The sequence below is a fragment of the Pezoporus flaviventris genome, unplaced genomic scaffold (genome assembly GCF_033815535.1).
Source record: "Pezoporus flaviventris isolate CSIRO_AGI_PZ_B2104156 unplaced genomic scaffold, CSIRO_AGI_Pfla_v1 ptg000097l, whole genome shotgun sequence".
In the NCBI taxonomy this organism is placed as follows: domain Eukaryota; kingdom Metazoa; phylum Chordata; class Aves; order Psittaciformes; family Psittacidae; genus Pezoporus; species Pezoporus flaviventris.
In genome coordinates, this window is record NW_026892645.1 from 5,471,825 (window position 1) to 5,729,063 (window position 257,239).

General features: G+C 46.7%; 10 protein-coding genes and 2 long non-coding RNA genes across 38 annotated transcripts; 7 read left to right on the top strand and 5 right to left on the bottom strand.

Annotated features, from left to right (window-relative positions):
* Positions 1 to 3,864: 3,864 nt before the first annotated feature.
* On the bottom strand, positions 3,865 to 43,187 carry GPR107 (G protein-coupled receptor 107). Of its 2 annotated transcripts, none has more exons than XM_061476994.1 (18): positions 43,032 to 43,187; positions 37,933 to 38,058; positions 37,289 to 37,339; positions 36,964 to 37,052; positions 36,116 to 36,282; positions 35,077 to 35,111; positions 34,830 to 34,886; positions 33,925 to 34,035; positions 32,292 to 32,425; positions 31,265 to 31,340; positions 30,262 to 30,335; positions 29,586 to 29,703; positions 28,496 to 28,626; positions 26,561 to 26,604; positions 17,700 to 17,749; positions 16,855 to 16,938; positions 15,907 to 16,031; positions 3,865 to 9,491 (listed from the first exon to the last, which is right to left on the bottom strand). In XM_061476994.1, the coding sequence occupies exons 1-18, from the start codon at positions 43,140 to 43,142 to the stop codon at positions 9,395 to 9,397; spliced, it is 1,680 nt and encodes a 559-aa protein (XP_061332978.1). In that variant the 5' UTR covers positions 43,143 to 43,187; the 3' UTR covers positions 3,865 to 9,394. The 2 variants fall into 2 exon arrangements, with proteins under 2 accessions (XP_061332978.1, XP_061332979.1); XM_061476995.1 differs by having other exon boundaries at positions 43,027 to 43,153.
* A 2,590-nt stretch (positions 43,188 to 45,777) lies between these two features.
* LOC133281435 (uncharacterized) lies at positions 45,778 to 48,123 on the top strand. 2 transcript variants are annotated; one of them, XR_009747510.1, is made up of 3 exons: positions 45,778 to 46,102; positions 46,985 to 47,048; positions 47,867 to 48,123. It is a non-coding gene; the product is annotated as an uncharacterized LOC133281435 (long non-coding RNA). The 2 variants fall into 2 exon arrangements; XR_009747511.1 differs by lacking the exon at positions 47,867 to 48,123 and having other exon boundaries at positions 46,985 to 47,563.
* A 361-nt stretch (positions 48,124 to 48,484) lies between these two features.
* Positions 48,485 to 140,985, top strand: FNBP1 (formin binding protein 1). 18 transcript variants are annotated; one of them, XM_061476976.1, is made up of 18 exons: positions 49,208 to 49,318; positions 80,074 to 80,189; positions 84,265 to 84,321; positions 86,856 to 87,003; positions 97,494 to 97,556; positions 98,285 to 98,389; positions 111,136 to 111,264; positions 112,210 to 112,356; positions 117,464 to 117,661; positions 118,605 to 118,631; positions 119,102 to 119,197; positions 127,925 to 127,939; positions 131,816 to 131,925; positions 134,595 to 134,727; positions 135,788 to 135,906; positions 136,420 to 136,559; positions 136,956 to 137,114; positions 139,569 to 140,985. In XM_061476976.1, the coding sequence occupies exons 1-18, from the start codon at positions 49,223 to 49,225 to the stop codon at positions 139,595 to 139,597; spliced, it is 1,887 nt and encodes a 628-aa protein (XP_061332960.1). In that variant the 5' UTR covers positions 49,208 to 49,222; the 3' UTR covers positions 139,598 to 140,985. The 18 variants fall into 18 exon arrangements, with proteins under 18 accessions (XP_061332952.1, XP_061332960.1, XP_061332953.1 ...); XM_061476968.1 differs by lacking the exons at positions 49,208 to 49,318; positions 118,605 to 118,631; positions 127,925 to 127,939 and adding exons at positions 48,485 to 48,776; positions 124,786 to 124,887 and having other exon boundaries at positions 119,015 to 119,197; XM_061476969.1 differs by lacking the exon at positions 118,605 to 118,631 and having other exon boundaries at positions 119,015 to 119,197.
* A 6,512-nt stretch (positions 140,986 to 147,497) lies between these two features.
* Positions 147,498 to 162,352, bottom strand: USP20 (ubiquitin specific peptidase 20). 4 transcript variants are annotated; one of them, XM_061476699.1, is made up of 23 exons: positions 162,238 to 162,352; positions 161,805 to 161,858; positions 161,064 to 161,126; positions 160,835 to 160,948; positions 160,162 to 160,258; positions 159,906 to 159,975; positions 159,224 to 159,337; positions 158,206 to 158,284; positions 156,467 to 156,908; positions 155,407 to 155,544; positions 154,083 to 154,195; positions 153,478 to 153,650; positions 153,126 to 153,220; positions 152,665 to 152,698; positions 152,231 to 152,276; positions 151,799 to 151,979; positions 151,223 to 151,349; positions 150,937 to 151,106; positions 150,246 to 150,327; positions 149,790 to 149,898; positions 149,319 to 149,421; positions 149,008 to 149,079; positions 147,498 to 148,601 (listed from the first exon to the last, which is right to left on the bottom strand). In XM_061476699.1, exons 1-23 carry the CDS (start codon positions 162,316 to 162,318, stop codon positions 148,441 to 148,443), a joined length of 2,718 nt encoding a protein of 905 aa, XP_061332683.1. In that variant the 5' UTR covers positions 162,319 to 162,352; the 3' UTR covers positions 147,498 to 148,440. The 4 variants fall into 4 exon arrangements, with proteins under 4 accessions (XP_061332683.1, XP_061332681.1, XP_061332682.1 ...); XM_061476697.1 differs by having other exon boundaries at positions 150,937 to 151,142; XM_061476698.1 differs by having other exon boundaries at positions 160,817 to 160,948.
* Positions 162,353 to 166,262: 3,910 nt separating this feature from the next.
* On the top strand, positions 166,263 to 172,120 carry CUNH9orf78 (chromosome unknown C9orf78 homolog). The gene is made up of 9 exons (XM_061476700.1): positions 166,263 to 166,408; positions 167,696 to 167,755; positions 168,408 to 168,459; positions 168,674 to 168,744; positions 168,946 to 169,023; positions 169,473 to 169,670; positions 170,105 to 170,241; positions 170,988 to 171,086; positions 171,401 to 172,120. The coding sequence occupies exons 1-9, from the start codon at positions 166,326 to 166,328 to the stop codon at positions 171,490 to 171,492; spliced, it is 870 nt and encodes a 289-aa protein (XP_061332684.1). The 5' UTR covers positions 166,263 to 166,325; the 3' UTR covers positions 171,493 to 172,120.
* Positions 172,121 to 172,477: 357 nt separating this feature from the next.
* On the top strand, positions 172,478 to 177,705 carry LOC133281196 (torsin-1A-like). Its single transcript, XM_061476475.1, has 5 exons — positions 172,478 to 172,725; positions 172,977 to 173,242; positions 175,203 to 175,378; positions 175,470 to 175,597; positions 176,532 to 177,705. Exons 1-5 carry the CDS (start codon positions 172,521 to 172,523, stop codon positions 176,780 to 176,782), a joined length of 1,026 nt encoding a protein of 341 aa, XP_061332459.1. The 5' UTR covers positions 172,478 to 172,520; the 3' UTR covers positions 176,783 to 177,705.
* Positions 177,706 to 180,457: 2,752 nt separating this feature from the next.
* LOC133281428 (torsin-1B-like) lies at positions 180,458 to 189,075 on the bottom strand. 2 transcript variants are annotated; one of them, XM_061477006.1, is made up of 5 exons: positions 188,380 to 189,075; positions 184,407 to 184,672; positions 183,040 to 183,215; positions 182,511 to 182,638; positions 180,458 to 182,143 (listed from the first exon to the last, which is right to left on the bottom strand). In XM_061477006.1, exons 1-5 carry the CDS (start codon positions 188,564 to 188,566, stop codon positions 181,866 to 181,868), a joined length of 1,035 nt encoding a protein of 344 aa, XP_061332990.1. In that variant the 5' UTR covers positions 188,567 to 189,075; the 3' UTR covers positions 180,458 to 181,865. The 2 variants fall into 2 exon arrangements, with proteins under 2 accessions (XP_061332990.1, XP_061332989.1); XM_061477005.1 differs by lacking the exon at positions 188,380 to 189,075 and adding an exon at positions 184,871 to 185,161.
* A 15,215-nt stretch (positions 189,076 to 204,290) lies between these two features.
* Positions 204,291 to 210,569, top strand: PTGES (prostaglandin E synthase). The gene is made up of 4 exons (XM_061477084.1): positions 204,291 to 204,371; positions 204,741 to 204,919; positions 206,410 to 206,492; positions 209,063 to 210,569. Exons 2-4 carry the CDS (start codon positions 204,812 to 204,814, stop codon positions 209,310 to 209,312), a joined length of 441 nt encoding a protein of 146 aa, XP_061333068.1. The 5' UTR covers positions 204,291 to 204,371; positions 204,741 to 204,811; the 3' UTR covers positions 209,313 to 210,569.
* A 6,818-nt stretch (positions 210,570 to 217,387) lies between these two features.
* On the bottom strand, positions 217,388 to 239,896 carry PRRX2 (paired related homeobox 2). The gene is made up of 4 exons (XM_061476626.1): positions 239,588 to 239,896; positions 218,951 to 219,135; positions 218,661 to 218,839; positions 217,388 to 218,099 (listed from the first exon to the last, which is right to left on the bottom strand). The coding sequence occupies exons 1-4, from the start codon at positions 239,829 to 239,831 to the stop codon at positions 217,964 to 217,966; spliced, it is 744 nt and encodes a 247-aa protein (XP_061332610.1). The 5' UTR covers positions 239,832 to 239,896; the 3' UTR covers positions 217,388 to 217,963.
* LOC133281276 (uncharacterized) lies at positions 234,991 to 237,233 on the top strand. 2 transcript variants are annotated; one of them, XR_009747449.1, is made up of 3 exons: positions 234,991 to 235,178; positions 236,647 to 236,708; positions 236,835 to 237,233. It is a non-coding gene; the product is annotated as an uncharacterized LOC133281276 (long non-coding RNA). The 2 variants fall into 2 exon arrangements; XR_009747450.1 differs by lacking the exon at positions 234,991 to 235,178 and adding an exon at positions 236,334 to 236,435.
* Positions 239,897 to 246,600: 6,704 nt separating the features above from the next.
* ASB6 (ankyrin repeat and SOCS box containing 6) lies at positions 246,601 to 249,802 on the top strand. 2 transcript variants are annotated; one of them, XM_061476999.1, is made up of 7 exons: positions 246,601 to 246,855; positions 247,257 to 247,438; positions 247,758 to 247,864; positions 248,229 to 248,337; positions 248,809 to 248,895; positions 249,070 to 249,531; positions 249,688 to 249,802. In XM_061476999.1, exons 1-7 carry the CDS (start codon positions 246,743 to 246,745, stop codon positions 249,744 to 249,746), a joined length of 1,119 nt encoding a protein of 372 aa, XP_061332983.1. In that variant the 5' UTR covers positions 246,601 to 246,742; the 3' UTR covers positions 249,747 to 249,802. The 2 variants fall into 2 exon arrangements, with proteins under 2 accessions (XP_061332983.1, XP_061332981.1); XM_061476997.1 differs by having other exon boundaries at positions 249,070 to 249,796.
* Positions 249,803 to 251,641: 1,839 nt separating this feature from the next.
* On the bottom strand, positions 251,642 to 254,040 carry NTMT1 (N-terminal Xaa-Pro-Lys N-methyltransferase 1). 2 transcript variants are annotated; one of them, XM_061477016.1, is made up of 4 exons: positions 253,926 to 254,040; positions 252,976 to 253,171; positions 252,489 to 252,741; positions 251,642 to 252,113 (listed from the first exon to the last, which is right to left on the bottom strand). In XM_061477016.1, the coding sequence occupies exons 2-4, from the start codon at positions 253,135 to 253,137 to the stop codon at positions 251,857 to 251,859; spliced, it is 672 nt and encodes a 223-aa protein (XP_061333000.1). In that variant the 5' UTR covers positions 253,138 to 253,171; positions 253,926 to 254,040; the 3' UTR covers positions 251,642 to 251,856. The 2 variants fall into 2 exon arrangements, with proteins under 2 accessions (XP_061333000.1, XP_061333001.1); XM_061477017.1 differs by having other exon boundaries at positions 252,976 to 253,177; positions 253,926 to 253,943.
* Between the last annotated feature and the right edge of the window lie 3,199 nt (positions 254,041 to 257,239).

Below are 257,239 nucleotides of genomic sequence, written 5' to 3' on the forward strand. Positions count from 1 at the left end.
ACACACATAAGAACTTTGAAACGAAAGGGAAGGTATGTGGCCACCAGCTGTTTGTCCTGCCCAAAGCTTCACTCTGAAGGTATCTCAGCATCTTTGTGCTGAGCTGCCAGCACTTGCAGCAGGCGCAGGGGAGCAGTGGTGGTGGTGGTTCTCCTGTTGCCAGCCAGGCAGAAGTCAGCCTCTTTCAAAGGTCACTCATGAGTCATGGTAGTAGATCAGCAGCCTCTTGGTGCGTGGAGCCTGCACATACCCCTCACCATGGACATGGAACAGCTCAAGGAGCAGGGTCACTGCAGGTCTGGTTTTAAAACAAGACATGAGCCTATTGAGAAAGCTTCATAAGGAAACTGCACTGGCTGCAGTGATGTCTGTTCACCCTGCAATCTCAGATTGGTTTGGGTTGGAAAGGACCTTAAAGCTCATCCAGTTCCAACCCTCTGCCACGAGCAGGGACCCCTTCCACTAGAGCAGCTTGCTCCAGGCCCCTGTGTCCAACCTGGCCCTGAACACTGCCAGGGATGGGGCAGCCACAGCTTCTCTGGGCACCCTATGCCAGCACCTCAGCACCCTCACAGGGAAGAGCTTCTGCCTCAGATCTAAATCTACCCTCTTTAAAAATAGACCCCAACACCCTCACCCCTCCCCAAAAAAAAACTCAAAGCAGCCAAAAAAAGCCAAACTCGGATCACATCCAGACACACAAAATCAACCTGTACCTATTTTGAGACTCCGTTGCCGTAAGAGGTTGAAGCATTGCCTCCCACAAGGCTGCTCTGATTCACGGCCACGCACGGGCATTGTGTGCTCGGTGAATCCCAGCAGATCTTCCTGCTCAGCTTTTGCAGCAACAGTTAAACCTCTGACTTACTGGGAATAGAGGCGAGGACACACACGTTACCAGCTTCATTTTAACGCTGCACTTTGATGGTCCTCCTATGGAGCAGCTGAGCTCACTCGAGGCAGCTTCAAGGTTTAATAGGAACACAAAAATGAGCCCCCAGACCAGAAATCATGCATGCAATGTACTTCATACTGAGATAAGCAAATGAAAAAGGCTGAGTGGGGCCTTTGGAAGAGCTCACAGCTGATAGGAGGTTGTTCCCTTTGGTGTATTTAGCAGCGATCTGTCCAGTCGAGTGCTGATTACCTAAAACTACACAGAACTGTCTCCATTTCCTCCAGGGAGAGTGTTCACAGCCAAGCCTATCTCTTTGGCAAAAGGTCTTCTCCCAACATCTTGTTTTCCCCTGCTTTCACTACATTTCACCTCTCCACAGCTCAGGCCTTGAGCCACATCAATGAACTCCCCATCCCTTTCTGTCATTCCTCCCCCCCAATGCAGCCATTTTGTACATCTCCTTGGCTCTCTTTAATCATCACCTAGTCAGGCTTACAGCTTTAATCCTTGCAATCTGCTATCGTTGCCCAGTTCTCTTGCCTCAGTCACTGCAGATGTTTGCAGCCCCTCCACAATTTGGCCACCATCTCCTGGTATGAGGTCCAGCCCCAAATGACTAAGTTTCACTTCCCCCAGGAGATGCAGATCAATACCTGCATATCCATGCCAGGGGTGGGATTCCTCAAACACTGTCAGGGATGGGGCAGCCACAGCTTCTCTGGGCAACCTTATTCTATTGTGCCACCCTAACAGGAGTGACTTAGGACTTTAACCAGGACAGAAGATCAGCACCCACAACAGTACCCTCAGGGACAAAAAACCCTCTTAGCAATATACCTGCCCTTGCTGCAGGCAAGAGGCATGTTGTTAACTGCTCCTCTCATCAAGGATGCTAGCAGTCCCTTGCCAAGCTCATCTCAATCATCCCAAGAGGGAACAGTAAGAAAAGGTTTTAAACCACCCCTTCATTTTGATCCTCATCTTTGCCATCTACCTCCACTGTAACAAGCCTCCCCTTGCATCCCTATTTTTTCAGCATCTCATCTATTACATCTCAGCCACCCCACTAAAAATACTCCATAGGGGAAAAGAGTCACAACAAAGCAGTGTCACCCCAAATTACATTATTTTCTATGGATGAGAGGGGAGAGAAGAAAGAGATGACATGCATTTGTTACTAAAGACATATGAAAGTCCTTGTCTCCTAACCAAGGACCCTAATATCAGGATCAGCTGTGCCAATACAAGCTGTGTTATTACCTCTGCGGTACAAAGCAATTTGTTTTTATTGACCATTCGCTATACAGGGCACTATAACACGCTCCTGCTCATTAGAGTCTGTCAGTCAGAAGGCAAAGGAAGGTAAAATCAAGATTTAAAGAGAAGGCAGCTCTTTGCAGTCCTGAAGATAATCTTGCTACAGCAGGAGCACTGACAGCAGGCAGCCTGCACTGCAACAAGGAACAGCAAACCATCGAGAGAGCTCAGAATTTCAGGCACTAGAAGAAAATCCTTAAAGCAAGGAGAACACAATTGACCTCCCCTGGACAGGAAAACACCTACAAACTTGCATCCAAATACAGCACAGTGTACCAATCTGCGTTTGCAACAGACCTGATGTATTAGGAGCTCTGCTGCAATCAGGGGCTTCGTCTTTTTGTCTTTCCTTGGAGAAGATGGTTAGAAATCGAGAATAACCTATGCTCCGTCTCAAGCGAGTCTTCCCACAATTTAGACCTGCTTTATGCTCCCCACCACTCACATTTCACCTTTCATTACAGCAGAGCTATTTTCTGGCCTAGCATAGCTAATTCTACTGAAGCAACATGCACAGGGATGAGTTCAGCTGCTGTCACTTTAAGATGGAATGTTTTAAGGCCAAATATACAACAGACAGAAAGTGCAAAGGATGTTCAGTTTGGAGAAACCCAACATCCAAGAACAACCTGTATGGAACTGATCTAGGCTACCCCAGCACAACAACCAGCCATCCATTCCCTCCATCACATGCAGTCTGTTTTGGTCTACAGCACAGTATTTCTAAGTCTCAAACCCATGTACTTTATATAGTTTAGTTCCTGGTAAAACACCACCCACCCAAAGGCTTGAAGCAATGCAGAACCGGCTGCTTGGGACTTACAGGGTAGAGAACACAGGTTATTTTTGGCATTACCCCTCGGTGGTAGAATGAGAACCATAGGCTAAACTGTAAAAAACATCTTGACGACGTACATTTGGTGATGAAGGACATATGCTTTTGAGGGGCGGGGGATTATGAGGAAGAACACTTGACAGAAATCCTTTGTCCTCATCCCTGCCTACCCAACTAGTCTGCAGAACTGAAATGCATGGTTAAATCCTGATGCGTCAGGACAAGAACGCCTACAGAAGTCCCACAGCATCCTTCAGTCCAGCCTAAAGCAAACAAGTCAAGGACTTGCCTCAGAGATAATGTGGCCTGGTCCACAAAGCTTATTACTCATAACTCAGGTGGCTACCCTTAATTTGTATCCACTCACCAAGGTTCAAAGCACCAGTTCTTTTCCCCCTTGCACTGCAAAGCTGATTCAAGCCCTGTGGAATGAGGAGAGGATATTGGCAAGAAGCCCTGGAGGTGCCCACCTTTCTCTTGCCCAAGACTGCAAAGCCATGAGAGACAAACCCTTCCATTCAAGACTCGGTCCACAAACTAGTGCATAAGCTCAGCTTACCAAAACCAGAAGAGGAGCTAGGCTCATATAACCACAGCTGTAGTACCTGGAGGCACCTCTGTGAATCCCATTGTGGGTCACTGGCAGGAAAGCTTTCCCCTTGGAAAGTTTCCTCCTCACAAGACTGTTTTGGCCCTGTATCCATGATGCTGATGGTCATGGCTGCAAATGGAAGTTAGGCATGTGGAAGTGCAGAAACACATAGGTCAACCTGGTCACTAGCAGTTCAGAAGCAGAAAATGAGATGCATTAAACTTCTTTCTGGTCAACCTTTATTTTACACGTTTGCATCACAGCAGGGAAACCAAGTTACACAGAGCGTCCTGATATGCATCTAGCTGGACTTCTCTTCAAATTGTGTTTCTTGTTTAATAAAGCTTAAAAAAATACTGAAAAAAATCCATTTGTACATCTGATCATGAACTGAGGAACAGGATATTTACAGGTCACCAAGACCCCTGGAACCTTGCTGGCAGGGAAGTCTTCTGAAGTTCTTCTGGAGGCCATTTACTAAGTGAACTCAAAGCTACATTGTACAGGGTGCCCTAAAGCTGCTTAATGACACAAAAGGATCTAGAATTAATTATTAATAGTTACTAAAGGGAAAAGGAAGCTATTTAGACCCATACTCTGTTTTGACAGACCAGGTACCAGCCCAACACTCCAGTATCCTAGCTGCAAGACAAAGTGCTTCTGATAATGTGGAGGTCAGGCTCTACTTTATTACACAGAGAGCAGAAAACCAAGTGAAATCCCACAGGGAAATGTTTATTAAGAGTTGTCCTTTCTACAGGATTGCTGCAGTCAAAACATAAATGGGTTCTTGAGCCAGTCAATCTACAAGGAGTGACTCTTTCCTCAGCCACTTTCTTCCAGTACCATCACTTTACACATAAATATCTTAGTATTTTTCTTAGGTTCTGTTCCAACCACTTGCAAGTACATTATCATGGGCGGTTCTTACAGGATCATTGCTATATCCAAGCGAGAAACTACAAGGAAGGAAAATACACGGCTTCCCAACACTGCTAAGTAAAACCGATTCATAAGCCCAAACCAGCATAAGATCCAACAGCTACAAGAAAAGCCAGATTCATCCAATTGAGAACAATGTTTTTGAGCAAATCAACCCCAGGGACCCCAAAGAAACATTTGGTCAAGTGCCTCTGGGCAGCACCACCTCAGCATTCAGGAAGCATTCATGGCGCTGAAGTTACAAAATCATAGGTTTTAGTGTAAGTGCTGTTATCTTTCAAATATCACTGTGCCTCCCACCTACTGCAGACCACAGCTCCATGCTCCTTTTACCAAGGTGAGAAAATGGGAAAACGTTTGATGATTGGAGGTGATAACATAGAATCAATAAAACACATCTGCTTTAAAGGAACGGAAGTCTGCTACCATGACAGGTCAGATGGAAGGAGACAAACAAGGTAGGCTGAAGGAGAAGGCTTCCTTCCCTTCAATATCTTGCTACTACTCGATTATTTTAATAGCTAAGCAACTTCAGTTCTCAGAGCAAAACATACAAATACCCAATATTTGCTTCAAATGCAACCAAGCAATTTTCAAATAGACAACCATAAAACCCCCTTTCTTGTCAAGTGGATTATCAGTGGCTGCATTTCTCTTCTGTAAGAGGAGCATACTGCAAGGAAGAAAACAAAAAAGACAACATGATCTTCAACTGGACTTTCAAATGTGCACACTGAAGTGATTAGGATATGCACTTTCATGGCCAGAAGGAATGTTGCAGTGCTGAAGGATACACGGTGGATGCACACCGATGCTACAGAGTCCACTTAGCTTAGCACAATACACCTTCCACATTGCTAGCTCCAAGACAAAATACTGCAATGCAGCAAATTGTTACAACATGCTCCCAGGGTATGCCAGCATGGAAACCCAGGAACAGGGCACTCAGCTGGAGAGGAGCACTGAACAATGCATGGCACAGATCATGACACACTGAGTTAGATGACAACATGAAACAGCATCTTAATAGGACAGCGTGTGGCTTCTTCAGCTCAAACCGCTCTGTTTTGAGCGAGCAGCAGCAATGTTCCAGATGACCCCATTATGTCTTGCTTTCTGTTAGCACATCTCTTGATGAACCATCAAGGAAAACATTTTCAAGCCTGAAGAATGCAAGAGTCTGGCAGTTGCACTGCAAGGAGGTTTCCTCTGTAAGACAGCTTCTGAACAGTTACAGTGGGAGGGAGGAGTGCATCAGTGGTATTTGCATGTCATCATCAAGAGGAATTTACTGGGGCATAATCTGCATTACAACTGAAGATTGAAGCACTCTCATTTTCATCTGCAGAGGGTGCACAGGACTCCACTGCAGCAACATATGTGAATGCATTTAAATCCATTTATTCTGAATTGCATCGCACCAGCTTTTCCAGGACTCCTGTCAATCTACCACTGTGTACCTGCAGGTGATGGATTTAGTTGCTCACTTCAGTAAAAGGCAGGAACAGGAAAGTAAGGATCCATCCCAAACCAATTTGTAAGCCACAAGCGGCTCTTCCATTTCCCCTGCCTGTGAAAGACAGATCTTCCTGCCAGATAGGCAGCCATCAGCATTTGAAAAGCAAGCACTGTGATTATCCTGCCTTGTGAGCTCTAAGCTGCTGTATTACACACCACTAATAGAACCATGCACTGGCTAGTTCTGCACATGGGGGTTCACCTTGAGGATGAGGGAGTAACCCTCCTTTGATGCTTTGCAGTGCAAAAACCACACTGTGCTGCAAGAGAAACACAACATCCTCTCCACCCTCCATTGTCCAATCCATCACACAACCCTGCAAGACAAGTTTTTCGACCTGCTCCAAGGAATCCCATTAAAGAAAATGGAAATTCACTTTGGAAACGGCTGCAGTAAGGACCTTCTATCACTCTTTCTTGTGTTTTTCTACAGTAATGCTTAGGTCTCACTAGTTACTGGTTAGCATCCTGCGTTAAGTGCCAGCTGAGGTTGGCTGTACAGCTGATTGCTGAAGCTCAGGTCTGAACTTAAGAAAAGCTCTTTTAAAAAGCACTTTCAGAGTATGGTCATAGCTTTTTATGCCAAGACAAAATGCAACCACCCATTTTTTGTCTTTGACTAGTGAGCCAGGGACTTGGCAGATAAACCTACACCATATGCAACTTGAGAAAAAATGTGCATATAAAAAACAGAAACCTGAGAGTAAGGTAAAAGCATTTGCCAAATCAGCAGCTCCACTGATGCTGAGGTATGGAGCAGGCAGCTGTCTGGAACCAGCTCAGCATGTGCTGGGATCCTGGCGCAGCCCTCATGGTTTGGGGTGAAATGCCACACACCCAACTGAATTTCACACCTCATTTGCAAAACGTATTAACAGGTTCTAAGGGAGCATCATGTCCAGATTAACACTGTTATTGCACTTCTATTCCTGACAGCAAATCCTTATCCTTTACATACTTCAGTGCCAACAGACTTCAGGTCTCCAGTGGACAACACTGAACAAAGGTTACAGCCTGTTTGAGTAGCCTTTTCGATGAAGACAGTGACATTTCCACTGGGATAGGAGAACTGTGCAGAGTGAGAGCATGAGGTTTTCAGGTACGGTATTTAAGGCATATGATGCCTTAAATAAGGGACTGCCTTTTTTTCTTTATAGTCCATTTTCTCACACCTCAGCTACTTCATATGCAGTTTTCTTCACATAGAAGGTCCAAAATGCTCATAGGTCACCTAACAGTCTTTCTAGTGGTGTAGGCTCTCTGATTCCAATACTAAAACTGTACCATTGCAAGACAATGGCAGCAACAGTCAAACTTTATCACTGCTGTGATTCCTATGCAGTTACAGCTGAGGAGTAAAAAACAACCTAGAAGAGGACTCTGTAACCCAGAAGAGGGCTATTCTTACGCTTTACCCGAAGAGAAACCAGTTCCAGGTATCAAAGCAGGCAGATTCATTTCTACCATTTCCATGGTGCATAGAATCAACGGCTGGGAAAAGAAGTGTTAACCAGAGAAAACAAAGCTGCTCTTCAAACAAGTCTTGGTACAGATTGCTCATTTAACAGCACTACAATTCCTGTTCAAGACTGGGGATGAAGTGGTTTACAGTTCCAAAGAAAATCCTCCTTCTAAATTAAAGAATAGCAAACGTAATGGCTAATACACTAATCAGTTGTGCCCCAGAGATGTAGTCCCTTCAGCCAAAAAAGCAACTCCTAAAGGAGCTTGTAAAAGATGCTGGCACATCCAAAGCTCTGTGATAATACCTCTCCCTGCCACCCTGATAGAAGCACTTTGCTTTACAGCACTGTATGTCAAAGTCTCTACATGAATATTAAGGCTTCAGTGGGTCAGTGATTTATACTCGATTTATTTTCCTTAAATATCTTATCCTCATCACATCAGTGAACCACTTCCATCCTCCCCCAGATTTCACAATCATTTACTATGCCTTAATACTCCAGCTATGGGCACCAGCTTGCCTTACTAACAATACCAGAGTACTACAGATAAAACACACATGGCTTTTGTTGTATGCCTGTAAAAACTCCACTGCAAGTTTGCAGTGAATAGTCAAGACTTCTGTATTCCCCTGCACTGAGGTTATGTCCTGATCTACTCTTTTCCTGACAAAAAACATTTAGGACTGGGAGCTGTAGTTGCCTGGCTTTGGTGGCAGTACCATTTTGACTAATTCAGCTCATCTCAAACAGCAGCAGCATCAATCCTGCACAGCCAGAGAGGTACAAGCAGCCATCCAGGGAGGCCAAGTAACTCAGGATAATGGTGAACTGCAGATCTAGGCTGCAGTAGATTTGCTGGACAGATTTCCACTGGAGATATTTCTGGTACTGGTCCTGCTGTACCAGAAAGGAGTGTCTTTTGGAATACCTTGAAAATATTTTAGAAAGCAGATCAAAGGGCTCTGGGTCACAGCTGGAAATTACATGTTTAAGATGGCACAGCAGACCCCTAAAAAGCAAGCATCAGTCTTACACCTCTTGTGTACTTCTTGTCAGGCGGGTGTGAATCAAGAGCAACTCCATGAACAGTGGAGAATTTATGTTAATGCTTATCGCACTACGGGCTAGCATTTTTAATGGAGAACAGTCACTTGTTTCCTATGTAGCAATACATTTGAAAACCTGACACATTCAAGTGGGTACCTGCATGGATAAGACAAGAAAATACTTAACTTTCCCACTGATAATGAGCAGTGGCAGAAGTCATCTGATCCAATACCCTATTTAGTCTCTCATACAACTGCAGTTGTTTCTATTATTCGTTTTGCAATGCTTTGTCCAAGCCAAAGGGAGAGTTTATAAAATGAAAAATAAAATACTTACATCTCTTTTCTTTTCCCACCTTCTGACAGGCTTTGCAATTCCCAGCATACATGTTACATAGCAACTGTGTAGATATATATGCGCATTATATAAAATATATACTTTTACATACACACTAAAGGTCTCTCTTCACATCGGTATTACGCATTCTGAAGAACGTGACTGCAAACAATTTGGAATACCCAACCAATCCAGAGAGGGGGAAAAAGAACAAGCTACCCCAAAATCCCTAGGAAAGCTTCACACTCCTTTGCAGGTACCAAGAGATCCCATTTTCTTATGATGAGAGGAACAGTTATATTTCTGCACTGCTTTGCTCCCCCCTAGGCACACCCCGCTCTGCAGTTTCAGTGTTGGGAGGTGCCAGTTGCTCCCTTTCCACTGAGAGGAATATTAATAAATTAAAACAGTTTCTCTGAAAGTGCTGCCTCAGTCCAGTCCGTTCATGCTGTGCTTTCCCATTCTCCCTGTGGCTCTGCTGAACCATTCACCACTTTCTTGACCTTCTTCATGCCCTCCATTACTCCAGAAGTCGTCACCCTGGAAGAGAAAGGAGAAACGTGAGAGAACGGAACTTGAACTGTCACATCCACTGCACCAATAGCCCACGCTTCCTGTGCATATCAACTAACACTTCTCATGTGTCTTTTTACCCAGACCTAGCAGTCTTGATGCTTGGCCTCTCCTATTGCTACCATTTTGCAGGCCAAGTATCATCCTGGACATAATACTGATGGACACTGGGAGCAAGACCAGTGTCTCTGAGAGCCTCAAGGTTCTTCCCATCTAGCATTAAACTAAACCAACAAGTATTTTCTTGTACTTGAAAGAAGATAGCAAGGGTGGTTAAACAGTTAAACCAGGTGTTTACTTACTAAAGTTTGAGCAGCTTGCCTAAAAAAATATTTTGCTCTACAGCAGAACAGCCTTAATTCTGTGCATTAAAAGACTTCTTTCTGCATTTGCAATGCTTTTAATAGGTACAACATACTATACAACTGCACACACAGTTGGACAGTGCCCCAAATTAACCTTATTAGCTTAATGCACACCAATTCCTGGGAACAGCAATAAAACAGAAGAAAACTTTCTACCGTCCAAGCCTGGATTTGTCACAGCCATCTGACCATTGAACTACAAAGCCCCATAATACACTTCAAACATTAGACAGACTGAACTGTTTATCCAGGCAGAACAGCACCACTCTTCTCTTGGAACTACCTTGGCTATCCACAAGCTCTTCAGCCCAGCAGCTTTCTCCGTTGCTATACAAAACAGGCTATTGACATGCACAAGACATTTGCTTTATTCTTTTGCACAGTACGATTCTCATTCCATGCAGGTATTTTTTTGCCTACAAAATGTGCTACAAAGGTTATTTGGGATGCTGAAAGTAAGGAGTGCCAATAGCTCAGTGCATTCACAAGGGATGCCTGGAAGGATACATCAAACTGTCCTGTTCAATGCTGTCAGTCTTTGTGTGCTTTCACCTGCTGTTTATCACATAAGAATACTTTATTTGATCAGACTAGCTAACAACACTTTCACAGTATAACCCAAGAGAACTCATCTTGAGATACACTCAGATCATGCCCATAGTTCCATGTTAGATAACAGCTTCTGTTCATGTACTGTAAGAGCAATTTACTCAAACTGGTGTGTTCAGTGACTCTCTAGCGATGGCAGTACTGGGATCATCAGCGGTTCAGACACTTCAGAGTAGGCCAAGATGAACTTAAGGTATAGGGAAAGATTTACATTGGCTATCAGGAAGAAAGTGAGGGTTGTGAGGCACTGGTGCAGAGAAGCTGTGGCCGCCACATCCCTGGCAGTGTTCAAGGCCAGGTTGGACAGGGCTTGGAGCAACTTGGTCTAGTGGAAGGTGTCCCTGCCTATGGCAGGGGGTTGGAACTGGATGAGCTTTGAGATCCCTTCAACCCAAACCATTCTACAACTCTATGATTTGTGCTCTTCTGACCCTTTCAAACAGCAACTTTATTCCCTATTGAAATGAAAAACAAAAATAAGGCAGAAAAGCAAGCATGTTGCCTAAAGGAGAAAGATGGGATTAGTAAACACTTGCCTGGAAGAGATCACATCAAGCTTATCAGAACAGAGAACATAAAGATCTCCCAGGTTCTCGTCACTGACGAAGGTTTTTGCCCACAGTCACAAAGGAAAAAATTTGGGGAAACGTGAGCTAGACAAACCCAAAGTAGCTGCACAAACTAATTGGAACTGCACTGAGATGTACTTAATGGTTTCCTGTCAAAAACAAAAGAACACGGAGTGTGGTTCCAGAAAGGTCTGTCCTAGGTTCGCTTCTATTTGATATTTTCAGTAATTGCCTGGGTAATGGAATAGAGAACTTGCTTATTAAATCTGCAGAAGACACTAAGAGCTACGTATTTGAGAAGAGGACTAGAATGCAGACAGATTCTGGCAAATTGAAGTAATGGCCTGAAAAATATGGGACAATGTAGCAAGACAGCTACAAAGTTTGGTCTTCAGAAATAATCAACTTTGTAATTACAGAGTAAGGAGCTAAATATCTATTCTTCAGGAAGGAGCTGAAGATTACAACGGATTACAAACCAAAAATGAGCATCTAACATAGCAATGCAACAGCAGACATACTGGGATATAAAAATAGGTGTTCTACACATACATGACACCAAAGTAGTCCTATCACTTGAGTCACAGATAGTAAGATCCCACCTGGCACACAGCCTGGATTTTAGCACTGCACTCCAACACAATTACAAACCCATTGCACACCGAGATGATAACAGAAGTGATGAGAGGATATGGTTAAGAGGGAATGATCCACTTCCCACACTCACGGAGGGACAGGACAAAGAGCTACACACTGAAATTGCTGCCAGGTCAAGTCACGTCATTTGTACCAGAAGCCATTTACTGTCTCCCTCCAGCAACAACAGCAAAGAACTAGGAGAGATTTTGGGGTGGATTCCTCAATAAGGAAACTTAAAGACCATTTAAATTGCTCTGCTCTTGTCTTACAAGTGTATGGCATAGCTTTTGAATCCTCATTGTCTCAGATTGTGTACAATGGGGGAGTCCTCCCCCTCTCAAAGTCAGTTCAGCCAACATGTTTTAATGCTTAGTAAAATAAGGGTATCAGCACTAAGACCAAGCACACTGCAGTTCTCATTCTAGCCCTCTGAGCAGCCCAAAGGCTTCAGTTCTAACCTGCAATACTGCAAGTAAGCGTTCCTCACCTGCAGTTTGCTGATCTGCATTTCTAGCCCCCAAACTAGCAGTAGTTAAAGTGTAACAAATCCTCCTCACTAAACCATCTCCCTCTGGAGAGAATTTTTGTGGCTGTCAGAGGGACACCCATCACAAATGAGGCACAAAAGCAGCTCCCTGAACACTGCACAGTGGTACGTGCTGTGGAAATATCAGGGTTCTTTATTCTTCCCACTTGTGCTGTATCCAAGGTATCAAGCAATGGCTAAGCATTCCGGAGCATCTTCAGCCCTCCACTGCGGTGGATCTCAGCTGTCTTTTCATCTGGTTTTTGTGTTTGTTTAGTTTTATAGCCCAACAAGAACCCCTGCAATGCTGGCAGCAGCCACTCTTCACAAGCTATTGTGAACTGGAGTGAAAACTGATCAGCCACAGAGCAAAAAAGCAGACCTCTGCATGGGAAAGATGTGTTAGGTGAAGAAAATCACTTCTGATGAAGGGCACCATGAATCAGCCTGCCATGACAAACAGGGAGAAAGCAGAGAAAAGCAACCAAGCAGGACTTCACAGCACAGAATAGATTGCCTCATGATTCAGTGAGAAACTCCAGATCCCAAAGCATAAGCAAAGGTAGGCCAGTGTTACCACAACAGTTCACTATGCTGAGACTGTTTTGGGTGGCAAGGAGAAACAAAGTTAGTATCTACGCACTCAGTAAGATGGATTTACCAAATTGAGAACAAAACCATTAATGGCTTCTCCTGCAATTCATCCTCAAGTGAAAATACCTTAGCCCCTCATGCATGTATGAACATCATTCTCAAACAAGACATTAGAAGAGCACTTTGGTATCTAACATTTAAAGCAAATTTACTGAGCTAATGAAATAACTTATTGCAAGAATAAAGCAGCCCAAACCAAACCCTGCTTCCTTTCCCATTCCTCACCCCCACATCATCTACTGTGCCATTTATATTTGTGTTCATGCCCCAGAAATGGCATTAGGACTGGAAGCCTGACAACTCTTTCTGCCAAGTGTGGCTGCACCTTTTCAAACACTGCTTTAATCTAAGGAACTGTCAGTGACATGCCTACATACTGACAGAACGGGCTCAAGAGGCTGCCCAGAAGAAAACACACAGAAGCCACTTTGTTGATGATGAATTGCTATTGACCCTACTTGAAAAAGAACAGACTGGTCCTTAGTTCAGGTTTAGTTATAATCTTGCTCTTCTCTCCATCAGGAGAACTGGTATAACTGAAGAGCCTGGTTGAGCCTGGTATAACTGAAGAAAGTCCTATACCATTTGGGGATACTTTCTCCCAAGATAGAAGCAGGCTACTTCAAATGACTTACTACAAGTTATCTTTGCTGCTCCTGATTTATACTATGTTTTTGAGAGTTACAAGAACTCACAGAGGAAAGGCTTGTGCCTTATGTTGCTCCTGTCACAGCCACCTAGTCTTTGTGTTTGTCTTGAAACTCTGCAGATCTCCACACTGTCCTTAACAACATTTACATTTACTGCCAGACTGAGCTTTGTCTAGTTTGCACTGCATGAAAACAGGCATAAGCTAGACAGTTACACTTAAAATGTTCTATTCTTTTTGCTGGAAAACAAGCAGGCTTGGAAAACACAGCTCTCCCTTTGTTTTACAGAGCCTGATTTTAACAAAAGTCCTCTTGCAGAGGAAAATAACCATAAAACCTGGCAGTAAGACATAGCAGGACATTATGAAGTATGGAGGCTTTTAACTTCTGCCATAGCCTCTGAACACAAGTAGTATTTATCACATGAAAGACAAAACACACCCATGCACTGGTTAGTCAGGATGCTGTCAGGCACTTAGTCACTTGCTCAAATAAACCTTGGTATTTTTCCCCTACAGAAACAACATTTAATATTTATAAAAGCAAAAATAGGACCAGCAAGACCAAATCAACAAGAAACTTAACTTTCCTTGTAGTGCTTCACCTGTCACAATGTGTATACACCATGCTTGTCAAATAGGTGCAAACTTAAATCTCCCTGCTGCAGCTGGTGAAAGGAGAACAAGACACAGATTGCACCCTGCCACATGCCCAAAAGAGTAAAACTTCTGGTGAATCAGATGAGAAGAATTCAAGCAAAGCTAAGGGGAACAAGCCAAAAGGCACAACAATGGAGACTCCCAAGGCAAAGGGCAAAATGCCTTACTAGGAAGAGGCTCACAGGAAATTCTGATCCTTGACTTTCTAATCTCCATTTCACTATGGGGAGATGTAAATCACTTGATTAGTTCATTAAAACTTTCTCCAGCTTATTTCTAGCAGGTTCTCCTAAATTTATAGCAGCCTCTTCAATTTACTGAAATCACTAAATTTGAAAGGTGCTGTTACCATCTGTCCTAATAAAACCCAAGTAAAAAAATCACTAAGCATGTAATGCACGGTTGAAATTTATTCTAATAGGCAAAAAGGAATAAAGCTCATTTCTGTATAATCCCAAATCCTGCCACATCTTCAAGTTCAAACATCTGCATCACAAAGGCACTGTCTATTTACCAGCTTCCAAACTAAAACCAGTTTCTGACATCAACCATTTTAAACACCTTTAAGTGATTGTGATTCTAAAGTCAGTATGCACTAGCTGAATCTCACCTGCAGCAATGACAGATTTTATGGACCCAAAGCAAACACAGGTATGTGTTTGGAAAGATGATCTTTGTTACTAGAGGTATTTCTGAGAAACTAACCTCCTTGCATGACATTTCAGGCTGGATTCTATGATTCAAACCACCTTGTAGCTATTTCCCAGTAAGATCCATTTCTTTCTGAGCTATGATGGCAAACACTTTCTGCCTTCCCCCCCCCCGCAATAAGAATCTGAATGTTGATTTGTTTCACCCAAGTAAAGGAGATTTGCCAAAGTGGAAAAAACTCTAAGGAACAGGGTTCTGAGCCTGTACATGAATTGCAATTATGCATGAAATGTGTGACTACTAAAGAGATTAGGTTAGCTTGGCTCCTATTAAGGCAACAGAGTCTGTCACATTTATAGCTGTATTCAACACTTCTTGCATGCTGAATTTCTTAGGGCAGTTTCTATTATAGATACAGAAATGCCATTCATTTTTTAAGTCCTCAGAAAATCACTGCAAAGAAAATGACAGGGACTTCAGCAGAGCCCTACTTTATAATTTCTCCAGACTGAGGTCCTACTGCATGGTACCTCATGGTTTAACAGCAAAGAACAGAACAGGGAAGAGTACTGGTAAAAATCCAGCTCCTCAGCTCAGTGTAACTTAAGTTTCTGCAAAGGCTGAACAACAAGGCAGAAGGGACCTTACATTAGGCTCATTTATACTCTGCAGACAGTTTTTGTGGCTGGTTTGGTGGTTTGTTTTCTAAACCATGAAGCATTCATCACAATCTGTAAGGCTTGTTGGTGTTCAGCAACATATATTGAACACAGAAGCTTTTTTACTTGGTATTTTCATGAGCATCTTTTTGCCTCATGAAAACCTTTACCAGCTTATTCCACATAACTGCAATCTCCAGCTCAGAGGCTCCTATGGATATCACAAATCTCTTTATTAGTTTAACACACAGCAAAGAGACACCTTGTCTTTAAACACGTGGGCAGATCCTAATCTTTTTCAAAGGAGGATTTAGAGAGATTAAGGTAAACTGTTTTTAAACATTATTTTTCTCAAATCAAGTGAAGAGGTAAAAAAAATAAGGAGGGGGGAAGGTTCTTACACAGCTTCCATCTCCAAGTCATCCTCATCGTCTTGAGACAGCTGTAGATAAGGGTTGTCTGATGCTGGACGGAACTTGTACCCAGTGAGGACAAAGAACACAAGGGTGGCCATTTCATCCAGCAGCTGCAAGCAAAAACATAAGACTGAAGTTCAGTCCTGTAATCCTTCATGGTCAAGAAACATTTCTCCTCATTCATGAAGTTCAAGGTTTAATGGGCCAAGAAGCCTGTGCCACAGCAGAAATAACAAAGCAATTCCTGTCCTGTTATCATTAATCCCAGGGTAAAGGCTGTCAAGCCCTTTGTTGTTTCAGCTTCCCCTGTCACTTTAAATACAGTTACAGTTATAGCCATCACTCCAGTGCTTTTAAATAACTACAGCAAGACTTGGCTTTTAAATAAAGGGGGGGGAAGAGACTATCATCCCTATGTTGTTTTGGTATTTTCAACAGTTAATGTATTCCAAAGACTCTCTGCACAGTTACTTGGATTATATGTTAAGAAACCAAGTATTTAAAAGTCACAAGGCAAATAAGCCTGTACATGGGAGAGCAAAAGCATATTTTACTGGCTCCCCGGGGCCTCAATTCACAAGGTAAACCTGAGGAGTTCTTTTTCTCCCTTTGTATGTTCTTGATTAATTTCTTTCAGACATTTTAAAGTTGAAACACTAAAAATCAATAATACAATTACTGTCAGACATCTCTGGTATAATCCAGCAGACTGGCTGGACAAACATAAAACTAAACATATATTCCCATCACCTTAGGCACATTAGCGCTAAAACTCAGGAGGAGACAGGGTGCAGGACTGTGCTTTGGGGCATTGTACTACAACACGAGGAACAATGGTGTAGTTATTCATAGTCAAATATTTTTTGATGCGGTTATATTTAAATAATAAGAAGAAATAAAGAAATGGATGTATTCTCCTTTCTTGGCAAATACCTGGTACAGCCATTTCCACTGGAATGGAACAGCAATCTTTATGAGAATTGCAATGATCCGTGTGAAGTAAATGTAACACACAATCTGGGAAGGGAAAGGAGAAAGCATGAGAACAATAGCACCATCCTTATAGAACCTCTTTTTCCAGAGAAATAGCTCAAGCAATTCCCAAGCAACTCATTAAACTCAGACTAGCCTTATTATGCTCCTCAATAAACATGGAAGATGTAGGCTGAGGGCTCTACTGCTGGTTGAACATCCAAATGACTCAAGCTGTTGCTAACATATTTAAGTTACAGCAGGAAATGCTTCAAGTATTACGATTTTGCAGAACTTGAAGAATCACGATTGTAATTTATTACTTTTCCTACTTACAAGAGTCTGAAATGAGGCCGCTGGAAATCATTAAGAGGCTCAGGCTCTCTTGGGAGGTATGCTCATGGCTCCCACAGACTTAATCAGAAACTGCACACATGCATCTCAAGGCACCATTTGGTCCCAGGTTTAATTTTTAGCAAGTTTACAGTACGTTATTCAAGCCCATCAATTCAACTGGCAGCTCAAGCTGTCTCCAGAGGAAATCAGGAAGCATTACAAATAGCTGGAACCAATTTAAAGATAGCAGGAGGCAACCACTATGAAAAGACAGGAAGTTGCTTCGAGGATTATAACCCAGCTGACCAAGACGCCAGAGCAGAGCACTGCCACAGAACTAGGAACATCTCCACCATATCCACCAGCTATTGTAGCTTCCAACAAGTAATCCGTTAAAAGCCTTGAGTGGCTTCCAAGTACTCTGGATTTAAATGTACATCTGTATGCAGGTGTACAGATGTTTTACTTACCATAACATAGTAATGTCGGAAAAGCTTCAGCTTTGCTAGGTTAATGGCAGCTATCAAGAGAACACAAAAGACCATCAGAAAACTGTTAAAATGAGACTGTTTCTTTTGATGCTTGTCTGCAAATAGGAAGTAGTCAAAACCAGGACTCAAGTAACCCCAGGTTAGGGGGTTTGTCCCACAGCCCACTGGGTGCTCCAAGGAGTGCCAGTCCAACTTGTCTATGTGTTGGACACCTCCCAGGCTGGGGTGCACCCTCTCTTAAAAAGGCAATTCACTGAGATCATCTTTACACTAAATTTCATATGCATGCACTCTGCAATACAGAACCTTCCTCTATCCATATATAGCTAACTACATACTGTCACCTCACTCCTGCCAGAAGGGCCATGCCACATTGCTGTCATGGTTTAATCCCACACAGCAACTAAGTACCACATAACTGATCTTTCACCCAAATCTCCCCAGTTTCTATACTGATGATGATCTATGGTACGGAATATCCCTTTAACTAGTTCAGGTCAGCTGTCCTGGCTATGCTCCCTCCTGGCACAGAGCATGAGAGGCTCAAAAGCCCTTGATTAGGGTAAGCACTACTCAGCAACAACTAAAACACAGGTGCATTATCAATGTTATCCTCAGACTAAAACCAAAACACAGCACTGTACCAGCTACTAGGAAGTATCTCAGCCAAAAGCAGGATAACTGCCTCCTAAAAGATTCAGATCTTTTCTAGATTACTTCCTGACCTGCTCTGTGCCTTCAGCTGATCTGAGCGACTCCGACGAAACCGCGGCGCTGGAAACCACTACACCATGTTGAACAGCAGCAGCAGTATTTTAGCAAGTAGTATCCTCCATCATTTGTAGCTCAGTCACAACTTACAAGTGAAATGGGAAGTCATACTAAATAGTTCTCCCAGCAAATGCATGTGTTTCAGTTCACAAACCATGTAAGCTGGGGCCTCAGGCGAACCTGTGTTCACTGGACAGATTATATCAGCTCTTGAGGAACACAGAGATATTTATGGGAATGAGCAGAGGTCAACAGCAGATGGAAGAGCTGTCAACTCCGGTTTGACAGTCAGGTTTTATAGGTGCATCACAAACACAGACTCCTGATGCTTTTGTGACAACAGAGGCAAAGAGTCCAAGATATGTTGACAGCATACAGGAATGCAATTTAGAGTCAATGAATACAAGTTGCCAGTTAGAAAGTACTGCTACACGCTCACTGGTTGGTATTCACTTCAAGCCCTCCATTGTTTTTTCAGATGTGGAAATGCAACACATTGTGCTTAAGTTTGCCTGCACTCCCTCACGGAAATCACCCACTGCAAAAAGCAGATTTTTGCAAGGATTTGCACATAAGATCTTCCAGGTTCACAACAGTGAAAACTGCAGTATTATGCATAAGAAAGAGGAGGACTAATAGCCACCAGAGAAATGCTTTACTTCCTGCAGCAGAAAAAAAATGAAGCTTTTCTGACGGAAAGGTAATGTCAAATGCATCACTCAAACCCTTAAAGGCTCCCATGACATTAGCTGCAGTGAAGACACACAACGTTCTGTTTTAAACTTACTTTGTATAATCCAGAGATCAAGAGTCCCTTTCCAACTTACCTTTAGTGTTCCAGGAAAACCACTGAAAGCTATGGACACCTTGAGACAGATACAAACCCTGTTCCAGCAGATGTACTATAACAATAGCACAAGCCATAAACTAGCTGACAGGTAGATAAAACTAAGCTACTAAAAGTAGTTTTGATGTAGTGCTGGCTAGTGACTTCTATGTATTTCCAAACAGCATGTTTAACTTCTGCAAGAAGACAGGGAATGTCAGTAAGAGAAAGCAGGGCCAGAGCTCAAGAGGAAAAAAGCAAATCTTATTTGAGAAGGACTGTTTCCATGCAGCTAAAACTCCTCCTCTGCAATGCTCATCTGAACACCAGTCCAACTGGGTTGACTTTGGGCAAGACTGTGCACATGGGGTCAATCTTATGGCACAGTACGTCACACTAACTCCCAGTTTTGGGAGCATAATCCCTTTTGAACTGCAATATGAAACACTGAACACAGAATAGCATTTGCTTTGCAATATTCAGTCCTGGACTCCAGAAAGCACTGCCAAGCTCTACACTTGCATCTGTAGAGTACCAGCAGTGAAGCACAGAGAACTTCACAGGGCAACAGATGGCAAGACCTAGAACAGCTAGAACAACCTAACTAAATCCTTCTTAGCTACTGAGACATTGGCTTAGCTACTTCTCCTTCATTATCACCCCCTGCAAAAGCTACTTTCCAGCATTTAAATAGCAAAAACTTACAGGCTTTATGGGTCTAGTGCTCTACCAGATAACCTAATGATAAAAGCCTTTCATGGAGAAAAATTAGAGCACCTAAACATGCAGAACAAGCTCATTAAATTGCGAATCAGGGAAGCAATACTGTCCTATTTAAAGGAGAGCTACATTAAGTGCAACCACAAAGATCCTGTGATTTACCACGTACCAGTTTATGCACAGAAGGATCTATTTTGAACTCAACGCATCCATCTTCAAGAACTGCCACCAACTGGTGCAATGACAGGCCATGAGAATTACCAGGCTTTGCAGTTAAAGGAACACCAACTCAACAGCTGTGATTCAAACTGCCAGGCCATCAGTGCTTTACAGTCAACAACTGAGTGAGCTGGGGAGTCATTTCTGTTGGATTCATGCAGTGCATAGGAGGAAAGGATCATGAAGCCAACGATCTGGCTGCCAAGTGAAGTGTCACAATGCCACCTCTCCCAGCTGACAGAGCACAGCTCAATATCTCACCTACTCATCATGGTAATCAATACCAAACAGTCACAAATTGGTACATCCAAACATCTAAAATGGCTGAGCATGAGTAAGAAGGGTAAGGGGTGGAAAAAAAGAATCGCCACTAGGTAGAAAGACTGAAGAGCCACCTTTGGAAGCAGGCTTCCTCCTTTATCACAATGAGGTGCTCTCCTCTAGCTGCCTCTACTTAAGAATACTTCACTATCAGATACTGAAGCCAATATTAATGCATGCCTACACCATTCTGCCAGTTTTTTTTAAACAGCTCAAAGTTACAGCACAAACTGTTCTGGAGAAAAACCTAAAATCATCATTGCTTGGCATCGCCTGTGAATTGCTTCTTCACAGGCTGAACGTGCTCCAGGCAGCAACACTTGAGTCCTGCTATGCTGGACGCTTTCAGACTTCGATTCACCTCAGCCTGGCAGTCCAGACACTGACAGCAACATTTCCAAGGACAGAGGCTAGGCCAGCAGCTGTCACAACTTGAATCACTTGCAGCTCCAACCTGTAAAGCTGTGATAACACAGCAGCAATCACTGCACGCAGTAAAGGTTGGGTAAATTGATGTTTCAAGTATGATAACCATTCTCCAAGGAACAGTACTTAGCTGCAGAGAAGTAAAAAAACAAAAAAGCAGAGACTTCCTACCAAAGATTTTACAAATTAATTCAGCCCTGTGTTCCATTCCTTTCATAGAGTAATTAAAAAGATGAAAGCCATCCTCCAAGAAAGGTTTATGACAACATCTATACCTTGCCTCCCTCACTTTCCCCCTTTATCACCATTTACTTTAACAGCTTGTGTCTGCAATAGTCTGATCCACAGTGATCAAACCAGTATACCACAGTACTTTAATAATCAGTCCCTTTTTCAGGTTGCCCCGTGCTAATTTCAAATGCTGAGACAGCCTGTAAGACAGGAGAAAAACAGTCACACCATCCACTACAGCTTTACACACCAGACAATAACTTTCTCATGAATCAATCTGACCTTTTTAGAATGTGTGCAATAACAGTAACAGGACTGCGCTGAGGGCACAGAGAGCTCAAGTCCAGACACTACAGTATGCAAGGGCAAACCATAATGCATCTGAAGTGAACACACTGAAGTACAGCTAAATATTTCCACAATGCTTTGCATGCTGTACTAACTCTGGTGCATTTGAGGTGCAATCTGTGCTGTTACCAAATAGTAAATGGATTTTTTTTTTACTATTCTCCCCAAGAATGAAGGCACACACATAGTTATAGACCTCAAAAAGCAACTCCAGAAGTAACTCGGAGAAGTATGGCTCTATAATCTTTATAACACTCTGCTAAAAAGCATTCCTATACTAAAAGAAGAGGTCAAGCAACCAGATGCAGTAAGTCTCAGTGTCACGCATGAGAAGGTGGTACAGACTTGTTAATCTTCAATATTCTGAAATACATTACCCACTTGGCACAGAAGTTCCCCACCAGGGTCAGAAGGGAGTCCAAAGTGCAGGATAAGCAATGTATCTCCAACACATAACTGCTACGTCAACCCTGGGTAGCTATCTAGGGTGCCTAGAAATGGTATGCTGGAACACAACAGGCTTATTTCACTTCTCAGCTTGCATTTCTCAACATTTCCCGGCTCTCCAGTGCTATCCATTGAGGTCTTGACACTTAAATCACTAAAGCTTTATCTCAAGGTTTGAGATGCCCATGTATTGCCTAGAGCACGTTTACCCCCTCCTCCTCACTAGAGCTGCGGAGGTGTTTTATCACGGGTCTCCACGAAGCCACTGCCTCCAGCATCTGCTGAGTTCAGCTGAGCAGAGGGTGTTCTGCACCAGGCAGTACCAGGCTCTTCGTTCACAGCATTTTCATGGTACAGAAGCAGGAAGATGCTGAAAACAGCAAATGGTTTTTCCTGACACGGGGACAACCGTGAAAGCATTAATCATCGTTTGCCCACTGCACAGCACACAGGGAATGCTGCCTGGGAGCTACACACTGCAATGTATTTCCCCTAATTCTGCTGCCAACTATGACACGCTGCAGTGCTTCAGGAAAATAGCTAAGAGTTCGTGATCAGACTGCACCGAGTTTCACATCTCATCACACGCACAGAGGTACAAGCAGAATAAAACCTGCAGCGGCATTTCCAGACCTCCGATCCTCCCTCATATAGATGACATGATACACAGGAGTGGGTTATAAGACTAGAGAGGACCAGTGACCAACAACTTTGAGTTTCAAACTACAATAAGCAAGTTTACTACAACATAGTCTCTCTCTTCCTTTTCTCATGATGCCTGTAAACAAGGTAGTGGCAGTTGAGCAGCTTTCCAGCCCAAACAGTTCAGTTTGCAAGGCTGATATCCTTAGATCTGCAAGACATTTGTAAAGCAGACCTAAAAATGGGCAGAGAGCATGTACTTCCAGCTGACAGAAGATACAGTGACAGACCAAAGAGCTGCAGCAAGGCACTTGCTTAAGTCTGAAGGTGGTGATTTTTAAAGGGGGAAGAAAAAAAACACTTCTAAAACCGGGATGCTTACACCCACTGCTGTGCACGATAAGAAGCCTGTGTAGGTCAGATACTTTGCTTTAGAGTTAAAGATCACCTTCAAGGGAAAAAAAGTAACAACCAGACACCTCGAACTCAGCTGTATCACTGCACCATGCCTACCCTTCACCAGCAATTCGCAACATCTGTGTGTAGTATCTCTCTGGATGATTCTGGGTTTAGGCCTATTCCTTCAGCTTTCCCACTTAAAAAAGAAAAATCAAGTTTAAATGGCCATTACTTAGTGGCTACAAATCACTGCTACATATAACAAGCCTTTTTAGTAATTGTACATTGCTACTACAAAGGTCTATGGCAAGAACAACTGTTAAGACTGAAAGACAGGTAGTCCTGACAGCCTTCTGCTTCGTTTATAGTCTAGTCACACACACTGCAGTCATGCCTGCACTTGACCCAAGGGAATGCTATCTAATAAACAGGTTGTGAAGTAGCTGGAAGAGGACAAGACAGACAGTCAGGAAACACCACCAGGATACTGAGCCATGAAGTCCTTGGAGTTGTTAGTTCTAATAGACGCAAAGAAGCAAAACCAATTTTCTTTAGGTTTTTCTCACCAGCGAGAAGGTCACCAGAAGACTCAGTGTCAGAAAAAACAGCTCTTGGATTTATAGTATATAATTCCCCAAGACACCCTATAAGTTAATGAAGCCTGTGTGAAAGAACAGGGAAAACTGTCTCTGAGGTAATACTAGACAATAAATCCTTACAAGCAATAGGCAGTCCAACTAAAACTGTCTGCACAAGACTGTCAGCTCTAAACACAGTACAGGCAGTGCAGCAGTTAAACTGCATGTGAGAGGACTCAGTAGTTTTTACCACTTCAGCAGAAAACCATCTTCATCTGTGGAAAAACCCAAATGCTGGTGATTTCAGAGTTAGCACTGATCCTATTTTTCTCATGAGAAGCTAAGACACAGAGCAGCACCTCTGCAGAACAGGGCCTCCAAGGGAAGCCTACAGAGTTAAGAGCATGTGATTCTGATCAAGACTATTCATTGATAAGCCCAACATGACTGATTTTATCTTATTACAGTGCAACCAAATCACTTTTTGTTTTCTCAAACAGGCACACTAGCAGCATGACAACGTTAGATAACATTCTGCTTCTGGTATCACGTTGCCATTCACTTGCTCCCCGTGGGCTCCTATCAACAGCTTCTAAACAGTCCAACCACGCTGTATTTCAGAAGCAGGTCCCAGCACTGTGGCTGTCCTGTCAACAATCTGCTGCAGCCTATGCAATGTTTTCCCTGAACATTTTTTCCTTAGCTATTCTTTTTAGTACAGCATAACACAGCTGCTAAGTCCCTCTCAACAGAGAATTACTGATCTTGTAGGATCAATCATCTCTAACCTGATGTTACAGATCGTAACATCAGAAGGTAAAGCACGGTAACAGCAGTAGGTGATCCAGAAGCAATATTCACAAGTGTGATTAGCCGTGGGGAATAACACAAAACAGAGGACCAAGAACAATCCTTAAGCGCTGTCGTGCCTAGCACTGACTAGCTATAAAGATACAATCAGCTCTTCTCAAATCTCCCATTTTCTTTTACCTCCATTATACACTACAATGCATCCTCTAGTACTGCTTGGTTTTACTCATATCTGGAGTTCACCTATCACAACGAACTGTGACCAGGTCCAGTCTATGCCGAACATCCCTGCTGTTGTCCTCCTTGCTTTGCTGTCTGTATGTTCCGAAGTTAAGCAAACTCCATAGCACCATCTTGTGATAAGAACCACCAAGTGCAAGGCTGGCAATGACAATGGGGTGATCACTTGAGGCCCCTCAAATCTAGAGGGTTTGTGTCCCAGTTATGAGCACTAGTTGCTGAGTGCTCAGTACTGGAATAGTCACAGACCCACCCTGCCACCCAACAGTTCTGCCTTGGTTACAGGAACACTGACCTCCCTTTACGATCACAGCGGCTTCTGCTAAGAATCAGGCCTTACGTATGTGAAGTCCTCAGGTCAGAAGAAAGCTACTGCTTCAAGGAGTGTCTAAATTCAAGCAGACCTTTTAAGAGTAAGAGCATAAGCACTCCAGAACATATGCTTAATGGACAGCTTTCCAGTATCTGAAGGGGGCCTATAGGGATGCTGGAGAGGGACTCTTCATTAGAGACTGTAGTGATAGGACAAGGGGTAACGGGTTAAAACTTAAACAGGGGAAGTCTAGACTGAATATAAGAAGGAAATTCTTTCCTGTTAGGGTGGTGAGGCACTGGAATGGGTTGCCCAGGGAGGCTGTGAATGCTCCATTCCTGGCAGTGTTCAAGACCAGGTTGGACGAGGCCTTGGGTGATATGATTTAGTGTAAGGTGTTGGAGGGGGTTGGAACTAGATGATCTTAAGGTCCTTTCCAACCCTAATTATTCTATGATTCTATGACAAGGCAAAACTAAGTCATTGGTGAATGTCACTGCACCCAGGTGAGCACACTGATGAGAAAGCTGCCAATAATACTCATGTTACATCATCAATACTAACCTCTTCTACCTTGGTTTCTGTTACATATTAATATTTTCCCCCTTCAGATTTGATGGGGGTTTTGTGTGTGTATAGTGGTTGGGTTTTGTTTGTTTTAACAACATGGAATCTCAAAAAAAGCCAAATGCTGGGCTCACCTTAAGTATTGTTTCAATTTAACAGATAGCAAGAAAAGATCTTATCTGTGTGGTCTGCACAAAGCAGAGTTCAGAATCCAGCCTTATATCTCACCTACTAGACCACAGAAGCAACGTGCTGCATTACAAGGATGTCAGTGGAAGCCATGGAAATCACTGGAAGAAGCATCCAGATCTAGGAGTCTATCTCCAGAAAGGAAAGACAAGAGTATTGAAATGGCTGCCTGATTACAAGGAAGCCAGTGCTATGCTCCATGGATGGCATCTGCAATAGAGTGAGCAGATAAGGCAGGGAAAGCACACTCTACAGAAGCCACATTTGCTTTCTATCCATCATCTCACTTCCAGTGCTACTATACACACAACCTTACATAAGCAGTCCTTTAAGCTGCTGTACAAACATGGACAAGTCAAGAACTGTGTTACACTGAATGCCAGTTTGTTTTGTCTCATAATCACGTTTGTTTCCCTCTGTAGAAACTGAAATAAGGGGGTCTACTTTGACTAATAGTCAGCAATTCTGGAATTCATTTCTAGTTCTGCTTCTGAACACTCAAGCCTGAGGAAAGAAGGCAAATCTATCAAGATGTCATGTCCAGCTCAAGCACTGAGAGCTGTGCAAGTACCAGAAAATTACTTCCACATACAAGTTCTGATGGTCAAACCAACACATGAGAAGGGTCATTTTCCAAGAGTTATTCCTAGGAGCCCACTGAGGAAAAGCAGCAGTGTGACACTGACACAGTGCAGATCCATAGTTTTAGTTTACGTATTTTAAATCACCATGTGCTTGAAACTGTGGCATTATCTTACGGCATGCAACAGAAAAGACACTACAGGTTACTTGCCTTTTCCATCTGTTGCTGAAGCCTCCTGTAAATGTCTTATTGACCTGAAAAATAAAAGAGAGGGGATTAGCTATGAGTTTTACTCTCTCTTTTCACTGTAGCCCTCTAGAACACTGAGAAGCCTTGTTAGCTCTTTATGACTGGGGTATGCTTGTAATTAGCTGTGCTTAGCGTGCGTGGCACTGCATGTATTTCACCCCCATCTGGTGTGAGGCGTCCCTGCCCATAGCACGGGGTTGAACTAGATGATCTTAATTCATAGATTCTATGATCTCCCCAGCTCAGGCATCTGTATTTCCTTGTGATTAAGAAAGCTGATTGCTAAAACCTATTTCAGCCTACAGAAAGCTTTGTGGGAGGGAGAGAGCAGAGTGAGAAACTAGGGCATTTTCCAACATAATGCTTTCCACTTCCACAATTAAGCTGAGCTACTACTCAGAGTCCTGCCTAGCATTTGGCATCTTATTGCTCTTTTAAGCTCTTTTCATTTGGATAGTTGGTTACAGCTTGTATGTCTACATAGGCAACTTATGTAACAGAAGCTACCCTGCAGGAATGTAAATTCAAGGGCCAAGCCTTAGTTGCCTTGTTTATGAGTCAGCCCACCAGCTGCAGCAACATTATTCAGATGAAAAAGGGACAGGATTTTACGTCCTGGGTTTCTCTGCCAGTTTATGTTGGTACCATGACAATGCAGCAACAGTGGCTACACACTATACAGTTACATGACAGCTCACTCAAATGCAGTTGTTCTTCAGATACAGTTCTTTTATGGGAAGCAAGTTCTGTACCTGGATATCATTAGGTATGATGCATAAATTCTAGCATTAGGTCGTAAGAGCTGTGACTGTATAAGCCACCTTTATCACAAGAAAGCTGAGTCTGTCTACAAGGGACGTTAGTATTCCTGCAGATTTATTTACCATGTCCAAATGCTCTTAAGAGCTGCAGCATTTTGGATGGAGTAGGGGAAGGGATAATTAGGTAGTGTATATTTCTTGGAAGACATTTTCCAGCCTTGGCAGAAGGCTGCCAACACTGTTAAGATTTTGCCCTTACACAGGGGACAACTGGGTATGAGGACAACAGAAACCCACTCTTACAAGCCAAGCTGAAGCTTACTTCTGCCTATTCAGCAACATGTATTTTGTCTTCATACTGACAAACACATGCATTATGAAACAGTTCACAAACGCTCAAGAGTTACACTCTAGAGTGATGACATGTTTGCTAGACATTTATATTCACTCTGCATCTCAGTAAAATACTGGAGAAAAATAGCATTGTGTGTTTACTAACCAAGAAGCCAGAAGCTTCTTCATATCCAGCTGTTTATTCAATTAAGACTAAAATGAATTTAGAAGATAAATGTTCTGGCTAATTGGCAAGAAGCAACAATAGTGTTTATCTGAATTATCTGTGTTTTGGTTGAGTTTTATATAACCAACATTATTCCTTGCCAAGTAGAGTGGAAGGAAGGGCAGGGAGATGCTTCCCATGGGATTATTTCTTCTAAACAGTCAAGTAAAAAATGCAGCCACTCTGCTTGAAGGCAGCACTGATCTTAGACAGCACTACTGGTTTTAAATCTAGCAGCCTAGTTTCCAGCCTCAGCCAGTAAAGCAAAATCCTGTTTGTCATTGTAAGAGTTAGTACTTCTGCAGAACTCCAAGTTTCAAAAGCACTGTGCTGGCCACACTTAAATCATCACCCACCTTACCTTAGCTTCACTTTAACATCCCCAGAACAAGCATGCTCCACAGACAAGGCTGAAGTGTTAAGACACATACAGTTTAAAGCTTGACTCTAAAGGACTGGCTTTTTTTTGCTTTGGCAGCAATTTAGCTCTACTTAGCAGTCCATATCCATTAATTCTGAAACAGCTCAAGCCATAAAGACTTAAAAACCAAGGAACACATACAGTGAGTGACTCACCATACCACTGGAAACAGGATGGCTCCACAACATAGCAAGTCTACCAGGAAGAGAATTTCTTTCCACAGCCCATATTCAGTTGTCCCCTCTTCCGTTGACTCTATGATAATGTATGCCACATTTGCTAGCACCTACAGGACAAAAACATGTTTAATGGTTTTAGCAGCTTTCCAAGGAGATACTAGATATAGGCCGACAATTCAGCAAAAGCTGTCACACAGTTGCAGAAAGAGCGTATTCAGTAACATCAATAAGCCTACTGCAGCTCTGTGTCAAGAAAGTCACATATTCAGCAGCATCTGCATGGGATTTATAGAAATGAAACTGATTAGAACTTATTTCTACTGACTTCAGAAAGTAGTCCTTTTTGTTATATGCTATGCTGAATCTACTGTATCAGAGATAAAAAGAGCAAAACCTATTAAAATAAACGGGACACATATAGCTAAACTCACTATACTCAATTAAACCAGTAATTCAAACTGGACACTGACTATGTTTGAGCTCCACAGCTGAGCTCTAAGAGCCTCAAACAGTAAATCTATTTCTTGTTTTGCAGTTCAGTAAGGGACCCCATCTGGAAACAGCAGAAAAGCTGTTCTAGCTACAACAAGAAAGAGAAGTGCTGCCCTCCTATGTACTTCAGTTCCTGGAGCAGGAGACAAGTACTGATCACTTTAAACATGCTGGAAAGGTTTCCCTAGACCCAGCAAGCCTAAAAGTCCCCATTTCCCCCCCGACCTTCTTTATTTCTTAAGCCCATTCAGCAAGCATGTCAGAAGTGAAAACTTTCATTTATTATCTCTGCTTAGTACTGTTCTGCAGCCCAAGTTCTGCACCAGCATGAATAAACCTACCTCATAGCTAGTTGTTAATTTGCTGACACTATTTGTTCACCATTATCTCACGCTCAGTGTAGGGAGAAAAGTGTAACTTCGGGCCCAGGAAATCCCAGCTCAACTTTATTATAACCAGGAGAATTACAAATGCAGTAACTACATGGTACTTGGTAAAGGATTCACAGCCTTATACAGCTTGTAGGAGCAGCTCTCCCACAAGGCAGGAAGTACTGACACAGCTCAGTCCTCACCTGAAGTGGGATGACAATCATGAAGATTTTTTTGTCTTTATCTGACAGGATGTGTTTAATGAAAGCCCAGCCTGTGCCTATCAGAGCAATAGTGATGAACAGAAGAGCACCCTTCAGTCTGAAAGAGAAACAGATACTGCAGTAAGACTTGATCCCACTTCCTCTTCTGCCCAGGTTCTCTTCTACAGTCAGTGAAGCCACAAGCCCAAATAAATGCCTTGCTATTCATAATTTTGGCAAGTGCTTATCCTACAACAGTGAAGCAGATGTATTTGCTTACAACTGTGTATCACAGCAGCATTATGCTCCATTCACAACTGTCAATATACACAATCTTTTCCTGGGGGAGTCAGCCATTCACCACCCTGAACAAGAGAAAACACTTGCAGCTGTACCCTCTTACCATTCACATCAAGAGCAAATTAGATACTTGAATATTGCTATGAACAAAGAAAAGCATTGCTTATCCTTTTACTCTTCCACAGACATAAGTGCCAATTCTCTGCAGCTGCCCTTTGTAAGCAGAGCTTTCCCCTTCACACAGGGCTGATTGTTGTCTTGTCATTCAGACCATAGTACCAAAAAATCAGCAATTTTCCAGTTTACTCAGGAGGTGGCAGCCCCATGGGGAATTCAATTCCATTGTCTGAATCCACCACAATCTGCTAATACTCACAGGTGAGTGATGTAATAAACAACAGCCCAGCCTTCAATAGGGAATCCCTGAGAAGAAATGTAGTGGTAGTCGATCTGGAAGCAGAAAATACAGTGTCTTACTTTACAAGCTGCTCATCAGTACCCCATCCATGTCTATAAAATAGGTCTGCTTGACAGCCACCTCAAGTTTCATTTTCCAAAGAGTGTGTGCAAACTCAGCTCTTCCTAACTTGTTCTAGTTTTGTTTAGCAATAATGAGGTAATTTTCCAAGCATTAGTGGATATATCTTATACAATCTATTTCCTTCCCACACACCTCCCACACTTAGCTATAGTTAAACAACTGCATTTTAAACCTATTTATTCATTCATTGTTCAACTTCAGTTGCACTGGGTGACTAGAGGCTTTCTAGTTTCATTTTCATGGGAAATGAGATTCAGTTCATTAGACTCCAAAAATGTTTGGAGCGGTTATCATGGCTGGCACAGTCACTGAAGGATGAAAAGCTTGCCATTACCTTTGTTTATGAGCCCTTTCCAGGGGAAAGGCAAAGTCAACACAACCCAATAGAGCCTTTTACGTATTGAAAGTCTTAAGGCTTACAGCATTATGTCTGTTACAGTACACCATAAATATTTCATCTAAAGTAGTGCCCTTGAATTCTACAAACATTCATTCTATTTATTAACATTTATAGCAAGCCACATAGCTGGAACACCACAGCTCAAGCTTTCAGGCTAGCCTCAGATGGCCAAAACGTTAGAACTCATGGAACCCTCAATGCATGCTTGCTGCCTCATCACTTCAGGCCACAATCTCGATTATATTTAAAGTCAGAATCTGTCGATGAAAACTGAATTAACCAAACAGCTGCAGTTGAGTTCCAATGCTTCAATATGAAAGACACTTCTCTCCCTCCCATTCTTCCCCCACCACAAAGAAGATTTCCCTGACAGCATGGCCTGGATTCCATGTTTCTATTTCCTTGCTGAGTAACTGAAGGCAGAGACATTATACGTACTGCATGAAAGACTAAGGACAGAGATTTTGTGAAAGGGAGGGCTGCCATCAGCCAGTGAATCTTAAACACATCATTTCTGGGGAGAAAAAAAAAGGAAGAGCATCAATTAGAAGCCAGCAGTAATAATTCCAGTTCCCAAGGGTATTTCTTTAAAACCTATAAATATCAAACAGTAATTCCCAGGCTGAGCTGACTATTAGTGTAAAAGGATTCCCTTTAATGCTGCAGTCCAAGTTTTGCAACATTCTGAACAACATTTCAACTACATGCTCTGCAGCTCTATTTTTAACACTTGGGTTATTTAAAAATAGCAATTCATAGGAACATCTTGCCTATATAGACCATAACTGTTTGAAAACTTGCTAAACATAATTCAAATGCGTATCACTCCACCCCCAAGACTCTACACCACCAAGTGAACTCCAGACTCACCAAATCGACATCACCAACTGACCTTCAAACTACCAAATAATCTGATCACCAAGTGAACCCCAGGCTGCCAAGTAATCCTGCCACCCAGTGAACTTCAGACTATGTCAGAAGAAAAACCAAAATGGAATCACAGGTGCTTCTGTCGCTATGTTTTAACTATGAAGAAGCATGGTTTTCAATTAGGAATTCCTACCACTTTCAACCATCCACAAAATGTTTATGGATCTCCACTGCCATAAACTGCCATTCCCTGTACAAAGAATCCCTTGATCAAGTTTTTCTTGTTATTTATTTTCAAATAGTGTTCTCCTTTTGTCACCAGCTACAGGAAGTTTCCTGTTTATTTGCTGCTACAATATATGAATTTCTTCACGTAATACTTGATAACTTCAGAACAATGGTCTGCAACCATGATACTGATGGAAGTAGTTATTTTCAGTATAAGCTGTGTTAGGCAGACAATATTGAGCCAGATTTGGAGTTTTAAGTGATGAAATCTGACTGTGAATTAGGCATTATATAAGGAATAACACCCCCACCCCCAATCAAAGAAGGTACGCCTATACATTCACTCACATTGAAGCAGTCCACTTACCTGCGCTTACGAAGTATGTGAATCCATACAGTCCCAGACAGGAAAAAGAAGATAGCCATGGAAATGTAAAGCTTTGGCAGTGGGATCTCACCTGCTGAGAGGTAGCTTTCAGGATTCTTTTCCGTAATTTCTATCTGAATATTAAAGGTGTGTTATATGTACAGTTGAAAACACATTTTGCTAAAGCACGGAGTTAACAATTACAGTTCACCATCAAATTCACTCATTTCAAATCAACTTTTCTAAAGCAGTGACTGTTATAAGACTCTTAAAGCAACTCTCCATCCTCAAGAATATCAAAATATTTTGTAAAATCACACCCAAAATGATAATTTCCAGAGAAGGAACCAGCGGTTCCTTCCAGTGCTTCTATTATACAAATAATTCAGGAAGGCAAAGTAATTCTCCCAAAGAATACTTGTTCTCTATACTAAATGTCAGAGCTTGCCCATCTTTGACATAAACAGTATCTAAAAAATCTTGCATAAACAAGCAGGATTTTTAGCACAGTCCTGATTTTAGGTGTGGAGAGTCATACACAGCTGAAAACCCCACTCTCAGGTTTACTACAGTGGATTTCTTCACCTGGCAAGAGAAAGGAAGCACTCTTCTGCAAGCCTATTAACGTGTGAGAAAACAGAAGCTTTATTTAACATCCTATTTATGCCCTAAAACAGCTTGGTTATACGTGCTAGGACTTCATTAAAATAATGCATCAAGACTAGTTTGCAGTACTTAAACTGTCCTGCACCAACAAATACAACCAAGCAGGTTAGTTACCCAGGTTTTCTTTCCTTTCCAATTTCTTCAGCAGGTCAAAGCAGCAAACAGCAATTAAAAAGAACTGGTCTTCAGAACATAAAACTTTAGAAGCAGATTTAATGTAGCCTAGTCTGAGCTAAATTAGGGCTGCTAAGTTTTATCACCTACATGTTTCCTTATTTTCTCCTTGCAGCAGTATCAGCACACCCATGTAAAAAGGAACTCAGGGGCTGATCTGGCTGAGAGTTACCTTGGTCAATGAGGGGATTTGTTACAGAATACCTCACTACATACCAGTGTCAGAACAGGAAAGAGAAAAAAGGGAAAGCCTGAGCTGTGATAATGCACTCTGCTTCAAAAGAACATAGGACCAAACCCTTGAATGCTTAAATGGGATAAGACATTTGTCTTTAAGATGCACTTCCAACACTGCAAAACGCATCTGTAATTAGCCCAGAAAAGTCAGAAACACTGAATCCACAAATATCAACAATTTTGATTGCAGCAACAGCCTTAACATCTGCAATTGTGTCAAGAAAAAAAGCGACTTTTTGAGCATAGCAAAACACAAACAGCTGGTTTAGCTCCCATCTCATTACAGCATCTAGTCACAACTGCGTAGACTGAGCCCAGCTCACACGCACTCTTCAGACTTCCAGACATTTCTGCTAAACCAGTATTTCAATGCTTCTTACTGTAGTTGCTTCCTTCAGAAATGCCACTACAGAGATTAAATGCACAACTCTGAACCACTCCCCACCCCATATATGCACTCATGTGTTTTATACTCATGGATATAAAAGCCAGAATTGAAAGCTGCATGTTTCAGTCTAAGTGAATGAGTTAATTATCCTTTAGAAGCTATACTTACATCAAGACTAAATAGCTTCTGATCATTGGCTGGCCCTTCCTTGCCAACACACTTATGGAAATACAGGCTGTAGAGACCTTCTTGGTTATCAGAGCTGATGTTAAAAGAGAACTGGAAATGAAGAAAAGGAAAGTTAGCATTCTTTTCATTCACAACAGGGTTGCCCTGGTAAGAAGCCATCTCTGCTGAAGCATGAAACATGTCTGTCACTGAGGGTCAGTTGTTCCTTTCAGAGGATACCAGCATATCGACAGAATTCCAGATGCAAAATCATTGCACCTATCTATGATTATACACTCTGGTAATCCGAGATCTTTATCAAAGACCTTTAGGTATCAGTATGTAACTTAGTTCACTGAAAATATACCAAGAAGTATCATATTGAATCATATATCATATGATGAAGCACAAAGTTTTGATCGTGTTTGCCCTGGAGCAGCTACTCTGTTCTTCCTTCAATTATACAAATTGTGATAGCTATGCAAACGAGATTTGTGTCACATTACAGATTTAAAATGAGTTTGTTCTATAGTAACCATCATCAGTGAACCAGCCTGCTGAAACAAAGTGTTAATCTGGTTTCATACAGATTATCTTCCCCTGAAGTGAGTCATCAGTCAGGCCACAGCTATTTGTCGTTAGCAATTTGTATGCACTAGCTGTATCACAGTAAACTTCAATATGCTGAGGCTCACAGACTGAGACTTTTAGAACTGCACCATCCCAAAGGCACTTCAAAACGGCTTCCACACCTTACAAAGAAAGATTTCCAGCATTTATTTTTAACAAGCATCCACTGAAAAACTTCCTGAGCTATCAGAGGCATCTCTGACAGACTTCTACTTTTCACACAGTAATAAAGTGAAAGAGCACACATTAAGACCAGACACTGACAGACACCCTACCTGAAACGAAAAAGTTCCTCTGTCATTGTGAACAGGATGTTCTTGTTCTATTATGCTCTGGGAAAAGGAGAAAAGACTTTCAGATTGAAGCAGCTATCTCCATCATCCAGACAATCAAAACTGCATTTTGTGTATTTACAGCGGAGGAAGGCTAAGGAAAACACAACACTCTCCGCTTTCTGGCTATGCTTACACTGGAGTAATCACCAAGGTTCTTTCTGAAAGAGAACAGCAGATAGTTCCTTACCTGGGAGGATGATGTACTTCGATTGGGCTTGTTATCTAGAGATAAAAGTATTAATAGTACATTTAGAGTGTTTGCATTTAGACATCCTTTTACGCATTGCAAATGCCTTACTCAAATCTTTCTAATAGTTGTCTGCATGTCAGTCTCCTGGATAATCATTAACAGGGATTCTTTTCCAGACTCTCCTTAAACTCTCCCAGGACTTCCCCCAACTACCATTCATACTGAATGCATCCTCAAATGCTAGAATCAGCTTCTCTACTATTAACCCTTCTACAAAAGCCTACCCAAGAAATATTTCCAACCCCTCCAATTACAGTGATCCAGGAGGCAGATGACCTGTAACAGATGCAGGCTACAGCTATGACTGTTAATGTTATGACTACATTCTGTTAGTCTCACTGACTAATCTTAATCTGGACATTAATACATGGCCTGACAAACACCCTGAAGTTACAATTAGCCCTGGGGAAGGAAAAAGTTCTCAGCTCTCTCCTAAGTAAAGCCCCATTAAAAAAAAAAACAATCAAAGAAAATCCAAAAGCAGAGGTGACCTTTGCCAAGTCAATCTCTGTTCTGAACTTGAGAAACTTATACTGACAGGAAACTTCAAAAGAGCAGCATGTCAAGTTCAATTTCACTCCACTTCTTTGAGAAGCTTTTCAAACATAAGGTCATCGCATTCTACCAGGAAGCTAAAGTTCAAGACTTCAGCTTTGCTTTTGGCTCCTGTACCTCAGTGCACTGTCAACATGCACGCTACACTTTTTAATGCAAGAAAAAGCAAAACTAGAGCCATCAGATCAATCATCTTCAGTGCCACCAAGCTTTAGCTCTTGACTTGTTAGAACAACCATGCAAATGTTTTGACAATAGTAAAAGGCTTGTGAACACGATGGGCCAAGACAGACTCAGGCTACTTCAAATGAGGCTGCTCAGCAGTCCCAACCCCAAAAATGTGACCACAACACACTGCTGGATCCACATCAACCAGGAACTCTCAGTGACAGCACATATAGGTCAGGTTTAGCAGGCCTACCTTTGCTGTCTGTATCTGGGCTGGTCTTTGAAGGACTTTTATCAGAATCACTGCTCTGTTCAGAAGTTTTTAGCAGCTTGGTGCTTAATGCAGTAGCATTTCCCTCCGATATGAATGAAATTTTAGGTAGCAAAGAAGCAGCTTCCGCAGAAAACTGTACTTTCACACTAAACAAGTAAGACAAAGAGGTTTTATTCCAAATTAAAATAAATAAACATTCATAAAGAGGCTGTCATAGCCTACATATACCAAATAAAGGAAAACCAACTTGTTTGGTTTTTTTACCACAGAGAATAGACAAGCACCAGATCATGACTTAAAGCAACCTGGCATTGAACTGATCACTATGGCAAAAGTCACGCTGTATCTTTACATCAAATACAAGAGCAGCTGAACAAAAATAAGCTTATTCAGTTTTGGTAACCAGAGTCTCATTAGACATTATGTTTCCACACAAACAGTTACAGTTGTTCTTGCAAAAGAAAGCAATGCAGCCTCAAAGGTATTTCCATGAAACTCAAGATAATTCAAGACAAACAACAAAATGGTATATCCAGTGTTAAGAGCTGCAAAAGTGACCCAAGACTTCAAGTTTATGCCTTAAGCAGAATTAAGGTATCATCCTTCTGCCTATGTCCCCTATCCTGCAAGAGTTCTTGGACCATTTTATACCACAGATTTTCTTTTCTTTCACTTTCACCTCCCCTTAACTCTCATGTAACCCATTAAAAAATAACTACATGCACAGCAGCTTTCCAAGCCTTTAAGAAAATTTCACAAGTATTGCACTAGCTTGAACCGAATAAATAACTTTAAAGTGTAGAGTATACTATTTACTATTTACTCACACTTCAGTTTTGAAGTCCAGAAGTAAGAGTACAACAGAGACATCTTGATCTGGTTTCTTGTTCAAGATACAATAATCCACTTCTTCATCCTGGTAGTAGAAGGAAAACACCTTTGAAGTGCACTCCTGTTTATAAGAAATGGGACATGTTTCCCCCCGCTCCATGTAGAGATAACTACTCTTAGCTCAGCAAGTTGTAAAACTGAATTATATTTAACAACTTGCCCATGCCTAAAGCCTCTCCCTTTTACTTCTTCCAACCATTCCTGGAGTAAGGTTAGCTATGAGATGTCCCCAGCTTAGAAAAGCAAATTCACATCTCTTACCAGGTAAGTGGAGAACCCATCGTTCCTGGTTCGATCCAAACTGAACCCCACCTACGAGACAAGTAAGAAGAATCTGTCAAATTAAAACCAGCTCACATTCCTGTAGTATTAGAAGCCAAATCACCACAGAGTCAAAGATACTGCTCTCTAAATAAATTAAACTACATTTAAGGCAGAATCCAGGTATTTTTGTCATTATCTAATTAGACAGAAACAAATACTCAGCTATAATAAACTTGCTGCTTTATCTACATCCACTAAGAATAAAATATTAGTGGAGAACTAATATCCTGAACTCACCTAAAGTACCTTCTGCCCCTGAGACTTTTAACTTATATCAGTGTTTTTCCAGGTGTTTCTGCTTGAAGAGAACATTTATTGCTTTCAGAAAGAAAGAGGTTGAACTGTGCTGAAGAGTAAGAACACAGGTCTATTTTCTACCCTAGTATTTCAGTGTCTCTATTAAAATATAATGTGCTATATAACGTATAATGCAAGAGTCACCTAAAAATAAGACAGTTACTGTCAGCAGTAACACTGATCCTACTATCACCAGTTAGGATCTGACACCTCAAACAATGCATCCAGTGCAAGGGCAATTTCACATGAAGCTTAACACAGTTATTGGACTCAGAGTAACTTACTGATAAGTGGTCCTTGTCATCAGAGCTCACAGGTGGCTTCAATGAAAGGTTACTGACATTGACTTTCATGAAGCCATTCTTGAAGAAACCAAAGGTATTTAGGTGCACTTTCTGCCTCACATCATCCTGTAAGAAAGGAAAGTTTACAATTCACATACACAGTCATCTGCAGCAGCAGTCAAAGAGGAAGCAGGACAACAGATATTGACACTTACTTAAGTGCAAAACATCTGACCATACCAAGAGTAAATTTCTTTAGAATACCTTTGGATATCATTGATCGTTTCACTGGAGTCAACCAACTCTTCCAATAATCTGGACAGCAAGAACTTTAAACATATATTTGCTAATTACCTGGCTACACTGCTAAGAAATATACAAGAAAAAAGGTCTGGAAGAGATTAAATGTTAGGCATCACTGATTAAACAAAATACTGGTAGGAAAAAGATAGACTATAGACAAATTAAGACAACTAACAACTACTGTCTGACTGCTAACTACTGCCATTGCAACAGACTGCACAGGAATTACTGATTACAGTAGTCTTACCCAACTGAGAGCTGGGTTTTGCTCACGTGATAAACAAGTATCACAGTGTACTGTTATCCCACAAGATCTTCTACATTAGGCAGGGTCAGTGTTTGGACAAACACTTGACACACTAGAAAGCTCTGTGTGTAGTATAGATTAGAAAAGTTCTAACATAGCCCCATTCCTCTAAATGATTTTTAGCAAGGTCTTGCATCTTGTAAGTAGGATAAATACTGAAACCCAGACATGTGTTTATTTCCTCTCTGTCTGGCAAAGAAATGTAGAAATTGATCCCTTTCCATGCCTTGCTCAGCTGATGAAGGTTCAAGTCCAATGAGCTCTTTTCTAAAGAAAGAGGTCATAAAGGACCTCACATAAGAAGCAGTAAACATTACACACAGTTGCACCATCAGATGATGAAAGGTCACACCCCTGTTGCTTTGCATTCATAAATCAATAAATAGGTAAGCATTTGGTCCTCAAACCTACTGGATCAATAGTTAGAAGAAAAGCAGCAACAGAACCAAAAATATTAAAAAGCAAGTTTAACATGTGATTTAAAGCTTTTACAGATTGTCACTAACAACAAGAAAATTGTTTCTTCTAGGAAAATAGAAACAGATTGCAGAACTCTCTAAGGAGAGAAGTCAGCTGCTAAAGGCAAACAAATGTTCTGGACAAGGTACTATAAGACTGAACTAAGAGCTGTAGAAGGGTAGTAAGCTCTGTCTTTTCCTTCACCTCAATATCTATTTTGACATCTCTGCTTACAACACTCCTGATGCACAAATATCACTCACTGTAATAGCAGGACACTAATCCTGCCACAGCTTACCTGTAAGCTAGCTGCAATAAGATCGCCCTAATAGAATCAAGTTAACCTGGCAAATAACCAGATGGTTCCCTTAATGCTCAGGAGAGGGAAAAAAGAGTTGATGACACATGGCTCATAGCAGATGCTTCATTTAATAAGAGTATTATGGAGTATTATAGCTGTGCTGCCTTCATGTTCTAGGTCATTTAATGTGCTTGAAAAAAGAGCCCATCTGGTTCCTTTACCACCACTTTCAATATAATTTCTCAGTCTGAACAGAAGATTAATACAGCTCTTCACACAGCATATCACATGTATTTAAACATATCTGGACAGAGAAGCATTTCTCTGGGCGATTAGAGAGGAATATGAGCTGGGAATACAGTGGCATCCAGCCACTAAGTGTTTTGCACCTCGCAAATATGACCAGAGGCAGCTGCTTCGTTCAGAGTATGTGCAAAAGCTGCTCAGCTCGATTTCAATTTATTTACACTGCCAGTTTACTAATATTCTCCAACCAACAAAATATAATTAACATACAACACACAGACATTCCTCCCTGGTTTTAGTTCAGCTTTGAGTGCTTAGAGTTGACAGATTTAGTTCACAAATCCTGGAGCTTTACATGATCCCACACACAGTCACCAGTTGCCACCAAGCAACACCATGCTCTCCAGGAGCACCTACTGCTCCACATATCAACAGCCTAAAGATACTGGTTTACTAATGGTTGTCTCAGCTCTTAAGGGAGGTTTAACAGGTTGGGAGAATCCAGCTTTCATTTGTGATCACTCGACTGCTGACTTCAGAACATTCAGTTGTAAATTTACAACAAAGTTGTGAACACTTAAGCATCTGAGCTGTTAACGTACATGTTATGTTAATTTATGTAGGATGTATTTAAAGGTTAAGCCTGCCCCTTTGAGAAGGGATGAGCAGGGACTCATCACTAACAGGTTACAGTCGAACCAATAAAGTAAGTTCTCAGCTTAGTTCCATAAAAGCTTTCTCCACTTCTTCCACTCCTTTAGGATAAATATCAATCCTACAACATTTGACTCAGATTACAGGAAAATGGTAACCAAGATCTTGCCTATTCTGGTATCCCAGGACAGGCAGAAAAATATCCTTTAACATTTTATTCAGAATCTAATTGGGATCACACTACCAGTACAGTGAAAGTTTCATCAGAGAGCGCCTACCCTTACACAGAAGGAACTGGATTACTTGTGTGAGACTAACAGCAAGACTTGTGTTTGTGTAAGAAACACAGAAAAAGGTATTAAGAAAGGTATTTTTAAACTTGAGTATTTGAAGCCTACCGACATTAAAAGGCCACCAGTATTTACAACCAACTGCTGAAAAAGATCATCTTCCAAATAATACAATTAAACTGCCATCTTGACAGTATCACAAAACAGGAGAGAGCTCGCTTTCCTTTGGAAGTCAGTTATTTGGCAAGATAACTCACTTATCAGACTAACAGCACAGCTGCCACACAGCACTGTCAGTTGGATGATTCCTCTTGGAACCCTACATTGGGCTATTCGCAAGCGTTAAACTTAACTGCGTGCCTGACAAAGAACTTGTTTAGATCAACTTCCTCACTCTCTAAGACAGTTTGCCATTGCATTACGCAAAACATAAGGCTTCACTATTAATGCGTTTGACTGTTAAGACAACAAAAACCGTATTTTTGGTGAAGAGGAATGCTCCAACTTTCAGCTACCTCTGAAAGCTGCTGAAAATTGTTTCCATCAGTCTCCTGTAACTTCAGTTTTTGCAGTGTTTGGTTTTTAAACATATTTAATGAAGCTGATAACAACTGCTACTAAGAGAGTCTCCTTTGACAAGGTTAATCTAACAGCAAGATTCAAACAAAGAGATTTTATTACTCGGCAGAAATAAACCCTTTTGGACGCTTTTATAAAGATGAAAAGTTATTTTCAGAACAGGAAACTTCTCAGATTGCAGCTTGCTTTTCTGACAACAAAAAAAGCTTCACCTGAGCACACTAATTACAACGACACAAGAATTAGCCATTCTAACTAAAGCAGTAACGGCTTGTTTGAGGAAACCTAATATCAAACACTTGCACAAAGCTGTGGCCTTTGGCTTGGCACAGTGTCAATGCACATTTACAAGCAAGGAGCCAATGGCAAGAACACTGGAAGGGAGATTTCACTGTGAAAGGGTGCAGTTGCTGGAGTCTGATGTTTACAGAAATGCCATAAAGCACTGGATGGAGCAAAAAGGGAGAGCCTGTGCTCTAACAATAAAGCTCACATTTACACTTCTGCTTTCCACAGTGCTCTGTAGGTCAGTGAGGCAACTCACACAAAACACGCACAGAACTAAAACCATACTCCAATCATAAAAATCAGCAAACACAGTTTAGTAATTAATACAGGCAATTAAGAGACACCCTAATCAGGACTTGAAGCTATAATGTTTGCTGCTGAGAACATTTGCTTGAGGCCAGTTTGAAAGTCTTCTATGTAAAGGAAAAGTATCATCCCAGGAGAAATTCTTCCAGCACTCAATAGTTAGTCACAAATCCTCAGTAACGTTACCAGCACAAACCTCCTAATCTATAGCTTCAGGGAACAGTTCACTTTTCCTGAAACACAACAATATTAACGTGGCTGCACATTAGACAACAACTAATCTGGAAAACTCCCTATAAGTAAGTTATGAGCATCCCCCATGCACTCACTGTATCCCAAAGCTGAAGGGGAGCTCATGCAAGCGTTTGGCACTCTCCCTACGCTGCTACAAGAACACAGTAATGCTGCTCCTAGTCACACACGCTTTATTAACGTCTTCCAAGATTTCCATTAGCAAAATACTGTGTGATGTTGACAACAAGAACAAAATTAACAACCTCATTCTGAAGATTTATAGAGCACTTCACACGCTGTACATAAGTCCTTAAAAAGCACCACCCCTAACGCACAGATCCTGCCACACGCCAACCGCACAACTTCCCATTTAAAGCACAACAGACAGCAGCACTCGAGCTGCAGATCTTCACCACAACCTGCACCACTTCCCACCGCAACCCTGAATAAGTAGTTTTTCTCAGGTACAGTCACAGAATGACACAACACTCTTTCAAAGTACAACCATAAATCTATGAGACCAAAACAAAGAGTTGTCAGCATCAGTATTTTCTTCTACCTCTACTGATTGTCTGATTAATGCAAAGAAGCTACATCTGGAACAACAACATCCACCCAGCCTTTGAGTCGAAAGACCAGTGACCAAGGCACGAAGATTACTGCAAGGCACACATTAAAAGCAAAAGCAACCCCAAATCCTCTTCAGCTCATGTTCAGCCCTCTCTTACCACACACAGCTTTCTGCCTCACTTCCAACAGGATGGGAAGCATTTCCACCTTCAACCCGCTACAGTTCTGATGCCCCTTCGCACATTTTCCGTATGACTAAGAAAAAGGAGGCTCCAGTAAAAGCAGGGATGAGAGCTAAAGGGATGCGGGGAGAAGGGACAATATCAGGGAAAGCAGAACGCAGAGGGGCCCAGCAGGCTGAGGGGCAGGGGGGATTCCAGAGAGCAGAGAAGAAGGGCAAGGGAAGGCAGCGGGACGAAGCTGTAGGGGGGTGACGGAGAGCCCCGGCCCGCGGGAGGCGGAAAGAGCCAGGCCCTACCGCCGCTCCCCTCAGGCGACCCGGCGGGTAGCCCAGCGCAAGCGAGGGCCGAGCCAGCAGGGCCGGGTGCGGCGCAGACCTTACTTTGAGGGTGAGGTGATGAACGCGGGCACCGGCTGAGCTCGCCCAGAGCAGCAGCAGCCCCAGCACGGCCACCGCCCGACACAGCGCGGCCCCAGCGCCGCGGGCCGCCATGTTTAGTCCAGCATCAGCATCCTCTTCCCGCACCACTTCCGGGGTCACGGAGCGCCGCACGTGACCGTGGCGGAGCTGCCCCTCACCGTGGGCACCGCCGGTACCGGACGCTCGTTTCTTCACCGGGGTTCATGCCCTGCTGTCGGCGTTCTGAGGCTCCCCGGCGCTTTCCTCTCCTCTCTAGGGCCCATCTGGGCTCTGCCGCATGTTCCCCACCCGGAGGCCGCCTCCCAGGGTGCGAGGGCTGTGGTGGGCTCCCTCCTCGCTGCTCCCACAAGGGGTCCCCGGCCACAAAGAAGCCCCCTCGAGCAGCCTTTGTGGCGGTGCTCAGCAAGGCCTAGGGTAAGGAGACAGAGCTGCACTGTCCCCAGGCAAAAGCTGGAGTTCTTCCCCCCTCAGTCGTGCAGCACAGCTCACGGAGGGGTTAGGGTTGTTGATTCTAGCTCAGAAGTGCATCACTTAAGAGATTTCAGCTGCTTGCTGGGACCTGTGGTGAGAGCAGGTGTTCCAAGCATCAGGTAGCCCAAACAACTGAAAACCTTTCTGTTTAAAGCTGGGGTTTAAATATTAATTGCAAACATCATCAAAAAATACGTAAGAAAACAAAGGGATTTCTGCTTCCTTACAGAAGTAGCTTTGTGGCTATTTATTTGGAACTGATAGCTCAAATCCCACTTAAAAATGAAATGACAAGCAGATTGGGCCTGTCTTCTGTGGCTTGTTCAAACAGAGCAACACAAGAAGCAAAGTGAACGTGAATAGCAGCAATTTAAAACGTTTTTTGAAGCTAACAGATTGCTAAACTGCCCTGACAGACTATGCAATGGGAAACTGTCAATACAATCACTATAATTCTACAGTGGGGGGTTCTGTGCTGCCAGCTCTTAGAACTCAAACATTCTGATTTTCCCTTTCAGTGTATGGAGTAACAGCTGTGCAAGTTTCTTCACCTAGAGCCAAATAAACAACTGGATTGGACCAGGCAAGTAAGGTGCAAGTGATGGTGAAAAAGCAGATTAAAATCAGTAGTCTTGACTAATTAGCAAGTTATGTAGAATGTCCCATCTTCCCCCCCCCTTCCTTTTAATACTCTTAGGTAATAAAATAAGCACAGAAATGTCACCATCAGTCAAAGAAACCTGGACTGGTACCGGAAAATACCTGGAAGCATGAAAAAAATAAAATCAATGTTTTCTAGTAGGACTCAGGGCAGTAACTCGTGCATGCCGCTAGATGTCCTGTCAGCATCAAGCCTTGTAGTGCACGTAGCTGCATCACCCAGACGGTAAGAAGCCTACATAACTAATCATCAGATAATTTATTCTGAAAAGGTGACGCTAGTCCAGATATTTTATTTAAATTAATTTTTTTTATGTTCTAATTATTATAATTCCTGTGCAAGGACCGCCTGGGAAACCTGGAGGCTTTGGGCTCCCAACAAACAGCTGCAGCACAGGTTTCCTTTCACACCTTGTTCCACTAAGTATCCCACTTTTACTTGATAGCATGAGGCTTTCCCCTGTAACTATGGGGACTGGTTCAGCTGAAAAGCCTCCAGCAGTCTGAAGATGCTTCTTAAGAGCAATCAGGGATTTTTATCCCACAGAGTCTGAAAAATTCTGTTTTTTTATGTAACTCTGCAAACTGTTGGGATATCATACCAAGTTCGCCACTTACCTGGACTAAATGATTTCAAAACCAGAAATTATAACATGCTTGCTTTCTTTGGCTATGCATTTTGTATATTAAAAGAATGTCTGTACTTAAACTTACATCTGTATCAATATGCAAACTGGCTGCTTTCTGTAATGAATATGCTATAACACCAACACTCACCATTACATTTATACATTTCATTGTAGCTTCCAGACAAGATTCACGCAGCTCTACATGTGCTGTTTCTAGCACATACAGTTATTCTCAGCTGCAATTAAACATATTTTTTTTCTCTTTACTCCTTTGTTGTACCCAAACATCTAATTAGAACCCTTCACAGATTTATTTTCTTTTTTCCTCCAAGTGTATCATGAGCAACTATTGAGTTTAGAGGGAAAACACTGGCAGTGTCAGAAAAATTCTGGCATAGGCACAGTCTACAGGTATACCTCAGTACAGGGCAAAGTAGATTAAGCATCAGTTTGTTACTGCATGAGCTGTGGTATAAGCATGCCATGGAGTAGAAAGGGCTGGATGTTACCCAAGGGAGACAGACTTAGGAGGTGAGCACACTAACACAGACAACAGGGTAGGAGTCTCACCTTTCAAGGTCCACTCCCACCAAGCAAGGTGAGGGGAGCAGGCCCACAGATAGTAGCTGAGGGCAGCTAAGAGTCCAGGTCATCAGGCAAGCTTAGAGCAATAACACAGAGCCAAGGCTGGGTTAAAAAGTCAATCTGCAGTTCGGGTGATGGCAACCAACATCTGACATATAGGGTAGCCATAGTTAGGCCTATAGAGCTGAAACAAGATCAAATATGAGCTAGGCTCCATATACAAAAGAACCCATAACTAAAGCACAGCCTAACCTGGGACTGAACCAGAGACTAGTACCCCCACAGCATCACTCAAACAGAGACTGAGCCTTAGGCCAAAGCTTAAATGGGTTTCTGGGTCCATGGGTAGATAGTCAACAACTGAGGCTAGTCAGGGGCATTAGGAGGTCTTAATCAGTCCTTAATTAGCCCTCTCTGGGCCCTGATAAGGCATTTAAAGAGCACCTAGGCCCCCTGCTGTGTGCTTGAATGATCTGTGTAGTATTTTAACAGGGGAAAGGAAACAGCTGTGATAGCCATGGCTATAGGGAAAGGTGTGTCTTCTTCCTTTCCTGGGGCTGTTTCTGTCCCAGTGTATGAGAGGTTATAAGCAGTATCTGTGTTCCTTGTCTTGGACATGGATGATCTGGGTAGAATTATAAAGCTAAAAAGGAAGCAGCTGTGAGGGTGATAACTCCAGGGGGGAAGGTAGGTCCTCTTCCTGTTGTATCTAGAAGCTAGAAATGCTTGTATGTTCTCTGGAAGTTTTGAGTTTTCCTGCTTTGCATGAGTAAACCCAGAGAAAAGGGTTTAGACAGAATTGTAGCTTAGGGGTTAAATTTATCTTTTCCAAGTATGTTCTGATTCATTTAGCAGCTAATCTGGCTGTTTTCAGGTGGGGTTGGGGTTTCCTAAACAAAGTCCTGGCCTTCTAAAAAGGGAATTGCTTCTACTTGGGCTTAGGCTCTACCTCTGGGAGTGTTCTGAATCATAACAACAGGAGAGATAAACAGAGTATTTGCAGGAATAAGCCCATATCTGGATAACAGATCTACATGGTCTTGGCCTCAGTGTGGCTGAGAGAAAACTCCTAGCAGCTTCCCTCTTGCTCAGGTTTGGACTGTGCAGATTAAGTAAAGAAGTGCCAGATAATGTAATTTTCAAGTGTTGTTTTAAATTATTTGTTTCAGGTGGGGACTTCCCAAGCCTTCCAGCATCTACTTCAGCATAAAAGGGGTTTTACTGTTCCCACTGCTGTTAATTACATTAGTAATTAGGGACCAACCAAGTGCAGACTGTGCCGTTTTGGGCACTGTACGACTGAAAGCAATAATGTGTCAGTCCTTGTCTAGGAGAGTTTCAAACTAAATAATAGCCAAAATAGGAAAAAGTCTCATTCTGGAAATATCTGAAATTAATTTTATTTAGTGTTTGTCTTGAACATCTGTTCCCACGAATTTTATATTCTTTTAATGAGTTCTGAATCATTTAGCAGCTAATCTGGCAGTTTCCTTAACTTTTCCTAGGTTTTGGCATGACTGATAGTGCCATCACAACACAGAACCTGCATTTCTGGCCTTTATCTTTCAGGAACTGGTGAAGCAGTTCTATCTTCTGGCATGGACAGGTTTCCCTGCCCGCGCTGGTGTAACAGGTTTGCCTTGTTCCCCTCCCAGCTCTTTGTGCAAAAGGAAATTCCACAGCGAATTTACCTCAGATGATACTAGCGCTTTCTGTTTGGTCTCTTACGTTCTTTTTACTCACATAGTTACGGATTAAGCTCTAAAGTCGTGATGTAACTGTGTTGTCTGGCTTTGCAACGTGTTCTGGGTGGACGTGGCTCTGAGGATAGAGGGCTTTGGTGCCCCTTCTCCAAAAGCCATGCACTGTTCCTTGGAACACTGTGGTTGTGCTTTAGGCAGTGTGGCAGGCTCAGACATTTAAATGTGTTGTTAGCAGCAGGAAGGAGCACTCTGAAATGAGTTGAACAGCGTTGTCTCTTAGTTGTTATGAAGTCTGCTCTTAAAAGTAATAACTTCTAATGATGAACAAAAGCATTGCCTGTTCCCCGTCTCTCTTCAAAGGCAGCTGCGTGAAGAGCAGCATTCTACTCAGGTTCAAATCGGTTGAGCCAGGTTAAAAATACATACAGTTCTGTTATTAACATAACACTTGTCTTCATTGTTGTTTATAAATGTTGGAATTACTTAATAAGTTATTCTGTTCTTGTCCTTTCTTATGTAGGGTAATAGCCAAGCCTCAGTGAATGAAGTGCATTAATCTAGAGGGGTTAATGGTCTTTATAGGAGCTCCTCTAATGTTATCTTTTGCCATCAGAAGGATCCCCACCCTCTATAAGCAGTTTTTCCTCAGATGAATAAACATCCTTAACTTTCCTTTCCCTGATGTATTTCATGAACAGATGCAGCAACGTAAAATACCCGTCTAAAGCTATTTTTACATCTCCCATAGCTGAAAAGACAGAAATTTAAGATCAGCTGAAGTAACAGCTCCAATTCTGTTATAGAGAAAGATGAGCATAAACCAAATCTTATTTCTCTGGCAAGGGAATGAGCCATTTTCTGTAAGACCTGCATAATTCCTTACAATAACCTGTATTTATGCAAGAGCAGATAATACGGCTATTTTTCTGCTTGCTCACTGCGTTGGTGACAGATGGTGGAGTTAAATATTCCTGGATTTGGGTTATTTTGGGGTGTGTGTATTTGGGGAGCTCAGTTAAACTCAAGCCCTTGCAATCAGTCTGAAGGGCGGCTCTCCCCCTTCCCAATGGTCACAACAGGAACATTTGCTTCAATAAAGAGCCCCACCTGGCTCAAGGAGGAATTGGGAACCAACACCTGAGGGCGGGGAGCACCTCCCTGCTCCCGCCGGCCCGCTTCGGAGCGCAGCGCTGCCTGTCCGTGCGGGGACCGGAGGGGAACCGGGGCAAGGCCGGAGCGGGCCCGGTGCCCCCAACGACGGACCGGGCCCGCGCTGACTGACCGGAGACCGCGCCTGCGCCGTGCCGGCCTCGGGCACCCACCCCGCGCCTCGGGCCGCGCCTGCGCAGTGCGCCAGAGCTGTCAATCGCCGCCCCGCTCCGCTCCGCCACCGCCTCCCCGCGCGGCGCCGCTCGGGCCATTTTGCGGCGCGATGAGGCGGGAGCGGCGGTGAGCAGCGGCCGTGAGCAGCGCCCGGCCCGCTCCGCTCCTGCACTGCGCTTCCTTGGGGCCCGGCCCGGCCCTCAGCCCGCGGGGAGCACAGGGCAAGGAAGCCTCAACCAGGGCACAAGCAGACCCCGAGAGCCTTCCCCCCCCGTCCCCTCAGCGCCGGCCCTCGGCGGCGCGGCGGAGCCATGAGCTGGGGCACGGAGCTGTGGGTGAGTGAATGGTGGGGGGGGGAGCGGGACCGCCGTTGCGGCGGTTACCGCGGAGCGCCGCGCCCGCCCCGTGTCATAACGGTTCGTGCGGAGGGGCCGGTCCCGGTGCGGGGCTGCGGGCTCCGCTGTGAGGGGCACCCCGGGGGAAGGAGGGGTCCGGCCGGGGCCGCTTTCCTCAGGGGGTCTCCTCCTTCCAAGAACTTTGCGTGCAGCCTCTATGGGGAAACCCCAGCGGAGCCGGAGGAGTTGTGTTTGTTTTCTTGAGTGAAATACGCGTTAGAAGAGCTCCGCAGCACAAAAAGCGATCGCGGCTGGGAAGCGGAGGGAGGCTTTCAAAGCAAAGCCTGGGGTGGGTTTTGTATGTAGCTGCAGGAGAGGCTCTGAGGTGGATTTATATCCAAGGGGGTCCAATTTCAGGAGAGGGAGGTGCAGGGAAGAAAAGCCAGATGATAGCATTTCCTTTGGCTGTTGTGAAGGGGCTTCTCTCCACGCTCGGAGAACGGAGGTTTCTGTTAGAAGAGTTTTCTGTTGGGTGTGAAGAAGTACGTTTTAATGGTGGGGAGGGATTCGGTGTATGAAGCCCTTAGGTTGGTTCTGGAGTGAGCCTGGGAAGTCTTAAATGCGTTTGGTTTACGGTGGAACGTTGCTGTGAACTGCCAAGCTGTTAAAAGTGGATAATGGCATTTGGAATGGTCCCTTGCTAACCTGAGAGAATTAAGGGTAGGGAAATGAAAGAAGTCTTGGAAGCAGAAGAGATGCACATATTCAGTCACAAAGAGGACGTGATGCAGCCATGTTTGGTAGCGTGATGGTGGAGCAAAACCTGTTAGTGAGGGGTTGCGTAGTGGTCAGGAGCCTCTGCAAGCGGTTGTTAATTTAATGGTTGGACATTAAAAATCTTTGGGCAAAATGTGCACGGAAAGGAGGTGAAGAGGAAAGTGTAATAGTGTTTTCAATGGAGAAGTCAAGAATGAGTAGCAGGAGGGTCATCTGGATTGCAAAGCACTGCAGGATTTCGCTCCTGTGCTCATCTGTCTGTGGCTCATCACCAGTGCGAGTTAAGATGTCAACGTGTCTGAGCTTTTAAACTGCCTCTGTGTAGAAATGGTTATTTTAGATGTGCTAATTGTTGCCCTTTCTGGTTGCATTGCTGGCAGGCAGCTCAAGCATCCCCTTTTGCTGTGACATTGTAGTCATGTTACAGCCAGATCTGGTTCAAACTAGACAGTAAATCAGGGAGCGAATGCTTACTGAGAGAGGTTATTGCGGTATGTTTGGATACTCCAGGGGAAGAAAGGTGATACATACTGATGAAATACTGTAGTGATGCTACATTGAATCATCAGTATATAAACAGCTCTGCTGCATGGGAATCTTCCTGGGAAAATCTGCAGTTTTCCTTCTTTTTTTCGGCATTTAGGGTGTTTTGGAGGGGAGATGAAATAGTTTGGGTGGAATTAAAGCGTGAGTCAGTATAACAAGTTTGACATAAGAAAATAAGTTCTGAATTCTCAAGATGGACCTGGTTGTTTTATTCTTAAAAGCGAGCAAGTGATACCAAGGTGTTTCTTCACAAAACAGCAGTAGTAGAGAAGTGTTTATAAATAGTTCTTTCTGCTTCTTTAAATATTTGCAGGTGTGTGTGCAATCTTACATTCATCTTCGATAACAATACAAACTGGTTTTGTGACGCTTTCTTCCCCCTGAACATTTTGTTGGTGAAATTGTGCTCACCAGCATTGAAGTATTATTTTTTATGTCTTCAGTGTAGGACTTTGGTAAGTGTTACAGGTTACTGAGGAAAAGGGTTGCACCAACAGATTAAATGACTCTAGGTATGAAATTGGCACGAGTTCCTTTCTTTTAATTGGGGTAGAGCTTTGAAAACACATCAGTGTCCAGTGCACTGGGTACTTAGGCCAGAACAGTGATTTGTCTCCTCATATTTTCCAGTTTGCTGGGGAAGGAAAGCACAGAAGTATCCTATATTTAATGTGTGCTGTTTCCTCTTGTTGATCATGGGATGCTTTTTAAGCAAAATTACATTTCCATTTACTTTAAGCTTATTAGTTGTTTCAGGTAGTCATGGGATGGGTGTTTAGAAACACATGGTGTAATCAGCTGCCTGTATGATGTGACTGGTATATAATTTGATGGAACCATTTGATGGGTGATAGTTGCAGCAATAACAAGTGTGTTTCCAACAGTAGTTGAAAAATTTACTGGAGAGATCAGCATTGTTTGATCAGGGTTGACTTGCACTCCGTGTCTCTGATGTGCTGATCTACCAGACTGGATTGAGTGTTCATGATTCACCCCTTTAAACTTAGCAAAGGAGGAGTAAAATTGAGCTTGTTCTTTAGAGCATGTAGAATGTTAATGTGCATGGATTTATGTAGAATTTCTGTTCATCCTGGAAAAAAAAAAAAAGCTGGTTGCAGAAAGCCTTATACTTCAGAAGCAATAAAATCCCTTTGGCAACATGCAAGTTACTGCCAAGACAGACTTTTAGCCTTGTACTGTGATGTTCCGTGGATTCTGTGCCTCTGGCTTGCAAATCCTATTGCAGAGTTCCTACTGATATTTCACTCAAATCTATACTTGAGTTTCATCTTGAGCTTGGCACTGTGACTGTAAATGGACCCGTAACCAGCAGAATTATTAAAGGTATTAATGCAGCATTTATATCCTATACTAAATACTCAGGACAATGAGATCATCTGGAGCATCCAAGCAGTCCAGTGTTACAGAGCAAAACCTTAAGGTCTTTTGTAACTGTCGATGGGTTTCCTTTGTGTAAGCATGCTGTACAGGGTGGCAATGGCTGAGCTGTGCAGTTTGTCAGGCTCCCCAACCCCTGCAGAAGTCTTGCTGTCCCTTACACTTGTGAAACATTCAGCAGCTGGAGGAAGAATCGGTGGGTGAGGGACAAAGTACAGTCATGTTGTTTTTCACCCTAGTTCAAGAGTATTGTTAAGGGCCAGCAGGTAGGAGAGAATTGTAGATATTTTATGTCTGATTCCTGGAATTGGTATTGTTTTCTAAATACTTGGCTAATGTATGTGGTAAGTGAAGATTGTGTACCACTGTACAGACCTGACTTGCACCTTCAGTTAACTATGTCTTGGGGACAACAGGCTGTAAAAGCATGCTCAGATCTCTTTTCCTCTCTTGGGTAATGGGGAAGGACACAGAGCATGGCACACAGAGTTGTTCTGAAGGGTGCTTTAGCTAGTAAAATGGTAGTGTGTGCTACGCTTCCCACCAGTGTCCTCTTGTGTGGTATGAAGCCCTCAAATCAAGTGGTAGGAATTACATGGCAAACTGAGCTAAAACTAACCACAGTCCTTTTCTTTTGAGTGGAAAAAGTCTGTGGCTGCATGGTCGGTATATTGAAGGGAATGATCTTTCTTGATGATGAGTTTTGGTACAGCGTGTAGTTTGGGGGAGCTATGTGTAAATTTGTGGTTAAGTGGTCCAGGAGAAACTGCCTCCTCGGAACACTGCCATGCAGCAAGTGCAAGTGGTAAAGTGATTAAATGTGGGAAGACTCATCTTTCTGTGATGAATGTTTCAGAGGTACAGATGCTGTGGGTTTGGTGTTGGGGTTCTTTCCACATTTGGTGAGGCTTTAAAATAAAGGTGGAGGAGGATGATGATTAAATCAAGTTTTCTTTGACCTTTGTGAAGAGCTGGGTGGCTGCTAAAGCTGTCACTGTCCTTTCAAACTGTAAGAAGGTGAATATTCTGGATTTGCAAAGGGCTTATTTGATGCCCTTGTGCAAGGGACTCTGTTGGCCAAGTCCTTGCGTAGGTGATGCTTTGGGGACCGCACCTTTTGTTTGCAGCGTGTTCCAGTATGTGTTAGTATGAAAACCACAATTTGTAGATATAGGTGTTTTTTTGCCATATGAAGTTCATTTCACTTACAAGTGTGAATCGCCATTAGACTTTGTACTGTTTAGAAAATTATATTCAGTGGTAGTAATTTCTTAATTCACGGTATTAAACTAAGTGGAATTCCTGTAGATCATGTTTTTTTTAACTGCATCCTCATTGTTTGAAGATGAAACATAGGTGCAACTCATAGGTGCAGAACGGGAGTCTGTGGCTGATAAATCGTTTCCTCTTTCAGTACTTGTCTATATTTCATCAGCAGAATTTGTGTTTAAAAAGCTCTAACCTTGCATTTCTTAAATTTGTTTGAATGCAGTATTGTTCTTCGCTGATATTTGTAATGTATGGGTGCTGTATGTAGCAATGACTCACATTTGGAAACTCTCTGGAGTACCTAGGTGATCTTGACCTTGGTGGCATTACATAGTGTTACTTGGGCACAGTGGTCAAATGTGATCTTAAAGGAATGTTCTGTTCTTGTTGGCTTGTTCCTTGTGAGAGGATCTGCAGTGCTGGATCCAGGTTTGATGTATTGATTCTTAAGCCAACATTTAGTTTTATTGTATGCACCAGCGTAGTTGATTGCATACAGTCGAAATCTGTGTGTGTCATCCCACACATCCCATTCTCACACCTCCTACTTTTTGAGAGGAAAAGGAGCTTGTTTCTGGTGGGACCAGGACACAGATTAAGGTATTGTCTTGCATGCTAGGTCACAAATTCACTCTGATTATGAGTTGAGAGTTTCCATTATATAAGGCAATGGGCCTGACCTTTAAATGTGGGTTGGATGAATTGTTTGTATCTCAGAAAATCTTGTTCTGTAGTGAGGGCAAATGCTCTTCTGAAAAGTGTGTGTTCTTGTTAATTAGGTATAAATTGTTGCAATCATTGAGGCAACTCATAGAGATGACCCCCCCACCTCCTTCTCTTTGTGTTTAGTAGTATCTTGGTTTCTATTTAGCAACGTGTTAAAACTCTATTTCCAAGAGCCTGGAATTTCACCCACAAAAATATACTCCTTGAGTAAGGCACCCTAAAACCAGAGAGAGGTAGAAAATGAGGAAAAAAGCTGAGGTCAGGAATAAAAGCATCATATTTACAATATTGGCTTGGCTATCCTAAGGCTGTTAGCGCAGGTTGCATGCAGAGTGCTGGGTGCTGGAGATGGTCACTTCAAAGCAAAATACACTTTTCATTAGGGTAGCATTCTGCATAGTTATTTCGGTAGTTTTGAGGTACCACAGTTGTCTGACATTTCACGGTGGATCAGTCACTGTTTTAAGTGGTCAGTTTGCATATGCAGATCACCGAATGAGAAATGATTTATAGAAGCTGAATCATTGTACAGTATCTTAATTCTGGAGCACACACCTCTGTGTTTACCCAGAACAGGATGGCATTTCAGGCTGCTGAAGCTGTAAGTATGTGTGCTTTAAAATTAGTGCTGTCACAATCCTTTTCATTAGCTTAAAAGTAGATGACCTTTAAACTTTAAGGTGATGTATTGCATGGGGGCTCCCCTGCTGCTCACAGGAGCTGGTTGGTAGGAGAATGGGGTTATGTGTGAGGTCCCTCTGTACACCCCTTGGTACTTCCAGGCAATAGGAACTGAAAGACTCCCTTCTGCCTCCTGAAGGAGTTGCCGGGTCTTTTGTGTATGAATGCCTGAGTAATTTTATTTACAGTTCTGCTTTGCCTTAGGAAGAGGTTTTCTTCAATATTGTCATCTAGCTATTCTTGTGTTTCCCACCTATCCATAAAGAATTGGGGGATTTATGGTCTTCCAGTGTCATTCAAGACTGCAGAATGTATTTTCCTTCTGGTTTCAGTCCCAGACTCTTCCCATTTGTGTTGTGGCTGCTCCAGATCCCCTGCTTTCTTGAACCATATGGGAAGGCAGTCAAACATGAGACGATGTTTTTCTGGACTCTCTGCAGCTCATTAGTGTTACTCATGTTGTGAAACAGTCTTTTAAAGTAGAGTTTCAAAAGCCATGCTCCACATGAAGAGCAGGAGCCACTGCTGCACTGTAACTTAATAACATGCTTTACATTATTGCCTTTGTTGATTGCTGGACAAGTAACCTGCTAATGAATTTTTGGAGATTCACTTTCATCCTGTTTGAAATAATGCCTCTGAGATGGGTTATACATTGAATCCAATCCAGCCATCAAAATCCACTGCTCAGTTGAGTTTCCTTGGTGTTCGTATGAATGTGCTAAAATAACTTCCCCCTTCAATATAATTGTATGCATTTCATACAAAGTTTCTCTTCCTCCTACCCCTAGAAACTCTGCCTTTCACTTTCTTTTTGCTAAAACAAGAAGCTGATTAAATTGCTGTGAGGAAAACCAGCAATTGTCTCTTGGCATATTGCAGTCCTTCTTTTCAATATTTTTTGGTATATTTTTGTCCTTCTTTTCGATCGGTGGCTTTGGCTCTAAAGTGGAGAATAGGCAAAAAAGTAATTGTATGGATAAACAGGATCCAGTGGTTTTAGTCTTCTTGAGCAGGTGGGGTAGGGATGGTTTAGAGATCCCTTTGGAACTTTGACATGATAGCTTTGTATCTGTGTTGTCTGGGTAACCTTATTAATCTGATCAATTTCCTTTGCCTCAGTTTATTAAGGATGCTTTGTTGGTATTATTAAATAAAATGTTTCTTTTTGCATCCCAGGATGGCAAAGCTGTAGATGGGGTTTCTAGATTACTTCCAGCATTGGAGCAGCAGAGTTAAAGTGCAAGAATGAAATGTTGCTTGCCCATCATTCATTGCCGGTTGTTGAAGCAGACATGCATGCTATAAAACACGTAAAAAAGCAGCTCTGTTGCAATGTTGTCCTTAATTTATCTGGGGAAGAGTCAACCTAATTGGGAAAACAACCAAAAGGACAACAGCAATTCCCCGGACACTCTCTGAAACCCAGTAAAGCAATAAAACTTGAAACGGAGTCTCTTGAGAACTATTGCCTGGTTTAGAAGGATGGTCCCCAACAAGCTACATCCAGATAGTCCTTAATGCTGAAGAAATGCCATAGCGGATCAGTGGAAGAGCTTCTCTCCATGATCTTAAATCAATCTCCCCTCTGTTGGTTTAAAGCCATTCCCCCTTGTCCTGTCCCTACAGGCCCTTGTCCAAAAGCCTGCTGCAGGTTTCCTGTAGTCCCTGTAGGCACTGGGAGCTGCTCTGAGGTCTCTCCCTGAGGAGCATTCTCTTCTCCAGGCTGAATAACCCAGATCAGTCCGGATTATTCAGTTGTTACCACGGCCAGTTTCTCGCATATACTAAGCACGTTTGGTTTTGGAAAGCAGTAGTGCTCCTATTCATTGGAGCAAGGCTTTGAAATCTGGCAGACAATAGCTGGTGAGCAGGGATACGCTTTCTGCTGCTCTTGAGAAAATATGCCCAAATTAGGCAAACACTTAAGTCTTTGGAAAAATACCACTTTTGAATTACTTGGTGCAAGATGCTAGTGCCGAAGTCTTCAGGAGTTACAGCATGTGCTGAGTATGTTTTGGCCTTGGAGGGGTTTTGTGGGCCAAGGTGATGGAGTTACCCACAGAATAATTGAACATTCCTCAGTCTGGTCCCTGCAAGGGTACAGCCAGACTTTCCATGCCATGGCTGCTCCAGGCGAGGGAGGGGTCTGCCTGTCCTGCTCTCAGACTCTTATTGGCACCCAGTGGAGTGAAAAAAGCTCCTGCATGAGTGGGAAGAATGGTGTGTGTCAGTGAGCTGGGAGACAGTGAACTTGCAGATAGGAGAGAAAGGGGATGGAAAGCATGACTGTGCTGAGACCTGCTAAAGGTCCATCTCTGCTGGTGGCACAATGGTTTTCTTGTGATGCTCGCCCTCGGATACAGAATGAGAGAAGAGATGCTGTGGTCTGAGAGAAAACTGGGTGATTCAACAGATCAAATGTCACAGGGAAAAAGGAGTAGAGATCATGCTAGGATCTAGTTGCAGAAACCTGGAGCTGCTCATCTAGGAACTGTTCCTGTGATTGGAGTGCTGAGAATGACGGGAATGGGGTCATTTGGGGAGAGTGATGGTTCTGATAGTGAATGCAGGGAGGATGAGAGAACTGGGACTAACTGGGCAAAGGAAACAGCAAAAATGAGCTCAAGAGTAAGAAGGGAATTTAAACAAATAAAAAGGCAAAGAATCAGTATCAAGAAAAGATAAGGAGCATGTGGGGAGAGCAGGGCTGGACTCTGGCTGGGACAGGTGGGATTGTGGCTGCTATCAGACAAGATGTGCAAGGGGATTGGCACGTTAGGAATAGCAAGTCAAGAATTTGGGATCCAAAGCAAGTGGATGAAGATTAGATACGAAGTAAAACAAAAGTAGTGAAGGAACCTAGCAGTCTCCTTTTGCATGCTTGGCTTTGTATTATTGCTGGTTTTATGTGGCTTTTTCCATGTAACATTTAAGTGGAGTTGACTTACTGGTTTGAATGTATGTACGTTGATTTCTGTGGTTGCGTTTTGCATCTTTACTTGCTGTGGAAGAATATTTAACCACATCCCTAAGTGAGAGCTCTGTCCAGAAGTGTGTGTGCTCCTGGTTTTCATTCACTTATTCTCTGCAGAGATGGTTTTCATCCATCATTCTCTGCAGAGAGCTTTGAGGAATTATTTAGCAATTAGATTTAAAATGCATTTAGATAATATTTCTCACTCTGCATTATGCTTTCTCTTATTGAGAGATAAATGCTTTAACATGTTTATCATGTATTTACAAAAGGAAAGAAATGATTGGCATGCAGCAGGGAGTGAATGGAAGTGTGTTTTCTCAGACAAAAGTTAAATGGGGAAGGGAAATATTTCTTGCCCTCATGAGGGCTGTTCATCTGTCAAATATGGGTCTTACAGGAGTGGCATTCATTAAGAATGTGTAACTAAGGTTTTGCTGGAGTAAAGGAAAAAGTGGGAGTGGATGAACCCGGAGAGCAGTGATAGAGCACTGCAGAACTATTTTTCACCTATGCTGCGTCTTTCTTTCAAGTGTATCAGTCTGAGATGCTTTTGTTTGTGTGTTGTCCCTGGAAAAGCCTAAAAATAAAGGGAGTGAGGAAAGGGTTGTATGTGCTGGTCAGGAGCCTTTATTTCCTTACAACTCTTTGCAGTTGTGAAACATCTGTGTTTGCAGAGGGTGCTTTTTGGCGTATGTTTGTAACTTAATGTGTAAAAGCTGAAAAACCATGTAGCACAGCTTTAGTTCAGTTTTCAGTGTGCAAAAGACCTCTTCAGCAAACATTTCAGCAGTGTGTATATTGGTTAGCAGCTCCTTTGCTGCTTTGCTCCAAAACACTGTCATGTGCTGATCGGAAGGGCTGCATCCTCCCAAAGGACAGCAGCACACCTGCAGTGATCAAGGCGTTCAACACTTAAATGTTCCCTGCTTTACCTGAAAACCGAAGTTGTAAGCTGAGCAAACCAGCCTATCCTTTAGGTAATGAGAATGCATATCACATGACAAATGTGACTCCGTTCCTATTTCAATCAGTGCCCTGGGGATTTACAGCCTTATTTTTGGCATGGGGGGATAGCTTGGTTCCAACTCTATTTAAAGACAAAATAATGCTTCTCTGGCTGCATGGCTGCATGCAGTCTTCTGAGGCGCAGTGGAGTTGCCCAGGAAACAACAGTCTTGGAAGGGTAGAATCATCCATCTACCCATGACAGAGCACGGTTGAACTATGAGCACCTTTACGCCTCTTCTCCTGGTTAGTTGTGAGCTGGTTTTGCTTTCTGCATTGTGGCTTTTGCTCTGCTTCTTGTCTGTGTCATCCTTATATTTGTATTAAATTGTTGAAAGCTTCCTTTCCAGAGGTTCAGTGTGATTGACATGCAAATGTCTTGAAATAGGAAAGCTGTAATTGTTGGAGGAAGACAGTTTTTTATAAGAAATGTGCTGTTGTGAAACACACCTAATATAGGTACCTTTGGAGACTCAATCTACATAGTTGTTGATGCTCTTTGAAAATACTTAGTCTTAAAGAGAAAGCGTGCCTATCATAGTGCCAGCGTTTAATGGTTTTGGGAGTGTGTTGATTTGTTCCAGCTAAGAAAAGCCTTTGCTGAGCTGAACAATACAAATATATTTCACTTGGTTATTAGCAGTTGAGTTGAAGTACTTGGTGGTTAGGAAAAGCATGACGAAGTAGCGTACTCCAGTCACACAATGGTCAGAAGACATTCTCTTCTGGATGATATGTATGGTTTTCATGCATGTGGTTATAGAAATTGGTATTGACTTGACTGTTGAATCTTGTTGGCTTGGGAGAGTTGTGTTTTGTGGTTGGCTTGTGGGTTAATCTCTGGGAACAAAACAAGAAATCTGGGTTATTGACACAGTAGTAAAAAGCTAGAATCTGTGCCTGAAGAACTGAGTAAAAAATGTCAAAACAGTGGAAATTCAGTTTCTGTTTTATAATTACAATGCAAGAATTAAGTGCTGCTTTCATTATACCTCAGCACGTGCAGTGTATGGAAGCTGCTGGTCAGTGGAGCAATATTGATTTCCCTCTGGGGGTGAGGCATTCATCCAACCTTCTCAGCAGGGGGGGAGATTGATTCCTTAATCAGAATAGCAACAATCCATCCTGAACCTTCCTCAAGGTATTAGGGCTAAATTAAACAGTCTGGGACCGATGTGTAAGCCCTAATGCACGTCAAGAGGCTTTCTTGGATAGGAGAATTTTGAAAATAATCGGGAGATGAACCCAAAATGAAAAGAAAAAAGCTACAGGCACAAATCACCCTAAAAAAAGGGGGACTGTAATACATTTTCTTTGTGTGGTGCAGTGCTTAATGCTCAGAATCTTCTAAGGGGGAAAATGCGTGAACTGTATGGCTCTATTCATGGCAATGCATTCATAACTTTTTTTTTCCTCTCCTTTGTGTGTGTGTTTCAGAGCTGTTCCAAAAATAGATCTGGTCACAAATATTAAATTAGTAAAGTAAAGCATCTTAAAGCCAGGAAATACACTGTTTTCTTAACAACAGACACTGCTGAGGCAATGTGGGCTCCTGTGCATCTTGTATTAAGACTGTGCTTACTTGTGTGTATTTACAGTCTGCAATTACACATGAATTTCTTGGGGATAAAAATGTCATGTTGCATTCATCTTTTCTGGAAAGGCTTTCATCACCTTATATAAGGAGTGAAACAACATGACTGAGCTTTAGTCTATATAATAGGTGTTCATAAGCAAGAATTAACTATAATGTGTCACTAGCCTTGTTGGATATGCTTATTGATCATTATGAATGTCATTCACATACAAGAGTACTCAAAATCCCCAATAAAAAAAACCCAAAGCAGTGGGGTAGACCACATGATGCTTCTCCAGTCTTGCTTCTAGTCCTTAGCCTTGTTGTCTTGGTCCATCTCACTTTGCACACAAGTCAGGCAACCAGTAATAATCTTTTTACAGAGTATTGGAGTCCTTTGCAAATATATTCAAAAGGCCTCTGAGGACTTTAGAGAAGCTGGAATGCTTTAGGATGACTCTTTGTTTTTAATGTTGGTGAAGGCATCCTGAACGTCCCTTGTGGAAACTGGCAGATGTTCTCATCCTAAAGACTTCTGACTTCAGACACGCTCTGCCAAAGCATTTTACCATCGCGTAATCTTGGTTCTAGTGGTTCATGGCTCACAAGTTTGTTAGCAGCCAAAACTCTCTTTATGTGGGGAGATGGATCTAAACTTTGTGAAAAATAAGCTCTTTACTTTCTCTTCGTGGCTGTAGTCGTTTTGAGTCACAATAGTAGTTTGGAGTCAATCCTTGGATTGCAGCTGTAGCTTCTGACTACTATTTTAAGTGGAAGGTATTGTCATTACTGAAGAGCACCAAATGACCTTTCTCCTTGCTGTGGGAGGACGTGTTCTTGTCCAGTTGTGAGGAATTTCCTTTCTTTCCTTTGCCCTCTGTGTACATAGGCAAGCACACATCTGTTTTCCTCTTTCACCCTTATCTGTATCAGTCTAGCTCAGAGGCTAAGCTTGCTTTCCCTGCTTGGCAGATAAATCATCCAGTAGATTCAAGTCAATATCCTCTTTCATATTTTTTTAGATGATTCAACTGCTCATCAAGCAAATGGTCTCTCCCTGTGTTATAAAATAGCTGGGGAGTCATGGGACGTTCAGGGAACTGTGCCCAGAAGCTCCAGTTGCTCTATGAAGATCAGTAGCTCAGATGCATCCAAGTCAAAGGTTGGGCAGGAGGTTCCTGTTTGTTCTTCAAGCAAAGGCATTTCTTCTGTGTTTGAGTTTGCTCTTTATTCCAACAGACAAAGCTGCAGCAATGTGATAGATGAAAGCAACATTAAGCAAAGCTTAGATAAAAGGAAGAGTGAAAGGGGAAGAGAAGGCTGGCACATCATTATATTTAATAGCAGGAGTTGATAGACTGCTAAGGTACAGGTATACGTTCTGTCAGGAGGAGCAGCTGTATACCAAGCACTAGGTCCACCTTAAGCTTCAGGATCCTGGGTCGTGTTGTGCCAGAGGTTGCTGGAACCTTTCAGCTGTGGGCTCTTCCTGACACAAAATTTACAGAGATCCAAGCTCCTGTTACAGTCCTGCAGAGCAGTTTAAATCTGTGACTGCTCTGGTTTGAGTGTGATTATCTTGCTACATGTCTACAGTAGTAACATTCATTGTGGGTATGATAGATGCTCTTATTTCTTGAAATTGCTTTCTGGGTAAGCATTTCAGGCAGTGAGCATTCTGACTATTTTTGTTTCTTTTTGTCTGTTTTTCTAGGGCAGTTCAGTTACCTAAGGATTGTATTTAAGTTCAGATTTAGAAGATGGTATTTATCCTATATTTTGCACTGACATTAAAAAGAAAATAGAACAAAGAGTATTTTTTGATCTTCCTGGCCCAAGATCAAATGTTGATTACTGTTGTAGAAATGAACCAATACATGTTTCCTTAACATCCATGTTTCAAAATAGCTGAAGTCTGTAAACCATGTGGTTTTCTTAAGTCTAGACGGACAAGTACAATGCAATATCAATTACAAAGGTGAGAAGAAAGCAAAGATACGAAAAGTTAGATAATATTGGGGATTTTGCCTGTAGTGAAATTCATTACTTTTGCTTAAGTTACAGCTTTTTAATTTGAGGGAGAAGATAAACTCGAGATTTATTTTTACCTCGCCACCACTATCACTTCTAACATGGAACCCTTGTGATAAGCTTCATCTTGCAAAGCGCTTGCATTGGTGTAAAATATTGCTTAAACTAGTGATTAGTGCATCTGTTGGTTTAGCAATTGCTTATATTTTATAGCATTGTTCAACTAAATGACAGTTTATAAGATTAAACATTATTCTTCAGCCCTTTGAGTAATTTCAGTTACTTCAGTGCAGATAAGAACTGAAGCTGTGGGCTTTTTGTTTCTGCATCCATCCATTCTGTCTGTCTGCATTGTAGGTCTTTGGCTTTTTTTTTTTTTAGGTTAATAAGAAATTTAGATCATTGTGCTTAATTTAGTAATGCTGACTCTGCTCTCTGAACATCTGTCACTGCTTGCAGTGATGGCTGTGCAAGGCAGGGCAATGTTCAGAACCTTCGCTCTCATTTCAGGCATGTGGTTTGCTAAAGTGTTCGTGTCTCCAATATCCTGACTAAGAAGTTCTTCTCCAGTGCATGCAGATGCCCTGTACTCTAGTCTTGAGCTCAGGTGAAGTACATATGAATTAAGCAAGATTTGGAGGGGTGGAGTGGATGTCACTTGAGGACATGGAAATCATATGCAGATCTCAAACCTCTCCCATCTTGTGACTCTGGGGGAAAAAGAGGGTGATTTCTCTTGCACCTACGTTTGTTATGGAAGTTCTTATGTGTTTTAAAATTCTAAACTACTGTATAGCTACCGTACTCTGAGACAAAATGTAAAACAGAGGCTATCTATTTTATTGTGTCTTCTTACATTGAAAATCAATGTAGTATGCTGATAGATACCCAGAATAGATTCTCCGTGCTAGAATTGCAGTGCTCACTGGGTGCTATAAAGTCTGTATGTCTTACAGCCACATTTCAAAGGATTATTTTCCCAATATACCAATTAATTTCCTTCAAATAAACAGTCATGCAAGAAAATGAAGTACAACATCAATATTTAATGGCATGTGCTTAAAACCCTCCCGGTCTGAACTTTTGAAGTTGTGTGGGGGTGATATTCACACATCCCTGATGGAAGATGGAATGTGAGTGTGTTTTCTTTTCATTTGAGGAGTTAATTACTTGGTCCTTAAAGATGTAGTTGTGAGATGCCCTACATTGCCCTGCTCAGAAATAATGGCTTGTAGGAGACAGCTTCATGTCTCTTTGCAGGCTGTCGCGCTGTGAATATGTGCGTGGATGTTACCAGAAAGAGTTTCTGTTCCCCAGATGGGATGAGCTGGTCTCCGCCTTTCAGCATGCAGGCTTCCAGTTGAAGCAAGAGTGCAGAATTAATACTGAAAGTTAGCTGTAATTCTTCTCTTGCTTCAGGAAAAAGTGAGCCCAAGTGACCGACATCTTATTCTGCACATCACGTTGTTTCCTGTTCTGTTGAGCAGCGCGGCTACAAGCTGACCTAAATTTATGGTTCTCTTGTGAGATGCCAGTTTACTCTTGAGCTGTTTGCAGTATTTTACCCGTGAACTGGCCATATTCATTTTATTGCTATGTTATCAGCTGCTTGTTTTGAATAGCAGGCTTATGGAGAAGTGAATTTGTAACAGATTTGCCTATAATTTGTGGGCACTGTTTATTCCAAATAGACCTGTGGAGTTCTTTCTGGAAATGAAACAAACATTTGTTACATTTCCTCCCACAGTAATAATAGAAAAGAGCAGATCTGTGCTTGTCATTCTCTTTTGATACTTTATGGTTTGTTACTGCTGTGATAGGAAAGCACAAGCAGCACGTTATAATGTAAGCGTTTCCTCTGTTTGTTTATTTTTTGTTGTTCTTGTACCACAAGCCTTCTATTTGATCTTCCAGGAATGTGAGAAGAGTGGAAATCGGGATCACACATCTGTGTAGTTTTATTCACAAATACTCACCGCATGTGCTCTGTGCACAGCACTCTTTGCTATGACATACTCTTAGTAGAGCAATTCATCAGGAAACACTCCTTTAAAACAGGCTGTGCTATAACACCGGCTCCAAACTTAACCAGCAGCTCTCCGTTAATGCTGTTATTACGATTTTAATAACATTGAACTGCAGTTTGTGTTAGTCCTTTGACTAATAACATCATGATTTATGTGGTGGTCTTGGGTTTGTTTGTCTTCAAGCCAGAATGCCTTTTTTTCACTGGCCCAGTAATCAGTCCAAAGTACAGCAAGCGGCTTTATGCCTGAAAAGCTCCAGCACCCTTTCAGAAAGTATCTTTGGTGCCTCAGATTTTTTCAGCCTGTAACACATTCAGAACACAGGACAAGCAGCTTAAGATCTGAATGAGATTGTTCACCAAATGAGTCGGTGCAGCATATTAATTTGCTAGCACTTGTAAATGCCTGCAGTGTTCCAAAAGCCTGCAATGGCACTAACATACCAGAAGCTTTGTTGGTTCTAAACTCCTTAAAAAGAGAGTTTGAAATTCTTGTCTGCTTGCTGTAGCCTTACCAGCTTTGTAAAGAATTTGGAGATCTGTATTTGAAACGTGTTGTGCGTCCTGGGCTTAGCGCAGTTGGTAGGAATCTGTTCCTGGCAGTATTAATTGTCTTGGAGTTCCATTGTGCTCTAGGTTTTACTGTAGATCTCATTATTTTATGAGGCTTCTCTTAGTGCTTTTATCTAGATGCCAAAGGGTACATTTATTGCGTGCTTTGATACGCATTTAATCTCAATAGACACTCTAGGATTTACGTTGAAAAATAGTTGCCTTTACAGGTAGGTAAACTAACATAATGTGGATTTAATGAGACCGGATTCAGTCAGCCTGAGTTCTGTCATGGGTATTTTTTGTTCCGTCTTAAGTTTATAAGTTGGTATTTAAATGTCGGATAGGGTCTAAACCATTTTTCTTTTGTTGTCTTTGTGTAGTAAACCAACGCCCTCCTCCCCCCAAAACACTGTATTTTCTCTGGCACTTCTTGGAGAAGAGGGATGTAAATGGATTTTAAAACTTTAAAAGCTTCTAAACTGTAGAAGCCTATTTTTAAGGTCTAAAAATGTGCTTTTACTATGAGATTAAATCCAAACTTTGTAGTGAGAACTGTTTAGATGGGTACAACATGTTATTAACTGCTGCAGCAGAGCTTCCATCTGAGGTGTATGAACTGGGACTGATTCACTGTTCAGAACTTGGAATTCAATATAAACTTGTCGCAGATGTGTGTTTAGAATGGAACTAAACACAAACCCACCAAATCAAACCCTGTGCTGTCCCTTGTTTCACCGATGCTGGACTTAGGCAAGTATGTAGCACTGGAAGATGAGCTGGGTGAAAGCAAGTGGCCAGAATGGTGTGTCATACATGTGGCTTTTGATCTGAGCTCAAATATGCACTGTTCGAAATTAGGTAGTGCTTTTCTTCATGACTGTCTAAAAAGTAGACTAGTAGAGTTCCCTGATACAATTCCCATTAGGGTTGTAAAGCTGCATGCTGCTTCAAGCATTGTGAAGGCCTGAAATCTGTGGTGTGGAACCATCACCACTGCTACAGCATGAGTTATAAAATACTCTTGTGGGTCTCCTGAAACCCAAGGACACGAGGTTTGTAGTCACAAGAAAACTGAATTACCATTTTTGCTCAGCTAGACTTTCCTGTCCAGCTGATGAGCAGAGTATCCTCCTGAGGGAAGCAGTCCTTAAGGGATCAAAGGATGTTTTTCTTCTTGCCCAGGATGGTGAAACATTATGAAGCATTATTTATTCCTGATGCTCAGGTTTCCAAGTTGTATTGGTCAAAAGAGAGTGTAATTGTGTTTTATTTCCATAAAATCTTCTGAGTGTTGTACTTCGTGAGGCTGGAGGCTGCGTAGGGAGCCAGGTTGGAAGCTTTGCACAGTCAGTGGATGCCCTACTTTCTAGAAACTGTGATTTTGGGTTATATTGGTTAGCACAGTATGGTTAACACATTGAACTTGAGCTCTGTCTGTTGGGGCTTGGAGTGTGGCCTTACTATAGCATCTTTGTGGGAGTCACCAAACCACTACGTCTTAGTTGCTGTGTTGTGCTTGTGTCTGATTTCTCTGTGAGCTGGTCTGTATTTTGGATCTGTTGGGTGTTCAGACAGCACTCAGCACAATGGGGCTCCTATTAGAGCTGGGGGATCTCTACTGCTGCTACAGCTTGCTTCAAATGCTCTCTGGTTGAGATGGCAGGGCACTTAAAACTTATGGATGGTGGAGATAATTGTGTTATAAAGCTCTAGTTGTGTATGTTTCATGAATGTCATGTTTATAGGGTAGGAAATGCAGATTTCTTCCCATTTTACAAAGCTAGGTGACACATGCTCTCTCTAAACAAACATTCAAACAAGAATAGTGTGGTGGAGTTATATTTACCTCTTTAGATGCTTGTAATTGTCTCACCCTATGGAGAATCTGGAGTACCCTTGAGCAAGCAGCTCGGGTGACTCCACCACAGTCCACAGAGCCTTGTACTGAGCTGTGTGCGTGCTGCTCTGTTGACTCTGCAAACCTGAAATGTGTGTGGGAGAACTTTCTCTTGTATTCCAGCATGTAATTTAATTGATGTTTGTTTGGTAATTTGCCTCAGATTAAATTATTCGTTGTGGCTACTGAAGAAATGCTTTGTGTGCTTTCGGTGGGTCAGCATTTTGCACAATATTTCCCCTTCTTTATTCCACCTACTTTGATGCATTCATTTGTTTTTGCTGCAATCTTATTATTGAGAACTGAGGGAGGCTTCTGTTGGGAGGAGGGGGGAGACCCGCTGGAGTTTCAGAGAGGCTTTATACAGTCATTATTTGGTGAAGGGAAATGCGATTACTTTTGATTTAACGTGAGTTCACACTGTAACTAATGGGAGTGGTTAACTGAGGAGGAACTTCATAGGAATGGAATAGAATTGGGCATGTGTGAATGCATATGAGTATATGCTCTCTCCCTCCAAGGGAATCTTTGTTTATGGATAGCAATATATGCTTTGCTATAGACGTTTCTGATCCCCGGCAAGATGTGTCAGTGGTACAGTTGCCACATTCATTGTAGTTTGACCATATTTTAGCTTGTTAATTCTGGACTGGAGCACCTCCTGTATCAAGACAGGCTGAGGAAGTTGGGGCTGTTCAGCCTGGAGAAGAGAAGGCTGCGTGGAGACCTCATAGCAGCCTTCCAGTATCTGAAGGGGGCCTATAGGGATGCTGGGGAGGGACTCTTCATTAGGGTCTGTAGTGATAGGACAAGGGGTAACGGGTTCAAACTTAAACAGGGGAAGTTTAGATTGGATATAAGGAGGAAATTCCTTCCTGTTAGGGTGGTGAGGCACTGGAATGGGTTGCCCAGGGAGGTTGTGAATGCTCCATCCCTGGCAGTGTTCAAGACCAGGTTGGACGAGGCCTTGGGTGACATGGTTTAGTGTGAGGTGTCCCTGCCTGTGGCAGGGGGGTTGGAACTAGATGATCTTAAGGTCCTTTCCAACCCTAAGTAATCTATGATTCTATGACTAATTCTGTGGCCATACAGGTATCTTCTTTTGCAGAGAAGAGGCATGGCAGGATTCAGCTTAAAGTTTGAGTATTTCATACAAGTGGGATCAGCCTGAAACTGTTGTCAAAATCAGTGGCCTGTCTCTATGGAGTGTGTGCAGGGTTAGTCCTTTTTCTGGAGCATTTATCATGAAAGGCCAAGATGAGAAAAGTAATAGGTAATAGGAAAATATTTAACAGGCTGTTGGCTGGGTGTCTTGGTTGCCATTGTCATAGCTCTAGGGAGAGCTGGGTCTCACAGTAGTCAAAAGCTGTGTGACAAACCCCGGTAGGTGGATTTATGGAATATTCTCTACAGCTTTTCTTCATCTCTTTGCTTGTTTTCTGATTCTGGCTTAGTTGCAGAATTAATCTGGGTTTATTTTGCCAATGTGCTTGACTTCAGAGAGGAGCGTATGAGTGAGTGCTGCTGAATTCTGGAATGACTTTGACAGAGTTTGTTAACAAATTTTGAAGTGATCAGTTTTGTGTTAAAAAATTAAGTTGGATTTATGCCTAGCTTTGCAGGCATTTGAAGTGCTATGTACTCAGAATGACACTGTTCCATCTATTGCATTAGACTTTCTGAATTGTGTACGTCTCTCTGAGAAGTCTTCTGCTTTGGAAACTTCACTGTTTCTTGGACCAGATCAGAAGCAGCTGATAAAAGTTCTGGGTTAAAATTGGAATGCAGGGGCAGATAGAAATACTTAAGGCATAGTTGTAATCTTATCTGGTCCTGAATGTGAAGTAGCCCTTGAAAAATCTAGGACTGTATTTGTAACGTCACGGTGTTTAAGATGTTAAATGCTCTTTGAACCCCATCTGCAAAGGAGTCCTTTAGTCTTTCTCAGCTGTTAGTTCCATTTAATTTGGAAAAAGAGGAGGGAACATCCAGTTCAGATTTTCACTTTACATTTGAACTTCAGGGAAGGGCTTTGGTCACGCTTGGGAGGGGGCTTTTTTTTTTGACCCCGGGTATTGCCATTGCTCCAGTGATTCCGGGAGGCAACCTCCAGCCAAGTGCCTTTCTGCAGTGCTTTTCTGTTTCAAGTGGCTGCATAAACTTCCCGCAGGGGCACAGTGCCTGCAGTGAATTTAGTGGTTGCGTTTCAGTGCTTCACAGTCGGAGGAGTCAAAAATGAATTAGAGGAGTAAAGGCTGTTCTGTTTAATAAATACATCTTTGCATCGGTATCGCTGTAGCGATTTGTACACGTGCTCAGTTCTACATCTGACAGGTGATTTAGTTAAGGGAGATTAGAAGATGAGAAGTTCTGCTATTGAGAATACCAGGCATACCTGGGAGACCTTTGGTTTTTAAGTGTAGCCTGTGTGGGTTAGGTTTAGGTAGAGGGAGATCAAGGGCTCTTGTTTTGCAAATTTCAACGATACTGATTTTTTTTTTTTTGAAGTGCTTATATGAAAATAAGTGAATTAAATCCCCCCAAAACCAAGCAAAATAACCCTCATGTAAATATGACTTCTCCAGGGAATGTAACAGAATGGGATTGAAATTCAGGAGTTCCTAAACTTCAGCTGTGTGCTTAGACCAGTGCTGTATATGAAAGAGTTTGATACTAATGACAAAATAAGTACACTTTGATAGCATCCCAGCCTGGTTTGTGTTGGAAGGGGCCTTCAAGCTCATCCAGCTCCAACCCCTGCCACGGGCAGGGACACCTTCCACTAGAGCAGCTTGCTCCAAACCCCTGTGTCCAACCTGGCCTTGAACACTGCCAGGGATGGGGCAGCCACAGCTTCTCTGGGCACCCTGTGCCAGCACCTCAGCACCCTCACAGGGAAGAGCTTCTGCCCAAGAGCTCATCTCAGTCTCCCCTCTGGCAGGTTAAAGCCATTCCCCTTGGCCTGTCCCTACAGGCCTTTGTCCAAAGCCCCTCTTCATGTTTCCCATTGGCCCTTCTAGGCATTTGGAGCTGCTCTAAGGACTCCCCTTAAGGAGCTTTCTCTTCTCCAAGCTGAAGAAGCCCAACTTTGGGAAAGCTTAGAACAGCCTGGATATTCAACATGATGAATCCAGTATGACACTGGTTTACAAAGAAGTTGGACAAAAAGCTAGTTTCCCCAAAATACATTCCCACAGCCTCCTATGGTTTGAAGTATTGTTCTTGTGGATAAGATTCCACCGCTGTAATTCAGTAGTGCTGTAGATAAGAGGGCAGAATTGCTGGTTTTGTGTGTCATCTTCTAAATGGATCAGAGGCTTGTTTGTTTTCCTGTTGTAGTTATCCATGCAATAAGCAGGAACACTCTGTGGTTCCTTTTTAATTATTAGTACACAGCTGCCCAAAGGGGAAACTGTGTGGGCAAGAGATCTTGTTGATCTTTGTTTTAACAGCTGGTATTATTAAGGGAGAGCTTTGCTGAATGGGGAAAAGAGGATGAAAATCAGTCAACAGTTAATCCAGAGATGCAGCCAGGCACCGAAAGATTTGCTGGGAATTAGTTCTAAAATTGCATTTGTTCAAATAATTTCAGGGTCCAAGAATGGGGTGCGTATTGAATCAGGGAAGTGGGATGGTGCTGGGGAACAGTGAGAAGTTGCAACACTGTCAACTGAAAAACCTTACTGGAACAACAACATATATTTAGCATTGTTACCATGCTGCAAGTCCTACGGGAGGCAGCTTGGGTCTGGGGCTGGGCTGCAGCTCATTATTTATCCTATCCCAGCAGCAGGGCAATAATGCACCAGAATCTGCTCGTTTTCGAGGCTCTTACTTACAACACACAGAACAGCGAATCCCTGTGGGTTGGTGCAGCTTTCAGTCTGCAGCTCTGGATATTGTCAGCAAAACCAAATCCTTGTCTCATTCCTTCTCCCCCAGGATGAGCAGAAGGAAGAGGTTAGCATAGCTTTGTTTTGCTGCTTTGTTTTTTTAAATGAGTTTTGTGGTTATCATTAGCGCTAATGGTAGAAATGCATCATCTCTCTGGGTCCCAGTATGTTTTAGTAGTTAGGAGTCTTTGCTTAATGAACGAGCCTGGATTTTAAGGTCTTGATTGTGCTGCTTATCCCCATACTTGGTAGGAATAAGTTCAGTCGGTTGAATTGGACTAGTATTGCCAAAAGGAGAAGCAGCATGTGCATGTTTGACTTCAGCTTAAAGAACTGAACATGTACAGAAAAAGGCTGAAATGCATTCAGCCCTTCAATAAGTTTTTGGCATTTCTGACCTTACATCTGGCATTAGTTGAGGTTTCTCTCTTACTGTCTTGCTTTTAAAGAGCTTTCTTATATCCTGGGTTATAATTTGCACATTATAGTGTATTTTGAAACAAAACTGTGTCCCATTCTGGGGTTTCTTGTGTGTATTTTATAGGCAGAATTGTGTGCTTGAAAAGAAGTGTTCATTTCTGAATGGTCTGCTTATGACAGATGGTTCTCATTGTGGTGAAGTCATGCAGTGCCTCAAACCTCAACATGTATAATCTTATTTGAAGGAAATGAATTGCTGCTGCAGCGTGGCCATCTATTAGTGTGCTTGGACATTAGTATCCTTGGACATTGCAGACTGGTTTTTTGCACCTTACCTTTTCCTTATCTGAAGAAAACTAACACTCGTTTTCAAAAGCGTGAAGTTTTGACACCTTTCAGATGCACATTTCCTTTTTCTAGAGACGTAGCACAAGTTTCTTAGAAGTATCTCCCACTGATAGCAGCAGATTGTGCCTCTGTATGACGTTTTCAGGTAATTGAATAAAAAAGAGCACCTTTACAATGCTCTGTACTAGATGGACTCTGTTCTTCCACGTGTGTCATCCAGGACATGTAGACTACATAATTTCACATCAAAATCTCCCTTGTTCCAAGAAAACCATGCCCTAAGCTTTTTTTTGCCTGCAAAAAGAGAGTCTTACTTCCCTACCTCTCCAGTATCTTTTGATTCAGCTGCTGATTCTTTTAATTCCCTATTGTTCATCAGCTGCATCCTGCTCCAGCTGAGTTGTTCACATCCTCCTGTTTTCCACTCCTCAGAATTAATCATTCCCTTCTGTTGTCTTACCTCTTGTGGCATCTTTTTGAGCTGCTGCAGTACCAGCAACCGCATCCTCTCTGGTATAGCACATCCTCTCTCTCACCTTCCTTCCTGGCTGCTGTGTTAGCACTGTTACTTACCCTGTTGCTATAGAGGGACCACAAGTTCTGCTTTACCACATCCTTTGTAGGATACACAGGCTTAAGGGGGAGGAGAAGGCTTGGTTTTACACCAGTATCCAGAGGGCCCCGGTGAGGAAGACTATTAGCTGTAGTGGTGAGAGCAGCTCTTGGAGCCAAGAGCAGGTTTCCTGCAGGAGCACCAGCTGCTCCTGGAGCACCACCACTGGCCAGCAGTGACTCAGAGGCTTCTGGCTGTTGCAGGAAGGAGTAGTTTCAGTTCATGGTTTGAGCTGTCAGCAGAGAGAACTAGGCACTGAGACATGGTGTGTGTGTGTGAGTGTATTGGCAGTCGATGACACTGGTTGTACTCACACAGGGAAGCGTCCTCCCGTGAACCACGTGTCCGGTTTTGCAAGGCTTCCATAATAGGTGTTAAAAATGGGTCATGGAGTTGGGTGCTCAGGCTGTGCTCCTGCTGCATCGTGTTGCCCACTTGCTGCTCTGTGCTGCTGTCGAGGGAGTTGCTGCTCCTCCCTTTGCCTTCCAAGCTCACAAGCTGGCTTTGCTGTTGGTGTTCACTGTGCTACCTGTAACGTACCACTCTGTTTTAGAGTCTGGTGTTGTGCATCATCTTCCCTTACAACGAGGTTGTAAGGTACACTAAAGTGAACACAAGCTCAGCACTGTTGATAGGAGGGGATGTACCTACACAGCTTTACTTTTTATTTTTACAGTAGGTGGGTCTTTTTTTGTTAGATGTTGTCAGCCTTGGCGATCTGGTTGTGCTTCTTGTCTCAGTGGGGTTGTAATGTTCATTTTCCTCTCCTAGTGCTGGTCTCTGTGCCATACGCTCAACTGGCCTCTTCCAGAAGTGCTCCTTGTTTGACTTCAGTCTGGTTTCCATCAAGGCTGGGTCAGGGCATGGCTGAAACCTGTCCCTGAGACAGCACTTCTGCTTCAGTAGCAGGAGGGGTCACTCTTGAGTTTGTGGAAGGTGATTTTCTGGGTGGGGATGACTGTGGTTGGTCTCCGGAGCAATTAAGAGGGTTACTCCCTCTTGCTACCCTTTGCTTGCTATTATACTGGGGCATCTTGATTTCAAATCCCAAGTAAAATTGGCATAAACAGTGGAACTTTGTTTTGCTTTTCAGCTTCAGCCAAATGCTGAAGAGTAAGCATTTCAAGGCTGAAATATAGACCAGAAACTGCTTAATTCCTAATATTTATTAGAACAAGTAAGACAATTAGAGCTGAGTTTATCTAGCAATGTGAAAGATATTTCAACAGAAAACATAGTCTGTTTCCACTCTTGATTTCTGGGATTTCCCTTCCCTTCAAGTTTGAAATGCACTCGCTTGTCTAAAGATGCAGCACAAAACCTTTTTTTTTTTTTTTGTTTCTGTTTTCTCCTAACTAAATCAAGTTCTGAGGTGAATCAGAAGAGACATTTAAAAACCTTTTGGGCTTTATGGAAAAATGAGTTTAAGAGATAGCAATAAAGAGAGAATGGAGGTGGGAAAGTAAATGGATGATTTTTTTCCTGGGGCATTTTCTACTCAGCTAAAGCAGAAATATCCCTGTTTAGGGTGAAAGATCAGGAGGAATTTTGGTACTTAAAGGTTAAAATGAAATGAGCCCAGGACACACATGTGGATGGATTGGAGATCTGCATGAAAAATGGTATGTGATCATAGTTTTGTAAGTGAGAACCGGATACACCAGGGTAATGAAGGGTAGATTCAGAAAACAGCCTGTGAAGCCACAGCATCATTTGAATGCAGACTGAAAGGAGATGGTCTCCCTGTCCCATCGGTGTGTCTTCTGTGGTACTATTAGTCCTCTGTGTCTGTGCTGCATGAAGCAAAAGGTTAGTGTCCTGTATTCTATTTCATGCATAACATACTTTGCATGGTTAAACATGGATGGTTTAGTCGTCATTAACTGAGGATTTCGCTGACCATGGCCTACCAGTTTTGTGTGGGAAGTCATCTCTCATCAGTCGTGGCTGGGTCAGCAGAGGCTGAAGTGCTTTCCTTTTCCTGCTCGTCTCTGTTTTCTGGAAGGCTCTTGCAGTGGTCGGCTGTATTTCATGCATTTTATTTCATTATTAATTTGCCTGGAGACTTACCATTTGCATATAGCTTTATTGTAGGTCTCTGAGGATGGATGATCTGAGTTCTGTTGTGCTCTGCTAGCACTGGGGTGCCATATGGGACTTCACCAAGGCTGTGAAGGTCTCATCGTCTTGTTAATTATTCTTATAATTAGAAGTTGTTAAACCATGGAATCCAAAATTAGACTTTCAACACTGTGATGTATTCTTGATCTTCACTTTAATTCTTTTGCTTATGGAAATGGGTGAGAGTGTTAAAAAGAAAACCCCAGTAAGTGGGATGTGGGAGGAGAAGGTATGAACCAGAGGTAAAAATTAGCATTAAATTCCCTTGCTCCTACTTATGTTTTTAGGACAGTGGATAAACAAGTAATTTTGGGAGGAAACGGAATCAAACTCCCGGGAGAATGAGGCAGTAGAAAGTATCCAAATGTTCTCCACCTTTAAGTCATTGGACTTTTATTATGCTGCTGGATTAGAATGATAGCAGGAGTATGCTAAATATAAAGGCTTTGTTTTCCTTGTTATTAGCATCTGAATTTTTATCATGATCTTTCTTCATGACTTCTCTCTGTATTAGCATTCCTCATTTCACACTCCTGCACGTGTACCTGTGAAAACAGCAGGAAGGGTGACAGTGTGATGGTGACAGTTCAGCCTGGTTGCTGTAGGGTAAACAGTGCCATGTAAGTCTAATCTGAGCAGGTTTGACATGCTGATTAAAACTGCAGATTGAATTAGTGAAGTCTCCCAGCATCTAATGTTTTGTTCACACTAGAAACCAAGTAGAAATTCCAGGACTTCTGGCCCAGCTCTGTGGTGGAGCTGGAATCCACATCATCTGTCTGTCTGAAAAGCAGTTACTGAGCACAGGACGACAGTGACCCCGAGCGAGTGCTGTCTGGCTGCAGAAACTGAGGCTATAATTCAAGAGAAGAGTGAGGACACCCTCTTTATTTCAGTAATGTTAACACTGAAGCCCCTTGGTGGGAAATAAAGGTCCCATCCCCACTGAGGTCATTTAGATGTGAACCAGCCTTGTGTGGAACTATTTCACAATAAATGGGAACACCCTTGAAAGAGGAAGGAATCTCTCACTGAGCTGATCTTCAAAGGCCACACGAATAACACTTTCTTTATTGCTCAATAATTGCTTGTACTCCATGTTATGTGACTTAGAAATGGGAAGAAAGCTTTAGTGGCTCGGTTTCTTCTTCCCAAAATACTTTGCATAGCTGGGGGATGTGACTTCAGTAGAACAGTTAAGAAGTGAGGGGATTTGACAGCTTAAAGTAGCCGTTCAAATGAAGGAAAGCAAATGGGCAGCCCTATTTCCATTTTAAGCATTGTCAGTGTAACAAGCATGCAGCCCAGTTTCAGAAAGAATCCGTGAATGTGAGGTTATTTGGGCAACAGAAATGAAGCTGGAAACACGCTTTGCCTTGGAGATACAACTGCCAGAGCATTCTGGGTACCTGGATGGCCAATTCCCATTCAGGTTAATGACTAAAGTTCTTCTTTTGAGCCTCAGTTTTTGTGTGTACAGCCAAGAATGTGTTAAGCTTTGAACAAATGTGAAGACGCTGTTGCACATGACTTGTGGCAGAGGCTCTGCTTTCCCACCCATGTGAGGTCTGGTAGGTTCAAACTCCTCCATCACTTGCGGATGGCTTGAAGTGTTTGTACTGGCACGTGTTGCTCTCATTGGGAAGCCAGTGGAATCTGATGAAGAGGAGTAAGTTACAGCTGTATGAGCAGTTTAATTATGTGCACATCTTGATTGACAATCCAAAGTCTGTGCTGCTTAATCTGTTGATATTATAGGGATGTGAAAATGGGAGAACATGAGATTTGGCAGGTTGGAGGGCCAGAGGATGTAGGCAGTAATGTGAAGCTGTGGGAGTAGCCTGTGCGATACATGGCTTGTGGTCAGTGCTGTGTTTTGCTCAAGAGTGTTCTTAGTTCTTATTAAGCCAGCGTGTTGAGTCAGAGGTGAGTAGTAACTGCTCTTGAGCATGTTTTGGTGGTTGTTTTTCAGAGAAAACAGGTGCAAAGTGACCTTTTGTTTCCACCCCTCACTGTGGTCTGGTGGGAGCGTTCTCACTGAACACTCTGTCATGCTTCCTGTCTTGTTTTCTTGCTTTTCTTGAGGAATGCTAAAGCCTTGTGGAATTCATTGTTTCCTAATGTTATCCTTAATTGGCAGGGTGAGGAGGCTGCAAAAATGAACACAAGGAGAGTATGTATATTGGAATTGAAAAGCGAAACAGCAGCTCATGGAGGTTCTCGAGCCATCTCCCAGCCCATGACTAAACCCACATGACTCTGGTGGCACACTTTACCTGCTAAACCTGTATCTGTCACAGGCAGGGATGGCATGCTTTGAGCTGAAACAATGTGCAACTCTCATTAGACTACTCCTGGTTGTAGAGCCAAGTTCCTTCGGAGACAAGACAGCTCAAAAGCTGCACTCTTGCTTCTCTTTGGAAGTTAGGTGTTTCCCAGCCACCAGCTTTTCCTGGCTTCAGAGGGACACTAATTCCTTCATTGATCTCTGTTTGAAAATCCTCATTGAGTTTTACTGCTTGAGAATGAGAAGTTTCTCATTAAGTTAACCAAACTGTTAGCTAATTTCCTGATGACATTGCCCCCTTATGAGGTCTGTTTAATTATGGTGGAGAGCTTTTTCTTAAGCTACAAAATGATTTGAGTTTTTAGTGAAAACTGAAATGAAGCTTAGTACTGTTGTTTGGGAATCTTTTGGGTGGAGGTCATCTGTTATGGAGAAAGGTGAAAATATGAAGGATCCTAAAATTAGACCAGATTTGCCACAGAATAGTTAAGGCTTTTTAACTCTTGAGATGCCATGTGATAATGCATTTTTGTAATGAGCTTTGGAAATACTAAATCAATTTAAAGAAAAAAGCTTGTCATGTAGCTTGCACAGCTACCGGTTGGGCAGAGAAGAGATTCAGAGCAGCCCTGCGGGGAAGGACTTGGGGGTGTTGGTTGATGAGAAAATGAACATGAGCCGGCTTCAGTGTGCGCTTGCAGCCCAGAAAGCAACCGTATCCTGGGCTGCATCAAAAGGAGCATGACCAGCAGGTCGAAGGAGGTGATCCTGCCCCTCTGCTCTTGTGAGACCTCACCTGGAGCATTGTGTGCAGTTCTGGTGTCCTCAACATAAAACGGACGTGGAACTGTTGGAACAAGTCCAGAGGAGGCCACGAGGATGATCAGGGACTGGAGCACCTCCCATATGAAGACAGGCTGAGAAAGTTGGGGCTGTTCAGCCTGGAGAAGAGAAGCTGCGTGGAGACCTCATAGCAGCCTTGCAGTATCTGAAGGGGGGCCTATAGGGTTGCTGGGGAGGGATTCTTCATTAGGGACTGTAGTGACAGGACAAGGGGTAATGGGTTAAAACTGAAACAGGGGAAGTTTAGATTGGATATAAGGAGGAAATTCTTTCCTGTTAGGGTGGTGAGGCACTGGAATGGGTTGCCCAGGGAGGTTGTGAATGCTCCATCCCTGGCAGTGTTCAAGACCAGGTTGGACGAGGCCTTGGGTGATACGATTTAGCGTAAGGTGTCCCTGCCTGTGGCAGGGGGGTTAGAACTGGATGATCTTAAGGTCCTTTCCAACCCTAACTATTCTCTGATTCTATGATTTATACAGTTAAGGTTCTTCTGATTACAGCTTGAGGCAGGACAAGTGTCTCTGCTCACTTCATAAATAGAAAGTCAGCCTCTTCACGCTTTTGGTCTGCCTGACAGCCGCAGCCTTGAGCATTTGCCTTTGCACTGCCCATCATGGAGTTTTCTTTTGCCAAACTTGACATAGGGAGGCCACTGAAACACTCCAGCAGATCCATCTATGGGAGAACACACCAAACCGAGGCAGCTACCTGGAGCCATTTTCAGGTTTTTGTTCATACTCTGATCTAAATGATGCTCTGAGAACTGAGTCAGGGTGATGGGGATGGTGTGTGGGGGGAGGTTTGGACAAGCCACTGCTAAGATTGCCTTTCCAGGGTGAGCCTGCTCCATCTTTCTGTGGTCGGCAGTCTGAGTTGTCTGGAAAGGTAGGATCTCCTTGGAAGACATTCTTTCCTATCGGAAACCGTGACCTTTCCTCTTTAGATGGGGTTACAGCAGGACTTAAAGTTAGTTTCTTGCTACGAGTATGGTTTATCTGATGAAGGCGGTTTAATTTGCTTACAGGGATTAGGGAGTGGATTTCCCTCCCTGAGATTTCCCTTCTCAAAGGTGGGAGTGTGTGTGAACGCATGCAAACTTGTGAGTAATGGCCTGCCTCGTGGGGGACTGATTTTATATACCTATGCTTATGTTAAATAATGTAAATGGTTGGAAGAGCAGGGTGTGGGATAGCTGCAATACCTCCTTATCAGCAACTTTCATGAGGCCATGTTTGCACTGCTTTCTTGACGCCAGCATAATCTGAGAGAGGTAGAAGTGGTATGTTTGAAGGAGAGCAGAAGGTGCCTCTCTGCTGGCACAGACAGCACACAGTGTTCTCTCCTGATCTGAGCCCTCCAGGAAAGGACAGGTCCATGGTGTTCCTCTTATCATCTTTGTATTCTGCCCAGCTGTGAAATTGTCTGAAATAAGGATTTACCTATATGTAAATACGTACTGGCTTAGTTCACATCTTCCCTTTCTGCAGAATATGTGCATCCTCTTTTTGAGCTAATGACGTTATATGGGTTTAAGGGTGATTTCTATTGCTGGAAGTCAGGCTTTTGGGTAGTTCGAATATTTTCTTTTTTTGATCCAGTTACCCTTTTCCACTTTTTCTTAGTTCCTGGAGAAGTTCTTTACTATTTTTGGTAACTTTAGACTGTTGCCCTTCTGCTGTTCTGCCCCAAGTGCCTCTTTAATTGACTAAAACTGACATCATTTAAATTGAAGCCTGGTCTGGTTTGGCTGAATTGGGTTAAAGAGTACCTTATGCTAAACCAGAATAAACACTCAGATCCCCGAACCCTGTGTCCTATTCCATGCATATTACCTGCTGGTTTAGCTTGCTTCTTGCCAGGGTTTTGCAAATTTCCTTCTCTAACACAGTTTTTGTTTTGTCCCTTAACACACTTAAAGCAGTTTTGTTAGCAACCAGCAGCTTCTGTGCACACAGCTGCTCAGTACTGGAAGAATCTCTCCTGTTGCTGGTGTGACTTACCCTCAGAGCCAGATATGCTGCAGAGCACAAAGTGGTATTTGCTTAGAAGCAATATATTAATAAATTAGGCTTTGTAGTAGTTTTCTGTTACTTTTCCGTTCTGTTCATCTAAGGAAGTGGGTTTGCACGGCTTAGATAACATCCGATGATAGCTCTGCAGACTGCAAGTCACAAGACCAGACTTTGGGCAGACAGAAAGAAGCATCACTTCTGTCAGGAGCTTATGGCAGCAAAGCATCTGACCCAAATCTATTGGAGAATGTTGTAAACCGAGCCCTTGTACTGCAGATGTACGAGCTCATTCTGTGTTTTCCCTATGAACTGTAATGCAAAAGGCTACCAGATAAGTCAGTCTGATATTAAAGGCCTTGTTTATGCTATGTTTCTGTCAGGAAGAGTATTCAGTGTATCAGTTGAAAAACTACTTCTCAAGTGTTGTAGAAACTCCAACTTCTGAAATGACATGTGGGTTGGATGGTTATGGAATCTTGAGTTGTTATTGAAGTAACCAAATCATAAGGAAGAAAGTAATTTTGGGTTAAATCTGCAGATTGAGATAAGCTGGCTTGGGTAATTAATTTGGATTTAGAGTTGCTTAATTTCTCTTGGCATTCGCAAATCCCAGACTGACTTGTGGAATGTTCTTGGTTGAAAAAGGTTTTATTGGAAACATGTGTGACCGTTTCTGAGGGCAACAATATTTGAAGAACAAAGCAGCATCTGTATAATAATGGCGGGAGACAGGCAAACTCGCTGTAAACATCGCTAATGTCATTTTTGTGGCATCATTTGTTAGCATGTCTTCTGTTTTAGAACAAATCAGGCTATAAAAAGTCTGTAAAAGGATTGTTAGCTGTTCTGAATATTTTAAATATATAACATGCACAGAGCTGGAGTCCAAATCTGTATCTTTTTCAGGCAAAAATCAGAATTATTAGCTAGTAGAAGAAGCCAAATTCATGGGACTTCTGTCAGCTCTTCAGAGTAAAGCAAAATACTGGCAGGAACATTTATCCTTATCCTTTGTTGATGTATGTCTTTGTATTAGAAGATTGTGTTCAGTCAAGTTGCCAGGACTTCTGAAATGAAACTGATTCAGAAATGAGGAATGAAGAATGTTACTGAGTGGGTTTCATGTTAAAAGACAGGTTTCTGTTGATTAAAAACCTATGTTGCCACAGAAATGTCCGTCTGTGGTAATGGAAAATATTAATAACACTTTCTTTGGTGATCTGTCCTTCAGAAATTATTTTTAGTTATCTCTGTGTGCAACGAGACTAAACTATTTTGTTTGATTCATTGCAGGACCAGTTTGACAACTTAGAAAAACACACGCAGTGGGGTATTGATGTGCTGGAAAAGTTCATCAAGTTTGTGAAAGAAAGAACAGAGATTGAACTCAGCTATGCAAAGCAGCTTAGGTAAGTTGAGATGTAAAGTTTGGGACTTGAAATTGCATCTCTTCAGAGCCTGTAATCATCTGTAAGTTTGCTATTTCAGTGGGGGCAGTTTGGTTTATAATAATGGCTTTTAGCTATTAGCCTTAATTTAGAGAATGGAAAGCTAAAGTTAAGATGCTGTTTTGTTATCTCAGCTAAAAATCATATGCTTTGCAACAAGAAAGGTTATTTAGGTGACTGAGTAGCATACTAGGATTTACTCACAAGTTCTGCATGATTAATGGCTCAGGCATTGAGGATAGCATTGTAATGTTTTCCATGAAATTAGGACTGCTGTGTGTAAGTGCTGCAGGCTTTGAGAATTCAAAAGTATAATGATCATTTGTTGGAAGGCAACGTTTAGGGTTTCTTTTCAAAAGACAGGCTCTTCTAATGCATGTTGGAGAAACTGCAGGTCAGAAAGTCAGTCTGAGGTCTTGGAAACTTATCCATGTAGTCAGCCAGGTCGCAGCCTGAGGTTTGAATTTTGACTTCTGTAATCTTGCCACTGTTCTTGCAATGTGTTTCCTGAGCAGAGATCCTGTGAATTTATGTCAAGGAGCCAAATTACTGGAAATTCCTGCTGCATGCTTTCTAGGTGTCTGGTTTGTCTATCAGGTTGTAGGTAGAGGAGATCTTATGTGAACCAGATCCATAGAACACATTCCCAGAAGTCGGATCCAGTGTAACTGGGTAAGGGGTACCAAGAACTCTCCCACAAGGAGAGCTCTTACCCTGCTTTTCCCAGTAGGGTAAAAGAAATGAGAGGTAATCTGAGAGGTTAGAAGGGAGTACAGCACACAGGCAGCCCTGCTGCTGCCAGAAGCTGTGGTTGCAATATTGTCGGCAGCCACTAGTGTCCACGGTGATAAACTGGCTGTAGTGGAGCTAACTGAGGAGGGGAGTACAGGACTTATCCTTCCTAACCCCTCCAGTAAATCCATACCTTTTTTTTTTCGTAATGCCTTTTTAATGATGATAATGCATATTAGTGATCCTTCTATCTTGTCTGTATTTACAGAGATTGAGAGCTGAGGTTCTAGCTGATTTTAAGGTCCTTTCCAACCGTAACTATTCTAGGATTCTATAGCCTTAGGTGGCATGGTTTAGTGGGCGGTGTCCCTGCCCATGGTAGAGGGGTTGGAACTAGATGATCTTAAGGTCCTTTCCAACCCTAACTATTCTGTGATTCTATATATATCTAAACCACGGTGTCTATAAGAAAGACAAATCGCCCAGAGTTTTTGATGCTTGTGTAAGAATGGATATGAGATGCACAATAGTCTGTTATTTACAAGCAGCTCATAGTTGATAACGCCCTGCCTTTATGATTATGTGCTTTCTCAGGGGAATGCCACAAGGATTCCCCAGGGTTTCTGCTATAGACAGGCAGGAAATAGAAGATGACTTGTGCAGGAACAAATTGCTCACATCCTATGGAGATGAGATTGAATTACAGAGGCAAAATAAGCTGGAAGAAAGAGAATATGACTGGACTGGGAAGTGCCAGCAAGTATCTGTGGGAGGAGGCCTGTTCAGGAAGAATCACACACTATACTCACTGAATTTCTTAGGGTTGACAAATCTCAGGTGTAAAGAGCATAGTTATGAAAGTAAGCACTCAAAACAATGGTTTTTACCTGATAGCTGTACCTAGGCCTGTCTAGAAACTCTGAACTCCCGATTTTTATTTCTTATTCAGTCCTAGACTTCCAAACCAAACTTGGTTGGTTTGTTTCTCCTCTCTATATTTTTAATTCCCCACACATAGCTGCATTTGTCACCACCCAAGGTATGATTTGATGTTAAATAATTCATCCCTGGAGAGCTCTTAAGCCCAGTGCTGTTTGGAGTCAACGAAGAAGCTAGAAGTATAAAAGGAAAGAACAAAAATGTAGACCTGTCAAATTTTGAGATAAAACAGTGCTGGACATTAAAAACAAAAATATCATGCATCTGCTTTTGATAAGTGTCCTCAAGCCTGGTGCAAACCTTTCTTGTATGGCATCTGTTTGGTGTCAAAGGGGTGCAGCATATCACAGCATGTCATAACATGCAGACATATTATTATTAAAAAGGATAAGACTAAGTCCATAGGAATATCTTGTGTTATTTACAGTGTAAGTAAAGCTGCTGAACTTTATTTTCTTCTGTGAAACTTGTGTTTGGTGTCTGGGCTTCCTAAGTAGCTGTTCTTCCTGTCTGCATCTCCACCTGATCATCTGCTGAAGTTTAGTTGGCTTCCAATTAAAGGTGTTTTGTTCCACAGATATATATGCAGTATTGACTTTTGAAAGTCTTGAGTTAGATCTATATTATTACATGATGCATCAAATTTACCTGATTACAGTGGAAGAAACTCCCAGGTATCCCATCCCTTATGCATTGTGCCTGCTGCTCTATCATGTCTTGCTTGTACCATTTGCAATCAGCCCTGGTTGTGATGGATAGATAGCCTTGAGGAAGATGTGTTGGGAAAAGAATGTGTAAGATATCAGGATAATCTGAGAATCAGGAACCTCTGATGGATGAGAAATGATAGACAAAGAGCAAGATGTCAAAGAAATAATACAGTTGCTTAGATATAAGGGAATAAAGGGGGGAATTGACAAACTCGTATATATAGACTCTATGTCTTACGTTTTACAAAGTACTTGGAAAATAATAATGTTTCACCCAGATACCAATTCTTGTTGCTTTGAGGGTATTTTTTTCTGTGAAATCATTCTGATTTGTTTTGCCCCATTTCTATCCCTTTAAAGAGTCACAAGATGACAGTAGCTGTGTCTGTCAGAATTAATTGGGCAGCATGGCAGTGCAGGGAGATGAGCCTTTTGAGTGTGTGTGAAAATGCAGTATTAGTGTAGTCTGTGCCTTTTTTTTTTTAGTGTTTTTTCCTTTCCTCTGGAAGCAAGTGTATTGAGGGAGGCATTCCCATGGCATATGAAGACTGCTGTAAGACTTAATGTAATCATGCAGAACAGTTTGCAGAGTTCTTCCCATGCTGGTATTGTTTTGTTGAAGCCTCTGTGCGTTAAACTAGAGTCGGATCTGTTGTTTCAGAGGATGCTCTTTTCAGAGAAGGCAGGGAGTGGAAAGGAGATGCTCATTTGGATCCCTTCCAGTAGGGATGCTTAAATGTTTAGAAAGGCATGTTTGTGTAAATCTGCCAGTGTTCTGGCTACTGCTGTTTGGGCAGATGCTCCTTAATTCCTTAAGGAGCACAAAAGGAGCAAGAAATGGGAGACAGGACCCTGTAGTTCTCCAGTTTAGGGAGTGGGTTACACCTCTGATAAAAGCAGTTTCTTTCTGACTGGATGCATTCTGGGAGTCCTCCAAAGAGTTCGGCACAGGCAGGGCAATGAAACTCGGTCGTCCTCTGGAGGATTCCATCAATACCACTTGTATGTTGCTATTAATTGCTGAAGCAGCCTATAAATATAACAAGAGATGCAATCATCTGTGCTAATTGTGATAATCAAATTGCATGTTTCTCCCAGTATCAGTTGATGATCATAAAATGATCCCTCTTTCGTCATCTCAGCTTCCCACGGGTTTATGAAGGTTGTTCCTTTCTTTGGAAGCATCCTGTTAAAAATGGGCAGATTTGACTGGCCATGAGTGTCACCTCCTGCTGCAAATCACACTAATGGGCTGGCTGACCTTGGGATATGGAGGAGCACCTTCTGCTGGGTGGAGTTTGTAAAGCATGTCTGTGTAGCTAAGGACCAGTGTTTTCTCTGGAAAGGGTCTCTCCTTTAGATGAGGTGAAGGAGACTTGTGCATCAGCAGTACCAGAACTTGGGTGTATCATTTTCATGACCTTAATTTAGGAACTTGGGTTCAGAATCTGCTGCTTTTTGCAGTTAGAGACCGAAGCACTGTGTGGCCCGTTAAGTGCTACAGCAACACAAAGCCTAATTACAATCATTGTTCTGAAAAGGTGTCTAGTCACTGCCAGTAAAAACTGCAGCCCCGCAGCATGTGTGTGAATGCTCCCAGTTAATTTAAAGGAGATATAAAATGTAATTTTTCATGCTTGTATTTTTCATTTTAGGAATCTTTCGAAGAAATATCAACCCAAAAAGAACTCCAAAGAGGAGGAGGAATACAGGTATGGTCATGATCCACTGCTGGGTGAGCATGTGTTGATGGAGGAAGGGGAAAAGTTTGGGTTACCAACTAGTATTTGGCTTGTAAAGCAAAGACTTTAAAGTCAAGTATAAGAGTATAGAAATCATAGATGCAGGCTTATATGGTAGATACTAAGGAGTGGATTTTTAGTTTGGGTTTGTTCTGTAACTACTCAGTTCGCTTTATAATGCTATGGCTTCTGGATGCCTGGTTTAGTTTCTTTTTGCTTTATTTTTTTCTATTTACCTTAGTAACTTTGTCAGCCTGTATGACCCTGGCTCTTTGAAGTGAACGACCAAACTCTTTACTTTCAGCAGGAACAGCAGCAGTTGTTAATTTTAGCATGAAACTCAAGAAGTCTGTATAAGTATTACATTACTCAAATGGCTGACAATGCAGATTAGTAATTTACTAAAGGGATAATGTTATACCACCATGGAGAAACCAGTGGTTCTTGGGGAGTAAGATGAAGCGGGTGGTTTATACTCGCACCATCCTGGGATGGATCGATGCAGGACTTGCTGCAGTTGAAGGGTGCTGCATGGCCTCAGCTGTCTGCTGTAGATTCATGTATTCAGAGACACTCTCCCTGGTGCCAGTGGGCTGATGTGCTCACAGATAGTGACTGTGGCATCAAAGCTCAGCTCCTTCACTGGGCAACACTATGGACATGGATACAAGGCGTGATAGACCCCATGTTGCCAAGACCATTCCGACCTTTGAGGAGAATAAGGATACTCATCAGAGAGCACTTTCCAGAGAATGAGCTTTCCAACAGACTATGTCTGGTTATAAACCAGAGCAAGAACTCAGGAAAAAAGAGAGCTCCCTGAAGTTCCTCAGTATCAGTGTTTTGTAATGCATCAGCTCTGAATTAAGGCTTTCCAAGTCCAAGCCTGCAGCCTTGTGTTGCATGAGGCAGCTCTGCCTCTGGAGAGCCCAGCAGCAGACTCAAACCCTTGACCTTGACATTTGAAACATTGCAAATGACTTTGGATATGGGTCCAACTGTATGATTATATTAATTGAGATTTTGGGGTCAGCCCCCCAAGCTGCTGTATAGAGCTCCTCTAGTAGCTCATATTAACAGAGATAACGGCCCTTTCATTCTCCTTTTATTTTTAGTAACACTGTTTGGGAATGGGTTATTTATGCTATTGTTTCCTGAGATACTGATGTTTACACAAGGAAGGTTATGTTCCCAGCACATCAGCTGTTTTGGTCTGTACCTGGGGTTAGGAATAAATCTGCCCTTGGGTAGTTCTACCGTAAATGGGTATTTTGAGTTTGCTACAACAATTTTTGAGACATCCTTCATTGCTGGAGAAGGGTACTGGAGTTAAGTGATTCATATGATGTGGCACAGAAGATCCTGTGTATCCTTTGCCCTTTTAAGTATCATGTTTACCTCCGTATAGCTTCCTCATGTCTCTAAACAATGTCTGGGCTTTGTCACGCAACCTTTGGGTGCCTTGGACACTGCTTTGAGAAAGCCCCTATAGAAATTACCAGTGCTCAAGCCTATTGCCACACTGTAGTTCTCTGGCTTTGATCTTTGTCTTTTGCAATGGGGATTTCTTTCAAGGCACCACAGTTTGACTGTGCAAGTGTCTGCTTCTACTGGACTATAGTTCTCAGTCTCTCCTGGTGTTTTTTTTTATCCCTACTTGTACAACTCCCATCTTTAAATCTCTCCCTCTTTGCTTTGCTTTTCACCTTCAGGTGATGCTGTCAGTGCAGACCACTACCATTTAATAGGGTTGGTTTTATTATGTACAAGTGCAGTGCTTCAGAGCTGCTGTTCTCCAGCTGACCAGCACAGCCAGCTGAGATATTTAAATGCGGCTCTGTTGGTGCTGTGCTGAATATGCTGGTGACATAATCTGCTGTTTTGAAATTGTGTGCACAGATGTTCATTTCTTCCTCTTAACACATGGAATGTTGTATGGGAGATTATTTTATATGAAAAATAAACCTTGTGATGGAAGGTACTAAAAACAGGGGTTGACATTGAACACCTGGTGAATAAACTTGGCATTTGAAAGCTTTATAAACTATAGCTGATTTAAATCCAATTTGCAGTATCAAAAGCCTTCTTTTCTGCTCTATGCTAGCCAAATAGTTGGATGCTCAGCCAGAATTTTGCCAGGTAGGTTACAGTGATGACTGTGCACTGAATTGTAAGACTTGAAAGAGCATAAGTAGAGATGGTTGTGAAATAAGGATGAGAATAGTGAAGTTCCAGAGCTGTGCTAATGAAAAGCCTTGCACTTTAAAACTGTGGTATTGTAAAAGCTAATATCAAACTATCTAAATCAAGATAGATTTATCAGACAGCTGTCAGTGTGTGCCATAGGCTTGTGTTTGAGAACTTCCTTCAAGTGAATCTGTGCTAATTCATACTCAGTCTCATGAAGCAATACTAACTGCTGAAAAAGGATTCAGCCTCCCCTTGCAGTGTGTCTTTCTGAAAAGAAAGGGACTAAAAGCAAAATGTATTTTTGTCCTCTGCAGGTACACATCAGCTAGAGCCTTCCTAGCCACTTTAAATGAAATGAATGACTATGCTGGACAGCATGAGGTCATCTCAGAGAACATGACCTCTCTTATCACTGGAGAGCTAACCCGCTATGTGCAGGAGCTGAAGCAAGAGAGGAAATCGGTAACGGATCGGTTTTTATTATTCATAATAATTGCTATTTGAGACAGATAATTAGTGGTAGGGGATTTCAATGTTAAGCAAAATGTATTTGTAGTTCATTAAACATGAGCTTTGCTAATGAACTGAGCATTAAAAAAGTGGGTTACGTGCCATGGCCATGTCACTGAACCATTTGAATCCAACGTTATAAAATGGGACAGCAATGCCTTCAGGAGAATCCCTGCTAAATAAGGTCAGAGGCCCATCTGTGCTTAAGGCTCTGTTAGCCAAAAGCTTGCTTAGGAAAGAGTCCGGCAGCTCTGTGTAAAGCCTGAAATAAACAGAGAAACTACGACTGAGACAAACTGAACGAATTATTAAGTTCTTGAGTCACATTTTCCTGCTTCTCAGCCAGATCTAATTTATCAGAGCTTCCTAAACAGTGATTCTAATGAGAAATATGGGGTCTGTTGTGTTCTGTGATGTTGGGGAATCTGGTTTTCAACCTGTTGTCCTTCAGGAAGAGTAGATTTAGGATCTTTGTGATAGTACTCTTATTCTAGTTCATTTTAGGAACCTATGTGCCTGCTACAGTAAATGTTCAAAGCTGATTAATTTGCATGTCACTAGCTCTAAAAGACATACAGTTGAGATATGATTTTCTTTCCTTGCCTTGAACCCTTTTATACCTGGGATGAGTGGGCATAAAATAGTGATTCTAAGCTTTAATGTTACAAATACTCATAATGCAGGTATAAAATGATAAAGCAAAGTGCAACGAGGTGATGGAGCATCAGGGCACTGTATTTGATTTCCAAATGGTTGGTCCCTATGGGAAGTACAGAAGTACTCATGCTCAGGCCAGCAGAACTTAAGCTTTTGTAACTAGTTAAGCTTGTTGAAGTGCTGTGCAGGACCAGAGTCCTGGAAGTTACTATCTTTTCCTGAGTATGATATTAGGATGGTAAGTCTGTCATCAACAGAGCAATAGAATATATAGACACACCTTTAATTTGTAGAATGGTGTGTAATCTTTCTGGGACATAATTTGGCAGCAACATAAAAGGATGTTTTTACATATGGCTGTGATGAGAATGTTTTCTTAGTCACATCTATGACCTTTTAACTCAGCATGGACTCTGTACAATAAGCAAAACAAAAAGAAACATTCTAGTCTGGCATTTTTCTGTCACTTGTAATATTTTTACCTAATTTTTCAATTACATGGGTGTATAAGGTGATTGAATTACCTGTTAGCAAGTCCTCTTTTATTGTAGTTCAGATGTCAATCTTGTAAAGAACATGAGTAGTAATGATTGCTTTTTGGTTTTTGTTTGTACACTGTTGTAGTAAGTGTGGCTCATAAGTAATGGGTGAATGACAGGAAAATTGTTTTAATATAGGTTGAGTGATAACAGCATGGGAACAGCAAAAACAAACCGACAGTGTATTACCTGCTGTTGCTGATAATTCTCCACCTTTAAAAGAAAACAGTTGTCACTCATGGTTGGTTGTTTTGCTCTTGTAACATGAATAGGAGCTTTATAAATTACAAACCCTTGTCTGATTCCTGTAGATGGCTCATTTATGAGCAAAATGGTGTTGAAAAGGAAACTGCTTCCTCCTTCAGGCATTTTTCATACCCAGCCTCTCACTTCATACTGTAGAACACAAATGCGTCAGTCATGCTGGGTCTGCAGGAGGGGAAGGTGGTGGCTGGGTAAATATCACACAGGGCTGATGTTTTGGCAAAACCTTTTATGACAGGAGCTGATGAATGGTTTGGTATTTCCAGCAATTTTGCTGGCAGAGTTCTTGTGCTTGCTGCTTGATCTGTCATCAGCTGTTGTTGTGTTACAAGTTCACAGACTCACGTAGGTTGGAAAAGACCTTTAAGATTGTGTACAGCCATTAACCTAACACTACCAAGTTCACCAAATTGCTGTAAGCTGTAAGAAAAGATGATCAGTTCTGGGGCTATGGTCACACACAGGAATTGGGAGAGCCACATTCTTGTCCACAGTCTTGTATGATTTGAATGAAGTCATTCAGGTGTACAGATACCTGTAAAATGGTACAAACTTACAGTGATTTCAGTGTAACTAACCTAGATAATCACCCTTGCTCTTTCTGTCGTAATTTCCCACCTGGAAGATGGAGATGATACACAGAGGTGTCATAAGTATGAATGTGTGAAAGATGAACTCAAGTACAGCAGAAAGTGGTCAGGCGAATATATCGGAATTAAAAGCTGTTTCCAAAGGAAACCCCTTTGATATGCAACAGGAATTATGTATTTAGTAGTCATGAGGGACGAGGGTGGTGATTTAAACACGTGGGGGCTGATGCACGCCTGCATTACTCTGTTTTCATGCTCATTTAGCTCTGATTAAAGTGGAATTACACTAGCAGATTATTGGGGTTGCACAATAATAAATCACATTTCTTTGTTTTCCCTTGACAAGTACAAGCCTGTAGTGTGTAAGCAGCGCAGAACCTGGTAGTTCATGAAGCCTTGCAATGGTTTTATGCTAGATAAAATAACTTGGCATGCAGTTTTTATGTATGAAGTTAGGTGTACACCCTGCCTGCCTGCTCTTCATACACAAGCCTATGTGTGAGGAGAGCTCCTCATGCTGTTTCAGTTCTTTAGAGCTGTTTAATGAAGTGAAACTCTTCCTAGTACCGCTTCTCTCTTCAGCTTCTGGTATGCTCTTGATCTTAGTGTGTTCCTGCTCTCATATGAGTGATTCTCTTCTTCAGCCAGGATCTTGCTACCTGCTTCAAAGCTGAAATTTCAGTTCTATGCTACATGTGAAGGTCATGCCACATCCACCTTTCTTCTGAGGTTATTGAGGCCAGATGCATCCCCTTCAGTACACAAAGATCTCCATCACCAAGCCACTCCAGTGAGTTGGGGATTGTCTCTCGTAGTGGTTCAGGGAAAGAACTTGCTTCTGTGGTCGTTCTTCATGCCACCCAACTTCACCAAAACCTTGCTTCGGGGTGGCTGTGGAAGGTGTCAGGTTTGAGCTGGGGGCCATGCAGCATTACAAAATTTGGTCTTAATCTTGCTTGTCTGTGGCAAAGGAAAAGGAGATGATCTCAGGTATGTCAAGAGGGGTGTTTGGGCTTTACTTCATGAGCATTAACAGATAATACATTTGCAGTTTGCAAATGTACTGACAAGTTGTTCTTCTCCCACCCACTGCAGCTGTTGATGGTTGTGGTGATAGCTTTGAAGCAGACCAGTTCTTTTCTACAGGAGGGAAAGATACCAGCATTTTGATTGCTCATCTGGGGGAGTCTGCTGCTCCACATTGCTGCGGCTGCTGAGTTACTCAGCATGCTTTGTTCTATTAAAAAATCAATATTAAAATAACCTAGACGCTACGCAGGTTTAAAACCCTTTCTTTAGGTGGTACTTACCTGAGCAAACACAGAGCCAGTGCTGCGCAAGCATTCAGAATTCCCTTTTTGGTCTTAAAGTCTCGCAGGAATTAACTTGGTTTAGGTATCCTCTCAGTGCTGTAGTTTATCTGAATAGGAATTCTAGGATTAATTCCTGGGGCAGTTCTGATTTAGATCTGTGGTCACAAACTAAGTCTGACTCATGGTCTCCTCTGGCAGCAGCTGCTCGGTGTAGCTGTTGCTCATGTCAGCTTTGCTAAAAATGTCTTTGGGAGTCATGAACTATCCCTCTTATTACCAGCGCTGCTTTCACCTCTACCTACACCTCCCGTTGGGGATAGGCTGGCTCCATACAATCGAGCATGAAAGTGAAGTACAAGCCAAGAGCTTTGCTGCAGACTGGACTGGTGCAGCACTGAAATTCTGTGGTTGGGAGAGAATTTACCTGATGTCAATACATTCCATTTTGCGTCGGGATAGAAGGCGAACAGGGAATGAATGCATCCTTATGGGTCTGGTTCTTTATGGTGGAGTGTGTGCACCCTCCCTGTGTGTATTCATGCAGGGGAGTACGTGTCAGAGAACTTTCTGTTTCTTGCAGGCTCTCAGGTGTTGATGAAAAGTCAGTAATTGGAGGAATTCTGCCACACTCATTCATTCTGAATAGCACCCTGTTCTGCAAACAGCCCTGTGGTTTCCAGCAGGATTTCTCACAGCATAATGTACCGTGCAAGCGTGGGGCAGGACGGCAGAATACGACCCTGTCAAGCACACAATGGGTTCTTCCCTGTTGGGTTTTGTGCCTCAAGGTCTCGGAGTGTGTGGAGCACAGCTGTGCTGCGTGCTGCAGAGGTACAAAGAGGTACTGCTGCCTTCCAGAAATGATGAACTAAAGGCAAAGTGGGAAGTAGCAAGAGGAAAAGAGAGACAAGGAAGGAAGTGATTTACCAAGCTTCAAGTTGAAACTGAGTTTTCCCCGGCTTTTGGTCTGTGAATAACCCAATTCTAGTTTACTGCTTCCTGAGTGGAGTTAGAAATACTTGGTTTTAACCTAAGTATAAGGCTATACAAATTAAACAAATAGTTATGTTGACAGGTAGAAGCTTTGCTATTTATGAGGAGCTGTTTATGAACAGAAAGAAAACTCCAGTGGACATTTATGGAATATTTATCTATTTGATAAATACAATGCACACGGATCCAAGTCTGTTTGTTCTTACAGGATATTTCAGCTGTATTTCATGAAGTCCGATTGTACTCATAGAGTGTTATGTAGCAGCTATAAGAAATGAAGGAATGCAGAAAACTGGTTAGGAAAGATCATAATAAATTCTGTGTATTCTAATTGAGTGTTTCCTGGTTTTCCCCAAACTGTGGTACAGGTTTAATGAAACCATGTTAAATATTTGTACATATCATCTAACTGTGCAGTGAAGGACTGTGCTGAGATGGAAAAAGCAAGTGCTTATTGCAAAAGCTTCCAAAAAAAATCACATGGGAAACTAATACCAATATCCCATTCAGCTGAAAAGGTATAATATGAACTTTGGGTTTAGCAGGGTTAAAGTTGAGACCACTGGGCTTAGTATCCTGCTGTTCCCAGTTTTGAATGGGTGCATTGAACTATGAAGTAACAGTTCAAATAAATAAATCGGCTTCTGTTTACTCCATGCAGGATTCTGATTGGGAACCAGGATATGGTTGCAAACAAATGGAGTTACATTTTCTGCATATTAGCCTGAATATTGCACTGCAGAGCAACAGCCTGTGGGAGGGATGAGATGAGAGATGTAGTTTATGGACAGTAACATTTCCTGCTCAGTGCCTGACTGTGAAGTGCCTGAGGGTGAGAGGGGTTGAGCATGGCCACATGTATTTTCCCCTTTGTGCTCTATCCAGCCAGCCACAAATGTTGATGTAAAATGAACGAGCAGCAAGAAAGCTGTGCTTGTAGAGCATACCTTAAGCATGTGTGAATGCTGTTTGTCCAGGGCCAGATGTAAATGGTACATGTGAGCATGTTCAGCTGTCATTTTAGTTAATAACATTCAATATTTTATACATCTGGTGCCAGGCTTAATACGTATGTGTGGGTATATATTTACGTGGAGGCTATAGGGAAACGGCTAAAAGGTTGCAGCAACTTAAACAAGAAATATTTCCTTGCCTGTTAGCTTCTACACTTCCTAGTTTTCTTATTGCTGCAAGAGTTATACAGGAATCATAGGCCATTTATATGGGGGGAAGAGACAGCCTGTTGAGGTGGTTGTGGATCAGTGGAAGAGAAGCTTTGTGACAAGACTTGGGAAGTAGAAGAGACGGAAGCTCAAGTAGCGTCAATTGTCAAGTTACTACAAATACTACTGTCACAGTGTCTTCCCGGTTTGTGCTAATCACTATTGTTCTGGTGTCACATCTTCTAGGAGGCATGGGCAGCTAGTTCTGGTTGTTTTGTGAGACTGATCTGGTCATTGTCTGAACCTGGTCTTTGTTTGGAATGCTCCATTTCGGGATAAGACTCAAGTCAAATGAACACCAGCTGTGAACAACATTCATGTAATCTGCTTCAGATTTGACCTAATCAATGAGTAGATGTGAACACTAAGTTCCTATGGAAGGCTGCAAAGGAGAGCAGGATTATCCTACAGTATGATGTGGTACTGATGAACATGTGTGAAGACCTGTGTTTCATGTCAACATTTGCAGGACTCTTATGCTACTCTTATTACAAATGAGAGCGATAAGACCTCACGAATATGTTGCTATTCTTGGAAACAAAGCTTTCTTCTGAGGAGACTGTTTCCTGTCTTTGCAGCCAGGAAAAGAACATCTGACAAGGCTTTTTGCAAATGGAGCTGAGAAAATCAAGGAGGAAAAGAAGTAATGTTCCCTAATTTCCGTCTCTGGTTTGCTTTATCGCTGGCCATTATTTTAGGAGTCACTTGTAACAAAAATGGAGATAGAGTTTGAATTGGAGGAGGAGGTAGTAGTTCCTGGGAGTGTGTTTATATTGACTATCAATGTGAGCTGAGAGTGACAGTTACAGAAGTCAAATTGTAACAGTTTTTTCACTGTGTTACGTGATCCAGTTTGAAAACAGAAATGAGAATGAAGCAGCCTTGTCATAGATCTCTTTTCTGAATGTTCTTAAATAGGATGTTGTCAAATGCAACATATGCTGTGCATAAAAACTGTATTTTTCTGACTAGTTATAATATAAACAGACTGTAGATGTGTAAGTCTCAAGTTTAACCATGTAATCAATTGCTCTTTACTTCCTTAAGAAAAACCAAGTCTGTCTTGTTTCAGCCTTTCTCAAACCAGTTCACATGGTCTGTTTTTGATTCAGCATTGAAGCAGCCTGGTTGTCATACTGGTAGTCTACTTGCTTCAGGTACTTCTTTTATTTAAAACTGCCCAGGAATTCCTCAGCAGAACTATTGGACTGTATTGTCCTTTAGGAGATGCTTTTAACTACATCTTGTTTTTCTATTGCTCCTCTAAAAGGTTAGAAAGATGAGAGACATATTCTAACAAGCTTTTATTTTCTGCTCCCAGAGCTGTGGGGCTGTGTTAAGTTTTGCAGAACTATCCCACTGCTGCTTACTGTAATGGTGTTGGCAGTGACAGGCGCTGGATTGTAGGTACCTCACTCGCTGCTCGCAGTGTTTTGATCAACACAAGTGAAATCAGAGCCGAACAAAAGTCAATGAGAGTTTTGTCTTTGACTGCACAGCAGCCAGGATTTCTTCCCAGCTGTTTCAAGCACAGCGTGGTAATGAGGGGAGCACACCCATTGGTATGGCTGGATTTAAAAGGGGAAAAACTCACACGTACAGTGGGTCTTTATGTGGATTTCCTGTTCTTCCTAAAACTTTTCTTCCTTTACTGTAGCTGAGTGTTCCTTGAGCTGGTAGGTTTTTAGAATATAATGCCCAGAGGCATCATAAAGCAACTTACTGCTGTGCTGAAAATCCCTCAACTCTTAACTTTCATAAGGCTGAAAGACATTTGCTGTTTAAGAAGATTGTAAAGGAAATGAGTTTGCGGAAGTTGAAGATAGTTACAGGGTCTGAGGAAACTGGAGGCTTCCTGTATGACTTTGAGCAGATCACTTAACCGTGCTGTCTCTATTTTCTTACCCATAAGATGGGGTACTGAAGAAATACAGGGAGTTGGAACATCCCACTTAGTTGCTTTATATACAAATGGATTTTCAGAAAGCAGAAATCCTGCTTTGGGGGCAATAGGTTTATAAAAGCAGAAGTGTTCTCAGTACATATTACATGTGTTATCATGTGTAGCTTTATCTCATAACAGGGATAGATATGGGCTAACACAATGAGAATGGGGGGCAATAAATTTAGGAACTAGTTGAACTAAAAAGGACAATATTGCACTGAAACCTCCAAATTGGGATGCACCTGTATTTATCAGACTGTCTCTTGGCATCAGTTCCTTGCTTTCACTATTTAATCTTCAGTAATGTCCATTTCACATCCCAGTGCTCCATTTCTGTAAAAGATCTTTTCTTTTACAAAAAGAGAGGGGAGGAAAAAGGAAAATATGGCAAAATCTGATGAAGATGCAGCTGCACTGCTCATGCTTTCTGCTTCTCTCATATGTACTTCCAGCAGCTTTTAGGGTTTATTTTACAGGGAAGACAAATTTGGAAATAAGAGAGCAAAATTAAAATTACATTATTAACTACAAAGTGGTTTAAAAATATGAGTTTGGGATAGTCCTGCTATCTGATATGGCTTTGATTCCAGGTTCATCCTTCATCCCATATTCAATTGTGCTGTTAAATTAACCTGACATGTTGTTTTACTGCAGTTTATGGGTCGCTGACAGTATTAGGTTCCATGCAGGCCTGCTGTTCCCAAATGAAGTCCCTTCCTACACTCCAGCAAAATCAGAGCCGGTGAAGAGGGGAGCACACAAACAAAAGCAGGGGGAGGCAGGAAATGCACTGTGAAGACAGCCAAGTCATTTTACTTGCAGCTTCACTGCTAAAAGACTTTCATGAATTCCATGCTCATTAGCAAAACAATGAAAAATGTAGTGTTAAATTACAGTTGGTTCTTGGGACTGGTGTTTGGTGTTCCTTGGGACTGGTTTCCTAAGCTCTAAGCCTGAAATGAGGAGTGTTTCAAAGCCCCCCGGCGAGGAAGACACGGGGTCTGTCGCATGCAGAGTTGAAAGGAAGTAGGGAGCTACAAAAGAACTGAAATAGATTTGGAGCCTTTCCCCACCGCCCCAGCAGTTTTACAGTTAGGTCTGTTTAAATTTAATGCTCTCATGTGGTGACTGAGTTCTTGGAGAAGCCAGAAAGGGGATGAGTTGCACAAGTACCATCTGGGTGTATGGCAAAAGGTGTCTGCGCCCAGCCGCAGCAGTGCCAGGCTGTGGGCTCCTGCACGCTCTCCCTCCTCAGTAGGCAGGAGCAGAGCCAGAGCTGAGCATGGCACGTGCCTGGAATTAAAAACATCACTGCCATTGTGCCTCTCTTCTCTGCTTTGTGCAGAGATAGACACTGTCCAGAAAGTTGAAGCTATAGAGTGCCTGTATCTTCAACTGTATGTGAGCATCCGTCCCTAACAGCCAGTGTTTGAGACTACATGCAGTAGTATCCAGAGGACACTGGGGGTGGGTGTCTGTTCTCGCAGGCAAGTTGAAGGTGGTTGTGATTTTTAAGGCAATACAAGTCTGTTGGGTGTGGTGTGACAGAGAACTGCAGGCTTGGGGCTTTTTGCTGATGTGCCTCATTGAGCCAGCTGGGAAATGTCACTGGAGTGTTTGCTCGGGAAACCTGCCTCTGATATGAAAGTACCAGGGGAATTTTTCCTCTGATAGGAAAAGTCTGTAATGGAAGATGCAGGAAACTGAGTACCTGCCAATTAGGAAGTGCTTGCAGGTACATTCCTTGTTTTGGCAGTTTGTGGCAGGCTGCTATTAAGTTGGAGCTGTTCTACCCTAGCAGACTGGTGATAATCATTTTGCTTAAGATACATCTATTGTCTGACTATATGTGGGTTTGAGAATGTGTGAATGCTACAATGTTCCAGTGGGATTATCTGGCAATATCTGACCTTAATTTTTCAAGTTTACTGCGTGAAGCCATACCTGTATTTGCATATAGCATCCTGATTGCCAGTAAATAATGAGACTTTCTGCTGTAGGCATCTCTCTTCTTCTTTGTAGTTTGTCTTAGTATTTATTTTACAAGGTGGTTTGTTAGGGGAGTAACCTATTCTAGAGGTCAGTTGGGGGCTGCATTAACATTCCTATTTAGAGCTGAGTCATTGACTTATGTGGCAATCTTGAATCGCTTACCCCAAGGAAGAGTGAGGCACATGGAAGATAGGGGTTAATATCTACTGCATACTAGATTCTCTGATGAAGAGCATGGTGTAAGGGCTAAAAACTGTTATTTAAACCAACAGCAATTAAGAGTCTTGCTCTAAAAAGCAAGTCAGGAGAAGTTCCTTGTCATTTATGATGGAACTGACATATATAGTGCACACATATGCACCCCCACTGTGTGGGGATAGGAGGGTTTGGGGGGGGGAATGGACGCCCCAGAGAATTGAGCACCTCTCAAGAGAAATGAGTAGCTGGCCTTGCATGTGCAGCCAGTGATGAGGAAGAAGAAGGTTTTATGTTGAGTCTGAATGAAAATCAGGAGCAACATCAGTTGTCAGAATGTGCCAATCAAGGGCATCTTGGTAAATGCCATGTGAAGAAAGATTTTAATTTGGCGCTCGCTTTCAGAGACCAAAGAAACAGTCTTCAGACGAAAGTGCTTCAGATTTTGTGGTATGGGAAACCAGTAATTACGAGATACAGTGAACAATGCAAGGTAGAATTGCTAAAGGGATTAATTAGCCTTAGTCTAACTAACCATTATAATGGATGCAAATATACATCTGCAGCCTGCTGAGACATCAGATACTCATCATACACCTGCTCAATTCACCAGCGTTGCAGAACACAGCTGCCAGAAGCATTGCTGCTTGTTTTCTGCAATTCCTCGAGTGTAATTGGCTGTTTGTTCTTTTGTCATTCAAAATGTTTGCTTCTTCTCTTTTTCTGAACAGCACTTCCACGATGGCAGAAAGGCACAACAACATATTGAAACTTGCTGGAAACAACTTGAAGCAGTAAGTGGAAACTTCCTTAGATAGCGATTTTAAGTCATTTTTATACTATTTTCATGGAGATGGTTCCAAATGTTATATTTGGAATGGCAAGGGTGTATGGATAAGAACTGTAGAAATGGGGTATTTAAAACTCCACTGTCTTAAATACACTGGTAGACACAAAAAAGCTTGGTTTAATAGCACATTTGGCTTTCTGTGGGATTTATGTCTATCGTGAGTAGCATTTCATTTGGTATGACTTGAAAAGTGTGCTAAGCATTGCTGGAAATGTGGAGTCCCTGAGGGTGCTGTTTAGCTGTAAGCTGAATAGCTTCATACTGCGTGAGGAAATGGAACGAGACCATCTCTTGAGATGCTGTTTCTCAAAAGTAAATACATTGGAATTGTCATTCATATGATGAATAAAAAGAGAGACTGTAAGTGGAGGGAAGGATAAAGAAAGGGGACATCAGAAACCAAAAGTCTGACTTGTAAGTGTATGGATCTTATTAACTCCCTTGTGCATTATAAGAATGAGGGAGTTAAGTGTAGGGAGGAAGTGATCTTGCCTACAAGAGCAGAAGAAATGCCACCAGGGAAAAACATATAATACTAATGATGCTGGTAGAATTAAGCAGCCTGAAGAACAGCCTAAACTGACATACAGTTTAGGGGCAGGTATAGATTTCAGGTAGATTTTGGTATTGTGTTTCTTTCCCATAATGAAGGTTTCTATTTTTCCTTTCCAGAGTAAAAGGCGGTTTGAGCGTGATTGCAAAGAAGCTGATCGAGCACAGCAGTATTTTGAGAAAATGGATGCTGACATCAATGTTACAAAAGCAGATGTTGAAAAGGTAAGCCAAAGGGTGGAGAGGCTGTTTGTAAATAGATTTGATGGGTTTAGCTCCTCACTCCCGCTGGTAGGATAAACCCTCTGGGGCTTAATGCTTCATGTACAGTCTGGAGGGTAATTAAAAATAGGGAGATCTTTGCAGAGACCTTGATTTGCATAAAGATTCTAAATGGACACAGTCAGTTTTCTTCAGTAGGTGATATCCAAGTTTAGCTGTCGTGGCTCTGAATGAGTTTATGCAGAATAAGCTTTGTGTAATCCCAGATTGTGACACAGTTGATTTTGGGGGCTCTCTGGGGGGTTCTTGCAGTTACCACACATTGTCGATTGCTCTGATCCAGGTAGAAGTGAGCTGCCTTTTGAGCAATGCTTTGAAGATGTCCTGATGTCACTGGTTGCAATGAAGTGTGACCGGGATTGTTGTTCCTGGTGCTAGGTTCACAGCAGGACGCATTTTGATGTTATGCAGAATCCTGGAATTCATGCTTGTCACAGATGGCATGTAGCTTTTTATTTCTTAGTTGCTGCCTGGTTGCAGAGTCAGTTGTGGCTTTTATACATTAAAATGGTGCTTAATATTAAGCATGTATTGCTGTTTCAGCATGTATGTCTTGAAATATTTTCTTTCTTTAGTTTGATTCAGGATTGGATATGCAGAAGGATACTTAAAGTTTAAGCATTGAAGTCCAGTGATGTACTTTGTAACTGAAGGAAACAATGGAGAGAAAGTGTGCTTAAATTGGTTCTCCTTGGTGTTATGCATCTGCTCAGAAGATGCAGTAAGGTTGATCAGGAGCATCACATTACAATATATAAGGGCCGTTTTGTACTGAGTCATATAGGTAGAAAATAGCCAGAACGTTTGAAAAGGTTTGTTTCTTAAGAAAAGCCAAGGAAAAAAAGCTGAAGCTTAAAATATACCGAAGTGTTTTGTTGCAGGGATAGGAAAGGAAACTGAATTATAGGTAAGGAATCTGTTCCAGTCCAAGATAACCCCTGTAAAATGCAGCTTTAGCTCTTCAAGAGTTGTTTTTCATTCTGTTCTCAGTTAATTCCATCCTGGGAAGCTATCAAATACAAATTTTTCTATACATCTGTGTGATCTTAAGATGCTTCTAGTACACTGAGCATCCAGGAGGTAGCAGATAGCATCAAGGATGCTGTTAAAAATGAGGACAGTAAATGAACAAGCAGCTCAGAAAACATCCCCAAAGTGCTATTGCACATCAAAGGAAAAAAATACCTCTGTGGTCTTGTAATTTGCTTAGCTATTAGTTGTAAATTCACCATGCAGATTTGATCCTTTGTTGCCTTCTGGATTTACCGGGACACTTCACAGATGAATGCCGGCTTGTTACAGATATAACACCACATGTGGGTTTTTCTGAGAGAGGAGGATCATCTCTGCTTTATCTGTATAAAGTGGTTTTAGAATACAGGGTTTTTTTATAGATAAAATTAGGACTTGCCCTAGATTCTTTTTCAAAGCTGAGGCCATGTCAAAGGGACGCAGAGACATGAAACAAAAGAGGCCTGAGTTTCCTTAGTTCTACATCCCTTTGTAAACCTTACCTTTCCGGTAAGAGTGAAAGGCTGTGTATTAGCAATCTGATAGCATTAAGTAAATTCTGGGAATCAATCCCTACACTGGGGGGGGGGCTTCCCTTCTAAATTTCTCTAGCTTTTTTATTATATACATTTGTTAGTTATTGTGAAATGAGGCTTAGTGGTATCTCTTGCAGTTTTGTGTGTTGGCTAATCTCAGGAGAAGACATTGGTCGACTTTCCCATCAGCGGGGTAGATGGAGAAGGAAAAGGTTATCAAAACGAGTGGAATGTGAAATAATATTACTGAACAGAGAGAACAGTGTTTTCCAAGTGCATGTGCTAGGCCGGGTTCATCCATGTCAGGCTGTGAATAATGCGCTTTCTTTGCTTCCCTCTGCCCGTGTGACTGGGACCGCTCTGACATAACTCCCCAGTGCAGAATAGGACATTGTTGGACCCAGCGCCACTGCCAGGGCAGCGCTCACCAGCTCGCTCCAGGGACATGCAGAAGCTGCTCAACTTCCAATGAAGCAGTCTGATGACTTTCACCTCCTCCTTCTATTGCAGAGGTTCTGATTTCTCTTGCCCCTTATGGGTTGGCTGCTGCACTCCTGCTCTCAAAAGCTCCCAGAACTCTGTCTGGCCAGGAAAGCAGACAGTTTGGCTGTGTTCAGAGCCAGTGCTATTCACTTTGGCGGAACAAGGCGCTCTTCAAGCAGTGGAATCAGTTGCCCTCATTTCTTCAGCTCGAGATTGACACCTTGGCTACTTTAGCTTGTACCTGCAAACATGAGCAGACACTAGAGCTGGTTTTTTGCATCTTGCATTATAGAGTAATGGAATTAAAATTCGGCAGTGATCACAATGACTCATACAATCGAAAGAATATATAGCAGCAATTCCCTAATGCACTTAAAGTTAGGCTGTATGAGGCTCTGAAGTGCTGAAGTCTCCCAATATTTCAGTCCTTGTAGCCTTTGACAGATGCAGCAGCAAATGCTATGACAGAGCTGTGAGCTACCAGCACTTATTATAGTCTTGCCTAAGGGACAACTCTTGGTATTACAGTTTGTTCCTCTGCCACTCGTCTGCTTACTCCTAGCAAACTGTGACTTTCTTCCTTATTTCTCCAGGACTGTTTTGTGCATGGCCTCAGCTGTGTGCTTAGAGGCAGGGCTGGATATGGAATATGGGTCCAGACTGTTCCTGTAGGACCATCTCGGATTCAGTTTGCAGAGGGCACATGCCTTCTGTGCTGCTTCTGTGGCCAGGATGGGCTCAGTCATCTCCGCAGCCAGCCAGTCTGTTTGTTGATCTCTGTGAGAGCAGGGTGTTGAGTTTTGTTTCCTCCAATCTCCTTTTTTGGTGGCAGGAACATGGAGCAAAGGCTGTGTTCAGTCTCTGCAATGGTTGCAGTCTTTATGCAGGAGTCACAGAGAGTGAATTTGGGCCCCTGAGCTCCTTTCCTGGATTTGCTTGAAACTCTTAAATCACTGGCAGCTGATGTTCGTGGAGAGATGTTGAACTGCAACAGAAGGTGCTGGTTTTGTCAGTTCAGTTTAGCAAAGTCTGGGTAGGAGCTTACTGGGTCACAGAAAGCTGTACTGTGAAAACAGCCTCATAAACGTAAGTAAACGCTTAGTAAATAGCAAGTTGCTGATGCCAGTACTGGGAAGCCTCGTAGGTATCACCGTAAGCTTCAGCGTCACTTGAATCGTGGTGGGATGTGAGCTTTAAAGCTGTTCTCATTCAAAAACCACAGTGGAGCTGCTTCAGTTTTTTGACCATTTGGGGAAGCAGTCTGTGGCTCCAGCACAGAGCTGGTGTACATATAAGGAAGCACACTATTGTTTGTTCCTTCCCTTTAGAGCTGCAATCACTAAAGAGCTGACATCTTTATGGGATAATGTGGTACCCAGTGGTGCCTTTGCAGACTTGTAATAAGGAGGAAAAAAAACTCGCAGCACTCAGCTGGGTTTTCTGAAGGTTTATTTTCAAAGTAGACCTTGATAGAACCTGTTTTTAAAGGGGAAGTGGCTGAGGCCAACCATGGGAGGGGGTGAACGCTTTGCCTCTTGATTTGCACAGCAGTAAAGGGGAAGGACAGCAAGTTTGAAGTACCTGCTTTGCTTTGCTGAAGAGTAGCACAGCTGTATTGATGGTGTCCTAGGGACTAATTTTGCCAGAAAACAGCTTCAGCTTTGAGCAGTAAAAACTGAGCTGTGCTTGAGTTCCCAGAACTGCTGTCCTGAAGTCAGGACTCATCACCTTGTTCTGGTTTTTGTTCCTTTTATGTTAGGAAGGTTCCACTTGAGTGGTATTCAGATAAATGTAGGAGTGGTATGGATTTAGAAAGTAGTAGTAACAGATTTAGAAAAAGTTAGAAACCTTAACTTTTTTAAGTGAAGAAGCTTCAGACATTGCTAAAAAAAAATGCTAAAAAACACTGTTTTGTGTTGCTGTGGGGTTTTGATTCATCTTTAGAAAGTCTTTAGCCTGCTCCCAGAAAGGGTGAGCCTGTAGTAAGATCTTTTTCTGGATCTTGTGACATTGAGACATCTTTTCTGGGGCAGTGGGGTTTTCCTTCTGAATTTGCTTTCTTACATGCTTACAGCAGCTTGAGCTTGTTGCAAGTTGGCTGCTAGTTTGAAATCAAAATTACTCCAAAATTAACCAAACTTCTATCCAAAATTATTATTACAGAATTGTCATTCCATTCCTTCCTCTCTTCTCTGCCCAATCCCATGTCGTATCTAAAAGCAATGAATGGTTCTGTTCCCGTGCTGAAATACGTACAAGTTTTAGATGTACTGGCCTTTTTTTGGTTTGTTCTGGTTTTGAAGTGGAAAAATGGAGGGAAATGGAAGTAACCTCAAGCTCATTGCAATCTCTAGCAGCCTCCCCCAGTGCTCTGCAGCTTTCAAATCAGGTTATGCCTGCTCTACCCAAGATTTTTTGAGTCCTAGAATAGTTTAAGATTTGCATAAAGGCATAAAACCTTGTAATACAATACCACAATGACATTAATTCTCTAGTCTGTAAACATAACTGGAGAGAGATGCTGGTGTTTCACACTTGAAGTTTTATTTTCTCCTCTTTTCTTACGCCCATATTCTCTGGGTGCCCTGCATCAATTTCAATGCAATGCAAAGAGTCTGTATCTCCTCCATAGAAGACATGTCCACTTAGATTGCCCTGGGTAGTCATGAGTTGAATCACTGGCGAAGTCTTACTGATCACATGTAGAAATACTGCTACCTGGAAACTGGAATAAGCTGATCTTCTTGCCTGTGCAAACACTGTCAAGTGGTAAACTGCTTTTCCAGCCTGCAGGCTGCTGCACTGCAGGACACAAATCTCCTCATTGAGAGTTTACAAATCCTTACAGTGAAGGTTGCATTCAGCTGTTTTAACTTGAGCTCTGCAGAAATCTCTGATCTGTGTTTCAGCCCTGTCCTGCAATACATCATTTGCAGCATACTTTGTTGGAGCAGCAGTCGGGTCACAAAGGAGCTGCATGCGGCGTGCATCACCGGAACCCCACAGACAAACCACAGAGGAGGATCTCCAGCTTAGTGCTCTGTTGTTGCAATGTGCGTCACTGAGGTTTAGTCAGTGAAGACTGACTATCAGCAGTAAACTCTGGAGCATAACCTGAGATTGTGGGTGCTTGTCTTCTGCAGACCAGAACTACTTAATGGGCCTAGTTTCTCAGGAGGTGCAGAGCCATCTGCCCAGTGACAGTGGGATTTGTTATATCCTGTCTTCTCCCCACCTTGAGGCACCTTCTGGAATAATGAACTTCTCAGCATTTGGAAAATGAAGTGCCATGTAGAGGTAATGTTAGAAGGTGGACAAGCTCCATGGTGTTTGTGCCATTAGGATGGCAAATACTGCAGTGAATGGTTCCAGAGGCTTTGGTTTCCTATGTTCTGCTATGACTTTATAAAGTGGAGCAGCAGTGCTCAGTGAAACACCGAGGCAAGCTGCATAAGGCTCAGTACTGACATAGCGCAGGACGGCCTGGCCTGTGCATTTCTTACTTGGGAGTTAGCTATTGCATAAGATTTTCCCATTCTTTGCGTGCTGGTGTGAGTTTTACATACTTCGATTAGGCAGCTGCTTTCACTTCACAGGTGGAGCTCTATCAACCCTTCTGCCTTTGCTTGTGACGTGGGTCAAATCTCCCATCAATTCAAGTGCAGTCTTTTCTTGGTAATGTGATGTAAGGCCATTAGATTCACACTAATGTTATTCCTCTGGGTTATGCAGACCCCGAGCTCCTTCCTGAACTGCTTCCTTCCTAATGGATGATGCAGTGTGTGAACGCTGAAAGTCCCTCAGGACAGTAATTTGGATTTCTGGAAGAGAGAGCCTTGTTTACAACCTGCTGTCTGTGACATTCTGCATATAGCAGCTGTTTCCCTTTTGGAATCATGACTGATGGAAGTATGTTGATTTCTAGACAATAAGGAGTTAATGGCTGCAGCAGAGTGGCTGGAAAACTTAATAAATACCCATATGTATCCCCTGCATACACTGTGTTTGGTGTTAAGAGATCAAGGAACAGAAGTAACAGTCAGTGTAAGATAAATAAATCCATCTGAGTTTGTATTTCCTCTTAGCAGTACTCTTCTGCAGTAATGCTCTCCCTAGCAATCTAAGTTTTGTACCAATACAACTCTGCTGGGAGGTAAACTGCTAAATGAGCAAACAAGTTAGGGAGGAAAAGGGGTGTGGAGGGGAGGTTTAAGAGCAATTTTGAATTAAGGATCAACTGCAGCTTGAATCCAGGTAGACAATACCCACCGCTTGCCCCACATCAGCCGAGGAAGTGACTTTGTAGATGATCAGGTTTGTCAAGCCCGATTTGCCCTCTGCTGAGTCTGTGCTGGCTTTTCCCAATCATGTGCTTGATTTGACTTGTTACAGCCGCAGGAGGATTTGTTCCATAACTTTCCCAGGGTCAAGAGTCCCTTAAAGAGTGAGACTGATGTGCCTATAGCTTCCTGGATCTTCCTTTAAGCCCTTCTTGTAGCTGGGGGTGGCCTTCACCTTTTTCCAGTCTTCTGGGATGTCCCCCATCTCCATTCTCCATAATCTTTTGTGAAGTTATGGTCTCGCAACGACATTAGGCAGCTCTCTTTAACACCCTTAGGTGGATATGGTCAGGACCCATTGATTTGTAGAGGTCAAGCTTCTAATAACAGTTCACATACCAACTCTTCATTCACTGATGGCGAGTCTGTGTTTGCATCAGTCTATATTTGTGTTCCCAAGGCCTGGGGCTCAGCAGTGCTCACAGGGACAGAGGCAAAGAAGTGTTGAGAACCTCTGCCTTTCCAGCATTGATGGTGATCAATTCCCCTCTCCTGTTTAACAGTGGCAAATATTTTCCTTCTGTTTCTGCTTGGTAACTGTAACTGAAGATGTAACTGAAGACCTCTTTCCTTAGTTTTGACACCTATGGCCAATTTCAATTGGAGCTGAACTTCTGTTTTTCTGACTGCATCTCTACATGCAGTGAACTTGTAGTTCTCGATGGGTATTTGTCTATGTTTCCATCTCTGTTCTTCTCTTCTGGTTTTGAGCAAACTCAGAAGCTTGCTGTTAAGTCAAGGGAATCTCTTGGTCCACAGTGTGCTGTACCCATAAAGTCAGGCTTTAATGCTAACAAATTCATACGAGTAACTTCGACCCTGATGATCCACTCTGCACTGGTTGTGTTTGTAAATTCTTTCTTGGAGAGAGATGACTAGAGCTGTGCCCAGTATTCGAAGTATGAGCTAAGCCATCTATACACATACAGTCCTGAAATAATTTCCATTGTTTATTCAAGAGAAAATTTCCATTATTTATATTCAACACTTACATTTATACACCACAGAATTGAATTGCCTCTGTAGTACAACTAAACAGATCTCCAGAAATCATTTAAACCAGTGCTGTGACCTCCCTCAAGTCCACATAGCCTCTGATCTCCCCCTGAACACCACCTTCTTTTGTAATAAACTAGGCTTTTCGTGGGTATCCTCATGGAACTGCATTGCTCCAAGCTGGATGTTAGCAGGAATTTACAGTTTGGTCACCCAGAGTTTGGATGTTCAGTATTCATGCCATGAGAATGGCAGCGCAAGGAGAGAAACATTTTGATTCAAGGCAGTTATTCCACATGGGCCTTGGAGCTGGACACTGAGAGGTGCTTCTCGGGCACGTGTCACGGTGCACATGCTGCTGTTCTCAATTCTTATGTAAAGGTCCTTCTCTTACACAACATTTAGACTGCTCTGAGCACTTTGCAGACCAAATTGAGGTGGTTGGTTGGACGTGATAAAAAAGACAGATACATTTGGTTTATAAGTGGAAAATGCAGCCTTGAAATCTGTACAAGGGAGTCTGCGGCAGAACTGAGGTCCAAAGCCAAGAAACTGAAGTCCTGGGCTCATTCACTTAATTACATTTCAAGTAAGCTTTATCTGTCAGACTCAATTAATCAGCAAGAACCATCATGTTGCAGGACTGGTCCTATGAGTATAGAGCTGACACAGTTAGGGGAGTCCTTGTTGAGCCTTGTGCAATGTGCTTGCTGTGTTACTGTCCCAGCTCCATTAAACTTGGTTGTTTTTCTTGTTAGGGCTTTGTTGGTATTCTGTCCCTTTGATATATCTCTTGTTAGTGTGCACTTCTGTAGTCTGGCAGAATTACGTGCAATGCAACTGCACTAGATAACAGTTCCTGTGATGTGTGATGCTTTTCCATCCCCTGCCAGCAATTCGCTCATTGTATATTATATTCAGCCAGAGGATTTCAGGGATCCGTAGATTCTCAGATTATTTTCTAATGTTAAAAGGATTTTTCTCCTTTGTCTGTTTTGCACCCCTCATTCTATCTCCTTGCTTTCAGGAGAGCAAATTTCCAAACCTTTTTCTGCTTGCCAGTTCAGAGAAACCAAACTGGTTATTGTAAAATAGTAAACAGCGGAGCTCAATTTGGAGGCTATGTAAATGTAAGCCTGAAACCCTGGCTGCGTTTTGAAGTCCATGGCAGAATTCCCACTGTTGTTAATGATTCTGCAAACACTGCCAGCGTTGCTGCTGGTGCCCGCTCGTAACAGAGCGTGGCGATGTGAGGTTTGCATGGAGGGAAGACCAGAGCCTGCAGCTGAAAACTCTGTGAGCAATTGAAAGCATTCCTGAAATTGGTGAAGTGTTTCTGAGTCTGCCTTTATCATTAAGCTATTTTGAAGGGATTGGGTAGCTGAGATGGGGGCAGGGATGACTTTTTTTGTGTTTGCACTTGAAGCTGATCTTGGATTTACCAAAGACAGTTCAATGCTGGCAGGCAGTGGCCTGGCAGTGATGCATCTCACATGGTGTCTGGGTTTAACAAAAAAGGAGGGGTGGGGAAAGAATGGGAGAAAAGAGAGAAGAAAGAAAACTGCACCAGAGTTTTGACTGGAAACTGCCATTCTGGACACGAGCAACTGCTGAGAAGTTGAACTGTTCCACTTAGTGTGGATCAGCTGAATAGCAGCCAAAGCTTTTTTTTTCTGCCCTTTTCAGTTATTCATATCACTCCCACCATAACAGCCTCGAGGAGCTGCATTTTTTTGTCTGTGTAAACCCAGAAGACAGTGTGTCTATTGACCCTCTTGCTGTTTCTGGAATGTGTCTTAGAAAATTGTTCTCAGCAAAATATCCTTCATTCTTTTCAGTATTGGAGACTGAAATGGCAGAAATTGTACTTAAAAATTTCTCCTACTCTTAATCACCAGTTGTCTTTGATATCAAACTGGATGTAGGGGGAAAATCTGTATGCAAGGTACCTACACAAAGTTATTTCTTAAATACTCATAAGAGGCCGCATGTAATGCAGAGCAGCTTGCTGACATTTGCTCACACTTTAAGAGCCCACAGTACCCATCTTAAAGATGGCCAAAGGACTGATTTCAGATCAGTATATAAAGTTTTACTAGTCCTGCATGTTTGCAAGGCCTGTGGAGAATGAGATGACCTTGTTCTTCCTTCCTTTCAACAAAGGAGAGGATCTTTTGTTGCATTCCATGTACCTAGCCTGGGCATTTCTTACCATGGAGTGTTCCAACAGATTGTAGAACATCTGGATCATTGTTTCATGGGTGGTGCTGGAAATGGGAGGTATGCTCAGTCATCCTTGCCCAGTTAAAGGAGAGTGTATGTTGACTGAAAGCTGCCTCTTGCATCTAAAGTCATGGTCTGGTTTAGAGACCAATTATTCCAAAGTCTTTCCAGCTGAAAAAACAAAACTGTTCAAAGCAAATAATGTAACATTAATTCTAAAAAAAAAAACAACAACCCAAAATTACCTTCTCTGAAGCTCTTTGCATGCACAAGTGAGCAGGAAAGGTGGCAAAAACTTATTCTCTGGAAAGCTCAACTATAAATTACTCCTGAAATAGCTCCTGTGACTCTGTGCGGCTCCAGGCCACTGCGTCCATTACTCTGAATGTGAAGCTTCACGTCACCAACCCATTTTTATCAGCCTGTCCTTCAGCAGAGTGCAGGAACCAAGCTATGAAATACAGTTCTGTTACTCTTATCAGCATCACTTTAGTTTTAAGTGACATACTCAAATGAAGTCATCATAAAAAAATTAGCCCTTTTAAAAGTATTTTTAGTTTAAGATCCAAATACCTCATTGGAAAATATTTGAACTGTGTTTGAAGCTTGCCAAATGCATTAAGTGACCTGGAGAAACAAAGCATCACTGGGGCACTCATAGAAAAATTCTTGGGTTTGGAATGTTCCCAATTTTACTTTCTCATCTTATTTAGGACCAGTTCAGATTGTTTTGGAAACCAAGCATCTACTCCTGTATACAGTTAGCTCCGAGTTCCTTTGCTCATGTCCAGCCAAAGAGCTTGCTCTTGAGTATGAACTCTGATGGCTTCATGTTTGCTGATCTGCCTGGAAATGTGGAATAATGGATTTCTTGTTTTCCTGCTTCAACAATGGAGTCAAGGGACAAATTCCTGAGTTGCGCTACCCCAGCTGTATGAGTGGGACTGGGGCTGGTGCAGAAGCTAGCCAGACAATGGGCTGCTCTTAGGTAGAGGAAGAGAATGGGCCTCACAAATGGATATTGATCCATAGCAGCTGGGGCTTGAGGGAGGGATTGGGAGCCGAGTGTACGTTACTCTTCAGCTGTCCACCTTGCCATGGCTTTGTTTTGCTGTTCGTGGTACAAAGGCTATCTTGATTTCTGCTCATTAAATGTAGCTATCTATGCGTGTATGGATGATAAAGTTTAATAAGCTATATAGCAGTTGGGCAGAAAAAGGATTGATATGGCTTGTTGGAATTTCATTGCAGCACATAAATATATCCTGAAGTGATATATACATCCTTTACAGGAGTTAGTGGGCAGTTTAAACTCCTGGGGAGCAAGCAAAGTCTTTTACCGAGTTTATTTGGTTATAGTCAGTCTTTTCCATTTGGTGCTACTGTTTCATCTCCTGTTACACACTCAGTGCCCAGCATTTTCTAACTGCACTTGAATTATTACCATAGAAAGAATATGAGGGGGATCTGGGAAATTCCTACCATTGACTGTGCTTGCAAAAGAAAGAGCTGAACTGAGGTGAAATAAATTATTAGGTGAGTTGTGTGAGCTGGACAGATGGGAGTGAAACCTATTTCTTTTCAAATTGAGATTTGAAACCTTCTGGCAGGATTTGTTGCCTTCCAGTTATGATTACTAAAATGTTCCATGATTTGGTATTTCATGGATTTATTGTCAGGAAACTATTGTCTGCTTGGAACAGTTCAAAGACTAACCCCATTCTGAACTGTTTTTAATGGGAGCCCTCTTAAAATACGCTAAAATCATTTAGTTTCTCTGAAACACCCCAAATTAATGTAAATTAAATAAAATAACCCTTTTCTTAAAATGTTTTTTCTGAAATAGAGGAAGTGATTGGACCCCAACACTTTCTGGACATCCACAATTCAAGGCTAGGTTGGCAATGGAGGGTGGGTGCCTGAAAAATGAGTGTGAACTCAGGATAGCTTAGATTTACAAAGCCAAGTCCTGGGCTCACATCAGTCAATAAGAGAGCTCTCGTTGGAGCAAGCATTTGGTCCCCAGACATGGGGCACATGGAAAGGGAGCAGGGTGGGAGCACAGCTCCAGCTGGGTGAATGGGAAGTGGGAAAGAGGGGAGCTTCAGCCAGAGAATGAAGATGTAGGAAGGGAGGAGAAGGAAGAGTCGCTGTATGAAGGCCAACAGCAAGGAAGCAAAAGGCAACTAAAATCAACGGATGGGATAGGCAGTGAGGGAGTAAAGCTGGGCAGTAAAGCAGATAACAGAGGCCTTGGGAAACAGAACTGAAAGGGGAGGAATCTGAATATATGAAAGGGTCACTCAGGGACAGATTGTTCCAGGGAAAGAAGTGAGGTTAATAGTCCAGTGCTCTGCTGTGCTGGGTAGCAAATCATCCGTGTGGGTAAAAATAGGGAGGGAGTCGTGCCTCAGCTGCTCCTCAGGCTCCCCTTTCCTTGTGTGCTCCATGCCAGTGCTGTTCAAGGAAGTGTAAATCAAGGACGTTGCAGAGAGCACAGTGGGAGCCTGAGTTGAGGTGTTTTGTCATGATTATGTGAAATGACACAAAACCATGTCGGTTTCTTGGCACTGACCTTCCCCCAAAATACTGCTAGGCAACAGGTAAGTAGTTTATTAACAAAAAGCAGATGCCATCAAGACTTGTGTGCCTGTTAAGTGGGCTAGTAAAGGGGCAAACTTGGGTGTTACATGCAGTATGAACAGAGGTTGTTTGTGGAAACAGTGTGTTGTAAACCAAGAAAAGAACAGCCGCAGTGTGCACACTGCAGGCTTATGCTGAACATAGAATCATAGAGTAGTTTGGGTTGGAAGGGGCCTTAAAGCTCATCCAGTTCCAGTCCCCTGCCACAGGCAGGGATACATTCCACTGGACCAGGTTGCTTAAAGCCCCATCCAGTCTGGCCTTGAGCACTGCCAGGGATGAGATACAGATCAACTGCTTAAAAAAATCACGAGTAAACCAAAAGCTGAACTGTTCAGAGACCCATATGCTAACATTCCTGTGCTGTCTACTGGTAAGGATAGTAAGATGAGGAGTAACACAATGCAATCTCTTTCCATGTAGTATAAATTCTGTGTTTCTTTTGGCATTTCTTTAGGCAAGACAGCAGGCCCAGCTGCGACATCAAATGGCAGAAGACAGCAAAGCAGAGTATTCTTCCACTCTACAGAAGTTCAACAGTGAGCAGCATGACCATTACTACACACACATACCACACATCTTCCAGGTAAGGGTCACTGGCACTGCTCATAAAGTAGCTCATAATCTTTTGGTAAGAATAGAGGGGCATATTGCATATTGCTTCATTTCTATGACCCTGTCTTTTCCTTTTTGGTGATTTTGGTCACTGTTAGCAAATTTTGCATGCAATTTGCCAGCCCAAGAAATTGAGAGTTTGGTAGAATAGGTTGTCCCCTTTTTTTAGACTAGATACCAACTAATCAGTAATAAATGAGGAAGGTGACATTGAATTGGCATGACAGATTACAGTCATTTTTGGAATCCTCACAATCTTGCTCTGTTAAACTCGTGTCCATGCAGCTGGGGAATGAGAGCATTATTTGCATTGTTGGGGCAGGAGTCAGCTGGGCATCATTACATCTGTAAAGCCTCACAGCCCTTTACAACCTGTGTTCACGTCAGACTTCACAGATGTTTAAATATAAACCACAATAATTCTGCAGTAGTGAATGTCAAAGGGTTTAATGTCGATTATGTCTTAGTGGACCTAAAGAAAGACTGTAGAGAGAGAACAAAGCCGTCACATTTACAATGACTGACAGTCTGAGTTTGTGCTTGTCTGAACCAAGGAAGATTAATGTAGTACAGCAGAAGTTCTATATGACTGTTCCATTGTAATGGTTCATGAGCATCAGAAGTGGAAAATACAACCTCTTCAAGGGAGAAAAACTCACATGCTTGTCATCTGATATCAAATGATTGATATTTGCATAGCAAATACACGTTTTCTTATAACTGGACCTCCTAAGTTAAATAGACACCTCCTTTTGCTTCATGGTATTTTCAGCCAAGTGTCTTGAGATAACAGCTGCTCTAGTTTGTTCTCAAGTATGTTTAAACCATGAACTTTAAAGGATTCAGGGTAAAAAAAATTGGTTGAAATTGTGAAGTTAATCTTGATATTTGATCTGAATGAAATGTGATGTTTTAGAAAATACAAGAGATGGAGGAAAGAAGAATTGTGAGGATAGGTGAATCCATGAAAACTTTCGCAGAGGTCGACCGCCAAGTGATCCCTATCATTGGGAAGTGTCTGGATGAAATAACAAAGGCTGCAGAATCAATTGATCACAAGAATGTAAGTGTTTAGATTCTTGATTTTCATCTTTACTATTGATCACACAATATGGAGACTTAAATCCCGGGTCCAGGCTGCTGCACAGAAACTTCGCAGTCATAGAACTAAAACAAAGCACAGCTTCTCGTCCCAAGATGCTTTGTCTGAGGCAGGATGTGCTCAGATTATTTCCCAAATCTGCTTAACACCCAGAAATGCTTCTACTGCCACACTTTTTGTTTTTCAACCTATTTTTTTTCCTTCCAGCAATATTTTTAACTTTTACTAGGATAATGCCCTTCTGAAGTGCTGTAATTGGAAATCAGGCTTCTGTGTAGAATAAGGAAGATGGTGGACATAATTCCAGATAACTAATCATCAGTTCTTATTCAGAGGATTCTATCTCTAATAGTCAGAAAACTGAATGCTGCAGAACTGTCTTCATTCCAGTTAGGTTTATAATAGTGGAGGTATTTAAAGTATTGACTACATAAATTATTGCAAACAACTCTCAAAATGTCTGCTTTACTGTGAGATCTCTTTGCTGAGTTGAGGTATGCTAGCAATCTGTAAACGAGCTCTCATAAATCTTGATTTGTGGACATCACTGTGGGAGTAAAAAGAAGCCTTCCTGATAAAAAGGCCGATAAAGAGTTCAGTTGAGCTTCCTGATGTACAGTAACCACAAGGGCAAATGTGTTTTCTATTTTGTTTTCCGAGTGATGTGCTCTCTTTGTAAATGAAGTCTCTGCTTGCTCTTTCAGCCCTTCTCATGGATCACATTAGTGCTTCAAATACAAACAGCATGTGTCTTGCTGGCTGTTCACATTTCCCATACGTCTCTTTCACTGGAATCTTTTCTGAGCTATTCAGTGCTCAGAGCCTGGAGACTGCCATTAATTGGCAGCATAGGCCTGAGGCTGAAGTTCTGAAATTAATCCACTGCTTTTTGCTCAGCAATTGCTCTCACAGAGAGCAGCTTAGGAAAGTAAAGAATCCGAAAATTACCTTTTCAGGGTGGGAGAAGGGGATATGGGGCACAGATTCCCATGTTAGAACAGCATACATACACTTCTGGAGGTACAGCTTTTGGTGCTGAAATCATACTGGGGAGATTCATACCTAAACCTATACTCTGCTTGAATCTTCAAGTGAGCTCTTAGCAAACCACACAAGGCTTAAGCTGGGTATTTGAATCACTGTGAATTTTATGTTCCAATTAGTCTCTCTTGCACACAGACAAGTCAGATTGATGCCTCTTGTGCACCAGTATGACAGTAGAATATGGTGCCTTTGAGCATTGATCTCCTGTAAACACGCTGGTAACAAAAATGTATTTAACTAAATTTGTAATATTTGAACAATTACAAAGGGTTTAGAAGACTTTGGCTGGAAACCAGTTCTGTCTATAAAGGGTTATGGTTTTTTAAATATCATCAAGGATTACTTTTTTCATCTCCAGAACAGGAGGTCCTTCTGCTTTATAAAGGTGGTCATAGGTGCACACAGCAATTTAAAAGCTGCATTTTCTATATTTACATATAACACGCTGCTTTTGTCACTAATGCAGAGTGTTCCAGCAGGACTTTCCCATCTCACCCCTTAACGTTTGAAGAGGCAAGTTTGGGCTCTCTTAGGCTCCCATCAGAAAAGTTTCTCCTTTTCCTGGAAAGATTCAAATTGGAAGTTGTCTCCTTTACTCACTCATCTTTTCAAACTTGAGGAGCTTTGCCTAGGAAAATCAACTGGATCTGTGCTTTAGTCAGCCTTGAAAATGAGGTCAGATTCCAGGAAAGTTGAATTCAAGGACAGCTGGTGATAATACAGCCAGTACAATGGTGAGCAGAACCAAGAGCCTGCTGAGCAGGAAAAGCTTTGTGTGAAACTCTGGCCCACACAGACATGTGTTTCCCAGCTGGGAGGAGATCTCCAGGATCTGATAATCATAAACAAACTTACAGTATCACCAAACTGGCAATGTATAAGGTCTGACACTGTGGCACTGACAGAAGGCAGTGATGCATTTGGTGTTCTTATTTAGCTGTTGGTATACTTCGGTTTTATTTTCCCTTTTTCTACCCAGCTCTCACATACAGAGCTACTGAAGAAGGGGAGAGATTCAATGAAAGCTCTGCTCTTTGTGCAGTAACTTCAGTTCAGACACCAGGGCGTTAAATGAACAACCACAGCTTATACATATGTATTGGTAAGAAAGGAAAAGTAAGAAATCGGAGGAAAGACCAATTCCAGTAACCTACCTCATGTACCAAATGTCAACTCTGGATGAAAGGATGTAAGAAACTGCAAGTTCTGCAGCGTTTTTTACTGTCAGTAGGATATTACCAGCTGATGGTAAAGCATTAACTGCTTAAAAAGGAAAAAGAAAATAAGAGCAGCAGAACTTTGCATTTCACATAGGTATCGTGGAGCTTTTTGATAATGAGTTTTTAGCTTTGGCTAGGTTCATTATAAACACCTGTCTGTGAAGGTGTGGGGTTCCAGCAGTACACTGTGGTTTCTAGCATGAGAATTGTGTTGTACAATAGTAAGGAAGGATGTATTTGTGTAGGGGCTTTGAAACTGGAAGTGCAGGCTACTAATAGGCTTCCTTTCTATGGCCAGCTCTGTGTTCCCTCCGTCTGTAGATGCTGTGGGATTCTGGAAGATCACTTTTCTTCCAGGGCCTCTCTTCCACTGGATAGTGTAAGAACCAGAATGATCTATGGGACAGATTTAATACTTCTATGCTTTCTGCAGCTTAAATATTACAAAGCCTCATGTCTGCTTGCAAAACAGCCCATCTTTCAGGCTTATAACTGAATTTGCAACTGTGTTAATAGGATTGCCTTATGCTCTCACTGAAGTGTATAGAATTCCCGTAAAACTGTCTGGATTTAGCTGGGAATCCTGGTTAGCCCTGCGTTTTTAATGCCATTATAAATATGCCTCTTTTTCCTGTCCTGTTTCTGACAGCTCTGACAACCCAGAGGTCATGTTGCAAGGGTAAGCTGTAGTGACTGCTAGGTGAACCTGTGCAGAAGACTCTAGGAGCAGATAAAATTAATTTGTTATGGACTTCCTTTGTTATGGAACTCCTGTTACGGAGTTCCTGTTATGACATTATCTCTGTGATATATAGAGTGTGCTGGTTATTTTTAACTCCATTGTAGTGGAAGGATGTTTTGGCTAAATGGAAGGAACACTAAAATTAAGAGGAAAAAATGAAAAGCTCCATAGGATAAAATACCAATAGGGTATTTTATATAACACTGTGTATGATTATAGTTTCTTTTCTTCCTTCTTCAGCTGCTTTCATGGCTATTATTAAAATCTCTCCAAATGTTTAGATCTCAGGAAGTTTTAGTGTCAAACTAGGATGAAATAATGGAAAGTGTTGTTCTACCTCCCTAAAAGCTGTGTATGAGTTTCACAGTGTGCTTGACAGGTTGAGGATCTTAAACCTTCATTTCCTTCATAATCCCATGAAGACTTTGGCAAAGCTTTTGGTGTCTCTGTGTTTTGCTCAACGGAGCCTGGCCTCGGGATATGTTTATATCCCACTAGATTCCTCATGAATAGCGTTTTACCTACGGCCAGAAGCAGAATCTGTGAGATGCCCTCAAAGAAACAAGCTCATCTTTTTTATCTGAACAGGGTGGTGATGCTCCTCTAGAGATTTGTGTGCTGTGACACAGCTTTCCTAAGAATCTTAGAAGTAAACTGTTAGAGCTGTATAACATAAAAAGCTCTCTTCCCAAGAAGTCAAGTAGATGAGAAGTATATTAAAGTATCTTTGGTGAGTCCATTAGACTTAAATGCATTTGGCAAGCTGAGGTCTGAATTTGCGTTTATGTGTAATTGTTTGTAGCCCTGAAAAATGCTGTGTATTGTTCTTGCCTTGATTTACCTTTTTCTTTTTTCCCTGTCAAAAAAAAGGAGCAAACCCACTATACACAGTATACATCAAGTATGTGTCTGGCTTGCATCTAGCACTCCTAGTAGGTGCCAGAGGGAACATGGCTTTACTGACAGTGCCTGGAGTTCCAAGGTGCTGGGCTGCTTGAATGACCATGGACTGCTCAGTTGTTAGGTAAAGTCTGTGAGAAAAACTCCTGCCATTAACTGCAGCTGAGTTCTCAAGCACCAGCTTGTCACTCTGTGGCAGTGTGATCACTCAGGAGCTGAGATTGGGATTTTCCACTGGTTTGCTTACAGCTGCGTGCCCAGCAGTTCTGTACCTTAAATCTTTGTTGTGAGTCACTTAAGCTTTATCTGTTCATTTTCTGAAGTGTGATTGCGTTTCTAGTCAGTAGAGTTAATAATAAGCTCTTAGTAATTTTCACCAGTAGACATGAAAAAACCCTTTAAAGATGTTTGTGTCAGAATTTTTTGTGTTTGTGTTGGGAATGAAACAAGGGGAATGAAACCATTGCTGGGTTGTGGTCAGGCTCAGGGGTTGTACAGCTCAGTGGAAGGTTGGAGAGAGGAGACCCGAGTTCATTCTTCCTAAGCATCACCTTTATTTAACTACAATGACCTGTCTTTAATGATAGTTATGTGTTAAATATTTTCCTAAATAGACCATATTCCTCTGCTTCTTATTTGTTGATATTTTGGGTAATGACTGGTCCCAGCAATACCTTTGCAAAATGGACTAGAGTTTCATAAGGGGAATGATGGACTAGCTTAGACTAAAGCTCACCTGCTCTACTTCCATGGATAGTTGTTTATTTAGATCTGTTATGAAACTGAGCTTGCAGCCTTTTACGTTCTGACTGGCATAGGTTGGAAACTGTCTGGGGTAGTGGTTGTGTTCTCACTTTATTGTGTGGGAGTGTTAAATTTTACACATTAGGTGCCTTGTTTTGGTAGGATGCTGCGCTCTGCCTGGGTTAGCTTTTCTTAAAGCACATCATGGTAGTCAAAATAGGTCCAAGAAAAGTGCCCTGATCTTGGAGCAGAAGAGGAAGAGCCCTGTATTGATCCTGTGCTCCAGGAGTAAGACTGATCACTGTGAGGACCAGTTGCCGCACAAACTTCCGTGTCCTTGTACTGTTTCTGTGCCACCAATGTGATGACAGCAGTCACCTGAGATGTTCACGCTTGTTCTGGATCTGTCCCATTCCAGGATTCCCAGCTGGTAATAGAAGCCTTTAAATCAGGGTTTGAGCCCCCAGGAGACGTTGACTTTGAGGATTTCACGCAGCCGATGAAGCGGACTGTCTCGGAATCCAGCCTTTCCAACTCCAGAGCGGATGGGAAGTCTGAGCCGAAGTTTGGTGGCAAATCCAAGGGCAAGTTATGGCCATTCATCAAGAAAAATAAGGTACTGAATTGCAAACCTGAGCTTGATACTAGTATGTGTATAGTCAATAACTTCTGTCTTGTGTAGTAACCCTGGCAGTTATGGTTTTTAAAGAGAATTCTAGACTCAGAAAGTAAATAACTGATGTCTTAATATGGTGTTTGCTGTAGTCTCTGGTTTCTTTATATCTTTAATTTTTTTCTTCTTGTAGAATTTCTTTAATTATGTTGCAGTTTTTATATTAATTTAACTTTAGTTGTCACGTCTCTGCCATGGTCCATTTCTGTTCCTAACTCAGAGAAGGACTTGTATACCACTTACCTAGTGCCATGTGTGCCAACTAACCTTGTTTTGGGAAGCTTTAATGTGGCATTACTGTTTTGACACTTCTAAAACTCTCCTTAGCTTTTCATTTGCGTTATCTTTTCAGTCTGTGCACTGGGTTCAGTTGGGTGGCTGGGAACAAGGAATTGCTACGATTCATTCTTAAAGCACAACTAATGGAGCATAACTAAACTGAGCAGTTGACTTTTTAAAGGACCATATTAACTTATGTATCCATTAAACCTTTTTCATTTCACTGTCATATTTTACACCATAATGCATGGCAGCATTTATCTGGGGTTACCAGAACGTCTCAGGGTGAATGGACTGAATCAATTTTCAAGTAACACTGATGGAAGCCCAGAGTAGCTTCATTGTTTGGATCTCACCCTTGCTCTGAGCCTTACCAAGCCACTTCTAATTACAGTCAAAAAGTCTGCCTGTTTGAATGGGTCATTCCTGTTGTGCTGGTATAAGAGAGAACTCTGCTTTCTGGGGCTTACATCAGTGTAGCCAGAACCAAAACCCAGGACAAGCTCCTGAGCAAATTCATAGAATCATTTGTGAAAGTGAAGTGTGATGCACACATTGCTGAGGTATGATTTGGAAGCAGGAAGGAATGTGGTTTGTTGTTTTCCAGATAATAGAAACGCTACTGGGCACTAAGGTACCTTCCTTATCTGATCCATTTAAATTCAGGTATTTGAAAGCTCTATCCATATGCATTATTCCGAGCTGTCCACAGAGCAGAACAGGGCAGTTTATGGGGATAGCACTGCATGGAAGAGTCTGCATGAGCTTCCTGTCAAAATACGTCTGCGTCACTCTTCTGTTGCATCACTTACTAAAACTTTCATTTATCGCATTCTTCATTTAACACAACTTTAAATACTGCTTTCCCCCTCTTTTGAACCATGGCCTTTAAAATTTAATTATTTAATTGTTTTTTTCTCTGGATTTCAAATATTGGTTTTGATGCTTATTTTCGTTTTGTGTTTTATCCTTTTATTTTGGTTTTTATTCTATCACTTCTCCATCTCTTATACGTAGCTTATGTCCCTTTTAACATCCCCCCATCAGCCCCCTCCTCCTCCCCCTGCCTCTGCCTCACCCTCTGCTGTTCCCAACGGCCCCCAGTCTCCCAAGCAGCAAAAGGAACCCCTCTCCCATCGCTTCAACGAGTTCATGACCTCCAAACCCAAAATCCACTGCTTCAGGAGCCTAAAGCGTGGGGTAAGTTCTCCTCTGGATACCTCTCTCTCTCTCTTTTTCTTTCTCCTTTCTTTCTTTCTTGCGCTTTTATTGCATGTTCTGTTATGTAAAAACTTGTTTTGTTTTGTGAATGAATCCATTGTGTTTTATCATAACATGCAGACAAATCCAAGAAATCCCAACCTATAAAGCCATCTTTAGTCAAAACCCCCACAGTGAAACCACAAAAAGTACAGTTGCTGATGGAAATGACCCATTCGGGTTTTTGGAGGAGGAGGGATTGTCCAAAGTAAGGAAGGAAGAGCTAAACATTAAGTGATATTCATGTAGAAGTCGAAGTCATTAATTTGGTAGACCTGTGTATGTCTGGCAGAGTAGGTGTGGAGGAGCAGCGTTCTGAGGTTTACTCTCATCCTGATGCTGCATGTTGTCTGCCTTAATGTGAGAAGTTTTCCTCTTTGCAGGGTGGATTCAGAAGGGTAAGAGTAAATGAGGGAATACTTCCAACTGCAGTTGGTGCAAATTGGAGCATTTCCTTGAAATGATCTGACACCTCTTGCTGCAGTAGTAGGAAGATGACTCCCCTGTATTTTATGGCCATGTATGCTTCTGTGAGCAACTTCTGATCCAGACACTTGGTGTCGGCTCATGCTTCGAGTGCTGCAATGTTACCTTGCTTAGTCAGTCCGAGTCTTATGATAAGATGTGAAAGATGAACTGATTCTAGGTGATAATAAATTGTTCATATGGTACACATGTATTGTAACCCAGGTCTACATGTGGGTGGAGATTGGAGGGGGGGACCAAATTTAACGTTCCCTGAAGCTACCTCCATTGCAGTTGGCTCTAAATCTTTGGGGCTGACACTTCTCAAGGACCTTAAGCACATCCTGTAACGTGAAGTTTGAACAAGAAAGGAAGGTTGGAGTTGATTCCTGTAGAGAGCCAAAGAAATCCTGCTTCTCAGCAAGTGTGTCACGTCTGCCTTTGGGCCTCCTTGAGCAGACAGCAGGTTAAACAGTTTTAAAAGTGCCCACGGAAAAGCTGAATTCCTGCCATGCTCTTTAAACTCTTTTTCTAATTGGGTTTAAATGCCTTTCCCCCCCCCCACAGTTTTTATTCTTGACACTTTGAGTACCAATGAACTATCTTTGCTGAAGTACAAAGTTGAAAACCTTATAATAGCCAGTAATAGCTGCAAACAGTGGAGGAAAGACATTAACTGAGAGTTCGATAAACTTTGTGATGAATCATAGCAAAGCCAGGAAAAAAAAGTCAAGTTCCATGGTCCTTCCCTGTGCACATTAGCATGCAGAATTGTAGGCCAGAATGTACTTTTTCCGGGTATTTTCCATTAAGTCCACAGACCTTTTATTTGTTTCTGAACCAACTTTCACTTCCCAGTGCTACGATGCACACGGTTTGTTATGTTTTGTGTGCAAAACCTTTATTGGTCTAGGCAAGCTCCAAGCCACAGCTGAGATGTTCTGAGGGTATCAGGGTTTGGGTTTTATTCCTTCCAGATGCTGGTTTAGGCATTGTACAGTGCAAAGAAGCTGAAAGCCTCTGTGGCTGACCTTGGGGATTCACCTGGGTCTAGATCAGCATCTTGTGACACATCACCACTGGTCTAAGTTCAGTGTCCCTGTCTCCTTTGCCACTGATAGTGTAGGAAGTGTGGCCTCAATTTTCCTGGGTCAGCTGCTCTGTTCCTGTTGCTGACAGCAGCTGTGGCTATGTTGGTAAACCCATGTTGAAGTGTTTGTGTTGAATTCATTGTTCTCTTTGGTCATCTTAAGAAGCAGTAAGTAAAATGACAGGTTCCTGAGATAAAATAGTCCATTTTTCAAACAAAAAGATGACTTTTATCATCCCAGAACCTTGCACATTGTGCACATGCACCATTAAAAAAGTGCTGGCATAGCAGGGCTTTGACTCCTGGGTTAAGGTCCTTAGAATTATTTCCTCCTATAAAAAAAATTACAGGAAGGAGACACAAGTGTTCAGTGTTTTAGAAGGTTTTTCAGAGCAGACACTAACAGCAAGGAAGTGATTACTTTAAAAAGCCCAAATTCTGCTCCAGGGACTGCACTGACATTTAGGACTGGAGTTGCATAAAAGTAGAGCTGATTTCAGTGGGGAACTGCAGTGGTTAGTTACAAAGAATTGAGAACACTGCTGTAAACAACATTGTCTCATCTGGTTACAGACAGTACATGGAAAAAAAGATGTTTTCTATCGAGTGGTTTTCTGCTGTTTCTGAGGGAATTGCCATGTACTGGGACTTTCAGAACCTAAAACCATCACATTTCACTGGGGAAGCGGGAAGTTTCTAAGTTGTCCAAAGGCAGGTTCTGTAAGTTTTACCTCCTTCCCTCAGTTGCAGTTTGGCTCAGAGCATCTTCTCTCAGTGGCTTTTATGGGGGGAGACAAGTCTTTCAGTTCTGCTTCTGCAGCAGCAAACCTGAAGGATGTGCCAGGTAGTGGCTGTCTTGGTGGGCACGTGGCACTTTCTCGTGGAGAAAAAGACAGTGCTGAAGGTGGTTGTGTTGTGATCTGGTGCTCCAGTAGTGCCATTCACAGAGCAGAATAGTGAAGAGGGTGCTGGGTATTTCAACCGTGATTGGAAAACACTAGTTTGCAGTTCCATGGGCTCTTCACAAGTGTGTATTTCAAATGCACAAATTCTGATTTAGTGAGTGTTTGGCCATATAAGCAATTATAACTATTTGCTTTAATATTTCCTGAAGCAAGGCTGTTGTCTTATTTATTAATGATCTGAGAAGTCCAAGCAAGTCTTAAATTCTGCATACCCATATTGGCCTGAAAGGTGAAGTAATGACAATTTCCTGTAGTCTTCTCTGGAATCCCTCAAATCTCTGCTGAGAAGTTAATTGAAAATGGTCAGGGAAAAGCTATTGCTAAATCTTCATTTAAACCTTTCACTGTGCTCTTTCTAGTTCATTTCCTTCCCCTGCCAGTTACCAGGATGTTTGTATGTGTAAATACTTTTCCTGCCTGACTCATCCTATGGAGTTGGAGCACAGTGCTCAGATGGTCTCTTTTTTCCAGAGGGGTGAATTAAGTCCACTTGGTTCATCTAGAAATACAGAGTAGGAGAGGCTGCAAAGCCCTGGCAGCCTGCTCTGTCTGATTTGAAAACGTGTCAAGTTCCCATTTCAGAGGTCCTTGGTGATTTGTGTCATACAAATGGTCAGACTAAAAGATCATGAATGTGCCCTATGACTGTTAAAAATGAAGTAATTCTAACCAGTTAAAAATATAAATCAAGAATCACTGCCAAATCCTGTTAATTTATCAGATGAAAAAGGAGTGGTTGGCATTTGTTTCAGCTGAGGTGGTTGATACATCCTGCTTGATATTCAGCACAGCTACACAATACTGTCAGTTCTGCTTTTACCAAATTAAGTTTTATGAAATTCCCTTTGATCAGTTCTTTACCATCCCCCTGTCAAATGCAAAAGCATCTGAATTCTGCTCAGGAGCACGAGCAGTCATGTTATAAATACTGGATTGTGATGTTACCAAAGAAATGAGGAGGACATAGAGGAGAAACTGCCCTCTACACAGAAGAACATTTGCTCTGTACAGAAGTACATCAGTGAAGCGGCTCTTGGAAAGATCATGCAGGGAGCCATCAGGACAGCACAGTGTAATGGAGCTTTGGACCCTGAATAACCTCATTTGCTCAGAGTACTTTCTGCACTGCTGGTTTTGTTCAGAGGCAAAATTCCCCTCCAGCCAGACACCTTGCAGGAAAGGTGGCCACAAGGCATTCAAAGTAGGATTTTAGAGTATTCAACCAATTTGAGCAGCAGGTCCTCCCGGGCTTTGTTGCTAACCGAGCTCTTCACTCCTATAAAAGCAGAAAATCAAAGGAAACTGGACCATGCTCCTTTTTCACACTGGCTTAAGGAATAAGTGAATGAACTACTTAATGTGAACAAGTGCAGTAGATACTAAGAGCTTACCTGGATAAATACCAGCAGCAGAACTGCACGTTGTAATTGGTCCTTGGAACATAACGAGTGAATGGATTCCCATGGCATCTTTGAGATCAGAACGTGTCTGAAGAGACAGTATGTTTTAGTAATTTCCTTATAAAATATCAGGTTAGCATCTAGCATTGCATTTGGAAAGAGAAATTATGAAGCTGAAGTGGAAAAATCACTGGTGACTGTTGAAATGAATTATATAATTAGTAATGATCTGTCCTGTGCCTGCTCTGGTTTTAATTTGGCTTCCAAACCAAAACTCCAGTGAAACTTGTTTTCATGGAAGGAAGCAGATGCTTGAGCAATTTACAACAGATGCAGGGTTAGTGTAGAGGTACCAATACCAGTATCAGTGGTCACTGCCAATATGAAATCCTAGTCTGTTAAAAATAAATAATAAATAACAATTTTAACATATTTAGGTGCTGACTCCTGACAGTGTCTCTGGTTTTCTAATCACATTTTTTGTACTCCCCTCAAAGCTTCTTTCTTCTAGCCCCAACAGCAGAAATGTCCATTATAGAGAATACCTTAAAACTGTTACAGCATTTGTCATGCATCAGAAATAAAAGGGGAACAAAAAAAAATCTCTTTTACACAGTTTCTGTGAGTGCTGTTTCTAATAGCTCTTTAAAAGGGCAGAATAGAAGAGTGTAACACTTCTGTCTCTTCAGGGAAGTTAAAGTCAAGAAATGAGGAACCACCAGAAGTTATAATTTCATTTATGCTTGCTCTGCTTTTTCTAATTCCTTTTCAGGACAAAAAAAACCCCCTCTGTATTCTGCTAGTTGATATTAATTTTGTGTTCTTTTGGTTTATTGCTATAGCGGCAGTAACATCAGCACCTTTATTTAAAGATACTTCTGAACTGACTAAATCCAGGGGTAGAACTTACACCTTTGAATTATTCTGTGTGATATGATGTGTCTTTTTCTCCCTTACCTCGGAGACTGGGTTGTGATTAAGCAGAGTGGATGGGTCTGGGAGCTGAGATGCAGATATTACTGTCATTATCCAAGTCCCAGCTTCCAGATGGTTCCATAAGGGACATGGAGGAACTTTTGTGGTTTCCTTTTTAGTGGAAGTTGTTGACTTCATTAAAACACGATTTTATTTCCATTGCACCATTAACATTAACAGTTTCCCTTGCCATCCCGTCTGTGCCGTGCTGTGCAGTCTTCTCCCTCCATACTCGGCTGTTGGTCTGCCTGAGTGATCACGACTTTGGTCCGTGAGCTTGCAGAAGCAGCAAACAAACCACCCCCCCCCCCATCCTGCTCTCTTCCCTGCCCCTGGGAATACTTGTTAGTCTAACCTAAGGCAATGTATCCGTGCCAAGACCCAAGATATTTTGGTGGGTGCTGTCATTAAAGAGAGACGTTTTCTGACTTGTGTGTTTAAGCCATTCTAAAATCACTGTATCTTCTGATTTTTGTGAGAATGCTAAACTCTTAATATCTAAGAAGCTTCCACTTTGCACTTAAAGGTTTGTTAAAGGCCAAAGCTGTCTTTTGCTGTAGAAGCAGTAAACACAGAGGTGCTGTGCTCGTCTCCAGTGTAACGGATGTGTGTTTTCTCTTGCTGACTCACCAGCAGACACAGTCTTTGTATATTCACAAAGAGCTCATGAAGAGGACTTTAGGGACACCCACGTGTGCCATTGAGGCTAGGGAATATGTTGTAAGTCCATGGATGGTGTGATCAGCCCATACAGTTGCTACACAGTCGCTAACCCCACTTACAACGCCCTTAGAGTGTGCTGTGGAAATGCGCTTGGTAAAAGATAAAAAGGAGAATTTGGCAAGAAGCAAGTGGCAGCTTGACTGTGTTACGTGCAGGAAAGATACGTCTGCTATTCCTAGAAATGCTGAAATTGGCAAAATTCAAGTAGCTGGACCTGTGCAATTCAGAGTAAGTACTACAAACAGGTTCCAGGCATTTATTCCAAGGTATTTCATGACTGCAGTTGAGCACCACGAACCAGCCCCTGATTGACAGCAGTGCAGTGACGCTGCCTTGTTTGTGGAGCTTTTGGGACTTCCTTGAACGCTCTAATGATGATAGTTCATGGAATCAAGATGTGTGACCTCTAAATCTTGAATAAAGCAGAACGTGGGGAGATTTTTACAGGCCCACTAAGAAAATTACCTCTTGGTTGTGTGGAAGTCCAGTGGTTGATTTCAGCCTGTGTTCTGTAAGTGAGGTTAGTGTCCGTGACTGTCCAATAACACATGGACTTGCTGGCTTTCATGCTCTCTCATGTGTTATTGAAGCTTGTGGCTCTTAGGCTCATTTTTTTCCCTTCAAGACTAAGCTAGACTTGTTTTAAATTGACAGCTTGAAATGGATTTGTTCCTTTTGCAGAAATGTGACTTGTTTGATCATCCAGGGGAAAAACACCCCTGTTCTCCCAGGAGCTGTGAGGAGGTTTCTGGCTGTGAAAACCCAACAGAATGGGCCAGAGTAGTTCCTTAGTGTTTAACGCAGATTTATTTTCAGTCTGCGTCTGTCTGTTTCTAGAAACTGAATCACTGTCATGTAAAATTCAAATACACTTCAGAAATGGAAAACTGTGAATATGACTTATTTCAGCATTTCATTGTTTCCAGTCTACGATCTGCTTTGTTATTTGTACTGGTTATAACAATCCCTGATGTTACTATTTGGAAATGCTATTAATAAGTTCTCTATTTTTGTCATACTTAACAGCATAAGAATTTGGCATAGAGTGTCTATAATCCCTTTCAAATTTGCTGAATTTACAGCAAAAGAATAGTCTTGATGCAGATGATTCTTCGCAGTAATGTAGTGCCTTTAGAGTGAGTAGTGTTTAGCAACTAGCGCATGTAGCATACATTTGTGCCTTTTATAGAGTGCTTCATAGGTAAATATTCTGCACCATGAGTCTTGTCTGTCTATATGTACAAGGATCTCAATTTGTGCTGATCATGTCTATGCTAAAGTTCACAGGAGTGCTAAAGCAATTACGTGAACTAAAAAGCTGCCGATGCTGAATTTCTTCAGCTGCCTATTTTAGATCATTCTTTCTCCTTCCGTATGTATGATTATTCTCTCAAATGATTTGGGTTTGTCTGGTTTTTATAATGGCCTCTTAGCTGCGAGAGTGGATTTCTTCAGTGCCCTGTCATTATTATCATGTGTTTACTTCCTCATGGACTGAACCTCAGAGGGAAGTTTAAGCGCTGCGTTGCCCCTGAGCACACCAGCTCAAATGCAGTGTTTGAAGGCCGTCTCTTTTCCTCAAATGGTTGACATCATTGCTGTACAAATTCCAGTAACTGATGGGAATTGTTATTTGTTAAAAATGCATATTTCTCCAGTCATGCTGTCAAAACCACTATAGGTGTGGAGCCACCTTTATTGATTTTTCAATCCAATCCTAATGAGTTGTGCTTCTGCTAAAAACGGACCGTTCGAGAGCACCAGACCCAGGAGCTGTTGGTAGCTCTTGAGTGGGAAGAGATTCTGAAGCCTGACAGCACAGATCATTGCCTGGAGTGAAAGGGAGTTTCCAACTTCTACATTTCTGCTGTCTTTAATGCCAATCAAGTGCATTTTATGCACTTACAAGTTCCTTGCGTTCGAGCATTTCACAACCATCCCCAGAGGAGGCTGGCTGTAGTTTTGATTCTGCCTTTAAAGTCTGACTTGCTGTCTTGAACAGCAGCTTACCTTGTGCTCTATGGCATGGAACAGAGGAGCACACTCTTAGTGTCCCTATCTCGGAACACCTTTTGAGTTGCAGCTGTCAAAACATCTTGCAGCACTGGAAGAGGCTTTGGTAACCTCAGTGGTCAGCTCCATGTGTTCACCCACATCAGCAGATTTGTGAGGCCACTGCTGCTGAGGGCTGTATGTGTAAGTGATGTATGGCAGAGGCAGTCATGCTGCTGCAGAGGCTCTGTGAGCTTGCACTTCTATTTAGCCTTACATTCCCAGAGCAACCAGAAGATAATGTGTTGGCTCTGCACCAGAAAATGTGGTACCTCTTGAAGAATTGGATCACGTATATCATTTAAGGAGCCTGGTGTAAAGAGAAAAGGTTTGGGTTTTTTCCCCTCTTCTTTGGTTGTGACCTTGTCTGACTGTATGGCCAAAGGATGTTTGAGTATTTGCTTTTAATTGTTCAAAACCACGACAGCCTGGACAGCACTGGGATCAACAGGGATGTTTCAGGGATGTTGTCTTTTGCAGACAGACCTGAGAGCTAGGAAATCACTGGAGATGCCACTGTGCTTCTGCTGCTGGAGGCCAAGTGATGTACCTTACCTCTTCCTTTTTTAGGTGTTATCTCCCTTCTCTTAAGCCCTTGCATAAAGTGGCTGATGCTTGTGACTGCATTGCAGCACAGTTTTGATCTAAAGTGGGTTGTATAGATTTGCAAGGTCCACTTTACCACCGTAATGACATAAATCTGTGTTGTGGCTGAGGCAATCAATCCAGGCCAGTTTTTCACCTACTAAAGCACATGTGTAGAGGTACAAAGCTTTTCCATTTCTCTTTCTGGCGAGGAAACGGCAGCTGACTGATAACACTTGTGAACTTTTGCACAGATCTGTTAGTGTTACCCATTTTGCCTTCCAACAGCAAGGGGATTATGTGTCATTTTATTGTAACGTCAGTCTGAAAAAGTTCCTCTTCTACTGATGCATTGTTGTTTTTTTCTCTTTCTCCCCCCCTACCCTGTTATCTCTCCAATTTTTACATGAAGCTTTCTCTCAAGCTGGTAAGCACATTTACAGCATGCCTGTCCTGTGTTTTAATCACCATTTTCTGTGTATGTTCTAATGTGCATTGTGCCACAATGTGACATGACACTGAAATTAACTGTGAAATTTGTTTCTTCTTTGTGTTTGCCTTTTTTTTGTTTGGATATTTATCAGATAAATTTGAATACGCAGGTCTGGAGCCTAATAGAGGTGATCAGAATTCAGTCTTTCTAATAAGCTGCTAAAAATTAACTCTAATACATAGTTTAGTTTTCACTTTTATAATCTAGGGCTCTGAAAATGTAGAAACCCAGGATCAAGTGATTCTGTTACTGTATAAGCACACATTAAAACGTTTAAAGGAAAATAACACACAAAGGTCTCTGTGCTTGCTGGAGCTTTTCCAGAGAGAAATGCATGTCTTTGTGTAACAGAGCTGCAAAGTTTGCTTTCCATGTCCAGGTATTACTGGAAATCCACATTATTACCACCTACATTTTACAGCCCTATGTAGTCCTTCAGAATAACTAATAATGATATTAATTAAAGTTCTGTAAACCTTAACCAACAAGGTTAACTCAGACTGATTTGAATTCACAAATGGAGATACATATATGTATATAAGTATGAATCCTAAATTCTATCTTGGATGCAGCTGGGAAAGTTTCTGTGAACTACGGTAAGATAACACATTACTGAGTTGGAAAGGGAAGGGGTGGGCATATTTGGGAAAGCAAATTATGTGCTGAACTTCATACAAAAGGTACTGCATTGCTTAGATACGCCACACTGATAGGGTCCTGACAGCTGGTCTACATTCCCTTGCCCTCTGAGAAGGCAGCCACAAAGAGAATGTGACTGGTTTGCTGACTCCCTTCATGCAAGCATGCAGGAGCCGCTAGTTGCAGTTTTGGAGAGCTTCAGGATATCTGCAGTAATGCCTTAACTGCCTTAGCTTGAAAGTTTGCTTATTCCTCACCACTTAGTGCCTTTAGGTGCCCACTTCCCCTTGCTTACATGTTCTTGAATGCATCATTGTGGACCTGCTCTGTTCGTAGCAGCTTATTTTGAGGAAACATGTAGGCCATGTATGTAGCTCTGGAGGTTCAGGTCCTGCTGCTGCTCTGTCAACACAATGACTTGCTTGAGCTTGAATAGCCATGTTGCTTCTCACTGAAGATGTGTGGTAGGTCTGAGGAACGATGGAAATGTCCAGCTCACTGCCAAGACTTGTTCTTTTGGCTGTTGCCAAGCCACTGCCCTAGTAGTACAACGTATTTATACCAGGGGGTTCCATTTGCTGTGTTCTGGTCACAGTGCTGGTGTGTTGGGTATCTGAGCTAAGCTTTTATATAGGAATAAATAATCCCCAAATAAATGGCTGACCTGGCTTTCCCCAAGAACTGCACAAATAAGAGACACGCAGCCAGGGATGAGACCAACGTGTGCCTCAGACAGAGGAAATCTGCTTCCCTTGTGATCTCCTCTTGGATCCTAGCTGTGCAAGAGCCAAACCTGGGGCTGATAAACCTTGTGTTCTCCCCATGCATAGCTTCAGCCTGGAATCTGGTCCTGGCATGGCCTCTCTTTTCACAGTCCTTCATCTTGTAACAATTGCATCCTAAATCCCAGGATTAGGCTAGGAAATCTATTGAGACTGGCTCTCCTGGTCCTATGATAGCACATCAACAATAGCACAGATTTCCCTCCACCTCAGTGTTGAAGCATTTCTGGAAACATAGGCAGTGTTCACCAGAGAGGCAGCCCAGGTGTAGTTTTGCTTGAGAGCATGGAATGTTCCCAGCATGTGCAATATTTACTCCTTGACTCTGCCTTTTGGGGGAGGAACTATAGATTCTGTTATCAAGCATGGAATAAAGTCTGAGTGAGATCACCTCCTTCTCTGGGGCATGCACTTCTATGCAACACTAATGCTTTGGTCTGAAGCATTGTGAGCAAAGATACTGAATTTAATCCAGTGCAGGGCTTTTGAATGAAGTTGAAGAATCAAATAAGATGCTTTTCCACATCTGTTTGGGTACATCTCTTGCATTCTCATAATGTATAAGTGGGGATATTTTCCAAGCATATGTCTCTTCTGCTTAGAATTGAGACTGTTACAGTCTTTCTTCTGCTGCTTTTTCATATACAAACCCACCTCCAGATGCTTTGTCTTAAAAAGATACGCATGGCTTCAGTCTGCAAAAGATGCTGAATCATTCTCATATCCAATGTGACATGCAAAATGTTATCATTAAAGAATGGATGAAAACAGATCTCTGGTACCAGGCACAACAAGTAATGTAAGCACTGCTAGGACTTCATGTGGCTGAAGTTTCAGAATCAGTGTAACTTCCACAGTTGTTTCCTTCATTTGTCTTAAATTTGCTTTCTCGTTGTCTTATAAATGGCATTTTAAGTGTAGCTTTATACAGGTGGCCAAGGCTTAATTTTAACTGAAAGGCCACCTTCAACTGAAAATCAATAAGCAGCAATTTCATTAGGCCTGTTCTGTTAGTTATGAACGGCTAGACCAGAGGAGGAGATGACCCGTGTGTAGTTGTCCTCCATCCCTCTGGCACCCACACGCTTTCTAAACAGCTTGTTCTGTAGTTGCAGAAGAAAGAGAACTGTGTCTGGGAGCACATTGAATGCAGAGCTGAAAGGGTCTGATGGGCAGCTTCAGTGGCACTGTGTCCACTACATCATGCTCCCCTGAGAGAGATTTGGTACTTCAGTAAGACTAATGTCGCCAACGCTGCTCACAAGCTTTCAGCAAGCTGATGGGCCACTGAATTTACTCAGCTTTTATGGGTTTGCTCTTCTTTCTGCCGTAGGCCATTTTTCCCCTTTAGAAATGGGAGATGGAATGAGCAGAAATCAAAACAAGAAAAACCTGTACAAGTCTGTGTACAAGAACCTCATTCCCTCATGGTGCAAGTGGTTGGTGTTGATGTGTGTTCAGTATAGCCCAGCATCCCCCTCGTTCAGCACAGTGAACGATCCTCCTTGCCTTCTTGCAAGACAAAAATAAGTGGTACTTTGAGGAAAATGGTATGGATGTATTTTATGTGTCATCTCTGTGCTGGATCAAATCGAGGCAATCAAGAAGAGGCATAGCATTTTGAAGGCAGAAAAAGGGTTTTCAAGCAGAACCACACCAAGGTAACTGCTGTGGTCTTAAGATCTTTTTTTTTCTTCGGTTATGATTTTAAGTGGGTTGATTCTATGGCTTTGATATAACTCCTCATTTCTATACTAGTACCAGTGAGAGAGGAGAAATTGAGAGACTTTGACATGGAAGGTGGATCCTGGAAAGTAAGCAGCATGTTTTTAAATTGTAGAATCCCAGAGGAAGTGCTTCTGTTATCTTAGTGTGGTCAGGAGGGCTCTGGCAGAAATTAACTGTATTGAACCAACACTCAGACTGTGTAGAGCAAGCCATCAATTAGGGTGTACATGAGAGATGTGACTGTGACACAGCAGTGAAAGCTGGCAACTGCCTTTATGGGAGTCCTGTCTGTGGCAGAGGGGAGGAAAGCAGGAAAGATCAGCTTTCTGTGGGAATGGAACTCTTCAATAAAACTTGATAATAACTATGGATAAAAAGAGTTTCTCAGCTTTGCTGGTGAATTCTGGCATTCTTTGTTGGTGATCTCCCTTTAGCTATTTGGTATGGAGGTGGGATATGGTTCTGGGATTATTTCTAAGGCATCCGGATACTATGCAGGGATGGATGACTCTCAGTACAAGTGATAACAATGCTTCAGACCATTGTGGTTTTGCACAGATTTTTGTGAGCTGCTTTCAAAATGCAATCCTGAAGGATTCTTTCAGGCTTTGATTCTCTCTTTTCCCCTTCTATTTCCCCCACCCCATTCCACTTTGTGCAGGGAGCAGGGCCGGAAGACTTCAGCAATCTCCCACCTGAGCAAAGAAGAAAGAAGCTTCAGCAAAAAGTCGATGAGCTAAACAGAGACATTCAGAAGGAGATGGATCAAAGGTACATCAAAAACCCCTCTGATGAGAAATGGAATGAGTTAAGTCTTATAGAACAGAAACAAGTAAAAGGCAAGAAACTGCAAATAAGAACAGGGTTCTATGTTTGTTTCACGTGCTCTTCCAAGGAAGGAGCCACCAGTTTACATATGGCTAAAAACACCCAAGAGCTGCAGGGCTCTCTGCAACTCAGATGCTGAAACCAGTTATTTAATTTTGGCTGATGTAGGTCAGAGCTGGGACAAAAGCTGGCTTGCTGAGTATTCCATTCTCCAGCCTCAGTGTAATGCACATCCTGCCCTTGGAATCGTGAGAAGATCCTTGTGTAAGGATGGGAATGATACAAGCATAGCAATTGGAGACAGTTTTTCCTTCTTTCTGGAGCTGCTTCCCTCAGCTTTCACAGGAGAGCAGCGATTTAATCCTGATCCAGACAAAGATCGCTGTTGGATACACTTTGTTTGTTTCTTGATGTGAGCTATTAGTGTATGATGGGCATGGGGAGATCCCAGTGAGGGGGGCTATTAGGAGCATGTTCACATTGTCAGAAGTGCTGATTGATTCATGTGTATCTTGAGACTCTCCGATCTGTAGCTTAGATTTCCTGGAAGCAGGAAGATAATGACTCCTGTGCTTTTGTGGATGCTTTTGCTACAAGGCTGCATTTATCATTCTGGTTGAGAATAAGGCTATTTTAGTCACACATCTTTATCTTGATTCTGGCAGCCTGTATTTGTTGCTTTGTGTTTGTTCACATTCTGCAGTTGCATTAAGGATTCAGCGTGTTATGTTTGCAAAGAGACAGAACTTTCCTTCCTTGAATGATTTCAGGACTTAATCTCTCTTGTATTAGTCTGTCCCTTAATACTCTTCTGCATTTGTACAGATGGACTTACCTTTTCTGATAGCTTGCTTTGAAGAACCTGTTTATTTTGCATATTAAGCCAGGCTTTCTTCTTTATGCTTTATATCATAAAAAAGAAGGGAAAACTGCATGTGGTTATGTGTTTTCTTACTCCGTTGTCTTTTTCCCCCTGTGGTATCTTGTATTGGTCTCGGTACAGATTTTCCTTTCTGCTCTGTGTTGATTCTGAGGTAAATCAACATTAAAACTGGATATGAAATCAGAGCAGAAGGAAGTTATTTAAAATAAAGATAGTAGATGATTGAGGAAGCAGCACCAGCAGTTAAATAAGAGTTAAAATAGTAATAATCATGATTCGTATACTTGCAATATTGTCCCTTAGGACTCCAGCCACAGAGCAGTCCTATTTCGTTGCCACCCACACTTTTCCCCATTTTCTATACACACAAAGCAAAGGCAGGCACAGGATTGCAATTGTCAGGAGTTTGGTGGGAAACTGGATAACACAGAAATAGCTAACTTGAGTCGTGGGACTTCCATTAACCTTTCTCCCCCCATCTAATGCCTAGAGGGAAGCTGAATAGCTGGGCCAGTAATTGTAAGTCCACCCTTCTCTAAGTTCCAAAATGTTCATCATCATGCAGATAACTTTTTTCCTGAGCTTGATTCAGGTCAAAGGCAACATGCTGCTGTCAGCAAGAGCTCTGCAGGCTTCCTAAAGGACTTCATGAAGGCATCTACTACATTAATCCTGGCCTTATGGTACCACATCTATCATAGCAAGCCTGAAAATTACCATCTCTGAAACCCCAGGCATTTGGCATGTGGGTTGATATGAGACACAGCCCCCAGAAAGAGTCTAGTATAAACGCTGTATAACTTAACAGGATGCAGGGTCATATTATGTGGCTTAAGGTCCATCTGTCACAGCGCAGTGACAAATACAAACCATCTGGATTTAGCTTCATTTTAAGCAGTGTGAAATGGATATCTCACTAAAGAGACTTTGCAAAAGACAAACTACAACAGGCAGGGTGAGAATTTCTGCTCAGCACTCCATTCTTATTACTAATATGTCCACGTCCAGCCCTTTGTCCCAGTTTCTCAACTGGATTTCAGCCCATGATGAAGAATAATGATGCAACTGTTTGTCTGTGCCCCCAAAACTGGGGTAGTAATCATCTAGAAAGTTGAAGCTGTCACTGGTTGCAATGGTTATGTGAGGGGAGGTTTGTTTTATATTATTTTTCTTCCCCAGGGTTAGCAAATGGATACTGTAGTGGTGAATAAAAGAACATGTCAGGTTAAAAATCAACTCCAGAGCCCTCTTTTTGCCTTGCAAAAGGCCACTGTCCAAGAATTCAGTCATTTTTCTATTAGGATTCTTCAAGTGGGGCACTTGAAGCTTGAGTCATTTGGTCTAAATGTGCTCTGTTCTTGTACCAACACAGCACATCTCCTGTGTAGCCCCACACTCCTCAGCTGCCTACAGAGCAAGGAGCTCCTTTGAATGTAGGAGCTTGAAGAGTTTGGCTTGTGTGGAGTGTCTGTGTCAGGTTACTCTGTAGGTAAAGGTGTCACTCACTTTTTTCCATCTCCGACAATGAATTCTCTCTGGCAGTGATTTTACTGTTATTTCTTTAAAGGCTGGTTCTACACAGGGCAGAAGCCCTTGTGTGGATATTCTCAGTTATATTTGTAACCGATTAGGCTTGAACCACAGACTAAAGAAGAGGCAGTTCATTACCCTTTCATTTGTCCCCAGCTGCACTAACACATCCGTGTTTTATTTTCCTTCTGTCTCTCAGAGATGCCTTAACGAAAATGAAAGATGTGTATATCAAGAACCCACAGATGGGAGATGCAGCGAGTGTGGACCACAGGCTGGCAGAGCTTGGACAGAACATTGAGAAGTTACGCTTGGAAGTTCAGAAGTTTGAGGTATGGGAAGAGACTTCTCAGTGAAAAGCAGCTCAGCTTATGCTGAGTTCTAAGCTGATGCTTCAGTGCTTTTCCAGATGTGTGGCTGAGTTTTCTTACTATGCATGGGTAAGTGCTGCTTAAGCACTTGGATTAATTGAGATCTTCGAGCCTGTTTGCGTAACATGAATGTACACCATCTCTTGTGACTGTCAGCCAGCAGTCCTGCTGTTTAATTTGCCAGAGAAACCAACTCATGTTAAGTGGAGGGTTAAGAGTAAATGTAGTGCTCTCTGGACTGCCCAGAGGGGTTCGGATGCTTAATTAATTAAATAATGGGAAGCATCATGTTACAGATGTCTGTGGAAAATCAGAGGAACATAAGTGCAAAGCACCATTTATAGTCCAAGAGCAAGACAGAAGTCAGCAGATGAAATATGTTCTAAGGAGTAGTCTGCCATTAACAGGAAGCTTCTTGGAGATACAAAATCTCAAGAGCATAAGGAGTAGTTGGAATATGTGAAGCCGTTATAATTACACAAGAAGAATTATAGGTCTGAGAAAAGACACTATGTACATAAATAGATACAATCCATGAATATTAGATGTTTCTTATGGTTGTTGCCTTTACTATCCATTGCTTTCCTACCCATTTGAAAATCTGGCTCTTTCACTCTCCCCAGCTTTAGCCCTCTTGCACTCAGCAGTCAGTGAGATTGCTTTGTTTCTGGTGCTATTGAGACCGCTATAAGCTATCACACATCTTAACTGTGACTACAGCAGCAGATTGTGACTCCCAACAGCTGTTGTTAACTGCTTCTCTTGGGTGTTTTCAGCACCCAGTGTCAAAAAAGAATTAAGTTTTCAGTAAGTTTGGCGAGACCAATAGATTCAGTGTGCACTTCATGTACAGAATCTATTCCCCCATGACTGTAACCCAAAGGAAAGCTCAGACATGCTCACAGACTGGTTTTAGTTCTATACTCTGAATGTCAGATATGATACAGCAAAGTAAAAGCAACGTACATCCCTTTGCAAGTTGAAGCACTGATGGGTACATGGGACCACTCTCCCCTGGCAGGGCTGGCTGGCAGAGGTGGAGGGCAGGCTGTCCATGCGCAGTGAGGCCCGGCGCCAGAGCGGACTCTATGAAGCCCAGAACCCCTCAGCAGTGAACAGCTGTGCACAGGACCGGGAGAGGTACAGTATCTGTACAGAGCTCTTCAGGCTCACAACTGCATCCGCTTCCCTGAGCTTATTCATCAGGAAAACTGCAGCTCTGCAGTGTTCCGAACCTCAGATGATGGAATGTGATGATCTTTAAGGTCCCTTCTAACCCAGACTGTGCTGTGATGCTGTGATTAGTCTGTAACCAGACTAAATGCAGGCACTCCATGAGGTGATCTGCATACTGATTTTAGCATGTGCAGCATTCCAGCTTTAAGAGCTGCTTTCTGACTATGACAAAACGTGCAATAGCCCCTCCACTCTCTGCTGTGAAGGCGAGTGAGATGCATTATTTTACAGCTTTTGATGAGAAAAGTGAGTGGTGTCACCCATCACTTTGAGAGCTGCTACAGCCAGTTCTGAGCATGCTTTGGACTTGCCAAGCTGCTCCAGCTGCTCACCTTGCCTTAAGTGTAAGGTAACTGAGTCATTCTCTCTCCTCCTGGGATTGGTTGCTATAGTTGCTGTGTATTTTCCTCTCTTGAGCAGCCCAGATGGCAGTTACACAGAAGAGCAAAGTCAGGAGACTGAGATGAAAGTACCTGCAACGGATTTTGACGATGAATTTGACGATGAAGAACCACTACCCACCATAGGAACATGTAAAGCGCTCTATACATTTGAAGGTATCACTCAAACTTTACTCTCACTCACTTAGTGTTTCAGTTAATTCACATGCCAAGGACAAGTTGAAAACATTCATTTAACTTCTGCAGTGCTTAAATAGACAAAGAAAGGGCAAGTGAGGCTCTGGCATGGCTTTGTTTTGCACAGAGGCACTAAGACAGTGATTTGTCTTCTGTTGCATAGGGACTCTGAAGAAAAAGAACCCAAACTCCGATGTCAGGACCACATTCATTTGATTCTTTGTGTACTCGCCAGAATCATGTGCTCCTGTTCTTGCTGCTTGTCATGCAAGCAGAGGTTGCATCAGCACATGGTCCATGAATGGCCTGAGCAGCCACCACATCTGTGGTTCCCATTGTGCAGGAGACCCTAAACTCCATGTTGTTGTTTTTCAGGTCAGAATGAAGGAACAATTTCTGTAGCAGAAGGAGAAATGCTGTACGTAATAGAAGAAGACAAAGGTGATGGATGGACACGAATCCGAAGGAACGAAGATGAGGAGGGCTATGTCCCTACGTCATATGTTGAAGTCTATTTGGACAAAAATGCCAAAGGTGCTATGACTTATATTTAATACTATTATTATTACTACTTTATTTGCTTTCACAGAGATACCCAGCCCTGAAACTGCTCTGTGTTGCAGATAGAGCCTTTTAAAAGTCTGTACAATGCCACAAAGTGCATTATTTTGTACATGGACTAATATGGCTTGCTGTACTGCAAAATGTGCTTTTCATTGCTCAGAAAGGGTTGTGTGGTAGACTGTCAATAGAGGGAACTGCAGCCTCTACTAGACAGTGCTTGGTCAATTGCCACTGCCATTGCACGGTCAACTTAGTGCAGGAAACAAAGCCATTTGGGATAACACAGGCTCTCCTCAGATACCCAGGTGGCATCTCAGACACATTACACATTCACAAGTCAGCTGTTTGCCCCAAAAGGATTCAGTGGAGTGTTATATAGGAAGTATTTTGACTGCTGTTTTGTGTCACAGTGTGGTAGCTTTTCAGAGTGCAGTGTGCTCTGTGGACCTTTTGGATTAAACCTGGTCATCATTTAGTTTGTGTTTGGAAGGAGAAGCAGAGATTTTGCCAGAACCTGCCTACACAGCACTCTGGTCCTTGATAAATAAGTAAAACATGAAGAAAGGTCCTCTAATCTTTCCTACCTTGATACATTTCAGAAGATGCATTTGCTGTTTCAGATAAGCATAACTTTATCTTTTGCTCACACAAGATCAGTGGAGACATTCAATGTTTTGGCTCCTCAGTCTTCTGTTTCTTTATTGCCATTAACTCCTCACAGATAGGCGTATTGTGTAAGCAAGCAGTGCTACAGGGGAATCCTGGCTGGATTATATCCTACAAATCTATAGCTGGTAATGTAATACACCAAGAAATCAAAGATTTCAGTCCTGCTTCAAATCAGGATGTGTTTGAAGTTCACTCTTAAATAATCTGCAGCTTTTTTAAGTCACGTAATCCTTCAGATAATTGTTGTTTTTCCTGGACCTTGGAGCTCTTGGTGTGAAAGAAGCTGCCTCATCCAATTCAAAAGAAAACTGAACCATTCCCATTGGGATTTACGGACAGTAGGAACTGAGGAGTAGGACTGTCTCTGTAAACAAACACTATAGTTTGATCAGTTCACTGTCTTGGACTCAGTATTAAGCAGTGCAGTGCCTTGTCTGCTGCAGATGAAAGTCTGGGCTCTTGCTTTATTTTGCCGTAATACAGTAGGTTTGTGTTTGTTTTGGCAAATACAGGGTCAGTTGAGATGCAGAAGAGTGCAAACAGCTCAGCCCCTCTGTTGATTTTATTAACCTTTGAAAGAGGAACGCAGATCGTACACATATTTGAGCAAGGCAGAAAGTGCAGAATGGGAGATCCCATCCCTTATTCTGGTATTCTCTCCTGTGGAGATTGGCTGCTTTGTGTGTGGCAATACTTGAAATCAGCATCCTTATTATGCTGCTGGGAATGCTGTTTTCGACAGCACTATTACGTTGTTGTTCAGCAGTGCAGGCTGCGTGAATCAGCCAAGCTAGCGCGGCATCTGAATCTGTTTCACATGAGGAGCATGGCTCTCCTGCCCCGCGATGCGCAGCGTGGTTCCCATCAGTGGAGCCCATCAGCAAGTCACCCGTTTACGAGCAGAGCAGCAGGTTGGGTGGGAAGCGAAGCAAAGCGTCTCTCTCTTTGATTTACCCTTCTGGAGAGGCCGCTGCAGGAGTGGTTCTGGCAACAGCAGCCAGCAGTTCGTGTCAGTGCATTAATGGTATGATGTAAGTTACAGGATGGTGCTGAATGATGGTAGAACTGCAGTGTGTGCTGGGAGTGAAGGGTGGTTCAGTTGCAGCCACTTCAGGACCAAACCCAAACCTATCTGTGAATATCTAACGTAAAGGAACTATGTTATTTACCTTTGCAGAAAGGGTCCCAATAGCAGGATAAAGATTTGGGGGAAGTGCTGCTGTGTTGAAAAGACAAACTTGTTAGTTGAAGGGACTTTATTCAGTCCCTGCAGCAGACATAATGACATTCTGAAAGTGACACCGTAAATACTAAAACAGTTACAAAGTTTAGCAGCTCTTTCCTCTTCTTGCAAAGAAGCTTGAGCAGCTGATGCTCCTCCAGGTTGGCTGGGTGCAGGGTGGGAGCACTCACACCAGCTCCGAGTACGTCAGTGACTCTTTCAGCGACAGAATCAGCTCTGGCTCAGGTGTATGAGGTTGTGGCGGTGCCATGAGCCAGAGGCAGCTCTGCCCAAAAACCTGCTAAATCCTTTGTGAAAAGCCTGTTCTGGGGGCTCTGCGTGCCCTTGGATGAGCAGACAGGTAAGTGCTGCAGTCACCTCCTGATCACAGCCATCACAGCAGCCAAGCGCTAGGGCTGTTCGTAAGGTTCACACAGACACCTCCACGCACAGGGTGTTAGCAAACCCCATCACAAACCCAACAGTAACATCTGTAATATCTGTCTTGTTCTGCCTTCTTTTTTTTCTTCCAGATGTGTACAAATCACTTGAGAAAATCTGAGTAGGTTTCATAGGCCCGTTCACCTCTTACCCCACTGGTTTGCTGCTACTGGTGTCTTAAGAGCTCTGTGTCAGAAGGTTTTCTTTACAAGAGATGAATGCACATATCGTATCTCCTTCAATGAAAGACTCTGTTAGGTACCGTCCACTCAGCTGATGCATGTATAAGTTCACCTCTTGAAATCCAGCTGTGCACCACAGCCGATGAAAGCACTGGCCTGATTGTGCATCCATTTAGTTGCAAACAGCATTACTGTTGTCCTTCCTGTTAGAAATGAGCCACCCAGTTCATTCTGTGATGCCTGCAGGAAGCTTATGGATGCTAAAACCCATGCAGACTAGGAATCGGATCTATTGGATGTTTTGGGGCCTCTCACTGCTAGGGGATGAGGAAGAGAACTCCCCCCCTGCACACATAGTGTAGCTCCTTGCAGGGCTTTTCGGGCCCTACCTGTCAGGTACCTGGTGCTGGCAACTGAACACAGAAACTAGTTGCACCTTTCTGCTCAAGACTGACCATGCTGTTATTGAAGATGGTACCTCACGATCTTCTTGGGAACAAAACCCTCTGTCACTGAGGGATGTTGTGAAATAACAGGATATACAAAAGGAGTTGTATGGAACAACCAGTTTTATGTAAGCTACATTGCTCCCAAGAAATGCCATGTTCCCTTACTGCCAGAAAGCCTGGTTCTTTGGGTGACATGTAAGTAATGGAGGCTGTTCCGTGAAGTTCAGCTTCCCAGTTAACAGGATTTGGGAGCATTTCGGCTCCTTTGCCACTTGAGTGTTCCCTCTCACCTCCAATTCCATAGATAAATCCTTGTAGAGGGCTCTGGAATTCTCAGTGTTGCAGCTCTGCTGTTTGTTTGCTGTAACCATTAAGCAGAGCCTTGACTGATATAAATCAATAGGTAAAAGTTAACCCCGCTGATGCACTTTTTATCTAGGATATTTCTGATTATTTAATGCTTGCCAAATTATTTAGGAAACAGGACTTATAAACTGGACTGTGGCTTTTTTAAATCCTCCTGTTAAATACTTGCCCTTAGTTCCCCCAGGATATATAAAACAGATGTATATAACATAACTTAAACTAAAGTTACTTGAATTGTTTTTATCCTTTTATATATGTATAATATAAATGGGTTTATAGGCTGTTTCTCTGTTTAACCTGGCTGCTGTTTGATAACTGCTCATCCCTCTCACCTTGATGTGTTTTGGTTACTCAGCTGCCTTCAACTGGTTGGATTTGTGTCATTAAGGTCTGTTCGCTGTGGCCAGTGTTGTGGTGGGTTTGTTTCTGTTCTCAAAGAGTCATCCTCTGTCAGGCATCTCTCCATAGCTCCATGTGCTGTGCTGTCTGCTAATAAACATTGTATTTTCTCATTCCTGTGAGGTTCTGGTTAATGGCAATTGATTTAACTTTATGAAGGGAAAGCAAATGGCCCAGAGCTGCTTTTCACCTGCTTCCCACACACATGCAGTTTCTGTCCAGGGAAAATACTCTGCTGTGGCTCTGCGGACGCTTTTTCTTGCTGACATTCGGAGGGGTTTTTGGCATGGAAGTGGGTGCAGAGGGGAGCAGGAGCTTCCCCAGCTCTCGAACGTGATGGAAGTTTGGACTCAGCCTCTGTTCCCTTGGATACTGGAGTGTCTCTGGCCAAATAACGCTCTGGGTTGTCGCTTCACTTGGCCACAGGGAAAACTCGCCCTTGGCCACAAGTGTGGGTACGAGAGTGTGACAAAGGATGGGTTTGGAGGCTCAGACTGCTTTCACTTACCTGTTTGATATGGACTTTGTGCACTGAGAGGTCTGTGCAGCCTGTTGTGGAGAGGACAGTGTGGGTTCAACGCAAAATACTTGTTGTAGCCTCCTGTTGCTCAGTGTCACTCGTGGGCTCTGGAGCTCTCCCTTGAACAGACACAGCATTCCCTTGCAGGTTTGTTTTCCCAGTTAAACTAAAACATCCTGGTAGGGTCCCACTCCTGAGCGTTTCTCCCATAGGAGAGCAGTGTCCCAGTGATGCTCATCCCTTGGCTGGAGGAAGGGCTGGGGGTGGATGATGACCCTTTGAGTGCTGCTTGTTCAGGAGCCTTCCTTAACCCCTTGTAACCTGGTAGATGCTTGATGCTGTTACTTCCTTTAACCTCCTGCAGGCAGTGCTGCTCTTTAAGGGATCCCGTTTTCCCCAACCTCTTTCTAATCCGGTCTCTTTTCTTTTTGTCTTTCTTATGTTTTAGATTCCTAAAGGTGTTTGTGCTGGTGCAAGAACCTCGGGGCGAGCTTGTCACAGAAGGAGAAACAAAATGGTCTGTTTACCCTGCAGGCAGTTAAAACACACCCATGGAAAGCCAGACCCCAGTCTTGTCTGGAGTTCCCACTTGACAAATTCAGACCTAAATTCCATCCCAGCATCATCCAGGCGCTTGCTCTTTTTCCATGGCATGCTACTTGTGGCTCACACTTAACTTCCCAGCCTTCCCCACTCTCCTGCCACCTTGGCACAGCCCCTCCATCAGACATAACCAACACTTCCCACCACCCCAGTCAGAGCACCGCTGGTGCAGAGGGTAACCAGAGAGTCCCCAGGCATGTGCTGGTCTCTTGTCTTCTGTCCCCCCTCGTCCCTCGGTCCATCTGAATGTACGCACTGCTCCATCAGTACATTTCACACAGTGCCTTTAGTGCTAATCCCACAGGTAGTCCCATCGGAAGGGGGGTGCCCAAGCCCCCCCCGGGAGCAGTGGTACAGCAGCTGGACTGGGCTCTGCGTTTGCAGCTCTCACACTTGATCCACACACATTACTCAACGTTGTGCTCTCCCCAGAGGTCACTAATACTTGTCAGCCTGTCTTTTTGTGTTTTTAAACCTAGGCTGATGCTCATGCCAAGTATTAAATCCCTATGACCTTGCTGTTTCCTGAAAGCCTTCGAGCTCACGTATGTACGCTTGTTTTCCTGCTTGTTCTCTCTGCCCCTTCCTCTTTATCCCCCCTTTTCTCTCCCTCCTCCTCCTCACACACACACACACACACACAGACACACACGAACACAGACACTGGCATTTTGGTTTGGAGCCCCATTTTGCTCGTCACAAAGACCTCCGTTTTGCTCTCATTTCAGTCTGCATGCTCGCCCTGTTGCCTTGCCTGCACCCACCTTCCCCAGGGCCACGTTATTTTGTGGCTCCTTATTTAATCTCTCTGCAGTTTCCTTTCAGTTTGGTTTGGTTTTCAGCGGCTCAGACCTGCCTCCTCCTCCTCTTGCATGCCCTCTTGTGCGTTCCCATCAGTTCCTGGTTGAATAACAGGGTTGTTTTATACAAAAATAAAAGAGAAAAAAAAGAAACACCCCCCCCATTCTATTTCCTTCTCCCACCTTGTCGTGGACTGGACCTCGACCCCGAAGCCAGACAGGAACGTGACCCTCCTGTTCTCACATGGCTTTATGTGAAGCAGAAGTAGCATGATAAGTGATGCTGCGCTTTACCGTGTCACTCTGACACGTGAGAGAGCTGTAACATCTCCAAATCCCACTTGGTGATCTGGACCTCAGCTGCCTAAGAAAGGGTCAATTGCTCCTAAACTGCTGGTTTCCCCTGTGTCTTTACCATTGCTGGGATTTTGCAGTCATATTGTACGTGTTTGAGCCTTGTAAGGTTCAGTTGCTGCTTAATAGCTCCTGAGGGCCTAATTTCTTCATGAATCAGTGCAGCATTTGGGGGAATCTCCTCGCTTTTAACGAACTTCAGCACGTTTTGTAAAATCCCCAGAATTGGAGGAAATTGATGTGGAAGCCACTTACAGGCAGTGACCCCAAAAGGAAACCTCTCGGGTTCAGTGTGCATGATGCTCTGTGCAGGCTCAGCACCACGGCCTCTCTGTGCTTGGGGTGCTCTGGGCCATCCCTGCTCCAGCTGGAGTCACTTTGGAGTTGGGTTACGTGCTGTGGTCAGAGCTCTGTCCCTTCCTCTCCATTCAAGATTCCAGGTTTTCTTTGTAATAGCACAGAAGTCCCTCAGTCCTGCAGTTCGCGCTGTAGCTGGTGTGATGGTGCTTCCTATCTGCAAGCATCAACCAGCAGAAGGTTTGGAATCTTAACTCATGGGGCTCCACTGAGGCCATTCAGCTCCAGCAATAGCAGCGCTGGAAGGGTCATCATCAGTTAAATCACCATCCTTATCGCTGCTTGGTCACTGTTTAGATCCAGGAGCCTCCGGTAGCAGAAGGGGATCCGTGTGGTTGGCACCAGTGGCTTTGCACCCGGATGTGTGCAAAGGCTTTGCTGGATCCATCTCCCAGGGGATCTGAGCAGATCAGCGGTTACCAGACGTGCAAAACCACCCCTCCAGTACTTTGTAGCTGCCCTGGTTTTATTCTCGTGTCCAATGCACTGTGGAACCAGCAGCCGGAAGAATCCCTCTCACCTCTTGTTGTGCCATCTGTGTAGAACTTAGGGAGAAGTTTGCTTTTGTCTGTTTAACCTAGGTGGACAGTATATTATTGTCAGCCTCGTTGTGGAACATTGGAGCTGTTGCAATGCCTGTGTCGCTGCGTCGTGCTTTAGGAGGAGCATTGGCTTTGCCTTGACTGGGTTTTTCCTTCAAAGGGTTCAGTCAAAGACCACGGGCAGAGTTTTTATACACTTGGCAACTGATTCCCAAAGCCTGGATCTGCAACCTGACTGCAGGAGCTAAGCAGCCACCGTGTGTTATAACCTCCATGTGGTGTAGCCTCCACGTGCTGTAACCTCCACGTGCTGCAGCCTCCACGTGTTTGTCCCGCTGCCTTGATCCCGGGTAATGAATTTTTATGGGATTTCCCTTTTGGAACCTCCAAAGGATGAAAAGATGGGAGTGGTTTATAAAAACTCTGCTTGAATTGACTTCATCCTGCGGGATCTCCTCCTCCCCAGCAAAAGTCTCTAATGCCCTTTCTTGACACCCTGTAAATAGAGAAGCAACAGATTTCCTGATGCTCAAAGGTGGTGTTCAGTGCTGAGTGTTTTCCAGCTGTTCCTTTACTTCGATGCAGTTGTTCTTTGGGTTTTGTTTTCCTGCCTGAAGTGTCAAAAAGACCTAAAAAAAAGCCAAAATTCTATTTTAACCTGACGGCGTCGAGCACTTTTTTATTTGTGTGTGTGTGTGTGTGCTTGAGCACTGAAGGTGGCATCTCCGTGTCGTGATTCCATTGCCAATGTCCAAGGTTCTGGTGTTGCCCGTTCATTTCTGGAGACAGAATTCAGCCAAATAAAGTGCTTCCATTTGAAAGCGAATATTGACCTTGTACCAATGAAAGGAAAGGCATCCACCTATTTAAATAAACATGTAATTCCAGACATTCCGTTTCACTGGATCCTTTTGATCCTGCAGAGAGCAACAATGGGTTTGTTTGCTTTGCCGGGGTTTGCTGCTGTGTTGCTGCCATTGGCAGAGGGCTCTGCCTCCTGGCTGAGAAGGGCAGTTCAGCTGGGATGCGTTGCTTCAGCCAGGTAATAGTGATACAGCCCGAAATTCCTCCTTGTTGTTCTCCTGGATTATGGGATGGATTTAGGGTTTGCTTCTGGCTGTGAGAATAAGCAGAAGCGGCCTGTTCAGTGCAGTGCTTGTACCCAGGGATGCTGCAGTAGGAAGAGTGACAACACGTCCATGGTGCTTGGGGTTTCGTTTAGTCTTTGTTTCATAGTATCCCACACTGGAATTTTGGGTGTTTGGAGTCTTAATTTGGTCACTCTGAGGCACAGCTCCATCACATTTGGTACCTCTCCAGCTGGAGAGAATGAAGCAGTTGGGGTTTACTTCTTGAAATGGTTACCTGAGAAGGGCAAATGCTGCTCTGGCTGGAGGTGCTGCTGTGTGGGAAGGACGATGGCTCTTGCTTTCCGAAGCTGGAAACCTGGGGGAAGGATTTCCTAGCACCTCCTGCCTGCAGTGGATGCATTGGCTTCACTGGAAGGCTGGGGACATGTTTGCATACGGACTGGTTATAAACCAGTTGTAAGGCTGGCAAACGGTGTTCGTGCTTGTGTGGGTGAATGTGTCCAGGTATGGAATGGTCACGTTCCCCTTCACCAAATAAAGTGTGAATCCCTGTGTCTGGGAGGGGATATTTACAGTGTCCAATGGAGGTTGGTGAGCAGTGTGTGCCTGTAGCAGAGGCTCTGGGTGCCTTCTGTCCAGCTGCTCCATCTCCTGTTGGTCCAGTTCCTTGCAAACAGCCTCATGCAGGAGCCATGAGCACTGACAGTTGTTCGGGTTGCACCTGGCTGCTAGTTCCACTTGAATCAGCTGAATGGAGGATTTTTCCCCCTAAGGTCATGCTGCTATTTTGGGTTTTCAACAGAATTTCAGTTGCCCTTTGCCAGCTCTCATTGCCACCCTGCCAATGCAGGACAGATGAGAGCTGCCTATGGAAGAGGCCGTAGGGATAATGAAAAGGAAGGGGTGTCCCTCTGGCTCCAGCCTGATTTACACAGTACTGGTGTGGTGAACTTTATGAACAGCAGCAGCACAACCAAATGAGCGGCCTGATCAAATAAGGGTGGTTTGCACCAGCGTGGCTCAGGCTGCTGCTGGGTCCCTAAGTTGGCTGTGTCCAGGCACCCGTCACTGCCTGCTGTGGGAGGTGGAAACACAGGGCTCCAGTGCAGCAGAGATGCGGGGCTCAGAGCTGAGTGTTTCAAGGGACAGAGGGTACCAAAGCGTGGGGCTGGAGCTGTCTGTGCAGACACCGACCCTCGGGGGAGGCGGCCCTGAGCATCTCCTGGACTTTGTGGGGCTGTTCCACATTGTTCGGTGATGGGTTTGTTTGTGAGATGCGGGTCTGGACTTTGGCTAAAGAACAGGCTGCGTGTTCCCGTTAACCCACTCCAGCTCTGCGCCTGCATTCAGCAGCTCCAGTAAGTCACAGCGGCAGGACGCGGTGCTTCCTGCGGCTCTCTCACATGGGTTACAGAGACAGGGACCGTGCTGGTGAGGACACCCACCCAGGCCAGCGCAATGCAACTGCAGCAGCTTCCCCTGCCGGTCACTTTCATAGCGAGGATGCTCATGGGGAGCAGGAGGTGCCAGACAGCGCGGGCGTTCCGAGACAAACGCGGCTGAAAGTGGGTAAGTGAAGGAAGGAGAGGAGGAAATCCCGTGGGCAGAGTGCGAAGGAGCGCGGTGGCTGTGGCTGAGCAGGCTCTGGCCCTGCAGGGCCTCCTGGCAGCAGGAACGTTGGATCCTTTCTTACATGTTTCACTTCATTAACACCTCGAGCTCCCCGGAAGCTGCCAGCCCCGCTCCCCACACAAGGCAGGCACCAGTGAGCACCATGCTGAATGCACATGTATTTATTGTGACACATTTCAGCACAACGTCTAACACGAGCACAGGAGGGTTGGGACAATCTGTTCAGCATCCTCCGGACGACACAGACCTGCAGCTCCAGAGGCGGCTGCAGTCACACAAAGACAGCTTAAAACAGTAAGAGATCTCACCAGTGGCTCGGTCTCTGACCTCCCCTCGGGCCTGGCTGGGTATTCACAAGCATCCACTGGACAGGATCACAAACGAACGTGCTGAACCGTTCACAGACTCGTTTGCAGAAAACACTTGGTCTAAAAAATACCAATCTGAAGGCCACGTTTTTCCTTGCACACAATCCTGTCCTACCCCCAGCCCAAGAGCAGCCTCTCCCTCCCTGCTCCCTCCCTTGCTTTGCCACGTGAGGAGCCTGGGACCACCGAGGCCAGACTCGGTGCTGTGGAACCATTCTGGTTCCAGCACCATGAACACAGTTTGGTTCCTCAGCCCAGGCGAGGCCACCTCTGCCTCGCTCTGCTGCCATTAACTCGCACTCGGCCGGTGGCAAAGCTCAGACCGTCGCCTCTCTGGCTTATGAGGTGAACAAAGAGCCCTGCTGAGAAGAGTTCTGCCTTTTGCTTAGAGTGGGGGGTGAGCCGGGAGGCCTATGGGTGGCATTGGAGCTGTCCCAACGAATCCTGCCTGTTCTGAAGCTACCACCCATGAGCTAAACCCCTGGGAGGCTGCCCCCCCGTAGCTACAGTGGTGCCAGGAGCTTCAGTAGGAAGAGTACAGAGGAAAGCCGTGAGGAAGGAGGACTCGTGCCTGCCAGCTTCGCTCTGAAACCATGCTGAGCACATGAGAGCGAGGAGAAACACACCCCAGAGACTGTGCAGGGCCACGAAGGTGTGGCTGTAGGGGCGAGGGGAGGGAGAAGGGGCCTCTCTCAGTGCTTCTTAGTGGATTGCAACTGAATTTGCACGAGTTAAATAAAGAGCAAAACTCGAAGTTGTGACAACAACCGTGTGTGCACCCCCAGCACAGAGCTACTGCGAGACCCTGGGGCTTGCTCAGCTTCCACTACCAGCTTTCTCGAGCTGCAACACTGCCCGCTGGAAACGTAAGTAATGCTTCATTATCTCTGTCCACGTGAGTCAAACAGAAAAGTGCCAAAAGCAAGACCTGCAAAGGAGCACAGATCTCGGTTCACTGGGGCAAGGTGGGAGTGCTGCTTCCTGGTCAGCAAACAGAAGGGAGAGGGCTCGGGTCAGAACACATCCTTGTGACACTCAGCTGCAGTCTTGCCCCACAGCTTCACCCAGAGGTGAATTAGAAGCTGCTTTTCTCCCTGTTGTGCCCAGCACCCCCCTAGAGCCAAAGCCACGTGAGAGGCTGGTGGAGGGAACCTGCATCCCCCAGAAGCGGTGGTGGGAGCTGCACTCGCCTTCCAGTACCAGCCAACGGGAGAGGTTTGTCTCCTGGGGATTCCCCAGCCTTCCATCCCACACGGACGTCTCTGTGCCATCCATACCTTCCCTGCCCCAGCCCGCACAGATCACACAGCCCGCGTCTCCGCTTCGATCTTCTGCTCCCCATGGAGGTTCTCCAGTTCCTGGACCTGGGCCACGTTCTGTCTGATGGCAATCTCTGGCCCCCCTCCGTACAGCGTGCTTAAATAAATCCATGTCTCCTCAGAAATCTGCCCATAGTCGGCACCTGCAAGGGACAAGAGCAGTGATGGGCCGCGCAGGTCCACCACAACATGAGGATGAGGATGAGGATGTCCTCTCCAGCCACCTCCCCTGCACAGGGGGATTTGGTGGGGTTATGCTGCCTGGGTGAGACTGAAGACTCCACTCCAAGCTGTCCTGGGAGGGACAAATGTGAGCAAAGCAGAAAGCAGGGGAAGCAGAGGACTTTGCATAAAGGTTACTGAGGAGGAGAAAAGCAGAAAGAGCTGCTTTGAGAGGTGAGGTGCAAATGCAATCTATGTGCTTGGCAGGTGGGGACAGCACAAGCAATGTTATTTCACAGGCTGGACCACAGCAGATGCTGCAACACAATCAAAGCAGGACATTCTCCACCTTTAGGAACACTACAAGACAGCAAACACCAGCCTTACCCTGCTTAACTTGCACGTGGCCACCTGCTTTCGTGAGCGCAATCTTGCTGTTGTCAATGGGTCCGGGAGGCTCTGCAAGAGGACAACCACCATGTCAAAACCTCTCTGCTTCCCACGATGCCACCAGACTGAACATCCCCCGAATTTCTGCCCCCCTGGGGACCTGCAGGCAGCCCAAGGGGCTGGTGTCTGAACTCGGTTCAGCTTCGAGTCGCACCAGTCAGTGCAGTGCTCACTGAGGACCTGGCAAACGGACCCGTTTCTGTTCTGCCTCTCACCCCACCAGACTCCAGAGGTCTCTGGCTTCTTACCGTTATCCTTCCCCTTGACAAAGGCTTCCCACTCACGGAACCACTGCATGCTGATACAGTAGATGACACTCGGGGATTCCTCTGCCTGGAAAGCCTTGTTCAGCTGGGAGAGCAGAGAACAGAGACAGGAAGGAAGGATTTAGTCACTCCTGAGATCTGGGGGAGCCCTTTCCCTTAATGGTAAGGCAGCCTGCTGTTCTTCAGAAGAACCTCATGTCATCCCCCCACCTCCCCCATAACCTGCTCCTGCTCACTACAGCAGGCAGGAGACCAGGATGATTTCAAACTTGGTGTCTGCATACAGCATTATAGTGTCCCAGCTGCCCCCTGTATGCTGCTAGCACCAGGGAACCCCATGGTCCATTTCCTCAGCACGCTGCAGATGAGGAGAACATGGGCAGGAGTTTTCCACTGTCTGTGACAGGTCTGCACTTCCCTTTGGCATTGCTTCTGGATGTTTCCCATACCAACCTTGATGAAGGTGTCAATTTCGATTCTCCTGCGTTTGGCAAGTGCTTCAATCTCCACTTGGCAAATGGAGCACACGTACAGATGGTTCACAGCAGGGCCACCCCCAAACCTGAGCACAGGAAGAGAGGGAGAGGAATGGAGATACTGCAGGAGAATGGAAATGCTTCCTAGCCCTGCATCCCACAGAGATGGATGTTTACTGCAGACACTGCTGAAGGAGGGAATGATGCCTTTACTCAGTACGTTGAGGGTCACAATATTGCTCTGGGACAATGCACTGATACAGCACATTTGGTTCAGATTTGGAGGCTCTACCAAGTACCAGTCCTTGCCAGTCCAGACCGAGTACTGCACATCTTCGAGGTGCCCTGGGAAGCCTTTATGTCTTGGTCACTGCTAAGGTGTGAAACAAACCCCAAAACTCATTGGGAAAAAGACTGAAACAGCCAAACCCACCTGTTGTAGAGATATTCCCACACGTTTTGGGGTAGGATCACAACCAGGTCATCGATGTAATGGTATTTATTAGGAGGAATCCCTGTGGAGGAAAGGCAAGAGGAAGAGTTAACCCCAGGGAACTCGTTATTGCTGGGTAAAGACACAAACAGAAAAAGGTTGCTCTTCCTTGCTGAAAACTCTTGATTCCAGAACCTGCTTCCTTTGCTAATGGAAGACTGGAGTTCGTTAACTGGGGAGGTTTCTCAATTCATGGCCTCAATATCTAATCATTTCCAATGGGAGGTTTATAAACACGAGGGCTCCCCAGGGCAGACGAAGCAGCAGAGCAGTAAAACAGTATCAGCTCTCTTCAGCAGCACATGCTCCATTCTCCAAACAAACACTGGAGGCCCAGCTCGCTGATAGGCTAACACAGATAAATGCTGCCTTATCTGCTTTCTACAGGTTTGTTTTTAAACACAAAAGGAGAACTGAAAACTGCTGTTTCCCAGCACTGCACATCCCTTGGGATCAGCAAGACAATGGGGTAATTGTCTCCCTGAGCAGGCTGGAGTTTCTGCCAAAGAAGTGGATCCTCCTGCAGTGCACACTGGATCAGGGTGACAGCTGGAGCTTTCTTCTTGCGTTTCTAATGCACCAGGGAGTAGAGTGGAGAGCTGCTGTTCCCAGCTCCGGCAGCACTCCTTACCTCCATGAGAGCACAAGAAGGTGTGGTTGGTGATGGGACCAGGCTCAGCAAAGGTGTTGAATTTATTGAGCCACTCTCGGGAGATGTAGAACTGGAGTAAGCTGTGCTCCTTCATGCTGGCAAGGGACACGACTTTCTGACGCTCCCGCACAGCCTCTTCACTGCTTTTCCTTAAATAAGGAGAGGAAAAGAAAATGAAGCAATTCCTGAAAACCTGATGTTTGCAAAATACATTTCTGGGTATCCTGTCACGAGCAGGGACTGCTGCATGCAGGGCAGAGCTCACCTGTAGAACAAGACGTAGGCTTCTGCATTCTGTACCACGGTCTCATGGACTTCAGTGACATACTGGTCATCAAACTCGTACCACTGGCCGTTGATCACGTTCTGGCAGTAAGCTATGTAATGCCCACCTGGAACAGAGGAAGCAAAGCACTGCTGGGATTCGGAGTGCACACAGCAATCAGGCCTGGGCTAATGTCAGCAACACAAACAGAATTAGCTGTTGGCAGAGAACGGAGAGAGGGACAAAGAAGGCCTGATTCCTGTTCAGCCAAGCTTTGAGGAGCAGCAGGGCCTGGCACTGTCACCCTGATCTGCCTTCCACGGAAGGGCCTCAGTGAGGCTAAACATCAGGAAAGGGTTTGAGCCAACCCAGTGGTGAGGGTGGAATAGCTGCAGGGGTTCTGTCCGAAGCTGCTCAGTTCACTTTTCAAAGGGCAGAGGATGAGCAAGCCTGGGAATGAAGGAAGCAGGCCTTACATTGTCCTGCATTCCAGAAGTGGTGGAACACGCTTCTGCTTTGCTCACGCTCATCTCATTCCTATTCACATCTGTCTGCACTCACAGAAGAAGGACTTACTGCCTGCCGTGCCATGGTGACAGATGACTGACAGGAGATCATAGGTGGTGATCTGGGAAACACACTCCTTGGCTAGGAAGGGTCGCAGATCCAACCCTTCCAAGGGGAAGGAGACATGACTGTTGATCTTGAAGGAATACATCACCTCGTGCCGGAATCGCTTCAAGTGGATGCAAAGAATCTAAAAGACCAAGGAGAGAGAACACCAAAGTGTGGGTTTGCCGTGGGTATTCTGCTAAAACAGCACATCTCTGTCCAGCTGAGCCTTGCAGAAGTTCTTCACCTGGTGGTCCTGAATCCTGCTGCCCCATCAGCCTGGTCTAGATACAGGACTTTGCCACCAAAGCAAACTGCCATTTCTGTTCCACCTGTTCCCTCGCCCCCTCAGAGGCTGCTAAAAGAGAACTAGGAAATGAGGTGCTTTCTACTCACCTCTGGCAGCCTGAGGACTTTGCAGTACTTTACTCCATTCCGCAGCCTGAGGGAGGAAATGAGCTGTGAGAAATCCGTCAAGCAAAGGGATGCCAAAAGGTAAAGCTGAATCTTGCTCACTTTCAAATCCAAGACAAATCCTGAATTCCAGGAGCAGCCAACTCAGGCTCTTTGCAGCACCCTTCCCAAATGAGGCATGGCATGAGCAGTGTCATAGCCTTCTTTCTTTCCTCCCGCCCCCCACCAAAGCCTGCACTTTTCCAGTCTGTGATCAGTGACCTCTCAGGAGCAGAACTCTAGCATAAGGTAAGGCAGGTTTTACAAGCTGCTCAGCAGAAGAAACATCCAGGCAGAGAGCACAGCCAAATGTTTGACAGTAGTAGAGAGAGAGAAAGTTCCAGAAATATAGCATAATACAGATAATGCAAACTTACTTTTTACACCGTTCACAACTGTACATGTTGTCCCCTGTAGACAAAGAGGAGAAAGCCATTATGCACTTATTCACAGCACACAATGCTGATATGCCTACATTTCCACCCAGGGCAGAGAAACCAAGTTAAGCAACCTCTTGGGAAGCCAAGAGAAGAGATCAAGATGAGAAGAGATGAAAACAAACACTCCCCTCAATAAGTGTAGGCAAGAAGAGAATGCAGTCAACTAGCAAAAACATACAATTGCCCATGAGCACAAGTGAACACAACAAATTGTTTGAGTCCTCTGGATCTCCCATCCCTGAAAAGCCTCACTTCTGCTCAGAGATGCTGAACTGCCTACTTCTGGTACCACCAGCCTCCAGGTGAAATACTGAGGCAGGATTTCCAGGAGATTAACCCTGCCTCCAAAATGCCTGTGAAATACTTGTTTTGTGCCAACTTCACTGAAGAAAACTCACCCTTCAACTCATCTGCTGCGAAAAAGGCAGCAAGGCAATCCTCCAGCGTCACAACGGGACCCCAAAACCAGCTAGGGATACAGGACACCACAAACCTGCAGAAGAGAGGGGATCAAGAGAAAGCGTTATACACAAAATAGCTGGACAAGAGATCTGAAGGTGTGTGACAGAACGAGAGGAACAGTAGAAAATGGTTTTCATGAAAAGGCTAAAAAACCTGTGAGGTATCACGTATTATGCTCCAAAAACTGGTTCCAATTGACACGCTGCTGTAAAAGACACTTCATTTACAGCTGCCTTCCAGCACTTTAGAGCAAACCCCAGGAAAAAGAAGTCCTGCACAGGAACACACCTCCGGATATACTCCATGATGAAGGCAATCCAGCCTTGGGAGGCATAGTTGTCCCCACATGTCCCTGTTTTAGCTGGCACATTTTGGTAGATGGCAGAGTGCAGCTTGGCCAAGTCCTCCTTCCCTGGGATTGGGAGTGACAGGTCCTGGAATGTCTCCACTGTCGTAGAAACCTGGAAATACCCAAAAGGAAGAAGTCTGTGTGTGGTAATGGAGCTGAGACCTGACCTTCATCACCTTTTCTCACTGCTTGGATTTTGTTTAAGCTAGAAACCTGAGCTGGTAGTCAGAGCAATTTACTCTGGCCACTTACTCACTGCTGTCAGCAGGATGGCTTCTGTCATGGTTTTTGTAGCACTGCAATTAGTTTTCTAACACGAATGTGATACTGCTAGGCCTACTCAGTAACAGCAAATAGACCTCTACAGAGAAATACAACCTCTTGGCGTGGCAGGTTTCTCACACCTTTCCTGCCGTCCACCTATCATCACTGTAGCAGGCCCACTGCATCCCTGAGCGTGTGGGAATAGGAGCACCGCTTCCTAAGAAGAGATCTACAAGCAAGAAGACTGTGCTCTTTGACTGACAGCCACCAGCAGACTCACTCTGTCGCAGGTGAGGCACTGCACCAGGCTGAGAATGGAGCCATCAAAGATGTCCGAAATCACGCTGCGGTAGCGAAGTTCTTTCTTCTTTTTCCCAGACGCCTGCATCTGGGCTGAAAGACAAAGCAGCCCCATCATGAGCAACTCCTTCCCAGGCTCTTGTCTCAGCAGAGTCACGCAGCACAGTGTTCAGACACCACTTGCATGCCAGTGAAACAGCGAAGCCCGTTGTAAGCTGACATGAAGAAGGTGAAGAACACTGCTGCTTCGTGTGGTTCAAGAAAGGGGGAGGTAGCCAACTGAGCCAACACAAACGTGCCAGTTCTCAGCAGGCAGAAATTGTCTTCCTGGAAATCCTGCTGCCATCCTTTTACAAGTTTAGAAGCCTGGCCCTGCTTTTCTGAGGTCTTGAAATGTTTTTCTGTAGACTTTACACCTTACATCCTCTCCCCGCTCACCTGCCTGTGTAATTTGCCCTGTGACATTTATCATGTGTTCCCCTCGAGTCTCACACTGGAGAGGACTCTCCACAGCAGGAAGTGGCCAGACACAAAGTTTTGTTTAATAACAAGCCCTCTTCCCCATGCACACATGTGCACAGAGTGCTTTTCATCTGAGCAGAACATCTGTGGCTGCGCTGACCTCAGCCAAGGGGCTGGGACACAGCTGAAGAAAGAATGCCATTACTGAACAGCTGTGGGGACAGTGGTATAAGCACATGCCATTGTGCTCAGGCTATGCAATGCTGAGGGATTTCAATTTGCAATTTGCCTGGGATGAAGAGACCGATTTGATAACAACAGAAGCCAGGCTCCACTCTGAAGCCTAACAATGCTCCCAGCACTGGACTGACATCTGCAGCCTTAATTCTGTTATTGTGAGCCCAAGGTGTCCAGGAGGCAGGATGCTTGCTCTCAATAACATCATCTTACAGTTCTTTGGCCCACATGCTATGACACAAAGTCTGACAGACAAACGTTTACACGTCTCCATGCTCCCCTAAAGGGACAGAGCTTGTGCCTGGACTTCATAGCCATCTGATTCATAACAAACACAGCATGCAGATGTGGACATGGAAATCGTTTCAGCCTCCTATACAAGAGGATACTAGAACATCTGTTGTACCTAGAGCTTGACTTTACCTGAAGGTTTACTGTAGTGTCTGCCTAGTACTATTTTAGAAAGCACTGATGTTCAGGGCAATCAGCACTTCTTACAACTGGTAATCAAGAATCATGATGGACTGCTTTTCTCTTCTGTAAATGAACCCCTCCTCCTCTACATGCTCCCCCCTTTGCCTCCTAGCATACACTCTTTGCACTACCTTTCTTGAGGATGTAGGAAGGTCCAAGCCTGGCAGGACTGGAGCGAGGAGGACTACTAGAGAGCTTGGAGTGCATTTCATGATGGACTGGACTGCAGGGACGTGAGGAGCAGCGCACGTAGGCATCATTGTCAGGTTCTGTTGGGGAAAACGGGGAGGGAGAAGAGCACCGGTGAAAACCCCAGTTACGAAAGGCAACCCTATTGCAATCAGTGTCTGCCCAGCTCTGTGTTCCAGCACAGGATCTTTCCCAGTACACACAGTTCAGTGTCTATTAACTGTTGGGCTTTGACAGGTTGGCAGATGCAGCTCCCCCAGTGAACAGATACAAGTGCGCACAGAGCTGTACTGAATACTTAATAACTGCATATAAAAAAAACCCCAACCCACCATTTTTTCACACTTATGACTAATTAGGCTTTACAGCTTGCTCCTGTATCCATAATCCACATAAACAGCATTGCGGTCTTCAGTGCCAGCTGGCAGAGTAAGACTCATATAAAAAGTGCTGAAAGATCGACTATGTTCAGTTTGAGGTGACTCCACACCTACGTCTTTTAACTGCTGCTCTTTTCTTTTCCCCAAGACACAGAAATGCACAAGCTGTGCCTCTCCCTTTCCTTTTCGCAAAGCCCTCAGCTCACCATTAACAGATAACCTTCTTCCATGCCTTTTCCACAGCTAACATTTCCCCAGGCCAGCCTATCAAATAAAGTAATGTACACACACAAACCCACAAAACCTTTTCCTTAAATTAGGAAAGGTTTGGCAGAGGCAGTTATCACAGTTATCACTGCCTTCAAAACGTTGTCTTTACTCAGCACTTAACCTAGCCAAGCACTTCTCTGGTTCACATATTACATTTTCTTACAGAAGCAATTGTGCACAAAGAACTACTTCCAGGGATGCTGAGGAAAATCTTGGATGCAAAATCTTTTGAAACCCATAGAAGGAACAGTCAGTTGCATTATGTGTTGTCTGCCACTGCACTGCAACCCTGTCCCCGTATAGGGTGATAACATGTCTTCTCACAACTAACACGGCTGGAAGAGGTGTATACCTGGTGTCCTACATGGGCTGGCAGGACGGGGAGCTGGCAGCATCTCAGGAGAGGCTCTGCCATCAACTGGCATCATAGTAGTATCAACATCTGCATCCTCATCCACCTGCTCCGAGTTGCTGCGCCGATGGCCACAGGAGAACTTTCTGTCTTTCATCCTCTCTTTCTCTGAGATCCCTCTGCCTGCTTCATCCGGGATCAACAACTCCGTCTCTGCCAGGGAGCTGCTGCCCATGCTCCCTGTGGTCCGACTCTGACCATCTCCTTCACCTCTGTCACTGCTTGAGTCACAGGAGAGGAACTCATCTTCCGAAGGACTTCGGTCACCTTCTCGCTTGTCGTCCTGGTCACTGGTATCCAAATCCCTCATCTCAGCAACAACTGGTTCTTTCAGCTCTTCGTGAAGCTGATCCATCAGGCACCGCAGGAACTCCTGAGTGTCCTGAAAATCAGGAGTAATTCCATGTTAGTATCCATCCAGAAATGGGAGGGGCAAAAGAGGAGATGGCTCCATTCACAGCCTCTTCAAATGCTGCCCATTGCCACCTCTGCAATACAAAGACACCCTGCTAAAGCATAGGGAGTACCATGGTGATGTACCAAGAAGCCTGTCTGCTACATAAATGTTTTTAATTCCTAAATGATAAAAGGCCCAAGTTTTATCTGAACATCTTGCCCTGGGTTCAGCTACTGCTGAACATCTTCACCTGAAAGACACTGAAAAGCTAGAGAGCAGCCACAGCATGCAAACCATGAGCTTATTTCTTGGTGTTTATCACTGGTAAGAGGCAAGAAGCAAGGAGAAACCTACTGAAGACAGCAGGCTGCAGAGAACAGACTCCTACCCACAAAACAGATTTCATGATCACTGACTTCAGCTCATGGCAACCCATCTCAACAGATCTTTAATAAATAGGGACTAGAATCAGAAACCAAAGACTGTACAGTCTAGATACAAGCTCCTACATTCAAAATACATAGTAAAAGAATTGACACGTTGGCTTCAAAGGACCTGCTGGAAGGTAACTTGATATTCTGACACCTCCAGAAAGTTAATTATGATGTTTCTGTTATTTTATGGAAGTTTGGCTTTCAGCCTGCTCTTCTTTTCAACTTTCTCTCTTTGCAGCTGAGTTTTCCAATCCAACGTACTTCACATCAAAGATAAATATAGTTCTTTCATTAATCATCATTTTTATCCTCTGTTTTGATGTTCTGCCAGTGCTACGGCTTAGATGTACTGTCACTTCCCTTGTAAATTTTCTAATCATAGTTTGATGTTTACATTTTATTCTGAAGAATAAACGCAAGAGAGATGCTGATAAAAACTTACAAGAAAAAAGGATACTATATTTAAATAAGATTTGGTTTGCTCTAAGTCCCAGAAAAAGAAGATAGAACTTTCATATCTTTAATTTTTTAGAACAGATTCACCTAGTTTTCTCAGCTCTGAATGAATAATACCTAACTCCCATACAGGATGTATCAACAGATCGTAAAGCCCTCTATAAAGAAGATGATCATCATAATTCCAGAGGTAAGAAAGCTGACACAGGAAAAAGCACTGATTTGGTATCAGCAAGCCAGAAGCAGAGCCTGAAGGAGAACCCAGATCTCCTAAATACTGACACAGAATGGACATGACCCAAGTTCAAGGTCTTCCTCCTGAACACAAGCATCGCTACTGCAGGAAGAAAAATCCCCACCTTTGGAATAATGGCATGGTTTTGAGGACCCACCTGCTGTGCATAGCCTCGGAACATGGGATTGACGAGTTTAATCCCATGGGATAGACTGCTTGGAACAACATAACTTGGACTGTTTAGATAGGGAAAAAGAAAGAAAAAAGAAGTTAGTTTGATTATCAGGCCTGGAGCCAGTTTGTCTAATAAGCCATAAAACAGGGTGTGGTAACTAGATAAAGAGGACCTGCAAAACCTGGGCATATATTTCTCTTTGAGCTGGATGACATACAAATGAAGAGAGAGAAAACATCCATAGCCATTTCAGTCTGTCCTTCCAGAGAGACCCTTCTCTAGAGCATATTTAACTTAAAGCTCTGTCCTTTGTATCATCTCAAGTAATCCTTTCCAGAGCAGGGTTTTGCAATTAGTTACTTGGTTTGATTTGCAGCACTGCATCTGTCTCAACAGCTGGGTGGGTTGACCACCCAGTAAATGAGGTGAATCAAAACCAATACGAAAATGACATTGTATTGCTTCGAAGTCTACGGCCTTCTCTTCCAGAAAGACAAAGTTCGCTTTTGCTCTGTATCTTACTTATCCCTTCTTAACAACTAACATGAAACAAACATGCAGTCCCATTAAATTTCCTCCTTTTGTTTGATTGCACAGAGCAGACATCTTCAGGTTTAAACAGAGCAGCAGTATTTTACAATGCCCTTTGAACTGGTCTAGAATTTGAACCAATAGACGTTTCCCCAAGCATCAACTTCTATCTATCTTCCACTCTTCAGCAGAAATTATTGTATAACTTTTTCTGTCCAAATCATCAATCCCTCAGCTGATCAAGAGCAGTGCAACAAGGTGCTGGTCAGTCCATGAAAAATGGACTTTCTTTTGCTTAGAAATGAGCAAAGTATTCCCTTATTTTACCATTTTTTCTTCATTGCCAACAGGAAACTAACATAGCTATGAATCATAGAATTACAAAATAGCTAGGGTTAGGAAGGACCTTAAGATCATCTAGTTCCAACCCCCCTGCCTGTTCAGATTAAGTTAGGGAGTGACCACTCACCGTTTCTTATGCCAGACCTCAGACACCAGCTTTTGGTAACTTTTGCACAGTGCTGGTTTCTTATCCGTGCGGACCAGTCCACCACATTCCAGAAAGAACTGTGTGAGAGGTGGACTACAAGAAAAAAAGAGACTTCAGTGCACAGAAATTTCTCCTCTGCTTCTATATAAGGTTTATCAAAACTTAAAGGCACGCCTTTTGAAAGCATGCTTAAGATACTGTTTTTAAATCAAGGAAAGAAGTGATTCTAAATGCAGACTTGACTTCTAACTTGAAACAAATGAAAAAGGCTGATCTGAATCTGTTCCCAGTACAGGGAAGACATCCTGGAATTAGTTCTCAGCAGTATGGCTAGAGAATATTTGAGGACATGGGTGGTCAGAATGATACCACTGGGGAGAACAGAAATGTGACATGCCTTCCCCTCTCTGTCACAATAAAAATGATGGATTTTTACTTCAAGAACTCATCTAAACATGAGCCTTGTATGTAGCCACAGGTTGGCTATTCACTCACTTTCCTACTCTAAACCTTCTGCTGCCCTAAACAAACACTATATCTTTCTGCATGAAGCCTGGCTGATTTCTCTTTGCAAGACTCATGAAGGTCTCAGATCAGAGATGCCACTTTTGATATTTAGTGAAGTCTAGTAAAGAACCTACTGAAAGGCCCTAACGCCTACCAGTTAGAGAGAGCCTGAAGTGCTGCATTCATGTAGCAGGAGTTCCCAAGATTTTTCATTCCAGTAAGGCCTAAAGCACAAACAAGAGAGGCATGAAACACTTTCCAGACAAGCTGCTTTCTACATTTCTCCCCATAGGAGAAGGAATTCAGCCCCTTCTAGGCAATCTTCACAGTCTGCTCTTAGGAACCTCCCAGTGCAGGTCCTACAGATTGCAGTTACCCTCACAGCCCTTTTATCAACTTGATTCAGTTACCTCTTGGTTTCAAATCATCATCCTCCGATTCAGATTCACCTTCATCAGCCACTGCAATTGGAACAGCTTTCAGAGGATGAGCAGACAATGGTGATTCCTAGATTAAAGACAGAGAAATAAGCATCATGAGAGGCTTGCCTGGAGAGATGAATTGTGAGAGATACTATCCTCCACATAAATCAAGCCAGCCTTTAAATATAATGCACTCTGGAGAGAGAAGAACCAGTTGCACTGTATGCCCTTCTCACTAATGCAAGAAGAGGGTGGAAATTGTACCATTACTGTTCCAGTACAGATGATAACAGAAGCATCAGGAATATGCAGCAGTGACACAAGTACGTGTGTTTTTGGTCTAACAGCTAAAACTTCCATGGAGCTTGCATTGAAAATGAAGATGTGACAGAAGACAGAAACAGGATGCCTCAAAGAAAAGACTCGGAAAGGTTAAAAAAAAAAGTGAAAATGGGTATCAAGTCATCTGAAAGTCTTCTTGCTGGGAGATGCTACTACTGCTCCTCTGGCTACAAGCAGCCACTTTCAGCAAAACAGTTCCTATCACAACAAAAGCCTCGACAACAGCAGAAAACACTTGGTTCATTTTGCAACATGAAAACCCTGCCAAGAGCTCAACCCCGCCACGCTGGGACAGACCCACCGGGTCAGTGAACTTTACTGGTGGTGACTGCGTGTGCGTTGCCAGCCGCTGGTCCAGGAACACCTCCTTCTCACAAGCATAACACCAGACGCGGAACGTGGTCAGATTCACCGTCAGGTTGTGCTTTTTGGCCTACAAATTAAAAGGTGAAATAATGAATCTGGCTCAAGTTGAAGCACTGAACTACCAGATTAGGTACTGGGAAAAATCCAACTCAGTGTTAAGATGGACAACAGAGAAAACTCACCTGTGCATGAAGCGTGCTGTGGTCAGCAAAGGATTCCCCACAACCAACGTAAGGACAACCGATCTAGTGAGAGAAAAGAGCACAAGTACAATGGACACATCAAATCAGGCCCTTCACAAAAACCTCTGCAACTTCAGTCTCACCAGAAGCTGCAGCTTCAGAATTGATCTTACCAGTTTTCTAACCTGCTTTTTACTCAGGTCCTGGAATAAGACTAAAAACTGGAACTGTTTGATTTAAGAAAGAAAACCTAGAATGAGGTTTGCACCCACATAAAGGCTTCGTACCAAGGCAACTGCTCCAATGGGCAGCTCATCTGAGCAGTCTCAGCATGTCTGTACATTCTAGTGTAAAAATAAACTGCCCCTGCCCACCCGCATGTCCCTTGTCACTCCCTTCCACCTCACTGCCATGAGCAACATCTGATGTCTCACATTTGCAGCCTCCCTTCACAGCTGCCAGCAGAGGCCGGACCCAGCCAACGGCAATGCTGGGCATTTTGTTCATTCCTACTGAGACTACCAGAGGACAATGACCTCTGGGGAGTGAACTGTTTCCTCTTGGCATATTTTGACAGTGTTAGTCTTTAATCTAGTGAGTCTTTTCCTTGGAAGCCATCAAAACCCAGTGGACAGTTCTACTGTGAACCCCCTCTTTGCTTCCTGCTCTTTTTGTTTTCCAGTGTAAATGATATTAAAGAGAAGCCCCACTGTATCATGCACACAAACAAGCCATTTTTACCTGAAGACAAGCCCAGAGATTTGGTCCCACGGCTCCACAAGACTGGCAAGTTCCCTGTAATTTCATGATAAAAGAAGGTTTGTTTGCTTGTTTGGTTTTTAAGTAACCTAGTCCTACAGGAGTGGGAAGACAGGCCTGGCCAACCTGCAGCTCACAGGATTTCACTTCTTAATACATTTCCAATTAAATATAACACTTTGCAGCATTTTAGCTAAGTGACACCTTGGAAGAGGATAAAGTGGCAGTGAGAAATAGATCAGGTGGGGTCAACAAAGACTTAATTTATGGGATATGTGAAGGGTACATGAGCATTGGAAGGAAAGTTTCTGCCTCACCTCTGTGGAGATAGGCAGCATTTTCTTAGAAAAGTGAACATGCAAACCCATACACAATACCTAAAAGGGAAAGGACTGACAACCAGAACACCCTGTACCTTGGATTTGAGCAACAGATCATCCCTGGTCACCTCTCCTATGGAATCCAGGTGAGGACAGATGTCTCTTGTATCCCCCATTTTCACCAATGCTCACTTGCAACGGGGGTGTTTTCCTAAGACAAGAAAGGATAGTTCTTTTCAGATACAGGTTAGATTTGCTCTCACAGATTGTAAGAAGATAAATTAGCATGATTTGTGTATTAGATATTATGATATCCATCTTTGAAGTTCAGAGATCAAAACAAATCTAAATCTGGAACCAGTCATATTAGCCAGCACAGTTCTGACCCACTGCTTAGTGGCTGCATTGCGGTATCATAGATAATGGAGAAGGAAACACATGAATAAAGCTCATAATCTATAAAAGGAGGAATGTTCGGAGGTGCAGGGAGCTGCTCAGTACCCAGGCATAGCTTCAGCAGCACAGCTCTCAGGTACACAGATGGATTTGCTGTAGCCTCAAAATGAAAGCAGCAGTACAGCAACCTACTGGCCACCCTCTTAACCTTAAACTCCCAGACTGTCTGGATCACAAAGCATCTCTGAATGATGCAGAGTCCTACAGCAATAAATAACTCATACATGCTTTACATATATAAATGTATATATGGACTATACCATGAATACTCCATGAACATGACTAGACTGATAAAGCTACACTACCCCCCAGAAACTGGGTGTGCTGAGCCAGCTCAGCAGGTGGGGTGGGAAAACCAACACAGAGATCTGAACAGACAGGCAGAGGGAAAAGAGATAAATCTAATGAGCTTGTTTGCATGAAATTTAGATTAAAAGGGAAAGGGTGCAGCAGCCCAAGACACACATATTTAGCCTATGATGTCTAAGGGCTTCATGCTACCCACACTGTGCTGATCTGAATCTAGCATTTAGTTATTACACTACTTTATCAAGTATTAAAAATATGATGATTGTTGTAAATGAAGCTGAGCAAGAGGGAATTAGATTGAAATGATCTGTAACACAGACAACCGGTCTGCAGTCCCTAAGGAGTTTACCATTTGATAGGTAGGTTTTGAACAATGAGCCATATAACTCTCAAAGACTGTACAAAATGTACCAACTCAGAAGATTTCACAGCTGCATGTTTAAAAGCATGATGATAAACACTTTTGTGGTGGTTCGTAGGTAGGTAAGACCTTAAACATGTCTTGGTAACAAAAAATATAATCAAAAGAGTTTATGTTTCTTAAGCGTAGTTTAAGTAACCTCACTCATGGCTGTTAAAAAAAGAAGACAAGTGATACTAATACCACAGACCAGGCTCCAAAATATTACTACTGTCTGGAAATGAAGTAGATATGAAAAGCCCACGTCATTACAAAAAAATAAGTGGAAAAATCTGATGAACTTGACATTAATGACTCCCACAGCAAGGTTGCTAGACTGTTGTTTTCCCATTTTGAGGACATTTTAAAGAATTCCCAGTGAATCAGTGGCAGTGGGGGGAAAGAAAAAAAAAAAAAGAAAAGGAGAAATGAATAAGCCATATCAGTAACACTTATCTTGGGAGCTGAAAAGCTTGCCTAGCACCTTGCCTTGGCAAAAGACAAACCTCAAGATAAGTTTATGCCAATGTTTTCCCAGCACTCTGGAACAGAATAAACTGAACTGGAAGTGCAAAGCAAAACTGGAGGGGGAAGAAATAGTATTTGCATGCTAGAAAACACATTACTGGTTGTAACCAGGATCTCAGTAACCTGTGAAAAGATGTTTAAACAAACAACGAGCAATTTCATGCAGCTTCACAGAGAAGTACCATGTTATACATGCTGATTTAAAAGACAAGTGACAGAAGCACGGTATCTTTGACTAACACATAAAACTGGGACACTTCCAGGCTCTGAGATCCTTCAAACTCAAACCCTCTTCCCAAATGCATCAGCTGGTCCAGTTAACAAAAGAAAAAAAGGTATCAATGCCATGTTTGCTATTTCACCTTCCTTGGTTTCTTATCCCTTTCCAAGAACAGGTTTCCCAGAAAACCTAATGGACAAATTATTGTTTTAAAATTAATTCCAGACCTCTTAATCACCATCTTAAGCTAACTGGGCAGTGGGTCTGGAGCTCACGGTGTTAAGTACAGTCTTTGTGGATGTGGATGGTTTTACCTCATTCCATGGGACACCCCCCTCCACTTGAAATTAAACCCTTTAAACTTCCCAGCATTAGGATGCTGATCTTCCCACCCAGGGCTTCCCTTTCTGAACAAACCAAGGAAAACCTCCTTTCTGCTTCCCAGACCTGACTGGATGCATCAGAAAAGGTCTGAGTCATAACTGTTCAGAAGGAAGTATTCAATCCTTACCTTCCCACGACTGTGCCCTAAGAGCTTTAGGTGGCACATACAGCTCTAATGCTACTCAGGAAACTGGGAATTTCATAAAAGCACTGTCAAAAGTTTATCTGTGCTTGTCAAAATGTACTGTGTATGATGGGAAAAGAAGTTACCTTAAAACAAGTCTTTCAGCCTGTCTTTCTCAAGCACCACTGTGGAAGAAACAGTACATGAACATGTCAGAACAGTTCCACAGTAACTGCAACCTACTTTCAGTTGCTTAAACTGCTGCCAAACCCAGTGTGTCTACATTAACACATTTCTTGGTTTTGTTGTGTTTTTTTTTTCCTTAAATCAACTGGTTTTGTACCAAAGGAAGAGCCAGCTGTCAAGAATCTCAGATATATGCAGCCTGATGCTCTGACAAATAACTTAGTATGAATGAAAAAAATCTCAACACTGTTCATCCAACAACTGACAGATCTGCTCACTCATCTTGCATAACCGACCAAGATAAAGGAGTATCTGCAGTAGTTCTTAATGACATTTTATACTTGAGATACTGAAGAAAGAAATATTTACTCAGCTAACCTACTAACAAGGAAGAACCAGGAACTTCTGACTCTTTGCTGAACGTTTGAACTGCATCACGTATTGGAAATCTGAGTGGTTTATGTAGAACAGGCAAAGGGGGCCAGGTTTTAACACAGATTTTACTAGAGATCACAACATGACAGCACACCTAGAAATTTAGCTTTTAAGAAAAAAAACACCTTTGGGAACCCCTCCTTCGCTCTGCTACGTCACTCCTCAGCACAACAGACCCTAAAATACAAGTCTTCTCCTAACAGACGCTGCAGCTGTTAAGCGTGCGTGAAGTTCAATACAAAGATGCCTGCACGCTAGATCTGGGTAGGACGAGTCACTGGCCGAGCCTCCAGCCGCTCCGCAGGGTCCTGCTCCGAGGGTCGCGGGGGCGCGATGCCGCTGTCACCCCTGGGCAGCCACCAGGCCCCGGCGGCTGCAGGACCGCCCCGCTGTCCGGGCACCGCAGGACCTCAGGGGGACCGGCCTAGAGCCCCCTCGGCCACTGCTGCTGCATCATCCCCGGCGCGGCGCGGCGCGGCCGCCCTCCCCACAACACCACGTCCGAGGCGTGACAGGCCCCGAGGCCCAACCGCCCCCTGGCCCCTCTCACCTGCGGGATGCCCGGGGCGCCGCTGCCCCCGCCCCGCCGCGGGGCTGCGCTTCAGGCCGGATCCCCGGGTAGGCCGCGCCCTGCGGCCCGATGCGGGGAAGGGCCGCGGCGCCCCGAGCAGTGCGGGGAGGCGGCGGCGGCGGAGCGACAGGGGCCGCGCAGGCCGGGGGCGGAGCGGGGGCCGGGCCGCAGCGGGGCGGAGCGGGGTTGGGCGGAGAGGAGGCGGTGGCGGCCCTGCGCCTGCAGGTCCCAGGGGGCCGTCCCAGGGGCTCCACAAGTGGGGGGCCGGAAGGCGTGTTTCCCTTCTGGCATCCCTGACAGACACCGGCGTGGCGGGGCTGCTCTGCCGGGATAAACAACAGAACTTGGGACTTACACGGGAGCTCATCACGAAAGACAACGGGAGGGCACGTGGGGGGCTCGGCCCGGCCCGGCGGAGCGGAGCGTTCCCGGGACCGGCGGATCGTGCCGGCCGCGGTGCTGGCGGACGGGCGGTGCTGCCCGGCTTCGTCTCGGGGCTTTAGCGTCATCGCGGCGCGACGTTGTTGTTGTGGGGTGCGGGCGGCGGTGTGGCGGCTGTGCCGGGGAGCCATGCCGGCCAAGAAGTCCTTCCGCCAGCGGAGGGGGGACTCCGAGGAGGAGGAAGAGGATGAGCAGGTCGCCGAGGAGGTCAGGTGGGTCAGCGGAGAGCCCGGCTGGGCACAGCGGTGCTGGGGGCCGGCGGTGGGCCGGCCGTGTCTCGCCGTCGCACGGTCACGGAGCGCTGTCGTGTTACAGCTTCACCGCATCGCCTCACACCGTTACCTCCTCACGTCGCTGTGTCACTGCCTCCCAGGGCCCCGAACTGAGTTGGGGTTCGCCCTCGGGAGTCTGATGCTGCCGGGAACAGGAGGGGGACCGGAGGTCTGCCCCCGGAGGCCTCGGTCCGTCTCCTCCTTTTCCACGGACCGGGAGCGGGAAGCGTTTGCGAGGGGCCAGCCCCGGAGCCCCCCAGAGCAGCGCTCTGTCACGGGTGACGGACAGACCCTCTGCTGCCGCTTGGCACCCGTCTGCTCGCTGGCATCGCACATCACTGCTAGCGTTCGCTTCTTTTCACTCCAGCCTTTTGAAATTCGGCACTCAGAGGTGATCTGTCTTGTTCTCAGTGCTCTGAGTTCCAAGCAAAATATTTCTGGTGTCTGAAAGATATTTTATGATACAGTTAATGGCAGGTACTGAAAGATGGCTCTTTCAATCAGTCTGGATATCTGATGAAGTCAAGAGTGCGCGTCAGTCTATAGAGAGACGTGATATTTAGATTTACCGTCAACTTTCTTCTAAGTCATCCATGCACTGATGTATCTGTAACTCTCAGCTGTGTTATATTTACTTCAGAGCTGCTGCTACTTCTGCTGTAAATGGGAAGCTAGTGTTGATCATTGAAGGAGGAAAGGTGCCCCACATTTTGTGTTGTGACCCTCTCCTTTACTGCAAGGAGAGTATTGGCTGGGGACTCAACTGAAATGGGGGATCCTCAGCTCACCCTTCCTATATTGGCATCTTATTAAAGCCTGTCAACATTTGGGTGCTTCTTTCCTCAGCTGAGAAGACATCTTGAAGGGACATAACTAGCAGGTGCCATGTGGGTTTGGGTTTGGGTTTTTTTTCAGATCGCTTTAAATAAATGGAATTGTTTAAATAAAGTAAAATAAAAACATCTATCTAGTCTGTAACCAGACAAGTGAACACCAATACAAAAATCATAGAATCACAGAATGGTTTTGGTTGGAAGGGACCTTAAAGCTCATCTAGTTCCAAGCCCTGTCCAACCTGGCCTTGAACACTGCCAGGGATGGGACATGCAGAAGTCTAAAGCAAAGTCTGTCTAGAAGTTTCTGTATTAACTGCAAAAAAGTCAAATTGAATTAATTAGTTAAGACTGAAGCATCAAGTCCTAAGTCATTTTTTTTTTTTTTCCTCAGGTTAAAACTTGAGGAAGCCAAAGAAGTTCAGAACCTCAGAAGGCGACCTAATGGGGTGAGGTAAGGGATGTGGCACCAAGGATGTGGAGTTGGGTTTTGTCCGTGGGTGAAATGTAACAGTGAATATGTCTCTTGCCACGTGCCTCCTGGCAGTAGACATCGTTACATGTCAGATAGTGCCAATCCCATGTTCTTGATGGAGAAGTTTCCACATTAAAGCCCTGAGGCTGGAGAAGGGGAAGACTTTGGTGCAAGTGCACAGGGTCAGTTTATGGTGAGCAAAGTCTGTTCAGTATCCTGGCCAAAAAAGATTAGGATTGGGATTTACTATTAAATGTATTTTCACCAGATTACTTCAGTACTGCACACATGGTTTAAAATTGGACACACTCACACCTCCTCCGCCCTAATTCCTCTCTCCCCTCTCATCTAGTGCTATTGATGAGCTCATTGAAATGTGCACCAGCAGTGAACTTGTTCCTTATTTTGGTGACTCATTGGAAGGCACTAAAAGCTCCTTTAAATTCTCATCTCTCCAAAACAGTAATAGCTCCTCTATCCATGTGGAGGGATTGGGAACATTGACAGTTTAGCGTTGATGCAGTGTGTGAGACCATCTGCTAGATCTAGAGAAGGATAAAGAAATGCAGCATTGTTGGTAATATGTTCCATTCCACTGAATTCTGTTTACTTTCTGTATCCGCCTCACTAGCGCTGTAGCTCTGCTTGTGGGAGAGAAGCTGCAGGAAGAAGCAACACTTGTGGTGAGTGCTAGGCTCTTTCATCACCTCGGTGTGGAGATGTAATGATGTGAAAACATCAGTGTGATCCAGCTGATCCCTGCGGAGGTCTGGCCTGGGGTAGGACTCATGGCCCAGCTCAGTACTTAAATGCTTCCTGTGGTTTTATCCAGATTTCAAAGACTAGCATTAAACTAGAGGGAAGCTTCAGGGTTTCTTATTATTTCTTGTTTTGCAGGATGATCCATTTAAGATAAAATCGGGGGGAATGGTGGACATGAAGAAGCTGAAAGAAAGAGGCAAGGACAGGTGGGTGCATATGAACTCTGAAGACCTCTCCCTGGATTACTATTAAAAGACAGCTAGTAACGAAGTAACCAGTTGTTGGTTTGCTTCGAAGAGTTTAACATAGTGCACTTTGGCCAATTACTGTTGCCCTAACTTGTCAAATTAGTTAAAAAACCAAAACAACAACCCCCAAAACTCTTAAGCATTGTGGTTTCCATTTAGGATTAATGAAGAGGAAGATCTGAACTTGGGAACTTCCTTCTCAGCTGAAACCAACAGGAGGGATGAAGATGCTGACATGTAAGTTGTGCTGTGATGTGTCTGTGATGTTGAATTTAGGGTTGGGTGTCCCTTCACTCTTTAATTTTTTGTCTTGGATTCTGAGCAGTCCCAGAACATCTTCCCAGTTCTCACTGAAACTTCCACTTGCCCTTTTCACCTCCTGGCTACCAGACTTGAGAAGGATTTTCCATGGACAAAGATGGGAACTGCCAACCAGCTAGTTTAACACTTAATACCGGTGGGCGCCTTCTCTTCTGGCTGTGAAAGAGCTTGGAGGATCTGATAGTTTATTGAATAGAGCAGCAAATATCTTGGGTTTTGTAGCTGATGTTAGCTGTGTTGTTTTGGGAGAGATTATTCTTTCCTTTATCCTAGCTATCAGGCCAGGGATGCAGCTGTACTCGGCAGCGCTGCGACAGACTACAGAAAACAGGATTAAATATCGTCCCTTGTGTGCTGCTGTTTAGGATGAAGTACATTGAGACTGAGTTGAAGAAGAGAAAAGGAATTGTAGAGAATGAGGAGCAGAAGGTGAAGCTTAAGAATGCCGAGGATTCTCTCTATGAGCTGCCAGAGAACATCCGTGTCTCCTCTGCCAAGAAGACTGAGGAGATGCTGTCCAACCAGATGCTGAGCGGCATTCCTGAAGTGGACCTGGGAATTGAGTATGTAGTTCACAGATCTGCTGGTTATGGCCTGAATTGCCAGGATGACTAACTGCTGAGTGACAGAGCAGCAGTAGGGCTGGATTACACAGCCCTGGTGTGGCTCTCTGGTGGGACTGAGTCTTGTTCTGGATTAGGGCAGTATCTGCCACAGCATGTTCTCCATAGAGACAGGCTCTAATGCAGCTCCGTGATTTGTGGCAACAGGCTCTTAATTTTTGTGACCTGAATCTAGCAATTTTAGGGAGGATCCATTTATGCCCTGTCCTGGAAGAGAAACAAAGTGTCTGTTTCTATAGCGCTGCCTCCTCACAAAGGAGCACATCAAATGCCATAGCAGTGCTATTATTATCCCTCGGATCCACCCACTTGGCAGTTCTATGCCTACTGCCCTTTCTAAATAGGATTTTTCTTTTTCTTTGTTTTTCTTTTAGTGCAAAAATAAAAAACATCATCTCAACTGAAGAGGCCAAGGCCAAGCTGCTGGCAGAGCAGCAGAACAAAAAGAAAGACAGCGAAACTTCCTTTGTTCCCACCAACATGGCTGTTAACTATGTTCAGCACAACAGATGTAAGTCTCTTGTAGCTCTCCTGACCCAGGTGTGACCCTCTCCTCTGCAAGGAAAAGCAATCAGTTGGGACAGAGTCTGATGTAGGAGAAATTAATTGATGTATCAGCACAAGCAGCTGTCTGATTCCTTTCTCTGGGATGCTCATATAGACCCCATCTGGATTGGTCTTTTTCTTCCATCCGCTGACCAGGAGAGGGATGTATTACTCATGGCTGGACTTGCTGCTCTTGAACTCCCATCTGACACCGCCTCATAAGTTTCAGGACTCTTTAAGTTATGTGCTGGAAATGCCTGCCTCGTGTGAGATTATAAATGATGGTTTGTAATTGAGAGAATCCATTTTGCAGGCTGCCAAAGCAGACAGGTGGTCAGGCAAACGTAGACCTTACTAGCCAGGAGATGAGAATTCATTTCCGGGAGAGACGCTCATACTGCAGCCATCTGGAGGAAAGGCAGCCTTCTGCTGCATCTAACCGTGCTTACAGGAGTGATTTAGAGTCAGATTTATATGTTCTGAAGGAAATTAAGTATCTTTGGGCTGCTTCTGATGAAATAGTGATAGTGAAAACTGCTGTATCCCATCTTGCATGTATTGATTATCCATAGAAACTAATTACAAGAGCGTTTGTTCTGAGGTTCTGTTGCTTCTGCTTAAGATCAGTTGTAACAGATGCCACAGAAATACGTCTGTCTGAATAACACTGCTCCAGATAATACTCCTTATCTGCTGGTTTTGTTCTTTCAGTTTATCATGAGGAGCTAAATGCACCAGTGCGAAGGAACAAAGAAGAGCCAAAGCCCCGTCCACTGAGAGTGGGGGATACGGAGAGGCCAGAACCTGAACGTAAGTTCCTAATCTCAGACTCTTCAGGGGTCTTGCATAGAGAAATGATACAACTCTTCTTCTCTCCTCTTGTGTGCCCTGAGATAGTGGGCAAACAGAGTGATCTATTGCACTTGATGTACCCCTACCTCGCAGCTGGCTGACAAGGGTTTGATGAAAGGGGGAATAGCAAGGAGTACAAGGTTAGGGAGCATTGACAGCTGAAGCAATAACCTTTCACATAGCAGGGGGCTGTATAAGAGAATTGGTGGGGTTAAGGAACTGTCTCCTGTGAAAGGACAGGGAGATGATACTGCCTTCTCCTTCTTTTGAAGGATCTCCTCCGAATCGCAAACGTCCCCTCAATGAAAAAGCAACCGATGATTATCACTATGAGAAATTCAAGAAGATGAACAGGCGATACTGATGACCGTGGATTGAAGTCTTTGCAGCTGAGCTGATTTTCCACTAATAAATGATTCTGTGTCCATGGCCTGCAATGGAGGTGGGTAGTGTCACTACCTTCATGTGCTGGTGTTGCCTACAAAGCTTTTCTTGTGCTCTTGTAGTGAATCACTTTACAGGTGATTGTGAACTCTTTGGTCGGTAAAGTCTTGTACGTAACTTATTTCCAGTTATAAAACCTCTTTTATAAGAACATGAGCTTTCATGGTTGGCATTTTTTAGTGATTTTACAGACTCCTTTTCCCTCTTAAAATCCTTTAAAAGCAGCAGTGCTGTTTGCCTTGTAAATACGAAGGGAAGGTCTAAAGCCGTTTTGCTTGAATTCAGCTTCGTAAGAGACTTATGTTGGTTTATATCATTCTGTTCCCTGCAGACTTAACTTCTGTAGCAGTTCACTGAGTTTTATTTTAGCTGTTGAAGAAAATGGGGTCAGGTTGTAGCTTGAATTGGAGGAAAATCTCATTTTCAGCTGTTAGGACAGGGTCAATGTGACGGCTGGTGCAGAGGCCCCACAGCCAGTGTGGCATGTGGAACGTGAAGGCAGGATTTCCAACTTGCAAATAATAAATATGGTTTTAAGCAATCATAAATGGTGTTTTTTCCTTCTGGGACACACGCTGATGGTTTCTGGGTGTCGGGGATAACAGTATCCCATGGCTGTGCAGGGGTCCGTATCCCATCGCTCAGGAGGGGAGACTCCATAAGGGGTGAGGTAGCCCCAGAGGGGGAAGGTCTCTAGGTCAGGTAAATGCTGCAGTTTACCCCTGTGCCCCCATGGCGGTCAGGGATGTCGCTGCTGCTCTGCCCGACCCTGAGCGCTGTGTTTAACCAAGTGTACCACAGGAGGCCGCCATTTAGCTTAACTACGGTTCGCCCGGCCAACATGGCGGCCGCCCTCAGCGTCAGCCCCGCCTCTACCCGCACCCAACATGGCGGCGGCGGAAGCGGCATTGCGGGGCGGAAGCGGCGGCGGTTGGGGCCGGGCCGGTCATGAAGCTATGGCGGGGCCCGCTGAGGGCGGCCCTGGTGCTGCTGCCGCTCCTTACGCCTGCGAGTGCCGTGGAGCCCATCAGCCTGGGGCTGGCGATCGCGGGCGCTGCCGCCTCGGCCCTTACCGGCTTCATCTCCTACCCGCGGCTCTACTGCTACTTCAGGGAGTGCTGCCTCCAGAAGCACGACCAGCGCGCCGCCGCCGGTGCGGGGCCGGGGCGGGATGGGAGGTGCTGGGGGGGGGCGAGAGGGGACATTGTGGGGTACGAGGAGGGTATGGAGGGGTGCAGAGGCTCCGGGGGCCAGGCAGCGCCCGTGTGGCTCCAGCTCAGGCCGGCCCTTTGCCCGGGGCTGGCAGGCTTCAGATCCGGGTGGGTGCGGGACCCTCCTCAAAGGAGGGAGAAGCTGAGGGGAGCCCGCGCCCTCCTCGCTGCTGCTGATGTTCTCCCCATCCAGCTCTGCAGGAGAACCTGGACAAGAAGCTGTTCGGGCAGCACCTGGTGAGCAAGGTGATTGTGAAGGCCGTGAAGGGCTTCTTGAACAACAGCAATGCCAAAAAGCCTCTTGCCCTTTCCTTGCACGGGTGGACCGGCACGGGGAAGAACTTTGTCAGTAAGATAGTCGCCGAAAGCATTTATAAACGAGGCCTGCAGAGCAAATACGTCCATCAGTTCGTGGCAACTTTACACTTCCCTCATGCTCACAGCATCAATCTCTACAAGGTAAGGGGGTGCTATGGAACTCATGGGGCATAGCTCTGCTGCAGTGGCTGCTGTATGGAATTATAAATGCTATGGCATGAGCAGCACTAGAAACGTAGATGCTATTTTATGCAGTGTGCTCGTTTTGGAATCTTCTGTACAGAACTGAGTAAATCCTAACATCCCTCAGGACTGATTTTCCTGTGAATGTGAAGGGGTTTTGTATGTGTTTTGAGCCTCTCTTTATGGTTAATTTTCATGCTGTACTTCGGTTAGAGATGTGACTGACATGAGTGTGGTTCAGCAGGTCTCCATGATTAGGTGATATGGTGACCTCCAGGTGTGTCAGGTACCATGGCAAGCTGGAGCTTGCTCTCTGAGGCACGGTTGTGCTTTTCAGCTTTGCTGCACGCTGAGCAGTTTTATTTAGTTTTTCTGTGCATCCATTTCCCAGCTGTGAAACAAACCTGATGAAATATTCTGCTGTCAGAAATGTACAGAATGGATTTGGAACGGTTCTGTCAGTTTGTGAGTGTCAGTGTGGCTGTGTAGGCAGGTGGATCTCATAGAATCATAGAATAGTTAGGGTTGGAAAGGACCTTAAGATCATCCAGTTCCAACCCCCCTGCCATGGGCAGGGACACCTCACACTAAAACATCTCACCCAAGGCTCTGTCCAGCCTGGCCTTGAGCACCCCCAGGGATGGAGCATTCACAGCTTCCCCGGGCAACCCATTCCAGTGCCTCACCACCCTAACAGGAAAGAATTTCCTCCTTATATCCAATCTAAACTTCCCCTGTTTAAGTTTGAACCCGTTACTCCTTGTCCTGTCACTGCAGTCCCTAATGAAGAGTCCCTCCCCAGCATCCTTATAGGCTGCTGTCATGTGGAATGGTGGCTGAGATGCATGTTTTCGGGGGGCAAGGGGTCTATCTTTGTTAACAGCAGAGTTTGAATGAGCAGCACTGTCTTTTGTAGTACTGAATGTTCTTGTTTGGTTTGTGTATGTTAAAAATGAGAAGGGGATTGTCTACAAACCTGGTTTCTAAATGGAGGAAATACCCGTTTCCTCTTTTTTTACAGCTTCTTGCAACTGAGCGGTTTTAAAACAAAATGGATCCTTTTCTGCTTTTGTTTCAAGGTGAATACACTTGGGAATCTTGCTGCCCAAGGCAGCAGGGAGAATTACTGGTTCTTATTCACAGTACACGCAATGGCACCTTCCTGTGCTGCGGTTCAGAGACTGAGTAAACAGTGAATATAAAAAAACCAATGAATCATTGCAAATGATCAGAGCAGTTCTTCATCTGCCTGCAGATCAACCCTTTGGGTTTCGGTTGGGGGGGGGGGGGGTGTTGTTTATTTGTTTTTCCAGTTACTTCATTGTTGACCTTAAATGTAACACTTAAGTGAGAGAGTCTCCAAATACAATAAAGCATGAGCAGTACTGTGTTTTAAGAAGGGCTCATAACTGTCTTCATTTAAACTTATGAATGATTAAAACACAGGGCTGAGAATTTCTACTTCTGCCAGTGACTGCAGCTGCAGTTTCTCACTGGTGCTGTTCAGGCAGCAAATTCAGTATTGCTCGTGGCTTTGACACCTAAGGATGTTTAGATCAAAGTGCTGACAAAGGTAATCACCTTACTTGTCAGGGCTTTGCTTTGTGTTGCTGTTCCTCAGTGGTGCCCATCCTGTGTCCTACTGTGCAGTTTAATTTTTGCTATGTTTTATGTCACAATGAGATTTCCTGCTTGTCCCATCCCATCTCTTGGTGTCTTAAAGTTTTTCAGAACCAGCATGAGATTTTGTTAAAAGTTTTATTTATAGTTTTTAACCATGCTCTAGTCAAGAAGCCAAAGCTGTTAAAATGATACAATTGAAATTACTCTCTCAGGACAAAGGTCAGTACACAGAAGTGCTATTTTCTATCTCTTCAACCCAGACTCTTTCACCATCTTTCATTTTCGTGCCTCACAGGACCAGTTGCAGTCGTGGATTCGGGGAAATGTGAGCATCTGTCCTAGATCACTCTTCATATTTGATGAAATGGATAAAATGCATGCAGGACTCATTGACTCCATCAAGCCATTCCTGGACTACTATGAGCTTTTGGATGGGGTGTCTTACCGGCAAGCCATCTTCATATTCCTCAGGTATGAAGTAGCTTCTCAGGTTTGCTATTCTGTACACTTGATGCCTTTTAAAGCTACCTCCAGCTACAATCTTTGTTTTCTCTTTACTTAGCAATGCAGGAGCTGAAAAGATAACAGAGGTGGCACTAGATTTCTGGAGAAATGGGAGGACAAGGGAAGATATACAGCTCTCAGATATCCAGAATGCGCTGTCTGTGTCTGTCTTCAATAACAAAAATAGTAAGTAAAACAGGGATTGCTTTGGAAGTGGTAGAAACAAAAAGGATGCGCTTCATGTAGCTGTATTTTTACAGCTATGGTTTCTGCTTGATGTGGCCTCTAGTTTTTGGCCAGCAGGGAGCCACAGTGCAGTTTTGGGGCCTACAGTCAGCTCTTGAGATGACATGAAGCTCTGTGTACACCTTGAATACCGGAATGTTTGCTGTCTGTTGGATTATATATGTTGGGGGAAGTCTATGCTGTGCATTTTTGTGGGCTAAAGGGAAAGCAAAGGTAAATCCTGACAGTAGAGCTAGGGCTGATAAATCTTTAACCTATAAAATACTTTATTATGGGGAAGCCACTTCCTTGACCACCAGCCCACTTAGCCTGTCTTGCTCAGTCTGTTAAAAGCCTTCTGACAGCTGTTTAGGAGTAGCAAGCTTATATGTCAGCCCTGCTGTGGGCAGTCCAGTGCTTCCTAGGTTTCCTTGCACAGGACTTCTGGTAAAAAGGGGGTTTTAACATAATTATGCTCTGAAATTAGCTTTGGAAGCTAACTTTTTTTAAAAGGTTAAATGCAAGCTCAAAAACAGGAGTCAGAAAGCTGGTCTGGAAGAGCTGATTAAAGGTAAAAAATCAGTTCTTCTCTAGGTGAGAGAGGGGAACGTATGAGGCTAGCACTGGGGAGCAGGGCTTAAAGGCATTCCGTCAGAATTCATTCATTCAGCTCCAATGGACCACATTTATATGTATCACCAAAACTTTATGCATACCATGCTTACCATGAGAATGAGCTTGTATTTGGACTTACTTGTACATTATAGGGTCCTAAAACCACAGGTGAATTGTTACTGGTATGTAGCAGAGGGTTGTAATACGCCTTTTGTTCTCATGCAACTCACGGTAATGTGTAATTAGAGGAGTAACAACTCCTTTCTCTTTCCCTTTGCAGGTGGATTTTGGCACAGCACCTTGATTGATAGAAATCTCATTGACTACTTTGTTCCCTTCCTGCCTCTGGAATACAAACATGTGAAAATGTGTATCAGGGTTGAGATTAAATCCCGTGGCTATGCTGTGGATGAAGACATCCTAAGCAGAATAGCGGACGAGATGACCTACTTCCCCAGAGAGGAGAGAATTTACTCGGATAAAGGCTGTAAAACTGTGGATGCCAAGCTGGATTATTACTATGACTTCTAACACTTTGTTGTTGCAACCTGTGAAGAAGCAAATTTAACTTAATCACAACGTGGAGAACCTGGGACATTTCATTTTTAAGCACTTTTTTACGAAAGGAACATTACTTCCTTCCTGGTGTGTAAATAAGTGGCAGTGCCTCTGCATTGGTATTCTGTCACTAGTCACGGCTCCCAGGTACGTCAGCCTTGTGTTGTCAAGGTAAGAACAAACTGTGTTGTAAATGTGGGAGTCTGTGTCTGACAGCGCTCAAGACGCCTCTTGGATCATGTGTCAGTCTTCAGAGCCGTTTGCAGACTGTTGGCACCTATAGAAGGATGAGACTATGGCCTAATTTTAATTGGATTTTGGGTTGATGTAGATGATCTCTAGACAATATTGAGAATTTTAATCGAAGTTCCTATGTCTGTGTGTCAAACCAAGCATATGAACCTGTTTCATGTGAATAGTGTTCTGAGGGTGGATTTAGTATTACAAGGAGTAAGTTAAAATCCTGGGCTGCCACATCAGTGTAGTTGGTTCCTGGTTTTGGTTAGGTTTTGATCTATAACGATGTTCACAGCATGATTGCCCAAGGGTGAGCTCAGGTTTGTTTTCTTACTGGTGAGTCAGCTGCATGGAAAGGGTGTATCTTAACAGGAAACATGTACAGGTGAAATTTTACATGAAGGAAATGGAAAAGAAGTTTTTTCACCTACATGTAGAATGTGGGGGACAGCTAGCATGGTTTTGCCTTTTTCATCTTCCTTGCAATACTGTGTGTCTTTGAGGCAGGGATGAAGACAGATCCAAAACCAAAAGTGAAATGTGTCAACTGAACTTAACTGCAGGAAGTGTCAGACTTGTTTCTGAGTGTGAGCACTGCAGACACTTTTTGTTTTCATGCCAGTTTCTATTCAAAATAAACTCTTCTCATCATAAGTGTATTTCTTAGCTACCTTCTGGTGTCCTTTCCATTGAGCAGTTTATGTTGATTTTGCACAAACTTACTTGTTGAGGAAGAGCATGCTATGTTTCTGGCTGATGTGTTCAGCTGTTCTTGAATATAGGTATGTCCTTTCTTGAGTTCAAAGGGAATAGATACGAGGAGGAGGTGTGACTCTTTGCTACCTGGTTAAAGGGAAACAGGAAATTTGGAGTGGAAACTGCACTTCTAGACCATTGGTACTAATTACATTTGCAGGTGTTTTGTAGATGCAGACTTTTTAGGTATATGTGTGCTCAGCAGTATCATAAGGATGAACTTGTAGACACCAGTTCAAACCCTGCTTCTCATCTCCTGCTCCCACTGTGGTACCCCTGGCTGAACACCATGCAGGCTGTCATTGAAGCCACCCACATTTTCAGGGGCAGCAGCTTGAAGTTTTCTCTGCAAGGGGAAAAAAGGGGCCAGTAAGACTCCAACTGTCCAGTTCTGCTCTGAAATTGTGTAATATGCAAATTATCAGTCCTGGTATTTGTCAGCAAATGAGTGCTTTGAACTTAGGTATTTATCTATTTCTTTGATGTCCTGATTATAGCAAATAATGGAAAAAAGCAGATGTGGAAATTACAAATTTTTATTACTGTCTGATAGCTTCTCATCAAAAACAGTGGTTCAACCAAGCAGTATTGTGGCTCTTTCAGCATTAAATATTCTTAGTTCTGCTTTGTGTGCCATTGCAGCATCAATACCAGCATCTGACATACATTGCTAGCAATTATTTTTGTTATATCATAGTTCTAGATGGTTTAGGGTAGATTGATGCTTACTCTAGAGCATGTAGGAATGATGTTGAAACAGTGGAGACTGTCTTTGATCTCTCTTCCATTCTTGAAGACAGCAGACCTGGTTAGGAGCATCTCCATTTCAGTAAATGAAATTTGTGTGCCTGAAATCACTCCCAGATATGATCCTGTTGTTATTTCTCCCCTTTAGACAGTATGGTTTCAAAGCTGAGGTCCTCATTCTCTTTCTTGCTGTGACTGAGTAACTTTGGACATTATTAATAGGTGTCGTGGTTTAACCCCAGCTGGTAACTAAGTACCACACTGCTGCTCACTGATCACCACCCCTGGTGGGATGGGGAAAAGAACTAGAACAAGGTAAACCCCACAGGTTGAAATAAGAAGAGTTTCATAGCTGAAGTGATGCACAGTACAGTTGCTCACCAATTGATGCCTAGCTAATCCCTGAGCAGTGATCAGTGGTTTCCAGCCGGTTCCCTCCTCTTTTATATGCTGGGCATGACATATCCATTTGGCTAGTTCAGGCCAGCTGTCCTGGCTCTGCTCCCTCCTGTGTTCTTGTGTACCTTCTCACTGGCAGAACATGAGAGACTCCTTGATACAGAGCAGGCACCGCTTAGCAACAACTAAAACATCAGTGTGTTATCAGCATTGTTCTCAGACTAAATCCAAACCACAGCACTGCACCAGTTACTAAGACAAAAATTAACCCTATCCCAGTTGAAACCAGGAGAGCAGGCCACTTGAAACTGAATCAGACAAGAGGAAAATGTCAAATAGGGGAAAGGTCTTATCCCTAGGGAAACACTGCATTGGCCACGCAAGAGCAGCTGAGCAGTCAGAGATGAATTCTGTTCTTACCAAAGTCCAGTCCAAGCAACTGCTGCTTTAATTCAACCTTCTTCTACAGGGAACATTCCTGTGCTCATAAAATGAGAGGTTGTGGTTAAGATACAGCAGTGTAGTGAGTGCTCTCTTGACAGGGGCAGCCTGGCCCTAGATACTCGTCTGCTGGTGCCCTGGGCCAAGCTGTCGTGTGTACAGAGTGGAGTAGTCACAGTGCAAAGTCCTGATGAACCAGGCAGCTTATGCTTCCCATATACACTCCTTCTGCATCGTTACAACACAACACATGGTTCACAACAGCGTGAACAACAGACTGTTCAGTGAGGTGTGAGTTGTTGCCAACTGCTGTACCTCAGTTGAATTAGGCCGTTATTTACACACTGACTCTTTCAGTGCTAGAGAGGCTGCAGATGCTCTGGCCCATGCTTATCCTGTAGTTCCATCGTATTTTTGCCAGCTAGGGAGGTGAAGCGCCAGCTTGAATGCCATCTTCCCAGATGCAGCACAGAGAGGAGGAATGGTTAAACAAGCTACCTGAGTTGTATTTGTCCTGCAGGGCATGGCAGGTAGGAGTTACCTGTCAGTAACTATGAAGCAGACTTCAATGCTTTTTCATAGGTTTGTTTCTTCTGAGCTGTATTTAACTGCTGAATTCCTTACTGTGCTGTCAGATGAGTCAATGTTTTCATATCAATAGGCTATCTGCTCATCTATTCTTATAAACAGATTTTTAAGGAAGCTTAATAGGAAGCTGCAGTGCAGCTGGTTGAAAAACTGCAAAAACTAGTACTTTAGCTGAAAATGATTAAACCAAGAGAGAAAAGTGACTTAAGATTTATTCAAACTATATAGTAGTAATACTTAATGTTTTGAAATTGAAATACAAATATTTTGTATTTGGAGTAACTGAAACTGGATTCACCATGTGAGTCAGTTAACAGCCAAAACATGATCCATGAAAAGCAAGAGTCCAACGTCCCAAGGTTAATGGCTACCTAGCTTTGGCTCTGGAGGTTGCATCAGTGTGAGCAGTTTGCCAACATTTGACAAACTCCACCTGGGGCTGTAAAAGGCAATTGACACTTTAAATGTTAATGCTTAGTGTAAATGCTAAGCTCTCTGTTGTAATTTGAATTAATAGCATTGAGAACTGTTAAGTTCTGCATTGTATCTTAAAGTGAGTTTAAGTACAAGTGAGGGAACACATGCTGCAGCACAAAAATAGCCCAATCCCTCATATCAGTTTAGAAAACACACTACAATCAACAAGTGATAGGCACTTCTGTCTTGCATTACAATACTTGATCCACAAGTGATGATGAAAGAGTTAAAACTTGCAACAGTTTTAAACTTCAGCCTTACCAGTGGGTGTAGGTTAACTCAGTCTTTCCAAGCTTCCTAACTCCCCACCCTTCCACACAGTCATTCTTTAACATTAAAAACTTATATAAAACTTAGTTACCTACAGAGGTATGGGATTGTGGATTGCTCCAGTTTCCCATACTCCCTTCTCTGTGGCTTTCCAGGAGGAGCTTTCTATTGCTGTTGCTTGCACTTCAGCATAAAAGTACACATTTTAAAGTAACTTCTGCCATGAAAGTCTTCCAAGCAAGGTGAGAGTAGCATTACCCACTGGGTGCAGCTGGGAGTGACTACTAAAGATCTTGCAGACTTCAGCCCCAGAAGCCCACATGCAGATTCACCTGACAAGCTGTAACAGTCAGATCCTCATGAGAGGTTTCTCTGATTATGAACAGTAGGCTGGTCTAGGACATTGTAGCAGTGGGATCCCTCATATGGGTACCTCTGCTCAGGAAGACCACACAAATTCACACAGTTCCCTTAGTTAAAGAATATAAAGTTTCTTTTACCATTTCTTTTTGTCTAAGCAGCAATCCACCTGCAATGCATCAAGGTGTTCACCCTTTCAGACACTCTCATAGTCCTAAACACACCACACACTCCTTCATTTCGCTAGCCCGTGACTGAGACAGTGTACAAGGAAGGGAATACGACTGCCTGGGAGAATTTCTGTTCTCCTTTGCCCTTGTCTAGTTTTAGTGGAATTAAATGCTTAATAATCCTAGCACTTGGAAGAATAAAGCAGGAGAGACTGTATCCAGTGCTATGTATGTAACACACTTGGAATTTTTCTCTAGATCAAAAGGAAACTAAAGGGGGTAACATCTGGATACCAGTCAGTTCAGAGACGAACAGTGGGATATTCAGTGCCAGGTTGAACAGGGCTTTGAGCAACCTGGTCTAGTGGAAGGTGTCTACTTGTGGCAGGGGGTTGGAACCAGATGAGCTTTAAGGTCCCTTCCAACCCAAACCATTCTGTGATTCTATGTTATGTTTAAACAAAGAACAAACCACAAAATACAACTGCAGTTAAAAAGCCCACACAGCACACTCTGGTATTTCACCAAACTCCCTGCAACAGTAAAAAAGCTTAAGTGCAAATCATAGATTTCCAAAAGCTCTGGAAATGCTTTGGAGTCCTGACAGGTACTCAACCCTTGGCTTTTGTATCTCTCATCACAATGTCTTCATGAATATCCAGCTTGGCCTGTACAGTCTTGCAGCCTTTATCAGAGTAGATTTTCTGCTCTTTTGGGAAGAATGTCATCTCATCAGCCACTGCTTGAACGATGTTCTCATCCACAGCATAGCCACGGGCTATCATTTCAGCCCTGACACACATCTTCACATGCTTGTGCTCCAGGGGTAGGAAGGGGACAAAGTAGTCAATGAGGTTCCTGTCAATGAGGCTGCTGTGCCACAGTCCACCTGGGGAGAAAAAGAAGCATAGGAGGGAGTTTCTCTAAACTTGAACCTGCATAAGAGAGGACCTACAGGGCAAACTGAATTCAGTTTGTCTCAGCCACTGCCTAAGGAAGAAAAGATGCCCATTAGCAGGGGGGATGAGACTGACTGTACCTTGCAGGTGCCACTGCTCTCCTTCAGCGTGCATGCAGAGCAACTTCTGTGCCACTTCACTGGAGTGAAGGGCCAAAAGGGTGCAGGACTAGAGCACTGTAGGAAGATGGGCCCAGAGGAAGTAGGGCAGGGTCAAGGTAGGCTGCAGAAGATCAGAGAGATGAGCCCTGTGTTATGAGTAAAACAAATTTCCCATTTTCTGGGGACAATGACTTACTGTTCTTGTTATTGAAGACTCCTACAGATAACATGGGCTCCAGGTCTTTCAGCTGAATCTCTTCCCTGCGCTTTCCACTTGCCCAGAAGTCAAGAGCTGCTTTATTAATTAAGTCACCACCTGCATTGCTGTTCACAAAAGGAAAACGTGGTAAGTACAGACACAGCTGAAGCAGCATTTCTTTTTCAGCTGGTTACCCACATTGCTCATCTTCCTGATGTAAACAAAACACTGAAACAGTGCACCCATGCAAGAGAACCTCCCCAAAATGTGAACTCTCGTATGATCTGTGTTCTGGGCCTGGCCCACAAGCTCTGCATGCTGCAGTGGTCTGCTGCATGGCACCAGACCTGCTTCACTACAGTCACAAGCCATGCTCATAGTGCTTCCCTGTGTCTTCACAGAGAGGGTCTTCACTCCAGAGTGGTTCTTTTGCTGTTCTTTGAATGAGCTCCCATGGAAACATCTTTATCACCATAAACACAGATTTAGCTCAGGATCTCAAAATGACTGTATAGGTGCTACAGACCTGAGGAAGATGAAGATAGCTTTCCTGTAGGACACCCCATCAACCTGCTCGTAATAGTCTAAGAATGGCTTGATGGCATCGATGAGACCTGGATGCATTTTGTCCATCTCATCAAAAATGAAGACAGAGTGGGGACAGGCACTGACGTTGCCCCGAATCCAGTTCTGCAGTTGTTCCTGGAAGAAGAGGTGGAAAAACACTGAAAAATGAGGCCTCTTCCAGATGTACTGTGAGCTGCTTGTATGTGACAGGCACTAGGGACATGCTTTCAAATGTTAGCAACCCATGCTCATCGGTTATACTTTTTCCTGAAGAGAGGACCATAAACTCTGTGACTGATCCCTTTGACATCCAACATTGATTTTAAATGCTCATAAAGACTTTCTAATTCTTTCTGCTTAATGTATGGAAAGACACAAAACCCAAGATTAGATGGGAAGTCTTGTGACGAGAAAGCTTCTTTTTGTTTGTTTTGAATCACTGTTTTGTCTTTCATACAGAAACCCTACTTAGCAGTACATCACTTCTGGGTACCTTCAAGCATTAAAACATGAAGACTGGAATTCTCCAATATCAAGGAATGAAGTGACTTAAAAATGTCTCATGTAAGCTACAGTTTCTCACTGCACAATGTGGGGTGGATTGACCCAGCAGCAGCCAAGTACCCCAGCAGGATGGGGGAGAGAGAACAAAGAACAGAAGTGAGAAAATCATGGGTCAAGGTAAACACAGTTTGATAGGTGATGGAAAGAAGAAAAAGACAAGCAAAGGGAATCATACATGCAGACCAGTGACCAGCCAGTGTTAGGAACCAACATCCCTCACTTTTTCCTTCTATTCCAGTATTGATTGCTGAGCATATGGTATGGAATAACCCTCTGGCTGACTGGGATAAGTTGTTGTGGCAGCATCCCCTTCCCAATCTCTTGCACACCCCAGCTTGTTCACTTTTGAGTGCAGAAACAAAGCAAGCTTTGAGGCTGTGCAAGCACCGTTCCATAAAAGCCAAAACACAGCTCTGTTATCAACACTGTTTGAGCCACAAATATAAAACACGGCTCCGTGGGAGCTGCTATGGACAAAGTTACCTTGATCCCAGCCAGGCAGGATTCTTTCCTAACAGCAAGCACAGCAGAAATCAACAGATGGCATTAGTGACAGGGCAGCACTAGGAAACTGCTCTCACTTTAGACCCTCTGATATTTCTGTGCCTTTCACTTCCTGCAGGGATTTCCCCGTCCACTGCTCCGAAGCATCAGCTTTGGAAATACCCAACTCCAGCTGCCAGGTACCTGGGGGTCGTAACGCAGCACAACCCCCCTGCCTTTAGGGACAAGCTAACAGGATTACCTTGTGTCCCTCCTCACCTTATAGGTCTTGACTTGGTCGTGGTGAGGGAAGTGCAGGGTGGCCAGGAAGAGATGGACGAACTTGCTGCGCAGGCCGGCAGGGTGGACGTGCTCCGCCAGGATCTGGCTGAGGAAGTTCTTGCCGGTGCCGGCCCAGCCATGGAGGGACAGCATCAGCGGCTTCTTGGGGCTGGGGTTGTTGCTGAAGCCCATCACTGCCTTCAGCACCACCTCCTTGGCCAAGTGCTGCCCGAAAAGCTTCGTGTCCAGCTGCAACTTGAGCGCTGTGGGGAGAGGGAGAGCTCAGCATCGCCTGGCCACCAACGAGAGCCGGTCATGGCCACACACCGGGCGAGCTCAGCAGGGCCACTGCCGGGCACGGGGCTCAGCGCGGCACGGCCACTGCCAGGCACACCACTGACCGGTTACTGGCAGGGCTATGAAGCCCAGCGCGGCCTCCCCCCGCCCCGGCCCCACCGTACCGGTAGCGTTGAGGCGCCGGCCGGCGCTGGGGCAGCACTCCACGTAGCTGCAGTAGAACCTGGGGTGGGACAGGTACCCGGTGAGCGCCGAGGCCACGCCGATGGCCAGCCCCACGCTGAGCGGCTCCAGCGCCAGCAGCCCCGGCAGCAGCAGCCCGAGCAGCCCCAGCACCCGCAGCATGGCGGCTCCGCGCCTTGCCGCAGCAGCGCCCGTCACCGCCTGTGGGCGGGAAATCCCCGCCCTGCCCGTAGCCGCCGCCGCCATCTTTGTAATGGGCACGGGCGGTACTCGCTGCCCTGACTGCGATGGACCGGAGGGGAGCGACACTAACAACAGGCTCAGGGGGGACATTAACGCTCTGATACCTCACAGGAGGATGGAGAGCGGAGGTGGTGGTCTCTTCTCCCAAGTAACCTGATTTCCTTCTATGACAAGGTGGCCGCCTGGTTGATGAGGGAGAGGCTGTGGACATTGTGTATTTGGACTTTAATAAAGCATTGGATGCTGTTTCCCACAGCGTTCTCCTGGAGAAACTGGCTGCTCATGGCCTGGATAGGTGTATGGGGAAACTGGCTGGGCGGCAGAGCCCAAAGAGTGGTGGTGAACGGTGTCACATCTAGTTAGTCACTAGTGGGGTCCCTCGGGGCTGGGTATTGGGGCCAGCGTTGTTTAGTGTCTTCATGGAGGATCTGGATGAGAGGATCGAGTGCACCCTCAGTAAGTCTGCAGATGACACCAAGCCGGGTGACAATGTTGATCTGCTGTAGGACAGGAAGTTCTGCAGAGGGATCTGGACAGGCTGGGTCGACGGGCTGAGGCCAGTTCTATGAGGTTCAACAAGGCAAAGTGCCAGGTCCTGCACCTGGGTCACAACAACCCCATGGAATGCTCCAGGTTTGGCAAAGAATAACTGGAAAACTGCCCGAGGGAAAAGGACCTGGGAGTGTTGGTCAACAGCAGCTGAACATGAGGCAGTTTGTGCCCAGGCAGCCAAGAGGCCAGCAGCATCCTGGTCTGTACCAGCACCAGTGCAGCAGCAGGGCCAGGGCAGGGATTGTGCCCCTGCACTGGGCACTGGTGAGGCTGCACCTCGAATCCTGTGTTCAGCTCTGGGCCCCTCACTGCAAGAGAGACATTGAGGTGCTGCAGCGGCGTCATCCTACTTGGTTCTGTGTGACAGCATCAGCACCCTCGGGCCGTGACGTGGAGGATCCTCGTGCCCTCCTCACCTCCTGCGTCACCTCAGGGCCAGCTGGGCTCCCTCGCTCCCCTCAGACTGAGCCAGACCATGTTCCTGTGACCCACTTAGAGCCACGCAGGCCTCATCTTGTGTGACTGTCCCTTCCCTCCAACCCGCCTGTGTCCTGTGAGGCGCTGGAGCAAATGGCGCTCCCAGTCCCGAGCCACAAGCATGAGCCTCCTCCTCCTCTGTCCCCATTGGTATCTGGAGTTTCATGCCCCGTTTGGAGTACCTATTTGCACTCAGAGCTCTCAGAATTACCTGGGTACAGAGGTGCTGGCCAAAGACTTCTTGCTCCATCTACTGAAGGAAAAAGGGGTCAGAAAATACCGTATTATTAATGCCTTTGTGTTTGGTTGCAGCTGAATGGCCATTGGGGAGAACAACTGTTTGCTGCCCTCCGGCCATGACAACATTGTGAATTGGCAGAGAATCCAACCAAGGAACAGAACCATGAATCAGACCCTTGGTGGGATTTATGGGAACCAAGCAGTTTGTATGAGATAGGCAGGAGTCCCAGTGGTCTTGTGGCTGCTGCTCTCTGCAAGGTCCTGGGATGAGACCTGCTGTGTTTGCAGAGACTTGTTCACTGCATGTGCTACATTCTGGTTTACTGGAGGGTTTGATGTGCCATCCAGCATACCTCACGTGTATAGAAAAGTGTGCTTCTATTGCTGCATTGGGTTCTCTTCAAGAAGTACCACAATTGGTGTTTCAGTGGCTAAATTACTAGGAAGCAGCCTGTTTGTAAGCAGCTGGATTCAGAGCAGGTAGGAGGTGACATACTGAATGAAGTACGTGGAGGCACACAGGTCACCGACAGCTGAGGATGTGTTTTGAAGTCTGTGTCCCAGCTCTGAAATGAAGCAATATTTGTAATCCCATGACAAAGGGAAGGGAGATTCCAAGTGCCCGGATCAGAGTTTATGGTTAAACGGTTTTGTAAGCTCTTTTTCAGGCCATGCAGCAGCTCCCTGCAGGCAGGGTGAAACAGCCCTTTCTTCCCCAGTCACTGAGGACTGTCAGCCTGCTTGTCTCAGGGAATTGAAGCAGCATGGTTTGAATCTAGACTTACCACTAATTGCTACTCATTTAACATGTATTACAGGCAACCACCAAGCAGGGTGTGGGATATCACTGTGTGTCCGTTTCAAGAAGCTGTGGGATTATTTCATTAGCTCTTAGCCTTGAGCTCACCCCCAGAATTTTGCCTGTGTCGTGGTTTAACCCCAGCCGGTAACTAAGCAGCACACACCTCTCGGTGTCCCTCCTGCAGCAGGGTGTGGGAGAGAATCGAAACTCATGGGTTGAGATAAAGACAGTTGAATAGGACAGAAAAGGAAGAAAATAACAACAGTAATGATAATAATTAAAGAATTAGAATATACAAAACAAGTGATGCACAATGCAGTTGCTCACCACTCACCAGCTGATGCCCAGGAAGTTCCTGAGCAGCTGCCCTCAACCAGCTTTTCACCCAGTTTATATAATGAACATGACCAGCAGGATCATCTTGCCTGGTATAAGAAAGCCTGATAATTCCGCAAAGCCAAGACAGGCACAGAAAGATAGGGAGGATGATGGAGAAACCACAAAACACTGCTTGAGATGCCTTTGATCCAAGCTGGGTATCGTTCAAACCTATGTACCATCAATTGAGCAGGCTTATGCTGCATTTAGGGACATGATTTAGCAGTGTACTTGGCAGTGTAAATGACTGGACTCCATGACCTTAAAGGGGGACTTTCCTACCTAAAAGATTCTATGGTGTTCTGTGGTTTGGAATATCCCTTTGGCTTGTTCAGGTCAGCTGTCCTTGCTGTATTCCCTCCCAGCTTTTTGTGCCCTTCCAGCCTTCCCGCTGGCAGGGCAGCATGAGAAGTCCTTGACTTTGTATAAACAGTACTTAGCAACAGCTAAAACATCAGTGTGTTATCAAGTTTATTCTCATCCTAAATCAAAAAACAGCACTGTACCAGCTACCAGGAAGAAAATTAACTCTAGCCCAGCCAAAAGCAGGACAGCCTGCTTCTGGCAATAGAGACCGACACCAGCAAGGAAAATGCTCCAGTACTGCCATGAGAAGCGGGGTACATGACCACCTGTGGGATAAGCAGAATTAGGTTAGTACAGTCTTTGCCTTCTAAAACCACTGTGGACAGTCTCTCTGATCTTCCCACAGCCACTCCAAAGGAGGCTGGCATTAAATGGGAAGCCCTCACCACCCTGGGAAAGACCATCACTTGGCTCAAGGTGCCTCTGCCTTACCCAAGAAGTTCAGTGTGTCCTTCAAATTGCAGCACTGCAGGAGACTGCACTTCAGCCAGGAGTGAAGGGAGAGGAGCTGCCAAGTGACAGGAGCACTCCCCATGAAGACTGAAGTGCTGAGAGGGTTCAAAGCTGGCGTCAAAGTGGGCACAAGAAGAAAGAACACAGCAGCATTCAGGAGCTGCATGGTGGGAACTAAAAGCCAGCCTGGCTTGACAGGAAAGGAAAGCAAAACAGAAACTGCAGAATAACTTCCCAGAGCGTGGGGCCTGAGGCTGCTCAAGAGGATGGAAGCCAAGTCTCCTGTAAGCTGGAGGTGTTAATGAGTTAACAGACTTATCACACTACTCCTTGAGAACTGACAGGATTGTGGACAGGGTATTGCTGCAAGGGTAGAGTGAGAGTTTCATCAGGATAATCCCAGTTCTGAGTAGAACAGGATTGGAACCTAATCTTAGTCAAGGTACTAATTGGTCTGGCAATTAACCAAGAATATAGGGATGCTTGGCTTGGGCTTAGTTTAAAGTAGGTTGTGCACTGAGCATCACAGAGGCCAAAGATTTCTGTAGCAGTGCCTGGAACTCTGCAGCTCACAGGACTGAGCATGTCAGAAAGGTGCTTCATTAAATCCAAGTTCTCAGAGCAGATAGTTTGTCTTGACAGCTTCGTGATACCACCACCACCAAAAAGGAGTGTTTGCAAAGGGGAAAGACAGACCCTGAGACAGCTTGCATTTTCTCAGCAGTTTTTTTTTTATTTAAAAAAATGGAAAAAGCACTTTGAAGTCATTCTCATTTTATTCTTTAAATCACGTTGGATGAACACTGAGCAGCTTTGTTTAGCATTCAAAATACATGCCCAAGATTTGACATCTCTCGTGAAACAAGTGCCCTGTGCTGCTGATCACTCAGCACTTGGAAGCCTCATTGTTCCCTGTTTTGAGAGTCCTCTCACTGTCAGCTGCCACTGAGTCTTGAGGCGGGCACAACTTAGACTCTTGGCTGCTTATTCCAAGGTAGTTTTCCCATATGGCTCGGAGGTGTCTCAAAGCCCCAGATTTGGCTGCCAAGGAGCTAACCCCAGAGGAGCACAAAGCTTGCTGGGCTTTCCAATTGCAACCTCTCCATTAGGCTACATAGAGGCCACAGGAAGGAACTGGCAGCAGCATAGGCAGGTTTCTGTGTTCCCTGGACTCTGTCAGAGCCCTCTGGGGAAAACTCAAATGATAGTTTGACAAAGGGGGTTTAATACCACTAAAGAAATGCTGGGAATTTTCCAGTCAACTGTTTCCTTGCTGCACCGCTCCTCTGCATTTGTCTGTGCTGAGCACTAGATGGGGTGTCAGACAAAGGTTTTAGTCCAGGATTTATAGGGTAGAACAACTTGGATAGAAAACTGAGTCATGCCTGAGAAGAACAGAAGAGAGGAGTACACATCTGCAGAGCTGACCACTTGTGTTGTGGAACATCACTTCTTGGGACACCACACAACCCGGCCCGCATGGCTGCTGAGGGTTCATGGAGCGCAAGAGCCTCAGAGGCAATGTCAGCAGGGGACTGAGGGCAGCCAAAGTCATCCTACAAAGGAAGACGGGGAGCTTGAATAAAGAATAGAGGCTCTTTAGCTGGGATCTGCAGATCCTCTTGTCTGTACATCTGAATGGAAGGTGCAAGCAGGTTGCATTGCTCACCTCACAGCCTTCAGCAGGTATTTCACCGTTCCTCTGTAGAAACAGAGTGTGGTCCCTTGAACAGAGCAATGGACTGTCACCCCTGAGTATTTCTGGGATAAAGTGTAAGTGCCAAGTTGTGTCTTGCAAAGGGTGAATCAGTTTCACAGTTTATGGTCCACACTTTCAAACCTGGATAGTGTAGAGCCTCTTCTGACCGACGTGTGAAGGAGACGATGAGATGTCCCTAGTAAATTTTTCACTGTGATCTTGTGTCCTTTCACAAGGTCCCACCAGCCTAGAAGGGAGTGCATCTCCCCAAACACAGATAGGAAATACAAAGGGATATGCTAGAAACAACACAGAGAAGAAGAAATACTTTATCAAGGCAAAAAAGAAGAGGTAGCATGGGACACATCTATACATCTTCCCCTTCCCATGTGGGAGGGAGGTGGCATATATTTCCTATACAACAATAGGATGTATGCTGCATAACAGGTACCAGATGGGTGTTTAAATAACCTTCAGCTGCAACATGTCATGCTGTTATCTCATTATCCCTTACAAGTTAAATGGGTTCAAGCTGGCCCAGACATGGATGAGATGTCTAATAGCAGTGGTGAAGCTGACATTGATGGCAATTTCCTTGAACAGCTGTCTGAAAGCTCCAAGTGGAACACAGACCTTTCAATACACAGTCCACAGAGCAACATCTTGTTGCCTGTTGTGCTGATGAGCATATTGTTCTTCCATCTCAACACCCTCCTGTGTGCTGGGCATGGAATTGGCATCCTGTCGTGTATTCACACTGCTCTCCTGGCCAGCTTAAGGGGCGATGGAGATCAGCCAGCAGTGGGTCATCTTGAATCAGCTGCCACAACCTGAAGGTACTGGAAGTTTGTAGTAGAGGAGAACTCTAAAAGTGGAAGTGGAGGTGGTGTGGTGGGAAGGTGAGGGTGTAGGAGAGGTGAGGACATGGGAGGGCTTACAGAAAGAGGGAAAATAGGGATTTGGGGAGCAGTGGTATGAGCTGGAGAATCTGGGGTGTTTGCAGTGAGTAATTTGGATTGCTGAAGCCATTGTGATAGGGGAAGTAGTGGAGATGGGGTGGGTGTGCTGCAGAGGGAGAGATAAGAGATGCAGAGAAGGAGTAATTCAGGCCATGCATGAGGAGAGAAGGAGGTCAGAGATGAGAGCTTTGCCTGGCCTCGCTCTGCTTTTGGTGTGTTGAAATCTTCTGTCACCCACCCGCAGTTTGATTTGTACACTCTTGGGTTCAAGTCAGCATTCTGAGGACTTTGGATTTGCAACTCCGTGACAGAAAGGCTGGAGAATTCGGGATACAGCTGGTTAGTGTGGCTTTCTGATCACGAGGCAGCATACCTCACACTTCACTGCTGAGCCAAGACACATCGTGTCTGCAGCCACAGGACAGGGTGCTAGGAATCGGTGTTGCAGCCCTGCCATGGGTTCATGGAGTGCAAGAGGTTTCTAGGTATGAATTTTTGGGGTAAATGAATCAATGCTTTTCCCAGAAAATGTCTGTACTTTGTACTGTATAAGAACAATATTTATATATTGCTATATAAATAACAATATTTCCAAGTGCTTTATGAAAGAGGCTTGGGAACATGACTGCTGCTTTACACGGGCTGCAGGACTGGCAAGAGGTTCTCGCTGAATGTTTCTAATTGGAGAAGAGGTGGAAGACTCATTTTTCCTTACATTCAGTTTAATTTCTACCTAAACACGTATCTTCTCTCCCTGCTGCTGACTCTCTTGGACACTCTTTAGTGCCCACGGTCACTTCTGAGTGAACTTTGGTTTATTTTTACCCCTTTTTTTCCCTTTCCCCTGTACGTGTGGTTTGCGTTTGTTTTCTTTCCCTGCTTAAATTTCAGCATCATCTTCCAAGTGCTCCTTATCCTAAACATAGAGATGAGGCAGTGACAGGAAAGAGCTGCCACTCTGACGTACATCGGGATCTTTCAAGGGTGGGATTGTGGTGGGCTTTATCCAAATACAGAGCCTGGCTAAGCTCTGAGGACTACACTAATGCTGCGGAAAGGCTCTGACTCACTAGAATATGTTCATTGACCTTTCTGTAATGTGACAGTAGCAATAACACAAGACACCAAATTCTACATTCATGTTGAACAAACATTGTCTAATCCTAGCAACACCCAGGGAGCCAAGAGACTGTCATCCTTCTCTTGCAGGTAGGAAAGCTGAGGTTTGCAGAGGATGAAAGTTCTTCTTAACATGGTAGTTCAGAGCAAAAGGTTTAGCAATTCTGTTCTGTCTTTGGAATCTTTACTCAAGAGCTTGAGCCATGATTTGCCTTGGGCAGACTTGAAAGTCCTCGTCTAAATTACAAAATCTGAGTCCTTTGGGTCAGTGTGTGCTGCTGTACTGTGTGAAGAGGGACAGTCCAACACGGAAGGGTATGGACGAGCCTGGGATTTGGGTGAAGTGGAACATCACATAGCTGTCGACATAAATCTGCCCATGAGAAATAATCACTTTGGTCACACCTGAACCCTTGTAAAATTCTGAGGTATCAGTAGGGTTTTTGTTCTGGTTGCTGTCTCTAGAGAAGGCAATTGAGAGGTTCCTCCCTATGATGACAGGAAAGGGTTTCCCATCCAGATGCCCAACCTTAAAACCCTTTTGCCTGAGCCTGTTTTGCAGCAGAAGACCAGAGTCTCTGTGCTGTACAAGCAGAATGAAGAAGCAGCCCTAAGGACCTTGCAGTGTTTGGAAGCAGTGGTGGTCCAGAGCAGAGCTTTACCTGGTCCTGCATCTACCCACAGCAATGTACGGCAGCTGAGGATCAAGCAAGGCTGGTCAATGCTGCCAATGCCCTTTGGCTGTGGTGAATGCTGACAGTCTGCAGAGGGACAGAAATGTGGGTTTCAATCTGATATGAAGTGGTTTTCGGCAGGTGGAGCTACACAGGTCATGTCATACAGTAGGGTTAGGAGTGAAAGGTAGGGGAGTGGAGGTGTTTAAAGCCATACTTGATCTCCAGCATCGGTGTGGGTGAGGGAAGCTGCTGTCTCACATTTCTTGCCTCCTGTGGGAACTTTCCTGGGAGGTGATGTTTTATAGAGCAGTCCAAGGTGACACGCTGGCAGGGCACTTCCCTGCTCCTCGTAGTGTGAGACCTGGTGCTGGAACCCCTTTGACGTTTCAGTCATACCAGCTCTGTCAGGCAATGATGGATGGAGATCTTTCTTCAGAACAAGCACAAGGAACTATTGAAGTGCCCAGCAGCCAAACTGGCTCTGCTCCTTCACACAGATTGCTGTGTGCTCCAGAGGGGGAAGGGATGGAGGGAGGCAGCCCTTTGGCTTTGGACAAAATAAGAGGTTTCTGTCCTTATGAACAGGGGATGCCAAGACTGCCATAGTGACAGGCTTTGAGGAGAACAGTGTTTTAATCTGTAGCTGGGTGATGTTAAGAGGTGACCGTTTCAAAACTGGACCTTCTTGGCATAGACACACTCCAAGATCATGTAAGCTTTTGGTGCCAGGAGTGAAGTTAAGGAATAGCTTGGAGAAAATTGCTGTTAAGGGTTTACAAATACCGGTGCGGGGAGAACACTGGGGCTCAGGTGGGTGTTTGATGTGCTGGCTTGGCTGTCTGCTGTTGCAGAGCAAGAGGATGCAGCAGCTCAAGGTCTATTGGTATCACCCAAAGCCAGATGCAAATAAGCAGCCACCACCTATGGACCATGCCAATTCACCTGGGCTGGCAGCAGAGAAGCACTGCAGGAGGACAGCAGAGGGGCAGCAACGGAGGACAACAGAGCAGGGTGCAAGAGCATTCCTTTACCAGCCCCTCCTTTTCACCCCTGGCTGCTGCAGAGCTGGCTCTGCTCCTGCCTAATTGCCTTTGGGTTTTGATTTCAAGGCCTGTGTTGTGCAAGATCAAGATGCATAATGCATGAAGTGGTAGTGATGGAGCTAGTGGATGGGCTATCCGGTTGCACTTGCATGCTGGCAGCCAGACTCTGTTTTGACTTGTAAACTAAACACTCCTGGTGCACACATCCTCTGTGGTTTAGTGATTAGATCTGGGGACTGTATTTGGACTCCAGGGGTCAAGCCAAGGTGCTGTCACCCAGCTCTGAGCAACACTGTCTAAGTCACATCATCCTAATCCCCCACGTGTCTCTCCATGACACAAACAAGAGAGGAAGGAGATTCCATAAAAGGATTATTGCCACTATCATCATCTTAATTTAAATTGTTTCATTATGGAGCTTATTGTCCCAGGAAGTAATCTAATTCTAACAGTTTGCACAGTGGACTCAATGCATGTAATGATCAAGCACTACAGATTTGCAAGAAAGAGAATTAATCCTTGTGCAGTAGGCTCCACTGTAGTGAAAGGACAAGGGGTAACAGGTTAAAACTTAAACAGGGGAAGTTTAGATTGGATATAAGGAGGAAATTCTTTCCTGTTAGGGTGGTGAGGCACTGGAATGGGTTGCCCAGGGAAGTTGTGAATGCTCCATCCCTGGCAGTGTTCAAGACCAGGTTGGACGAGGCCTTGGGTGCCATGGTTTAGTGTGAGGTGTCCCTGCCGATGGCAGGGGGGTTGGAACTGGATGATCTTAAGGTCCTTTCCAGCCCTAACCATTCTATGATTCTATGATTCTATGGGGATGCTGCGTGAGCTGGATTTTACCCACCTAAATCCTGCCTTTGGGTTTTTTTTCCCCCTTCTTTTTTAAATTGAGCCCAGAATCTGAATCTGGAGAGGCTGTTCCTGTTTGGCTTTGACTGGGCTCCAGTCTGGGTCTGGGACCTGCTTCCTGGTTTTGTTCTCCAGGCTGGCTTGCAAGCAGCTGGAGTGGAGTAGCTCTCACGTGAGCCTGTGCTGTGTGTAGCAATAGCTCTCTTTGAGAGAACAAGGAATAATAGGGAAACTTTAGCCCATATTCTGTCTTAAAACTTGAATTCTGGGGCAAATAATAATTTAGGGATGAAAACTGGGTGAAAGGGATGAAACTTAAACTTGATGAAATAAGAAAACTGTGCTTACAATGGCTGGAGAGAATTACAGGGCATGAGTAACACTGTGCCCTTGCTCCAGCCATAGGCTCTGATGTGGCCAGTGGTTTGTACATCATCCAAAGTACATAAGGTAGTGGTGTTACTAAGCAGACATCACCATCCAGCACTTTGGGACCCCTAGGTGAAAGAGGATATAAAAGTGCTCAGTAGGTTTTGGGTTGGACTAGAATCAGAGGCTGTGTTTGGCTTGGGGTTTATAACACCCTCCTCCTTCCCCCATCTCCTAGGGAAGAGCCATAAATACAGGTCACTAAAATTAGTCTTGCAAAGCAGCTATTCGGCCTGGTGCCTCTGTTATTCCTGCTCCTCTGTCTCCAACTCAGGCTTGAGTAAAGACCTCTGCCTGGTTTTAATCAGCTGTAGCAGTTGGTGTTGAAGATCAAGTATGTTCACCAGGAGAGAGCAGTGATTTGCTGCTGTAATAGCTTCCCTGATTGTTCAGACAGACCAGATCCGGCTCCCCGGGGAGGGCTGTGGAGGTTATCAGCTGGGCTTGGTATTTGTTGGAGAGCCTCAGAGGGGATCTGTAACCAGAGAACAGGTACCAGCAGCCAGGAGACCTTGGCAGCACCAGTGAGGTCTCCTGAGCAGGGAGAAATGAGGTGATTTCTCTGGAGACCACAGTGAGGAGGCTCCCTGGAAACTGCACCAGGTCTGTCTGTTTCTGTGGATGGACATCGGGCTGTCATCACGGGACGGCCGAGGCATCCCTCCTCCTTGGTGACTTGCCGTCAGGAGCTTTCCAGTCCATCTCTGACCTGTGTGCTGCTTCTGCTGCCTCTGGTGTTGAGAACAACTGCCAAGAAATCACCCAGGGTAGCATCTCTTAGACCAGGAACTCAATGCAGAATGAAACCCTGAGATGGAAAGCTATTGTGCAGCTACTTCTGCTAAACAGTAGTGGACTTAAGCAGCCAGCTGGATAAAACTGGCTTTGTAGGTCCTGAGGTGCTCCTGTTGCAGCAGCCTTTTGGAGCTGACAGTCTCAGGCCCATTTTCCAGGGAGGATCATGTTCTCTACAGCCTGTGTTTGTCCTTTATGCCCAGGGTAGAGCTCTGCCCTTCCCATGCTCCTTCCTCTACTATGGGTATAACTTTAACTCCACACTAGCTTGAAGCAAAGTGAATTCACTCAACCACTCTGTTCAGCTGATAAAGATGTCATATTGGGGTTTTTCCAGGTTCTTTCTGCACTGGTTGGTTTGTGTTACTGAAAGAGACAAAATCAAATCCAGGAGCAACTCTTAATATTGCCTATGTGTGCTGAGAGTTTGGGGAGGATCTTCCTTATACCTTAGAAACATGGACTTGAGTGACTGCAACCAGGCATTTACTGCCTCAAGTGACTTGTGTGCTGCAGTGGAGGGGAAAACCATCACACCGTATAGGAGCTCCTTTTGGTTGTTCTCTAGGTTAGACCTGGAAGAGCTCTTGGGCAGGTCAGTTTCACAGAAAGGCTTTGGCCATCAGCTCTGTGCTCATCCCTTTGTGGTGAGCATCACCAAGCACGTGGAGTGGCCTTCCCAGTCCCCTTGCTCTGGCTTGTTCAGCCACTGTGCACTGGAGGAGGCATGTCTGTGTCTTCCTGCAGAGAGACAAGTGTCACATGGAAAACAGATCAATGAACAGCTGTCACTAGGTCTCAGTGTTCAGAAACGTCTCCCTCTGTTTAAGCAGGAGCAGCTGAGAGATATTTAATTCTTTCACTTCTGCAGTGTCCAGCTGAAGTGCCCTATGAGAACCCCTTAATTTATGCCTTGCGTCTTATTCTGAACAACCTGGAAAGCATCATTCCCGTATAGATTCATCAATGTTAAATAAGTACAGAAGGTCTGGAAGGGATCTGAAAACTTTAGGTTCTTTTTTTTTCAGGAGGTATGTTATCTAAGAGGAAGAAAAATGTGCTTTGCTAAAATAAAGGATTGCATGCAAGATTTCAGTTTCTATTGTTAAAATGTGTTTTTGAGAGCTGGAAACCCTGTGGCCAACAGTGAGCTGGAAGGACTTGAAAACAGGAGAATAAACGTGCTCTACAAAGAACAATGTGAAGTCCATGCTAATAGCACAGCCAGAGAGGAGACCGTGCGAGAGGATACAGAAAGGCCCCGAAGGAACAGAGATGAGCAAGCCAGATCTATCCTGGATAGCTGCAGAGTGTGCATGTCCCAGGGCTGTCTTCTCTAAGAACATAGCTGGAATTCCTTCAGTTTGGGAGTAGCCCCTCCAGATGACTAAATAACTCAGTGTGGAGTCATCCTGGACCCCTCAGTGAGGACTTGTGGCATTTAAAAGGAAAATGAACGATTAGGAAGCTGAAGGACATTTGGAGTGCAAGGGGTGAAAGGAGTTGGCAGTCATGTGCTGGTCATCTGCTCGCTTCAGTGTTGGAGGGAAATAAGGAAGTATGACTGGGATAATCAAAAGCATGGAGGAATCTCCTTTGAAGAGAGATGAAAGCAAAGGGGACTGTGGTAAAGCTGAGTAAGAGGTGATTTTACAGGCTTGTATTGAAGGAGGAATATGCTAGTCAAAGCTGAGCAAGAACTGTTCTTCCTACACCCCTGCATGTCTCACTGTGACATGAACAAGAGGAGAAGGAGATCCCATAAAAAGGTTATTGTTATTATTATTATTATTATCATCATAATCTTAATTTAAATCGTGTTTCATTACAGAGCTTGTTGCCCCAGGAAGTAATTTAACAGTTTGGACAGTGACTTGACGCATGTAATAATCAAGCATTACCGTCATGTATGACAACAAATTAGCAAGAAAGAGAATTAAACCTTGTGATTCAGAGCTTAAGTTAATCTCCATGCTCTGAAGACTAGCTGAACCAGGGTGTATGAGGCCAGAAAACCTCAGTTCATTTCTAGCTACCACAGAGGCATGTGCTACCTTGAGTCCACAGTGTGCCCAATGGCTGGTACAGCCCGAATCCCTACTCCTGTGCAAGAGCAGCAGCTCGCTTCTACCAGCAAACACACACACAAACATCCCCCAGTGTGGTTCTGTGCAGCACAGCTCTCTACACCTTTTTGTTCCCAAACTCTCCTTGTGGGACACCTCTAGCCCTGCTAATGTGGCCAGAGCATCCCACAGCCTCCTCTCCCTACGCCCTTTCCACCTGGATCCAGCTTCTCTCCTGCTAAAGGGGGACCACTTCTTGTTCAGTTTTGGCTGAGTTGGTGGCACTGTTAACAGAAACGTGGTGTGCTAGAGAGATGCATTCTGCTGCTTTATAAATATTTGTAATGAGCGCATATCTCCTCAGGGGGGTTGCATAAACACAGGGTGGAGCGGATTTCTGGGCACACATCGTGGACATGAGGATATACCCTAAAATCAGGAGAGCAATCAAAGCTTCCTAGAGTCCGGCTAATGGATCATTCAGGCAGGGAAGAAATCTGAGGGTAGTTAGCCCAAGAGTACCATGGAGAGGTTCCTTTACTTTCGTGCATCATTCAAGCCAAATTCCGGACTTGATAAAGTCAGGGGATCACTCTCTGGGAGGTTGCATGGTCCTATATTCCTTTCCATTTGCTCACTGTGGGTTTGGGAGCCATGCACTGGTTTAAGTCTCAAGTGCAGTAGATGTTGCATTGCACAAGGTATGTAATCCCTGCTCTGATGTCCAGGCAAGAGCCTGTGAGCTTCATTCCCTTCTCCTTATCCCCAGTTCCGCTGCCCCAGGATGTGACTGCAGCCCGGCTTAGGCTCTGTGAGTGCTCCCATCGGTGTGGGCAAGAGGATAACTGAGACAACAGCACAGCACAGTAAAAGACTTCCAGGCAATGGGAGCTGTAAAACAATGCAGCTAAATTACTCCTTGCTTTCCAGACTGATTATGGGGAGGGTGTTTTAGCATTGGGAGGGGTGTGTTTATAGATAAATGTCAGAGCTGAGACCTGGACCACCTTCTCCCTGGCTCCCGAGATGCAGAAGCAAGCCTGACAGAAGTGGCGTGCGTCAGCCCTTGCAGGGAAAAGAAAGGGAAAGTTTTAACATGCAGCTGGAGCATAGCTGTGGGCTGACAAGTGACTCAAAAAACCTGAAACTGCCGAGAAGCTCTGACTGTTGCCTGAGTCAGAGGCTCTGTTCTGCCGCCACAGGAAGCCCGGGCACCCTCCTGCTGAGGACCTTGCTTGGAGAAGTGAGAGCGTTTGGGAGATCAGCAGGGTGATAAAGAGATTTAGAAATCATGACCTATGAGGAAGGGTGGGAGGAAATGCTGCTGTTTAATCTAGGGATGATGGAGGGGATGCAGAGAACCTGGGGGGGTTAAAAATAAGCTCTTTGATTTGGAAAGCTTTGGGGTGGGTGAAGCTCTATGACAAGGCCATGAAGAAAGGCTCTCCTTTAGAGCTGGTCTCACCAGGATGGTGTAGCCGCTCTCCTCTGGGGTCAGGGACAGGTACTGAAGCACTGACCTTTCCATTCCTTCTTGTCCTGTGTTTCTGTGTCTCTGTGACAACTTGAAGCCTTTCAGTTAAAAACAGGACTTAAAAGGCTTTAGAATGGGTGAGCTCTGGAGCTTGCTGGTCTTTGTAGGTTTCAGGACAGGGTTAGCAGCCCAGGAGCTAAAGAAGTCTCTGTTTTTAAACCGGACAGCCCATTGCAAGCAGAGCCCTGTGGATCTGCATAGCAGAAGATCACAGCCCTTGGTCAGGCACTGAAAAAGAGATGGGCCATCTTGATTTGTTTCCTACTTTTCTCCTTGAAGCTGCTCATCTGCTGTTGAACACCAGGTCTCCATAAGGCTGAAATCTGGGACCGCATCTGCTTTGTCGTCAAGCCTTGTTAGTAAGCCAGTGCTCTTCATGCTGTAAAACGTGCCCTGATTCCCATTTCTCCATTACACAGCAGGACCATGCAGCACCCTTTACCTTTGTTTTTGCTCAAGACTATTCCACCAGGGAATCTGTATTTACTCTGTAGTTTTCCAAATGCGTGAAGCCTAGGAAATGTTTTCCAATTCTGAATTTTTTGGCAGCAAGATTTGTTTCTCTTCTCTCCCAGTCTGGAGGGGAAACTCCCTCTTTTTGGGCAATAACATAAGTGGGTTTTGCCTGTTGTTTACAGGGATCTCGTTCTTGGGAGGAGAAAGACATCACGAGTTGATGTGTTGTGGCTGGGAGAGATGCTGGCTTCCCCCACACTCTAAGCCCTGACCGCTGTCTCCCACCTTTGCCCCATGGCACCACTGACAGGTGCAGCTTTGCCCTAAAACCACCCTTTAAGCCAGCTGGATCAGAAGGAGAAAGCAGGGGAGAGCAGAAATAACTTCCCTCAGCCCCTCTCCCAGCGGGGTTGCATCTCTGAAGGCACAGAGCAGCATAGCCAAAGAATTCTTTCCTCTAAGAGAAAGCCCAGGCATGAATCCATGTGAGGCTCAGAATAAGAGAAAATAGTCTGCCTCCCACATGCTCTGATGGCCTCTCTTGCAGTTTCTCCTTGCTCTCACAGCAGCAGGGGACATGGTGACTCCCCTGCAGCCAGGGTGGGTATGGGGTATGATATCTTGGGGCAGGATCGTGGCTGAGAGCAGGGCAGCGTCCTGGGAGCAGGCAGGAAGGGTGGATGGAGCTGGAGGGAGGAGGCAGGAGGATGTGCCACCGCCTCTCACTTGGCCCTGGGCCTGATCCCTGTCAGGGGCTGGCTGAGGAACAGCAGCTTCCTCTGCTCCTCTTCTCTGCCTGAGACCCAGAGCCATTGCACCCCTGCCCCTTCCCCGGGGCCTCTCCTGCTGGATTCCTCTTGCTGCAGGCATCTGGTCTTCTGAAGGACTATTTGGGAGAGCCTGATCCTACATTCCTCCTGCCCGAGGCCTCTCAGAGGGCTCCAGCCAGCACAGTCACTTTAAAATGCGAACCAGACAGAATCTGCCTGAGTTTGCCAAAGGCTGAAGCACCCCATTTGTTTCAGGAGATGGGGAGCTGCAGGTGAAGCAACAGGATTTCATTCATCTGGGCCAGAAAGTGCGTCACAGTGATGTGACTTTTCTTGCAGGCTAAGGAGTGAACGCAGGTGGAGCACCTTTCTCTTTAATAAATAGCTAACCTGCTCATGCCTTTACTTGAAAACGTGGCTGTGCTTGACGAGCCAACGCAGCACAACCTCCCGTGGGCAGTTAGATTTCCCAGGGCAAGTGATCACTGGGGCAGGGCATGTCTGCAGGCTTTGAGGCTCTGTGCTGGAAACAGCGGGGAGAAATGGCTGGGAAGGAGGGCACCAGCGCCCACGGCAGCATCCGAGCAAGCCAGGAATATGGCTCAGCACTGCTTGGAGCCACGGGCAGGCAAAATCCCAGCTGGGTTCTGTACCTTCTTCACCAGCGCGTAGGGAGCACGCTGGAGAAGTGCCACCCGCCTGCCTGGCTCCTCCAGGCTGGAGCGGTCCCCTCCAGGCTCTTTGCCCAGCCTGTGCCGTGGGATGTAATTGCTCGTGGGAAAATGTTGGGAATTCGGAGCTGTAATTGCCCAGAGCGTGTGCTGCCCTTTGAGATCAGGTTGGAGCCCAGGCCGTGCCACCCTAGCATACGTGCCTGTGCTCCACTGGCAAACACTTATTACACAACCAACCCTCTCGTATAGCTGCCCCTAGGAAATTCCCCAGCATAGCAATAGCGTGTAGGTATACCACTGCAGTGCAGTTCGGCTGGTCAAATAAATACCAACCCATGTGGGAACAGAGAGTGATTTTTATTCCATAATCTCTCCAAAGCAGGGTTGTTATTAGAGGCTTCTGTTTTAAAGTTCTTTTCTCGAGCATCTCCCTTTCATTCCTTCTGCCTGCTGCATCCCACTTCCTTTTCCAGCAAACCCCTCCATCCTCTCCCCCCCAGCTCCTGGGGTCAGCATCTTTCAAATCTGACCCTGATTCTTAACCATTTCTCCCCAAAATGCAGTGCTTTTGCTTGCAGTGTTGGGTTTGGGTGAGTCTTGTCCTGGGTAGAGACCTCCTGTGCCAAAAGCCTTAGGATATGGCTTGTAGTTTAAAGGTGTATTGCCCTTAGGAGCCGGTCTCCTTCAAGCAACAGCTCTGTCCCAGCAGGATGTGATCCATGGAGGAGGATCAAACAATATTAACAGGTTGCTTCTACTCAATTAATGGGATGGTTGAACTTGATCCTGGCAGCTGCATTGTCTTAGGGCAGGAAAGCCAGGAAGTGACTGTGGATGTGTCCTACCTAGCGTGAGACCCCTAAGCTTGAGAAAGCAAGCGGGAGCTGGGATCCTAGGAGCATTATACCTGCCTTTACAAGCAGCTTCCGCCCCCCATCCCCATCCATGTAGATTCTTTGCTGACAGACACTGGCCTCCCCATTGGAGTTCAGCTCTGTGTAATGATGGAAGGGTCTGAAATGCATAACCACATGGGTTTCATACCCCACAGAGCCTGCCCAGCACATGCAACACCCATACCTAATGTACCCCGTGGGCTCATGCCTGAACAAACTGTGCTTCTTGATCACTCCTTGCCATTTAAATCTGTGCTGGTTGCTGATGGAAAGTGTCCAGGGCTTCCTGACAGTGTTTGGATAATGAAAGTCTGTCTGGCCAGCAGGATTTGTCCTGGCTTGTCCGCAGGTGGTACTGAGCTTGTGCATATTCCTGCTGCTCAGTGAGACATGCTGCCTGCCTCCGGAGGGGAAGAAGGTACACGAAGGAAAAAGGTCTCGCTGGTGAAGTGCCCATGGGCTGGATCCTCAGCCGGTAACAACTGGAACGGCTCCATGGAGGGGTGATGAAGGGTCTGGCTGCCTGCCCTGGCATCCAGGAGAGCTGGGGAAGGGGCTGCTGCAGAAAGTCTCATCCCTGCTGCAGGGCTGGTCAGGCCCTTGCATCACCCCCCGGGCTTCTCTGCTATGGGTTTGCTCCCTATCAGCAATGGAGAGGGGAGATGGAAGAGGGAGCAGTGTTTGGGATGTGACTGCCATTGACTGCATATTCTTAGCATTATGCTTATTCGTAGCATTATTTTTAGCTTATTCTTAGCATTATGTTTATAAAATCATGCTGAACTCCAGGGAGATGTGTGTGGGGTTGGTGGCAGCACACGGCTGGGGTCCAGGGTGAACACTCCTGCTCTTACCATGGTGTTTGAACCCATGTGGCTGCTGTGTTCCTGGTGTCCCCATTCCACCCCTGGGGAAGCAGCTCAGTGGAGACATTCACAGCTGAGCTATGCCAGGACTTGTTCTGCAGGGTGGTGGTGACCAGCTGCAAGTACCTCTCACTTGAAACCCAGTGTTTGGGGTTTTCAGAGGCTCTCTGCATGCTCAGTGTCATGAAGCTGAGGCAGTGCATTACAATAAGCTTTGGGTTTGCAGCATCAGGCCAGAACAGCTGTGGCAAAAGAGATTCAGAGGTAAATGGAAAGGAGACAGAGGCAGGGGCTGGCCTGTGGCATCCATCGGCCACTGGTCAGGGTTGGTGAGATAACCCTGACCAGATAGGGAGGTGACTGGTTCCATCCTCAGCTGCTCCCTGAGCAGGAGCAGGTATCCTTCCAGATCTGCCTAAATAACCCTACCTGTGCTCGCATCAACCTTCCTCCTGGATCACCCGAGCCAAGGGCCGCTGTGCCCAGAGCATGGGGCTGCCTTAAGTTCACACCAGCGCCTCAGGACAAAGGCTCCTGTAGCCTGTTCTCCCTGGGGAGTGGGTGCCACCAGCACCCCATTGCTGAGGACAAACCTGTTCTTGTGCAACAGGGTCTGTAATGACAGGACCGGGGCTCGTCCTGGGCTGAGTGCGATGCTCCTCTTGGGTTATCCTGGTCCTTCTTGGAAAGGTCAGGATTGGTTTTGCTCGGTGGCAGTTAAGACATTAAAAAAGGGCTGGGGAAGAAAGAGTTAAAGGTTTGCATTGGAAGAGCAGGGGGCTTGCAGGGGTTTACATCCCACTCTTTCCTCAGCAGTGTTTGGGGCTGGAGAGGCTGCTGTTCGAAGGTTTGGGGCTTTGTGGACCTGTATGGTTGTGCTTCCAGCTGGTCACTCCCAGCCAGGGGGGTGCAGGGGCAGTCCAGGCCCTACGGTGATGGGCACTGGTGGGACAAGGGATGGCGCTGTCCTCTGTGCCCCATCCCTCTTGCAGGTGGCTGTGTAGGGGAGGGCTGGCTGCCAAGGGAGCGCTCAGCTTGCTCTGGGCGGGACTGGGGAGTACAGGGAGTGCTGTCACTGATGGGTGGGCTGTAGGATCAGGGACAGAGGGAGCGCAGGGCTGGATGTGGCTGAGGTAGGTGCCTACCTTCTTCATGACTCCTCCTTCTTCCCAGGTCTGATCAGCTCGTGTCGAGGGCGAGCAGTGCCTGGCTGGGTGATGCTCTGCGCAGCTCCGTCCCACTGCACACAAACAGGAGGGGAGGTGGAACAGGGCGATCGTGGTGGGCCGGTTTAGGGAGCCAAGAGCTCAAGCTGTGGCCCACACAGTGGAGGGGGCTGTATCCCGGCTTGGGGCATCACATCCCTGTGGATCTGGTTGCAGCAGGGTGCGAGGAGCAGACGCAGCTCTGCCACATCAGCCGGGAGGGGTGTGCAGGGGCTTCAGCCGAAGGAGCGGTGGTGACTTGTGTTAAATGCGGTTGTTCCTGCCCCTCTCCCGCAGAGCCCTCCCACAGCCCAAGCGAGATCCCCACCAGCTGTGAGTGCTGCAGGCGAGCGAGCGGCATTTCCAGAATGATGGAAAACAAAGTGTTCGTGTCCTTTACCTTCTACAGCACAATCCTGATCTTAAAAATGTACGTCGTTGCCATCATCACGGGACAAGTGAGACTCAGAAAGAAGGTAAGATCCAGGTTCCTTTTCCTTCTTCCCTCTTTCTGCCTTTTTCCTTGGGTTTCTGTAGCTTTTCTTTCTTCTTCTATTCCTACAAAGGCCGACACAGTTTTTCTGAAGCAAGCTGAGTTTTCTTTGACTTAAATTGAAAGCAAACCACGTTTCATAGCCGCAGCAGATAAATATCTTGCTTCTTTTTGGCTCTTCATTGTTTGCTTCTACCATCTGGAGCTTGATGTTTATAATTTCTGAATCCCAATCTAAATAATAACTTCAGCTATATAGTGCCATGCAGGTGAGCTGCTTCTGCAGACGCTGCTTACAGTTCATTTGCCATGTCTGGAAGAAAAGAGAGGGGAAGAAAAGGTTGAAGAAGAAATCATGCAATGTAGCAGAAAGCTTTTGAGCTTTTGGAGGCTGCGTGAATGCTCCAGGAGAGCAGAAAGTCGTGGGGAATAAAAACAATAGCTGAAGGAAATGGTTCTTGGACACGGGGGAAAATACAGGGAGGAATGGGAGCTGTAGCTGCTGTCAGGTTACAGCGTTAACTGGGGTTTTTATTACCTGCACCCAGATTGAACTTGTTTGTAAAATCTATTTTACAGCATTTGAGGAGTTTGTGACTGCATGAGTAGAGCAGGAAGGAGAGGATTCTGTTGTTAGATAAAATACAGAGATATCCCTGTGCAGTAGCATCACTGTAACTGAGGGTTTAGGTTCTCCCCTTGTGTTTCTAACCGATGCAGCCCCGGGACAGTCTGGGTTTGTAACATGATTAAAGAAAGCACCAGGGTCCTTCCCAAGCTGCAACGTGAAGCTGTCTTTGTAACTAGGTCCTTGAAGAACAGCTTCTGAGCATAGGTGGGGAGCTCGTATAAGTCATTTTTGTTTGTAACTTGATTAGCGTAGGATCCACTTTCCCTGGGGCCTGTTTCAGTCGCGGTATCACTGCCAAAGAGTCAGCCAGGGAATGTTCTTTCTTGGTAGGGTGAACTATTCTGTCAGCCCTGGTGATGCTTTGGGTGCTGCAGTCAGTGTCTGCACACTGTGCCAGCAGTTGGCAAAGCCTCTGGGCTTAATGGGGAGAAGACGAGCGGGATGAAGCCAAAGCTCCCTTGAAGCCCCCACTTTGGGACCTGCTTGGTGGGCACAGTTGCCTTTTCCAGAGGATAAGGAAAGCCCTTTGGGATGTTCAGGGCTTAACCCCCAGGTCTGTGCACATGGAAGTGCAGTTGCTCTTATGTCTGAGAAGGCTAGTAAAAAACTGCTGCAGGAAGAAATCCCCACAGGTCTTAAAGATGAGGGGTGAAGCTTCTACCTGTGAAGTTCCACCTGTGGAAATATTAAAGTATATATAATGGGGAGTCTCTCTTGTAAAGTATATATAATGGGGACTCTCTCTTGTTAAAGTATATATAATGGGGACTCTCTCTTGTTAAAGTATATATAATGGGGACTCTCTCTTGTAAAGTATATATAATGGGGACTCTCTCTTGCAGGCATTTGCTAACCCGGAGGATGCGCTGCGCAATGGGGGGCTGCAGTACTACCGTGAGGACCCCGACGTGGAGCGGTGCCGCAGGTGAGTCCTCGGCAGTGCTGGCATTCCCTGTGCCGCAGGGACACCCCTGGCAGCTGCTGGCAGAGCAGCAGTGGGAAGCTAACAGGCTCATTAATTAAGTCATTACCTCGATGGGTTGGATGCCAGGAGCTCAGCCCTAGGACCCTGCACATTAGAGCAGTTTAATCTTTAATGGGAGCATGGTGTGCACTGGGAGCAAGGACACATGGAAGGAGCCAGGTTTGGGTTCAACAGGCGATTCTGACACAAGCTCATTCCTAGATGCTCAAAGTCCTGCAAGCCCGAGGTCTTTTCCAGTACCCATGCCCAAAAGCTCCTTCTGTCTTGCTCCAACAGGACCTCAAATCCCTCCAGATCCCCGCACACCTTGGAAAGGGAACTGTGTGACTGGTCCCAAGGCTGTATGTGACTGCCCTTTTGGGGGGATTTAGGAAGAGTATGGAATGATTGTAGTAAGCTCTCCTCCCTAACTGGGCAAGCTCTGAATCTTCCCCCTCTTTTGTGAGGCCTTTCACTTCCTCAGAGGAAAACCATGGGGTCATAAGCCCCAGGCTTTGGTTTGCCATCCCCCTTACCCAGAAGGAGGTACCCCAAATGTTGGGCTGGATCTCAGGTGACCTGCAGGAAAGGGGTTGCAGCTGTCTCCTGCCATCATTTAGCCCTTGGCTGCCACCTCTGCTCCGGGTTGGGGACTGCACCACTCACCTCTCACCACCGGCAAGATTTGCTTTAAAAACATCCAAGTGCCCCCTAATCCCCAGGCTTCCAGAGGAAGGAGGACGGCAAACAAGCTGCTTCCTAGCTAGGAAAAAGAAAATAATGGTGGTAATAATAATAATAATAATAATAACAACGGTCCCCTTTTAATTAGTCAGAAAAAGACAAACTTCCATAAAAAAATAAATAACCAGAGCTGCAGCAAAGACCTGGAGCAGTCTGGGATCTGACTGTACAGTTCAAGTGCTCAGCCCCAGGGAATGCAGATTAAACCCAAGGGGTTTCCCCTGAACAAGGGTGATGCTGGATTTTCTCCTCAGGCATTACTGGTGTGGGAGCAGAGCCATGGCCAGGCTGCTGGGCAGGGGCAGAGCAGGGGAGAGCGAGTGGCAGCTGGGAGGGAGGTTTCCCCCTTGCCTCGCAGAGAGGCCCCTGGCTGCATCTGAGCTCTTTGCTCTCCTTTCTGCTCCCTGTTCTTCCATTTGTCCTTCCATCCCTGCTGAACCTCGGAGCCCTTGGAGCTGGTTTGGCCGGGGCAGTGGGTGTCCATCAGTTGCCCCCTCCCAGCATGGCTGATACCAAAGGAAATCGTGCTCATCACCATGGTCCTGGCTGGGCTGAGGGAGCAGTTTGTGGTGGTACCCACAGAGGTGATGCTGGCTTGGGAAGGCAAGCGGGACCCTGGGCCGGGAAGTGAATGGGGTTGTGAGCAGGAGAGCCTGTCCTTGTGTCTGGGAAGGGGCTGGCTCTGCCCAGGGACTGTCTGGCCAAGAGAAGCAGAGGGCTCCCTGCTCCTCCCCTCCACTGTCCACTTGGCAGGGAATACGTCTCCTCCGTGTCCAGGTTCTGATCAGTCCATGTGCACCGAGTCCTCCTGGCACAGCTGCTACAACAGCAGGACTCACTTTAGTGTCTTTTCTAGGCCAATTCATCCATACTGTGGACACAGGAACAGCTGCTCCATAGATCTGACACCAGGGGCAGGAGAAGGGGCTTAAAACACAACTCTCTCTTTTCCAAAGCCGGTTTTCAGCCAGGTTTATCCCAGGCTGTGTCTGCCCTAATGAGCTGTGACAGAGTGCCCTAAAACTTTTGGGTCACCTCTCACCTTGTGCAGCACCTTGGCATCATGGCCTTTGTTTCAGGGAAGAAATTGCTTACGATTTTATCTTGGCCTTGTGGACACGCAAAAACATGCCTGGGCACAGGAATGGGGAAGCAAGGGCAGCTCTTATCAGGGCTTCATCTCTGCCTCTCAGGCCTTCAGAGATATCAGAGAAAAGGCAACTGAGCTTTGTGACTGGGTCACTCTTCAGCCCAGATCCATCCCCATCAACCAAAGCATGACCTATAAGACCCCTCCATGGGGCCCTGTGCTGCAGAAAACAGGTCTTGCATTGCAACGGAAGAGGGAGAGGCAGAGGTGGTGGGAGGATGAGGACAGGCTGCTGCTTCGTGGATTGATTTTTAAGGATGGTACCTGGAGGAGAAGCGACACAACCTACATGAATGATCAGATCCTGATGTTGTGACACCCAGGCAGGTGTGTGTTCAGATGGAGCACAGGGTTTGGACCCACAAGTACCAACGTGCTATCACATGGCCACTGTGGTCCCTCCAAACTGGCTATGATCCAGTTAAGGAAATGCTCCTGAGACAGTGCAGCGAGTGCTCAGGGTGCTCTTCCTCAGTCCCTTTTGAATGGATTTAGGGAGAGGAATGAAGCCATGACCCCTCCCATCCTGTGAGCTCCTCCTCTGGAGAAACCACAGTAGGGGAACCACCTTTTATTATGTAAAGGGGAGATAGCAGGAAAGCCTGGTGGGAAGGACTAACTTTATCTCCCCTTTCAGGGCCCACCAAAATGACATGGAGAACATATTTCCCTTCCTCTTCCTTGGAGCCATCTACTCCCTGCTGGATCCCACTCCCGCAGTGGCCAGGATCCACTTCCTCATCTTCTGTGTGGGACGCATCATCCACACCATCGCCTACCTCCTGCAGCTGAAGGCCCCCACACGCTCTGTGGCCTATGGGGTGGCACAACTGCCCTGCTTCTCCATGGCTCTGCAGATCCTCCTTGCCGCCACCCCATACTGGTAATACCCAGCGGGACCAACCATCCAGACCCCTTTATTCTGTACTCTTGCTGGTTTCCCCAGCTGGACTGGGTGGTGTGTGTGTGAGTGTGCATGTGTCTGTGTGTGTGGGCACATGGTATATCCCCATGCTGTTGAAATTGGGCAGGGAAGTCACCAAAGAGAAGGGGCACCTCTCCCTGTGGAGCAGGAAGGGGATGCAGAGGCACCTTTCTCTTGCTCCTGCTAAGGGTGGGAGGGGAAAGCACCCGCACTACCCCTTGAGGAAGGAGTTCATTGGCAGAAAGAAGGTTTTCTGGCCCAACCTCATTCAGAACTGAGAAGGGGCAGATGTGCCCTTTCCCCTTGATTACGAACACCCCATCAATCAGGAAGTGAAAACCATGAGGGTCCCATGAAACCTCTTGGTCAGCAGAGGGAAGATAGAAAACAGCCGCCTTCCTCCTGCCCATCCATGCAGGTTTGTGGGGACGGGGATCCTGTAGGAGAGGGCTAGGTGCCTGCCAGGCAGTGTAACATGGAAGTTGAAACCTCAGGGGTGACGTGAAGCCACCGAAGCATTCAGTGCTCCCAGCCCTGCCTCGCCTCGCACCACAGGACTCGGCCCCCTGCCAGGTAGCCTCAGTGCAGGCAGGAGCCTGCCTGTCCCAGCCAGGATACCCCACAGCCGGTGTTCAGCAGCTCCCAGCCAGCAGCAGCCGTGGCTTTCCCACTTCGGTCTCACCGTGGCAAGATGCAGGAGGATGTGCCTGGGGCAGCCGGCAGGAATCACCCCGCAGAGAGCCAGAAACAAAGCTCTGGGACTTCGGGAAAGACTGAGATGCTCACACCAAGCAGGGGGTTTGCAGTTCGCAGGCAGAGCTTTCTCCCAAGGGCAGTATCCGCATTCACATGCCTCTGATGCCTGAAAACGCTCCCAGGGCAGCAGAGGGAACTTCTCTCCCTCTGTTCGTAGCCTTTCTCTGGCCGCAGAATGGCCACTGCTATTTGGGGAATGTGTCGTGACCGCTTCGGGGGTGTTTTCTTTCAGCTGTTTCCTGCTGTCCACTGCCGCCCCGCTGTGCACAGCCTGCATTAGCTGGTGTTTGCAGGAAGCAGCTCTGGAAAGGAGCAGAGTGGCTTTGAACCACCCAGCGGGAGAGTACCTCTGCTCTGTGGTGTTACCTGAAAGTTCTCATGTTGGAGAGGAGAGGCTGGCACCATGGTATTGCAGGGTGAGAAACCCTCGTGAGCTCCTCTGCTGCTGGTCCAGGCAAAGGCAGCCCACCTTGCCCTATGGAGGGCAAGGCAGGAGGAAGCCTCTGCTGTTCAGTGCCCCCTGCCTCTGAGGGCAATGCGGAGATTTACTGAGAACACAGGGGGGAAACCAGAATGAGCAGAAAATAAATTGCCCTTCCACCTGTTCTGAGCACTAAAGCTGTTCACTTAACTCCACGGAGATGCTCTTACTGAGTGCCTGCATGTACAAAGCACGGGGTGAAACACCAGCTCAGCCTGATGCTCTGAGCTCTTGCCCAGCTTAGGCAGCACCTCCTGCACCAGTAACTCTTGATCCCCATGGGGGACACAGAGCCCTCCCCATGTGGGCAGGACTTTGCTCTTGGCTACGTCTCATTTACACAGCCTCAGCAGATGCTGGGTAACACGTACCCCTCTTAACAAGCCTTTTCTGCCTCACAGGGTGCACAAGGTCTCAACCCCCTGTACGTTTCTCTTGCACTTGCATCCTGGTGGCAGGAAGCAAATATTCCCAATAAAAACAAATCATTGTGCTCTGATACATCCTTCCTTCGGGAGCAGCAGATGCAGCTGGGTAACAGCTGGGTCCAGCCCAGCAGGATGGCTCCACAGCTGCAAAGCGCTTTGCTAAATCCCATTGCAGAGCCTTGAGTACCCTGGGACTTCTAAAGAGACCTCCCTTTCCTCTGGACCCACCTGCCCCCCAGAGAAAGCTCTTTCCCAGGTGTGCATTATTTGTGCTGATCCTTTAAATTCAGCAGAGCTGGAGGCTTATGAAGCAGCCTTGTTTGGTTTTCATCCCTAGAGCAAGCAAGTTGCTACAAAGCTTGGTGTTCACCCAAATCTCCTCCATCCCAGCTTCCCCCCAAAGCATTTAATGATATGAGATGCCTTGTCCCAGCAAGCTTCCTTCACATCCCACCTGCACTCAGCTGGGTGCTTCTTGCCTTTGGAGCCAAGCTGGCGCTTAAATCCTGGAGGGCTGGAGAAGGCCAGGTAAGATGTGGTTGCTCTCGTTCCTGTGCTTAAGACTTGCAAAGGAGCTGCCTGTGTTTTTTCATGCTCAGCAGCCCCCTCTTTTTGCCGGTCGGTTGCTGGCAAGCCAATGCCTTGTTTCCCTGGTTTTCCCCTATTTTCTTAGACTGTTGGTGCTGGGGAGGTGCTGCCCCTTTGGTGTCTGCATTAGGTGGTTGAGAGGGGTGAAACGGCTCCACTTGGTAGGTTTTTTCTTTCCCTCATGCTTTTTACTTTCAAATAAGAAAGGCGGTGGTTTATAAGATGGACTCTCTCCAATACATGCTGCTGTGGTTAGAGATGGAGCTGGGATGGAGTTTCTGGCATGAAAAGGAAGAAATGGGGCTGCAGAACCTCCCCCAAAGCTGCCAGCAACTTCAGCCTCTTCTAAACTGCCTGTTTGGTGCCTGGGGCTGATGCTGAGGTTCCATGCAGAGCTCTGCTTTCTTCTTTTTTTTTTTTATATGTAAAAAAATAAACCTTGCAGCGTGAGGGAAGCTTGGGAACGTGAACTCTCCTGCTTCCAACAAAACAAACATGGGAAGCCCACAAGGCAAACTTCAGAGAGGCCCAGCCATGAGCTTGAAGTGCTGTTGAGGTCTGGGGGAGGCAGGATGGAGCCCGGCTCTTGGCTGCCTGCTCACCCCAGGCCCCATGAGGGCTCTCCCAGGACTGGGGTGTTTGGAACCATCGGCTCTCCCTTGGGCGCAGTGGATGGTGTTTGCTGCATGCAGGGCAAGTGATGAGCTAAAGCACCTCCTGCCTTTTCCCAAAGAATACCCCAGAGCTCCCACATCCCTGCTCCAGCATGGGAAACATGTGCCCAGGGCCTCCTGCCGCTCCAGGAGAGCGGGGATGGTGGTTACATCTACCAGTCTCTTCTGGCATGTGTGTTGTGTGTGCCAGCAGCTTGGGTTTCAAAGCTGAATTGGCACCGCTGTGAAACCCACCTGGGACTGCAGAACAACAGAGCTTGGTATTTGACTATGATTCACGCTGTCAGGATGTGTCATCCTTCTGCTCTGCTGGGCCCAAGGTGTCTGGAGGTGGGGGAAAAGCAAGAGGAGCCCCAGCACAAGCTGCTTCCCTTTCCATACGCTTCCAGCCAATTCGGCACCAGGATCCCTCCTACCCCTGAGCTTTGGGCTTACCTCTTCCTTACCTGTCTGTGCCGCTTCCCACATCCTGATCATCCAGGCGTTTCCCTGGTGGGGTCTGGCACCAAGATCTCTCCTTGGGCAGCAATCCTGTGCCACAGGTCACAGCACACCTTTGCCTTCTCTACCCTCCCAACATCTCCCGTTTCCTCTAGCAGACGTGGGGATCTTCTGCCTGGTGCTGTAGGGTTTTGCCACCCAAATTCCTTTGTTCAGTGGATTCCCCTGGCTTACAGGGAGAGTAGGAAGAGCCAGCTCTGCAGGTATGGACGTCCCAGAGGTTAGTCCCCTGGAAAAGATAACCACAGAGGAACAGGGATATGAGAGGGTGAAGGTGCTGCAAGGAAAACTCCATGCCAGTTACCCGGCTCTGGATGCGAGCTGTGAGGTGTCCCGTTTGCGATGTGGGTGTCAGCCCCAGCAGGGAAGAAGGAACCGGATGGGGATGGGGGGGCTGTCCCTGGCCCCGTGTGGAGAGGGCACAGCAGCGCGATGGGGGGGTTCGCTCCGCACCCCGGCCCCGCCGGGCTACCGCAGGCCGCGCTCTCTGCGCGGGGCTGCAGCACCCTCGTGTGGCTGCGAGAACCGGCGGCGGGGGCACCCCCGGACCCCGAGCCACCGAGACCCAGCCCCCGTGAGGGCAGGACCCGCGGTCTTAAGGCGATTGGGACGGAGGGATGGATGGAGGGATGCTGGGTACCATCCCCTGGGGAGCGGGTTGAGGAGGGGGCTTATGTCTGCTCTTGCACCCATCAGCCGCAGGCGAGATTCTCTGCCCCACTCCTGGCCATGCTGCGTGTCCACATGCAGTCATTCCTCCTTGCATGCAATAACTCTTCCTTGGCTTTGTAACCCCCACTACAAAGGAAAGCCTTGCTTCTTCCCGCTTCCCAGATCATCACAGAGCATCGCACCCCCTGCGGGTGGCTGCCATCCAGCTTCTCAAAAGCTTCTCTGCTGTGTGAGGTTGCTTCCTTTGGGGATTTGGAAAGAAGCAGCAAAATATCAGCTGCAGAGAGAAGCTGCTCTCCTTCCGAACGGAGCACAGAGTTCGGGGTGACTGACACATCCCTCGGCGCAGGAAGGGCTCAGCTGCTGAGAAATGAGGTGCTGCTGTCACCTACGTGTTTCTGCAGCTCGGAGGTGGTGTCAGCAGGGTCTCTGGACCTTCCCGTTGCCACCAGAGGGAGAAGGGCTCCGCACAAGGATAGCGGGAGAGGAGGATGCTGTAACCTCTACGTCTGTGTAATTCATTCTGGATGGGGATAACCAGGCTGGCGTCCCTGCGAGCTGGAAAATGTGAGCTCTGTTTTGTCTCGCTGCCGTGGCAGCTGGCGCTGATGGTAATACAAAGTTGTTCTCATTTAAGTATGGCAGGGACAAGCTTCAACTTTTCAGCAGTTGGAAAGCTGTGCAAGAGTGTCAGGCACAGGGTAAGAAACAGGGAAACGGGGTACAGGGAGGTCCTCCCATCACCTGAGCCTTGCTCTTTGGGAAAGGCAAACCAGGAAGGAAATGCAATCTGCAAATAGTGTTCTTGCAACTTTGAAGTTGTGGTGTGTGGAGGGAGCTCAGCTCCCCTGCGGGAACGGGTCCTGGTGATGGATGTGTCCATGACAGGCTGCTTCCTAGGAGGAAAAATCCTCCCATGCTGGAAGAGGAGGAGAGGTAGCAGAGTGCCTTTGAGCTCCTTTTGATTGGCAGCATTCCACCCAGTGCATCCCTACCTGTGGAGTGCAGACCCTGCCACATGAGCTGCAGCTCTCCATGCCTGTCTGCCTTCTGGGAGCTGATGGACCATGGGTTGAAACCTGCTTGAGTGGGACCTGAACTGAATCTGGGACAGTTCAGGCAGGAAATAAGTGACATATTTCCAGCAGTTAACAGTAATGCAGTAATGAGTCATTGGAAGAATCTGCCCTGGGAGCTACAAGCTCTTTGCTTCCAAGGGTCTTTTGAATCAGGGCTGGATGCCCTCCAAAGGATGCTCTGCATTGGCCACATGCTGAGGACACGAGGATGCTGCTTGGGTGATGTTCTCTGCCTGGGGCTAAGCAGGAGGCTGGGCAAGTGACCTTGATGATCTATAAGTCATTTAATGAATAAGTAAGTGGCTGCTTCCCCCTGCTTTTGGGTGCTCTGTGCCTGCTCTGCACTGGAGGGCCTTTGTACTCTGCAATCTGAAAGCTGATGGTTTATTCCTACCCTTTTGTTTCTTACCTTTTAGCTAGTTGTCTGTGCAGATTCTGACCCTTCTCCCTGCTGCCTCTTAGCCTGATTTCTGTAAACCTGAGGGGAAAAAAGCCCTAGGAACCCCCATGATTCTCTGGTCCCTGTGTGGAGCTCCCCTGCAGAGGGAATTTGCGAGCAGCCTGGGTCAGATCCTATAGGGCCTGCTAGTCCTAGTGGGATTTTGAAGAGGAGAAGCAAATCAAGCCCTCTTCCTTGATAGCCCCTCCTCACTAGTCATTATCCTGGAATGAAGTAACTTGCATCTGGCAAGGCCCTGCAATTAGCTGTAATTCAGGGACCTTTTTAGGCTGTTTTCTGTGCCCCTTGAGTTTCCATCATCTCCAGGCATCACTTCAAGGGACCCCAAGCCAGAGGGAAACCTGGCAGATCGGTATGGTCCCTCTACCCTGTCCCAGCTCCGTGGTGCTTCAACACACTTCCCACCTTGATCCTGCCCTTCTCCCAGGCAGTGGGGACCACTTGCTGTTTAGGAGCCTGGGATGAAATCCAGGTCTTGGGGAGATGCTGCGAGATGCCACCATCGGTTCCCCTGCTTGCCCAGGGCAATGGGGGAAACCACAGCATCCAGCGAGGAAAGAGCCACGTTCCCATCGAGCGCACAGACCCGTCTCTACTCAGTAAAATATTTATTCCTCCATTATTTCACAAGAGTTGTTTTTACAAAAACCTTACAAAAATTTCCAAAACAGAGACATGCAGGAGAGGAGAAAAAAAAAAAAAAAGGGAAATCCACCGTGGATCTTGTTCCAAGGAACTGAAATGTACAAATAGGAAAGGGCAAGAGGGAGGCTGGATTACAATAATCCCTCTGTCCTGCTGCCCCTCTGTGGGTGCAGTTTGTATCTTGTCTTGGTGAGCCTTCAGCATTGATTGACAAGCTGTGATAAGCTGCCAAGAGCACGGCGAGAGAGGGGCCATCAGCTTCGGAGTGAGTGTTTTCAAATATATATATACATATAGATATTTAGTGAAGAAATATTTATTCCCTGCTTTTTTTAGGTTTACAGAAACGGCATCTGCAAACTATTAGATGGGTTTATTTTCATTAATGCTCTCAAAGAGGCAGTGACATTTATATCCCTGTGGTTTCATCTTGTACAACCGAAAAAAGAGCCCTGTGCTTTCCATGGGAATAGGAACCCCCCAGCCCGGACCCCTCTTCCTGCCCCAAGCAGAGTTTCTCATGGTGAATAACTCGATCTGCAGTGGATCTGTCTTGCCTCCTTGGCTTTTGTCAGGTCTGTGTGGTGTCTTGCTGTGGTCTGGGAAGCTGTGTGCTCCCCTTCTGGTATGGCAAATGGGGGACACCAGCACTGGAAATAGGAGTGGGGGGACCAGGGTGACTTTGCTCCATGGATAAGGGAGGAGGTGACTGCTCCCAGCCAGGGGGCTGCATTGGTCAGAGAAAGCTGGGGCTGGGGGCAGGATGGAGGGGCTGGTTCACCCCCAGCCAGAGGAGATGTGCTCCTCTCCTGGTTCTCCCATCAGGTCTCCAGCTCTGAGTGCTGAGTGAGTCCCCTGCCTGGGGTGTAGCTGTTGGGTACCATGTGTGGCTGCTGTGAGAGCCCCAGTGGGACAGGGAGGGGACGCTTCTGGGAGCAGCGGGGATTCACATGGGCCCATGTATAGCTGGGATGCTTTCAGCCTTGGTGTCACACACCAGAGGATGTGTATCTGGAGGAAGCACCTTAGAAATTGCTGTATTCATCCTCAGATCTACTGCTACAGTCCCCAGCAGGACTAAGACCTTCTAGGCAAGGAGAGCTGGTGCCTTCTCCATCCGGGCCCACCCGTCTGAGCTGGTGGTGTTCCTGTGCTTGGCTGATGGCTCCTTGCAGCGGGTGAGGAACGAGTGCTCTGCTTCCTAGAGGGCTTTGTCCACAGGGTAAAACCTCCATCTCTCTGGCTCATCCCCCGTTGCTGTGGTATCAACAGGGGAAGGTGAAGGGTGCATCTCTCTGCAGCTCAGTCCCGATGGTGAAGGACTGGGGTAAGGTTGCCCACCCTGTGTCCATCCCCCTGCACATCCCAGCTTGCAACCTCATGATGCTGCGCAGCGGGGTGGGATGAGGAGGAAACCATTTCCTTTGTGGAAAACCAAAGGAGCTCACCCCCATGGAGTCGCCAGCCCCAGACCCCCGCACACATGTGCGAGGCTGTGCCTCCGGAAGGCGAAGCCTTCTTTGCCGTTGGCACGGAGCGCCGGGAGCCGCCTACTCAGCTGAAACCCAACAGCTTTTTCCAATTTTCTCTTTTCCCTGGGATGGTTCAATGACCTGGGGCTCTGCAGCACTGCTGGCAAGCCCACCGAGGGCAGCACCGCCTGCATGGGGACCGCAGTGCTCCCCGCAGCACCCAGTGAGTCCTTCACACCCCTCTTTGAAGGGGCAAAGCCTGACGCCATCGATATAGGCAGCACGATGCAAAGGGCTGGCTGCAGCAGGGACGAGCTGTTGGCTTCCCCAAAGTCTTTCCCAAGCACAAAGAGGCAAATGCGCGGGTCAGCTTCGGCATGTGTGGTTGAGCATCACGAGTCGCAGCCTGGCGGAAAGGGGGGTTCATGATCCTCCCACCACTGCACACTGTCCCTGCGGGAGGACAAGACCCAATAACTCTTTGGCTCTCTGGGCAAGATACCCAAATTGGTCAAATCCAATAGTCCAAGATCCTTCCATGTTTGGAAGCAAATTCTTGTTCCCTTGGCAAGTCTGTTTGTCCTCGAAGAGCGCGTGGGGGGTATGTGTGTGTGTATATATAGCCTTTATTATAAGGGTGTGCGGAAAGCAAGTTTCTAACCAAGTTTGCTCCATATGTGGCTATAATTATGTGCCACTTCGGCCTGGGACTGACTCTACCTTCAAAAGGGAAGAGAAGAGGAGAGAAGAGGTGCTGAGACGTTGGACAAGTGGCGTGTGGGTTGGGTTCGTCCTGGACCGGCACAGGAGCTCCACGCTGTATCCTGGATGAGGCCACGGGGTGGGCTTTGCCCTGGTCAGTTCACGGTCGGCACCTGGTTCTGATGGAGGCTGAACTCTTTGGCTTTGAGGCGCAGGCTGGCGATGCTGTTGGCCATGTTCACCCCTTGGGTGGGTGTCGCGGTCCCGCTGGAGCTGTAGGAGGGCACAGTGCTGCGGAGAGGGAGCAGGGGAGGAATGAGGCATGGCCGCGAGGAGTCCGCATGCCCCGCCGGTGCTGCTGGCTTCCCAGGCCAGAGTGGCTGTTCCCTCTTAGACATCTCCCACAAGAGCAGTCAAGGCTGCAGCATTTTTATGTGGCTGGATGCATGTGGGAACCCCTCAAACTATGCACCAGGAGGCCCTGCCTTGAGCTTTCGGATGGGATGGCTGGATGCGGAGAGCTGGGAACCAGAAGGGACCCTTACCACCACCCGTGCAGGGATATGGGAAGGGTCACCATGAGGCCAAGTTGAATTCCTTGAGAGGACTAGGGCCCCTATTCCAGCCTCAAAATGCATGGAGGCAGGGAAGCCTGCTTACACTGGGCAGGGGATGCTTGGATGAGGCTGAAATGGGTTTCCAAAGCAAAACCAGATGAGCTCCTTTTAGCCCCGTAAAACTCCTACACCCTCAGTGGCAGCACAGAGCTGTGCTCCCATGGTGGTGGGGTGGTCCCTAGGCAGCCTATCCCATAGCCATCTCCTCCCCAGACCCTTCAGTGCCTGCACCTACCTGTATGGAGAGGAGCTGGTCCAGGACAGATACTCTGGGGTCAGTGCAGTGGGCCGTGGCGCCATGGGCTGCTCGATGGCTGCTTCTTGGCTGTAGGATTTGAGGAGCGACGCTGATCTGTTGGCCAGCATCGCCCTCTCGTTACGGCGGAACTTGGCCCTTCGGTTCTGAAACCAGACCTGCGCGGAGGGGGAAGGTGGTCAGAGGAGACCCGGTCAAAGCAGGGATGTCCCAGGCATTGGTCCTACCGCTCATGGTCATGTGCGGAAGGAAATGAGATCTGTGCTCACCTGGACTCTCGCCTCACTGAGGTTGACCCTTCTCGCCAGCTCCTCCCGCACGAAGGCATCGGGGTAGTGCGTCCTCTCGAAGACCCTCTCCAGAGCCTGCAGCTGGCTGCTGTTGAAGGTGGTGCGGTTCCTCCTCTGCTTCTTCTTCCTCTTGGCTGCCCCGCGGCTCGGGCTCAGGCTTTCTCCTGTGGGGAAAGCACAAGAGAGGCCACATGAGAGCCAGACCCATGCGAGATTCCACGTGGAGACTTGGGGGTCTGAGCTGCCCTGCTCTGTGCCAGCTGTGCTCCCTGCAGGGAGCAGCCTACCAACCCTGTGGTCTCCATGAGAGTCAAATCCTGTTGCAGAACCTGCTAGAGCTTGGGGTTAAACCCAACACTTGCGAAGACCTGGGGTGGTTTTATACCTGGCTAAGATCACCTGGACCTGATTTTGACTTCCAGTTTCAATGGATTCTGGGGTACCACTTGAGCCAAACCTCTGGGACTGCATCTCACAACCCCTCCCATAATGAGAACATCCACAGGGTGTCTTAAGCTTGGATCTTGTAAGGGTTTAGGGCAAGCTTTCATGGACAGGGATTGAAATTCATCACCGGAACATCTCTGAGATGTGGGTCTTGGCTCCCACCTCCAGCACAGCCCTGGCTGTGCCTTGTCCCCAGGGTGACACAGGACTGCAGCCAAGCATCTGTTCACCCAGCCCTGGTCTTCAGAGCTAGGCAGGAACACCACTGCGCCTCGCAGAGCTCAGCCTCCGCAGTGTTTATTTCTGGCTTTGCTGGCTCATGGAAACACGAAGCTGAGGATGTAGTTTGGTTTCTCAGTATTGATCTTGGGCTTTCAGCCAGGCTGCGATTAATCTCCTCTTTGTCACTAATATCATCAGGTTTAGGCAAGTTTATGAAGTCTCTTTGTGAGACAGCAAATCGGCTGCCTGCAAAGGCTGCGCAGGGAACGCGTCTCGCTGCTGCTCTTCCTCGTGGAGGTACTACTTAATTATTCTTTCTGCTAATAAAGCATCTGGATCCAATATGTACCTACTGCTGGGAAAGTATTTGGGAATTATTTGCAATGTTAATAATTTTATGACATTCTGATTCATAGCAGGGTTATATTGGGGTTTTCTGCTCTGTATCATTGCAGAGGCCGTGATGGCAGGAATTACTGCTCCCTGAATATGCTCAAGAAATAAATACTTGCTAATAAGCCATCTTGGTACTTATTAAGTAGATGACCAACATTTTCATATTATTCTTAAGGAAGTAATGTCCCTTCCAGCAGATTTTGTTAACTCTCCTGCTTTATTGTGTGCAGTTCTGGTGTCCTCAACACAAAAAGGACATGGAACTGTTGGAACAAGTCCAGAGGAGGCCACGAGGATGATCAGGGACTGGAGCACCTCCCATATGAAGACAGGCTGAGAAAGTTGGGGCTGTTCAGCCTGGAGAAGAGAAGGCTGCGTGGAGACCTCATAGCAGCCTTCCAGTATCTGAAGGGGGCCTATAGGGATGCTGGGGAGGGACTCTTCATTAGGGACTGTAGTGACAGGACAAGGGGTAACGGGTTAAAACTTAAACAGGGGAAGTTTAAACTGGATATAAGGAAGAAATTCTTTCCTGTTAGGGTGGTGAGGCACTGGAATGGGTTGCCCAGGGAGGTTGTGAATGCTCCATCCCTGGCAGTGTTCAAGGCCAGGTTGGACAGAGCCTTGGGTGCCATGGTTTAGTGTGAGGGGTCCCTGCCCATGGCAGGGGGGCTGGAACTGGATGATCTTAAGGTCCTTTCCAACCCGAACTAATCTATGGTTCTATGATTGTAGGATATCACCAAGATGGTGAGCAGGAGGAAACTGAATTCCAAGACCTTTAAGGCCGGAAAACCCACTTGGACCTTAATTCTGAATAATTCAAGACATGAAACCTTCACCAACAAGTTCTCCATCGAGTTCCTAAGGTCCCTTCATGCCTGAATATACCACTTGCAAGGACTGTCCTATCCTGAGATGAGCCGTGAGGATCAGAGGAACTGTAACATCTGCTAGCAGGTTGTCCTCTGAAAGCGGTGCTGCTGTCTGATGCCATCACCAACATCCTGGTGCCCAATGGAGGCCTCACCAGGGGATGCAACAGAGGAGGAAGAGTTAAATTTATTTCCATTGCTGGCAGTGGCCTCCTGGAAAGAGCAGATGGCTTCTCTGGCACTTTGCTATAGTGAGAACCAGTGCCAGGGCCTGGGAGCACTGGGTGCCTCCATCCCTGACCTGTTAAGGGGTGAAGCATTGGGCTGGAAGGAGATGCAGGGATGCGGAGGTGGGAGCTGGGTACCACCAGCAGCCCTATTCCCCATCTGTCCGGAAGGGGAGGAAAAGGAGCTCTGTCCACCTCCCAGGGCTTTGGTGCAGCCATCAGCATTTCTGTGGGTCTTTTGTTATGTTCTAGGAGTACCTGGGCTTTGGTTGACCATCCCTTGGGCTGGAAACGGCCCGTGCTCTTGTATCTGGGACATGTCCTTCTTGGGCTGGGCAAAGACATGATGGATGGTGCTGTGCCCAAAATACCTGTGGGTTTGAGACCCTTTCCCTGCCAGGAAACCGCAGGATGCCCTTTGCTGCTGCTCACAAATGAAATTCTCTAGATTCCCTCCAGCCCTTGTTCCTGCAGCTTCAAATGTTCTGCCAGTCTCTGCTTTCCAGTTGCCCCTTTTAGTTAAACTCCTTTTTTGGTCCTGTTTTCCTTCAGCAAGCTAACGAGCCGCTGGATTAAAATACACGAAGCTCAGTCATGGTTGTCCCGGAGTTTTCCAGGAGCTTAGGACCAAAATGGGAAGCGTCAAGCTGGGAAGGAGCTACAGGATGTAACGGGGTGAGAGATGTTTCCTGGTGTGTTTATGGCCACCCTGTAGGAGTTCTGGGGCAATTATAGGCAGGGGCTCGGTTCAAAAAGTGCCGTTGCCAACGGCATTGCCCCCCCATTGAACTGGCAGGGATTTCAACAGAACCCTAATAAATGTATAAATAACATTTATAAGTCCCTTTGGTTTCAACCCCAATTTAAAATCTGGCTGTAGGACTCTTCCATAAGTGATGGCTGCTCCCACCTACTCGAATTTGGCTGCCAGCAAGGAGGAAGAGGAAAGGTTTCTTAATTCTCAGACAAGCTCCATAGGATCTGGCCCCATTTCTGGCTGGTTTCCATCTCTCCAAACCTATGAAGTAAAGAGCTAAATGGCCACAGGAGCTGGGCAGTGTTGCGCAATTCCCATATGGAGCTGGTAGGCTGCTGGGATGGAGATTTAAGACCAAAGTTGGACCAGGTTGTGTGTGGGTGCTGGCAGTTCTGGGGTAGCTGGAGAGTTGCAAACCCTGAGCTGTGCCTGGGTTGGGGTGCTTTGTTCACCCCTATTATTGGTTTTAATGAAGGGACCTTCTTCTGTTCCACAAAACCCTGCGAGATGCCCTAGGGAGCTTCTAGGAGGATGCTGGTGGCCCAAATCCCTTCCCCACCAGCTCACACCTCCCCTAAAGCACAATGAACTTGGTTTCAGCTCAGAGCTCCCCAGTCTCCCCCTCAGAAACCTTCTCTTTCCAGCTCAATTCTCTGCAATGTTCATTTTCTCCCCTATTTTCCACCTCATTTCCATACTGCAGGGAAGCAGCTCCATGTCTGAGGTGCCTGCCTGGGTCCTCTGCTCTTCTCAGGGATGAGCCCTGGTAATGGATCAACATCTTTTCCCCATTAGCTCAGGCATCGCAGGCTTGTGGGACCAGATAAATGCTGCCCTAATTGCTGGCGGCGTGTGTCTGACAGGTTTATAGAGTACAAAGTCGGGCTGGATCCCTTCTATCGGAGATGCTTTAATAACCCCAAATCAGCCTTCCAAAAATGAGCATCGCTAAGCTGTGGAATCAGAGAAGGAACAGGGAAGAGGATGGGTTGGATCCCCTCAGACCCACTGCCACCCATCCATGGGAACTGGATTTAACCGGACGTACTGACACCTCGATGGAGGAATCAGAAACTGGTTCCCACCCCGATGGGCTTCCAGGTATGAGAGTTTGTAATTGCACACAGTTAAAAACAGCTTCCCAATGTCTGTCTTTTACCCCAAAACAGCACTTGGGGGAGGTTAGAGAGAAAGCCAAGCCCTTGCCTTCATCAGTTGTAATTTGGGGGTTCGTTTGGGGCATGGCTGGAGGCATCAGTTTGATTGTCCAACCCCAGGGTCAGAGGAGACTCCTGAGCCACCCCGCAGCCACCTTTGCCTTCGCTGTATTTATCTTCCACTGATTACAATTTCCGCTAAAAGGGGAAAAAAAATGCAGGAGATGGGGGCAAACAGGGGGATAACGTTACCGAATAACCGATGATGACACGGGGGAGGAAGGGCTTTGTGCAGAGCAGACAAGCCCCGTGGGCTTCACTAAAAATGCCTTCATTTGCCTCAGTGCATTAGAAAAGACACGAGTCCTTTGTGGATGAGTTTTGGGGTGCTCAGTGCAGCCTGGGTAACCTCCAAATTTCCCTCTGCAATACCCAACCTCAGCGCTGCCTGCCTGAGGGCTGTGTCAGTCCTATGGATGCCATGGGGTGCTGGGAGTCACCCCAAAACCTTCTCCATGTGGGAGAAGGCTCGGGCAAGCTTGGGCCATGACGGTGAGCTGCCCTGCTGGGGGAGCTGGCTCCTGCCCCATTAGTGAAGGCAATGCTGAGTCAGCGTTGTGCTGGTTCAGCCGAGCACTGACCAGTCCCACTCCTGCCTCTTCCCTGTGTGCTTCCATTGGTTTCCCATAGGTGACTCACCCGGTTCCAGCTGCCGGGGCCGGGGCGCTGGGCTTGCCAAGGGGGGCCCCGCGCAGCAGCCGCCGAGTGCTGTAAAGAGCTAATTTTCACTACGTTTCCACCGAGGCTTCGGCTTTGACTTACGACCTCCATTAGCGAGCGATAAACGGCCTCCGTGCAGCTGTGAACCAGACCCAACCACCCCTTAAACCCCAGCCGCAGCATTCCCAGGGACGCTCTGGCAGCGCAGCTCATCCCTTGGGATGGCTTCTGGTGGTGGGCTCCGTCACCAGCCTATCGCTCCCCTCTGGACATGTACTTTGTGGGGTTCCTTTGCAAAACGCTCATCCCAGGGCATTGTGTTCACTCAGCATCAGGACGGTCCCCGTGTCCCATTACAAGCGTATCTCTCCCCTGAATGATGCTGCAAACGCACCACCACATCCTGGGAGGGGTTGTGTTGTCCCCAGCACCACCACTTAGCTTTGGGGTACAAATAGCCCCCTTTTTCAGGGACCATGCCAGCCAGTTCAACCTCCTCCTGCCCAAAAACCCAGCCTCCATCTCCTCCAACGTGTTTCATTTTCCATTGCGCCGCAGACCCCGGAGCCCCAACCCGCTTTCTGCCATTAAATTATTTCACACGTTCCATTTACTTGTGAGCAGTTTGCCAAAGACCTTTTTAAGCTTTAAATTTTTCACACACACACACACACCTCCCCCCAGCCAAATGATCAAATCTGTGCCATTTACTTCCCTTCTCCTCTTGGAATGGCATTTTTTTCCCCCACTCCCCCCCGTTTTTTTTTGCTTCTTGGGTATAATTTAAGGGTTGAAATAGCCTGGAGGGAATTAGCTGTAAATTCTTCCTAAGACAAATAAATTCAGCCCTCTAAGTTCCTACGTTTTTCAAACTGTTGAGAGACGTTTTGGGTTTGTTTTACTTGAAATAATGATCGTGGCGTATCTGACCCTCAGGCTGCGGCCGGCTCTAACCAAATAAATAGCTTTTATTAATTAAGGTTTATCCTTAACAAATAAAACCCCAATTTGATCTCGGGCGGCTGAATTAGCAAAAACAAACAACGGGTTCTCCGGGCACTTGATGTGGATTTAACAAATTAACGCTGGGCCTTCATCAGGGAAGCCGCAGGGTGGTGGAGGCCTTTTACAGCCAAGAAATCCTTTGGAAAAACAATGTCTTTCATTTCTCCCATGGTCTCTCTCGGTAAACATGTGGGCTCCCTTCATCCCTTCACATACTCGGGGGGAAGCGAGGAGAGCTCCGGCGATGACGTCCGCCAGAGCTTCATGTGCAATTGTTTAACTTGTTCCCCTAAATCATGCAACAGGGAGGAAGCGTTTCCCTTTGGATTGTGGCGAGCGGAGCCGGGGCAAAGAGCTCAGGGCTGGGAATTGCCCCTCTGTGGTGTCTGCCCCCCTCAGGCTCCTTTTATCCCATAACCCTCAGCAGAGACACCCAACCCGGAGGGGTGATACGGGGGTGCATGGGAAGCCGAGTGCAGCTGAAACCCCTTCCCAGCAGCACTGCGCTGCCTTGGGATGTGGTTGGGGACAGCCTGGGAGCCCTGGGGGGTTCTGCCTGCCCTCACTGGGGCTCTGCAATGGGGAGGGATGCTCTGCTGGCCAAAGGGGAGCTGGGGGCTCATGGGTGCAGGCAGCACGGGGTTTGATGCAGAAGTGATGGGGGGAACTGCCTGCAGTACTACAGGTCCTTAATCCCCTCAGATCATCTTGGGAAGCCCAGAGAGGGGTGAGAAGCAGCTGGGAAGCAGCGCCCCGTGTGCGCTGGGACACCCAACTGCAGTGCTTTCCCTGCACCCAGCCTGGGTGCATGGGACCAACACAGCTCAGGGCCAAAGCTGTATTGGTGTAGCTCTGTTTTCTGGGTGATTTCACCCCACTACCCAGGGGAGAAGCCATGTGGGGCCACCAGACCTTGCACACGGGGTGTCGGTGCTGGCTTTGCTCAGCATGATGCTGTAGGGTCCAAACCCATCTGGGAACAACCTGTGGGCACAGGAGACAGGGGATCCCTGAGGAATGGGGGTTCCACCCCCTCTATGGGCTGTCCCACTATGGGAGCAGGGTCTGACCTCCCCTTCCCAACCCACTGCTGCTTCCAGCTCCTGTTCCAGCCCAACCCCGGCCTTGCAAAGACCCCGGGAATGCCGGAGGGGGGGGGGGGGGTGTCCAAATGTGCTGAGTCCAAAGGAAACTTTCTCAGCTCGAGTGGCGTGCATGAAAAATGTACGAGAGGGGCAAGGCTGAGCTACCGGGGAAACATCAGAGCGCGGTGTTTCCGAGGATGTTTCACCTCATTAATTGTGAGAAAACCGAAACGCTGACACGGTTTTACAGGCTGCCAGTTCTGCTGGGGGAAAAGCGGCTCTGTTAAAACGGAGCAGAGAAAGCCTGCACCAAGAAAGAGGCCAAAGCTGTCCCGGGAGGGCTTTATCCTGCGCTCACTGACAGGCAGCAGCAGCCTGGTTTATGGTTATAGAGCTGCAGCCGCACCAGCCAGAAGCCACCCAGCGCCGCAGCTCGCTGCCCCCAACCCATGCGGACACCCCATTTCCATAAGGATACTGCCTGAGGGTGCTGTGAGCCTCGGGGTGCTCCGTGCACACCCCGCGTCCCTGAACCCTGGAGGCTTTTCCCTTTGCATCTCCAGAAGCTGCAATTGCTGCCCGTCAGCGGTGCCAGGGATAGTGTGTGATGTCTGAGCACCCATCACGGCACATCCAACTGAAAGCCTGAAAGGTTCTGGAGAGCTGGCTGAGCCAGCAGCATCCCTGCATCCCAGCAGGGATGTATCTGAGCTGTGTATGCAACCCAATGGTGGCACTGAAGCATTTTTTTCACCTCATCCCTATCTTTAGTGCAGCAAATGTGTGGGAACATGATGTTTCACTGGGTTTTGGCACCAGAAGGAAACTGGGGAGGAGGGGCCCTATGTCATGAGATGCTGCTTCTCTCAGAGTGGTCCCAGCCCAGCAGCAGCCACCAAATTCACTGGTGAGAGCTGCGAGTGGATTCAGAGCCGGCTCTCCAGCAAGGGCAGCAGTGATTTATAAGCTGCAAAACCCAAGCGCGCAAAAGGAACAAGGTCAGGATGTCACGGTGAGGAGAGGAAGAAGAGAGGGGATGAAGGAAGAAGGGAATGAAGAGAAGGGAACAAGATGCTGGAGAAGCCAGGCAAGGACCGGGCTGGCTGAGTCGTGTGCTGTGATTTAGAGAGGATGCTCTGTAGGTTGAAAGCTGGTGAAACCAAAGGGGCTGCAGCCACAGGTAAAGCCCCAAGGCTTTGACATCACTCCCCAAACACTTCATAGCCCTTCCTACCAGGCCAGAGGCTCCTGCCCTGTCTGGAGGCTCGTGCTCAGCCCAGCACAGTGCTGAGGCCAGGCCCTGGGAACAGTGTTTTGGCACGTCCAGCCCCTGCGTCAGCGGAAGCGTTCAATGAATTAATTGCAGCCACATTCCCTGAAGGAGGAGGCAGGGTTGATGGGATGCTGTCAGGCCTCGGGAAGGGGCTGGGGAACATCTTTGGCCAGGATGCTCCAGAATTTCCCCTCTGCCCTCCCAGGGGACTGGGGGAGATGGTGCCATCACCCACCTTTTATCTGGGTGGGAACTGCCTGCCTGTGGATAGACCTTTGGAGAATGGGACACGGGCAGATCCTGCTGCTGGGCTCACCAGCTCCGGGATGCACCCCAGCATCCTGTCCCCAGCCCTGACCCAGTGGGGGGATCCAGACCTGCGCCTGGCATCATCAGCATCGCCTGAAACAACTGCTCCACAAACAGCCTTTAACGCTGCGCAGCGGTGCTGGCACCCAGTGCGGGGCTCAGCGGAGCCTCTTGCTGTGCTTTCCCAGCTTCTCGGCTCCTGTGCACCCCAGGAGCCGGGGCTGGAACCATTGTGCAGGGCCGCAAGGCTCAGACTGCCTGGCTGCACCCGCTGACGGGTGGCACCGGCCCAGGGCATCCAGCCCAGGACCCGGGGTGCTGAGCGCATCCCTTGGGCTCGGTGATGTGTGAGTGAAAAATTCCCTCCCAGGCCGTGCCCGTGCATCGGGTGACCCCAGCCTGGAGAAAGGGGCTTTCAGGAGCTGCCAAGAGCATCCCATGCACTCCAAGGAGGCTGCGACCGCAGCCTGACACAATGGGCTGTCCCGGCTCCAGCACCACCGCCGCCGCCTCCATTGTGTCAGGTCTCTGCGGGGATGGAGACGCAGAGGAGCCGAGTGGGGCACACACTGGGATGCTGGTCGCCACTGGATACCCTGATTTCCCCCCAGAGGGATGGCAGGGCGAGGAGAAAAGCCTTCCAGGAATGGTCTGTTGTCTGCATGAGTCTGCTGGGGATGGTGGCACGGCTGAGCACCCCGGTTGGCTTTGTGGGGTTGGGGTCTGGCCAAAGTCTGGCATCTTCCCTTGAACAGGCAGCTCAAGGGCATTCACTTCCCTCTGGAGTCCCCCTTTTGCCTAAATGGGGCTGGGGTCACACAGAGCCTCCAAAAACTCATCCGCAATGGTGCCAGCCTGGGATGTCCCCTGCAAATGCCAAAGAGGGACAGGATAAGCATGGATATGGAGGACAGAGATGTGGATATGGAGGATAGACATATAGATGCGGAGAATAGACATATGGAATATGGAGGATAAACATATGGAATACGGAGGATAGACATGGATATGGAGAATAGACATAAGGATGTGGTGCGTGTTGGGCCGCAGCTCCCGGCTTAGCCCAGGGATGCTCAGAGAGGCCGTGTCAGACCAAAGCGATGCTCGTGGCGGTGGGGCTGGGATGTCGGGAGCTGCTTAGCCAGGCGAGCTGAAGCCCTCACAGCGCAGCCAAGCCTGGGGCAGAGGCACCACAGTGGGTTTGAACGGACCAGCGGGGAAACAGGAATGTCGGTTCTGCTCTCCCTGGAATCCGCCAGCCCCGCGGTGGAGGCCTGGGGACCAACAAAAGGCACTGGCTCTGCCCCAGCCGCCGGCGGCCGGGAGCCTCCACAGCAAGGAGGCATTCACAGGGGGTTTGCTTTCATCTTCCAGCCAGGAGACCTGGCAGGGGTGGAACGAGACCAGCGCTTGGGCTGTCCTGCGCCTCGCACGGCTGCAGCACCCCGGGTGCCCCCGGGGATGAAGCTCCCGTTGTACCCAGTGAGGATACAGCCTCCCAGCTCTGCCAGCACCGGTTATGCCGTGCATTAAAATAGCTGAGTGTGGAGAGTGGCAGCGCTGGTGATGGTTAACAGATGTGTGAAGGGGCTTCCGCAGCACAGGGAAACGGCCAGCCCGGGATCCACTGCTCAAATGCTGGATTTGGGGTCAGCTCTGGGTACCACAGAGAGCGGGTACAGGCAGAGGGGACAGTGTTGGCTCCACACAGCAAGTAGGGTGCTGGAATGGATGGTGCCTGGCTGGATGATGCCAGGACGCAGACCCCACTGTCCTGTATCAGGGCTGAGCATGGCAAATGCTTCCCTCCCCATCCTGCAAACCTTGTAGGCACTGCTTGATGCATCCATGATGCAGCCACGGAGGTGCCAACATCGCTCGCACACGGCTGCCTGACATGACAGCTTACACAGGGTATGTGTAATTAATTAACACTAATGAGACTTGTGCAAGAGCCGGCCCTGAGAGCAGCACCCGCCTGTGATTGCAAAGCTCCACCAAAACCTCAGCTTTAATGCAATGTGGGTTTCACCATAGGATGGGAAGGGGATGGGATGGTTTGTGTCTCAGACCATCGCCATGTTGGGAACGTGCTGAGACTTTTGCATGGTGTTTAACCTATGAAACTCATCAGGCAGAGCTGCAGAGCAGGAATCTGAGGCTTCCAGCCAGGGACCCCTGGCACCGTGATCCCAGCCTTCCTGTCCCCCAGACCAACAGAAAAAAGGTGGTTTCTTGAAACTGAAAAAGTAAAAGCCCACAGTAAACCAGCCCCATTGGCATCAGGCACTGAAACCAAACACCAGCCCACCAGGTTAAAGCACAGGCCCCACCACATCAGGGTCATTGCCAAGCGGGATGGGAAGGGATCAAGGGGAGCAGTGGGAATCCCCATGGCATCCCCTCCTGCTACCAACCCAACTCCCCTCTCTTTTTTTGAGGCCAGTTGGGTGATTTCCACACCCAGGCCAAGATGCACCCATTTTATCAGCGAGTACCAGCACCTCCTATGAGAACATCCCTGGACCAGGGACACTGCCACGTTTGGGCAGGACATGGGATGGACACAAGCCCCCATCCAGGACCCCATCCCACCACGGCTCCAAGGAGGACCCTCGTGGGCGCCTGCATGCACAGACGTCCCAGAAAGCCTCGCCAGCGCGCAGCATCGCTGTCCTCCGGTCTGGTTCTCATTTGAGGTCGGTGGCCTCTCGCCAAATTTATTGTAAAACATTCATTTTAATAATTGGCTCGTACCTTCCCCCCCCCCTTTTCTGTTAAACCCAGCCTGGTTAACTGTTTCCAGGTTAAAGCAGAGCATGAGTGGCAGGGATGGTGGGGATGGCAGGGGACATTAGGGATAGAGTGTCAGGCAGGTTGCTGGGGACAGATGCCAGCCATGGCGAGGACACCAGGGGACACCTTGGTGATGCCAGGGTGGGCGCAGCTGCTTGGGTCCCATTCTGCAAAGCCCAATAGAGCTGAGACCTTCATCCTCATCACCTCAAGCCTTCATCCCCTCCAGGTTCCCAGGGAGCCCAAGCACCATGTTGCCACACTGACCCCAGCACCCAACTAACCAAGGCCCCAAACCCAGACAGGAGCAAAGCTGGGGACATGCTGGCACCAGTGGCTGGGGTCCTAGGCTGTGGGTCAGGGCACTTCCACGCAAATCCCATTAAAACTTAACCCCGATGGGTAACGGGTTGTGCTGAGCATCCAAAGGGCTTCGCAGAGTGGACGATGCCTGGTAGTTTAGTTCCGACATTTGTTTTAGGTTTTATAAACCTCTAATAGTAATAGAAATGTTTCAGTGTCTTTTAATTTAAACGAAAACAGTGATTTTTTTTTTTCATTTAGAAACTCCCCTGAGGTATTTACAACCCCAAATTACAGCCATGTGGCCGAGAAAGTGAAACCGGTGAGGAAGGAGCGTGGCCACCGCCCCGAGCCCAGCATAGCCCCGAGCAGCACCGCGCCAGTGGCCGTCCCCACATCCCCCGTGCCCCCTCAAGAGCACTGCATGGATGGACTCTGCCTCACACCTTTGCTGGGGACATGGGGTCCCAGTTCATGCAGCAACCACCACCCGGAGCTGCCATCCATGGCATCCTTCTGTCCTCCTTCCTTTTTTGTCCTTTCCTTTCCCTTCTGTCTCCTGGACCCACATCAGGAGAGGCAGGAGCAGCACCACAGCACCAGTGGGTTTGGAGATAGGTGCCCATTGTCCTGCCCTCCTTGACTCTGCTGCTGCTGGACCAGGGTATTTGATATGTGCTGGATCCCCTGTATCACCCCTGCAGCATCACTGCTACTGCTATCCCCAACACCCCCCAGCAGCAATGCAACAGCCCCCAGACCCTGCAATGCTCTGCATGGCTCAGGGTGCAACACAACCTGAGGTATAACACAATTCCCCCGCATGACTGCGCATACAATGCCACACTGTCCTTCTGCAATGCTCTCTACAGCTTGGGGTGCAAGATAACCCCCCCCATACACACATCGCATTGCCCTCTACAACTTGGGGCGCAAAGCAATCCCCATCCAAGCAACACGCTACATGAGCTGTGGTACAACGCAGAACCCCTGCACGACTCGGGGTACAATACAACCTCCGTGCACCCCCTGCACAGCCCCGTACAGCTCGGGGTGCATCCCGACCTCCCCACCAACACCTCGCCGTGCAGCCCACCAATGTCCCGCTGCACCAACCCCTCAGCTCAGCCCTGTACCGGGGCTGCTCCCCGCAGCTCGGTTCCCATCGCTGTGAGGAGGGCCGGGGCTGTGCCCCCTCCCCATTGCCCCGCTCCCGCCAGCGCTGCCATGTGCTCCCCGCTGCTCCCCCGGCTCCCCTGCCATGTGCACTCCAGTTTCCTTGCGTGTGAAGCCTGCAGCCTCTCGGATTCAGTGGCTGGAAAGGATGGCGCCTCTCCACATCTGGTTCAATGCGCGAGCCTGGCGCCTGGCTTAGCCACAGTCTCCATTCAGAGACACACAGACTTTAATAGACTCATACAATTCTTCCTGATCTATCACTGCAGCCGCAGCTGAAAAGCTGCTTTATTATATGCGCTCCAAAGGGGGATGAGGAGGGAAGGGGAGGGGGCCGGCGGCTGGCGCTGCTGCTCTCTGAAGGCTCCCTGCCTGACCCACAACCCCTTGGGACCTGAGTTGCCCCCCGGGACCTGAGCTTCCCCCCCACCAAGCCCTGCTTTGCACTGTTCTCCCTCCAGCCCCGGGGTGAAGGAGCAGCTCTATGGCCTCATTACACCTCCTGCTCAATTAACACCCCCCCCCCCCCCAACTGCCCTTTGCACCCTGGATGGGGCAGTCCCAGCAGAGCTGCAGGGAATGGGGGTGACAAAGGGGACTCCATCTGTCCCCCTTATATCCCCAAAGAGGTGTCACTCCCCACCAAGCTGGGATGATTTCCCCCCGACTCATCCAACATCAGTATCCCTTTTACCCCACAACTCCTTGCTAGGGGCTGTGCAGCCAGAGCTGCCACCACGGGATGCCCATGGTAAGGGGCTGGAACCAGATCCCCCCATGCCCCCAGAGATGTTCCCAGCAGATCCCAGTGCTGCGGATGGTTTTCCCAAGGGAAGCACACATCCAGCGAGGGATGCTGAGTATGGATGGAGCCATTTCATTACGCTATGGGAAGGCTGGAAAACATTCCCCACAGGCACGTGTCCCTTGGGCGAACACGAACGCTGGGAATGCCTCAAGGGTGAGGGTGGGGTTTTTCTTTTAATTCCCAGAAATCCGGGGGCATCCAGTGAAAACCAGCCCAGTTCTGCATGAGAAAAACACCTCGAAACCCCAGATCAGCCCAACCCAAAGAGGGCTTGCTTTCCCCATCCTCCCTGACCCGGCTGAGCATCACTGGTCCTCTGCAGGCACCAGGACCAGGCAGGGGATAACTGCCTCTGCCCATCAGGCTTTCACCCTCTTCCCATTGCCTTTTCCAGCCAGGAATAAAGAACAGAACTGCATTAATCCTGGTCTAAATCCTTGCCTAGTCCCAGCCACAACCCACTGCCCAGCATCTTAAAGGATGCTCTGAGCCTGCTCCATGGTTCAGGGATCCCATCCTGGGAGGGTACCTCCTTCCAGTGGCAGGGAGGGGACAAGCTGCCAGCCTGGGGATCCCGAGGCTCTGCCATCCCCAAAGCACCCAGGTCCCATCCTGCTTCAAACCTCATCCCTCCTGCTCAGTGATTTTACAGCTCGAGGGGGATAATTCCCTGGGGCCGGAGGAAATCAGCCCTGGGAGAAGAGGTGATCCCGCTCCCTGGGAGAGAGGAGGGTTTCTAATGAGACAGCCTCAAAGCCCCAAATCATTTCATCAGCCTCCCAGCTACAGACACACGCCCAGGCTCTCTTAAAATGCTGATTCGTTGAAATTGGCCCCATCTTGGCTGCACGGAGTCGAAATTTCATATTTTTCCTGTGAATCAGCCCCGTTCCCTGAAATAACAGCCCAAAAGGAGAGGGGAAATAGTCTTGCACTGAGCTGTTCCTGGTCGAGCTAGACATAACAGCCCAGGGGGGACAGCAAGGTGTCCCCATGCCCTGGCACCCTATTGGGCTGGGCAATGGCTGTGCCATGGGGTATTTGAGGCGCTGCTGGGGCTTAGAACACATCAGTGGGTGCTGCTGGGGCTTACAAGGGAGTGGGGCAATGCTCTGTGTCCCCACTGCAGGTGGGACCCCTGCGCTGTCCCCTTCAGACCATGCTGAGCAGCGGCTCTTGAGACTCTGCTCCATGTTCCTGCACCTTTCCCTGCTGGAAACAGGGGTGGGAATGAGCGTTCCCCGCAGCAACGCCTACCAAAACCCAGCTCACTGGGTGTGCTGAGGGGAGGAAAATCCCAGCAACGGGAAGTGGGGGGAAAAGTGGTTTTCCTGCCCTTCTGTCCCAGCCAAGGCTGCTCCGGCTCTCAGGGTCCCATCTCCCCAGGCCCTGGTTTGGGGTTTTCATTCTCTTCACCCCTTGGCAGCAGCTCCCAGCACAGATCAAGCACGTGTGGGGACCCCGCAGAGCCCTGCGCACGCTGCACAGGACGTGCTGGTATGTGTTTCCCTGCGCCCCTGGGGAGGGCTCTGCGCTAACAGCGCTGCTTCCCGGGGCTGCACAAGCTCCAGCTCCAACCCAAAGCCCTCCCCAGGCTGCCGTGGGGGGAGCCTGGAGCCCGGGTGGGGGTGTTCACCCCATATGGGGACAAATCTCCCCAAAATTGGAGCCCAGATGCCACCAGTAAGAGCCCGGCTGCATCCCAGGGGCAGAACATCCTCCTAGTGCATGGGGAGGAGCGGGATGCTGCACGGGTGTCGCTGCGGGAGAAATGGGATGGGGAGCGGGTGTCATCATGCAGAGGAGCGGGATGGTGAGCTGCTGTCACCCTTTGGGGCTGGAAGGCACAGGGAAGCACAGAGCAGTGGTATCAGGCTGTGCCCCATGGCAGAAGCCTCAGGAGACCTGAGCTTCCCTGCCTGTGCCTGGCAGGGCTTTTTGTGCTGCTCCATTTGCTTTTGGCAGGGCTGTGACCTGACCCATCCTCTTGTCCTGCCTGCGCTATGGGAAAAGCATCACTCCCAAACGTCCTCCCTGTCATGTTTTTTGGATGGGTGACACCTGCGGAATCAGTTTCCCCTCATCCATGGGACATGGGACCAGTGTCCCAGGGCAAGAGCCATAGGAGGGGGTGTCCCCAGTAAGGAAGCAGACAGCCTGGCTGCAGGGATCATGCTGCAGGTTGGGGCTGTCCCTTGCTCCCTGCAGCAGCCCAGAGAGGTGGAGGGGGGCGGTTCTGTCCCCATATCCCCGTTTTCTCCAGACTGGGATACACTGGGCTCCCTGCGAGCGGCTGGAAACCGTCTGAGCGAGCCGGGACACGTCAGGCTCCTCATCCATCCCTCGCCTGTCGCCAGCCTCGCACTAAGCGCAAACAAATGTGAGGGTGGGAGGCGGGCCGGGGCGGAGCGCTCCCGCCCGGATTAATTGGCGTTTACTCAATCCCTGCTGATGGATGCTGCGCTGGGGACCTGCCAGTGTCAGGCACTGGGCAAGTGCTGGTCTTGGGCACATAGTCCAGCGGTGCTGTTCTCTCTCCTGGAGACCATCCTGCTCCAGCAGCCCCGTGAGCATCGTCCTTCTATGGAAATAAACCCCTTGTCTTGGGCTCTGCAGCCCTCAAAGCCCTCCAGGCAAGGAGATGTCCCCAGGTAGGTGCTGGGGATGGTGAAGGTGATGTCTCGTCACTGAGTGTCATGGCTGTGCAAGGTGGCTCTCATCCCGGTGCCATCCATGCTGGCCTTACAAGGACTGACATGGTTTGCTTCCCCCTTGCTTCAGATGCCACCTCCCAGCTCTGCCACACAGGGACTGTCCCCAACAAGGGCCCTGACAGCCTGGGAGGATGACAGGGACAGGGACGCCTGTTTTGGGGATGTGGCAAGGGGCCATGGGTGCTGTAAGACCTGCACCCCAGCCTTGCTGAGCACCAGCGGGTCGTGTCCCACTCTGCATCCCAACCTCATCCCTCAGCCAGGGCAAGCAGGTCACGGTGGCCCCCTGAGCAGCAGGGACCCCTCCTGTCCCCTTCTTTGGGGGACAAAAGTGCGAGAGCCTCTCCTTGGACAGCTGCAGCCGTGTCCATCAGACACTTCTCAAAGAGACTTCCCTACCACAGGAGGTGATTTGGGGTCCCAACATCCCTGTCCCCCCCCTGAGCTATCATCCACAAACCATGGAAAGCCTCCCAGCAAAAGGACTTGGGGGGGTTCCAGCACTTTTGGGGCTGTGGGAGAGAGGGGTCTGATGGGTCTGGAGTTACAGGGCAGGGGGGCCTCAGCCTTGCTGGTTCCAAGGGTCTGTATTACCCTGAGGCAAGCACAGGGGGTTGGCCACGGATTAATGACATCGGGTTTAATTGCAGCCAAACCATGTACGTGCACGGATGTCCCAGGGAAGGCAGATCCCTATGGGCACGTCCCGGCCCTGTTTCAGCAGTTGTGGTGCTACAGGGCTGCCTCCTGCCCATGCAGCCGAAGGGGCCAAGGCATCCCTGAGCTGTGCCCCTTGTCTCAGAGGGATGAGTGGCATTCGGGAAGGCAGAGAGCCGCAGATGAATTGTGTCCTGTGAGCCCTGGGACCAGCACAGCCCCTGGGCCACCATGGGGGCATTGACTGGGATGCCGCTGCCTTGGGGAAGGTTCCTGAGCCCTGGGAGCAGCTCAGGACTGTTTGGGGCAATCAGACGCTGCTTGACGCCAAAAGCAAGTCCCTTCCTCTTTTCCACTCTGTTACCAGGTCCCTGCCCCTCCCTTCTCCCTTTCCAACTGCCCTCATTTATGTCATTAAAACCAATTTGCTGTAACACCATCTTAATCCCCTCTGCCCGCTGGGTGCAGCTCTCCTATCACTTCATCACTGCTCTGCTCAGCCTCAGCACAGGTCGGAGGGTCCCGGCTGCCCTGGGGGTGAGGAAAGGGCCCCAAGAGCCCTTTCAATTTGAAGAGCTCTGCAAATGTAATGTCCAGGGGCCACCACATGTCCCCATGCCACTGCCTGCTCCCACCGAACGGGCAAGGGCAATGCCTGCCTGCCCCATGCCGGAGGATCCCTTTGGAAGGTCTGCAGCCCTTCCTCTGAGCCCAGCTGTGACAAAAGTGGCTCTTTCTGACTTTACAGCCCCGAAGCTGTTGCCGGAGCCAGCGCCCGGCTCCCTCTCCCATCCCCAGGCGGCACCAAAAGTAAGTTCATTGTTTGAAAAGCCATCAGTCAAGGCCTGCTGGCTAAAATTACCCTCCTGCTTTATCATCTTGAGAACATTAAGGGCTGTTGTTAACAGATGTTTCGCGTTACACATTATTTGTTAGTCTAATGAAAGGAGGTGAACAAGCTTTCAAGACCTCAGAAGTTGTGCCGAAGGTTTTCAATGGGAGGCTGCTGCACCGCTCCAGGGCAGGATGAAGATGAGCGTGGGGACGAGCCTTTGCCCCCCTGTTGGCATTTCCACGCTCTTGCCTCACTGGTGTGATTTCTGTCTCTTAATTTCTGGGTCTCACGAGAGCAACGTGTTGCATGGGTATTTGTATCCTCACATCGGGATGTGCCGGGTGCCCTCAGGGCCAGGCTGGGGATGGGGCCAAGGCAAGGACTGAGCAGCTCCCTTGGATGGAGAAGGAGATGGGAACGGCTCTGGTCCTCAGTGCCAGTGGGAAGGGATGTGCCAGCCTTGCGAAGAGAGATGGGGAGATGGAGATAGAAAGCAGGGCTCTGGGATAGGGATGCAAAGAATAACCCCCTGCCCCAAGCTTCTCTGGCTCTGCCAGCCTTGGGAACAGAAGCCTCCTCCTGCTGCAGCTGCCTGGGGAAAGAGAGGGGGGTTTGTGGAGGTCGCAGTCTGCTGGGCACAGCCTAAAGCATCCCTGTGCCCCTGGGTCACAGCGAGCCTTGCCTGATGCAGGGCGTGCCGGCAGCTTCGGGGCTGCTCTTCCTCCAATCCAGCGGTGCGATGACCCTGATAACAGCAGAGCCACATCCTGCAGAGACACACTCGGGTACCAGGGTCCGTTTGCATTGGTAATAAACCCCCTGCCACCGACCTGCGGGGCTCCGAACTTGCATCTGGCAGGAAAAGCCCACAATGGTAGAGGAGGATGAGAGAAAACGCTGAGAGGCTGTTTTACTTTAGGATGCCAATAAAAGATAACATTTCCAGTAAAAGTTCCTCTGCTGTCATCACGCTGATGCCGAAAGCATCGCAGATGTGTAGCGAAAGGCTGATACTCACAGACAGGGCATTTGCTTGGTATTTGGAGTCTTCCCATTTCAATTTAGGAAACTGCACCCCAATTAAGCCCGTGGCAGTGGGTAACGGGTCTCACAAGTCAATGTGTGCATGCACGTGGGTTTTCTTGTTTCCTTGTTCTCTTCTTGCCTGCTGCTCTCAGCCCTCGGGTATTTCTCATTCCAGGTGGGATCAGAAGGAGAAATGCTTCCACTCCTGGACAGGTTGTTGGAGCATCCCACATGCTGATGGTGTCTTCATCCCTGCAACCTCGTCGAAACAGGTGCCAATGGGAAATATCCCCCATGGTCCAGCAGTGCTGGGATCAACTAGACAAACCCCATAGGGCCTCTGCCCGAGGTGGAATGAGCTTTTGGGATGAAAAAAGGGCTTGGGGGATCAGACATCCCCCTTGCCTCTCCTCTCTGGTATTTATCATCCCTGGTACCCACTGAGCCTCTCTGGGGTGCGGGAGGAGCTCTGCAGGGTGGCAGTTTCTCTGCCGTTTTGCAAAACACCCTTGTGAGCTGAGCTGGTTGTGTCGGGCTGGGCTGCGTTTCCAAAAGCTGCACTGATCCCACACAACAGACTGTCCCCCGTATGGTCCCATCGGCGGGTGAAAACCTCCCCGCAGTCCCAAAGGCAGTATGAGAAGTACAAACAGAACTCATGAGAAGAGAAGGGAGGATGGAAAATAATGCCCAAAATACCAGCTACCATCCCGAACGCAACACCCAGCCTCGCTCAGCCCTCAGCATCCCAAGCAGAGGCAGGTTGGGGCTCAGGAGTTTTCTCGGTGCAGGAAAGTGGTTGTGCAGAGGTTGTACAGTGGGTGCAAGAAAGACGCTTTAGATCTGTGTGTCACGGGAAGGGACAGAGGGAGCACCCTGTGCACGTGGGGTTCCAACTGGGAGCCCCTCACCGCAGGTCTGGGCAGCACTGATTCCCGGGTAGACTGTGCAGCCTGACCGAGCTGTGCTTCAAGGGGCTGCAGAAAACAAGCTTTGGGGTACCAAAACCCAGCCGGGAGGCAGGTTTGGGGGATGTCACCCAACGGTGCCCTCGGGGTGGGCACCTCCACCCCACGCTCTGCCTCCCCTCGCCTTCTCCATTCCCTGCTTTGCCGCAGGGACGAGGCAAATCCTCCTCGCAGCAGCCCCGGGCACCGGAGCAGGGAGGGACGCGCCGGGGCCGGCGGAGCGGCGCGCAGGGATGCGGGCAGGAGGGTTCTCCCGTTAAAAACGTGCCTCTTGCCAGGACCGAGCGCCACGAAGCCGGATCCCGGGTCGATCCCCATCCCCTTTCCCATCACAGTTCCGTCCCCGTCGGCCCGTTGCTGCCTTTGCTACCAGATGGGAGCCGCTCTGCGGCGGCCACCGGGAGCGGGCTCTCTGCGTCCCGGTTCCCGTGGCCCAACCGGGCAGCCTTCGCTCCCCAGGCCTGGAAACCGAGGCGAGGAACCCCGGAGAAAGGGGGGACCCCGCAGGCCGCGCAGCCCCGGGAGGCACCGGCCGCCCGGGACCGGCCCGTACCCGGCATCTCCGGCGCTAGCGGGGAGGCGGCCGGTGCAGGGTCCCGCTCCGCGGTTCGGGATCCCTGTCTCCTAGTGCGATGTCCCCGTCCCCCGGCGCGGGGTCCCTCTGGCCCAGCCGTCGCGGTGTCGTCATCCCCACACCTCGCCCCGACGCTGGTCACCCCTCTTTCCCACCCGGTGCCCCCAACCCCGCCGCGGGGGGAAACCGAGCCCTTTTATCCGCTGGCCGACGGCGGGGACACCCCATCCCTAAAGCTGCCCCAACCCGGGAGTGGGGGGGCCCATCCCGGGGCGCCGGCACTCACCGTCCTGGGGCGCTGCCTCGCTGCCGCTGCTGCCTCCCGACGGCTCCGGCACGGCCTTACCGCCACCGGCGGGCGGGGGACCGGCCGGAGGGGTCCCGTTCATACCGGCCGCTACCTCCTCCAGGTCGAGGAGATGGCTCACGCTGAAGTTTTTCCGGCTTTGAGCGTTTTCGGGCGGCTCCGGGCCGCGCACGGCGCTGGGGGCGAACGGCTTGTCCATGGCGAAGGCTGGCGCCGAGTCCATGGCTCCCACCCCCAGCCCGCAGCCCACCCCGAGGTGCCGGGCCGCTCCCGGCCCCCTTCCCCTCCCCACCCCCCCCCCCCCAAAAAAAAAAAAAAAGGAAGAAAAAAAAAATTTTTTCTTTTAAAAATGGGGGGAAAAAAATAAATCGCGGCTGCCCTGGGAGCCCGGCTCCCTCCCCAGCCCCTGTTCCGCCTTGTGCTGACGTCTGGGGAAAAAACCACGCTCCCAGCCCAAACTTTCTTCCCCTGCTCTTTGCTCTGGAGCTGTTCAAACAAACGCCCCTGCTCCGAGCAGAGCGGGGCGGCCCCTCGCCCCCCCCCCCCCCGCCCCGGCACGGCGACCTGCCCCCTGCCAGGGGCCGAGCACCGCCGGCAGCCAAGCCGAGGAAAGGGGAGGGGGGGGACACAGGGAGGGAGACCCGCTTCCCCCCCCCCCCTTACCCCATCCACATCATTTCCCCCCCCCCAAAGTTCTGCTTTAAGTGCTTCTATCAACAAGTGTAAGTGGCTGCGCTGCTTGAGGAGGGATGGGGGAGAGAGGAGCTGGGGAAACCCATTCCCAAATGGGGCTGGAGGGAGAGGTGACCCACAGGTTAGCGGGGGGACACGGTCCCCCTCCACCTCCAACCCCCCCCCCCCTTAACCGGTCGCCATCAACCCCTGAGCAGGGTCACCTCTCCTGGGAAAAGCCTGGCTCTCTCGCCTTAATGAGATAATTACGTCCTGCACCACAGTTAAAAACTCATAGGCTGCTTCCCTTGGGGTTAGAAAGAAACCTCCCTAATGAAAACCAGCCACCGGGAGAGGGAAAAGGGAGTTTTCCTCTTTAAAAATGATATTTATATATAGAGAGAGAGATACATGCAGAGGGTGGGAGGGAGGGGGGCTTGTTACTGGTGTCCAGCGAGGGCTGGGGGCATGAGCAGAAATGAGAGGTGAACGGTTCTGATTCCCCCCTCCCCGGCTCCAGCCGCGCTCTGCTGCCCGGCGCTGCAGGCACATCTGGACGGGGCTGCGCGCCCGCAGGGTTCAAGCCCACATCTCGGAGCGAGATGGGCCGCTCGCTGCAGCCCAGCTCTGAGCTCATAAACATCATCCCCGCTCCAGCGCGGCCGAGGGAGGCAAACCCCTGCCTGAGTTATTTTAACATTTGTCGAAAGCTTTTCTTGCGCTCTCTTCCCCTTCAAGTCGGAGGCGTGCGGGTTCTGAAGCCAGCCAGTGCTGCCAAATCTGATCTTCCTGACGGGGAAGCAGCTTCCCAGAGCTCTCCAGCTTGGAAAGGGTGTAGCTGAAGGCAGATTTTGGCTCTCTCCGACTCCGCGGGGGGCTCCTCGAGTGTGCAAACAAGCCAGCCAACCTCCCTTCCCCTCGCCTGCTTTTCTGGGGTCCGTTTATTGGCCCTATTGGCCCCATTTATTGGCCCTGGTGGCACTTTAGGAGTCAGCTCCGCTGTCTGGTCCTGCCGCCTTGGCTGTGTAAATCACGGGCTGGTTGTCACACCATGTTCTGCTCCTGCGTCCCTAGGGCTGCTCCCCATGGACGGGTGTTTTACTTCTGCCCAGCACCCCGCTGGATGGGTCCCCGGTGGTGGGTGGTGCCAGGGTGATGCTGTGCACGGTGGTTATGCACTCAATGGGTTTATTAGGATATAGATGACATGTATCATATATTATATTGCATAGATTGGATATATGGCCATCAGCCCTCCTGGTTCTCCCTGCTCTTGGGTGGGAGATGCCTTCATTACCCTCAGGACCCCCAGACCCTGGGTGACCCAGCACAGCCTCATGCCACCCTTCCTTCACGAGGTACCCACTTGATCCTACTTTTCGTCACCATGGCTGCAGGTACAGACCCTTCCCAGGATGGCGATGGTGCCATGTCCAGGAACACCTCATGGACCAACCTGGGGGATGGAGACATCCCCTTGGAGGACAGTGACCCATTGGTGATACCCACTGGCCACTCAGCATTAACAGGGGCCTGGAGCAGTGAGAAGCCCCCATTCCTTCCCCAGCATTTCCCCTTCACCCCAAGGCTGGGAACATCTTGCTGTGATTATTTGGGGGGGGGGGGGGGGGGGGCAAGGGGTGGCTGGTCTTGGCCTATGAAGGGGTGAGGGCAGGAGGGTGGATGGAGCAGCCCCAGCCCCATTTATAACCCTCTTCCTCCTCCTTGTTCAGGGCCAGACCTTATTCTTGAACTGTCTGGCTTTTCCAGGGGAGACGGCTTTCCTTCGGTTCATGGCATTAAATAATTAAATGGAGGGAATAATCGTCGGTGAAACCCCCTTGGGTTCGCACTTCCTCGGGCCCTGTGATTGCTGATATTTTTTTGGGTGAAATATGACCTTTTTTATGATCAAAGGGGATCCGAGTTCCAAAGGAAAGTTAAAAAAAAAAAGAAAAAGAAAAGAGGGGCAAGCACGTTCCTTTTTTCCCAATCCTCGCGGTCTGGTAAAGTTTCTTTAGACATGCAAAGATTTACACACCTTTCTGCAGGGTGCCTTAAATTACCCTCCGACTCTTTACACATTTCCATGAGCAGAGCAAGAACAGTAAGTCATTGAGAAATTAACTGGCCTTTCAGTAATATCCCCTGTCGGCCTTTCAGAAGGGGAATGTCTAATGACTTTTTTGAAGTAGAGGTCAGGCTTTGCTTTTTTTAAATAAAACAATCTGTATTAATGCAATTTCCTTTTTAGCTGCAGGATTTGCCCTTTCCCCCCCCCCCCCCCCCCCCCTCCCCCTTCTTCTTTTCAGCATCATTCCTTTTTAACTCCCCCAGCCACACAAGGCATCCGAAGCGAGACCCGGTTGTTTGAACCCCCCCCTCCTGGTGTTTCCTCACCCTCTTGTGCAAGCTCTTTTTGGGGTGTTTTTTTTAGGGTAAAAACCGTATCTTTAAGGTGATTAAAACTGGATCCTGGAGCTGGGAAGGGCAAAGCAGGGATGGTTTGGAGGTGAAGCCAAACAGGGATGTTTTGCTTGATGCCATGTGCCTGGGTTTTGCTGAGTCCGGCTTTGGAGCTGATGGGCTGATGGACCAGAGCTGGCAAGGCTGTGCCAAGCTCCTCAGGGATTCATGTGGCCAGAGCCTTCCAGGTTTGCAGCCCTTGGGATGAATGTGTTTCTGTTTGTCAGTCCTTCATCTTCCTCTCTTTTAAGGGAGAAAAGGGATCTATTTTGGGAATGTCACTCTGTGCCCTCCTAGGGGTTTCCTGACATTTCTCTCAGGCTGTGATAACATCTCAAGCTTCCACCGTGCTCACCATGGATCCGGATGCGCTCTGCCATCCCCAGACCTCCTCCTCACTCCCAAAATGCGGCGGTAGTTGGGGTGTGATGGGGCAGCATCCTTGGAGCACTGCTTGGGCTGGTGCTGCTCCCTTCAGTACCCATGCGCTCGTTCTTCGTATTCCCCAACTGTTGCCCTTTGGTTATTATATTGTGGAGAAACTGGGCTGTCTGACTCATATCCTCCATGGGTGGAAGGGGGTGGAACGGAGATGCTCTTTGCTCCACCATAATGATGTTTGGAGTAGAGGAAATAGTATGGAGTATGGGAGACAGTGGGCCTTGGGGGTACCAGGCCAGGACCTGGTGACTGGCTCTTGGAGCGAATGGCTGGGGATCAGTCCCTACCTGGCTCTGGAAAGCAGGGCTGCCTGCCCCATCTGTTCCAATGGGAGCTGTGCCCAGCGCCATGCCCTGGCAGGGCTGGGGGCCAGAGATCCCCATCCTGCCCCATCCCTAAGGGCCCCGAGCCGGGCCTGTGGCTCCCAGCAGGAATGGTATTTCTCTATCTACTGAGCAATTCCTCTTTCCCCCTCCATCGCTGCCAGACCCCAAAGGCGCAGCATGCCCTGGGCTAGCTCCTCTCCTCCGCTCCCCTCCAGCTCTCACAGCTCCCCCCGTTCCCTCCTAGCTCCTTGTCTCTGCGGTCAGTGGCATTATAAAACACACAGCCAGGCCCTTGGAGAAGGGTTTTTCTCCCAGCTTTCTTATTCCCTTTGCTTCTGCCTCTTTCTTTTGCTCTTTCTTTCTCTCCCTCTTTCTTTCCCTGCCAGGAATCCCAGTCCCAGATGAACCAATGCTCCGTGGCTCTGCTATTTCCCTTTTATTCCCCCCCCCCTCCCCTCCTTCAACAGCGAGATGGGAAAAGAGTGAACTAAGAAAAAAAAAAAAAAGAAAGAAAGAAAGAAAGAAAAAAATCAAAGCTGCACATATTGGATCCAGATGTGCGTGCAGCCCTTTCCAGCAATTTAATTAAATTCCCCCAGACAGCCAGGAGGATTTCTTAATGATCAAATTTCCCTGGCTTTCCTCCTAAAATGCCCCTCTTTCTTCGGCTGGCTCTTGCTCTGTCTCCCTGATGGATAGCCAACTCGCATTCTTCCTAGCCCGCCCCGCCAAGGCGATGGGGAGGAAGAGGGCAGATCCTGACGCTGTTGTAGCTGGGTACTCGAACGTCCCAAAAGACCGCACCAGAGACATCCCTGTTTGCAAAATGGATTTGTTTCACGCAAGAAACGTGGGGATGGGGAAGTCACCTCCCTGGAGGCTGTGGTTCATGGCATGGGCATGGCAGGACCACGGCAGGGATGCTCCAGGGAAGGGCTCTGGTGTGCTGATGGCCAGGGAAAGGTGTCAGCACTTGGGTCTCTGGGCTTGGTATCTCCCCAGGCTGGTTTGGAGCAGGGTTTGGCCCCCACTGCAACCCCAAAGCCTTCTTTCTAGGCAGCGGGGGTTATAGGGGTGGGAGTAGAGCCTCCATGTGGCTTAGAGGAAATGGTTGGGCTGGCAGAACCCTTTAGGGCAGCCTGGGGTCCGACACTGTGGGGGACAGAGGTAGCAATGGGGTGACCCACACTTACCAGTCCTCCTTTACCAGCTAATGGTGGGGAGTGCAGAGGGGATTTACCCCTAGAGGAGTGTCTGGTGGAGGGCTTAACCGTGGCATGGTCCCCACGGGTGCCATGCAGCCAGGGACAGTGACAGCGCCTGGTGCTGCCACCCTGACTGCAGAGGGTTTACTGGAGTGTGGAGTGCTTGGGCTTTACTGGCACCATGGAGAGTCCAGGTCTGGGTTTACCCATCCACCGGTGGCACTGAGGTGGCATTAGGATCGCATTGAGAGCCTCAGCTGCCATGGGGTTCCCCAGGTTGGGCTGGTTTGAAGCCAACTCATAGGGCATAAAGTGGAGGGAGAAATTCTCACTCCCCATTACTCTTCCTCCTGCTTTTCCCCTCCAAGCCCGGCCAGGGTGCTTGGATGGAGTCATTCCCACCCTCACTCAGGACGGCACGGGGATGATGCCCCCCCAACCCTATCCACGGGGGGAGCTGTTTGGAGGAGTCCACACAGCGCCAAGTCCCTGTGTCACCAGGAACCAGCACCCACTCTGCAAAGGGGCTGGAACCCCCAGGAGGCTGCAGACAGGGGGTGAGTCCCCCACTTTGTGTGGGGAAGGGAAGGGTGGGAAACAGGGGGGAACTGTGACAGCATGTCAGAAAAATGCCCAAGCGGGACGGCCTCCTGGCCCCCTGTGCCCCCGGGCCACGGCTGCCTCCTGGAATCTGGAAGAGCTCCATCAGAATAACATAAATACGTAAATAGGAAACCCAAGGCAGCTTCAGTCAGCGCCGGCTCTGCCGAGCTCCCCGCGCCCGCAGTTCCACCAGGGCAGCAGTACAAAACCATGCTGCTGCTGCTGCTAAATCCCGGGGTAACGCTTCCTGCAGGAGCTGTTCCAGCAGGGCAGGGGCTGGCTGTGCTGCGGGCAGCCCCGGGGGGCAGCACCCACTGGATGCCACCTCCCCAGACCCCCCCAGCCCGCCGCGGGTCGGGGCGAGTAGCCGCGCTGTGGGTGCTGTAGGGAAGGGAACTGCGTTGATGCATGGGGCTGCACGACCACATCAGGGGTTGCAGAGCCGGAGCCATCATAGGGGCTGGAAAGGGGGATGCAGCAATGAGTGTGTGTGTGTGTGTGTGTGCCCCTGCGCGTGCGGGCGTGCGGCAGCAGCTGTGCACATCTGGGCTGCCCGGCGGGGCCGTGCCGGTGCACTCGGTGTCTGCGCGCTTGTGCGGGTGCGGGGGGTACCCGCTGAGCGCGCAAACGGCCCCGTGCGCACCTGAACCCAGCTGCGCGCTCACGGGGGCGCGCACCGGGGCGGGGGGGGGGGGGGCACCGCTCGCACCAGCACCTCCCGCTCCCGGCCCTGTGCTGCCCCCTGCCGGCCGCGCCGCAGCCCCGCCCCTTCCGGTACAACCGGAGGCTTCCGCTTCCGGCGGCGGCTCGGGGCAGGTGAGTGAGCGAGCTCCGGGTCCTCTCTTGTGAGGTCCCCGCGGGGGCTCTTCGGGGCGTTATCGGCCGCTGGGGGGTTCAGGGCCTTCGCGCTCGCTCCCGTGGGTGCAGTGGGGTTTGGGGGCTCCTCGGGTTCCCCCCCCCCCCGGGTTTGTGTGGCTCGGGTTGATCCAGCTTTAACCATCGCCGAGGGCAGGCGGGGGGTGCTGGTTGCAGCGCTCGGGGGCTCCTCGCTGCTCTGGTCACCCTTCCCTTGGCACTTGGGGCAGGGCCGGTGTCTGCAGCCGGGGTTTGCCCCGAGCCTGGGCTGTGCCCGGTGCTGGGTGTTCCTGCGCCCGGATAACTGCGGTCTGCAGCTCTGTGTGCAGGAGATAATTTGGCTGTGTGGGAGGAGGTGGCCGCGGTGGTTGGTGCTCACATGAGGAGGGAGGGAGGGAGGCTGGGTTGTTTTGTGACTGCAGAACTGCTGGAAGTGCTGGTTTGTTTTAAAGGGAAGGAAGGAACCTTTGGAAACCAGGCAGCGCTGCCAGAGACGTGCGTGAGAGGGGGGGACACCACTGCCATGCTGGAGGCCCCTGCGTGGTCTGTGCGTGGAGCAAAGGACGATGCCTTTCCTGCACGGCTTCCGCAGGATCATCTTCGAGTACCAGCCCCTGGTGGACGAGCTCTTGGGGCTGCTGGTGATACAGGATGCGGAGAGGCAGAGTGCTCTTGAGAGGTAAGTGGATGGGGTCAAACACCCCCTTGGTGTTTTGGGGGGGTGGCAGCTGGAGCTCAGTGATGTGACTGAGGTCAGGTATGGCCCTGGCTGGGAGCAAATCCCAGTCCCGTCACACAGACCCTCCTTTTGCTGCTGTTGTTTGGAATGGGGGGAGGAGCAGAGCTAACCTGGGCAGTACATGTACTCCCAAGAGCGGCCCCTTCTGCCTGACCCCTGGCAATAAAACCTAACCGGGTTTAGCTGTGACCCTGATGCTGTTGCACAATCCCACAGCCAACAGCTCAGAAGTGGTGGTTATGAGGCGAGGGGAAACCTCTCAGGGCCTCTTCTTCCCTGGTGCTACTTTGACCCCCATGAGACATCCATGATTGAGTAAGTGGCTGTTTTTGTGTCTCAAGCCCTGCCTGTCTGGGCAGCGACCGGAGCCAGCTCTCAGCTGTGAGACGAGTCTTGGAGAGGGAGACGCACTCCCCCTTCTATCAGGAAGGTGTGAGCTATGCCCTGCTGAAGGTCACCGAGCTGGGGCTCGTTCCCGCTGCAGAAATCCTCCTGGAGTTTGGAGCAGACCTCAGCTTTGAAGGTGAGAATGGTGGGAAGGGGCAGTGCTGATAGCTGGGGTTGACAGAGAGGGTGCTGCCGGCCCAGACCCCCGCTCCTTGCTGGGATGCCATGGGTGGGCCTTGTGGCAGCCTTTGTGCAGACCCAGCCACAGGGATGGGGGGCTTTTGCCAGAGATGGAGCCATTGCAAAGCAGGACCCAGGGAGCTGTGACAGCCCTGTTTCTGTGGGCATCGCTGTGTCCTCAGGGCCCTTCCCAGTTGTCCCCTTCCACTTCTGGCCCATGTATGGGCTGTTCTGGGGAGCCCTTTGTTCTCTCTGACCCTGTGTTTTGTCCTCAGATCCAGTCACCTACTACACCTCCCTGCACATCGCCGTGCTCCGTAACCAGCCTGATATGGTGGAGCTCTTGGTGCACCACGGGGCTGACATCAACCGGAGAGACCGGGTATGGGCATGGCCACGCTGAGTTCCCTTGAGACTTAGGTGCAAGGGGCTGGCGTGTGGGGACAGCCCTTCTTGCTGCCCACCTCCCGGGCCTCACTGCATGCCCCTTCCCCTTGGCAACCTGGCCTGTAGCACGCTGATGCTGTGACAGAAGCTCAAGTTGCCTTTGGCTGAGCAAACCTGCTTCTGCCATAGAGCAATGGGTGGGAGGAGAGAAACCTGTGCACCAGGGAAAGGCTCCCTTTGGTTTTGGGGCGTGGGTTCAGATATGCTCTTATGTTGGCCGTGATGGAGCCCCAGCAGGAGTCACTCACAAATGGTCTTTAATACTTGTAGTGATTTGATTTCCCTCTTGCTCTGTGCAGATCCATGAGAGCAGCCCCCTCGACCTGGCCAGCGAGGAGCCGGAGCGGTTGCCGTGTCTGCAGCGGCTGCTTCAGCTGGGGGCCGATGTCAACACAGCTGACAAAAATGGTTTGTGTGCCCCATGCAGCCCCCCCAGCCCCAGCAGGCAGCCTCATGGGTGGGCTGGAGTGGGACAGGGGGTCTGGGCCCTTCCGTCTTTCTGCTGCAAGGATGGTTTGGAAGTTGGGTGCAGGCTGCAGACCCTCCCTGGTGCTGTGTGTTTCCTCCTTGCTGCTGCCTGTGTCAGGTGCAGAAGGGGGCTGAGACCAGCTCCACACAGGCCATGGCAGAAGGGAAGGGATTGTGCCTCCATAGCCCTGTGGAGCCCATGTGGCGTACATGCCCTCTGGGGCCACTACCAGTCCTGCAAGTGTGGCCTGTCCCCACAGCTGTGCACCATCATGGGATCAGTGGAAGCCTGCCAGAAGGAGAAGCATTGTCTCTCCCATGTTCAGCTGTCTGGTTGGTGGGGTGGATTGTTTTCCTTCCTGCCTTTTGGGCTGTCACCCCGTTTTCATCTGACTGCCTGCTCCATTGCAGGAAAGACAGCGCTGTTGCATGCCCTGGCCAGCAGCGATGGTGTCCAGATCCACAACACTGAGAGCATCCGTCTCCTGCTGGAAGGAGGTGAGAACAACCTTTTTCTCTCTCCGCCCACAACCTCTCCAGGGCTACTTCTGGCTGATTCTTTGTCCTTTATGTTCCTGCTTGAGCTAGAGCAAAGCCCAGCAGTTCCAGAGTTAGTGCTGTCCTTGCCTCGTGGTCTGCAGCACCGGTTACCTCCTCTGTCCCTTCCTCCAGGTGCAGATGTCAGGGCCACCACCAGAGATGGTGACACCGTCTTCACCTACGTTATCTTCCTGCTGGGAGAGATGGTGTGCAGCAGCAGCGAGGAGGCGCAGGTGATCAGCCGCTTCTGCTTCCGTGTCACACAGCTGCTGCTGGCCCACGGTGCCAACCCCAGCGAGTGCCCGGCCCCAGAGTCCCTCACCCACCTCTGCTTCAAAAGCTTCAAGAGCCACTTCCCGCTGCTGCGTTTCTTGCTGGAGTCGGGTGCTGCCTACAACTGCTCCCTCCATGGTCCCTCGTGCTGGTCCGGCTTCCACATCATCTTCGAGTGCCTCTGCTCGCACCTCAGCGTCTCCGAAGACGACAGCTTCTTTACAGACCTCATCCAGAAGGGCCAGACTCTGCTGGAGCTCATGATGGCCAGTTCACAAGCCATCCAGCTGCCCAGCAACTTTGAGGTCAACACCAGCACCTGTAGGTACCACGGGGAGAAGATCCGGACTCTCTTCTGCTCTCTGAAGCAGCTGGAGCGCTCCCCGCAGGCACTGAAGCATCTCTGCAGGGTGTTCATCCGGCAGCGCCTTAAACCATGGCCAGTAGATGTTAAAATCAAGGCTCTACCTCTTCCAGACAGGCTGAAGTGGTACCTCCTCATTGACCACACTGCTGCTGGGCAGGAGGACCTCTGAGCCTGACTTGCACCTCTCCGTGTGCCACCAAATCTCTGCCCTGGGACAGTTTTCTCTGTCCATGGTTTGGGCATAATGCCACATGCACATCTGTGGAGGCCCCGTTGCCCTGGAGCATGTCATGGGGAAGTGGGCAGAGCCCTGTGGCTCCCTGGACCCTGGGGCAGAGGGCTGGTTTGTGTGGGTTTTAAAGGAAGGGCTGGTGGGGAGGAGCAGTGGGGTGGTTGGGGCAGTGTGGCTGGGCAGAAATAGCCTGGCCCCCGGCCTTCCAGCCCTGCCAGGTCCAGGGTGGGTGACATTGAGATGCTTTGGGGTGCTGGGGGAAGAGGTGCTCCTGGTCTCCTCCCTCTGATCGTGGTGGTGGGAGCAGTCATGGTGGAGGCAAGCCTGGCTTCTTGGTGTGGCTCTACACCCTCTTGAGTTTCCGCACCTCATCCTCCCAGCACAGAGGACCATCCACCAAGGGCATCTTGGAGGTGCTGGGCTCCAAAACACACAGACAACTGGATGTTTCCCTGCTTTCTGGTGTGCTCCCTTGTGCAAGGATGAGGAATGGATGGCTGACTGCTGAGTGCCTTGGCCTCCCTCCTTGTTCCTCAGCTCTTTCCCTCACTCACTGCTCCCAGGACCTTGGGTCTCCAGTGCCTACTTCTTAGGAACAAGAACTTGCAGCAAGACTTGGGGTCTTCTTGCCAACCCGCTGCTGAAGCCTGCACACTCTGGGAGCCCCATGTCCCAGCCTTGCCACGTTTGTCTGCCTTCCCTTTCCAGGCATCGGCTTCCTCGTGCCATGCCAAAGACTGGCTCTGGAGCTGAGCCCCCCTGTTTGTTGTTTTGGTTTTTGTCATGGAGGACAGATGAAATGCAGAAGGGGATGAAAAGAGGAAAATCCCTATTCTGAGCAGGTTCAGTTTGTAACAGGTGGATCTGGGATCCACCAGCAGTTTGGCTGTGGCAGGGCTGTCTCCTCCCATTGCTCTCCTGTGTTTTCCCTTCTCCCACCCTGTGGAACTGGAGCTCTGCATCTTGATGAATTGATGTTTAAAGAAAATAATAATGTCATCAAGTACTCCCCTGGTGTCTGGAATGGGAAATGAGCAATTAAATGAGGCCTTCTGTAATAGCAACAAGGGGGTTGTTTCTCCTGCAGGAGATGGGGTGGAAGAGGGGGGATTGTGTGTGATGGACAGGTTGCAACTGGGGCCTCTGCTGGGATCACTGTCTTGTGCCAGTGTTGGCTGAGGTGTGCTGGGTTTGGTGGGCACAAGCTGATGGCCAGACTTGGGGAAAATGATGGCCAAGGAGGAGATGGGTGACACTGGGAGGTGTTGGGGGAGCAGCTCCAGTGTTGCAGCATTGGGGCTGAAAGTGCTGGGCATCACTGTGAGCCCGCAGCAGCAGCACAGAGCGGGGTCCCTGTTCATGCCTGGAGCACACCAGTGCTCTCCCAGGGCTGCAGCTGGGTTACCCATTACTGGAGGAGAATGGGAGGAGCCAGGATTCCCTCCACCTCCCGTTTTGGGGAGACCTGTTCATGGGTTTAAAGGAGAGGCCCCTGCCAAGCCCCAGAACCTGGTGTTGCCTCCCCAGCCCACTGCAGGGCAATGGCAGGGATTCCTCCCACTTGCCGTTCCCAGCTTGTTGCTGTCAGTAGCAGCAAGTTCACCAGCAGCAAACAGCCAAACACCCAGGCAAGGAACAGAGCCCAGAATGTCACAGAGGTGCTCTGTGCTCCTGCTCCTCAGCAGGAGTCCTGTGCAGCTGCGGTGTCAGCAATGTGCTGGTGCCCAGGAGCACACCTCTTGGCAGGGGATGCCCTCCTGCTCCCCTCCAGAGCCCCTGAAGGCGGCATCAAGCCAAGGCGCTGTGTCCCACAAAGCCCACGTGTGCAGGAGTGCAACAGCAGGGAAGTGTATTTGGCAAACACCTCTTCACAAACAGCAGCAACGTGGAAGACAAAGCCCCGTCCTCGCCACCAGCCCCACAGAGAGGGAGTCACGGCACCCTCGCAGCCATTCGCCGCCCTGCGGTGAAGGCACGGTCCTCACCCCTCCTGGCCCTGGCAGGAACCGCACTGTGCTGGCCCTGGAGAGACCTCCTCCCGCTGCCCTCATCTCATGGCGAAGGTGTAGACGTGGTAGATCTCATCAGGGAAGTTCTCCTGGCGCTCCTCGGCCAGGAGGTGCAGCCCAGCTCGGCGGATGATCTTCCTGACCACATCCAGGTCCCGGCACACGCTGCTGTCCACATCGTCCATGATGACTCCCTCCTGAGCCATGTTGTCCTTGATGACCACGATGCCGTTGGGCCGCAGGCCGGCACGGCACCGCTTCAGGAAGTCGGAGAGGTGGCTGTCGGTGAGATGGCCTGGAGGGGTAGAGCAGCGGTTAGAGGGCACAGGGTGAGTGGGGCAGGAGGAGGAGGGAGGAAGACCGGAGGTTGTGGCTGGGATCCCTCCTTATCCAAGCAGCAAAATACGGAAGTCAATTGCAAGTGAACGCTTTAGCTTGGGGGTGCCCAACTTCTGCCCCACTTATCCAACTCCATCCAACCCGCACCTCTGCCCTTTGAGGGCTTGGAGGAACAGAGCCCTCAGTACAGCGTCCTCCACGGGGTAAGGATGGAAGGGGAGGTCCCCAACCCAGCCTCCCCTACTTGTGACGCTCATCCTTCATGCAGACCCTGAGCTGCTCTCCCCAGTGCATGGGGCACCCTGGGGGCAAGTTGTGAAGAGACCCTCACCAATGACCCACTGGATCCAGATGACATCGTAGCTGTTTGGCTCGGGGCTGAAGTCCTGGAGGCCGCAGCAGAAGTAGTTGCGCACCCGCCTGCCCTCCTCTCCCAGGTAGCTCTTGGCCTTGGTGAGGAAGTCCTCTGTCACATCCACCATGTCCACTGTCTTGAAGAGGGGCAGCAGCAACCGTTTGGTGATCCGGCCGATCCCTGCCCCGCAGTCCAGAGCACGGGTTGTCCCTGTCCGGTTGGGGCCATCCTGGAACAACCACCACGAGGGGCTGAATCCCACCACAAGGTACACACAGAAACATGGGGCAACCGTAAGGGATGGGGCTTAGGGTATGGGGGACCCATTGCAAGCAAAGCTCTCCCAGCACGCATGCAATGGAGGATCCCATGGAGCGATTGGGTGGGAAGAGCCGAGCTCTGTGCTGGGAGAAGGATGGGGCTTTGGGAACATGATGGGAACATGACAGATGGTGCCACCTACCCGCAGAAACCGCTGCAGGAACTTCCTGGAGCTGTTGATGTCGATGCTGGAGATGTGGCCGTAGCCCCCCAGCATGCCATCCACCGTGGCCGGCACGGCCTTCCAGTACTTCTTGGCCTTGGAGTAGAACTCCAGCTCATTCTCCACCACCTCACTGGTCATGGTGGCCGAGGGGCACGTGCCCGCGTGGGACTCACTGCTCCTCCAAGACGGGAGAAACCACCGGTCAGGCCCAACAGAGCCCCAGGCACAAGCAGGGAGGTGGCTGTCAGCTCTAAGTACCCCAGTTTGTACTGATCACCCCTTCCCCAGGGCTGCTGTAAACCCCCCAAAACCTCCAGCTGGGACGAGAAGGAACAAAGATCTAAATCCTGATGTTTTCTGGAGGACCACCAAGCCTGAATCCCCTCCCTGGGCAGGGCTGCCTCAGCTGGACCAGGCATCCTGGAGCCTTCCTCAACAACACACACAATTATATCACTATTGTTTTTAAGGCTGACCCACGCTTTTCACCTATTCTACCTCTTTTTTCCCCTCTGTCTTAATGTTTTAGAGAGTACAGCTCACACCCACATCAGTCACCTCCAATTACACCTGGAGTTGCTCAAAGTTCTCCTGAGCACCTACCCGGGGACTGTAAATCTCACCATAAGTTAGGTATTTGCAATACAATGAAGTCAAGGTATAATCAGCAATACAAGCAATAAATCGCCCCCTGCCAGGCATCTCACAACTCAAACCACTGTGGATTTGATAAACTGTGCTGGCAATCTAGATTGAAGATGGCCAAAGGGTAAATTCAAGGACTTGGAACACCCAGTTTCCAGTGTTCCTGGCTTGAATTTGCTGGCAGATACCCCATCAGACACAAAACCTTTCCTGTGCCAGCTTAAGCAGTTTTTGTGGTCTTCAGCAGCCGGGGGACGGAGCAGGGGGACGCAGCATCTCACCTGAGGGATCACAGCTTGAAATCCAGTTTGGCTCAGTGGTGCAGGAGCTGGCCTGTAGTGATCTGGGGGAAGAAAAGACCCAAATCACCCCTTTAGTCCCCGGTGCACATAAGCAAGGCTGACCACAGCCCTAGGGTAAGAGCTCCCCTGGCCCCCCCAGGCATCTTCCTGGGGCAGTTGTGGGGCGGGAGCTGCTGCTGCCCCACGGCTCAGAGGTGACAGGAGGCTGAGCTGGAAGGTTTTGGCTTCGCTGCTGTCTGACCTCACAGGTTAAGGACCTGCATTCACCCCCGCCCACCGCCACCCCTTCCTTGGCTCTGGGTTTGACTCTCCCAGGCCCAGAGGCCGGGTCCTGGCTCCCTCCTCCCCGCTGTGAGCCCGGAACGTGGCCGTGCCCCGGGCAGCGCGCAGGTACCCACGGACACGGGCAGAGACCACCTGGACCCGGCCGCCATCGGGATGCGGGGGGGGGGACACCTCAGCTACTCGATCCCTGCGGCCATTTGCGGGGCGGTGGCAGGAAAGGGGGTGCCCGAGTTGGGGGATCCCGGGGTCCCCACCGCGGGGCTGAGGGGCCCCTGCCCGTGGGGTGCGCGGTTCAAGGCCGTTTCCCCGGTCCCCCCCATCGGGCCCGGGGCCCACCCGCTGGGCTCCCCCGGGGGGCGCCGCTTCCTGCCCCGGCAGCTCCCCCTTCCCCGGCCCCTCCCGGCCTCCCCCGTTGCTGCGGGCACGGCCGGGGGGTCCCTCCCGCTCCCGCTGCCCCGGCGGCCGCGACCTCCGGCTCTCCCCGGTTACCTCCGGCGGCGGCCGTGCTGCTGCGTCCGGCCCCGCCTCCCGCCGTGACTGGCAGCTACGGGAACCAATCAGAAGGCGGTGCTTGCCGTGACGTCAGGATGAGGTCAGCGCGGGGGGCGGGCTTTCCTACCGGCTTGTCGGGGCCGGGGGGGGGGGGGTGGGGGGGGTCCGCGGTGGGACGGGGCGGCCCCGGGGGAGCCACCGGGGGGGGGGACACCGGACCGGGCGCTGCCCCAGCTCGGCTTCGCGGTGCCCCCCCCCGCCCGGAGCCCGGGGATGGGGGCAGGAGGGCGCGGTGACACCGGGGGTGTGCGCGGGGGGCTCGGGGTAACCGGGACACGGCAGCCAGGGGCTGGGGGCGTTCGGGCTGCCCGGTCCCGCTGCCCCCTGCCCTGTCCCGTTCCTTTCGCACCCGCCGCGGCCACGCGGGGCCGCTGTTGTCCCGCCGTTGCGCTGCTGCTGTCGAGGGAACTTGGCTGCGGCTTGAGGGCAGGGACGGACGGGACCGGCCCCGCGCGCACCCCGGCACTGACGCCCCGCACCGGGCACCTGCTCCCCCCCCGGTCCCCAACCTTACCCCGTCCCCATCGCGGGGCACCGCTCCCAGGCGGGGACCCTGAGTGTCCCTGCCCCGTCCAGCCGGGCCAGTGTGCGGAGGTGAGGCCCGGCAGGCTCAGCACTGGTCCTCCCTGTGCTGCACCTCCGCAGGCCGGGATGCAGCTGAGAGCATCACCCCTGGGACCCCCCCTCCCCGCGGGCACCATCCCACCCCGTCGCCTCCCTTCGGTACCCCAGAGGACACGGGTGACACCGCGACTCCCACGGACAGGGAGTCCCCAAGGCCTTCAGAAGGGGATTGCTGTGGGGACAATGACAGCGACGGAACTGGGTTGGCTGGGGAAAGGAGGCCGCTGTGGATTCCCTTGTGTCTTAATACAGGGCGAGTCCTTCCCCTCCCTTCCCCAGACCCCACCTTGCACAAAACCTGTCGGCACAAAATCTGCTTGAAATCACCCAAAGCGGTCAGAAGGCAGCGGCAATGGGACAATGCTGCATGGACACAAGGGAGTGGAACCCATTCCCACCCAGCCAGCACCCACTTACACCCCAACCTAATAGCCCCAGCAAGGACTTTCTGTGCCCAAACCAGAGCTGCTCACCCCAAAATCCATGGCACAACCAGGATGCAGCTGCTATGCCAGCTCCCCTTGCCATGCTTCCGTGGTGCCTATGTGGAAAACAAAGGGAGATCCCACCTTTGGGAAGCAGCTGTGACCCTGGGACAGCTTTTGGTCCCTGTGGAAGGCCCTGAGCATGCTTGGGGTGCCAGTGACTCCAGAGAAGGGCTGATGGCAGGGGCTGGGAGCATGCATGTAGTTGGCTGCAGAGCTGGGAATGCTGCTCGCACCCGGTTTGCTTTCCAGATTTTAAAGCAATGAGGCTGTCACCAGGGTAAGGACACTGAGCACAGGGCTGATCCCAGGGTGGGCTGGCATTCGGGGAGGTGCATGGGGATGAGCATCCCACACACACAGGTACTTGGACCATCAAACCCCACCAGTTTTCCCCTTCCCGAAACCACCAGCAGCCATTGCATTCCTGTTGTCACCTGCACTTTCAAGCGGGCTCTGGAAGTCCACATCCCATCCATGCCACCTATTTCCCATGGGAGCCTACCTTATTTGTTCCCCTGCTTCCCCCAAAAAAGTCAGTTTTCTCCTTCTCTTTATCACGCTGCACTGAGGCTCCTTAAGACCTTTTCCATCAAGCCCCAGCCACCACCTCCATCCTTCCCCACCACTGAAGCCCTTCATGGTGGCAGAGAGGGGAGAGTGCTGAGGCCCTGCTCCAGCCCCTCAGACTGGAGCATTGCTCTCGGTCCTCGCTTTCCCACCTAAAACTCCATCTGCATCCAGCCCCTGCTCCCACAGCCGAAGAGTCAGGACAGAAACCTGGTGCTGGGCATCTTCTGCACACACGGAGCTCTGCAGAGGTTGCTTTGAATGGGCCGATCTGCTTGCAAATGTTCCCTTTGATTTTATATTCTAAGTATTAAGGCAACAGAGTGTGGCTGGAAATTAAGAGAGGAAGAAGAACCCGGTTGAGCTCCCCTCAGTTCCCCTGACCCCAGCAAAGAGCCGGGGCTGGGAACAAGGGTCCCCCCATTGAGGATGTGCTGCTGAGCCCCACTTTCTGCTGAAGCTGGCTCCAACCTCGGGGCCAGTTCGTGCGCAGCCAAGGCTGCACAACCCGTGTCAGGAGCCGCGGCTCCAGCAGCTGCTCGCTCCCCTCCGAGGCTCAGCTGCCTCCCTGTGGCCTCTGCTTTGCCTCTGACCGGTTTCAATCTCCTCACTGAGCGATTCCTTGTGCTACGAGACAGAAAACACCCCCTAGACCCCCTTCTCCAGCCCATTTGTTTCCCTGCACACTCTCCTCCTGCTCCCACTCACTCGCTGCCTTTCAGGGTAATCACCAGCACCACAGTCCCTCCTCAGGAATATATCTATATATACATATAT

What these genes read in the sequence shown, in the direction of transcription:
- GPR107 (XM_061476994.1), bottom strand. Translation starts at nt 43,142, where the DNA reads ATGGCGGCCCGCGGCGCTGGGGCCGCGCTGTGTCGGGCGGTGGCCGTG. An exon ending in GAAGTACATCATCCTCCCAG is followed by an intron (nt 34,887 to 35,076) that starts GTAAGGAACTAT and finishes TCCTTTTCCCAG; the next exon opens with AGCATAATAGAACAAGAACA. An exon ending in TCCGACATTACTATGTTATG is followed by an intron (nt 16,939 to 17,699) that starts GTAAGTAAAACA and finishes TTCCCTTCCCAG; the next exon opens with ATTGTGTGTTACATTTACTT.
- FNBP1 (XM_061476968.1), top strand. Translation starts at nt 48,753, where the DNA reads ATGAGCTGGGGCACGGAGCTGTGG. An exon ending in CAAAAGCAGATGTTGAAAAG is followed by an intron (nt 98,390 to 111,135) that starts GTAAGCCAAAGG and finishes GCATTTCTTTAG; the next exon opens with GCAAGACAGCAGGCCCAGCT. An exon ending in ACATACCACACATCTTCCAG is followed by an intron (nt 111,265 to 112,209) that starts GTAAGGGTCACT and finishes GTGATGTTTTAG; the next exon opens with AAAATACAAGAGATGGAGGA.
- USP20 (XM_061476696.1), bottom strand. Translation starts at nt 162,318, where the DNA reads ATGGGGGATACAAGAGACATCTGTCCTCACCTGGATTCCATAGGAGAG. An exon ending in CGCAGCAGATGAGTTGAAGG is followed by an intron (nt 152,699 to 153,125) that starts GTGAGTTTTCTT and finishes CTTTGTCTACAG; the next exon opens with GGGACAACATGTACAGTTGT. An exon ending in CTTCTTGTGCTCTCATGGAG is followed by an intron (nt 150,328 to 150,936) that starts GTAAGGAGTGCT and finishes TTTCCTCCACAG; the next exon opens with GGATTCCTCCTAATAAATAC.
- CUNH9orf78 (XM_061476700.1), top strand. Translation starts at nt 166,326, where the DNA reads ATGCCGGCCAAGAAGTCCTTCCGCCAGCGGAGGGGGGACTCCGAGGAG. An exon ending in GAAGTGGACCTGGGAATTGA is followed by an intron (nt 169,671 to 170,104) that starts GTATGTAGTTCA and finishes TTTTTCTTTTAG; the next exon opens with TGCAAAAATAAAAAACATCA. An exon ending in GGAGAGGCCAGAACCTGAAC is followed by an intron (nt 171,087 to 171,400) that starts GTAAGTTCCTAA and finishes CTTCTTTTGAAG; the next exon opens with GATCTCCTCCGAATCGCAAA.
- LOC133281196 (XM_061476475.1), top strand. Translation starts at nt 172,521, where the DNA reads ATGAAGCTATGGCGGGGCCCGCTGAGGGCGGCCCTGGTGCTGCTGCCG. An exon ending in CGACCAGCGCGCCGCCGCCG is followed by an intron (nt 172,726 to 172,976) that starts GTGCGGGGCCGG and finishes CTCCCCATCCAG; the next exon opens with CTCTGCAGGAGAACCTGGAC. An exon ending in TGTCTTCAATAACAAAAATA is followed by an intron (nt 175,598 to 176,531) that starts GTAAGTAAAACA and finishes TTCCCTTTGCAG; the next exon opens with GTGGATTTTGGCACAGCACC.
- LOC133281428 (XM_061477005.1), bottom strand. Translation starts at nt 185,135, where the DNA reads ATGGCGGCGGCGGCTACGGGCAGGGCGGGGATTTCCCGCCCACAGGCG. An exon ending in CCGGCGCCTCAACGCTACCG is followed by an intron (nt 184,673 to 184,870) that starts GTACGGTGGGGC and finishes CTCTCCCCACAG; the next exon opens with CGCTCAAGTTGCAGCTGGAC. An exon ending in ACCAAGTCAAGACCTATAAG is followed by an intron (nt 183,216 to 184,406) that starts GTGAGGAGGGAC and finishes CTCTTCTTCCAG; the next exon opens with GAACAACTGCAGAACTGGAT.
- PTGES (XM_061477084.1), top strand. Translation starts at nt 204,812, where the DNA reads ATGATGGAAAACAAAGTGTTCGTGTCCTTTACCTTCTACAGCACAATC. An exon ending in AAGTGAGACTCAGAAAGAAG is followed by an intron (nt 204,920 to 206,409) that starts GTAAGATCCAGG and finishes TCTCTCTTGCAG; the next exon opens with GCATTTGCTAACCCGGAGGA. An exon ending in GACGTGGAGCGGTGCCGCAG is followed by an intron (nt 206,493 to 209,062) that starts GTGAGTCCTCGG and finishes CTCCCCTTTCAG; the next exon opens with GGCCCACCAAAATGACATGG.
- PRRX2 (XM_061476626.1), bottom strand. Translation starts at nt 239,831, where the DNA reads ATGGACTCGGCGCCAGCCTTCGCCATGGACAAGCCGTTCGCCCCCAGC. An exon ending in CGAGGCAGCGCCCCAGGACG is followed by an intron (nt 219,136 to 239,587) that starts GTGAGTGCCGGC and finishes CTTTCCCCACAG; the next exon opens with GAGAAAGCCTGAGCCCGAGC. An exon ending in TCAGTGAGGCGAGAGTCCAG is followed by an intron (nt 218,840 to 218,950) that starts GTGAGCACAGAT and finishes CCCTCCGCGCAG; the next exon opens with GTCTGGTTTCAGAACCGAAG.
- ASB6 (XM_061476997.1), top strand. Translation starts at nt 246,743, where the DNA reads ATGCCTTTCCTGCACGGCTTCCGCAGGATCATCTTCGAGTACCAGCCC. An exon ending in AGCAGACCTCAGCTTTGAAG is followed by an intron (nt 247,439 to 247,757) that starts GTGAGAATGGTG and finishes TTTTGTCCTCAG; the next exon opens with ATCCAGTCACCTACTACACC. An exon ending in CAACACAGCTGACAAAAATG is followed by an intron (nt 248,338 to 248,808) that starts GTTTGTGTGCCC and finishes GCTCCATTGCAG; the next exon opens with GAAAGACAGCGCTGTTGCAT.
- NTMT1 (XM_061477016.1), bottom strand. Translation starts at nt 253,137, where the DNA reads ATGACCAGTGAGGTGGTGGAGAATGAGCTGGAGTTCTACTCCAAGGCC. An exon ending in TCCTGCAGCGGTTTCTGCGG is followed by an intron (nt 252,742 to 252,975) that starts GTAGGTGGCACC and finishes TGGTTGTTCCAG; the next exon opens with GATGGCCCCAACCGGACAGG. An exon ending in CTGGATCCAGTGGGTCATTG is followed by an intron (nt 252,114 to 252,488) that starts GTGAGGGTCTCT and finishes CTACCCCTCCAG; the next exon opens with GCCATCTCACCGACAGCCAC.